The following is a 260,023-nucleotide window of genomic DNA, read 5'->3' on the forward strand; positions in this document are numbered from 1 at the left end:
CAGCGGGAGGCCGCATGTAGCCATCTAGACACAGCAGGAGGCCCCACGGCGCCTCCCAGATATAGCGGGAGGCCGCACGGCGCCCCCCCAGAGACAGCGGGAGGCCGCACGGCGCCCCCCCCAGAGACAGTGGGAGGCTGCACGGCGCTCCCCCCCAGAGACAGCGGGAGGCCGCATGGCACCCCCCAGAGACAGTGGGAGGCTTCACGGCGCCCCCCCAGAGACAGTGGGAGGCTGCACGGCGCCCCCCCCAGAGACAGCGGGAGGCCGCACGGCGTCCCCCCAGAGACAGAGGGAGGCCGCACGGCACCCCCCCTAGAGACAGCGGGAGGCCGAACGGCGCCCCCCCAGAGACAGTGGAAGGCCACACGGCGCCCCCCCAGAGACAGCGGGAGGCAGCACACAGTCGCGCACACACACAAACACATACAGACATATACATACACGCATAAACACATTTGAAACACAAAAATACATATAAACAGACATCACACAATGATATCTGTCTGCACACACACACACTCACACACACTCACGCACACTCACACACTCACTCACCATCCCCCGGCTCCCGTCGTCCAGCTCCTCTCTGGTGGTAAGTAGCAGTGCAGGGCGCGCACTGCGTGATGTCACGCTAGCAGACACGTCCGCGCACAGGGCCGTGTCTCCCAGCTATGACGCTGCCGGGCCAGCACAGGGAAGTTAACAGGTGCATTGTTGGCCCGGCCGAAGAAGAAGCAGCGGCCGTGCGACGCTGCTGGGGGAGCTGTCCGGGGGCCCCCCGCCTCTGTCTGCCGGTATGTGCCGCGGCACCGCACATATTATAATGAGGGAAATCTGTCCATGGATGCCCCGGAGCCTGGGGCCCCGGGCGGTAGCCCAGATTGCCCTCATTATAATCCGCCTATGCATGGAGGTAAACACGGAACAATGTCTCTTTAAATTTTCATTTGGTTTATTGTGCGGCATAAACCAATGCAAAGTTCATGAAAATAAACATAGCCAATCTGGCATAACGGCACAACAAAGTAAGAAAAAATATCCAGCAAAAGTCTTTGCCCCGGCCGGCGTTCGGCCACTCAGGATTAGCAAAACACACAGTTCAGGTAAGCACAACCAAACATGAGCTCCTCACTCTGGAGCTGATCTTCAGGTACTGAACACCTCCTGAGTCCAAAGGCTGTTTTTTTTTATAGCCCCTAAACCACGCCCTGGAGAGGAGATAGGGTGGATAGCTTCCCTCCCAGCACTTAGCTATCCACCTGTAAAGCATGCCCGTGTAACTCTGGCAATTAACCCTCTCTGCACCTAACATGCAGGAGAAACCTCCATGTTTTACATGACTGAAGCAAAAAGTCTCAGAGACACGTATCTCCCCTCCAGTATTCTGCCAGTGACCTCGTCACAAACCAAATATTAAGCTAAGGGTGGCAACAATTTTGTGAGGCCCATTTTGGGAATTTTGTGTGAAATTATGTCCAATTTGCCTTTTTTTTCTGTTTTTTGTGTTGTTCCAATACACACAAAGGAAATAAACGTGTGTAACAAAACGTGTGTAATCATTTTTTGGGAGAAATATTTCATTTTCTGGAACAATTTCAAGGTGCCAACACTTTGGCCATGACTGTGCAAGAATGGGGGACTGTACTGTCAAAATCCTACCCCTGAAGCCATCAATCGTGTTATAACATAGTGTGAATAGCGTTCTGCGTCTTTTTATACAAATTGTGTTGAGTGGAGGGATATACTTGTTCTTCGGTACCATATTACATAGAAATATTTTATAATGTGAATCGCCTTATATTGTGATATAGTAATGTATAAAGTATAGAGTAAGACATAAGTTAAGATTTAGGACATAAGGTAGTGATTATAGGGTAAGACAGACATTGATAAGCATTGTAAATATAATGTGCTTAATGTACAGAAATGTAATGCATCGTGTTTTTGAGAGAGATCTGCCCAGCAACAGACTGCAAGGACAGATATAGTTAAGGTTCGGGACTAGCCCATAATGGGAGGGGTAAGTCCCAGTAAAAAGGGACTGCTTCCTGATAGTTGGTCAGATAGGGAGTTTGTTAACTAAGGTAACATGGTCAATTTTGAGGTTCAGTGGGCTGATAGCAAAAGCAAGAACCTAATGTTCTGGGCAGCATGAGGCCTTATAAAATCCCCTGCGGACATTACTGCAACGCCTATGAAGATCATCTCATCCCATGGCGTACAGAGGAAGATGGACGTGGAACCGCACGTGGGGAAGGTAACGGATCTCGGGTGTACTGTGGAACTAGACTGGGAATCCCTCGGGCTGACAGGATCAGCCCGGGAAGAACGGATGAAAATGGCAAAAATGTACTGTATTAAGGAAACAAGAAATGAGAAGAGTAGTGCCCGATACTGCGTGTTACAATCTGATGAACTTGACCTGTCCAGTAAACTTCTGTGTGTTGAAATAAACTGGGTGACCCCTGATTTATGTGCGGCGCCTCCTGAGGATGGAAGCCTGGAGACAGCGGAGGCCTGCAGCCTACAAGTGGGTGTAACACACCCCACACACACCTGCACATTGGGACTGAGACATGATTTTTCTGTAAAGTGCTAGGGCGTCATGGAGCAGCAGCTCATCCAGGACTATCGCCCCCCGGCACTTTGCAACTCTACATATTTATATCGTCTCTTCGCCCCTCATCTGTCCTTGTGCTGCAGCTCTGAGACAAATCCTCCACCGATTTGCCTTCTGTTCCGGCTTCGATGTTCTCTTCCGTCTTCACTCTGCAATGTCTCCTGACTAGGCCTTTAAGGTGTAAGTAGCATATTCCTAGTTGGATATTGTCAGATATTTGCAAAAACAAAAACTGTTGCAATTCACTGCTTATTAAAACTTGCACCTCTTCTTGAGATATTAACACTTTTCTTTTATTTACAGCTCATTGTTTAGGAAACCGACCACCACTGCAGACTATCTTGTAATCACGTCGCCGAAGCTGGTCAGGATTAGTAGGTAACAGCGCGCTACAGCGATCCTGGCCAGCTGCAAAGCAGCACTTACAAGTGCAATAGAAAAGTGATTGCAAGCACTGCGCATGTTCCGCTGTCTAGCAGGAGTGGTCGGTCTCCATGGCAATGAGCTGTTATCAAAAGAAAAGTGTTAGTGAAAATTATTATAAGCAGTAAATTGCAAAATTGTTTATGTTTACAAGTACCCATATAAGTGACATTATGACGGTATGCATCTAGTCAGCACCAGAGGTGCCAATGAGTGATGATGGAAGAGAAGACTGGAGCTGGTTGGTAGGGAGCTGCAGCACCAGGACGAGTGAGGGGCGAGGTGGATATAAGATTTTTTAAATTTTGAACCCTTATGTTTATTATACTCTGAAGAAACCTTGCAGTATAATACGCAAATTACCTCTTCATAGAGGAAGAGGACAGGAGCTCTAGCGCCACCTATTGAATGTTACAATTCTAAAAGTCAATATCGACCCATTTGCGAGCCTTGCCGCATGACTTAGGATAAAGAGTCAAACCAGACACGTGTTTCAGGATATTTGACTCTCATCAGTGCAAATCAAGGATCTAATTTGGCTGGGTGAGACATGGGGTCTAAGAGGGAATGTTAGATAGTAGTAGAATGTAGAGATAGGAGACTTACAGGCCATATGTGTAAGGAGACATATAGAGAATTGAAATAGGGAAAAATGGCTTTTACCATCATAAGTTTGAAAGTAATAGATTCCCCCAGCCAAATGAATGTGAATCTGGTGAATTGAATTTGGGCAGATTGGCTCATCCCTAACGTATATATACCAGCCATGGGATGTGTCAATCGTGATTACATGATTGCACCATTTTGATACATTGTAACTAATTTGAATGGTTCCTCAGACCAGGAGTAGGCTTCTATTACCCACGTTACTAATGCAATGTTGTTTCTCTGCTCCGATCCTATCGTCCCGGCCTATTACTGTAATTATTAGTCAGACGAACCATTATTGTTATTATTATCAAATTCATCCCCCGTTTCTGTGTCATAAAGACAAACCAAATCTCATTTCAATTAGTGGCAGCAGGAGGCAATGAACTTTAAACAGACATTTAATTTCCAGAAGAAAAAAAATTAGGAAGATCCTCCTAGAAATGTTATGGCATTTTGAAACAGATTAATAGCCGAGTCGGAACACAACCTCCCCGCAGCTAAATGACAGCCGGGCTCCGATCAGCCGACAGGTACCGTGAGTAAACCCGCCGACGCTCCAGCTTTAAATTTAATAAAAACCCATTAATGTTTATGGTTGATCGTCTGCGCTGTGTATATTCGCCTTGTTTGGAGCTTAGAGTTTGCGCTGCAGCTAATGAATAACACTTAATTATTCATGAGATGATTCGCATATTTGACGCCGATCGGCCCGGCGCTGTAAATATTTACAAAATCACGCCACATTTATTTATTGGATGGAAACAGTCAATTGTCAGAAGGGAGTTCTGTAAACCAAGTGACCTGCATGATTAAGGCAGTCACAGCTGAATAAGCAGGGTGGGATTATGGGTCAACTTTCCGACCATTGCACGCCTTTATATTCAAGATTTAAAGGGATTATTTCCGCTTTCATAAATGAATATTATTGGATAGTTCTTTTAAAAACAAGCACTTTTGCAATTTATTGCTTAATAAAATTTGCAGCCATTCTTGAGATATTAACACTTACAGTATCTATTGTTTACAACCCGTTGCCTAGGAGATAGACCACCGTTATTGTTTAGCTTGTAAGCGCTGCTCTGAAACTAGCCAGGATTAGGAGTGATCCTCGCCAGGTTTAAAACAGCACTTAAAATTTAAATAGAAAAAGAGCTCTAAGCACTGCGCATGGTCTGTTGTCTAGCAGCTGTGGTCGGTCACCAAGGCAACGAACAGTAAACAAAAGAGAAAAGAATTTATATCTCAGGAACGGCTGAAGTTTTTAATAAGCAGTAAATTGCAAAATTGCGTGGTTTTGCCAGCATTATCCGACAATAATCATTTATAAAGATCGGAATGGTCCCTTTAAATTTTGAATATAAAGGCGTGCAACAGTGGAAAACTGACACATAGGCCAACCCTATTTATTCAGCTGTGACTGTCTTAATCATGCAGGTTACTTGGTTTACAGAACTCCTTTTTTGACAATTAATTTTTCCTTTAAAAATACTTTTAATAATTACTAGTAAAAAGTTATTTTATTGTAAGTCTTAGTTATGCCATTTGGACATAATATAGGGGTTCGGATGAGCCTTAATAAACAATGGCATTTGCTTTGGACCATACATGTAATACTACATTTCACCTTTGGTGGCCGCTGCAGGGAAAAGGAACAGCTGACTGCAATTTTTTCAGCAGCTGATCATCTTAGCAGCTCTCATTTTACAAAGGTTGACTACTGCATAGCTCCCAACCGTCCCGGTTTCCACGGGACTGTCCCGTCACGGCTCAGCTGTTCTCCTGGTTTCTATACTTACCTCTCTCTCTGACGTGCTCATCTCTCGGTAGCTCCTCCTCCTTTGGGGGCGGGGCCGATCATCTCTTCTTAGTGCATGAATTAAATTATATTTTCATCTCCTCTCGCGGGGCTCACCTTGGACTTAAATTCACAATCACAGCATCACAACATGCTTCCTAAGGCTGTTTGCTCTAACCACCGAGCTACAGCCCATAATGATAAAGATAGGAGATTTTGGTTATCTTGACTCTACATTGCAATGAATCCAGAAGCAGAGTATACATCTCCATAGAAGTACATTGTATATACAGCTGCATCTCACTAAATTAGAATATCATCAAAAAGTTAATCTTTCAGTTCTTCAATACAAAAAGTGAAACTCATATTATATAGAGTGATTACAGAGTGATCTATTTCAAGTGTTTATTTCTGTTAATGTTGAGGATTATGGCTTACAGCCAATGAAAACACAAAAGTCATTATCTCAGTAAATTAGAATACTTTATAACAACAGCTTGAAAAATGTTATTAAAATCCGAAATGTTGGCTTACTGAAATGTATGTTCAGTAAATGCCCCCAATACTTGGTCGGGCTCCTTTTGCATCAATTCCTGCATCAATGCGGCAATGTGGCATGGAGGCGATCAGCCTGTGGCGCTGCTGAGGTGTTATGGAGCCCAGGTGGCTTTGATAGCAGCCTTCAGCTCGTCTGCATTGTGGGGTCTGGGGTCTCTCATCTTCCTCTTGACAATACCCCATAGATTCTCTATAATAGATTCTCTTTGGGGTTAAGGTCAGGCGAGTTTGCTGCCAATCAAGCACAGTGATACTGTTGTGTGTAAACCAGGTATTGGTACTTTTGGCAGTGTGGACAGGGGCCAAGTCCTGCTGGAGAATGACATTTCCATCTCCAAAAAGCTTGTCAGCAGAGGGAAGCATGAAGGGCTCTAAAATGTCCTAGTAGACGGCTGCGCTGACTTTTTTCTTGATAAAACACAGTGGACCTCCACCAGCAGATGACATGGCCCCCCAAACCATCACTGATTGTGGAAACTTCACACTAGACCTCAAGCAGCTTGGATTGTGGCCTCTCCACTCTTCCTCCAGACTCTGGGACCTTGTGGAGTGTGTCAATGACTGCCTTCTGGACATCTGTCAAGTCAGCAGTCTTCCCCATGATTGTGGAGCCTACTGAAACAGACTAAAGCCCCCGTCACACTAAGCGAGATCGCTAGCGAGATCGCTGCTGAGTCACAAGTTTTGTGACGCAACAGCGACCTCAATAGTGATCTCGCTACATTTGACACGTAGCAGCGACCAGGCCCCCCGCTGTGAGATCGCTGGTCGTGTCGGAATGGTCTGGACATTTCTTTGATCGTTGAGGTCCCGCTGGGTAGCATGCATCGGTGTGTTCGACACCTTACCAACGACCTTGTTAACGACTCAGACACAGAAAGACATAGGCGTGCATCGTTATACAGATCGTTACGGGTCGCCGCATTGTTGCTGCGTCGTTGGGAAGATCTGCCTGTTTGACATCTCACCAGCGACAACACAGCGACGCAGCAATGATCCCTGCCAGGTCGTATCGTTGTCAGGATCGCTGTAGCGTCGCTTAGTGTGACGGGGCCTTTAGGAACCTTTTTAAACGCTTAGGAAGCCTTTGCAGGTGTTTTTTGTTAATTATTATAATTTACTGAGATAATGACTTTTCTGTTTTCATTGGCTGTAAGCCATAATCATCAACATTAACAGAAATAAACACTTGAAATAGATCACTCTGTGTGTAATGACTCTATATAATATAGGAGTTTCACTTCTTGTATTGAAGAACTGAAATAAATTAACTTTTTGATGATATTCTAATTTTGTGAGAAGCACCTGTATAAGAATGTATTTTTATGGTGGCTGTATACTGAGGTGAAGAAAAATATTTATCTTGTTCCTATAAGGCTATGAGCCCACGCTCATAATAATGGCAGCATTTTGGACACAGCTCACCTGCGCTGGGTAAACTCGCCAGCGGCGCTGATGTAAATTTCGCTTGCGGAGATGCTGTTCTCCACTATGAAGTTTCCACAATAAAATGTCATTAGATGCAGTAACTCCACATGGTTCAGTGAACACATACGGATTTACCTGCGTGATTATAATGCAGAGTTTTGGACGCAGCGAGAATACTCTCGATCCAAAGCGCTGCTGTTCCTGATCGTGGTAATGTAGCCTAAAAGTATTAAAAATAATAAGCAATTAAAATGTTTTCTTTTTTTTTTTTTTTACTGTCTACTAAGGTCTTGAGCTCTCAAACTTTCACGCATTACAGATAGATGGGAGCTTTAGTGTGCTGAGCCACAAGCTCATGTGGGGTAATGAGCAGAATTCCATGTACTTGATGTGTACTGCGGAATCTGACTATAGGCTGAATGTACTGATAGAAATACACTGCTATGTACAATGTATGTATTTTTATTCTACAGGGAGAATCAGGGTATGTGCCCATGATGCATACCATCCTGCTACAGGCCCAATTTTCCAGAATAGCCGCGCGGCTTCCGCTCAAAATTCAAATGAGCAGCGCCATTTTTTTTTCCACATGCTGACTTTCCTCATAGAGGTTAGAACTATGGAAAAAGTCTGCATGCAGACCCCAAGGAGAAATCGCCATGCTGCGGGTCTGAAAGACGCGCCACATTTCAGTGTCCGCGGGTGATCCGCAGGTGCACGGAGACGCTTAGTGGACATGAGATTTCTACAAATCCCATCCACTATGCTGTAACATCTGGCCGCTGCGGATTTGACGCTGTATAACACGCAGCGGCTCTGGATCGTGTGCACATACCCTAAGAGATTTTTTTCATCTTATAAAATTACTAAAATAAAATAATGAAAAACACTTAATTAAAAAAAAGTAATTTTAATGCATTTATTATTTTCATTTTTAAATAAACATCACAAATCAGCACACAACACGGACATATTTGGTGTCGCTTTAATCGTAACGACCGGCACAGCACAGCGATCAGATTATTTACGGGGATCGGTAAATGATGTAAAAAAAAATGACGTAATTTATATTTTTCTCTATTAAACGTATAAAAATGTAATAAAACTGTAACGCTGAGGACGTGTTCACATGTAGCGTAAATGCTGCATTCTTTCTGCTGCTTCTTTTCTGCAAGTGTCCGACGCAGTAACAATCTTCTCTGAATATTGCTGTTTGCGGCCTTTCTTTTATGAGTTTTCCCTCGATTTTGGGGCAGATATGAAGCAGAGTTTTTAACGCTTTTTAACAGCACAGAAAAACTTTGACTCTTATTATGGAGTTTGGTGCGGATCCTGCAGAAAACAAAAAACACAGTATTTCTGCACTGTGTGAACACGGCCTTACAGACACAAAAAAGCCGGATGTCGTATAGTGAAGTTACATACTGATGAGAAAGTTCTGGTGGCTCCGACTGTGAATGAAGGAACCAAAAATAAACCACAACTAGAGATGAGCAGGATGCACAGATGACGTTGCGTTGCTGCCCTGGGTGATGAAAAGCCACCGGGGACTCCGGATGGTTAGAGATTCACGACCTCCTGTCCAGCCGCCAGGTAACATTGACCTGGACGCTGGACCAGAGACCTATGAATCCATCCTCTCATCTCAAGTCCCAACTGTCCCGGATACAGCGAACAGTCCCGGATTTGGGTCTACGCCCTGCATTCTCGGGCGTCTGCTGAATGTCCCTCACTACCAGCGCCCCTCTGACATCTCCTCTTGCCGGGGGAGAAAGATAATGGTAAATGGGCGTGGATTGGGGTGTGGCCAAAATTTTCAGCGGCTCGCTATGTGCAGCATGATGTGTCCCTCTTTCTGTTCTTCAAAAGTTGGGAGGTATGTGACTGTGATGAGGCAACTCCTTGAACAAACTTACAGAGGATAGTCCTGAGCTAGAGGCCTCCCTGCTGTCTATATACAAGAAGGTAAATATAGTTTAATTTCATATTCTGATATAAACAGAAGGTTCCCTATCGGCCACCATCCATATCTTGCATACCACGTTTTGGATACAAGATGAACAACTTCTCCCCTTTTCACCAGACCACGCCCCCTTTGTGCCCCCCATCTCCCTGAGACTCCGCCTCCAGAGCTTATTGTAAATGAAAGGGGGAGTTATCAGTGTGAGACATGTAGATCAGGAGAGCGGACTGTCAGGCATTACATGTCTCACACTGGTAACACACTCTTTTATTTATATAAGCTAAAGAGGCAGATTCGTCGGGGAGATCTATGCCCGGCCCATAGATCTTAACAGCTCATTTACTTATTAACAAAAATGGGAATATCTCTGGAATAAGACATCGGATCGAAGATATCAAGATATCATTTTATTCAACTTTCTATGACCTACATGCCCATATAGACGGCTTAGGAGGGTTGATCCTACTGATAGATCCCTTCTGCCACGCTCACATCAGCTATTGACTCGGTCGTCCCTCTTGTGCATGGCAGAGCGCGACGAGTCAACAGGCAACCCTGGCACAACAACCTCACTAAACAGCTTCGACAAGCGTCCAGGGTTGCGGAGCGGTGTTGGAAGAAAACACATACTCAAGATGACTTCACTCTATTCAAACAAGCAACATTTGCATTCAAGTCAGCACTCACCTCTGCTAAACAGGCCTACTTCACAACCCTCATATCCTCCCTATCCTACAACCCCAAACAGCTATTCAACACTTTTAACTCTCTCCTCCGCCCTCCACTGCCCCCTCCGACCTCCGTCATCTCTGCTGAGGAGTTTGCCACACACTTCAAAAACAAGATTGACCAAACACGGCAAGTCTTTACTGTCCAACCACCACAACCCCTTTGTTTTCCACAGCATTTCCCTACCCCCATAGCCTCCCTTCCCAACATCACGGAAAGAGACCTTACTTGTCTCCTCTCCAAATCACACCTCACCACATGTGCACTCGACCCCATCCCACCTCGTCCCCAACCTCACCCCCACACTCATCCCATCCCTAACCCATCTCTTCAACCTATCACTATCTTCTGGTACTTTCCCCGCTGCCTTCAAACATGCCACAATCACGCCCATCCTCAAAAAGCCATCCCTCGACCCAACCGCCTTGTCCAGCTATTGCCCCATATCGCTGCTCCCATTTGCCTCCAAACTCCTCGAGCCTCCAAACGCTGAACTTTCCTCCCACTTTTCATCTAACTCTCTCTTCGACAACCGACAATCCGGCTTCCGCCCCCACCATTCCACCGAAACTGCCCTTACCAAAATCACCAATGACTTTCTTACAGCCAAAGCTAACAGACAATTCTCTGTACTCCTTCTTCTTGACCTGTCCTCTGCTTTCGATACAGTTGACCACTGCCTCCTACTGCAGATCCTCTCTTCCTTTGGCGTCAAAGACATTGCCCTATCCTGGATCTCTTCATACCTTTCTAACCGCACATTTAGCGTCTCCCACTCCCACACTACCTCCTCACCCCGACCCCTCTCTGTTGGAGTCCCTCAAGGCTCTGTCCTAGGACCCCTTCTCTTCTCAATCTATACCCTTGGCCTGGGACAGCTCATAAAATCCCATGGCTTCCAGTACCATCTGTACGCTGATGACACCCAGGTCTACCTCTCTGGCCCAGATGTCACCTCTCTGCTGTCCAGAATCCCAGCATGTCTAGCAGCCATATCCTCCTTCTTCTCCTCTCGCTTCCTCAAGCTCAATGTGGACAAAACTGAACTCATTATCTTTCCCCCATCTCACATATCTTTCCCACCTGATCTTTCTATCACAATAAATGACATTACTCTTTCCCCTGTACCGACAATCCGCTGCCTCGGAGTAACCCTTGACTCTGCCCTGTCCTTCAAACGCCACATCCAAGCTCTCACCACCTCCTGTCGCCTCCAGCTCAAAAATATTTCCAGAATCCGTCCTTTCCTCAACCCTCAATCTACTAAACTGCTTGTGCATGCCCTCATCATCTCCAGCCTCGACTACTGCAACATCCTCCTCTGTGGCCTGCCTGCTAACACTCTCGCACCCCTCCAATCCATCCTCAACTCTGCTGCACGACTTGTTCATCTCTCGCCTCGCTACTCCTTCGCTTCCCCCCTTTGCAAATCCCTTCATTGGCTCCCATTCCCCCAGCGTATCCAGTTCAAACTACTAACACTGACCTACAAAGCCATCCATAACCTCTCTCCTCCGTACATCTCTTAACTAATCTCCCGATATGTTCCCTTACGTAATCTTCTTTCCTCCCAAGACCTCCTTCTCTCCTCCACACTTATTCATTCCTCACCCAATTGCCTCCAAGATTTCTCCCGAATATCCCCCATCCTATGGAATTCTGTGCCCCAACACGTCCGATTATCCACCACATCCGGATCCTTCAGACGGAACCTGAAAACCCATCTCTTCAAACAAGCTTACAGCCTGCCATGACCCTGCTGCCTCCTCAACCAACAACACAGGAACTTCTGCAATCCCTCAACCTACTGTCAACCCTTTCCTGTAGAATGTAAGCCCACAAGGGCAGGGTCCTCTTCCCTCCTTACCGTTCTATCATTGTTAGTTTGTTTACTGTAAGTGATATCTGTATTTGGTTTGTAACCCCTTCTTATGTACAGCGCCATGGAATCAATGGCGCTATATAAATTATTAATAATAATAATAAAATACGTTTTCTATTTTTTCTTTCCATATCACAATCTTTATTCAAAATTTGAAATCATACTATTTTCATAATGGCCACTGGGGCTTATTTAGACTCTTCGTGTTGTTTTCGGGAAAGAACGCACATAATGGTCACACCCCGAACCCTATCTTTTGTACTGAAGCATCTAATGTGTGTGTGTGTAAAGGTCATTGTAAAGGGAGAGGGAGGAGGTGAGCTGTGACATCACCTATTGTGATTCGTGGATCCTGTATTATCACCTGTGTATAGAGGTGTTATCAGTCATTATAATCCTGACTCTGATGATAATGAACCTGCTGAAAACAGGACAGGAAGTACGATTTTAAAAAAAAAACAGTGGCCAGTGGGAAAATTGCAGGATTAAGAATGTTATTGTGGCATTAAGAAAAAAAAACATTGACAATTTTATTTAAAAAAATAAATTTAATACAAAAACCTGGTTTAGAAAATGGTTAATATTCTGCCGACACAATGTATTTAATATATCCTGCTTTTACCTGCATGCTGATGTCATCTACTCACAGGCTCCTCCCACTATGACATCACTGGTTATATGAACACTGTCTGCGATGCGATGTGCAGCAGCATTCTCCGCTCTCACACCTCGTACTGTAGAACGATATGAATCTTTCATACAACATCTTACAAATGTCATCTCTCTCACCAGTCTGGAGGATTTCCATCTCAGCAGTGAAGACGAAGATTGATGTCAACTACAATACACAATACACATTTGCCGTGTCCTTATTAAAGTCAATCATTGTCAAAGACGACGACCACTGTGCTGGATCCTCCAAACAAGATTATGAGAGGGCGGCCTGGGGAGGGCTCCCGGCAGGAAAGCCGATTACATCATGTTTGAGTTCAGGCCAAGGAGGTCCCCGGAGAGTCTCGGGTCACACACATTCTGATTGAGGGACACAAAGTGATCATTTTTCCATCTGGAAATAAATCTGGAAGCAGAAAATCTGGTGCTTGAGTAACGGCGGAGGAGAAGGTGCCGCAGCCACCAACATACAGAAATGTTTTTGAATTTTTCCAGCACGTTGGTTACTAATCATCATGTGTTATGGGAGTAATCACCATCATTGTTATTAGTGGCATTCGTGGATGTCACGAAGATGATTTCAGCCTGTTCAGTTCTTCAGAATCCTCAGTGAAGTGTGCATGATTGCTGACTGTTTCCATCCATCTTGTTGATGATTGTTCTCTTCCTCTTTTCCTTTCAACAATTTCTGATCATATTATAATATAAAATGTCATCTGAAATTGTAGAAATTCCAGATATTCAAGGAAGTCAACAAATAGACTAGAAAAGACTGCAGAGATGGAAGGATAGTATCCGTTCTGTTCGATGGTGTTCTTGGTTAGGACTGGTGTTAGGCAGAAGAAAGAATCTGCCCATAAGTGGGGGAAGGAAGGAAGGAAGGAAAGAAGGAAGGAAAGAAAGAAGGGAGAAAAATAATAGAAAGGAAAGAAGAAAGAAAGGAAAGAAGGAAGGAAGGGAGAAAAATAATAGAAAGGAAAGAAGGAAGGAAGGGAGAAGAATAATAGAAAGGAAAGAAGAAAGAAAGAAAAGAAGGAAGGAAGGGAGAAAAATAATACAAAGGAAAGAAGAAAGAAAGAAAAGAAGGAAGGAAGGGAGAAAAATAATACAAAGGAAAGAAGAAAGAAAGAAAAGAAGGAAGGAAGGGAGAAAAATAATAGAAAGGAAAGAAGGAAGGGAGAAAAATAATAGAAAGGAAAGAAGAAAGAAAGAAAAGAAGGAAGGAAGGGAGAAAAATAATACAAAGGAAAGAAGAAAGAAAGAAAAGAAGGAAGGAAGGGAGAAAAATAATACAAAGGAAAGAAGGAAGGGAGAAAAATAATAAAAAGGAAAGAAGAAAGAAAGAAAAGAAGGAAGGGAGAAAAATAATACAAAGGAAAGAAGGAAGGGAGAAAAATAATAAAAAGGAAAGAAGGAAGTAAATGTAAAGGAATGAAGGAAGACAGGAAGGAAGTGAGACAATTTTAGGAAGGAAGGAAAAAAGGGAAAAAAATAGGAAAGAAGGAAGGAAATAATGTAAAGGAAGGAAGGAAGAGAAATTTTTAGGAAGGAAGGAAGAAAATAATATAAAGGAATGAAGGAAGGAAGAGAGACAAATTCAGGAAGCAAAATGAGAAAAATAATGGGAAGGAAGGAATGAAGGAAGAGAGAATTTTTTAGGAAGGAAGGGAGAAAAATAATAGGGAAGAAGGAAAGAAGAGAAAGAGAGAAAATAATGGAAATGAAGGAAAGAAAGAAGGAAAGAAGAAAGAAAGAGAAAGAAAGTTTTGCAAACTAAAGTCAGCAGTTTGATTGCTTAATATTGACTAATCATCAATTATGCTTTGTACTAGTTTTTCTTAGCTTTGCCAAATGTCTCTTACCACCTCTGCCACCACCACCACCACCACCACCACCACAAAAACCCTCTTCAGGGACAAAAACATAAGCTAAAGATAGTCTTCCTTTAACACAGAAAATGTTAGGTATTTTTTTTAATATGTTGAAAAGGTTCAAACTAGGAACTTCTTTCCAGGAGATTTTTTTTAATATTGCACCACACAATGGCTTCAGGTCTCTTCACCTTCACTATTAGAATCCATCCCATGATCTTGTTGAACAGCTCTATACATTACATTGCATGTGGACTGTGATCAGAAGCGGGGAAATAACATTGAATTCTTTCGGTTAAAGTTCCTACAAGTTTATGATGGTAAATCCCACCGATCCCAGCAGGTTGTCCCTACAGTCCCAGGTGTGTGCAGTGCAGGGATTGGAAGCTACTACTCTACTGATACAATCTGCACCACGAGAGAGAAGGTGCAGATTAGAGATGAGCAAATCTGCCGATATTTGATTCTTCAGTTTCGATTGAATTTGGCAGGGAAATTACATCTACAATGAATTTATTTGACGCAAATCGAATTGCTAGTAAAAGTCATTTATTATTCTCTAAGATCTCTCCAAACTCCAGAGCATAATAAATGGAGGGGTGAAGATATAAAAGATATTATGCTCGCCCCTCACCTGTCCTAGCACCACAGTTCCCCGCCCGATCCTCCCCGGCTCCCTTTCCCCATCCTGCTGTGGTCTCCTCTTCCTGCGACATCATGACGTCACCTCGGTGTTGTCAGCGCCGAAGGCGTCAAAGAGTAAAGGCAGAAGATATGAGTCGGATAAAAGAAGAGAGCGAGCAGAGGATCGGGCAGGGAGCTGCGGCATCAGGCACCCAATTTTCTAGATTTGAGCGAAAAAAGTTGTGTTCTGGCAAATCCAAAATTTCTTTTTAGAATTTCAAAGCAAATTCAATTTGCATTAAATCGATGTGCTCATCTCTAGTGCAGATGTATATTTTATAGCCCTGTGGAGTCCTGCAAGTTTTTGAAAAATAATTATAAAAAATTATAAAAAAAAAAAGCTGCTGAGCCAGGACAGCTGAGAGTTAAGAGGAGTATATATATATATATATATATATATATATATTAACCCTTTCCTGGGAGGCCATGTTCCCATTATTCAGCTTGCTTCGAGCGAGTTGAATCACCAAAAATTTTGGACCTGGCAAATGCAAATTTTTTGGAGAACTTGAATTTGGTTTGCCTTGAATCAATTCCCTCCCCTCTAGTTGCATGTATGTTTTATGGCCTGCAACTTTGAAAAAAAAATAATCTAAAAATGAATTTTAATAAATTAGGGCTCATTTTTTTCCTTTCCATTCTACTCCTCCGTTTCCCCCAACATTTCATCCATCTGTAAAAATGCCGATTCTTTCATCGGCCAATCGATGACGTCGGCCCCCGTTCTCCGGGTGTTTTCTTTCTCTTTTTACAGTTCAGTAAATATTTTCCTATGTGGCACTTGCCAAACAAAAGAATTTCTGTAGCTGTTAAATCCTCTGACAAATCCCCGTATGGTGCTTCACATAGGAGCCATTGATAAACAAATTAAAATTCAGTCCCTGCGCCGAGCTCATCTGGTCCATCTCATTGTGGCGCTGAGCGCTGTTTGTAAAGGGCTGAGAGTCTGTCATTCTCCCCTAACCTTGTCTTTGTTAAAGGGATACAATGGGCCGTACGCTCGAGGCCTTACGATCCTGATTAGTAAGTGACAAAGTGTAGAAGCAAATCTACTCAGTCCTTCATAATAAATCTATCACACTCTAATAGAAAGTCATCAATCGTGTCTCATCCCCGAGGGTCACGGTGCCGGGATGGGAAGTGTGGTCCTCGGGGATTGAGGCAACTGTTATTATTCAATTAGAGTCTTTTCTTCCTAGTTAAAGACCATGATATCATTATCACTTAATGAATACGTATAATTGGATGGAGATTCCAGGTTTAGCTGATGAATACCACTCACTATTCATTCAGCCTCAACTCATTCCCTGACCATTTATTACAGGGCTTTTGGCTCAAAACCATCAGGGCGACGGGAATTTCAAATTAGCCGAGAATTTTTTTTATTTTTTTTTTGATGTGGCGAGACCGCAGGACAACACGAGCTGTCCGGTATTTAAATCAAAGTGGACAGCGGAATATTGTGAGATGGGATCTATCAGAGGGGCGGCCAGAAGTAGATGAAGAATGTGGGATATTGGCCAATTAGACAATCAAAGGATGGGAGAAGCGAAATATACAGAAGGGGTAAGGGGGAACGTAGAGAGATAGATAGATAGATAGATAGATAGATAGATAGATAGATAGAGTGGCATGTAATAGTTTGGGTCAAAATTACAGTTACTGTGAACAGTTCAGCAAGCTAAAGATGAAATGATCTCTAAAAGGCTTAAAGTTAAAGATGACACATTTCCTTTGTATTTTAGGAAAAAAATAATATATATATTTTCATCTTTTACATTTTAAAAATTACAAAAAGGAAAATGGGCCGATGCAAAAGTTTGGGCACCCTGAATGGTTAGTACCTAGTAGCGCCTCCTTATGAAAGTATCACAGCTTGTAAACGCTTTTTGTAGCTAGACAAGAGCCTTTCGATTCTTGTTTGAGGGATTTTAATCCCTTCTTCCTTGGAGAATTCTTCTAGTTCTGTGAGATTCCTGGCTCATCTTGCCTGCACTGCTATTTTGAGGTTTAGCCACAGATTTTCAATGATGTTCAGATGAAGGAACTGTGAGGGCCATTGTAAAACCTTCAGCTTGCGCCTTTTGAGGTCTATTGTGGATTTTGACATTATAAATTTGTAGAAGCCATTCTCTTTTCACCTTCAGTTTTTTTTACAGATGGTGTTATGTTTGCATCAAGAATTTGTTGAAATTTCATTGAATCCATTGTTCCCGCTTCCCGTGAAATGTTCCCCGTGCCATTCGCTGCAACACAACCCCAAAGCATGATTGATCCACCCCCATGCTTAATGGTTGACGAGATGTTATTTTCCTGAAATTCTGCGCCCTTTTTTCTCCACACATACCTGTGATCATTGTGGCCAATGAGTTCTATTTTAATCTCATCAGGCTTGTTTAGATGTTCTTTTGCAGACTTCTAACGCTGAATTTTATGGTGAGGCTGCAGGAGAGGTTTTCTTCTGATGACTCTTCCATGAAGACCATATTTGTGCAGGTGTCTCTGAACAGTAGAACAATGTACCACAACTCCAGTGTCTGCTAAATCTTTCTAAATGTCTTTTGCAGTCAAGCGGGGGGTTCTGATTTGGCTCTCTAGCATTCCTATCAGCAGCTCTCACTGATATTTTGCTTGGTCTTCCAGACCTTATCTTGATCTTCTCTGTTCCCGGTAACTGCCTTAATTACATTTCGAACTGAGGAAAGGGCAACTTGAACACGCTTTGCTATCTTCTTATAGCCTTCTCCTGCTTTGTGGTCTCAACCATTTTCAGAGTGCTAGACAACTGCTTAGAAGAACCCATGGCTTCTGGTTTTGGCACAAGGTTAGAGGAGGCTTGGTTTTTATAAAGCTGGGAAATTCGCATCACCCGGCCTTTCCTAACAATGATAGTGAACAAGCCATAACCCTAACAGGCTAATTAAGATCTGAAACCTGGGTCAAAGTTATTTGAGCACACAAATCTCCAAGGGTGTCCAAACATTTGCATCGGCCCATTTTCCTTTTTGTAATTTTTAAAATGAAAAAAAAAATGACAATATTTTTATTGCCTAAAATACAAATGTAATGTGTCATCTTTAATTATAGCCTGTTTGGAGATTATTTCATCTTCAAGTTGCTTAATTGTTCACAATAATAATGGTGCCAAAACTTTTACATGCCACTGTAGATAGATAGATAGATAGATTACAACTAAATTGATAGAAAATGTGGCCCTTTTATGTGACAGTTTGGCCACCGAGGGGCGCTCTTCAGTGCCAATCCTTGTGCAATCTATCATTTTAGTTTAAAAATCAATGAGTAGGGATATAACATTGTATTTCCTTTCACGTTTTCACACAAGGAAAAACATCTGTAAGATTAGGAAAGTAACTTTTCCCCGAAAGATGGAAAGGAAAATAAAGCAAAGATATTAATTAAAAAAGCAAGATAAAACTGCTGCTCCGATGACTGTTGGAACTTTCGCTGTCGGTCTCGGCGCTGTATGGTCACACTTGGGTCCGGCCGTACACAGGGACTGTAATAATGAGGACTATGGGAACATTAGTAAGATGTTTCCGAGGATTGATTTATGACTCCTGTTGATGGCCGCAAATGATCGCACACGTTAATAACATCTGTTGGAACCTGTGTCTGTCAAAATGATTACCCAACATATTGGAAAATCATTTAGTCAGTGATTGGTGGAAATATCTGGTATAATTGGAAAATGGTTCAGTTATCATAAGTGTTATAATAATAATAATAATGTTTATTTGTATAGCGCCAACATATTCCGCAGCAGTTTACAATTGAGTGGGGACGTGTACAGATAATAAATACAATACAAAGTAACACATAATTCACCGGTTACAGGAGGAGTGAGGGTCCGGCTGCTCACAAGTCTACAATCTATAAGGAAATAGCGGGACACAATAGGTAGAAAGTGTCATGTACGGTCCGGCTATCATTACAATAAATAAGGGTCTTCATATAAACCTGCATGATCCGGTCATCAGCCAGGATCGGTCTAAGTGCAGTTACCAAGAGCTATTGGGTGCATGGAGGATGTGGAGACAGATGAATAGGAGGGAGCAGATTATGATTAATATTTAGAAGAAGGAAACAGGGGAAAGTTAGTGAATTGAAGTGATAGGTCTGTCTAAAGAGATGTGTTTTTACAGCCCGCTTAAAAGCATGGGGGCTAGATATTAGTCGGATCGTTTGGGGTGGTGCATTCCAGAAAACTGGCACAGCACAAGAGAAGTCTTGGAGACAGAGGTCCGAGGTTCGGATTATGGAGGATGTTAGTCCAAGAAAAAGTAAAGTTGAACGGCACATCCAAAAAATAGATACAATCTTCAAATTTTATTCCATAAGTATCAAACAATTAAAATCCACATGTTGGTGACAGAAAAACACTTGGCACGTTTCTGGCGTTGTATGCGCCCTTAGTCATAGAGAAAGAGGATGTTAGTCTTAGATCAGTTGCAGAACGGAGGGCACGAGTAGGGTGATAGAGATGATGGAAGAGATTTAGGGTGGTGCAGAACTGTGAAGAGCTTTGTGAGTGAGAGTGATAAATTTATAATGTATTCTGTAGCGGATGGGCGACTAGTGTAATGACTGGCACAGGGTGGAGGCATCAGTGCAGCAGCTGGACAGAAATACGACCCTGAATGCCGCATTCAGGACGGATTGGAGAGGAGAAAGTTTGGTTAGAGGGAGACCGATCAGTAAAGAGTTGCAGTAGTCCAGACAAGAATGAATAAGAGCAACAGTAAGTGTTTTTGTTTATGAAAGTTTCCAAAAATTTACCATTCTAAGGTATAAAACTTTAAAGGAGTATTCTCAAGTTTGTAAGTTATCCCCTATCAACAGAATAGGGGAAGGATAACTTCCCCCTCACAGGATGTCTGACCATTGGGACTCCCTCAGAACTGAAGCAGTGGTTGATCATGCACAATTCATTTTTAACCGCCGGAGATTGCTGAGTGCTACGCTACGCTGGTCTTCGGCACTCCCATAAGAATGAACGGAGCAGCAGTGCGCATGATCAACCATCTCTTCAGAGCCCCGGTTCTAGGAATCGGTGGAGGTCCCAGTGGTCGTACTCCCAACAGTCGGGAATCCCCTATTTTATGGATAGGGAATAGGTTCCAAACTTGAAAATACCCCTTTGAGGTGCCTTTAAAACATTCTGCTCATTTGGCCACAGGCTATCCCTCCAGACACCCTCTCAGCTCGGCCGCATGTTCATGTGTTGTCAAAGGGGGAGATACATCTGGCAGCGACGTATCTTCCCTGGAAACAAAAGGATTGGGCAGTCAAATGTAAAAAAGTATCCTTCACTTCCTCAATATCATCTGTTGGGCGAGAGCTGGGACCTTTTCACGCCACTGTTACAAAATCAATACTTCCATGAGTTCTGGATAATCCTAGATTGCATCCGGATGAGGCAAAAGTGAAGAACCGTCCTACAACAAGGGCAAATGACTGCGGGGCCAGCTCCTCAAGTTTTTGGTCCTCATTCTTTGTCTTAACACTCAGACCCTGATTCATTCATAGTTTTCGCCAGAATTTTGGAGTAAAATGTTTTTGAAATGTTGCAAAATGTTTGTGTGACTTGTAGATGCAGAAAAACTTTGATGAGTTTTGGCATTTTTATGCCTAGACAGTGCCACCAACTTCTTGAAAAGTGGGCAGAACTTTGACAGCGGAGGGGCGGCCAAGTGCTGCTGAGAAATTCATCTAAAAGGGGCGTAAATTAAGGCAAATATGTTCTCTGAGACCGCAGCTCAAACATATGGCAGCTGAAAGATGCATCAAATTCATAAAGAAACTCACCCCTCTTAATGAATTTGATGCATCTTAAACTGCATTGGTTCAAGACAGATGGACACAAGGCCGGTCTTGATAAATCAGAGCCATAATGTTTACCCAAATTATCATGATCTACTCCCCGAGTCCAGTTGCCCCAAGCATTTGCCTTGGTTCATCTGGTGCGTGAACCAAGATATTCATTGTAACAATGCTAAAGATTTTAAAGGGGTTGTCCAGTATTAGAAAAGACATGTCTACTTTATTTCAGAAACAGCGCCATATCTGCCCATAGGTTGTGTCTGGTATTGCAGCTCGGGATAAACCAAATGCAGCTGAGGTGTAGTGCCAAACACAACCCGTGGACAGGTGTGGCGCTGTTTCTGAAAGAGAAGAACCAAGTTTTTCAACGCCCTGAACAGTAGTCTGACTAGTACAAGTGGATATATCTGTTCGCTACCAAAACCGTCTGCCATATTGAAAGCTGCCATATTAGGAGCGCCGAAATTTATAAAAAAGAGTCGGTAATTTCCCAGGAGATCCACCTCCATAGACTGTGCAGACTGTAATACCAAACAAAGCCTATGCATGATGGTGGCGCCATTTTTTTGGGGGAAAAGATAGACTAATCAATTAAAAATTAAACTTTTTTCAATTTTCTTCTACTCCAATTGTGTATATGTGAACAAGTGGAATAAATATTTTTAAATTGTACACTTTACACCTTTTTAAAGTAGAACTGCAATACTAGACAAAGCCTATGTACAGGGGTGGTGATGTTGCTTAAAAAAAAACAGACTGTGTTTTGCAAATCTGGATAACACCTCTATAAACTAAACTAATTCTGGCTTTTTACTTCATCTTTATGAAATAGATATTTAAAAAATATATATATAGTACATTTCTAATCTCTTTTGGGGCTGAACTGTAATACCAGACGCAACCTGTGAGCAAAGGTGGTGCTGTTTCTGGGGGGTGGGGGAGAAAGCAGAACTTAATATTCAAAATTGTGGCAAACTCCTTTAGAAAAAATAAACTTTTTCACAATTTTTACCCCATCTATAAATATACCTGTAGACATTTTTTTTTCTAAATAGTAATTTTTGGAAAAACTCTTTTCGGGACTGAACTGCAATACCAGACACGATCTATGTACAGCGGAGGCGCTGTTTAAAAAAAACAATTTTATTTTCAAACTGTAGACAACCTTTTTCATAAAAGTCAAAACTTTTTCCATCTAGGAGGAGAAATATTTTTGGGGGGGTTTTGCAGATAAGTTCCATACGGAGATGGGGGAAGAGTTGGGTTACGAAAAAAAAAAAGTAAATATTTAAAAACGAAGGAAAATGAATGCGCCCCCTCCCTTATGAGAAGATACCGTATGGCCGCGCCGAGACCCTTGTGTGAAACGCGTCGGTTTGTCTGTATTTTAGGCCACGGCTGCTACGTTTTTCTAATTTCATTAAGCCGAGGATACACAATATTCTAACAATTACATCGGCTTAATGAAAAGGCCGGTCAATGGGATTCTATTTATCGTAACCATAATAAAATCAGTCTAATCCCCCGTGAACAATGTGCCCTACAAGAAGAGGCCGTGTCCCTCCCACCGGCATTGTTGGGAGTCAATGTACCTTACCTCCTTTGGATCGGCGCTGAACAGGCCACCTCATTAATCCTAGTTAGGAGATGCTGGTAGGCATGTGTCTCATCTCGATGCAGATGGTGCGGTGGAAGCTTGTCCGCTCAGTTAGGGAATCGGAGAGAATCACCTCCAGCCTCTCATACATCACTTCAAATTAAATTTACATTAAGTGCTACTCCGTCAGAGCCGGGAGAGGCTGACAACTTTGGAAAATGCGGATGATAATCTATTAAATCCTATTATATACACGTCGGCTAATTTTCCTTAAGCTCATGCATACCAGAGTGAGGGTGAGCTTGAAAAATTAAAGAGTCTTTTACTGGAACAAAAGACTTTCTGAACTGTTGACTTTGGTAAGACACACTCTGTCAAGGCAAGGAGCCCTTTCCCCCCTAATATTTAGCATTGGAATAATTTTAGCCGACAATTTTTTTTTTTTTTTTTTTTTTGAACGGATGACAAATTTTTGCATTTTTATATAAAGTGTCTATTGGGATAGCGGAAAGAATGAAAAGCCAAGGTTTAAGAAAGAATTAAATTAAACTTCATTGAATCAATAGAATTGAAAAAAATATATATATATATTTTTTGAAATAAAAGACATAGTGGTAAATTATACATGTAATTATCGGCTTGAAAATGAAAAACGTTTTCCTGAGCTGCCAAAATTTGCCAAAAAGTGAAATTTGGTAAGAAGTTTTGAAAAAAAATCTAAAACTTTTATCATCAGGTGGAAATGATCTATGTTAGGGCAGGTGAAGACGAGTGTATTTTAGGTTCAAGTGCGAACATCAAATCGCACTCGGACCAATGTTAATCTATGGGGCCGTGCACATGTCTGATTTTTTTCCTCCAATAGAGACGTCTAAGGAAAAAATCACGGCATACCCGAGTTTGATCTGATATTCGGATCGCACTCGGCCATGCAAGTCAATAACAAAAATTAGACTGCACTCTGATGACATCTGAATGCAGTGCGATCTCCATGCACTGACACAATGGAGAAGATGGAGAATTTTTTTTCTCCATCTTCTTTTCATCTGAGGAAATCGAATCACACTCTGATCAAACTCTGATCAGAGTGTCATTTGGATAATCAACCCAATGCTGTCGGATGAGAGACTCTATGGCCATCTGCACCTGTACTTACCATTGACCCAAATGTTTGCCATAGATGGATACATTTTTTGCCTGATCTCACTACTGGGCCAATAATAAGACCATGTATTAAGTATTTTTGATGACTGGAAGAAAATGATATCGCTTAAAAAAATGAACAATATTTCTTATTTTTCAATATATTTTTTACTGTGTTGTCTAAGTACAATCCATGGATAGTCAGTCAAAAATAGTCAATTTCATTAGAATTGGCCAACTATCTAGTTGTCTCCTGACTCTCCCATAGCAGGTGATGTCAGGAAAGAGAAGGATAGGGCATGTCGAATTACAACAATCAACAAACTCTCAATTGTTTACTCCCTTTTTCCCGATCAAATTACATTTACACTTGACTGAATGGTAACTGTTCCTCAAATGTTCATTTGGCTGAAAGTCATCTAAGGTGTGTTGGTCCCTTAAAAGGTTTGTCCAGGCTTGGGGTTCAAGTCTACAGTTACTCTATGTGACTGCAGACTTGTAAATCCTCACAGTGCGCAGTGTGCTTGCTGTCAAGATTCTCCAGTGTCGGCACCAGGAGTGGACAGGCAAGTGACTGCAGGTATGCAATTTGCATACATGCAGTCACATTCCAACTAGATGTGCATGGCCTCTCTCAATACATGGTAACGGAACAGAGCCGGACACATCTAGTTGGAATGTGGCCAGAAGTATGCAAATCACATACTTCCGGTCACGCGACTGCCCGCTCTCGGCACCGGACAATTCTGACAGCGCACACAGTTCGTACTGTGAGGAATCACAAGTCTGCAGTCACACAGACTGACCTCAGACTTGATTCCCAAGCCTGGACAACCCTTTTAAGCCAGGAGGTCCACCAGTCTCCAAAGAGTCTCACTGCTTGAGATGTAGGTTGGAATCAGGGTTACTGTGACCCACAAGATGACCAGTGGATCTAAGCATTGGACAACCCCATGCTAATGAAACTTAGTACCAATAGGAAGACTCTCACTTCCTGTTGTTTCATAAAACACCACACGTACATTAGCCGCAATGAAGAGACTCTGACACCGTATGTTGTATTGAAGCATCTAATGAGCGTGTGCAAAGGTCAATGCAAACAGAGGGGGTGCAGAAGGAGCTGTCACATCGCCTATTGTGATTAGTGGATCCTGTATAAAGATGTGACCTGTAATGGTAATTCTGCCTCTGATGCCATTGATGATAAGGAAACTGCTAAAAACTCTTCCTGAAATGGCAGGAAGCATGAGTCTACAAAAAAAACAGTGGCCAGAGGGAAAATATTAAGACAACTATGTTTTTTGCTTTTGTTTTTTTTTAAATAAAGATTGTAATATGAAAAAAACAAACATTGCCAAATATTTTTAACAAAATAAATGTAACACAAAAACAAGATTTAAACAACAGGTCATTTTCTGGTGATGGCTTCCCTTTAGGCCGGTTTCACATGTCCGAATATTTACGGTACAGGAAAAACCGGTACCAGCGATATCCGTGTCCCATGTGTCCATGTTTGTTTTACATGTTGCATCCATGTGCCGCCTGTGTGATGCATCAGGATCACACGGACGGGTGCCTGGGAATCAGTGCTACAAGTAATGCTGTTCCCAAGCGCCGGGTGCTGAACGCTGTCCTCATCATGGTTCCCTGCCGGTGCTGCGATCAGCACCAGCAGGGACTATGATGAGAGTAGTAGTGTCTGCTCCTGCAGTGTCCCCACCTGTAAAAATAATAATAAAATAATAAAATCTATGTACTCACCTCTCCTAGGCCGTGCTCACACCTGCCTTTCAGTTTGGCCCATAAATTTTCAATAGGATTGAGATCAGGGCTATGTGATGGCCACTCCAAAACACTGACTTTGTTATCCTTAAGCCACTTTGTTACCATTTTGGCAGTATGCTTCGGGTCATTGTCAATTTGGAAGACCCATTTCCGCCCAAGCTTTAACTTCCTGGCTGATGTCTTGAGATGTTGCTTCAGTAATGCCACATAATCTTCTTTTCTCATGATTCCATCTATTTTGTGAAGTGCACCAGTCCCTCCTGCAGCAAAACAACCCCACAACGTTATGCGGCCACCCCCGTGTTTCACAGTTGGGATGGTGTTCTTAGGCTTCATCAGACCACAGGACATGTCTCCCAAAATTAAGGTCTTTGTTCCTGAGTGCATTTGCAAACATTAATCTGGCTTTTTTATGTTTCTTTTGGAGTAATGGCTTCTTCCTGGCAGAGTGGCCTTTCAGCCCATGTTGATACAGTACTCATTTCACTGTGGTTATTGACACAATCTTACCAGTTTCTGCCATCATCTTCACAAGGTCTTTTGCTTTTGTCCTTGGGTTGATATGCACATGTTGGACCAAAGCACGTTCATCTCTGGGACACAGAACCCGTCTCCTTCCTGAGCGGTATGATGGCTGGACATTCCCAGCTTGTTTGTACTTGTGTATAATTGTTTGTACAACTGAACGAGGCACCTTCAGGTATCTTGAAATTGTGCCAAAAGAATGAGCCAGACTGGTGCAAGTCCGCAATTCTCTTCCTGATATCTTAGCTGATTTCTTTAGACTTTCCCATGAAGCTACACAAAGAAGCAGTGTGTTTCAGGTGTGCATTAAAATACATCCACAGGTGTGTCTCTAATTAACTCAAATGTTGCCAAAAAATCAGAAGCTTCCAAACACATATCATAATATAGGCAGTCCAGAATTGTTTAAAGGCATAGTAATCTTAGTGTATGTAAACTTTTGACTTTGCAGTAAGTAATAAAAATGCCTTAAAACATTCTCTCTCTCTCATTATTCTGGCATTTGGCAAATATTAAAAATTATGGTAATCCTAATTGACCTAAAACGGGAAAGGTTTATTCTGATTTCATGTCAGATATTGAGAAAAACATGGAGATGTGTCTTTATATATAGTGTATGTAAACTTCTGGTTTCAACTGCATATCCCAACATATTCCCGTCAGATGCTGGATAGAACTGCTCTTTATTGCCTTTTGAAGTTTTCCAGTCTCCAAAACAGATCAGCCGTCCTCTGCCCCCACCAGACGCTGCGAGGCTAACACCCATCATGCTGTTAATTAAAGTTCAAAACAGTCAATAAAGATGGAAAACACAAATTCTGAATTAAGCATAATCCAATGCTTATTTGCTTATCTCCTTTGATGACATTTGCGATTTTTCTTCGCTTTCTGTTAGTGTTTGTAGTTTCTATGAATCCGGCATTCTAGGAAAACAAGTTTACGTGAAGTCATCTGACACAGCGGCCGTCGTTAGCCCATCGCACATCGCCTTAGGTAATCGGCAAGAAAAACGATAGTGTCTATTTACATGTGACCACAGGAAGGGCACGCCACGAAACGAAGCAGCGCAAACACAAGTCACATTTTGTATAAATATAATTACGTTCATGTGGTCGTTGACTAATTAGAAGACGTAAGATGCCTAATTCCATGCTACAAAAGAATATATTTTTCCTTCAGCATGGTCGAGCTCATCAGATATTCCCCGGATAATTCTCTTAAGTAATTAGGTTCTAAAAGGATTTTTAACAGATCAGAGTGATGTCTATGGATGCCAGTATACATTTATTTTTTTATTTACTTACTGCATATAGCATAATTAATTCCATGTCACTTTACAGACATTATGGGTGCTGTCCCCATTGGGACTCACAATCTACATTCCCTATCAGGATGTCTTTGGAGTGTGGGAGGAAACTGGAGGAAACCCACACAAATGTGGGGAGAACACACAAACTCCTTGCAGATGTTGTCCTTGGTGGGATTTGAACCCAGGACCCCAGTGCTGCAAGGCTGCAGTGCTAACCACAGAGCCACCATGCTGCCGCTCCATGGCTCCATCCACCATTGCTGGTCTGTCGGGCTAGTAGATCTCATTCCAATTTTTTTTTTAATTATTATTTTTATATTTTGAAATTCTTTTATTTATTTTTTTTATTATGTTTTATTTTATTTGGTATGTTTGAATTTTACTTTTATTAATGCACTTAAACTCGATGACTCCACTGATGATTAAATATTAATATCTACAGAAGAGGCAAGCCGTGAGAAGCTCTTGCGTGGTGATGTGTTAATTCTCCCAGAGTGGGACTACAAGTGTTTATGTAAATATCCATCTAATTTTTTAAGGCTTGCTTTTAACGTACGTATTATTTGCTTCTGTAAACTATTCCCCAGCCGGAGACGATCCCAAAGTTTTTTCAGTAGGACGCTCATGCCAAAATCAAAAAGAAGAAGCTGACAACAAATGTCTTATCATCCAATAATAAAACGCCTTAAAAGACATTATCCACTCAAATCCAAAGATACTGATGGACCCTGTCCGTCAGTATTAAAATCAGATAATTAAAAAAATTAAAACAATAAAATATACCGTAATTAAAATCAGATAATTAAAAAAGATGTCCTATGTACAGAAGATCTGCTTAACCAATTTATAGTTATAACTATTTCACAGACAGTGGAGTGATGGACTACATATAAGGGCTTTAATGTGTGGGCACTACATCGGTGGGGGGCATGGTTGTCAGCATTATGGGTTATATTATGTGGGTATTATTGCTGTGGGTAGTATGGCTGGGGGCAGTATGGTTGATATTTTGTGGGTACTATTGCTGTGGGTAGTATGGCTGGGGTCAGTATGGTTGATATTTTGTGGGTACTATTGCTGTGGGTAGTATGGCTGGGGGCAGTATGGTTGATATTTTGTGGGTATTATTGCTGTGGGTAGTATGGCTGGGGGCAGTATGGTTGATATTTTGTGGGTACTATTGCTGTGGGTAGTATGGCTGGGGGCAGTATGGTTGATATTTTGTGGGTACTATTGCTGTGGGTAGTATGGCTGGGGGCAGTATGGTTGATATTTTGTGGGTACTATTGCTGTGGGTAGTATGGCTGGGGTCAGTATGGTTGATATTTTGTGGGTACTATTGCTGTGGGTAGTATGGCTGGGGGCAGTATGGTTGATATTTTGTGGGTATTATTGCTGTGGGTAGTATGGCTGGGGGCAGTATGGTTCATATTTTGTGGGTGCTATAACTGTGGGGCATTTGGGTGATAGCAGTATAGGGGATATTATGGGGGCACTATATCTGTGGGCAGTATGGTCCATATTATGTGAGCACTATATTGTAATATGGCTGGTACTATGTGACATCTAGGCACGTAGATGTTATGGCTGGTAATATATGTGAACACTTACTGATACCATCATATATGTATTACAAGTGATACTATTAAAGGGGTTATCCAGACTTGGGACACAAGTTTGCCATCACGCTATGTGACAGCAGACTGTCGAACCGCGACGGCATTCAGTGTGCACTCTTTCCCAATTCCGCAGCATTGCCGGTGCGAAAGGGAAGTCACGTGACCACATGTATGAGATCTGTATACTTGTGGTCACATGCCGACTAGTCTTATCTGGCTTTTCTCAATTTGGCAAATGACTGCAAGTATGCAAATCATACCGGCAATACTGGGGAATCTACAGTCATGATTTGTCAGACTTTAGTCCCAATCCTGAACAACCCCTTTAAAGGTCTTCCCTATTATATGTAAATAATGGTTAATCACTGTATAATGTAATGGTTTTGCAACTTTTTAATGCACTTTGAATTTTGATTTCACACCATTTGTATGCTCGCTGTCAGTGATTGGAAGCATTACATGAATTAGAGTAAAACCCTGTTAGCTGCATGGTTTGCCACAATGTATCAGAGCCGTGTATGCCGCATGGTCATGGGTTTCGGTATATTATAATATATATATATGCACCACATGATATTGTAGTTGAGAGCGATGGATCTGGGGTGCTGCTATGTCTTTCTTTATCTAGACATAGATATTTGTTACAGACCATTACACCTCTAAAGAAAAGGAACAATAGATGGACAGATGTCCCACCAGCTCCATGGTCAGTTCAGACTCTGCTGTGATTTTTTTTTCATGCAGAAACACACTGACATTTGTAGTTCTATTATACGGCTCCTGCAAGACACGGCTCCATCCAATGACGGAAACAAATGGCGCAAGTCAGAACCTATTGGCTATGTGACAAAATTTGTGACATAGACTTCAAACAAAGGCTATGACGAAATAGTGAGTGCAGCTCTGGAGTATAATACAGGATGTAACTCAGGATCAGTAATGTAATGTATGTACACAATGACTGCACCAGCAGAATAGTGAGTGCAGCTCTGGAGTATAATACAGGATGTAACTCAGGATCAGTACAGGATCAGTAATGTATGTACACAGTGACTGCACCAGCAGAATAGTGAGTGCAGCTCTGGGGTATAATACAGGAGGTAACTCAGGATCAGTACAGGATCAGTAATGTAATGTATGTACACAGTGACTGCACCAGCAGAATAGAGAGTGCAGCTCTGGGGTATAATACAGGAGGTAACTCAGGATCAGTACAGGATCAGTAATGTAATGTATGTACACAGTGACTGCACCAGCAGAATAGTGAGTGCAGCTCTGGAGTATAATACAGGATGTAACTCAGGATCAGTAATGTAATGTATGTACGCAGTGACTGCACCAGCAGAATAGTGAGTGCAGCTCTGGAGTATAATACAGGATGTAACTCAGGATCAGTACAGGATAAGTAATGTAATGTATGTACACAGTGACTGCACCAGTAGAATAGTGAGTGCAGCTCTGGAGTACAATACAGGATGTAACTCAGGATCAGTACAGGATCAGTAATGTAATGTATGTACACAGTGACTGCACCAGCAGAATAGTGAGTGCAGCTCTGGAGTATAATACAGGATGTAACTCAGGATCAGTACAGGATAAGTAATGTAATTTATGTACACAGTGACTGCACCAGTAGAATAGAGAGTGCAGCTCTGGGGTATAATACAGGATGTAACTCAGGATCTGTACAGGATCAGTAATGTAATGTATGTACACTGTGACTGCACCAGCAGAATAGTGAGTGCAGCTCTGGAGTATAATACAGGATGTAACTCAGGATCAGTAATGTATGTACACAGTGACTGCACCAGCAGAATAGTGAGTGCAGCTCTGGAGTATAATACAGGATGTAACTCAGGATCAGTAATGTAATGTATGTACACAGTGACTGAACCTTTTTATGTAGAATAATTCTATATTGAACGTAAATTCTTCAATGAGTTAAAAGGTGGTAATAGCCTTGTATGGGAAGGTCCTTGGCTTATAATGAGTTCAAAATTACATGCAAATATACAATACTGTGCAAAAGTTTTAAGTAGGGGCAAAGAAAATGCTGCAAAGTAGGAATACTTCCAGAAATAAAAAGTGTAAACAATTTATTTTTATCAATTAACAAACTGCAAAGTGAATGAACAAAAAAGGAATCTGAGGCTGGGTGCCCACGTAGCGTTTTTCAAGCGTTTATGCTGCGTACAAAAAACCGCAGCATGTCATTTAATTTTGCGGAAGCGCAGCGGAACTCCCGCCATTGACTTGCATTGAGACGCACAGAAACCGCGACTGTACATTTCTACAAGCGAATTCTATGCGTCTCTATGTGCGGATGGTACCCAGTTCTGGAGGAGAGGAGACTCTCATCCAGACCTGGGTACCATTGTACCTGTAAAAAAAGAATAAAATAATAAATAAAGTTTATACTCACCTTTTCGAAGGCTTCTCTGCATGCCGGCATCGCTGAAGGACCTTCGGTGACGTCACAGTCATGTGACCGCAGGCCCCTCTGTCTCGCGATATGCCGGCAGCCAGGAACCAGCCAGGAAGCAGCGCTGCAGCCACGCCGGGGCCTCGGGGGTGAGTATAGCTTTATTTTATTTTATTTTTACGGTTCACACTGTATAAATCCATGCTGTTTGCATGGATTTATACAGTGTGACCTAGTTGTCAAGCACTTTCCAAGTGATGCTATCGCCTGGAAAGCGCTTGTCAATCTGCATGCGGAAACGCATGTGAATCCGCATGTGGATCCGCATGTATTCTGCAGGAAAAACGCATGTACAATCCGCATGTGCAATCTGCATGCGTTTTTTCTGCCAGGGAGATGCAGAAATGCTGCAGAAATTTTCTGCTTCATTTCTGCATCGTGGGCACATAGCCTAAATGTCATCAATATTTAGTTACCGTTCTTTGCCTTCATCAGTTCTTCTTGTCACGTGTACACAGTTTTTAAAAGAGCTCAACAGGAGGTTGCTCCAAACATCTTGGAGAACTGACCCCAGATCTTCTGTGCATGAGGCTTGTGCGGATGCGTCTGTCTCTTCATGTGATCCCCGACAGACTGGATGATGTGAGATCAGGACTCTGTGGGGCCAGATCATCACTTGCAGGACTCTTCATTATTAAGGACATTGGCTGGATGTTTGGGGTCATTGTCAGGCTGCAGAATAAATTTGGAGCTGGTCAGACGCCTCCTGATGATATTACATAATGGATAAGTATTTGCCTGTACTTCTCAGCATTGTGGGCACCATTAATCCTCTATTAACTCCATTTGCTGAAATTCGACCCAAACTTGCAAGGACCCTCCACCGTGCTTAACAGTTCTTGCAGAACCTTATTATTGTGCTTCTCTCGAGCCCTTTGAATATTTTACATTTTGACTCATCAGTCCAGAGCAGCTGCTGATGTTTTTCTGCAATCCAGGTCCTATGTTTTTCGTGCATAGTTGAGTTGCTTGACCTTATTTTTTTTTTCGAAGGTCTTGATGTGGCACCCTGCTCTTTACTGGTACCACAGGACCCAAAAGGGTGCATGGATGGACTTCTCCACAAGAGGCCCTCACTAAAAACAAACACCTCCATCCTTCCACCTCATACCACCAGAGGGAGCCCTGATAGGGATATATATATATGGAGGGTGGAGTCAGTGAGAGAGTTCAGAGAGTGTGCTGCCACTGAGAGCAGTGAAGACGCAGCACGTCAGTTGCTGTATTGAGGGCCCCGAGTGTGGCCGGAGGCAAGGAGGAGAGGAGAGAGGAGTTGAGGGGGCAGAGGAGCATCATAGGCTCACCCCAAGACACAAACCGGACACCGGGTCCGCACCTACAGGGTCCTTTATACCCAGTAGGGATCACCGGCATATCAGGAGGACTACAAGTCCCTGGTCGACCTGAAGCTAAACCCTTGACAGGACTAGGAACCACGAAGGCCCCGGCGTCCAGGGATAGTGGTTGCCAGGAAAAGGTCCTACTACCAAGCGACAGGTGAAGTAACAGCACGACACAGAAGCTAGGCCCAGTTGCAGGCTGGCCAGGAGCTTAGAGAGAGGGAGACACGGACCAGGAGGCCTTATACCCGCTCACTGGGGAGAAGTCCTGAAGTGCACCCTTCCTACCGAGTACCCTGGACCGTACCTGACATCTGCACCAGTAAAGGTACTGAAGTGAATCCCCTGTCTCTGTCAGTTACTCCTGCTGCGCCATCTCTCCTGCACTGCAAGCCCCAGCATTACCATCATTTGCACCTACACTGCCCCGAGCGCCCGCTCCGCCTGTGGGGAGCAGAAACATCCCAGCTGCCATCCTATCACCCCCCGGAGGTCTGCAGCAGTGCCGATAACCATTACCGGAAACCACAGGTGGCGTCACGAGACAAACTGTACACTAAAACCCCTTTTTAAAGAGAGACCCAGAGTACGGGCCCAGGAGCCGACTGCCGTGAGCTCCTAAACAAGGTAAAAGGCCCGGGTACCGAATCCCCTATATTCCCCCTGGGTGACCCAGCTCTCTTTCCTAGCGTCACAAACAGGATTTCGTGCCCGTTATCATCGGGTACTGTGTGCCGTGTTTGAACTGTGTTTTAACTGTGGTGAACATCGCCGCCATTACCGCGTCGCCGCGCGGGAAGAAGAGGGGCGTTACCGTGGGAACCAGAGAGGCGTGACTGCTGGAAGCGCGCGAAGCTCAAGCCCCGCCTCGCGCTCTGACGCAGGACCAAGAAGCGTCAGGTCCTGGAAGGAGACCGTCGTCTGCGGAGCTGCGGCCTACCCTATTAAAGTAAAGGAGGTAGGCTACGGTTCACTAGGGGGCGCAACCATGGCCGACAACCAGCAAAAACGCCGGAGCACCGGTTAACGCTCCTGATGCTCAGCTCGTGCCTGGCGCTGCTCAGGCCGGAGCGGCCGCCCCACCAGCAGGGGTCGTGACTCCAGTGATACCCATGGCCCTGCCGTATATCCCTGGAGCAAAATGGCTTTCCCAGTATGACGGCAAACCAGACACCCTGTCTGGATTCAAAAGGAAAATATGAGGTGTGCTGGATATGTACTCAATGACTGGTAAACAGAGAGCCGCTGTTGTGCTGGGACAATTGACTGGTGCCGCAGAGCAGGAAGTTGAAACCTGGCCAGCCGCAGACCAGGAATCAGTATCCATTATCTTTAAGAGACTGCAAACTGTCTTTGAAAACCGCACTGAGACAGATCTCCGGATGAGGTTCTACCACTGTGCCCAGAAACCTGAGGACAGTATTCGGGACTACGCCTGGCACTTACAGGAAGCCCTGCGGCCCCTGAAACAGGTTAGTCCAGCCAGCATACATGGTGAGGACAAAATTCTGACAGAACTGTTCATCCGGGGGTTGCGGTCCCAGGAGGAGAGCAGAACCATACGGTGGTGGTCCTTAGATCATCCAAATGCCACCTTTGACGCCTTGAAGGACAAGGCTATTAAGGGTCTGCAGCCCCTGGAACCATCAGATACTGCTATCCAGCGTTACCAGGGTGGGACCACCCCAGTGCCCGCAGCACCCACTGCTCCTTCATTAACGGCTGAAATAAAAATGCAAACAGCGCCCCCTAGTGAGCTGGACAGCCTGCGCTCAGAAGTGAGTCAGCTAAGTAAAACCCTGACCACTGTCCTGAGCACCCTGCAGCTACAGACGGAGCCCGAACCGGAAGGAAGGATCCTACTCGCCGACAGTCCTGAGGATGTCCCTTGGATGAGGAGAAGGAGGAGGACAATGCCACCCCGTAGGAGGACAACGCCACTCCGTGGGAGGACCAACGACCAACGTCGCCCTCCAGGAGACTTCATCTGCTACCGTTGCCACAAGGCAAGCCACACCGCACGGGACTGTCCTTTAAACGGGCAAACCCTGGGGCCAAGGGCCGACACCCAGGAGTAAATCAACCAGGCCCATGAAGCTGGTACGACCGGTTTGTAGGAGGAAGGCCTTTCCTGTCCATCGTGCTGGACGGCATAGCAACACCTGCATTACTGGACACCGGCTCACAGGTAACCATCATACCTGATGTCCTCTACAAAAGGTACTGGTCCATAGATGAACTCCACCCGCCAGCCCCGAACCTCTCTGTGTATGCCTCTAACGGCCTTCCTCTTAACCTAGTAGGGGTTAAGGACGTGACAGTGAAGGTGGGGAGAGTGGAACTAAAGGACCAAGGACTAATTGTCATTGAATCTAATCCTGGTGATACCAATCCGTATATGATACTTGGTACAAATATTGTTGGTAACTGTTTGGGAGAAGTGTTGTTTTTACTCCAACAGATTGCTGACACAGCCAAACCAGGGCAGAGGAAGGTGCTCCAGAGAGAGACTCGAGCCCTCCTGTACCAGCAACAAGTCAAGCTAACAGGTGGTGAGATTGGTAATGTACGGGTGACAGACCCGATACCCATTGTGATTCCCCCAATGAGTGAAATGCTGATTTGGTGTAGGGCAGCAATAGGTCTCAAGGGACAGAACTACCAGGCGGTAGTGGAGCCCACTAGCTCAGAGCACAGACCTACACTCTTAACTGCTAGAGGGGTAGTTGATGTACCCAATGGGAAGGTACCCGTACGTCTAATAAATTGTGGGGAGGAGGAAGTTAAATTGCCAAGATACGCCACTGTTGCCAGATTGTATACTGTGAATGACGCGCCCCCTGGGCCGTGGGGTACCCGGAGCCGGACCTGTAGATGCTGAGGGTTGTAGTCACCGTGGCGGTGACCCGGTCCGTGACCCAGGGCGGTCAAACCAGGGTAGCTTATGTATAGTCCGACTCCACCACCTGGGGAATGTGGTTATTGGGAACCGCCGCTGCGGAGCAGTCCGCTGAAGCTGGTGGTATGTGCAGCAAGGTGATGTAACTCCCCACAGGAAAAGTGGAGCTTCAGGGCAGCGCGTATGGATGATGGTGGCAGTAGTGCAAGGTATCAGTAATGACAACACGGAGTCTTTGCAGTGCAGTCCCAGGGTCTTTACTGTTGGCAATTATATGGGCCCCAACGGGAGTACCGGCTAGTGATGAGGGCCTGGTCAGTCTGGGAACAATCCTAGAGTCCTCCTGGCCAGGTGGAGTTGTAGGCCTGCCGTTCTGACGATACTCTTTGGCTATCCCGCTTATAGTCGTGTTGTAGCCCACGTCCCTGAGTGTAACGTGCTGCTCTCACCCATATGGCTGGCGACTTGGACCTTGTGGATTCCTCGCTCCTCTGTGGCGGTACTGGTCCTTTCGTGTGGCTGAGCCTCCGGGCTTCTGTTGGGCCAGGAGACCTGCAATCTCCTGCCCTGCGGTATCTGCTGCTGGGTATGTAATCCCCACAGCCTCGGACTCCGGTGTCTGGTACTCTGTTTATACTGGCCAGGACGAGCTATCTCCAGCTCCAGTCCCTGGCTCTTTACTCCTCCGTGTCCTACTTGACTCCACACACTAGACTCAGACTTAGACTGACTAACCCCGCCTCCAGATCCAGTTATATAGGGCAGGATCCTCCCCTTTCTGGTCTGGGGCAGGAGGTGTTGCATGTAATGTGTTCCTGACCAGGAAACTCCTGTTTTGCTCCCAGACATGGTATTACTACCACTGTGGCAACCAAACCCTCTGGGGTGCCACATTCCCCCCTAGTAAATTTCAGTACTCCGGGACTGAGCATATTTTGCAAAAATGTAACAGATAACAATACATGAACATATTTACAGGCATTACTGTCTTTTTAGGTCATGGTATTATCCGTAACCAGGTGTCCATTCCACTGAAGAAGATGTAGTTTGAGGGACCCGTCCCAAACCCTCCACGGAGGCCCTGGGGTGGCTACAGGGCATTGATGATCCGGATGTTGGACCACGTCTTCAGCCACCTCCACGGGTTTTTGTTCTGTGGTCTGGCACAAAGGGGCACTTTATAGGTGCAACTATTTACAAAGTAAAGTTTTTGGTTATTCACTGTCCATAACCTAAAAGTCTTTGGACCCTGTCGGGTAACTGGAAAAACATAATTAATACATACATATAAAACATTTCAACATTTGCAATACTACAGCTATAGGTTACATCTAAATCCTCCAGCGGGCAGGGATTTGACCTCTGGTGCTTCTGGTAGATCTACGTAACACACTATCTGTCTGTGTTCTACCTTGGTCCCCTGTATTTACCCCTGGTGTGGTGGGCTCAATGTTCACCTCACTACAGGTGTTTGGAGGTGTCTCTGGTAGGTTGGGCAGCTTCCTACGGATCCTTTGGCTTAACGTGGGTACGACAGGCTCGCTACTAGCAGAGGGTAGATTCTCCTGGTCTGCTGATGAGGAATCTTCTGTCTCTGGGGCCAATGGTTCTTCCAACTCTACTGGGACTTCTGCAGCCTCCTGAGGGGCTGGTTGGAGAAATGTAAGGACTGGCACAACAATGGCATTATTCACTTGCGTCCATGACCGGGGAAATTCTCTGAGTACTGTGCTGACCATTTCTTCCACTTCCTCTGCGGGTTGAGGGATATCTTGGCCTTCTTCAGCATGCTGTAGCTGCTCGGGACATTTCTTCAGGTGGTCTCTGGAAACTGTTGCTGTCGTTTCTCCTCCATCCTTACTTATGAGGTACACCTTGGTGTTATCATGACTTGATGGTAGAATGGTGTACGGCTCTTTTTCCCACTGGTCATCCAATTTATGGAGCCGCCTTTTTCTCTTTAGGACTTGCTCTCCCGGTGACAAGGGGGCAGCAGGTGCATGTTGATTGTAAGTCTTCTTTTGCCTTTCTCTTGCTTGGGACAGACTTCTTTCAACACTTTCTTGTACCTTACGGTATTGCTGTTGCCGCTCAGTGTCCCAATCTGCTTCCGGTGAGGCATCCTCTGGTGTCAGTGTGTCATCCCAGGCCTGGATGCCACAAATATTAAAGGCTGTGTCTGAGAGCAGGAGGGAGGTTCCCTGGTCAGGGACAATTAGCATACAGCACCTCCTGTCCCAGGCCAGTTGGGGGAGCAGGCTGCCCCTATAAAAACTGGAACTGAGGGCAGGGTTAGGGAGAACTGGACGACCTAGCCCAGGACTGAGACTAGTCCCAGAGAAGGAGGGACAGTTGAGCTGTAGCCAAGGAGTCCGTGAGGCAGTGGAGAAGCTGCGAGCCAGGGACAGAGGCGACGAGAGCCGGTCCTGGCTGAGAGAATCACTACCGGACATTGGGGTCCGAGGCTGTCAGGGTTGCAAGCCCGGCAGCAGAGAACCAACCCGCAAGGGATTTCAGGTCCCTTGACCTAAGAAGCCTGGAGGCTCCGCCACACAGAGGGACCAGTACAGCACGGAGAAGCAACAGGTACCTAAGGCCCGAGTCGCAAGCCATACAGGCGAAGTACACGGCCAGCTCAGGGACGTGGGCTATTACACCACGAAAAGGGGGATAGTCAGCAAGGGCAGACAGAGAACGGTAGGCCTTCACACTCACCCTGACCAGTGGGGCTCGCCCGAATGCTCTCAGACACCCAGGCCCATTCCTACCCAGTACTCCTGTTGGGTCATTAGTAATACCAACAATAAAGACCCTGGACTGTTTGAAGTGGATTCAGAACTCTTATTATTGCGGCCTGCACTATCACCCCCAGCATTCATATATGCTGCCCTGAGGCTACACTCTTCCCGTTGGGAGTTATCCTACCCCTGTGCTGCACACCAACATAAGCCTCAGCGGTCTGCCTAGCAGCGGCGGTCATCCCTGACCGCAATCCACAGGTGGCGTAGTCGGACATTCATAACTCTACAAATAGACTGCCACAGCATTTGGTCTGACCACCCTGAGCCACGGGATCGGGTTGCCACTACTACCCCCATCATCGCACTGAAGCCCGGTCCCGGGTGCCCCACGGCCCAGGGAGCGAGTCAGCTTTGGCGTAGTCGGCAGGATTGTGACCAACCCGCCACAAACGGGTATTGCGTGCCTGAAAAAGACTGTACACATACCTCAAAAGGAAGTTTGCCGCCATTCGGAGCCGTTTCCCGCCATCTTCAGTCGTTTCCCGCCATCTTCAGCCGTTTTCCCGCCATCGGACGCCATCTTCGGAGCAGCACCAGCGGAGCCGCGGCCTACGGAAAAGGATCAATGGAAGGTAGGCCACGATTAACTAGGGGGGAGGAAGATTACGGACGCGGAGGGACCTTCTACCACCAGCGTGGCTGCAGCAGCGGTGATGCCGTTCTCCATGCCCTACATCCCCGGAGCAGCCTGGCTGCCCCAATACTCAGGGGAATCCCATACATTAACTGACTTTAAGGAAAGACTGCACAGTTTATTTAAAGTTTATCCCCTGACAGAAGAACAGAAAGTGAGCATTCTGATGGGGCAGCTCACCGGTGCAATCCAGCGGGAAGTGAAATCATGGTCAGATGAGGAGAAAAGGACTGTAAAGGACATTCTGACCCGGCTGCGGAGTACCTTTGATACCCGTACCTCAGCCGAAATCAAAATGCGGTTCTATGGCTGTAAGCAGCGAGCCCAAGATAGTATCAGAGACTATGCCTTGAACCTGCAAGAAGCTCTGGGAGCAATCAAGCAAGCTGACCCTGGCGGCGTGCAGCACACCGATAAACTGTTGACTGACCAGTTCATAGAGGGTCTGCTGTCCAGTGCCCACAGAACCCAGCTGCGCCTCATGGCCCTACAGAACCCCGATTTGACTTTTGCGCAGTACAAGGATAGGGCCATCCGGGTGCTCCGAGAACCCGCACCAGGTGGCGCTGTAGCTTCCAGGCGCCCTGCCATCACTTACCACCAGGGGGCGGTGCCCTACCCTGCAGACCTTGTGGGGGCTGATGCGCAGGCCCTAAATCCATCCCAGCCTGCCAACCTGCACCATCAGGTCCAAGAACTAACCAAGAGTGTGGCTGCATTGACCAGGACCGTACAGTCGTTGCAGATGGAACCGTCAAGACCAATCAAGCTGGCTTCCAGTCCGGAGGATGTCCCGTGGCGTCGACAGAGGAGGATCCCGTCGTTCAGAGGGAGGCCCGCCAACCGTTACACTGAGGATGGACAGCCGATTTGCCGTCGTTACAGCCAGCTAGGACACATAGCCAGGTACTGTACTTTAAATGGGTCCGACCTGGGGCAGAGGGCCAACCCCCAGGCATAAGGTCATCAGGCCCGTCTAATTGGCGCGATAAGTACGTGTGGGGACCCCCGGTCTTACCCATAGTGCTGGACGGTATCCCCATGAGTGCACTACTGGACACTGGGTCTCAAGTGACTACCATCCTCTACGTACTTTTAAAGCAGTACTGGAGTGACACTGATATAACACGTTATCCAGACGATGACTTAAGCATCATCGCCAGCAATGGCCAACCCATGCCGCAGGTGGGGTTCAGAGAGATGACTATCAAGATAGGTAAGGTTGAACTGCCGGCACAGGGAGTGATCATTGTGGACATTGACCGTCGTGAAAGTCACCCTAAAATAACCTTGGGTACTAATGTGATTGAAAACAGTCTTTCAGAAGTAATTGTAATTTTGCAGCAGGTGGCGATGAATGCGATCTCCAGCCAACAAAGGGTCCTCCAGAAAGAGATAAGAGCCCTGATGAGACGGCAACAGGTAGAACTGTCAGGTGGTGAGATCGGTAGCGTGAGGATGAGCGACCCGTTCCCCATTGCCATGCCTCCCAAAAGTGAAATGATGATCTGGTGTCGGACTGCAATCGGGTTAAGAGGGAGAGACTACCAAGCCAAGGTAGAACCCGTGTACTCAGACAGCAGGCCCACCATTTTGACAGCCAGGGGGGTGGTTGATGTCCGCCATGGAAGGGTGCCCGTCCGGATCTTAAACATCGGGGAAAGGGAAATACACTTGCCCCGGTACGCTACACTAGCCAAATTGTTTGCCGTCGAACACAATGCTATCAGGGTCGTGGAACCCTTGCCTCCATCTTCCCCGGTGGAGGGTAATGGCTCCCAGAAACACAAGGAGGACTGGTGCCAGAAACTCCATGTGGGTGCTGACTCCACTCCCCTGCACCAAAAACAAGGAGTCTACCGGGTGGTTCAGGAGTACGAGAGAATTTTTAGTAAGCACCCGCTAGACTTCGGCCGAGTAAAGGGAATGGAACACCACATCCCCATGGGGAGCCACCCACCAATAAAAGAGAGACACAGACCTGTACCCCCTGCACATTATCAGAACGCAAAGGGCATGCTGAGAGAAATGAAAGAAGCTGGGGTCAATAGAGATAGCTGTAGCCCCTGGGCAGCCCCCTTGGTTCTGGTAAAAAAGAAAGACGGTACCATGAGAAAGTGCATGGACTATAGACAAATCAATCGTATCACCCATAAAGAAGCGTACCCGTTACCTAGGATAGAGGAGTCTTTAGCAGCTCTAAAATCAGCTAATTTCTTCTCTACTTTGGACCTTACTAGCGGGTACTGGCAGGTTCCTGTGGCAGAGGCTGACAAGGAGAAGACCACCTTCACCACCCCGATGGAATTGAGCGAATTCAACTGTATGCCCTTCGGGCTCTGCAACGCGCCAGGGACCTTCTAGAGGCTGATGGAATGCTGTCTAGGGCACCGAAACTTCGAGACGGTCCTACTTTACCTGGACAACGTGATTGTCTATTCGAAGACTTACGAGGACCATCTAAAGCACCTGGCCGAGGTGTTTGAAGCCCTGGCAGGCTATGGCCTGAAGGTGAAACCCTCAAAGTGTCACCTGTTGAAACCGAAGGTCCAGTACCTAGGACATGTGGTGAGTGCAGAGGGAGTAGCCCCCGACCCCGACAAGGTTACAGCCATCAAGAGCTGGCCAAGCCCCTCTAACATCAAAGAAGTGAGGTAATTCCTCGGGTTGGTGGGCTACTACCGAAGGTTCATCCCCGGGTTCACAAAGTTGGCAGCTCCAATGCAGGACCTCCTGATAGGTCAATCCAAGACCAGAAGCCAAAAGCCACCCTTCAAGTGGGACAAGCCGGAAGAGGAGTCCTTCCGCCAGTTGAAGATGGCCCTAACGGGGGATGAGATCCTGGCCTACCCCGATTATGGCCAGCCTTTTATCCTCCACACAGACGCCAGCAATGTGGGTCTGGGAGCCGTAGTGTCACAGAACCAACAGGGCAGAGAAAGGGTGATTACGTACTCCAGCCAGAAGCTGAGGCCCACTGAAAGAAACCTGGAGAATTACAGCTCCTTCAAGCTAGAATTCTTGGCAGTGGTGTGGGCCATCACAGAACAGTTTAAGCATTACCTGGCCTCCGCAAAGTTCACTGTGTACACAAACAACAACCCGCTGACACACCTGGACAATGCAAGACTAGGTGCCCTAGAACAGCGGTGGATGGCCCGGCTATCCAATTATGACCTCACCATCAAATACCGGGCAGGAAGGAACCAACGCCAACGCAGACGCCCTATCAAGAATGCCCCACCTACCCGAAGGAGAAGAAGACTCGGAAGAGCTGGAGGAAGTAGAGCTCCCTGCATTCCACCGGTATGGGGCCACTCAGTATTCTCACCGGGTAAGATACAAAGACCTAACCACCGTCATGTTCAATCCCTTACCCCACCACGGCTGGGCTGAAACGCAAGATAGTGACCCTGCAGTTCGCCTGGTGAAAGACCTGTTAACCCAGGCAGACGCTAGCCCTGGCCCGGACGCTCCAGAGGAAGCCAAGCAGTTATGGAAGGAGAAGAGCAGGCTATTCCTCTATGAGGGTAAGCTGTGCAGAAGGCTTGTCAACCACCGGACGCACGAGCTGACCTGGCAGGTAGTGGTCCCAAGGCGAGATGCAGCAATGGTCCTGGAGGCCTACCATGACAGAGCGGGACACTTCGGGTGGAAGAAGCTGGAGTTTCTACTGAGAGAGCGGTTCTACTGGGTCAGTATGAGAGGGGCCATAGAGAAGTGGAGCAGGGACTGCGGCCCATGCCACCTCAGAAGGAAGGACCGTACCAGCCAGAAGACACCCTTGAGGCCCACCGTCACCAGACAGCCTCTTGAGTTGGTAGCTCTGGACCATATGAAGTTAGCTCCAAGCCAGTCCGGCTACATCTATGCCCTCACGATTGTGGACCATTACTCCCGGTTCCTGGTGGTGGTTCCTGTTAAAGACCTGACAGCCCAAACGACGGCCAGAGCCTTCCAGCAACACTTCTGCCGTCCACACGGGTATCCGGAACAGGTCTTGACAGATCAAGGTCCAGCGTTTGAGGCTGAAGTATTCCAGGAGTTCTGCAACCTCTACGGCTGTAGGAAGATCCAGACAACGCCTTACCACCCGCAAACCAACGGGCTGTGTGAGAAAATGAATAATATCGTCATTGATCTCCTCAAGACGTTGCCCCTGGAAGAACGCAGCCTGTGGCCGGAGAAGCTGCCAGACCTGATTGACTTGTACAACCATATCCCGGTGAATGCTACAAATTTCACCCCGGCTTACCTGATGCGAGCAAGACCAGGTAAGCTGCCTATAGACCTGGAGATGGGAGTCCTGACACCCGAGGACACCTCCCCAGACGCGGACTGGGATACGGAACGGCGGCTACAGTACAAGAAGGTACAGGAGAGTGTGGAGAGGAGTCTGGCTCAAGCGAGAGAAAAGCAGGAGAGGCTCTTCAACCAACACGCCCCTGCTGGTCCCCTGGAACCTGGTGAGCAGGTCCTGAAGCGGAAGAGAAGGCTTCACAAGCTGGACGACCAGTGGGAGAGAGACCCGTACACAGTACTGCAGTCCGACCACAACAACCCGAAGGTATGTGTGATTACCAAGGATGGAGGAGAAACCACTAGCACCGTCTCCAGAGACCACCTAAAACGGTGCCCCGAGCAACTGCAGAGTCCAAGAGAAGATCAAGATGACCTTGTACCCGCAAAGGACAAGGAAGAAATGATCAGCACCGTTCTCGGAGAGTTCCCCCGGTCCTGGACTCGGATAAACGACGCGATAGTGGTACCCGTCCTACACTTCCTTCAGCCTACCCAGCAAGAGCCTATAGGAGAGCAGGAAGAACAAGAAGAACAAGCAGCCCCGGAGGCAGAAGAACCCATGCCAGCAACCCAGGAGAGTCCACCCTCTGATGGCAGTGAGCCTGCCATGCCTGCGGTAAGCCAAAGAACCCGCAGACAGCTGCCTGCCCAGCCTGTAAACCCAGCTAGTAGCTGTACCCTAAATGCTAGTGGGGAAAGCCAGGTTAGACAACCACCAGACAGTGGGTTACGGAGGTCAACCCAGAGCACTAGGGGTCAAATGCCAGCTCGCTGGAAGATCTAAATGCACAGTGTATATATTTAATGTTTTATGTTTGTACCCTGGTTATTAATACTGTTTTCCCAGTTTTTCTAGATATATGGACTAACAGGTTATGAACTTTGAGTAACCGGGACTTCCTTGTAAATATGTTGGGAGCCTAACCAAAGGAATGAATAAAGACTCCCAAAGACTCGGGGCAAGGACAGACCCCCACCTGGTTAAGGCTCCCGTTGTGTTGGTGAAATGGACACCCGGTCACAGACCACACTGTGACCTAAAGAACTCAATATGTGATGTTGTTCGTTATTTCCTTCCCTGTTGTGTTTATGGTCATGCATTTATACCCTGTATTTGTGTTTCCTGTTTAGTCCCGGAGAACTAAATTTTACTAGGGGGGAATGTTTCACCCCAGGCCTGGATGCCACAAATATTAAAGGCTGTGTCTGAGAGCAGGAGGGAGGTTCCCTGGTCAGGGACAATTAGCATACAGCACCTCCTGTCCCAGGCCAGTAGGGGGAGCAGGCTGCCCCTATAAAAGCTGGAACTGAGGGCAGGGTTAGGGAGAACTGGACGACCTAGCTCAGGACTGAGACTAGTCCCAGAAAAGGAGGGACAGTTGAGCTGTAGCCAAGGAGTCCGTGAGGCAGTGGAGAAGCTGCGAGCCAGGGACAGAGGCGACGAGAGCCAGTCCTGGCTGAGAGAATCACTACCGGACATTGGGGTCCGAGGCTGTCAGGGTTGCAAGCCCGGCAGCAGAGAACCAACCCGCAAGGGATTTCAGGTCCCTTGGCCTAAGAAGCCTGGAGGCTCCGCCACACAGAGGGACCAGTACAGCACGGAGAAGCAACAGGTACCTAAGGCCCGAGTCGCAAGCCATACAGACGAAGTACACGGCCAGCTCAGGGACGTGGGTTATTACACCACGAAAAGGGGGATAGTCAGCAAGGGCAGAGAGAGAACGGTAGGCCTTCACACTCACCCTGACCAGTGGGGCTCGCCCGAATGCTCTCAGACACCCAGGCCCATTCCTACCCAGTACTCCTGTTAAGTCATTAGTAATACCAACAATAAAGACCCTGGACTGTTTGAAGCGGATTCAGAACTCTTATTATTGCGGCCTGCACTATCACCCCCAGCATTCACATACGCTGCCCTGAGGCTACGCTCTTCCCGTGGGGAGTTATCCTACCCCTGTGCTGCACACCAACATAAGCCTCAGCGGTCTGCCTAGCAGCGGCGGTCATCCCTGACCGCAATCCACGGGTGGCGTAGTCGGACATTCATAACTCTACAAATAGACTGCCACAGCATTTGGTCTGACCACCCTGAGCCACGGGATCGGGTTGCCACTAATACCCCCATCATCGCACTGAAGCCCGGTTCCGGGTGCCCCACGGCCCAGGGGGCGAGTCATCAGAACTCCCATTTCCAGATCGATGGGCAGCTTACCAGGTCTCGCTCTCATCAGGTAAGCTGGTATGCAGTTGGTGGAATTCACTGGGATGTGGTTGTAGAGATCCACCAGGTCTGGCAACTTTTCTGGCCACAGGCTGCGTTCCTCCAGGGGCAACGTCTTCAGTAGGTCTATCACCACCTGATTCATCTTTTCACACATCCCGTTGGTCTGGGGGTGATAAGGCGTTGTCCTGATCTTCTTGCAGCCGTACAGGTTGCAGAACTCCTGGAATACTTCTGCTTCGAAGGCCGGACCTTGGTCAGTTAGAACATGTTCTGGGTAACCATGCGGGTGGCAGAAGTGCTGTTGGAAAGCTCTGGCTGCTGTCTGAGCCGTTTGGTCCTTGACTGGCACTACTACCAGGAACCGGGAGTAGTGGTCTACGATGGTGAGAGCGTAGACATAGCCTGACCTGCTCGGGGATAGCTTCACATGGTCCAAGGCTACCAGTTCGAGTGGCTGCTTGGTGATGATGGGCTGCAGGGGAGCCCTCTGGCTGTCACGGTCTTTTCTTCTCAGGTTGCATGGTCCGCATTCTTGACACCACCTCTCGACTGCTTTCCTCATGCCAACCCAATAGAGCCGTTCACGTAGCAGGACTTCCAGCTTCTTCCATCCAAAATGTCCTGCTCCATCGTGGTATTCTTCCAGGACAATAGACGCATCTCGCCTCGAGACTACCACCTGCCAGACCAGCTCATGTGTCCTGGAGTTGACAGTTCTTCGACACAGCTTCCCTTCATAGATGAACAGCTTGCTCTTTTCTTTCCACAGCTGTTTGGTCTCTTCTGGAGCATCTGAATCAGGGTATGAGTCAGCTTGTGTCAGCAACTCTTTGACTAGGTGAACAGTCGGATCACTGTCTTGTGTTTCTGCCCATCCATGGTGGGGCAATGGATTGAACGTGACTTCTCTGTTGGCAGAGCACCTGTTCTTCACACAATGGGAGCACTGCTTTATCCCATGGCGGTGGAACGCGGGGATTTCTATCTCTTCCAGCTCCTCTGGGTCTTCTCCCCCATCTGGCAAGTTAGGCATCCTGGACAGCGCATCTGCGTTTGCATTCTTGTGCCCAGCCCGGTACTTGATGGTGAATTCGTAATTAGACAGTCGGGCCATCCATCTTTGTTCCAGGGCACCAAGTTTTGCAGTGTCCAGGTGTGTCAGCTTGTTATTATCCGTGTACACAGTGAATTTGGAGGAAGCGAGATAATGCTTGAAGCGCTCAGTCACAGCCCAGACGATGGCAAGGAACTCCAACTTGAAGGAGCTGTAGTTTTCTGGGTTTCTTTCTGTGGGCCGGAGCTTCCTGCTGGCGTAGGGTATCACCCTTTCTCTGCCTTGCTGGATCTGGGACAGCACCGCTCCTAGTCCCACGTTGCTCATGTCCGTGTGAAGGATGAAGGGTTGGCCATAATCAGGGTAGGCCAGGACCTCGTCTCCTGTTAGGGTCATCTTCAACCTGGTGAAGGACTCATCTTCCAGCTTGTCCCATTTGAATGGTGGTTTCTGGTTCTTGGCCTTCCTGGACTGGCCTATCAGGAGGTCCTGCATGGGTGCCGCCATCTTGGTGAAGCCTGGTATAAACCTTCGGTAGTAGCCTACCAACCCGAGGAACTGCCGCACTTCTTTGATGGTGGAAAGTCTTGGCCAGTCCTTGATTACGGTGACCTTATCGGGGTCTGGTGTTACACCGTCAGCGCTCACCACATGTCCTAAGTACTGTACTTTGGGCTTGAGCAGGTGGCACTTAGACGGCTTCACCTTCAGGCCAAAGCCAGCCAGGGCTTCAAACACTTCCGCCAGGTGCTTCAGATGATCCTCATATGTCTTGGAGTACACTATGACGTCATCCAGGTACAGCAGGACTGTCTCGAAATTCTTATGCCCTAGACAGCACTCTATCAACCGCTGGAAGGTTCCTGGGGCGTTGCAGAGCCCGAATGGCATGCCGTCGAACTTGCTGAGGCCCAGCGGGGTGGTGAATGCGGTCTTTTCCTTATCCGCCTCTGCTACAGGAACCTGCCAATACCCACTAGTAAGATCCAAAGTAGAGAAATAATTAGCAGATTTTAACGCAGCTAGTGACTCCTCTATCTTGGGTAGTGGGTATGCATCTTTATGCGTTATGCGGTTAATTTGCCTGTAGTCTACACACATTCTCATTGTGCCATCCTTTTTCTTTACAAGAACTAATGGAGCTGCCCAGGGGCTACAACTGTCCCTTATTACCCCAGCCGCCTTTGACGCGGCCCCTGGGCCACCCGTGTGTGGGGATGCCCGGAACCGGACCCGTTGCGAATGCTGGGGGTTGTAGTCCTCGTGTGGCCGGGACCCGGTCCCATGGCTCAGGGTGGTCAACCCAAATGGCAGTCTATATACTGAATGTCCGACTACGCCACCCGTGGATTGCGGTCAGAGTGAACTGCCACTGCAGGGCAGGCCGCTGAGGCTGGTGTTGTGGGTGCAGCAGAGGATAGTATAACTCCCCACAGGAGGAGTATAGCCTCAGGGCAGCAAGTGTGGATGTTGGGGGTGATGGTGCGCGGGAGCAGCAGTAGCAACACAGAGTCCTGTAATGCAGTCCAGGGTATTTACTCACAGTTCTTTATCTACGTTACTACAGCTGGTCATAACGTCCCTACGTCGCACTGTGCTCACCAGGTGAGGGGCTCGGCCTACTCCCAGATAACTTTGGAGCGTTTCACAGGACCCCCTTTGTGTGTCCTTTCTCTGGCCTGTCGTACCCTGCCAGTGACCTCGCTTCTGTCCGGCTGCCTCAGGCCTTCTCTGGTAAACCTTGGCGCCAGTTTCCCTGACCCTATATGGTGCCTTCCTAGCGGGTGTAGCGAGGGGCTGCGCCACGTGAAATGTCACAGCCTCCGGTTTCTAGCTGAGGGTAGTTCCCCACCTCCACTAGTTTCGGGGACCGGTCTCCCCCTTTGGCCTGACTCTTCTACGCAGGTAGATTCGGGCGTGCGGTGGCGACTCGCCGGTCCACACCCCTGGGATCCCTTCGTTCCTTGTTCCTGGAGCCTCCTCCGCTCCTCTTCCTTCCTTCTCCTTCCTTCTGCTTCCTCCAGGCCCTGGCCTCTCTCTTAGGCCTGCCTGCGGAGCAGAGCCCATGCAGAGCCTCTGCTCCCACCTCCTGCTCCCTCTTCTTCTCTCACCGAACTGACCCTACATCTAAGATGGTGCCCACCTTTTATACCTCCCTCTAGGTGCACCCAGGAACTGATCTCTCCCTGCTCCTGCACTACAGGGTTCCCCCTTCCTCGGTGTTCCCCCCCCCACTCCAGCCAGGGACAGGGACTGTCGTGCTCTACTTGGAATATATCGGCCGCCCTGCCCCCCGGAAATGTGGTGTAATGCATGCAGGTGTCAGGGTCCTGATCCACACTCCATCCTTACCTGAGAGTGAGATATCGCACATCTGGATGAGATGCAATACCTCTGTAGCAACCGAGCCCTCGGGGTGCTACACCTTCATCTCTCACAACATCCCTTTGGCATTTTGGTAGTGTGCTGGCGGTACAGGCTAGTACCTTTCTTTAATGGGTGGATGGTCTCCCGTGGGGATATGGTGTTGAGCCCCCTTTACCTGCCCGAAGTCGAGTGGGTGTTTACTGAAGACCCTTTCATACTCTTGGACCACCCGGTATACTCCTTGTTTTTGGTGTTGAGGGGTGGAGTCAGTGCCCACATGCAGCTTCTGACACCAGTCCTCCATGTGTCCCTTGGAGCCATTATCCTCCGCCTGTTTGGATGGAGGCAAGGGTTCCACTGTCCTTATAGAATTGTGACTGACGGTGAATAGTTTGGCTAGGGTGGCATACCGGGGCAAATGGACTTCTTTTTCCCCAATGTTCAGAATGCGGACTGGCACTCTCCCATGGCGGACATCAACCACCCCCCTGGCTGTCAAAATGGTGGGCCTACTGTCAGAGTAGACGGGCTCTACCAGGGCCTGGTAATCTCTACCCCGGAGACCGATTGCTGCCCGGCACCATATCAGCATTTCACTTCTTGGGGGCATAGCAATAGGGAATGGGTCACTCATCCTAACACTGACAATCTCACCACAAGACAGTTCTACCTGTTGTCTTTTCATCAGGGCTCTGATCTCTCTTTGTAGAACCCGCTGCTGGCTGGAACTGGCGGTCTCCGCAACCTGCTGTAACAAGACAATTATTTCTGAAAGACAATTTTCAATGACATTAGTGCCTAGGGTTATCATGGGATGACTTTCTCGGTGATCAATGTCGACAATAATCAGTCCTTGTGCTGGCAGTTCGACTTTGCCAACCTTTATGGTCACTTCTTTGTACCCCACCTGAGGTACGGGTTGACCATTACTAGCGTAAATACTCAAATGTTCGTCTGGACAGCGGGTAATGTCCGAATCAGTCCAGTACCGTTTGAAAAGAATGTAGGGGATGGTGGTCACCTGGGACCCAGTGTCCAGCAACGCGCTCATTGGAAAGCCGTCCAGCACGATAGGTAGGACTGGTCGTCCTCCCACATATTTGTCTTGCCAGCTTGGTGGGCCTGGTGGTCTTACGCCTGGGGGTTGGCCCTCTGCCCCAGGTTTTGCTCGTTTAAATGACAGTACCTTGCATAATGTCCTGGCTGGTTGCAGCGACGGCAGATGGGTTGTCCGTCCTGTTCGTAGCGGTCGCTGTTCCTCCCTCTGGATGGTGGAATCCTCTTCTGTCGGCGCCACGGGACGTCCTCTGGACTGGAAGCCAGCTGGATCTTTCCTTTGGGATACACCTGCAAGGACTGCACAGTTTTGGTTAGCGCAGCTACACTTTTAGTTAACTCTTGGACCTTATGGTGCAGGTCTGTAAACGGGGCATTGTCCAGAGTCTGTGCATCAGCTCCTACAGGCTCCGGGGAAAAGGGTGCCACCTCCTGGTGGTAGGTGATAGCTGGGCGCCGGTGAGCTGTAGCGCCACCTGGTGCTGGTTCCTGAAGCACCCGGATGGCCCTGTCCTTAAACTGAGCAAAGTCCAAGTCAGGGTTTTGCAGAGCCATTATGCGCAGCTGGGTTCGGTGGGCGCTGGACAATAAACCCTCAATAAATTGCTCCGTTAACAGTCTGTTTTCATCACGCACACTGTCAGGGTCTACCTGTTTGATGGCCCTCAGCGCCTCCTGCAAGTTTAAAGCATAGTCCCGTACACTGTCCTGTGCCCGTTGTTTGCACCCATAAAACTTCACCTTTATCTCTGCCGTAGTATGGGTGTTAAAAGTGTCCTTTAGGCGGGCCAGTATCTCTTTTACAGTCCCTTTTTCTCTGGCTGACCAGGATTTTACTTCTCTCTGGGCTGCACCAATCAACTGGCCTACGAGGATGCTCACTTCCTGCTCCTCGGACAGGGGGTATACTTTAAATAAACTGCTTAGTCTCTCCTTGAAGTCACTCAGGGTGTGCGACTCTCCTGAGTACTGGGGCAACCACGCCGCCCCCGGTATATATGGCATGGAGAATGGCATTACCGCGGCAGCGGCCGCGCCGGTGGTTGGAGTTCCCTCCATATCGGGCGTCTTCCTCCCCCCTAGTGAACCGTGGCCTACCTTCCTTCACTTTGCTTCCCGTAGGCCGCAGTTCCGCAGGCGATGGTCTCTGTCGAGGACCTGGCGTCGCACGCGTCTGACGTCAGCATTCACTGTGGCTCCTTCCAGGACCTGGCGCTGCGTCCGTGCGTGGGGCGGGGCTTTGGACTTCGCGCGTTTCCAACGATCACGCCCCTCTTCTTCCCGCGCGGTGACTCAAAAATGGCAGACAATGGCGGGAAAACGGCGACAAATGGCGGGAAATCTTCACCACGGTATGCGACACAGTCTGTGAAGGCGCGCAGTACCCGGTGGTAGCGGGCACGCAATCCTGCCGACTACGCCAAAGTTGACGCGCCCCCTGTGCCGTGGGGTACCCGGAGCAGGGCCAGCAGCTGCTGGGGGTTGTAGTCACCGTGGCGGCGACCCGGTCCGTGACCCAGGGCGGTCAAACCAGGGTAGTTTATGTATAGTCCAACTACGCCACCTGTGGAATGCGGTTATTGGGAACCGCCGCTGCGGAGCAGTCCGCTGAAGCTGGTGGTATGTGCAGCAAGGTGATGTAACTCCCCACAGGAAGAGTGGAGCTTCAGGGCAGCGTGTATGGATGATGGTGGTAGTAATGCAAGGTATCAGTAATGACAACACGGAGTCTTTGCAGTGCAGTCCCAGGGTCTTTACTGTTGGAAATTATATGGGCCCCAACGGGAGTACCGGCTAGTGATGAGGGTCTGGTCAGTCTGGGAACAATCCTAGAGTCCTCCTGGCCAGGTGGAGTTGTAGGCCTGCCGTTCTGACGATACTCTTTGGCTATCCTGCTTATAGTCGTGTTATAGCCCACGTCACTGAGTGTAACGTGCTGCGCTCACCCGTATGGCTGGCAACTTGGACCTTGTGGATTCCTCGCTCCTCTGTGGCGGTACTGGTCCTTTCGTGTGGCTGAGCCTCCGGGCTTCTGTTGGGCCAGGAGACCTGCAATCTCCTGCCCTGCGGTATCTGCTGCTGGGTATGTAATCCCCACAGCCTCGGACTCCGGTGTCCGGTACTCTGTGTATACTGGCCAGGACGAGCTATCTCCAGCTCCAGTCCCTGGCTCCTTACTCCTTCGTGTCCTACTTGACTCCTGACACTAGACTCAGACTTAGACTTAGACTGACTAACCCTGCCTCCAGATCCAGTTATATAGGGCAGGATCCTCCCCTTTCTGGTCTGGGGCAGGAGGTGTTGCATGTAATGTGTTCCTGACCAGGAAACTCCTGTTTTGCTCCCAGACATGGTATTACTACCATTGTGGCAACCAGACCCTCTGGGGTGCCACATGAATAATGATGCCATACACACAGTGGAATCCTTGACCCCACCAGATACAGTGGAGGACAATGACTCTGAAGCTCAGCTGGAGGATTGGTGTCAACAGCTCCATGTTGGGACTGACGCCACCCCTGTCCATCAGAAACACGGTGTTTACAGAGTGGTTCAGGAATATGAACAAGTTTAGTAAGCACCCACTTGATTTTGGAAGGGTTAAAGGGGTACAACACCACATACCCACCGGTAACCATCCACCCATTAAGGAGCGTTACAGACCCATACCACCAGCACATTACCAAAAAGCCAAGGAAATGTTGCATGACATGAAAAAGGCAGGGGTAGTAAGGAATAGCTGTAGCCCCTGGGCAGCTCCCCTGGTCCTGGTCAGAAATAAGGACGGTAGCATGAGGATGTGTGTAGATTATAGACAAATTAATCGAATAACACATAAAGATGCATACCCTTTGCCCCGTATAGAGGAATCCCTGGCTGCACTAAAATCTGCCAATTACTTCTCTACATTGGATCTCACTAGCGGGTACTGGCAAGTCTCTGTTGCTGAGGAAGACCGGGAGAAGACAGCCTTCACCACCCCGATGGGACTGTGCGAATTCAACAGCATGCCGTTTGGACTCTGCAACGCACCCGGAATGTTCCAGAGGTTGATGGAGTGTTGCTTGGGACACCGGAACTTTGAGACAGTGCTACTATATCTGGATGACGCTATCGTGTACTTGAGGACGTATGAAGACCATCTGAAGCACCTGGCGGAGGTATTTGAAGCATTGTCCTGGTATGGGATGAAACTAAAACCTTCCAAGTGCCACCTGCTGAAACAGAAGGTTCAGTACTTTGGACACGTAGTCAGCTCAGAGGGAGTAGCACCAGACCCGGAGAAGGTCACTGCCATCCAGAAGTGGCCTGAACCAAGAAACATCAAATAAGTGCGGCAATTCCTGGGACTGGTCGGGTACTACAGGAGGTTCATAAAGTACTACACCAAAAAGGCAGCACCTTTACAAGATCTCCTGGTAGGACAGTCCAAGAGAGGTAAAAGTCCCCCATTCCAGTGGGGTAAGCAGCAGACGGAGTCCTTTGCGTCAATGAAGGAAGTCCTAACCGGTGAAAAAATCCTGGCTTACCCTGATTACAGCCAGCCTTTCCTGTTGAGTAAATAGAAAATTAGCGTGCACACTGTCAAATAGAGTTGAGGTGCAGATGCAATGGACTGGATATGTCCTCAAATCACGTAAAAATTAATTCATCGCACACTCATAGGAAGTTTTGCTTTTTAGTGCCAATTTATTTATACAAATGAAATGTAGGAAAAATAACAGTGGTGAAGGCGACAATAGGTAGACGTTTCGGCCACACTGGCCTTATTCATTAAGTCGCTATTGTATCAAGTTTGTTTTAGTAGGAAGGCACCATAGAATGTAGAGAGAAGTTCCAGTCAGAAGCTTAACAAAAGACAGGGGTTCATCAGCCTGTGGAGAGCTGCAGTTCCTGTATCAGGGGTGTCTCTAGATGGGGAGTCCCATAAATGGTAGAAATGGAGGGTACAGGCAGCGTTCCAAGGTTAGGGAACACTGCCTGTACCCTCCATTTCTACCATTTATGGGACTCCCCATCTAGAGACACCCCTGATACAGGAACTGCAGCTCTCCACAGGCTGATGAACCCTTGTCTTTTGTTAAGCTTCTGACTGGAACTTCTCTCTACATTCTATGGTGCCTTCCTACTAAAACAAACTTGATACAATAGCGACTTAATGAATAAGGCCAGTGTGGCCGAAACGTCTACCTATTGTCGCCTTCACCACTGTTATTTTTCCTACATTTCATTTGTATAAATAAATTGGCACTAAAAAGCAAAACTTCCTATGAGTGTGCGATGAATTAATTTTTACGAGCCTTTCCTGTTGTACACCGACGCCAGCAACGAGGGACTGGGAGCTGTGTTGTCCCAGAAGCAAAATGGAAGAGAAAAGGTAATTGCGTATGCCAGTAGGAAGCTTCTCCCTACTGAGAGGAACCCGGAGAATTACAGTTCCTTCAAGCTGGAGTTCCTGGCCTTGGTCTGGGCTATCACTGAAAGATTCAAGCATTACCTAGCCTCAACTAAATTCACAGCCTTTACCGACAATAATCCCTTGACACACCTGGAGACAGCCAGGTTGGGAGCCATGGAACAGCGTTGGGTGGCCAGACTGTTGAATTATCAGTTCACAATCAAGTACCGGGCAGGTCACAAGAATACCAATGCTGATGCCTTGTCAAGGATGCCCCACCAGTCAGACACCGAGGATGAAGTGGATGATCTCGAAGAAATTGAACTACCTGCTTTCCACAGAAATGGAATGGTCCACGAGCAACACGCCTCCAGAAGATGTCATGGTAGGACACCAAACCCTCTACCTCATCACAGCTGGAAGGAGACCCAGGACAGTGACCCGGTTGTCAGCCTCATCAAAAGACTGATAATCCAAGAAGGTTCTCACCTGGAGAAGGATGCTCCTCCACAAGCCAAACACCTGTGGAATGAGAGAAGCCGGCTGTTCATCTACAGAGAGAAGCTGTGCAGAAGGTATGTCAACCCCAAGACCCATGAAATGGTGTGGCAGATTGTTGTACCCAGGATAGATATCCAGATGGTGTTAGAAGCCTACCACGATCAATCAGGTCACTTTGGCTGGAAGAAGCTGGAAACCCTGCTGAAGGACCGGTTCTATTGGGTTGGAATGCGGAGCTCCATAGAAAGGTGGTGCCGGAATTGTGGGCCCTGTAGCCTTAGAAGAAAAGACTACGGCAGCCAGAAAGCACCCTTGCAGTCCATCAAAACAACCCAACCCCTGGAGATTGTCACTCTGGATCATGTCAAACTGTCACCCAGCACATCAGGCTACTCCTATGCCCTGACCATGGTGGATCACTATTCCCGGTTCCTGGTGGTAGCCCCTGTCAAGGACCTGACAGCACAAACTGCAGCAAGAACGTTCCAAGCCTACTTCTGCAGACCCCATGGATATCCGGAAAAGGTGCTCACAGATCAAGGCCCTGCTTTCGAAGCTGAGCTATTCAAGGAATTCTGCCACCTGTATGGATGCAAGAAGAGCCGGACTACGCCATATCATCCTCAGACCAACGGTATGTGCGAGAAAATGAACAACATCGTTATAGACCTGTTGAAAACCCTACCTTTAGAAGAAAGGAACCAGTGGCCAGAAAAGCTACCTGACCTGGTGGACCTGTATAACCACATACCCGTGAGTTCTACTAATTGTACCCCAGTGTACCTTATAAGAGCAAGATCTGGAAAATTGCCCATGGACCTGGAGCTCGGAGTGGTAGAACCTGCTGCAGATACGTCCACTGAAGACTGGGACACAAGTCGGCAAGAGCAGTACAGGAAGGTACAGGCCTGTGTCGAAGACAGTCTAAACAAGGTAAGGGAAAGACAGGAAGAGCAGTATAACAAACATGCACCAGCAGAACCATTGGCACCTGGAGAGATAGTGCTAAAGCGGAAAAGAAGAGGTCACAAACTCGATGACCAGTGGGAAAGAGAGCCCTACACTGTGCTAAACTCCAGATTTGACAACAGTAAAACCTGCCTGATTAGTAAAGATGGAGGTAAGACAACCGCAACAGTCTCAAGAGACCACTTGAAAGTGTGCCCAGGTCTACTGAAGACAATGGAGGAAGAAGTACCTCCTATAGCACCGGAAGAACCCAAGGAAGATGTGCTTCACACAGTTCTAGGAGATTTCCCTGCGGACTGGCCTCAACTTGATGGAGCAGTTATCATACCAGTGATACACTTCTATCAGCAACCAGAAGAACCTCCACCACCAGTAGAACCTGTAAGCGCCCTAGAGGAACCTGCGCAGGAACAGGAAGAGTCCCCAGTCAGAGGAGGATCACTCGCTGAAGCAGAGCCTGAAGGCCCAGTAATCAGTGCACTTGCCAGTCCCATAGAGAGATTGAGGCAGTTTTATAATCTACCAGCACCTACACCTGATAGGTTAGCAGAGAGTGCATGCACAGACACCAGTATCACCCCAGTTCTACGAAGGTCCACACGCAGCACACAAGGACAAATCCCTGCCAGGTTTAGGGAATAAATACAAAGTGCCTAAAGTATAAATAGTTACCCAGTTGGATATTGCCTATTGTTTATTGTGTAAACTGCTATTTATTATGTGAACTGAAAATAATATGTGTTCATTTAGTTACCCGTCAGGGTACAGAGACTTGTAGGCTGAGGACTGTGTGCAGCCAAAAACTGTCCTTGTAAATAGTTGCACTCATCAAAAGTGCCCCTTATTTGACCACTGAACAACAACCCGTTTGGCGTGGCCGAAGACGTGGTCCAACACCTGGATCACTTATACCCTGTAGCCACGCCCAGGGCCTACGTTGAGGGTTTTCAGGCGGGTCCCTCATGTTACTCATTTTGCACTTTCATCGGTGAAATGGACACCGGGTTACGGGACTTACTGTAACTTTATTATTGTTATTGTTATAATTATTGTTATTGTTGTAACCTGTTACAAAATGCTCCAGTCCAGGAGTACTGAATTGTACTAGGGGGGAATGTGGCACCCTACTGTTCACAGGTACCACAGGACCCAAAAGGGTGCATGGATGGACTTCTCCACAAGAGGCCCTCACTACAAACAAACACCTCCACCCTTCCACCTCATACCACCAGAGGGAGCCCTGATAGGGATATATATATATGGAGGGTGGAGTCAGGCAGTCAGTGAGAGAGTTCAGAGAGTGTGCTGCCACTGAGAGCAGTGAAGACGCAGCACGTCTGCTGCTGTATTGAGGGCTCTGAGTGTGGCCGGAGGCAAGGAGGAGAGGAGAGAGGAGTTGAGGGGGCAGAGGAGCATCATAGGCTCGCCCCAAGACACAAACCGGACACCGGGTCCGCGTCTACAGGGTCCTTTATACCCAGTAGGGATCACCGGCATATCAGGAGGACTACAAGTCCCTGGTCGACCTGAAGCTAAACCCTTGACAGGACTAGGAACCACGAAGGCCACGGGGTCCAGGGATAGTGGTTGCCAGGAAAAGGTCCTACTACCAAGCGACAGGTGAAGGAACAGAACGACACAGAAGCTAGGCCCAGTTGCAGGCTGGCCAGGAGATTAGAAAGAGGGAGACACGGACCAGGAGGCCTTATACCCACTCACTGGGGAGAAGTCCTGAAGTGCACCCTTCCTACCGAGTACCCTGGACCGTACCTGACATCCGCACCAGTAAAGGTACTGAAGTGAATCCCCTGTCTCTGTCAGTTACTCCTGCTGCGCCATCTCTCCTGCACTGCAAGCCCCAGCATCACCACCATTTGCACCTACACTGCCCCGGGGGCCCGCTCCGCCTGTGGGGAGCAGAAATATCCCAGCTGCCACCCCATCACCCCCCGGAGGTCTGCAGCAGCGCCGGTAACCATTACCAGAAACCACAGGTGGCGTCACGAGACAAACTGTACACTAAAACCCCTTTTTAAAGAGAGACCCAGAGTACGGGCCCGGGAGCCGACTGCCGTGAACTCCTGAGCAAGGTGAAAGGCCCGGGTACCGAGTCCCCTATATTCCCCCTGGGTGACAAATTTACTTTTCGCAGCAATTCTTCCTTGGAGACCTCTCTTGTCCAGACTTCTCTGAACAGTGGATGGGAGTAGCTGGTACCACTGGTTGCTGCCAGTTCAGAGCCGAAGTGTTGGATAGCGGCACAATAATGAGGGTCTGCAGGAGCAGTGAAGCACAGTTGAGGGTCCTGCAAGTTTGTGGCTGCATTTCATCAAATGGAGTTGGGGATTTGGTCAGGATTAATGAGGTTCTCAATGATGAGAAATACAGGCAGATACTTATTCATCATGTAATACCATCAGGTGAGGTGCCTGATTGCCTTCAATTTTTTCCTGCAGCAGGACAACGACCCCCAACATCCAGACAATGTCAGTAAGAATGAGGAGTCCTGGAGGTGATGATCCGGCCCCACAGAGCCCTGATCTCACATCATCCCGTCTGTCGGGGATCACATGAAGAGACAGAAGGATCTGCACAAGCCTCATACACAGAAGATCTGGAGTCAGTTCTCCAAGATGTTTGGAACAACCTCCTGCCGAGATCCTTCAAAAGCTATGAGCAAGTCACCTAGAAGAAATGAAAAGCGGTCACCAATTATTGATGTGATTTAGATTTCTCTTTTATTCATTCACTTTGCACTTTGTTCATTGATAAAAATAAACTATAATCACTTCTATGTTTGAAAGCATTCTTACTTTGCAGCATTATTTCTCCACCTCCTACAATTTTTTCATAGCACTGTTTTTCTTAAATTTGATTCTGAAAAGAGTAAGTGCCCTTTCACACTGCGCTTCATCTCATGTTCGTTGGTCCTGTCGGGGCTTACATCCAAACTCCCCGCAAAATGGGATTTGAGTGTATGCGTCAACAGGGCCATTGACTATAATGGTGACGATGGAGTCAATGTGTGCTCTGTCGTGCATCATTTTCAGGCACATATGCCTTCTGGACTCAGACCTTTCCTTCACTCCCTACATCCGATCATTCGCTCGCTCATGTCACATACACCTCAAAAGCATCTCTAGAATTTGACTTTTTCTTACCTTTGACTCAGCATAAACTCTTACTGTGGCTCCTATTCATTCTTGTCTGGACTATTGCAACATTCTACTAATCGGTCTCCCTCTAACTAAACTCTCCCCTCTCCAATCTGTCCTGAATGCAGCAGCCAGGATCATATTCCTTTCCAGCCACTACAGTGATTCCTCTACACTGAGCCAGTCATTGCACTGGTTGCCCATCTGCTACAGAGTCCAATATAAACATCACTTTCACCCAGCGCTCCACGGTTCAGCACCATCCTACATCTCCTCCCTCATCTCTGCCTATCAACCTACCCATGCCCCCCATTCCACTAATGACCTAAGGCTATCATCCTCAATAATCTGAACCTCCCACTCCCGTCTCCAAGACTTCTCGCGTGCAGCTCCAGTTTTCTTGAATGCACTACCCAGGACAATTTGATTCATTCCCAATACTCAAAGTTTTAAGCTTTGCCTAATAACGCACTTCTTTAGACTTGCCAATTACCCCACCTCACTTAGTAACTATTCCAGTTTTGCCCTTCCAAAATTTTCTCCCAAATCTGGTCCCTTGTACCAGGGCTGGCGTCAGCACCCAGCGCACCCGGGCAAGTGCCGTTGGGCATCCCGTCGCACTATGGGACCCCTGAGCAGAGGAGAGCGGTGTCAGCGCCCGCTCCCCCCCCACTTGCTCAGGGCCCCGGCAGCCGGCACAATACTTACCTCTCCCCGTGCCTCCGCAGCAGCTCCGGTGTCTTCCGCATCCTCTGACTGTGACGTCTCAGGTCAGAGGGCGCGGTGACGTCTTTCCACAGCGCTCTCTCCTGAGCCATCACATCCAGTGAGCGGGAAGATGCCAGCGCGCCTGAGGAGTCCAGAGCAGCGGCAGCAGGTGAGAAGTGAGGTGAGTATTTGATTTTTTTTTTAATGTATGGAGGCATGGGGCATTATATGGGGGGAGGATGACATCCTGCATGGGGCATTAAATGGGGGGGGAGTGACATCCTGCATGGGGCATTATAAGGGGAGGGTGTGACATCCTGCATGGGGCATTATAAGGAGGGGGGGGAGAGGTGACATCCTCCATGGGGCATTATAAGGGGGGGGGAGTGACATCCTGCACTGGGCATTATAAGGGAGGGGGGAATGACATCCTGCATGGGGCATTAAAAGGGGGGGGAAGTGACATCCTGCATGGGGCATTATAAGGGAAGGGGGTGACATTCTGCATGGGGCATTAAAAGGGGGGGGAGTGACATCCTGCATGGGGCATTAAAAGGGAGGGAAGTGACATCCTGCATGGGGCATTATATGGGAGGGAGAGGTGACATCCTGCATAGGGCATTAAAAGGGGGGGGTGACATCCTGCATGGGGCATTATAAGGGGGGGGGTGACATCCTGCATGGGGCATTATAAGGGGAGAACAGCCTGCATAGAGCATTATATGGGGGCCAGTATTCTGTATGGAGTGTTATATGGGGGCCAGTATCCTTTATGGAACGTTATAATGGGGTCAGTATTCTGTATGGAGTGTTATATGGGGGCCAGTATCCTGTATGGAGCATTTTATGGGGGCCAGTATCCTGTATGGAGCATTTTATGGGGGCCAGTATTCTGTATGGAGCGTTATATGGGGACCAGTATTCTGTATGGAGCGTTATAAGGGGGTTAGTATTCTGTATGGAGCGTTATATGGGGACCAGTATCCTGTATGGAGAATTTTATGGGGGCCAGTATTCTGTATGGAGCGATTCGCTGGTTTCTGAGCTATTGTGGAATTTACAATAGATATCGGTCATGTAATGTAAGAAGTGAAATCTTTGGCATTGTACTATATACCGTATATATTTCTCTGCGGTATCTGTGCATCATGAATCGTGGTATGTGTTAAAGGGGCCCACTGAGACTCTTTCGCCCAGGGGCCACGAAAACCTGGAGACGGCCCTGCCTTGTAGCATCTGTATACACAGCCTCCCTGCACTTACTAGCACTTTGTATCTGTACTTATACAGATACTGGCTGCAGCGTTATTTGAATACCCTTTTATTATATTGATGGTTGGACCGTACAATACCAGCACTTTTTACCATTTACCTTTCGTGTCTCCCCAATCTCCTCATACAGTACAGACCAAAAGTTTGGACACACCTTCTCATTTAAAGATTTTTCTGTATTTTCATGACTATGAAAATTGTACATTCACACTGAAGGCATCAAAACTATGAATTAACACATGTGGAATTATATACTTAACAAGAAAGTGTGAAACAACTGAAAATATGTCTTATATTCTCGGTTCTTCAAAGTAGCCACCTTTTGCTTTGATGACTGCTTTGCACAATTCTCTTGATGAGCTTCAAGACGTAGTCACCGGAAATGGTTTTCACTTCACAGGTGTGCCCTGTCAGGTTTAATAAGTGGGATTTCTTGCCTTATAAATGGGGTTGGGACCATCAGTTGTGTTGTGCAGAAGTCAGGTGGATACACAGCTGATAGTCCTACTGAATAGACTGTTTGAATTTGTATTATGGCAAGAAAAAAGCAGCTAAGTAAAGAAAAACGAGTGGCCATCATTACTTTAAGAAATTAAGGTCAGTCAGTCCGAAAAATTGGGCAAACTTTGAAACTGTCCCCAAGTGCAGTTGCAAAAACCATCAAGCGCTACAAAGAAACTGGCTCACATGAGGACCGCCCCAGGAATAGAAGACCAAGAGTCACCTCTGCTTCTGAGGATAAGTTTATCCGAGTCTCCAGCCTCAGAAATCGCAGGTTAACAGCAGCTTAGATTAGAGACCAGGTCAATGCCACACAGAGTTCTAGCAGCAGACACATCTCTTCAACAACTGCTAAGAGGAGACTTTGTGCAGCAGGCCTTCATGGTAAAATAGCTGCTAGGAAACCACTGCTAAGGACAGGCAACAAGCAGAAGAGACTTGTTTGGGCTAAAGAACACAAGGAATGGACATTAGACCAGTGGAAATCTGTGCTTTGGTCTGATGAGTCCAAATTTGAGATCTTTGGTTTCAACCACCGTGTCTTTGTGCGACGCAGAAAAGGTGAACGGATGGACTCTACATGCCTGGTTCCCACCATGAAGCATGGAGGAGGAGGTGTGATGGTGTGGGGGTGCTTTGCTGGTGACACTGTTGGGGATTTATTCAAAATTGAAGGCTTACTGAACCAGCATGGCTACCACAGCATCTTGCAGCGGCATGCTATTCCATCCGGTTTGCGTTTAGTTGGACCATCATTTATTTTTCAACAGGGCAATGACCTCAAACACACCTCCAGGCTGTGTAAGGGCTATTTGACCAAGAAGGAGAGTGATGGGGTGCTACGCCAGATGACCTGGCCTCCACAGTCACCAAACCTGAACCCAATCGAGATGGTTTGGGGTGAGCTGGACCGCAGAGTGAAGGCAAAAGGGCCAACAAGTGCTAAGCATCTCTGGGAACTCCTTCAAGATTGTTGGAAGACCATTTCCGGTGACTACCTCTTGAAGCTCATCAAAAGAATGCCAATGACGCGCCCCCAGGGCCGTGGGGTGCTCGGCAGCCGGGCCTCTGTGTATGCCGGTAGGGGAGTATCACGGTGGCTGGCCCGGTCCGTGACCCAGGGCGGTCAGTGTAAAAGGGGGTACTTTTATATGGGGTTTTTGGGATTGTTCGTGACGCCACCTGTGGAATGCAGCTAAGGGGTGCCGCCGCTGTGAAGCAGTCCTCTGGAGCTGGTGTTACGGTAGCAGGCTCTCCACAGGTAGAGCTAGCTCCAGGGCAGTGTAGGACGGTGTGGGTTGCGCTGGGCATTGTAGTGCCAGGAGGGAGAGATGGCGCAGATGAAAGAAGGGACGGAGGCAGTGGGGTGCAGTCATCCGAGTTTTTACTTACAGCTCTTATGACAGTTCCACTGGTGCACTGTACAGTTGTCGGCCTCCCACGTCGCACTGCGTTCACCAGGAAGGGGTTCAGCACTTCCTCAGGCAGGTTAGGCGTACCTGACAGAACCCCACTTTCTCGTGTTCCTAGCTAGACCATCTTCACGCTGGGTCTTTCTCCCTCCTGCCCTGCGCTTCCCCACTCTGAATCCTGCTCGGGTGCTCTGAAGTCCCTCCTGTCCGTCAGAGTTCACAGACCTGCTTGACCCTCAAGGGGATTAGAATGAGGCTTCGGCAACTGACTATATAAGCCCGAAGCCTCCGGTTTTCCCAGCCGAAACCTGGAGTAACACGGCTGGACCAGGGGCCGGTCCCCTTCTTGCGGCCTACGATCCCTCTGTCTTCTGACAGATTCGGGGCGTACGGGTGCCGTCCTGCACTCGCCGTACCCCCTAGGATCCCTTCAACAGAACGGAGCCTACTCCCTGCTCCCCTCCTGGGCCTCTGACACTAGGCCCTAGTTGTGGAACAGAGCTCCTACTGAGACTCTGCTCCAGGACTGTTCTTCTGAACTGTCCTCTCACTACTGTTCCTAACTCTCACTGATCTACTGAACCGCCACCCTAAGATGGCTTCCCTTTTTATATCTCCTTCTATGGTGCTCCCCTAAACTACTTCCTCCACCCACACTAACTACTGGTTCCCCCTACCTTTGGGTTCCCCCCACTCCAGGCAGGGACAGGGCTCAGCAGGAAAACACATTGCATCTTGCCCTTCCAGCCGGCCTGGAGCAGTGTAGTGTTGGATGCAGGTGTTGGGGTTTCGGGCAGCACTCCCTCCTTACCTGAGAAAGGAGATGCCACACCTCTGGGTGAGGTGCAGTACCTCTGTGGCGACTGAACCCTCAGGGGCGCCACACCAAGAGTGTGCAAAGCAGTCATCAAAGCAAAAGGTGGCTACTTTGAAGAACCTAGAATATAAGACATATTTTCAGTTGTTTCACACTTTTTTGTTAAGTATATAATTCCACATGTGTTAATTCATAGTTTTGATGCCTTCAGTGTGAATGTACAATTTTCATACTCATGAAAATACAGAAAAATCTTTAAATGAGAAGGTGTGTCCAAACTTTTGGCCTGTACTGTACATTGTGAGCTTGTGAGCAGCAGCGCCCTCACTCCTCTTGGTATCTGTTGAATTATGTGTTACTCTGTAATGTCTTTATTGTCTGTAATGTAAAGTGCTGCGGAATATATTGGCACTATAGAAATAAAAATTATTATTATTATTACTGGAGGAAGACACTCAGACATAGTAGCGTGGGGTTTGTACATAAGCCCCGACCGGACCAACGAAAGTGGGACAAAGCACAGTGTGAAAGCACCCTAATAACCAGTGCCACCAAAGTTACATTTCCAGTACTGATTATCACCCAGCTTTCCTAGGGTTCTCATCTATAAATCTGCTCATTTATACAAACATATACACTGTATGTGGTTATCCAGGCATCACTGCATATTTTGCCAGCTTTAATTTTTTTATGTGAATATACAGTAACTTAGCCAGATGTCAACATTGTCTATTTCAACATAAACACTGAGAGCAGTGATTGTCTGCAGTGGTCACTGGCGCCGTCCAGCCTTATCAACAAAGACAAGGAGAAGCAGCATAGAGACTGGACTGGAGCGGCAGCGTTAAGCTGATGGGGTGAAAAAAAAATTAAAGACAGGGAATGCCTTTAAGCAGACATACAAGGCAGGATTGAGAGAGAACAGAGTAAACGCTCCTGTGAAACACCCAACTTTCCTAGATACAAACGAATAGTATTTTAAACTACTTGACAGAAGGGGACAATTCAAGGCTTATATTATCCCAATCATACACGCAGGTATCATGTGATATTTTTGCTGTAGATAACACATCGGAGGCGACATTCTTAATAAGCCTCATGTGCTGCAGGAGCTGACGCTTGTGTCACAGCCGGCCATGTTCGCGTAAATCTCACATCAAGGACAAGTTGGGCAGTAAATCACTTTCTTTGTGCAGAGTCATTATTATTATCAACTAGCGAGATGAGTGGCGTGAAATACACCGCTTAATAGGAAATCCAGATTTACCTGTGGAACTATAAATGGATTAGAAAAATAAGAGGAAAATATCACATGTCATTGATGGAGGTCACTCGGGCCAAGGCCCTGGAAGGTAGTGATATCTATATGGAGCTGCCATCATGTGGGTCATTCATTGATCAGACGTTCAGGACCATCGATAAGATGGCCAGTGGCTTTATCACAGGGGTTGAAAAGAGCAGATGTTTCCAAGTCAACCCAAAGAGAAGAAGTCAGAATATGAATGGTGGATAGAGTTGGTGCAAATTGATTAGCACAGTGTTCCCCAACTCCAGTCCTCAAGACCAACCAACAGGTCATGTTTTCAGGATTTCCTTAGTATTGGTGATAATTCCATCACTTGTGCAATGTGAATGGAAATCCTGAAAACATTATCTGTTGGTGGGTCTTGAGGACAGGAGATGAGAAACACTGGATTAGTAGGACCCGGTCTATCGGCCATGTCAGTAATCCATAGTCGCTGGACGGTAGCCCTGAGATTTGCCTTAACCTGATGGTATCTACACAGGAGCGTAACTACCACGGTCGCAGAGGTCGCCACCGCGACCGGACCCGGCAGATGAGGGGCTCGTCGACTCCAGCAAACACTTCAGCTGGATGTCTGTCCTCGGGCACACATTCAGCTGAAGTGTATTGCAGCGCAGAGACCCGTCAGGTCCTTGTGCAGAAATACACGCTGCCAACTAATCAGAGGCCAGCAGCTGGCATCGGCGTGCATGTGACGTTAGGCGCTCACGTCGCTTGCGCGCTCAAGTCAGTTGCCGGCTTCAAAAGAGGACGCCACGCAGTGGGGGAGCGGAGGGAAGATGAGTATGATGGTTTCATTTTTTCTATACATTAAACAACAGCGGCAGAATGGGGGACATGTACCAGGATGGGGGATATACAGTGGGGAAAATAAGTATTTGATACACTGCCAATTTTGCAAGTTTTCCCACCTACAAAGAATGGAGAGGTCTGTAATCTTTATCGTAGGTCACTTCACCTGTGAGAGACAGAATCCAAAAAAATCCAGAAAATCACATTGTATGATTTTTACATAATTAATTTTCATTTTATTGCATAAAATAAGTATTTGATACAATAGAAAAACAGAACTTAACATTTGGTACAGAAACCTTAGTTTGCAATTACAGAGGTCAGACGTTTCCTGTAGTTCTTGACCAGGTTTGCACACACTGCAGCAGGGATTTTGGCCCCCTCCTCCATACTGATCTTCTCTAGATCGTTCAGGTTTCGGGGCTGTCGCAGGGCAACATTGAGTTTCAGCTCCCTCCAAAATATTTTACTTGGTTCAGGTCTGGACATTGATTAGGCCACTCTAGGACCTTGAAATGCTTCTTAGGCCACTGACCCACTAACAGTATTTGGTCAGTATTCGGTCAGTATTTTTTCTCAGGAGTGGGAGCCAAAACCAGGAGTGGGTGATAAATGTAGAATTGGTGACTTGTTTCTATTATACCTTTTCTCTGATTGTTCCTCACCTGGTTTTGGCTCCCACTCCTGAGAAAAAATACTGACTGAATACTGACCAAAGTGGGGCCGTGGCCTTATGGAGCCACTCCATAGTTGCCCTGGCTGTGTGTTTCAGGTCATTGTCATGCTGGAAGACCCAGCCATGACCCATCTTCAATGCTCTTACTGAGGGAAGGACAACATTTCGCAATACATAACTCCATCCTTCCTCCCTTCAATACGGTGCACTTGTCCTGTCCCCTTTGCAGAAAGAAGCCCCAAAGTATGATGTTTCCCCCACCATGCTTCACAGTTGAGATGGTGAGACCTTGCATGGAGCCCCAGTCCGAGGAAGATTGACAGTCATCTTGTGTGTCTTCCATTTTCTAATAATTGTGCCAACAGTTGTTGCCTTCTCACCAAGCTGCTTGCCTATTGTCCTATAGCCCATCCCAGCCTTGTGCAGGTCTACAATTTTGTCCCTGGTGTCCTTAGACAGCTCTTTGGTCTTGGCCATGGTGGAGTGGTTGGAGTGCAATTGATTGAGTGTGTGGACAGGTGTCTTTTATACAGATAACGAGTTCAAACAGGTACAATTAATACCAGTAATAAGTGCAGAGTAGGAGGGCTTCTTAAAGAAAAACTAACAGGTCTGTGAGAGCCAGAATTCTTGCTGGTTGGTCGGTGATCAAATACTTATTTCATGCAATAAAATGCAATTTAATTATTTAAAAATCATACAATGTGATTTTCTGTTTTTTATTATTAGATTCTGTCTCTCACAGGTGAAGTGACCTACGATAAACATTACAGACCTCTCCATTCTTTGTAGGTGAGAAAACTTACAAAATCGGCAGTGTATCAAATACTTATTTTCCCTACTGTATATATCAGGATGGGGCCCAGGATAAGGGACAGACATACCAGGATGGGGGATATATATACTAGGATGGGGCCAGGAAGGGGAACATATATAGCAGGTTGAGGGACATATATACCAGAATAGACGGCATGTATATATTTACCAGGAAAAGGGACTTACAGTTGAAACCAGAAGTTTCCATCCTCTATATATAAAGACACATCTGCAGGTTTTTCTCAATATCTGTCATGAAATCAGAATAAACCTTTCCCATTTTAGGTTAATTAGGATTACCATCATTTTTAATATTTGCCAAATGCCAGATTAATGAGGGAGACAGAATGTTTTAAGGCATTTTTATTACTTACTGCAAAGTCAAAAGTTTACATACACTAAGATTACTATGCCTCTAAAACAATTCTGGACTGCCCATATGATGATGTTTTGTGTTTGGAAGCTTCTGATAGGTTTTTTTTGGCAACATCTGAGTTAATTAGAGACACCTGTGGATGTATTTTAATGCACACCTGAAACACACTGCTTCTTTGTGTAGCATCATGGGAAAGTCTAAAGAAATCAGCCAAGATATCAGGAAGATAATTGTGAACTTGCATAATTCATCAACTGTATATATCAGGATGGGGGCTAAATCTTGCACTGGGGCCCATGAGACTTTAGTTACGCCACTGTATCAGCAGGTTTTCTTTTGATTAGCCGGACTCGCGTGACATCAATGTTGCAACTTGACGCACATGTGATGTCTGGTCAGTCCGGTAAAAGTAAAGCCGCAGATGCCGACAGGTAGGAGGTGGTTGCCAGGACCTCCATCCAGATGGCCGATAGACCGCGTCCTACAAATTCTTTTGCACCAACTACACCGCGTGCAGAATTATTAGGCAAATGAGTATTTTGATCACATGATACTTTTTATACATGTTGTCCTACTCCAAGCTGCATAGTCTTCAGAGCCAACTACCAATTAAGTAAATCTGGTGATGTGCATCTCTGTAATGAGGAGGGGTGTTGACTAATTACATCATCACCCTATATAAGGTGTGCTTAATTATTAGGCAACTTCCTTTACTTTGGCAAAATGGGTCAGAAGAGAGATTTGACGGGCTCTGAAAAGTCCAAAATTGTGAGATGTCTTGCAGAGGGAAGCAGCAGTCTTGAAATTTCCAAACTTTTGAAGTGTGATCACCGAACAATCAAGCGTTTCATGGCAAATAGCCAACAGGGTCGCAAGAAGCGTGTTGGCCAAAAAAGGCGCAAAATAACTGTCCATGAATTGAGGAAAATCAAGCGTGAAGCTGCCAAGATGCCATTCACCACCAGTTTTACCATATTTCAGAGCTGCAACGTTACTGGAGTATCAAAAAGCACAAGGTGTGCGATACTCAGGGACATGGCCAAGGTAAGGAAGGCTGAAAAGCCACCACCTTTGAACAAGAAACATAAAATAAAACGTCAAGAATGGGTCAAGAAATATCTTAAGACTGATTTTTCAAAGGTTTTATGGACTGATGAAATGAGAGTGACTCTTGATGGGCCAGAGGCTGGATCAGAAAAGGGCAGAGAGCTCCACTCCGACTCAGATGCCAGCAAGGTGGAGGTGGGGTACTAGTATGGGCTGGTATCATCAAAGATGGACTTGTGGGACCTTTTTGGGTTGAGGATGGAGTGAAGCTCAACTCCCAGACCTACTGCCAGTTTCTGGAAGACAACTTCTTCAAGCAGTGGTAAGTAAGAAGTCGGTATCGTTCAAGAAAAACATGATTTTCATGCAGGACAATGCTCCATCACATGCATCCAACTACTCCACAGCGTGGCTGGTCAGTAAAGGTCTAAAAGAAGAAAAAATAATGACATGGCCGTCTTGTTCACCTGATCTGAACCCCATAGAGAACCTGTGGTCCATCATAAAATGTGAGATCTACAGGGAGGGAAAACAGTACACCTCTCGGAGCAGTGTCTGGGAGGCTGTGGTGGCTGCTGCACATTATCTTGATCGAAAGCAGATCAAGCAACTGACAGAATCTATGGATGGAAGGCTGTTGAGTGTCATCATAAAGAAAGGTTGCTATATTGATCACTAATTTTTTTGGTTTTTGTTTTTGCATGTTAGAAATGTTTATTTCTAAATTTTGTGCACTGATATTGGTTTACCTGGTGAAAATAAACAAGTGAGATGGGATTATATTTGTTTTTTATTAAGTTGCCTACTAATTCTGCACAGTAATAGTTACCTGCATAAACAGATATCCTCCTAAGATAGCCAAATCTAAAAAAAAAAAACACTCCAACTTCCAAAAATATTAAGCTTGGATTTTTATGAGTCTTTTCGGTTGATTGAGAACATAGTTGTTGATCAATAATAAAAATAATCCTCTAAAATACAACTTGCCTAATAATTCGGCACACAGTGTATAGTGGCAGCATTACCAAAAGTTTCTTATTTATGCTTATTAGGCCTCATTCAGACGTTTGTGTTTTTCTTGTACGTGAAAAATATAGCACCCAGTTTTTATCAGTGCGCTGAATCAGATTTTCATTCATTTTTGGGCCATGTCTCAAAGCGGGCAGCACATAGATGGTACATAGATGGATTACAAGTGCTGTCCGTTTCCTTTTTTTATGGACCCATAGATTCGCATTGGCAAATTTGATTGTGACTTGGATCAAAAATTTACATCTCTATTTTTTTTTCGCAGATAATCGGGTGTTATAATGAATTCGTGTTCTATTTGTGAAAAATACGAGTAGTACACGTTCATGAAAAATGGACGTCAGGATGAGGCTGTCGTTCTGGTGGAGTTGAGTTGTCCTTGCATTTACGAGCGGCCATTGATAGACGACCATGTAATAATCTGGGGGGAAATGTCTTGTTGGCTAAGGTGACCCCTGGCTACATCAATTGCTCTGTCAGATGATCGCGCCATCAGCCTAATTTTGGAAGAGATTATGAGAAAACCCCTCTAAATAGGTATCACCGTCAATAATTATATATGTATGTTGTATGTCCGGGATGCTTTCCCAGCATATACTGTAATTCTGAGACTCCTATATGTAAATTAATGGCCACCCCTCTTCTCTCACTTTTTTGTATAAAAAATCTCACAAAAATATTGTCTTGTCATTGGTGCTTGCTAAAAATATGGTGGAGGAATTAATGTGAAGTAATATAAGAAAGCACTACAGGACTTTACAAAACCAGTGCAGTCGAAAGTGTTGGGTAAATGACTAGTATATACATTTTATCCTCAGATTTTTCTAATTTGATTTAATAATTATCTACTGTATTAATAATATTAATAAATGTCAGCAATGGATTGTTGCCCGTAGCAACCAATCAGATCACAGCTTTCATTCTCCCACAGCAGGTTGAGAAATATAAGCTGTGATCTGATTGGTTGCCATGGGAAACTGATGATCTGTGTAAGAGGGAAGACCGGGGTGTAAGTACTTTCAGAACAAGGGATCCAGAACGGCTGGAGCCGTACCTCTGGTTGCAGGGGGAAGACAGACTTCCAGCACAGAAGTCAGGTGACTGGGAATCTGGGGGCGTGTCCAGAGTGAGAGCTGGGAGGTCAGGTGACTGGAATACTGGTGGCGTGGCTTAAGAGAGGGAGAGACAAGGACTTTTGCACGGGAAAGCGAGAGCAGAGTCCCACTCAGGAGAGCAGTGTGAGAGGGTCCAGGCTCCTGGCTCCAGTACTGGGAGCAAGAGCCGAGTGCAGTGGACCGGAGGAGTCAAGCCGACTAGAGGGAGAAGAGACACAGGGTCTGTGGAGCCGTGTTATGGACTAGGGGCTCAGCGGGTAAAACCGGAGACCGCTCGCTGCCGCCAGAAGACGGAGCATTGTTTGGGCGGGGAAGCCTGAAGAAATCAACACCGGCATCAACTGGCAACTGCCTTGTGGAGGAAAAGAGTCAGCTAAGTGTAAAAACTGTTGATTACAACCGGTTCGACTCTGCTTCATCTAATTAAACTGTGAACTGTCAGTTAAAGACTTTTACCTGCTACTTCCCTGCGTGGAGATAGACCCTGTTGTCATAAACTTCCCCTGTTTATTAACCCTGTATTGGCTACTCTGTGTTTCTGTGTCGCTGCATCTAAAGTACCCATGTTACATTTGGCGTAGTCGGCAGGATGCAGTCGTTAGACACAGACACTGCAGAGCAGTCCATCCTGGGAGCCCCTAAATCTAGCTTGCCGCTGGGGGCCATGCTCAGCAATCTCCCAAAGTTCACCGGGGGCAATATGATGTTGTGGGACTGGATTGAGAGAGTAAGGAGTATGTTACGTATGCATCCGATGACCCCAGCTATGCAAGCCAAAATAGCCTTACTGGCCCTGGACAGCGAGGCCCGACAATCCGTGATGTACCGCCATCCCCATGACCGGGATACTGTAGAAAAAGTGGTGCGGATACTGGAGGAGATGCATGGGGATCCCACCAATGTAGAAGAGCTGAGGATACAGCTGTTTCACCAAGTGCAGCAGGAGGGGGAGACTGTGACGCAGTATGTTAATGCCTTACAGAGGGTGCATGCCTATATCACTAGAAAAGACGACATGGGGAATTTGGGAATGGGCCCCCCTGATGTGATCTTAAGGGACCAGTTTGTGGCAGGCCTCAGGGATGTGCAGCTGAAGCAGGCCTTGCGGGAGCGCCTGCGCGCCAACCCATGTATTACTATTCTAGAAGTGGGGGCGGAGGCACGTGTGAGAGAGCAGGAGATGGGGGTGACGGCCCTGGCAGGGATGGTCCGGAGTAGCGAGGTACCCACCCCACCTGCAGCTGAACCGGAATGGGCTCGAGAGATGCAAAAGGATATACAGGAGATGCGGGATGAATGGTCCAGTCTCAAGAAGACCCCTGCCCCGACACCAGAGATACCCAGATCGATTGCTCCAGTTATGGAAAGAATTGAATTCAGGACCCCCCCCTGCAGGAGAGTTCCGTAGAGAAGTGAGGCAGCCCTACACGGACAGAGACACGACCTGCTGGAAGTGTGGAGGCGCAGGACATTACGCCAGGGGCTGTGCTAGCCGAGGGCGACCCCTGTTGCGGCAGCTGTTAAACTAGCGGGCTCCGTGTTTGGGGGACACAGCCCGGAGCCTGAGGAAGGGGAAAGAAAAAGAGGAAGTCCCAAGGACCTGGTTTCCATCAGCCCGACTGTCTGGGCCGAAATAAGCGGTCAGGCTGTTCACTGCCTGATTGACACGGGATCCCAGGTGACTACGATGACAAAAGCCTACTTCCAACAGTGATTTCCAGAGATAGCGTGGCCTGAATGGGGACCAGTAATTAGACTCACGGCAGCTAATCAATTACCCATCCCGGTCGCAGGGGTGGTGTGGATGAAGATCCGAGTGTGTGGAAAAGATGTGGGAAAAATAATGAGTCGTCCTGGTCGCAGGGGGAACCGGAAGTGGACCCCAGGTGACCCTCGGAATGAATGTGTGAATGTGCTGAAAGAGATCGGGCAAATCCTGATTAGTGAGCCGAAGGAGATTCCTCTAGACCAGTGGGACCCGCGAACCCCCCAAAGGAGGGTCTATCAAACACTAATCCGAGCTGCCCAGGCTCAGGAGACGTCGAGTGAAGGGAAGATCCTGGGGAAAATAATAGTGCCAGCAGCTACGGCGCTCACCTTACCGCCCAGACAAACTGTACTCACGTTATCCACACGGGCCTGCACACCTCTTGAGGGGGTCGAAGTTCAGATAGAACCAACATCGATGGACAAAGTACCCCCCGGACTCTTGGTGGCTTGGACACTGGCCACTGTTCAAGGTGGCAATGTTATAGTGCGGTGTGTTAATCTAGGCGAAGATGATCTCACACTCCCTCCCAGGGCAGAAATAGCCCAGATTCTGGGAATGCCAGAGAAGTTGGTGCGACCTGATGCGGTACAGCTGTCCGCTGTACAAGGAGACCCCTGGACTCTGGCGGTCACCGGGCTAGTGCGAACGGGGGACGAAGAATCCTAGAACGAATGCAGGCTGAATTAACGGGACTTACACCTCGACAGGTGCAGCAGGTTGAGGAGGTACTGGAGCGGTACCAGGAAGTCTTTCCTCGCCATGAGGATGATTTTGGTTGCACTGAAGCCATTACCCACAAGATTCCCATGGGGAGTGCTGCCCCAGTGCGGGAGAGATACCGGCAGAAACCTCCCCAGATGTATAAAGAGGTTAAGGAGATGCTAGCCCATATGTTACAGAATGGTGTGATACGGGAGAGTCAGAGTCCATGGGCAGCCCCGATTGTCCTGGTTCGGAAGAAAGATGGGACCCTGCGGTTCTGTGTGGACTATAGACGACTGAATGCCTGTACAGTACGGGACTCTTACTCACTACCCCGAATCGAAGAGTCCCTGTCGGCCTTGGGGAAGGCAAGATACTTCTCCTCCTTGGATCTGGCCAGTGGGTACTGGCAGGTGCCCGTGGCCAAACATGACCGTGCGAAGACAGCGTTCATATTACCCATGGGACTGTTTGAATTCAATCGGATGCCCTTCGGCCTGACTAACGCCCCCGGGAAGTTCGAGTGTCTGATGGAGTGGTGCCTGGGCGATTTGAACTTCGAGGCGACACTGATTTACCTTGACTACATAATTGTCTATGCCGCCACCTTCGAGGAGCACCTCCAGCGACTGGAGCAAGTGCTGAGTCGCCTACAGAGTCATGGCCTAAAGGTGAAGCCCCAGAAGTGCCACCTGTTTCGCAAACAGATCGAATATCTTGGTCATACTGTGTCCGGTGAAGGAGTCAGGCCCACCCAGGAAAAGGTGGCCACCGTACAGGAGTGGCCTACTCCGAAGACAGTGAAGGACGTTCGGGCCTTCCTGGGACTTGCCGGGTACTACCGAAGATTCGTGAAGAACTTCACCCGCATAGCCAACCCATTGCTGGAGCTACTTAAGGGAGTGCCGGCGGGCTCCAAGAATCAGGCGATTAGGTGGGGAAGCAGCCAGGAAGAGGCCTTCCGTGCCCTAAAAGTGGCCCTGACCAAGGCCCCAATACTTGCCTATGCGGATTTCTCCCAACCATTCATACTCCACACTGATGGGAGCCTACATGGTCTGGGAGCCGTGTTATCCCAAGTACAGGAAGGGAAAGAGCGCGTGATTGCGTACGCCAGCCGCTCCCTTCACGACTCCGAGAGGAACCCAGATAATTATAGCTCTTTCAAATTAGAGTTGCTGGCTCTGGTTTGGGCAATGACCGAGAAGTTTGCAGAGTATTTGTCCAGGTCCGAAGTACTGGTGAGAACAGATAACAACCCACTGGCCCACCTGGAGAATGCAAAATTGGAGGCCCTGGAGCAGCGGTGGGTGGCCCGCATGGCCAGGTCCCGGAATAAGATCGCCTACCAGCCTAAGGCAGAGAATACTCACACCGATGCCCTCTCCAGAGTGACTTATGAACGGCCAGATCATGACCGCGATGAAGATTTGGAGGTGGAAGAGACCCCTAGCTTCCGAAGTTTCGTGTGACCGCTGGCCGCAGCACAGGGACAGATCGGAGAGACGTCGGAAGAACAAGTGCTAGGGCGGCCAAGAGATGACTGGATCCAACTTCAACAGACTGACAGAGAAGTTGCTCAATTACGTCAATGGGTGACTTTGCCGCAAGTCCCCAGTCGAGAAGAGAGGAGTATCCTGTCCCCAGGAGCACTGAAAATGCTGGGACAATGGGAGAGACTGTGTTTGCGAGACGGGCTGCTGTACCGACGGGTGCAGCTACTGCGAGAGTTCGGAACCACCTGGCAAGTGGTGATCCCAGAGAAGTTGATCAGAGTAGTGGCTAAGAAGGCTCATGAACGAGGGGCTCACTTCGGACCAGAGAAGACGTTTCAGTGGTTGCAGAGGCTAGTGTATCATCCCCGACTGCAAGCAACAATAGAAGACACTTGTCGAAGATGTCGGAGCTGTGAGCTGGTTAAGCCCCCAGAGCAACGGGTTCCCATACAAACCATTGTGACTTCTGCCCCCTTGGAGGTGCTGATGATCGACTATTTGACAGTTGGACCGGCGCATCTCAGGTATGAACATTGCCTGGTAATGACAGACGACTTCACAAAGTTTGCGGTAGTGACCCCGACAAGAGACCAGACCGCCGAGTCAGGTGCGCAGGCCATCTGCCGAGACTTTATTCGGGTGTACGGCTGCCCAAAGAGGATCCATTCCGATCAAGGCGCCTGCTTCCAAGGCCGGGTGATGGAAGAGCTGCACCGGTTGTACAAGATTGAGAAATCACGGACTACTCCTTACCATCCTCAAGGAAATGGGGCCTGTGAACGCTTTAATCAGACACTGATACAAATGCTCCGCACGTTGGAGGAAGATCGGAAGGTATGATGGCCTGAGTTTGTCGCCGAGCTGGTGTGGGTCTACAACAACCGAGTGAATAGTACGACGGGGTTCACTCCTTATACCTTGCTGTTCGGGCAAAAGGGGCGAGAGATTACCGAGTTAGAGCTGGACCCGAGGAGGACTACCCACTGACGGGGATGTCTTCCTGGGTCCGGGAACATCGGCATCGACTGCAGACCCTCCAACAGTTGGTACAACAAAAGTTTCAGGAGCTCAAACATCATGAGACATTGCCTCTTTGAGGGACAGCTTTGAGGCCCGGGGAGCGGGTGTTGGTTCAGGACAGGCGGCCCCGGGGCAAATTGAGTAGGCGGTGGGAACGGACCCCGCACCGAGTGAAGCGCAGGATTGGCGCTGAAGGACCTGTGCATGAAGTTCAACCCGAGGGGGCTGAAGGATCCCCTACTAGAGTGGTTCATCGTAGCATGCTGCTACCCTGTCTGTCTAAAGATAACGAGGATGGAGAAGAATCACCTCCTTCTAGAGAGGGTCCTGTCACAGTTGCCCCAAGCCACGATGTGGACGAAGAAGAATTGTTGATTCTACCTCCGAGCCCCAGCACTCGATTACCTGCAGTCCCCAGTGCAGGCGGCGAGGGAACAAGCTTGGTTGAAGCCACCGGGCAGGCGGAGATTGGGAATCCGAGTGACCCTGCACCCCCCATCAGTCAAACTGAGTTACGCCGGTCAGAACAAACAATAGCAGGAGTGCCTCCTCACCGTTACGAACAAGATCAATTCATATGGTACCATATCGTCCAGGAAGTCCAAGAATGTGAACGTTTGGTGAAGGAACTCTCGCCTGTGGAATGGCGAGTTAAAGGAGAGCGGGGGTGTAAGAGGGAAGACCGGGGTGTAAGTACTTTCAGAACAAGGGATCCGGAACTGCTGGAGCCATACCTCTGGTTGCAGGGGGAAGACAGACTTCCAGCACAGGTGACTGGGAATCTGGGGGCATGTCCAGAGTGAGAGCTGGGAGGTCAGGTGACCGGAATACTGGTGGCGTGGCTTGAGAGAGGGAGAGACAAGGACTTTTGCGCGGGAAAGCGAGGGCAGAGTCCCGCTCAGGAGAGCAGTGTGAGAGGGTCCAGGCTCCTGGCTCCAGTACTGGGAGCAAGAGCCAAGTGCAGTGGACCGGAGGAGTCAAGCCGACTAGAGGGAGAAGAGACGCAGGATCTGTGGAGCCAAGCACTTGAGGTGCCGTGTTATGGACTAGGGGTTCAGCGGGTAAAACCAGAGACCGCTCGCTGCCGCCAGAAGACGGAGCATTGTTTGGGCGGGGAAGCCTGAAGAAATCAACACCGGCATCAGCTGGCAGCTGCCTTGTGGAGGAAAAGAGTCAGCTAAGTGTAAAAACTGTCGATTACAACCGGTTCGACTCTGCTTCATCTAGTTAAACTGTGAACTGTCAGTTAAAGACTTTTACCTGCTACTTCCCATGTTTTCCCCCATATTTTCCCCTGTTACTCCCTGCGTGGAGATTGACCCTGTTGTCATAAACTTCCCCTGTTTATTAACCCTGTATTGGCTGCTCTGTGTTTCTGTGTCGCTGCATCTAAAGTACCCGTGTTACATCTGCACAGCTACACTGGGCTTATAGTTTAGGCCGTTTTTTTATGATAATCCTAGTAGAACACATCATATTACAGCGCCGGTCCCAGTGGATCCCAGGGCTGGATCTTATACACAGAGGGCAATGGGGCTGGATGTTATACACTGAGGGCAATGTGATCGAAAGAGAAACCGAAATGTAATGATTAGGACATGTCCAAAACTTTTGTTCACATAGTGTACGTGCTTAAAAAAATGGTCCAAAAAGACAGCAGAAATAATCTTGCAGAAACCAAGGCCTCCTAAAACAAAAAAAACAAAAAAAAAGAATTAAAACAATATTTTGGGCCAAAAATGGCCTGGTCTTGAGGGGGTTAATATAATTCTGAACTAATTATGAAACCCTCGGCACGACATAAGTGCCTCGCTTGCTTACTGCGTTCCCCGCTCATATGCCTCTGTTTCCAAATATTTTCTTCGTTTTACAATCCATCAGCCTATTTTATGTGTAATAATTATTACAAAGTTCATTTCATGCGGCCCGTTCCTGGGATAATCTGTGCGATAAGCGCAGTCGTATATCTGTAACGAGGATGGAGAAATTAAGACGGTAAAGTCGAACATTTGAAGATTGTGATTAAGTTAATTATAATTCTCTCTGGCGTTCGTGGCGATGGGTAATGTGTCTGCAGCGCAAAGCGGTGATCATTGGAGGTGTTATATATCTCTGCTGATTTTATTACATACAGCAATCAGAATGATGGAAAAATGTGCAAGTAATGTCATGTAAATGATGTAAAATAATATTACTGATGTATTATGCCCCTCAGATGCTGCAGAACATCATATTATTCCCCTAAATTTCTGCAGAACATCATATTACACCTCAGCTGCTGCACAACAGAATAATACAGACCTCAGCTGCTGCAGAACATCGCATTAAACACCTCAGCTTCTGCACAACAGAATAATACATACCTCAGCTGCTGCAAAACATCATATTATTCCCCTCAGTTGCTGTAGAACATCATATTACACATCTCAGCTGCTGCAGAACATCATATTAAACATCTCAGCTGCTGCATAACAGAATAATATATATCTCAGCAGATGCGGAACATCATATTATACACCTCAGCTGGTGCACAACAGAATAATACAGACCTCACCTGCTGCAGAACATCACATTACATACTTCAGCTGCTGCAGAACAGAATAATACACCTCGCTGCTGCAGAACATCATATTATTCCCCTTAGTTGCTGCAGAATATCATATTACACACCTCAGCTGCTGCAGAACATCACAGTACACACCTCAGCTGCTGCAGAACATCATATTATTCCCATCAGTTACTGCAGAACATCATATTATACACCCCAGCTGCTGCACAACAGAATAATACAGACTTCAGATGCTGCAGAACGTCATATTATACACCTCAGCTGCTGCGGAACATCATAATACATATCTCAGCTGCTGCGGAACTTCATATTATACACCTCAGCTGCTGCGGAACATCATAAAGCATACAGTATCTCATGTGCTGCAGAACAGAATAATTCACACCCTAGATGCTGCAGGACATCATATTAAACACCTCAGCTGCTGCAGAACAGACAAAGACACATATCAGCTTCTGCAGAACATCATAATACATACCTCAGCTGCTGCAGAACATCATAATATGCACGTCAGCTGCTGCACAATATCATATTATACACCTCAGCTGCTGACAAACATCATAATACATATGTCAGCTGCTGCAGAACTTCATATTATGCACCACAGCTGCTGCAGAACTAGATATTATGCACCTCAGCTGCTGCGCAACCTCATCATACGCCCCAGCTGCTGATAATAGACAATCAGAGCCGGTGTACAATGTTGCACTCAGTATTGTAAATGGATGGCTCGATCCAGTGCAGTGATGTATTGTGCTATCCGCTAAAGGGGAAAAAATGGCTTTCCACGGTTCTCCTTACTTATTTCCATGTAACCCAAGGAATAATATGACTATGTGCATTTTTCTCTGCAGTGGCTCACAGGTTCCATGGGGTCATTCATCAACCAGCCAGGAGTAAGCTGGGATAAGAGGGATGACGTTTCGTCCGCCTTCTCATAGCAAACATTAATCAGACGCAAGGTTGTTACGTACACGCCATCCTTTACCAAACTAACTCATATCCCGGTCACCCACAAACACTTTGTAACGTGGCCCACTGTCTGTAAGTGTGAAGGAGGACAGGTCAAGATGGGCTGAACACATCCACTAGTAATACTAATTTCTACTTGGTCTCCAAGGAATAAGGGCATATTAAGTGGACCTTGAACAGTAACCAAATTGAACCCATGCTTAAAATGAATGGGGTCCATCTGGCTCCGTTTGTTTCAGTCATGAGACAGAGACCTTTTGTGCTGGAGTTCAATTTTTTTATTGCTATATTGGAACAAAAAAAAAAACCTCTAAATGGCAGTGTGATTCTAAATAGTAACACCAAAAACGTGCCAGATAAAAGTACCATACAGTAAAAACATAAGTGTCATTAGCTGCCTAAATAATAGTCAAATAAAAGTATAATACATAAAATCTCTAATTAATAGTAGAACCATAATGTAAACATAGCAGTGTCATTAAGTGCCTAAATAATAGCACTGAAAAGTGCAAACTAAAAGTTCCATACAGTGTAAACGTAAGAGTGTCATTAAGTGCCTAAATAATAGAACTAAATAGTGCTAAATAGAAGTACCATAGTGTGCAAACATAACAGTGTCATAAAGTGCTTAATAATAGCACTAAAAAGTGCCAAATAAAAGTACTACATGGTGGAAAAATAACAATGCTATAAAGTACCTAAATAATTCCACAAAACAGTGGCAAAAAGTACCATATAGTGCAAACATAACAGTGCCCTAAAGTATTTAAATAATAGCACCAAGTGCCAAATAAAAGTATCATATAGTGCAAACATAACAGTGCCCTAAAGCAGAGGTCCCCAACCGCCGGTCCGCGGACCAGGACCGGGCCGTTGGGGTTTTTCAGCCGGTCCGCGGGGAGAGGGGGCCCCTCCAGCCTCCAGCAGGGCCGCCATCAGGGCATGACTGCCCTGACTCCAGTATGGGGCCCGGCCGGTAGGAGCCCCCCTCTTGTGCGTCTCTCTCCTCATGGGGCCCCCGGCCGCATGCTAAGCGCCGGGTCCGGGACATCTTAGCGCTGCGCTGCTGCGGCAGCACCTTCATGATTCCCCTGACTTCCGGTCATGTGACGGCGCCGTCACATGGCCGGAAGTCAGGAGAACCTGGTGTCAGCGATTTGGACGAGCGCCAGGATTCTGCAGGGATCGCATGGGGGTAAGTATAACAAGTTTTATTTTTTTTTTAAATACAATTAACTAGGAGTGGGGGGAATGGGAGATGCACATGGGGGAGGGGAGAGATGAGAGATCCACATGGGGGGAGGGGAGAGATGAGAGATGCACATGGGGGAGGGGAGAGATGAGAGATCCACATGGTGGGGAGGGGAGAGATGAGAGATGCACATGGGGGAGGGGAGAGATGAGAGATCCACATGGGAGGAGGGGAGAGATGAGAGATGCACATGGGGGGAGGGGAGAGATGAGAGATGCACATGGGGGGAGGGGAGAGATGAGAGATGCACATGGGGGGAGGGGAGAGATGAGAGATGCACGGGGGGGTGAGAGATGCACGGGGGGGTGAGAGATGCACGGGGGGGATGAGAGATGCACGGGGGGTGGATGAGAGATGCACGGGGGGGTGAGAGATGCACGGGGGGGATGAGAGATGCACGGGGGGGGGATGAGAGATGCACGGGGGGGTGAGAGATGCACGGGGGGGTGAGAGATGCACGGGGGGGTGAGAGATGCACGGGGGGGATGAGAGATGCACGGGGGGGGGATGAGAGATGCACGGGGGGGTGAGAGATGCACGGGGGGATGAGAGATGCACGGGGGGGTGAGAGATGCACGGGGGGTGGATGAGAGATGCACGGGGGGGATGAGAGATGCACGGGGGGTGGATGAGAGATGCACGGAGGGGGATGAGAGATGCACGGAGGGGGATGAGAGATGCACGGAGGGGGATGAGAGATGCACGGAGGGGGATGAGAGATGCACGGGGGTGAGCTGCACATGGGGGGGTGAGAGATGCACATGGGGGGGTTATGTTTACATAACTTTGTTGCCTTATGAAGGGCGGGGGGGGCCCCCAAAAATTTCTTGCACAGGGGCCCACTACAGTCTGTGTCCGCCCCTGGGATGAAGTAAATGCAGCTGAACAGCAGCTGTCAGGACAGCTGCCCTGTCCTGCTGCAGGGCGTGATGGGGCCTCAGTGATGCGGCTCCTGGCACAGCACATTATGTGGGGCTCCTGGCATAGCTCCTGGCGGGGACCTGGTCTACACTATATGATAAGTATGCACTAAACTCCAAATCCCTCCATTACCCCGCCCCCATATGACCAAAGCCCCGCCCACCCCACCCCCTCCTTGCTGGGCCATGGAAAAATGATCTTGCTTCAAGCCGGTCCCTGGTGCAAAAAAGGTTGGGGACCACTGCCCTAAAGTATCTAAATAATAGCACCAAGTGCCAAATAAAAGTATCTTTTGTGAATTTTTTTTTATTATCATGGGCCAGAAGAGGGAATGGAGGCAGCACCGAACTTTGCCCCTTTACCATTGTAATGGTATTGTAGAAGTCCAAGGAACTCCTGGGGAAAGTTAGCTGCAATGTGGGAGGACCTTTGGTTGAAGAAACTATATATATTTTGCTATAAGGACCTTCCAACACGGGCTCCTGAGAAGAAATGCCTGCTTTGGGAAGAGTTCCTTTTTCCCATTCAAAAATCCAAGGCAATCCGAGGCACCATAAAACTTCTCATTGGGATAAAATATAACTTTTATTGTCTTTAAAAGCATATGGCAGTAGTTACAAACCAGGTAGATGAATCAAGCAACGTTTCGGCCATAATAGGCCTTTCTGAAGCCAAAATTACAAATTACAAAAAGTCAGCCGTAATATTTTCTGGTGCCTCGGATTTCCTTGGATTTTTGACGCTGATTTGGACATTGTGGGGGGTCAGTCCGAGCCTGCACAGAGTGGCCTTTGGTGTATGAGAAACATCCACTGGACTCAGATCCTTTTCCAAATCAATTCAAAAGGAGCACACCCATAAATGGGAAACTGACCCTTTTGCTCATGTTATAATTTAGTGATCAAGATATAAAATCTCATACAATAGCAGTTCCTCTACCTTAGAGGCAAAATACACGACTGGTGTGAGGCTGGGGGGCAGCAATAAGCTTTGAACTCTCCCCCAATGCACTGGTTTTGTAGAGGTGCCAAGAGATGTTGGGGAGAATAAGGAGAAGACCGAGAGGTGTAACTATAGTGGGTGCAGGGGTTGAAGTCGCTCCTTGCCCTGGAGCCTACAAAGGCCCAAAGGTCTTGTTGGCCCATATAAGAAGACCAATACTATTAATGTCCTATGATAGTTGGTGGTCTTGTTGAAAATTTACATTGGGGTCCACAAGCCTCAAATTACAAGGGTGAGACCCTTTAAAGTTGGCTGTATTTCTTTTGCTGTAATTGTGGCGCCCCTGAGGGTTCAGTCGCCACAGGGGTACTGCACCTCAGATAGAGGTGTAGTATCTCCTCTTCCAGGTAAGGATGGAGCATCACTCAGGACTCCACTTCACACTCAACACTACACCACTCCTGTCCTGTAGGGGGCCTAAATGCACCAGGGTGCTGCCCCGGCCCGGGATAGAGGAGATGGGGGGAACCAAAGATAGGGGGAACCAAGTAGTGGGTGAGGGTGGAGGAAACACTTACAGGAAGCACCTATAGTTTCATATATAATATATGGCCATCTTTAGTTCAAGGTCTTTTGATTGTGGTCTTCTGTCAGGGTCCAGCAAGAGTCTGTAGCTGGCTGAAGATTCACGGTCCTCGTTCTCTGGCCTTGAGACGAGGAGCGGGATAGAGTTAACAAGCGTCTCTGCCCGGTCAGGGTCCTGTTCTAAGAAGGCCTTGGAGGGGAGCAGAGGAGATAGGCTCCACAGGCAAAAGGATCCCAGGGGGATACGGACGGAGCGGAGTCGCCACCTGTATTCTTCACTCTGGCCTAGCCAGAGGGATTCGGGCTGCAAGAGGGGTAACCGGCCCCCGATATCTGACTTTGTCACTTCACGTCTCAGTCAGAAAAGCCCGGAGGCTTAGTGGATCCCAGGAGGGATACGGACGGAGCGGATTCGCCACCTGTATCTCTCAACCTGCGTTTATCCAGTGGGACCCGGCCTTACACCACGTTCATACCACACACGGTCAGGAGAAGACTCAGTGGGAGAACTTACTAAGGAGAGGAACACACCAGTGGGGTCTTGACAGGTGCTCCTGATCTACCTGGGAAGTGCCAAACCCCCTTCCTGGTGGCCGCAGCTCTCTGGCCTTGAGACGAGGAGCGAGTCAGAGTTAACCAGTGTCTCTGCCCGGTCAGGGTCCTGTTCTAAGAAGGCCTTGGAGGGGAGCAGAGGAGATAGGCTCCACAGGCAAAAGGATTCCAGGGGGATACGGACGGAGCGGAGTCGCCACCTGTATTCTTCACTACTCTGGCTTAGCCAGAGGGATTCCTGCTGCAAGAGGGGTGACCGGCCCCCGATATCTGACTTTGTTACTTCACATCACTGTTGGAAAAGTCCGGAGGCTTAGTGGATCCTAGGAAGGAACACAAGCGGGAGGAGAAAAGAAGGAGAGGAACACACCAGCGGGGTTTTGACAGGTGCTCCTGATCTACCTGGGAAGTGCCGAACCCCCTTCCTGGTGGCCGCAGTACGCCGTGTGTAGCAGAGAGAAGCTTTGCGGCTGAAAGTGCATCTAAAGTGAGTAAAGACCCGGATGACTTCATTCACCGCCTCCGCTTGTTTATTCCTGCGTGGCACTGCACCCTCCATTCCTCCACACAGTTCATCAAACACTGCCCTGAGGCCTACTCCGCCTGTGGGGAGTAGTACCAACCAAGCTGCCAGAATACCAGCCTCAGAGGACTGCCGCAGCGCTGGTGGCCTTCACCAGAAACCACAGGTGGCGTAGTCGAACAACCACTCATCCAGAAGCCCATTTTTCATGTGACAGCCCTGGGCACGGAACGGGTCTAGGCCACGACTGCATCCCCGCAACATCCGCAAGGCCTGGCTCCGAGTACTACCCCCCCATTTGCTCAGGGAGGGCGTCACATAATGACCTCCCACCATAGTGAACGCCCCTGAGGGGAATTATCTGCTTTGGGGGCAGAGTTAAATTTCCTATTTATTTTTTTTATATTACGGGTACAGTGTTCCACATAAGACAAGTATAAAGTTTGCGATCTTCTATTATCACCTAGAAGCTTAGAGGAATCTTGCCCAGAATACCAATGGCAGCGAGCAGGTTTCCATCAGGAACGCCACGTTCTACCTTACAATATTATAGATTTCACTCAATTAAAAATGTCCCCACTCAGCAAAAACTGTTTCTGCAATGTAATGAAATAATGAAATAATGATATGCAGGGGAGGACTTGTGATCTTTTTAATCATTCTATACTTCATTTTTAAAAGGGCCATTTGAAAAAGCACGAATCTAATTGACTGCAATAAATCAGTCACAGCATTTTAAGGATCGTAAATATTCTAACTTTTAAAAGACAACGAAATGCTAAATATTCAATGAAATTTTTTTTCTTTCCCGAAAAATATAATCTACGGCCTGAAGAGCCGGTATGGCAAAAAGAAAAAAAAAAAAAAAAGTAAATTTGTTGTCTCGGAGTGGAATTAAATATTCTGAATGTCAGCGGCAGGAAAGGAATTAAAGCCGGGATCTTTTTTATTGTTTTTTAAGGTCATTAGGCTGTGAATTCTATAATTATGGAAATTGTTCGTCCACTTCTCTAGAATGTTTGCTCCTCTCCATAAGGTTCTAGAATGTTCAATCAGCCTCTCTCGTGGGAAAGTTGGGTCATAACTGCGAGTGTACCAGCAAAATTGAATTAAGCAAAGAAATGTCATCAGTATTTATAGCTGGGAGGCATCTGTAAAAGTGCAGGGCAAAGAAGTTATGTAGAAGTCAGAGGAAGAAAAAAAATGGCTTTCTAGTGACAAAGGAAGATTTGAAAGAGATATAAGTGTATAATGAATAGCGACTATTGAGCGGCGCTCCAAAGAGCCAGCTGCGGAGATGTCAAATATTGATTTTCCTGTGTATGCCTTCAGACTACATATGCAATTGTTTGGTTTTGCTGTCTATATAGTGCAAAAATGTTTGTTGTTGAAGGTTACAATGCAGGATATAAAACAGGAATTTTTTTTTACATACAATTATATAATTTTCACATACATCAATTATTAGATTTAATAGGGGTCCTTTATTCAGGCTTGTACTGGAGGACTCAGCATCATTGAATTCAATGACAATTGTGTAATACTTTGTTTCTCCTGTGGGGGCTCTGCAAGAAAATTAAGTCGATAGATGGAGATACCCTATGATTAGCCCATCATCTTCAGTTATATTTAAAGTCCTATAACTTTATATATATGGTTTTTTTAACATTTTTGGGGGTTTTGAAAGGAAATGACTGCTTCCAAGTAGACCTGAGGAAAAAGATTTTCAGGACAGTGGTGCAGCACCACATTGGTAGTCCATGGCTGCTCCTCTCTTGATTAGTAGGCCTGGAGAGATGTCATTGTTGCGGCACAACACATGAATGAGACTGGCCCCCTACTCGGACAAGGTACCGGTAATGCCATTAGGTAGGAGGTGGTTCACAGGGCTCTAGACCGGCAGTCACGGACTCCCTAAATGGCTGCTAGATCTGGGTCCTTTGAATGTTTTCACTAAACTCTAATTCAAAGACTAGCTCATATTTCTAAATATTCCCCAATGCATCCTCTTTCAAAGCTGGAAATAGACTTTCAAGGGTGAGCATGCCACGGGTACTCAACCAAAAGCATATATACCATAGAGACAGACTATCTGGCTACTATGGAGCCATTGGAGCAAGGGGGCCCAGTGTTGGTTGGCCCTATCCCTTTTGCTACTGGGCCATGAGAACTTGTACAGGACTCCCCTCTCCAGAGGAACTACATTATTAGCAATCTAGCACATGGGAGAGTTATCCAATGGTAAAGAAAGAAGAAATAGCCCATCTCTTCTGGCACCATATTGGAGGGCTCATTGTCAACTTTATTATGAGATTCTCTGTCTTTATCTACGACTTTTCAATTGGCCACCAAGGAATCTATTGCCCAGCAGCTAAAGTAGCCAAGTCCATTGCTGAATATTTGCTAGAGAGAAAATAGATATTAGAATATTGAATAGACTGGAAATTTCCAACTTTTTGATGTTTTTGAAGGATGCGATAGCCCCATAGATAACTACGGTACATAATATCCATGGACACCAATATTGACTACTTTAATGAGTTGTATGTCTACTGGTGCCTTCTTACTAAACCAGTCATTGCGACTACATACCAACAATGGCCACCAGTTCGGACTCTAGATTCTATTTTATTATTTCTGTGGACTGTGGTCATCTGGAAAACTCTCCATGAAATCCAAAATCATTCAAAGTTTGATTGAATTTGGCCAAACATAGAATCTAGATTGTTGCATTATTAAATCAGCAAAACAATTTTTGTATTCAGGACAAACTTTCCTTTAAAATTTCAGCAATCCCCTTTCCGGATGGCGATGTATTTACTGCCAGATGTAGCATTGATCTGCACTAAAATAATGAACACCCTCAACAACAATTATCCTGTAAATACAACACATTAGCAGCTTGCCATCACAATCCCCGCTGTCAACGTTTTTTGACCTTACATTAGCATTACATGGCGGATATCCTTCACTGAAGTTTACTGCACCGGTAGAACGTGCAGAACCTCTGATCTTGTAATGATTGATAAGGATTTCTGGAGATTCACTCAAGATCTGCCAAGGGGAGTCATTCTGGTTGCTCCATTAAGTTCATTTTTATTCTAACAAACACATAGTGCAGATGGCTTTTTCTTGGCAAAAATTGGACCATCTGCAATATTTAGACTCTTGCATGTTTAATTCAACACCTTGGAGAAAACGCAGCCCAATATTGATGACTATCTAGCCTGACGATGGTGGATCTAAGCCAAGGTGTAGAAAGTGGCTGCAACTTACCCTGTCGGATCCTTCCATACGCTGGTAACACAAATATATTTCTTAGAATTAACTCCGGGTTATTATTTGTTCAGTATAATCATCCAGTCGGTAAATATCCACACAATATTAAGATATTTTTTCTGTACAAGAGCATTTTTTTCCTTTTTTTCCGAGCGAGAGACTCTGTCCAAAAGGCGATCTAGCAAATTAAATGGCAGATTGTGGAGTACAATTTGAATAAGAAGCAGAAATATGTAAATCGTGATCTTGGTCTCGTAACTGTTATCAGTCGACATTCTTGATGGGTTGTACGAGATGCCGAGCGGTGTAAACATGGTCACGCACAATGCGAGCAGCACAACAGCAAAATAACGTCACCTTCGACACTACTTGAATCAGTTTCAAAGTAGCTAAAACTAAATGTTTTGATACAAGGGTATACACAATATACGGAGAGTTAGGGGGAACCATGTTGGGTTGACCAACCTCTTGAATAGTGTGAACGAAGCAGGAATGAGCTTACTGTTGAAAAGGGTGGCCGAAAAATACCAAAAGAGGTAGATAGCATGGAGCAACACCAGGAAGGGAGCACCATCTTGATATACAGAACTTTCTTTCTATGTTGTCACTGGGATAACCCATAGCCAACAGCCATTACTTATTCCTCTTTGGTCCATTTTGATACCCACTCGGCACTTTTGCGTCATAAAATGTATCTACCGGGATTAGATATGTCTATATTATCAGACATACTAAAAATAATTTTATTTTTTCTGCATCATGTCATTGGTTACAAAAAGGCAAAAACATGCGTTAAAATTTTTTTTCCCCGTCTATTTTGCTTTGACTTTACTAGACGATTGATAGGGAAAAAATTTAGGTAATATTGACTCCCACTTAAAATGGTAATGTATCAACTCTGCTTCCAAAAAAAATTTGGAAAAAGGAGGAGAAGAAGAAGGAGAAGAAGGAGGAGAAGAAAGGAGGAGAAGGAGGAGGAGAAGGAGGAGAAGAAGGAGGAGAAGAAGGAGAAGAAGGAGAAGAAAGAAGAGGAGAAGAAGGAGGAGAAGAAGGAGAAGAAGAAGGAGGAGGAGAAGGAGGAGAAGAAGGAGAAGAAGGAAGAGGAGAAGAAGGAGGAGAAGAAGAAGGAGAAGAAGGAGGAGAAGAAGGAGAAGAAAAAAGAGGAGAAGAAGGAGGAGGAGAAGGAGGAGAAAAAGGAGGAGGAGAAGAAGGAGGAGAAGAAGGAGAAGAAAGAAGAGGAGAAGAAGGAGGAGGAGAAGGAGGAGAAGAAGGAGGAGAAGAAGGAGGAGGAGAAGAAGGAGGAGAAGAAGGAGGAGGAGAAGAAGGAGGAGAAGAAGGAGGAGAAGAAGGAGGAGAAGAAGGAGAAGAAAGAAGAGGAGAAGAAGGAGAAGAAGAAGGAGAAGAAGAAGGAGGAGGAGGAGAAGAAGAAGGAGGAGAAGAAGGAGGAGAAGAAGAAGGAGGAGAAGAAGAAGGAGGAGAAGAAGAAGGAGGAGGAGAAGAAGGAGGAGGAGAAGAAGGAGGAGGAGGAGGAGAAGAAGAAGAAGGAGAAGAAGAAGGAGGAGAAGAAGAAGGAGAAGAAGAAGAAGGAGGAGAAGAAGAAGGAGAAGAGGAAGAGGAGAAGACCCACAGTCAGCATTTGGTACCTAAAATGAAGTTGTTAAGTTCAGAAGGAGTGTCCCATTTAGGCACAACTTTCCATAAGGGCTATTACGCTTCATTTACATTACAGAGTCCATGCACCCAAGTCAAACCAGTCAGTCTTATATGAATGCAAACAGTGCCTGCCACATGGGAAACTTGGCCCGGACCTTGCATTACATGATCGTCCAATGATTTGATGAGTGGCCACATGGTACTACCTTCAGTAATAGATGCTGATCAATGCGGTTACAGCAGCCGAACACAGTTGTCTAGTTAGGATAACGCTTTGGCCATACACTTTGGAATTTTGCAATAATTTTGGTGTGAAAAACAAATACACCACGTTATCATGATTAATTTATTATTGTGTTATTGAAAAATAAATTATATAAAAAAAAACAATAAAATAATCACTTAATAGAATAATTTTAAAAATTATACTGTACAGAATTCTAATGGTGTCATCTCCCAGAGAGATAGGTAGATAATCCTTCAGTTAATTCCTCGGCTAGGTTAAAGTCTTTAAGAGCTGCCTTAGGCCCACAGTGTTTCCAGCTGGGCTTTAAATGCCTTATAATACCGTCTTGTGATGGGATTATTACTTGCACAGAATAGGTTTCCATTTCAAGCTTCTTTATTAGTATCGCCGTCTTTTTGCCTCTCCACACTTTACCTTTGTGACCAAAGTCTTTAAGATTCCGAAGGAACTTTGAAGTTCATCAGCTGAAAAAAAAGAAACTCATAAAAAGAATCAAGGAACATTATTATATGCTGGAAACAGGGACTACATGACAACCTAGGTAGGGGCACGACTGATATGATTTTGTGTAGTATGATCATGCAAGGGTATGATATTATTGAGGACCAGTTACTGACCATAAATATGTAATTTTTTTTATGTAAATGCCGCTGTTTTCCTGAATCCAGTGATGTTTTTCTTTTGTTCCTAGTATTTTATCCAAGTGGGCGTGATCCTCAACTATTCTCTGGGAGTGTCTTCTTGAAGACCATGCCCACTTGGTAACAAGACTAGATTTATATACTGGGAAAAGGAGGCCATATCTTAGGAATGGAGAGTCACAGGAACAAAAGGAAGATATCGCCGGATTCAGGAAAACAACGGCATTTACTCCTGCTAAAAAAATTACACATTTATGGCTAGTGACAGCTCCTCTTTAATGTGCCATTGAGTTGACTTTAAGGCCAGTTTATCACAGTGATTTAATGTAGACTGAACATTGTGGGGTTATTGCTTCTAATATTGATAACATTTCACATAAAAATGTTAAAATGGGCATCAAAATTGCATTTTGGGGTCACAAAAATGTTTTACAACCCCTAATTGTAAATTTACTAGCCGAATAAGGAACCTGGCAGCGACAGATTACCTGTGATTAACATACAAGGTGCAGCTCAAAGCAAGAAATTGTGGGCTTTTATTCAAAACATGATTTCATGATGTCAGGGCTGTCACCACGAATTTCAGGGCCCCATATTGGAAAATTTTTCAGGCCTCCTTGAGACTCCGCCCAGGCTCCACCCCAGCTCCGCCTCCACCCCTCGAACCTTCCACAGTCCCACCGCCCACTCTTGGAAAAATTCCACTTCTGCACCACGTCCTCACCAATCACACATTACCAGTTCCCATCGAACACCAGATCACACACATAGCCATTAGTTTTTGTTTTGGCCAAAAGATTTAAGATTTAGGCCGCCACCACGACAAGGCAGACTCTTCTGGTCGGGCCCTACTCTACTCTAACCTATTAAACATTTCTTACAATATCCATTACTGTTTTTAGGTATATTTTTATTTATCTTTCTTTAAGGGAATGTGTCACATAAATTTTTTAAATGACCAATAATATTACATACAAAGGACAAATACTGTCACACCATGGCCGGACTACATATTACCACCACATAGTGATCGAATAATACCATTTACAAGGAATACTGACACACCATAACCCGACCACATACTACCACCACATAGTGACCGAATAATACCACAAACAAGGGACAAATACTGCCACCCCATGACCAGACCACATATTACCACCACATAGAGACCGAATAATACCACATACAAGGAATACTGCCACACCATAACCAGACCACATACTACCACCACATAGTGACCGAATAATACCACAAACAAGGGACAAGTACCGCCACAACATGTCCAGACCACATATTACCACCATATAGTGACCGAATAATACCACATACAAGGAGAAAATATCTCAACACTATGACCAGACCACATAGTGACTGAATAATATCACATACAAGGAATAACGCCACACCATAACCAGACCACATATTACCACCACATAGTGACCAAATAATACCACGTACAAGGGACAAGTACTGCCACATCATGACCAGACCACATATTACCACCACATAGTGACCAAATAATACCACAAACAAGGGACAAATACCACCACACCATGTCTAGACCACATATTACCACCACATAGTGACCAAATAATACCACAAACAAGGGACAAATACCACCACACCATGTCCAGACCACATATTACCACCACATAGTGACTGAATAATATCACATACAAGGAATATCGCCACACCATAACCAGACCACATATTGCCACTACATAGTGACCAAATAATACCACGTACAAGGGACAAGTACCGCCACATCATGGCCAGACCACATATTACCACCATATAGTGACCAAATAATACCACATACAAGGAACAAATACCTCCACACTGTGACCAGACCACATAGTGACCGAATACTACAATACTGATCATTAATAAAAAAAACACAATACTAATATTACCATAAGTTCCATTATACACAGGAGCTCTGTACATAGTATACAGTGTATAGTGTCAGTGTACAGGTAATACAGTGATCAACAGTGACATTACAAACAGGAGCTCTGTGTATAATGTCATTGTACAGGTAATACAGGGATCACCAGTCACATTATACACAGAAGCTCTGTGCATAGTGTCAGTGTACAGGTAATACACTGATCACCGGTGATATTATACACAAGAGCTCTGTATATAGTGTCAGTGTACAGGTAATACAGTGATCACCAGTGACATTATACACAGGAGCTCTGTATATAGTTTCAGTGTACAGATAATACAGGGATCACCAGTGACATTATACACAGGAGCTCTGTATATAGTGTCAGTGTACAGGTAATACAGGCATCACCAGTGACATTATACACAGGAGCTCTATATATAGTGTCAGTGTACAGGTAATACAGGCATCACCAGTGACATTATACACAGGAGCTCTGCATATAGTGTCAGTGTACAGGTAATACAGGCGTCACCAGTGACATTATACACAAGAGCTCTGTATATAGTGTACAGATAATACAATGATCACCAGTGACATTATACACAGGAGCTTTGTATATAGTGTATAGTGTACAGGTAATACAGTGATCACCAATGACATAATGTCACACAGGAGCTCTGTACATAGTATAGGGTGTATAGTGTCAGTGTACAGATAACACACTGACTCACAGATGACGTCTCTAGTTGAAGTCCTTCATCTTCGCTTTTCTCCTTCATCTAGCACAGACCGCCATCACTTCTTCCAGCCAGGACTCGTCTCTGCATAAAATGACACACAGTTATCTAAGCACATTCACCAACTTCTACACTCCGCAGCTGAATACAGACGTGCACCCACCATTAATATATAATTATTATGCAACCCACCATTCCAAATATAAAATGTAATCCAATCACTGTGTCCCCACTAATATTAAATAGCCACTTTCCCTACCTAATAAATATATAAATTAATTAGCACCTGTACTCTTTCCCCCAATTCATTACTAGTCACACACCTGCATCCTCAACGCCCCCTCTCCAATTCATTATATTTACATGCCCCCTCCACCCCAATTCATTTTGTCATGTCCTCTCTCTCTCCCACACCCACTTCATCATCATTTACTCCCCCCCACCCCCAATTCATCATCATTTATTGTCACCCACCGTCAATTCATTATCATGTGCTCTCCCCACCCCCACCCTCAATTCATCATTATTTGCTCTCCCTACCTCCCACTCCCAATTCATCATTAGCTCTCCCCACCCCCACTCCCAGTTCATTATTTGCTATCCCCGCCCCCACACCCCCATTCCATCATATGCTCTCCCCACCCCCCATTCCCAGTTCATCAAGTGCTCTCCTCACCCCCACTCCCAGTTCATCATGAGCTCTCCCCACACCCAATTCATCATATGCTCTCCCCACCCCCCATTCCCAGTTCATCATGTGCTCTCCCAGTTCATCATGTGCTCTCCCCACCCCAACCCTCAATTCATCATTATTTGCTCTCCCTACATCCCACTCCCAACTCATCATGTGCTCTCCCCACCTCCCAATCCCAGTTCATCATGTGCTCTCCCCACCCCCCACTCCCAGTTCATCATCTGCTCTCCCCACTCCCAGTTCATCATCTGCTCTCCCCACACCCAATTCATCATATGCTCTCCCCACCCCCACTCCCAGTTCATCATGTGCTGCCCCTCCCTTCCCCCAAGACCATTTATTTAATTCTATTAAAAAAAAGTTTTTCATACTTACCTCGAGCCGGCATCCTTTTGCTCAATGCCGGCAAGTAAGCGATGACATCATCGTGTACATGCCGTCTCCAGCGTGTCACAGAACAGGCAGAGGGACTCCCTTGGAGCTGTGCGGCCGTTTGTCCGTGAGAGCTCCACCGTTGAGCTCCCTGCATTGAGATGTATCAATATGGCCATGTGAGGGCTTATTTTTTTGCGGGACAAGTTGTACTTTTGAAAGACACCATTGGTTTTAATATATTGTGTACTGTAAAATGGGAAAAAAATCCAAGTGTGGTGAAATTGAAAAAAAAGTGCAATTCCACACTTGTTTTTTTGTTTTGTTTTTTACCACATTCACTATAAGGTAAAACTGATCTGCCATTATGATTCTCCAGATCAGTATTTATTATTTAAGTGGTGAAAAAAATCCAAAGTTTGTTAAAAAAAAAAAATTGCAATTTTCCGAGACCCATAGCGTCTCCTTTTTTCAGGATCTGGGACCGAGTGAGGGCTTTTATTTTTGCGCAGTGAGCTGATGTTTTTATTTATACAAATTTTGCATAGATATGATGTTTTGATCACCAGTTATTGCATTTTATTGCAATATTGCAGCGACCAAAAAAAAAGTGGCGTTTTGATTATTTTTCTCATTACGCCATTTACCGATCAGATTAATTCTTTTTATATATTGATAGATCGGGCGATTCTGAACACGGTGATACCAAATATGTGTATAATTGATTTTTTTTTATTGATTTATTTTGAATGGGGCGAAAGGGGGGTGATTTAAACTTTTATATATTTTTAATTTTTTTATATTTTTTAAAACATTTTTTTTTTCCTTTTTAAATGCTTGAATAGTCTCCATGGGAGATTAGAAGCTGCGATCACCAGATCGCCTGTGTGTAGCAGAAATCCTCACTGGCTATGAGCGCCGACCGCTGAGCAATGACTACCGGGTTCTCATGCCAACCCATCGGCGACCCACAGTCATGTGACATGGGCGCCGGTGAGCAGGACTTATGACGTCCTTCCGCTGCGGCCATGTTAAATGTCGCTGTCAGAGATTGACAGCGGCATTTAACATGTTAACAGCCACGAGTGGATCGCGATTCCACCCGCGGCTGTTAGGGGCGCATGACGGCTGATCAGATCAGAGGGATCTGACATGTCCCCAGAAAGGTGCGGGCTCATCGCCAGAGCTGGCACAAAAGGAAGATGCCCGACGTGTGTTGTACATGTACGGCACGTCGGAAAAGGGTTAAGGGCAAGTTTACCTGGAGGAAAGTTTATTTATTTCCTTAGCATCTGGCTCCTTTTTTCTTCTGTTCACTGCTTTCACCAATACCTTTCTTTATATTAGTGTGACTTTATGCTTTTCAGTAGTTTTTACTACTACTATTACGTTATTAATATTATAGTCATGATTTTTATAAAGATAATTATAATGATATAAAAATATTTAAAAATGGAAAATTATCTTTGCCGTTTAAAGAAATGAATGTTAAAAATAAAACCTAAAGACCATGTTCTCAAGTAGTGTAAAAAAAAACTGCAGTGTTTAACAATTCAAGGAAAGTGGCTGTGAATTCATGAAAACTTGTGCCCGTTGTGCCTTTACAGATTATTATTGGTGCCCTTTTTCCTTATAGACTTTGATGGGGAAGCCTGAAAAGTGCATGTGAAATCGCAATAGCATTTTTCAGTGTGGAATCGCAAGGTTTTTTTGCTCTAAAGGAAGAAGAGTCCGTGAAGACTCCAGCACCAATGAGAAAATGTTAAAACATAACTTTTATTGTGCAATTAAAAACATGGTGAGAAAAAAAGCAAAAAGGCAGAAAAGATTAAGGATCCATAACTTACATGTTTCAGGTTAGCGACTCTTATTCATAGCTTTAATTGCACAGTAAAACTTATGCTTTAACATTTTCTCATTGATCCTCATGGACCTTCTCTTCCATTTCGGACCTGGATACCAGCCTGGTGTGTTCCTACACTCCTAGCACCACACCCTGACCACACAAGGTCTACCAGGCTTCCTATATGAAGGTTTCCACTGAATTGTCCTCCTTGGAAGGTGAGCTGATTATCATTTTTTCTTCTTCCCTTTTGCGCTAAACGTCAGATTTTTTTTTTACTCGTACATAAAAAAAATAAACTGATTTTTGTGAGTCTTCTGGATGAGATTTTCATCAGTGTTTAGTTAATGTGTCTGGTGTCTGTTTTCACAATCAGTGATTTTTCTGGTATGCCAAGAAAAAAAAAAAAAAGAAAAATTGCAAATCTTCTCCTACCTATCACAATGTAAAGCACAGGGATGGTATCTGTGTGATGTCCGTGACTTGGATGCAAAGAACAACGCCTCCTTCATTTTTTTTGCATACACACTATCAGCAAAAAAAATACGGACATGTGAACAGCACCGTAGACTATAATGGGTACATGTTGCACCTGCGTAAAACACAGATAGAACATGTACGTGAAAAACGGATGTCTGAATGAGCCCTTGAAGACACATTAAAAATTTGGCAAACTAAAAAACGGTGTACCGCATCCACAGCGACAGTAAATCTGCCACAATGTGTGCATATAAAACAGTAGATTTAATAATGTCCCTATTGGGGACAGACAGGGACAATGTGATACTATAATTTGCCTCTGGATCAATAAAGTGTATCGTATTGTTTGTACAATGCTGAGGAGTATGTTGGCCCTATACGAGTATGTTGGCCCTATACGGCTATGTGCACACAGGGCAAATATGCAGCGAATTTTCAATCAGGAAATTCCATTGCTTATTACAAGAGCAGCAACAAGGATGAGATTTTCCAACATGTCATTCATGTGCTGCTGTAGTGACACATATGGCAAATCCACTGCAAAATCTGCAGCTTTTTTTTTTTTGGTATTTTTTGCTACAGAATTTGTCCCATGTGCACAGAACCTATAAGGCACCAGAACTGCTACGTAATCAACCCATTATATATTTCTTATTATTAACTAGTAAATGCAATTAGTACTAATGTATTCATAAGGATTATTTTGAAATCATATAAACTTATGATAGATATTATTATTGTTGATGTTTTTATTCGTTTTGCCACTGTTACTTTTTCTAGAATTAGGAAGAGACATTAAACATTGTTAATTGTTCCAAGAAAAACTGGAGAATTCATGTGTCAAATCTAATAAAAGTCTACTGGAAGCTGTGCGCTGCTCCCCCTAGTGTCATTTTGGAGAAATGCTCTGCTTTGTAAATGTAAACCGATGTAATAAACACCATATAAAGGCACGTTCACAAGTGGTGGAATTGTTGCACACATTTCTATGACTGTCCCATTCATCTCAGTAAGGATTGGAAAAATCAATGGACATACCCTTTCAGATGTATGGAATGGGTTTTCCAGTAATCAAAATTTCTGCAACGTATCTACAGAATGTAAATATATTCTATAGGTCAGGGCAGCAACAAATGTTATCAGGACCAGGACTTCCTCCAATCTATAGTACTGAAAAGGGGCATCATATGTCAAAAAGAATATTTAAAAGTTTAGTTAACCTTTAAATGATAAAGTTCTGGTTTCCTGCAGCCACCACTAGAGGGAACACACTGTTTATACTTTAAAGGGGTTGTCCACCCCTGAATAAATTGTCGGAATGCCGTACAACTTGTCGAATCCTAAAGGGGTGTAATGTACATGCCATTAGTATTTGTCTCCACTTGCCGGTTCCAGCAGTCATCACACAATTGCAAGATTGCGATTTCCATACTTGCATAACGACCGGTGGAACCGACAAATGGAGCCGAATCTTAAAAAGGGTGTATGTTACACTGTCACACCATTGGGATTTGGCAAGTTGTGCAGCTCAGGGGTGGAAAATCCTTTTACTCAGGAGAGTAAGATTGGTTAACAAACTTACAAGCCATGTGTCATGCCACTGATCAGCAATGGGAGCCATGATGCCAGAAGTCCAACACATGACCACTGGGGCCACTAAGACTGGAAGAACCGTGGGGATATCCCTGCTGGATGGGAGAATAATGTTTAGTTTCATGTTTTATTACATTTGCAGCTGATTTAAGAAAAGTTTTAAAAAGTTGGATAACCCTTTTAAACTGAAAAATAGCCCAGTATGTCATTGTAGAGAGGTCAGGTGTGATAGCAAATCAATGCCTTTCCACACGGACACACAATCACTGTAAGCTCCGGCATTGGTAAGGTCAGTCCGTCACCACTGTGCTCCATGATAGACACAGCATCACAATTCCACAACTGGTTTTTGTAATTTTGTGTTTATGGAGTTCACCAAGCAGAAACATTTTACATTTATTCCATGGGTTCTGATTATAGTAATAATAAATAAGTATATAGGGTCCGATTCATCACTGCATCTCTGCCAGTTTTCTGGAGTGACATCTTTCAACCAGTGACTTTTTGATTTGCGACAAATTCATCAAACGATTTGCACCTTTTTCCAAGTTGTCTTTTGTGGTTTAGTTTTCTGATTTTTATATCAGTGTGGCTTTTTCAGATGTTTTGGGACTCGTGCAGTATTATCAGTCTAAGTGTGAACCGACAAAACACCGGATCACACCCAGACCAATGTTAGTCTATGGGGCACACGTCCAATTTTTTTTCCTCGGACAGAGTCTGTCGAATGAAAAAAATTGCAGCATGCCCAAGTTTGATCGGATATTCGGATCGTACTCAGCCATGCAAGTCAATGAGTCCATGGAAAACATTGGACTGCACTCGGATTTCCATGGACTGACACAATGGAGAAGATGGAGAAATTTTATTCTCCATCCTCTCTTCATCTGAGAGAATCGGATCACACACTGATCAAACTCTGATCAGAGACTGATTAAAGTGTCATCTGCATAATTGGCCCAGTTCTCTTGGATGAGAGAATCTACGGCCATCTGCACCTGCCCGACAGATTCATTAAATGCAACTTTTAAAAAAAAGTTGCAAAATTTGGCAAAGTGTACCCCAGTTTCCCCCCCCCCCCCCCGGAGTGATTTTCTATTAGCCTATTATTTTGTCGTATTTTTTGTGTCATTTTGCAAAACGTGCAACTTTTTAGTGTGAGAACCAGTTAAAGACAGAAGAAGAAGACAATTTGAAATGTAGGACAAAATTCATGTATCACCGGCGACATTTTGTTTAAAAATACATCAGCAAAAACCAAAAGTAAAAAAAAAAAAAAAAGTGACAAAAAAAAACAGAAATGTCGAATCGGGCTCACCGTCTTATTAGAAACACTTTCTTTTTTTAAATCATTGTGTTTTGTCTTGTCACTTTCTTGTTTTTTTGGGAGATGAGCTGTAGTTCTTTTTGTACATATAACTTTTTAGCCACTTTCAATAGTGTTTTTGGAAACACGATAAAAATAAAAGCAATACTGGCATTACTTTATTGTTTTCAACCACTTTTTTATTTATTTATTTACCACTCGGTAGTACAAATAATAGTACTTTTAGGTCAATATACATGTACATTATACATTTTTTTATTTTTTTGGGTGGGCTTTCTTTTTTTTTGAAAAAGCGTTTGTTTGTTTTTTGCTTTAAAAAATACATTATTGATCTTTAGTTGGGCTCTTTTTTGTGTGCAAAATTATTTGTTTGGTTTTATAATACACTGAAGCACTTCTGTATTCAGGCTTGGACTGACTCACAGGAAAACAGGAGAATCCTCCGGTGGGCCACCATGCAGGAGCTGCCACCACCCTCTTATATAAACAGTACTTGGCGCAATATACTTGAATCACTATGTACAGACAAAGGCGGCATCTTATTCATTTAACAATTGCTATATATGACGCGCCCCTGGGCCTGTGTCGCGCTGCGTTGCGCACGCGGGAGCTTACCCGGAGCCGGATCTGTTGAGGGTTGTAGTCTCGTGGCGGTGATCCGGTCCGTGCCCAGGGAGTCAGACTAAGTGGCGCTGTTTTAGCGGTAGATGTTGGACGACTACGCCACCCGTTGAGTGCAGCCAGGGAGCTGCTGCTGCAGGGCAGACCGCTGAGGCCGGTGGTAGGATTGTGCAGCGTGATAGTATAACCCCCAACGGGAGGGGTATGGCCTCAGGGCAGCCGACGTGGATGATGGGGGTAGCAGGAACCACTCGGAGACGGTACTGTGTAGTTCAGGGTCTTTACTGGTGACAAAGATAGACCCTCCCGGAGTACTGGCTAGCGATTGGGGCCTGGTCAGTCCTTGAGCAGATGGGATCTCCCCTGGCCAGGCGGAGTTGTAGGCCTCCCAAACTAACGATACTCTTCTGGCTACCTTGCTAGAGGCGGGTATAAGTAGCCCACGTCCCTGAGTGTACCGTGTGGTGCTCACCCGTATGGCCGGTGACTCGGGGCCTTCGGGTTTCTGGGCCAGAGGACCTGCAATCCCCTGCCGGTCGGTTTCTGCTGCTGGATAGGAGTTAGTCCCCACAGCCTCGGACTCCGGGTCCGGTGATAACTTCTCAGTCAGGGCGAGCTCTGCAGCTGCCAGCCCCTGACTCCTTGTAACACTGCTCCCACAGAGCTCCTGTTGTTTCTTCCTATATTTGCTTCTTTTCTCTGCTTCTTCTCTACTCACTCACCCTGTCTCAGCCCTAGGTTTATATAGGGGAAGTTCTTCCCCTCCCAGGACTGGGCAGGAGGTGTGGCATGCATAGGATCCCTGACCAAGAGACCTCCCACCTGCTCTCAGACATAACATTGCTGTTACTGTGGAAAACCAGACCCCTGGGGTGCCACATTCCCCCCTAGTGAAATTTAGTACTCCGGGACTAAACATATTTTAGAAAAACATAACAAGATATAACAATAACAATAAAGAAACACATAAAGGTGGTCACGGCATGTCCGTAACCGGGTGCAGTCTTTGAAGAAAGCAAGGTGTCCATTTCACCAAAACAGGGAGACGTAACCAGGTAGGGGTCTGTCCTGCCCCGAGTCCTTAACAGTCTTTAGTCCGTCCTGGGTTACGCTCCAACTATGTACAAAGGATTCCCGGTAAATCCACCAAGGACTCCTAAAAATAACTAGAAACACATAATTATACACAAGCAACAATAAACAGGTAACCACAAATAAAACAATTTATACACTTCAAATCCTCCAACGTGCGGGTAACTGGCCCCTAGTGGCCCTAGTGGACCTACGGAGCTGACTGTCTGGCCCTGAACTACAGGGTGTAGGAGCTGTTAAGGGTAAACTGGGCAGCGGTCTACGGGCCCTTTGGCTCACTAGGGATATGGCAGGCTCACTGCAAGCAGAGGGTTGATCCTCCTGGTCTGCTGGTGTGGGGTCTTCTGCCTCCTGGACCGGCTGTTCTTCCAGCTCTACCTGTTGCTCCGTAGGTGCTTGGGATGCTGGTTGGAGGAAGGTGAGTATGGGTACCACAACTGCACCATTGACTTGAGTCCAAGACTGAGGGAAGTCTCCGAGCACAGTACTAACCATATCTTCCCTTTCCTCTACGGGTCGATGGTCTTCTTGTTCCTCTTCAGGGTTCCGTAGCTGTTCAGGACACTTCTTCAGGTGATCCCAGGATACAATGGCTGTGGTCTCCCCTCCGTCTTTACTGATGGTACAGACCTTCGGGTTGTCGTGGCTTGAGGGCAGTACGGTGTACGGGTCCTTCTCCCACTGGTCGTCCACCTTGTGGAGCCGTCTTTTTCTCTTCAAGACCTGCTCTCCGGGTACCAGGGGAACAGCGGGAGCATACTGGTTGTAAGTTTTCTCTTGTCTTTCCCTAGCCTGACAGAGACTTCGCTCCACGCTCTCCTGTACTCTCCGGTACTGCTGCTGCCTCTCTGTGTCCCAGTCTGCTTCTGGTGAAGTGTCCTCGGGTGTCAGGACTCCCATTTCCAGGTCAACAGGTAACTTACCAGGTCTCGCCCTCATTAGGTAAGCCGGGGTACAGTTGGTGGAACCTACCGGGATGTGGTTGTATAGGTCCACCAGATCGGGCAGCTTCTCAGGCCACAGACTGCGTTCTTCCAGGGGCAACGTTTTCAGAAGATCCATTACCACCTGGTTCATTTTCTCACAAAGTCCATTAGTTTGCGGATGATAGGGTGTCGTCCTTATCTTCCGGCAGCCATACAGAGTGCAGAATTCTTGGAAGACCTCCGCTTCAAAGGCAGGTCCCTGGTCTGTCAACACTTGGTCCGGGTACCCGTGTGGATGGCAGAAATGCTGCTGGAAGGCTCTAGCTGCTGTTCGAGCTGTTAAGTCCTTGACGGGGACGACAACCAAGAACCGGGAGTAGTGATCCACGATGGTTAGTGCGTAGACGTAGCCACTTCTGCTTGGGGTCAGTTTTACATGATCCAAGGCTACCAGTTCCAACGGCTGCCGGGTGACGATGGACTGCAGGGGAGTCTTCTGGCTGGCACGGTCCTTCCTTCTTAGGTTGCACGGGCCACAGTCTCTGCACCACCTCTCGATGGTTCCCCTCATGCCTACCCAGTGGAACCGCTCGCGCAGCAGGAACTCCAGCTTCTTCCATCCGAAGTGTCCAGCCCCGTCGTGGTATGCCTCCATCACCATGGCTGCGTCTCTTCGTGGCACCACTACTTGCCAGATTAGTTCATGCGTCCGGGAGTTAACCATTCTGCGGCACAACTTCCCCTTGTAAAGGAACAGTCGACTCTTCTCAGCCCACAGTTGCTTGGCTTCCTCCGGAGCGTCTGGGTCAAGGCGAGCCTCTGGCCGAGTCAGCATCTCCTTCACCAGTCGGACGGCAGGGTCACTGTCTTGCGTTTCCTCCCAGTTGTAGTGAGGCAAGGGGTTAAACGTAGCGGCTTGCTTACTCCTTACCCGGTGGGAATACTGGATAGTCCCATGCCGGTGGAACGCGGGGAGTTCGACTTCTTCCAGTCCCTCTGGATCTTCTCCTACGTCCGGTAGGTTTGGCATCCTGGACAGGGCGTCTGCGTTGATATTGGAGCGTCCTGCCCGGTATTTGATGGTGAACTCGTAGTTGGACAGGCGGGCCATCCATCTCTGCTCTAGGGCACCGAGTCTTGCCGTGTCCAGGTGTGTCAACGGGTTGTTATCCGTGTACACGACGAACCGGGAAGAAGCGAGGTAGTGCTTAAAGCGTTCGGTGACTGCCCACACCACTGCCAGGAACTCTAGCTTAAATGAGCTGTAGTTCTCAGGGTTTCTCTCGGTGGGTCGCAGTTTTCGGCTGGCGTAAGCGATTACTCGTTCTTTCCCCTGCTGGATCTGGGACAGCACGGCTCCTAGTCCGATGCTACTTGCGTCGGTGTAGAGGATAAAGGGCTGGCTGTAATCCGGGTACGCCAGGATTTCATCCCCCGTGAGGGCCATCTTCAGCTGGCGGAAGGACTCCTCTTCCAACTTCTCCCATCTGAAGGGCGGCTTCTGGTTCTTGGCCTTCCGGGACTGGCCTATCAGGAGGTCCTGCATAGGAGCTGCCTTTTTGGTGAAACCGGGGATGAACCTGCGGTAGTAGCCTACCAACCCGAGGAACTGCCGCACTTCCTTTACACTGGAGGGACTTGGCCATTCCTTAATTGCGGTGATCTTATCAGGGTCGGGAGCCACTCCGTCAGCGCTCACCACGTGTCCCAGGTACTGCACCTTTGGTTTCAGGAGGTGACACTTGGAGGGTTTCACCTTTAGGCCGTAGCTTGCCAGAGCTTCGAACACTTCCGCCAGGTGTTTCAGGTGGTCCTCATAAGTCTTAGAATATACGATGACATCGTCCAGGTACAACAGGACCGTCTCGAAGTTTCTATGGCCCAGACAGCACTCCATTAATCGTTGGAAGGTTCCTGGTGCGTTGCAGAGTCCGAACGGCATGCAGGTAAACTCGCTAAGTCCCATCGGGGTGGTGAATGCGGTCTTCTCCCGGTCCGCCTCTGCTACAGGAACCTGCCAGTACCCACTAGTGAGATCCAAGGTAGAGAAGAAGTTAGCAGATCTTAAAGCAGCCAAAGACTCCTCTATCCTTGGTAAGGGGTACGCATCCTTGTGTGTGATACGGTTGATTTTCCGGTAATCTACACACATCCTCATGGTGTTGTCTTTCTTTTTGACTAAGACTAGTGGAGCTGCCCAGGGGCTACAGCTATCCCTGATCACCCCAGCCTCCTTCATGTCTCTAAGCATCCCCTTGGCGTGTTGGTAGTGTGCAGGGGGTACGGGTCGATACCTCTCTTTTATGGGAGGATGGTCTCCCGTGGGGATGTGGTGTTCTACCCCCTTGACTCGCCCGAAGTCTAACGGGTGTTTACTAAACACTCTCTCGTACTCTTGAACCACCCGATAGACTCCCTGTTTCTGATGTGAGGGAGTGGAGTCAGTACCCAAATGTAGTTGCTGACACCAGTCCTCCATTGTTTTCTTAGAGCCGTTACCTTCCTCCGGGTGAGATGGAGGCAAGGGTTCCACAGATTGTATAGCATTTTGGTTAATGGTATATAATTTGGCTAGCGTGGCATACCGGGGCAGGTACACTTCCCTCTTCCCGATATTGATTATGCGAACGGGCACCCTCCCATGGCATACATTAACCACCCCCCGTGCTGTCAAGATGGTGGGCCTACTGTCTGAGTAAACTGGTTCTACCATTGCCTGGTAATCTCTACCTCTCAGACCAATAGCTGCCCGGCACCAAATCATCATTTCACTTTTTGGGGGCATGGCAATAGGGAAAGGGTCACACATTCTCACGCTACCAATCTCACCGCCGGAGAGTTCCACCTGTTGCCGTCGCATCAGTGCCCGGATCTCTTTTTGGAGCACTCGCTGCTCGCCGGAGCTGGCGTTCTTGGCAACCTGCTGTAAAAGGAAAATCACCTCTGCAAGACAATTTTCAATTACATTAGTTCCTAGAGTTATCTTTGGGTGACTCTCGTGTTTGTCAATGTCTACAATGATCAGTCCCTGTGCTGCCAGTTCAACTCTACCAATTTTAATGGTCACCTCTTTAAATCCGATCTGTGGCACGGGCTGACCATTGCTGGCGATGATACTCAAGTCGTCGTCTGGGTAGCGGGTTATATCCGAGTCATTCCAGTACTGCTTGAAGAGCACGTACGGGATGGTGGTGACCTGTGACCCGGTGTCCAGTAGGGCACTCATAGGAATGCCATCCAGTACCACAGGCAAGACTGGACGTCCTCCCACATATTTGTCGCGCCAGTTCGATGGGCCTGATGATCTTTTTCCTAGGGGTTGGCCCTCTACCCTAGGTTGTGCCAGTTTAAAGGACAGTACCTTGCCATATGTCCGGGTTGATTACAGCGGCGGCAGATGGGTCGTCCGTCCTCGTTGTATCGGTCGCTGGGTCTTCCTCTGGCCGGTGGGGTCCTCCTTGGTCGACGCCACGGGATGTCCTCCGGTCCGGATGCCAGCTGGATCTTCCCTGGAGTGGAAACCTGTAAAGACTGCACAGTTCGGGTTAGCGCAGCAACGCTTTTAGCTAGCTCTTGGACCTGATGGTGCAGGTCTGGAGCCGAGTCATTGTTCAAAGCCTGCGCATCAGCTCCCACAGGCCCTGCCGACAAGGGCGCCGCCTCCTGGTGGTAGGTGGTAGTGGGGCGTCTGTGGGTCACAACGCCACCTGGTGCCGGTTCTCGGAGCACCCGGATGGCTCTGTCCTTGAACTGTGCAAATCCCAGATGAGGGTCCTGTAAGACCATTGCCCGCAACTGGGTTCGGTGGGCATTGCAATATAAACCCTCTATAAATTGTTCAGTTAACAGCCTGTCCTCGTCTCCCACGCCATCAGGGTCGGTCTGCTTAATGGCTCTCAGGGCCTCTTGTAGGTTCAGGGCATAGTCCCTTATACTCTCATGTGCCGGCTGTTTGCACCCGTAGAATCTAAGCTTGATCTCGGCTGAGGTGCGGGTATCAAAGGTGTCCCTCAGCCGGGTTAGTATCCCTGCGACAGTCCTCCCCCCAGGTGGCCAGGACTTTACCTCCCTTTTGGCTGCCCCGGTTAATTGGGCCACCAGGATGCTTACTTTTTGCTCTTCTGTGAGGGGGTACACCTGGAAGAGGCTATCCAGTTTTTCTCAAGTCCTGCAGGGTATGTGACTCCCCTGAGTACTGGGGTAGCCAGGCTGCCCCCGGGATATAGGGCATGGTGAAAGGCATGACCGCAACAGCGGTGGCGCTGGCGGGGGTTGGAGCGGTGAAGCTCTCCTCCGTATCCGACATCCTTCTCCCCCCTAGTGGACCGTGGCCTACCTTGCGATGATCCTCTTCCGTAGGCCGCGGCTCCGCAGTGGATCGTCAGGGTTGAGGACCTTCCGTCGCGCTCCTGTGACGTCGGCGTCTGCTGGGCTCCTTCCAGGACCTTACGCAACGTCCGGACGTGAGGCGGGGCTTCAGTTCTCGCGCGTTTTCGGAGTGCACGCCCCTCTTCTTCCCGCGCGGCGTCCTCAAGATGGCGTCCAATGGCGGGAAAACTCCACGGATGGCGGGAAGAAGGCCGAAGATGGCGCCGGATGGCGGGAAAACTCCACCGATGGCGGGAAGAAAGCGGAAGATGGCGCCGGATGGCGGGAATCTTCACCACGGGTAAGTTTTCACAGTCTTTTTCAGGCACGCAGTACCCGGTGGTTGCGGGCACGAAATCCTGCCGACTACGCCAAAAGTTGACGCGCCCCTGGGCCTGTGTCGCGCTGCGTTGCGCACGCGGGAGCTTACCCGGAGCCGGATCTGTTGAGGGTTGTAGTCTCGTGGCGGTGATCCGGTCCGTGCCCAGGGAGTCAGACTAAGTGGCGCTGTTTTAGCGGTAGATGTTGGACGACTACGCCACCCGTTGAGTGCAGCCAGGGAGCTGCTGCTGCAGGGCAGACCGCTGAGGCCGGTGGTAGGATTGTGCAGCGTGATAGTATAACCCCAAACGGGAGGGGTATGGCCTCAGGGCAGCCGACGTGGATGATGGGGGTAGCAGGAACCACTCGGAGACGGTACTGTGTAGTTCAGGGTCTTTACTAGTGACAAAGATAGACCCTCCCGGAGTACTGGCTAGCGATTGGGGCCTGGTCAGTCCTTGAGCAGATGGGATCTCCCCTGGCCAGGCGGAGTTGTAGGCCTCCCAAACTAACGATACTCTTCTGGCTACCTTGCTAGAGGCGGGTATAAGTAGCCCACGTCCCTGAGTGTACCGTGTGGTGCTCACCCGTATGGCCGGTGACTCGGGGCCTTCGGGTTTCTGGGCCAGAGGACCTGCAATCCCCTGCCGGTCGGTTTCTGCTGCTGGATAGAAGTTAGTCCCCACAGCCTCGGACTCCAGGTCCGGTGATAACTTCTCAGTCAGGGCGAGCTCTGCAGCTGCCAGCCCCTGACTCCTTGTAACACTGCTCCCACAGAGCTCCTGTTGTTTCTTCCTATATTTGCTTCTTTTCTCTGCTTCTTCTCTACTCACTCACCCTGCCTCAGCCCTAGGTTTATATAGGGGAAGTTCTTCCCCTCCCAGGACTGGGCAGGAGGTGTGGCATGCATAGGATCCCTGACCAAGAGACCTCCCACCTGCTCTCAGACATAACATTGCTGTTACTGTGGAAAACCAGACCCCTGGGGTGCCACATATACATTTGTGATTGAGGATAATGTCACATTATATGGGGGGGACCTGGAGTTGGTTACTGGTGGGTCATTGGCACCCCAGTCTGACACTGTCTATTACTGTGTATTCTGCCTACCTCTGGCAGAGTCTGATTGCCGTTCAAGGGAGGAAGATCTGAGCATCTCTATAAGACCCATCGAAACCCATTGCTATCGTATACCATTGGGATGACAAATGAAAAAACAGATGGAAATCGCTCCTTGAGCCAATCAGCAGATATTTCTGAAAGGAAGTGAGTGACTTTTACTCACCTGGATCGGTTGTACAGCAGCAGGCACAACCCTAGTAATTGCAAAAATGATCCTCCATGGCAGGACCTATGCCCTCTGAACTTCCATGGGGGATCCATTCAAAGAATATAGGGAAAAAAAATACCAAAAATTGGGCTTCCAAAAGCGCTGCCAAGGACGCAAGGAAGAGATTATAAAGTTTAAAAAACTTTAAAATTTATTGAGCTATGCATTACGGAGCCGGTCCAGCACCTTCATAAGGCTCATACAGACTGAAAAATACACCCCACCATTTATACCATCACTAGTGACCTCACAATCTTGCTGATTGGTTTCTGAAATCTATTGGGTGTGGTGAGTTATTTGTTCTATAAAGGTAAGTTTCAGACGCTTAGAATCTTTTTTTGTGATCAGCGAGGAAATGTTTGGATAAATTGTGTGTATGGTATTATCAGGGGGCGAGCACTGACTGCTAGGGGGTCCCTGGGCTCCGGGGTGTCTATGGCCAGATTGCCCTCATTATATGTGCGGCGCTGCGGCGCATACTGGCAGACAGTGGCTGGGGGGCCCCGGACCGCTCCCCCAGCAGCGGCGCATGGACGCTGCTTATTCTCTGGCCGGGCCAGCACTACAGCAGTTAACTTCCCTGTGCTGGCCCGGCCGAGTCGCTGCTAGGAGACACGGCCCTGTGCGCGGCCGTGTCTCCTAGCAGTGACGTCACGCAGTGCGCGTCCGGCCTGCACTGCTGCATCGGAGAGGAGCAGCAGGAGGACGAGAGCGGAGCCTAGGGGGATGGTGAGTGTGTGTGTGTGTGTGCAGGCAGATATCATTGTGTGATGTCTGTTTATATGTATTTTTGTGTTTCAAATGTGTTTACAGTACAGACCAAAAGTTTGGACACACCTTCTCATTTAAAGATTTTTCTGTATTTTCATGACTTTGAAAATTGTACATTCATACGGAAGGCATCAAAACTATGAATTAACACATGTGGAATTATATACTTAACAAAAAAGTGTGAAACAACTGAAAATATGTCTTATATTCTAGGTTCTTCAAAGTAGCCCCCTTTTGCTTTGTTGACTGCTTTGCACACTCTTGGCATTGTCTTGATGAGCTTCAAGAGGTAGTCACCGGAAATGGTTTTCACTTCACAGGTGTGCCCTGACAGGTTTAATAAGTGGGATTTCTTGCCTTATAAATGGGGTTGGGACCATCAGTTGTGTTGTGCAGAAGTCTGATGGATACACAGCTGATAGTCCTACTAAATAGACTGTTAGCTGCTTTTTTTTTGCCATAATACAAATTCTAAGTAAAGAAAATGAGTGGCCATCATTACTTTAAGAAATGAAGGTCAGTCAGTCCGAAAAATTGGGCAAACTTTGAAAGTGTCCCCAAGTGCAGTTGCAAAAAACATCAAGTGCTACAAAGAAACTGGCTCACATGAGGACCGTCCCAGGAAAGGAAGACCAAGAGTCACCTCTGCTTCTGAGGATAAGTTTATCCGAGTCACGAGCCTCAGAAATCGCAGGTTAACAGCAGCTCAGATTAGAGACCAGGTCAATGCTACACAGAGTTCTAGCAGCAGACACATCTCTTCAACAACTGTTAAGAGGAGACTTTGTGCAGCCGGCCTTCATGGTAAAATAGCTGCTAGGAAACCACTGCTAAGGACAGGCAACAAGCAGAAGAGACTTGTTTGGGCTAAAGAACACAAGGAATGGACATTAGACCAGTGGAAATCTGTGCTTTGGTCTGATGAGTCCAAATTTGTGATCTTTGGTTCCAACCACCGTGTCTTTGTGCGACCCAGAAAAGGTGAACGGATGGGCTCTACATGCCTGGTTCCCACCGTGCAGCATGGAGAAGGAGGTGTGATAGTGTGGGGGTGCTTTTCTGGTGACACTGTTGGGGATTTATTCAAAATTGAAGGCATACTGAACCAGCATGGCTACCACAGCATCTTGCAGCGGCATGCTATTCCATCCGGTTTGCGTTTAGTTGAACCATCATTTATTTTTCAACAGGACAATGACCCCAAACACACCTACAGGCTGTGTAAGGGCTATTTCACCAAGAGGGAGAGGGATGGGGTGCTACGCCAGATGACCTGGCCTCCACAGTCACCAGACCTGAACCCAATCGAGATGGTTTGGGGTGAGCTGGACAACAGAGTGAAGGCAAAAGGATCAACAAGTGCTAAGCATCTCTGGGAACTCCTTCAAGATTGTTGGAAGACCATTTCCAGTGACTACCTCTTGAAGCTCATCAAGAGAATGCCAAGAGTGTGCAAAGCAGTCAGCAAAGCAAAAGGTGGCTTCTTTGAAGAACCTAGAATATAAGACATATTTTCAGTTGTTTCACACTTTTTTGTTAAGTATATAATTCCACATGTGTTAATTCATAGTTTTGATGCCTTCAGTGTGAATGTACAATTTTCATAGTCAAGAAAATACAGAAAAATCTTTAAATGAGAAGGTGTGTCCAAACTTTTGGTCTGTACTGTATGTATGAATGTATATGTCTGTATATGTTTGTGTGTGCGCGACTGCGTGCGGCCTCCCGCTGTCTCTGGGGGGTGCGCCGTGCGGCCTCCCGCTGTGCATAGATGGCTACGTGCGGCCTCCTGCTGTGTATAGATGGCTACATGCGGCCTCCTGCATTGTATAGATGGCACTGTGCAGCCTCCCGCTGTGTATAGATGGCTACGTGCGGCCTCCTGCTGTGTATAGATGGCGTCGTGCTTCCTCCTGCTGTGTATAGATGGCTACGTGCAGCCTCCTGCTGTGTATAGATGGCGCCGTGCGGCCTCCTTGCTGTGTATAGATGGTTACGTGTGCTCAATATTAAGTCATACAATTAATGTAAGGCTATGTGCCCACGATGCAGAAATGCTCTGGATTTTTTTGGAGCGTTTCTGCATCTCCCTGGCAGAAAAAACGCATGTGGATTGTACATGCGGATTGTACATGCGGATTGTACATGCGGATTGTACATGTGTTTTTCCTGCCAGGGACTTGCGGATGTGAAGCGTTCTTCACTTGCATTTCTGCATGCGGGTTGACAAGCGATTTCCAAGCGATTTTAGCATCACTTGGAAAGTGCTTTACAACTTGGTCACACTATATAAATTCATGCAACCGGCATAGATTTATATAGTGTGACCGTAAAAGAATGGTAAAAATTAAAACTAAATATATACTTACCTTCTGATAGCCTGCCGACGTCAGTGACCGCGTGACCCGTCACATGACTAAATGACGTCAACACAGGTTCTTTAGTCTACCGTGAGCTGCCGGCAAGCCAGGACGCATCGGATAAAGACACCGGGGGCCATCAGAAGCTAAGTATAATGTATATTTTTTATTTTCTTCTTTTTTTTTTTTACAGTTTCTATGGTACCCGGGTACCATCCGCACATTGAAACGCATGGATTCTGCATGTACAGATGCAGTGATGCGGATTCCATGTGTTCCAATGCAAGTCAATGGCGGCGAAAAATAATTGGTAGTGCTGCGTTTTTTTCCGCAATGATAATCCGCAGCGGAAATTTCCGCAGCATGTGCACAGCACATGCGGATTATCATTGGGGAACATGGCAGACCTTCTACCATGCGTTTTTTAAGCGTTTCTGCAGCAGAATTGCCGCTGCGGAAACGCTTAAAAAACGCATCGTGGGCACACAGCCTAAAAGAAATTATTATAATTAATATATTAATATTGTTCCAAATTAATTTGACGTGAACAATCACATGATCTATCACAGGGGATCATGTGACATGTGATACATCAGGTATGTGTGTGTGTGTGTGGGGGGGGGGGGGGTCGCGCCTTCTAAACTGCCCAGGGCCCTTGCTACTCTTAATCCACCCCTGTACAGCTATGTGCACACGAAAATTATACAAGGCTTTACAGTAAAAGCAAAGTGAAACCCCCATCATTGCTTTCTCCCAGCACCCCTGTCATTGCTCTCTCCCAGAACCCTCGTCATTGCTCTCTCCCAGCACCCCCATTCTCATCATTGCTCTCCCCATCCACACCATCTCCATTATTGCTCTCCCCAGCCCCATCATTGCTCTCCCCAGCTCCACCATCCCCATCATTGCTCTACCCATCCCCATCGTTGCTCTCTCCATCCTCATCATTGTTCTCCCCATCCCCACCATCCTCATCATTGCTCACCCTAGCCCCATCATTCCTCTCCCCAGCCCCACCATTGATCTCCCCAGCCCCATCATTTCTCTCCCCACCTCCCCTGATTCTCCTTTTCCTCTCCCAGCATCTCAGCATAAAAAAATTTAAAAAACACACAACTTACCTTTCAGCCCGCTCCTCCTCGTCTCCTGTAACTTTCTCCCTGACACAGGCACGCGCTCCATGATGACGTCATCAAGCAGCGCGGGTCTGTGTCAGGGAGGAAGCGCCGGGCTGGAAGCAGAGGTGAGGACGGATCCCTGCAGCTCCGCTGCCATTTTCCTCCTGTCAGCAGCGGAGCTAGAGGGATCGCTCCCTGCCCACCGCATATGATGAGGGAAATCTGGCCATGGGCCCCCCAGAGCCTCGGGCTCCGAGAAGCAGGCCAGATTGCCCTCATCGTTAGCCGAGAGGCAAGGGCCACCTGCACCGACGGGCCTCGGTGCAGTTGCACCGGCTGCACCAGCGGTAGGTCCGCCCCTGGGTGTTATTACACATGAGGATTTGTTTGAATACTATTTAATATTTATAATAATTTTTAAAAGTTTTTTTTAATTCTTTTGCTTTCATTTTGCACATTTAATGATTTATTGTATATACAGTTGAAAGCAGAAGTTTACATACAGTATATTTAAAGACACATATGCATGTTTTTCTCAATATCTGACATGAAATCAGAATAAACCTTTCCCGTTTTAGGTCAATTAGGATTACCATAATTTTTAATATTTGCCAAATGCCAGAATAATGAGAGAGAGAGAGAATGTTTTAAGGCATTTTTATTACTTACTGCAAAGTCAAAAGTTCACATACATTTCATTAGTATTTGGTACCATTGACCTTAAACTGAATGACTGGGTGAAACGTTTGGGATCTCCTTCCACAAGCTTCTCACAATAGTTGGTTGGAATTTGGGTCCATTCCTCCTGACAAAACTGGTGTAACTGATCCAGTTTGTAGGTCGCCTTGCTCGCAGCCTTTTCAGCTTTGCCCTTAAATTTTCAATAGTATTGAGATCAAAGCTTTGTGATGGCCACTCCAAAACATTAACTTTGTTATCCTTAAGCCACTTTGTTACCATTTTGGCAGTATGCTTCGGGTCATTGTCCATTTGGAAGACCCATTTCCGCCCAAGCTTTAACTTCCTGGCTGATGTCTTGAGATGTTGCTTCAGTATTGCCACATAACCTTCTTTTCTCATGATGCCATCTATTTTGTGAAGTGCACCAGTCCCTCCTGCAGTAAAACAATTCCAAAACATGATGCTGCCACCCCCGTGTTTCACAGTTGGGATGGTGTTCTTAGGCTTCCAAGCTTCTCCCTTTTTCCTCCAAATGTAACGATGGTCATTATGCCCAAAAAGTTCAATGTTAGTTTCATCAGACCACAGGACATGTCTCCAAAAATTAAGGTGTTTGTTCCTGTGTGCATTTGCAAACATTAATCTGGCTTTTTTATGTTTCTTTTGGAGTAATGGCTTTTTCCTGGCAGAGTGGCCTGTGACTCGTGCTCTCAAAGATCCTGGCTCGTTAGCGGTAGAAGACCTGCGTGACGTCTCAGTCACGTGATCCTCACGTGACAGGCTGAAGACGGAGCAGCAGTAGGAATTTTGGTCCTCCTGCTGCTCCGTCTCCGCGCTGCTGCAACTTCACCAACCACTTACCCCACCACCGCACGGGCTTCACCACCCGATGAGGCACCCTTAAGGAGGTAAGCCATCTCCCAGCATTCCACCAGCCGCACCCTGTAATCATCCATTGCAGCCAAAAAGGTATGACTTTCTGATGTGGAACTGTGACTGCGCTTACAGATTTGAAGACTGCAATAAAGCTAACGCCACTTGCTGTCTACACCAAAACAAGGGTATTCAACATTATTACCCAGCCACCACTAAAGTTTTAATAACTACCAGCAGATCTCTGCCTGCACCAGCGTTGTGCTTTGTACCAAGTGCATATTGGGGCTCTCACCATAACCATTTCAGACTACGGGATCAGATCTGTACTCCGGTCCATACGCACACAGTAATTCCAACATCCACTTTCTGCCAGTAGGTATATCTAGGTCTCATACCCACAGTATCGATACTGATGCGACACCCTATTTATAATCCATGTGCCTTCTCTATCTAGGTAACGAAAAGGACTATATCACCTCGCCTACTCCTTCTGCACCAACCTCCCACTCAGTCTCAGTAGGTCCAGGGACCTTGCCCTGTCAGTCAGGTATGGTCACTTATAACCATCAGTTTTTCACCACTTATTGCTGATCCTATCCTTGTGTTCCTTCCTCTAGTTTTTCCTTGTCGGATCCACAACGTCCTTCGAGATCGATTAATCCCACGGAACACCTAGACTCATCCAGGTATAAACACGGAATCCCGATCCAACCATTCTGTAAAACACCTTAAATCTAACCCAATTCCCCTTTCTTTCTTTCTTTTAAGGTGTATCACCACCTCAAATTAAATTGACCTCTATATACCTATTCACCACCCGCTTCCAATACGAATTTGATCCTAAACAGGGCTCCGTCCCTGCAATCAGGACCATCATCCACATCTATTTCTTAATGTTTGTCATTTTATTGTAATAAATATACCTTTTACCCTACCACTTCTCACCACTTCTTCTTGTAATCTCGTAGTCCAGCGCAAATTTTCTCATTGTGTACTACTACAATTTTAAAGTTTTGTTAACATTATAATCTCTTCCTCGCATCCTTGGCAGCACTTTTGGAAGCCCAATTTTTGGTCTTTTTTTTCTACATTGGGATACTAAAGGGAGACTCCTCTTTCTATCTAACCGCTTAGATGCTGCAGATGCTATTAACCACGGCATCTAAAGGGGGTTAAACCACCAGAATCAAATATAACTTCATGCGATTGTGGTAAGTGTGCTGCAGACCTCGATAAGGATTACGTGGCATAAACCATTTTAATTGTGATGCAAAATCTTCTTTGTTCAAGGTTAAAACCACATGAAAAAAACAATTGTAAACATTTCTACATGCCATATAAAGAAAAAAAAAAGCATGGAAGGCCGGATTAACATTGTTCTAATACAAAGGATTCTATGGGGATCTGAATTTTTGAATTGCAGCTGTAATACGGTCAGTAAAATAAGGCCAAACTGCGCCCGACCCCAAGTGACATGACAATGGACGGAAAAATGAAAAGTAAATCTCTTTACTGGAAGGAGTAATCCAGGTGTCCGGACCGGGACTGAAGAACTGAGAGAAGAGGCCTGACATCGCTTTCTGCTCAAGGTCGCTCGCCTCCAGCCGAGATTTACGTGATTGTAACTTCGCCGGATACACTGCCAGCTTTGTGACATGATCTGTTTTTTATTTTTTAGGACCGCTATATAAACAATTGTGTTATTCTGCTGTAAATTAAGAGGGCACATCCTTGCAGAAGCTGAAAATGGAGAAGGTATTTTAATAGGTTTATTGCACAATCATTTATATCGCTTCACCCGATCACCAACAGATTTGTTTTTAGATTTTTTTCCTTTTTTGTTTTAGTATTTTTGCTTCTTTCTTACAAAGTTTAAAAATAAAAGAATAATTAAGGAAAATCATCTTTGATCTTTGCAACCATCTATCTATTTATATCTTACGTAGAAACACGGATAAAGCTGGAAAAAATATATAATTATAAACGCCTCCCATACATGACCAATAAAAACAATCATATTCTTCATATTCTTATGTATTTGCATTATGGGGGCACAGAACAATTAGCCAAAAGTGATGATGGATGCAATTCAGAACAGTTCCACAAACAGACCACATTTTGGCTAGTTAGCTAGACACAGAAACCGACAAGGATAGATAGATACAGGTCAAACAAGAAGTTTCCATACAGTATATATAAAGACACATATGCACGTTTTTCTCAATATCTTACATGAAATCAGAATAAACCTTTCCCGTTTTAGGTCATTTAGGATTACCATAATTTTTAATATTTGCCAAATGCCAGAATAATGAGAGAGAGAGAATGTTTTAAGGCATTTTTATTACTTACTTCAAAGTCAAAAGTTTACATGCACTAAGATTACTATGCCTTTAAACAATTCTGGACTGCCCATATGATGATGTCATGTGTTTGGAAGCTTCTGATAGGTTTTTTGACAATATCTGAGTTAATTAGAGCTATACCTATGGATATATTTTAATGCACACCTGAAACACACTGCTTCTTTGTGTAGCATCATGGGAAAGTCTAAAGAAATCAGCCAAGATATCAGGAAGAGAATTGTGGACTTGCACAAGTTTGGCTCATCCTTGGGTACAATTTCAAGATACCTGAAGGTGCCTTGTTCATCTATACAAACAATTATATGCAAGTACTAACAATATGGGAATGTCCAGCCATCATACCGCTCAGGAAGGAGACGGGTTCTGTGTCCCAGAGATGAAAGTGCTTTGGTACGACATGTGCATATCAACCCAACATTTTTTGCCCAACCCGACTTTTACAATTTTTACACCAGTCCTGGCCTACTATGCCAAAGTAGACAGAACTTAGACATGGCGAATCCCGCCAGGCAAAATCATTTAAATTTAAAACACTTTAGTGACATAAATTACACCAGAAATGTATTCCAGTTCCTGGATGGAGTAACATTTTTGATGGAGGTGCACTACAGTTGTAAGATGTGCCTAATTCATTAAGATGTACAGTATGAGCTTCTTAATGAATTAGAAGCATCTTACCCCAGCAGTGCCTTCATTAAGTCTAGCCAGTTTTATTGAATCAGGCCTATATTGTTAATTTATAAAATTCTGGCCACTTGCAGCCACCACTAGAGGGAGCTCACTGCATACTGTTAGTACGTTCCTGAGCTGCTTCTATTGGTGACTGCAGGCAAACAGAATTTTATTGTTTAATTGTATCTGTGCAGGGAATTTAAAGCATTATACCAGACCCATATAAATATATAGCATACAGTGGGTACGGAAAGTATTCAGACCCCTTTAATTTTTTCACTCTTTGTTTCATTGCAGCCATTTGGCCAGTTCTAAAAAGTTCATTTTTTTTCTCATTAAAGTACACTCTGCACCCCATCTTGACTGAAAAAAACAGAATTGTAGAATTTTTTGCAAATTTATTAAAAAAGAAAAACTGAAATATCACATGGTCATAAGTATTCAGACCCTTTGCTCAGTATTGAGTAGAAGCCCCCTTTTGAGCTAGTACAGCCATGAGTCTTCTTGGGAATGATGCAACAAGTTTTTCACACCTGGATTTGGGGATCCTCTGCCATTTTTCCTTGCAGATCTTCTCCAGTTCCGTCAGGTTGGATGGTGAACGTTGGTGGACAGCCATTTTCAGGTCTCTCCAGAGATGCTCAATTGGGTTTAGGTCAGGGCTCTGGCTGGGCCAGTCAGGAATGGTCACACAGTTGTTCTGAAGCCACTCCTTTGTTTTAGCTGTGTGCTTAGGATCATTGTCTTGTTGGAAGGTGAACCTTCGGCCAAGTCTGAGATCAGAGCACTCTGGAAGAGGTTTTCATCCAGGATATCTCTGTACTTGGCCGCATTCATGTTTCCTTCAATTGCAACCAGTTGTCCTGTCACTGCAGCTGAAAAACACCCCCATAGCATGATGCTGCCACCACCATGTTTCACTGTTGGGATTGTATTGGGCAAGTGATGAGCAGCGCCTGGTTTTCTGCACACATACCGCTTAGAATTATCACCAAAAAGTTCTATCTTCATCTCATTAGACCAGAGAATCTTATTTCTCATAGTCTGGGAGTCCTTCATGTGTTTTTGAGTAAACTCTATGTGGACTTTCATATGTCTTGCACTGAGGAGAGGCATCCATTGGGCCATTCTACCATGAAGGCCCCACTAGTGGATTGCTGCAGTGATAGTTGACTTTGTGGAACTTTCTCCCATCTCCCTACTGCATCTCTGGAGCTCAGCCACAGTGATCTTGGGGCTCTTCTTTACCTCTCTCATTAAGGCTCTTCTCCCATGATTGCTCAGTTTGGCGTCCAGGCCAGGTCTAGGAAGACTTCTGGTGGTCCCAAACTTCTTCCATTTAAGTATTATGGAGGCCACTGTGCTCTTAGGAACCTTGAGTAATGCAGAAATTCTTTTGTAACCTTGGCCATATCTGTGCCTTGCCACAACTCTGTCTCTGAGATCCTTGGGTAGTTCCTTTGAGCTCATGATTCTCATTTGGTCTGACATGCACTGTGAGCTGGGAGGTCTTATATAGACAGGTGTGTGTCTTTCCAAATCAAGTCCTATCAGTTTAATTAAACACAGCTGGACTCCAATGAAGGAGTAGAACCATCTCAAGGAGGATCACAAGGAAATGGACAGCATGTGACTTAAATATGAGTGTCTGAGCAAAGAGTCTGAATACTTATGACCATGTGATATTTCAGTTTTTCTTTTTTAATAAATTTGCAAAAATTTCTACATTTCTGTTTTTTTCAGTCAAGATGGGGTGCAGAGTGTAGCATCGGCGTCTCTGCCCCCTGTCAGGCAGAGACGCCGTCCCTCTCACCTCCCCGATCCCCGCGCGGCGTCCTCCTGCGCTCCTCTTCCTGCTGTGGCCGGCGCACGCAGCTTCCCGGGCACTGTGCTTAGGGCGCACCCGCGTGCTCCCTCTCTCTTAAAGGGGCCACGCACGCAGTCCTAAGGAGTCCCAGGCCAATTGCCAGAGGACCTCCCATATATATGGCACCTCCTCCAAAATGGAGGTGCCCGAGCAATAGTTGATGCACAGTATACTTACCTCTGCTTCAGCCCTCAGGTCCAGTTGCCAGCCTGACTACTGTTCCAGTCCGCCAGCCTGACTACTCTCCAGCCCGACAGTCTGTCTATGGGCAAGCCCGCCTGCTTACCAGGAAGCACCTGCCAGTTACCTGCCTGCTACCTGCCGTGCCTGCTAGCCCGCTCACCTGGGAGCACTCGCCTGTTACCTGCCTGTCACCTGCTAGCCTACCTGGAGGCTCTGCCGTCACTAGCCGTGACCACCTGCCTGCTAACCCAGAGACTTCCGCCTGCTTGGCCGTCACTTGCCCGTGACCACCTGATAGCCTACCTGGAGGCTCCTGCTGTCACTTGCCATGACCACCTGTCTGCTAACCTAGAGACTTCAGCCTGCTCTGCCGTCACGTGCCGTGACCACCTGTCAGCTAACCCAGAGACTTCAGCCTGCTTGTTGTGCCCATCCGCTATACCGGTCAGTCCCAGTCATCTGACCCGTGGGAGCCACCTGCTCTCTTACAAGGTCGTCCCCAGAGTAGCACCTGGTCCCTCTGCTCGGTCCCTCCCTGGTCACGGAGTCGTTAGCCGCCGTACGACCAGGGTCGGTCTGAGTTGATACTTAGTTACGCCCCTCTGGGTCCCTCCTTGCACCTCGGCACAGAGGTTCCACCACCCGGATCCGTAACACAGAGTGTACTTTAATGAGAAAAAAAAATGAACTTTTTAGAATTTACCAAATGGCTGCAATGAAACAAAGAGTGAAAAGTGTAAAGGGGTTTGAATACTTTCCTTACCCACTGTATATGTGGTATTATACATTTATTTATCAGATCATTTTTATTAAGCAGACCACTTTACTTACCTTTTCCATTATCAGTCAAAAATAGCATTGTGATTCCAGAAAGAGAACCATATCTTCCACATATAGAAACACACGCTCCTCTATGGGACCACACCTTAACCCAGCAATTTTGTCCGAAACTCTCAAGCTACATGTCAGCGGCTCAATAGCCAGGCCGTATCGGAGGGGTGACAGAGTACCCCACTGCCTGGTACCGCTTCCTAATGTAAACACCTCTGATAAATCCCAATTTACCTGAATTTTGACACTTGGCAATGGAAAGTAATATAATAACATCACAAGAGCGATAAAGTTATGGTCAAACCCGATCTTCCTTGTGACTGTCCAAAAATAATTCCACTCAATGCTATTGAAGGCTTTGGCAGCATCAAGGTAGAGAACTGCCTTACATTCAGTACCCACCAAGCTCATTTGGAAATTAAGTAATAATCGCATTATGATCATAGCAGTAGCCATATTGAGCATTGATCTTCATTTATCGGTTTTTGAATTATCTTTATCAATCTATTAGCAAGCGCCTTAGCCAGTAGATTAAAATCCACTGGAAGAAATGATAGAGGACAACATGAATCCAGACTAGTTGGTATCGCCTCATTCATGGAGTTTGATAAGTGTCCGATTTCCATCGCACCATTAACAACCTAGAAGGAAAAACCTTGTCATATATTTAAAAAAATAATTCACTTTGGAAGACGTCTATTCATTTTATATTGGAGTGTAAACTCCAACTCCTGAAAAAGGTCAAGGGGGACTCCAGCTCTTCTCTTACCTCATTTGACAGGTGAAAAAGAAGGACATCTTAAAGGGAATCTGTCACCCCCTGGGAGTTATCAGACCTCTACTATGGACCATACAGGGTATAGAAAAGTAAATCTATACATCATACCTGTATGGCCCATAGTAGAGGTCTGATTACAGAGAAAAGCACTTTAATCAATTCTATTTTGTACAGGCTTAGTGACCGGGGACGGGAAGAAATCCCTGCCTATGTGCTTATTATTCCCCGCCTATATGCTTAATTATCATATTCCCCCCTCCCCTGCACGTCTCAGGGTCCTGTGACGTGCACTGTGCCCCCTGACTTCCCGGGCATGCGCAGAGCGCCGCTCACATAGAGCTCACATAGAGCGCACTTTGCTTCATCCCGGCCCCGTCTGCCTGTGCTCCGCGCCGCAGGTTTCTATTGCGCAGGCGCCGGGGGGGTCACTGTCACTTCCCAACGCCTGCGCAAAAGAAACCTGCGGCGCAGATCACAAGCAGACGGGGCCGGGATGAAGCAAAGCGCGCTCTATGTGAGCTCTATGTGAGCGGCGCTCTGCGCATGCCCAGGAGGTCAGCGAGCACAGTGCTCATCACAGGACCCTGTAATGTGCAGGGGAGGGGGGATATGATATTAAGCATATAGGCGGGGATTTAGGGGAATAATAAGCACATAGGCAGGGATTTCTTCCCATCCCCCGGACGCCAAGTCTGTACACAATAGAATTGATTAAAGCGCTTTTCTCTGCAATCAGACCTCTACTATGGGCCATACAGGTATGATGCATAGATTTACTTTTCTATACCCTGTATGGTCATAGTAGAGGTCTTATAACTCCAAAGTGGTGACAGATTCCTTTTAAAGATATCCAACAAGCTGCTCTGCCCGAGCCGGAGATCTAAAGGAATATAAATTAGTATTGTACTCCCAGAACATTGTGTGACCCGCTACCCCTCCTGGTGTTTCCAGTAGTGGCTAGCCCTCCCTGGGAAAGGGGTATACTTGGACGACGGGCCTTAGCTGGTAGAGTGGGGATGTAGCCGTGGCCTCGGCCAGTCCGTGCCCAGGGCGCACACACCAAAAATATCGGCTAGATGTAGTGTCGGTGGTGAAACGAGTGGTGATGTTGTTGACTACGCCACCTGTGGCACCTGGTGAAGGCCACCAGCGCCGCTGCAGTCCGCTGAGGCATGGTGTTATGGCGGCCAAAGTTATTACTACTCCCCACAGGCGGAGCGAGGCCTCAGGGCAGAGGGACAGGATGGAGGAGGTAGTAGTAGAGGAAGACGGGTGCCGCATCGTGCGGTGTAGCGCAGAATAAACAGTCCGGAGGCCATAGGGGTGAACTTCCAAGGCTTTACTCACATAGATGGCAGAAGGAAGGCGACTCCCTGCTCCACACGGAGTTCTGCAGTCACCAGAGACGGGGGTCCGACAACCTCCGAGTAAGTCCAGCATTCAGTCGGGACCTCTCACTAGAGTGTTCCTGAACTACAGACTGAATCCTTTCCTGTCCGTGTGTGTGCAAATAGGCCAGGTCTCCCTCTGAACTCCTCTCAGAAAAAGGGCACAGGTGGCAGCGCCATTCCTTCCGATACCCGATGGGATCCTCAGGGCCTACCCGGGCTTCCCTGACCAGGACATGGAGTGACAAGATCAGGTGTCGGGGGCCGGTACCCCTTTTTGCAGCCAGAATCCCTCTGACTAGATCAGCAAAGAGAGGACAGGTGGCGTACACCGCTCCGTCTGCATCCTCCCTGGGATCCATTTGCTATGGAGCCACACTCTAAAGCTCCGGGCCTTCTTGATTGTGGTCCTTGACCGGGCTGAGGCATTCATCATCTGCAGCCTGCCTCTCGACCCCAAGGCTAAGGTACGAGGGCCGAGTCCCCATCCACTGCAGGTCCACACAGGATCCACGCTCAGTGATGAAGATCTCCATGTAAAATCACAGCCAAAGAACCATGAGCCAAGATGGCAAACTATTAAATATGAAAAGTTAAGTGTCACAGAAATGTGAGTTCTCCACCCTCACCCACTAAATGGTTCCCCTAACTCTTGGTTTCCCAGTCTCCCTGCAACCAGGAGGGCAGCACCTAGTGCATACTAGCCCCCTCTGGTGGAGAAATATGGTGTTGGATGCAAAGGTTGGGTCACGATTATCACACTGTTCTTACCTCAAAGGAGGAACACTACACTCCATTAAAGAAGTGCAGCATCCCTGTGGCAGTCAAACCCTCAGGGGCGCCACAACATCATCAGTTGCAATAGCTATATTGTCACTCTCTAAAACTAGAAAATAATGCAATCCATCCTTCCTCTAGTTTGCTGTAGATTTATATTATAAGCAACCAGGCAATGTATATATCACATGTTATGGGAGTATCCTTCCATCCCTTTGCCCATCGTGGCCAAAAGTTTTGAGATTGACACTAATTTTGGTTTTCACAGTTTTGCCTCTTCAGTGTTGTTTAATCTTTTAGTCGGACATTTCTTTTAGTTACTGAAGTACGATTATCAGCAATTACATTTTTAAACATTTTTTGACAAATACATGAAGTTTCTGTAAAGACTCAAATTTTGCAAGGTTGATCCTTATTTCTCCAGACTTCTGCTTATCACCCTGGTATCTGGATATTGGCTTCTGGGCCAAATCCTGATTGATGACCGCCCATTCTTCCCCAAAGTTTATCAAACTTTATTTTTCTTTGATCACCTGCTTTTTGAGGATTGAGCACAGGTTCTCAATGGAATTGAGAGCTGCACCCAAAATGCCAAGCCACTTAGTTATAACTTTTGCCTTCTGACATGGTCTCCATCATGCTGTAAAAAGCATTGTTCATCACCAAATTGCTCCTGGGTTATTGGGAAAAGTTGCTCTTGGAGGAGGTTTAGAATCCATTCTTTATTTATGGCCGTGTGCATAGGGAAAAAAATGAATGAAAAGTAACCCCACACATGACTGGGTCACAGGATGCTGTTGGCATTACTCAAGGACTCATGGTAGTGCTCACATTTTTCTTCTCCAGACAATCATTCTCCAAGATGTCCCAAACAATCTGAAGGGGCTCCATCAAATAAAATAACTTTGCAGGAAGTACAAGGATTGGACTGCAGTGGACTGGGGAAAAGTTATTTCCTCTGATGAAGCCCCCTTCTGACTGTTAGGAACATCTATAAGAATGCATTATATTAATCTATAAGTCCAGCGAAGGAAAGGTGAGCATTGCCATGAGTCCTGTGTCTGCCAACAGTAAAGCTTTCTGAAACAATTCAAAGAGGGTGGAAAGGCAAAAACACAGAATTGTGGTAAACTCCAAGCACTGATGAGAGAAGAATGGGTGGTCATCAGTCAGGATTTGGCTCAGAATCCAATGTCCCCCTGCCAGGACAAAGGGCAGAAGTCTGGAGAAGAAAGAATAAACACTGTAAATATTTAGACTTTGCATAAACTTGATGTATTTGTAAATAAAAGTTTAAAAATGAATAAAATGTTTATGATTGTAGAACAGTAAGCATGAAAACACCTGACAAAAAGATGTAAAAATACTGAAGCAGAAAACTTTATGAAAACCAAAATTTGTGTCCGTCTCAAAACTTTTTCCCATGGTTGTATATATGATCTGCCAATTAGGCAGGCCCTTCCTTATTCTGCTGTAAAGTTTCTGTTCTGGTCAGCACTTTGGGCCAATCAGATGGTTCCTCAGCTCCTTTCTCAGCTTCCCATCTCACAAGCGCAAGTGAGAAACTGCAGCTGCATCCCCCTCCTATCCCCTGTTTTCAGGATTTCAATTATTTTATGACTAAAGCAGATTTTTTTGGACAGTGTAGGTTGGAAAATGAGAACTGAGGGCTGCTGGAAGGTGAGATTTTACAAAATATCAGATATTCACATGTACTACTCAATCAAGCGCAAAACAATTATTTAAACCTGTGCTAATGATATCAAGACATACAGACAGAAAATTCCAAACAAGCAGAAGGCACTATGTATTTCAGCATAGACTCCAATGAAATTTCATCCAATTCGGTCATTGCCAACCTGCTCCTGGGTAGCTGTTTCAGCCCAGGCTGGACAGAAGAGCAGCTTGTTTGTATAGATTTCCAACAACAAATATTTTGGCTAAGGTATTTAGGCTTTCATTGGATCCTGCACCCCTGTCCAGTTATAAAACCACAATCTGGTGCTCCAGCCACTGCCAAAACAGACTGCACTGAAGCATTATATGTGAATGTTCAGGACTATGTGCAGGCTGTTCCATCACATCTACCTACCAGTTAGTGATAGCTCAAAAACAGGATGTTTTCATAAAATATACTTTACTGTCCTCAAAGATATATGTAAAATATATATGGAGAGGGCTTGTATGGAAGGTCTATATACTGCATCCTGGATCAGCCTTGGATATGACATAGGCCTGGGCTGATAGGGGATGAGGAACAAAACTTGGTGTGGGATCCATTAAAGAGATACTTTTGTTTTAATAAAGTGTACTTTAGAGATTTAAAGGAAAAAATGCACGCTATTGATATCACTCTGCCATATTATACAGTGAGGGTCATGATGCAATATATTTAATGCTATCGAAACTGAAATATTTTTAAGAAAATATTTTATGACGCGACTGAACTTGCAAGGTTCAATACTGACCAAGTATTCTAGTTATTTTAATTTGGGCAATGTGGTGATGAATATGATGCAATGTTTGCAACTACCCCACCACAAATCCTTAGGCTGGGGTCATACGAGCGTATAAAAAATGGGTCTGATTTTTATACAGAAAAGTGTGACCATTTTTTCTCACTTGTAATCCGTGTACAATCCGTTTTTTTTATCTCAGCAGTTATTAATCATTGACGAGACCATTTATAGTTTCCAAAGTTACAGAATTGCAATGTATCCGTAAAAATCGGATGCCCCTCTGATGGTCCGTATGGCATCCAATTTTTTTTCTCTCATCCGTCCAATTTCGGAGTGAAATCGCAGCATGCTGAATACAGCTGAGGAAAAAAACGCAGATCTGCACGGCCTCATTGAATAACATTGGCCCGAGTGCAATCCCTTTTTTTAACGGATTGCACTCGTCGCTTCTGTGAGCGAGCCCTTACAGAAAAAAAAGACATAAACAGCCAGAGGTATTAATAAATTATTAAAAGACAGTGAAAGAGGGTTATTAAATGATGCACATTTTTCACACACCATATTTTATGGCACAAGTGGGACATACTTCTTGCAATGGGTCACTGTCCGCCTCTAACACCCTGGAAATGAACTCATTGTATAACGGCTTATATAAAGTACATGTATATATTAATCTGACTGGCCACGTTCACACGTATAGTATTTGGTCAGTATTTTACATCAGTATTTGTAATCCAAAACCAGGAGTGGAACAATCAGAGGAAAAGTATAATAGGAACACATCACCACTTCTGCATTTATCACCCACTCTTGGTTTTGGCTTAAAAATACTGATGTAAAATACTGACCATATACTGAACGTGTGAACGTGGCTTTAAGACCATGTATTAAACTTTGTGTTTTGGTATTTTTTTTTATAGTTTTTATTTCATACATTCTAAAACTCAACATCAAATCACAGGAAAGAAAGAGATACAATTTTACAATCTACAAAATTAATAATTTGCTTGTAAAATTATCACCCTTCTCTTTTGCAATTTATTGAGGATTTCTGTTTAGTAAATTTTTATGTTTTGGGGCTTTTTTTTATTTTATTTTTGGTTTTATTTTATTATTTCTTTTTCCTATAAGTCTGGCTGCCATTGAAAAAAATGAAAAATATTTCTAATACATAATAATGGAAAAATGACATCCTAATAAAATATAAAAAAAAAATACAAACCAAGGTCACGTTCACACATTCAGTATTTAGTCAGTATTTTACATCAGTATTTGTAAGCCAAAATCAGGAGAGGAACAATCCGAGGGAAAGTATAATAGAAACAAGTGCACCACTTCAGCATGTATCACCCACTCCTGGTTTTGGCTTACAAATACTGACCAAATACTGATAGTGTGAATGTGGCCTTAAATTGTAAAGCAAAAACATACTATAAAACTGTAACCTTCTGCAAATGGGTAAAATCAGCATGAGACAAGAGCCCCAGGATGAAGTGCAATAATTAACCCTTTACCTCTGGGGTTGTTTTTTTCTTTTTTTTTTTTATGTCAGGTGTGGAAGGTGAAAGGGAACTCACCTACCCAAATACCTGAACCCAAAGGTGGGGGGGGGGGTCATAGAGGGGTTCAAAACACAGAGGAAGGTGTGAGCTTCAGTAATAGTTCAGGAAAAGGGATGAGCTTGGCCATAACACCCTCCCTGTCCTGTAAATGGGGAGGTTGGGGTGATAAAAATGACTCCCATCATAGTGTTTGACAGAATGATCCAGGATGATAAAGCAGCTTCTCCAGTGGGGGTAGCAATGCTGGATTCTCCCTTCTAAGCTGAAGCCTGGAGGGATGAGGAGCCTCCATGAGCAGCAGCCTCCTCCTCCTCCTCCTCCTCCTCCTCCTCCTCTGCCTCCCTCCTCTCCTCTCTCCCTGTATTCAGCTCGTTGTGATGAAAGCTGACATGCAGATCACTCCATACTAATGTGCAATAATTAACATAATAGCTGTAATTAAATGCACGCTAACAAGGCCATAAATATATCATGTAGTGTTACTGTCTCACTGCCCCTAAATGCTCTCTCATCGTCCATTAAACCTGGGGCCTCCTGCGCGATGGATGTGAGCGCCATTCCAGCAAAAATAAATCCCACAAATCCTGGATGGAAAGAAGAGAAGGGACTGGAGGTGTCTGGAGGTGTCCTCCATGCATTATCTGCTCCATCATCATCATCATCATAATAGAAAAATATAATAAAGAACAGAAAAAGTGCGGTAGTATAAGGATTATAATAGTGCAGTGCATATTAATGTGGAGATATAGAATACTAAATATTATTAAAATAAAATATGATGAGACTATGGAAATTATATTGATAAAAATAATAAACCGAAATTAAAATCAATTGTTTCTATCATAATGGCAAAAATAATCATCATGAGAGAGTATAATGATGCGTAAAATACTATTAATTGTAATATAGAGATCAAAATATTTATGACTGTTCTTTTTTATTTTTCTGTGCTTCTTGCCTGACCATCCAGTGCAACCACCAAGAACAATAGATCCTGCACCTGAACAGCAGACATCTGTATCAAAATTATTTTAGCATTTTTTATTTTTTTTTATTTTAGGATTTGCACCATAAAAAAAAAATAGACAATCTGGTGCTGAGTTTTATAATGTATGCAAAGGGATAAATAGATTCTGTCGTGTTTCGATTGTCAGAAACTTGGTATATAAAGGATATATCTAGAATGGGAGACTCCTGTATACAAAGTGCAGCTAAAGATTGCATCAAAGCTCTGACGCTGATTGGGATCAATCATTAGTGAAAGTAAGAAGATTAGAGAGTTAAAAGCGGACATCACTGATTCCTCTGCTTCCAGAAATCCTTATAAATCCACTGTGTATAGATAGATAGATAGATAGATAGATAGATAGATAGATAGATAGATAGATAGATAGATAATAGATGGATAATAGATAGATAGATAGATAGATAATAGATGGATAATAGATGGATAGATAGATAGATAGATAGATAGATAGATAGATAGATAGATAATAGATGGATAATAGATAGATAGATGATAGATAGATAATAGATAGATAGATAGATAGATAGATAGATGATAGATAGATAGATAGATAGATAGATAGATAGATAGATGATAGATAGATAGATAGATAGATAGATAGATAGATAATTAGAGAGAGAGAGATAATTAGAGAGAGAGATAGATAGATAGATGATAGATAATAGATAGAGAGAGAGAGAAAGAGAGAGAGATAGATAATTAGAGAGAGAGTAAAATGTAATATTAAAAACACTTTTTATATTTAGAAAAATATTGTAGTACTGATCAGAAAATCAAAAAAGAAATATATTAATTTTACAAGCTATCCTAGGTAGACCCCACATGAGTCCTGGAAGGGCTGTACAGAAGGATTAGATAGATAGATAGATAGATAGATAGATAGATAGATAGATAGATAGATAGATAGATAGATAGATAGATAGATAGATAGATAGATAGATAGATAGATAGAGTTTGGGCAGCATATACACACAGCTTGGTTCCAGTGCACCCATGAAAGGTTATGATAGATGCCCACCCTTTGATATTTTGCACTGTCTGAGCTCCTGATCCTATTATTGGGAGAGCCTCTTCCTGTGTCATCTGTGCACTCTTTGTTAAATACTTCAGAGTTTTATAGCCAATTTCAATTAGGATTAGAACAGGATTTACCTAACACCAGATCACAGTCAGATGGACAAGAGCGCAAACCCAAATCTTTACAGAGCAAACACAAGTCCACGAATTCCTCCTCCCAAAGCTGTCTCCATGCAGTGCGAATCTTTATCTCACATTCATCTATTTATTCGTAAAAAAAAAAAAGTATTTCTTAATTGCATTAAGATGTAAAAAATATCTATTTGCATTTGTAATAAAATATATAAAATAGATAAAAAATAAATATAGAAAGCAGATTTAAAAAAAAGGGTTAGATAGAACTATAGGTAGGTAGATGGTAAATAATAGATATCAAAGAAGGAGGGATAGATAGATAGATAGATAGATAGATAATAGATAGATAGATAGATAGATAGATGAGTAAAAGAAAGAAAGATAGATAGATAATAGACAGATAGATAGATAGATAGATAGATAGATAGATAGATAGATAGATAGATAGATAGATAGATAGAATATATAAAAGAGGGAGTAAGGGAGAGATATAGAGATATGGGACAGATGGATAGATAGATATTATGTAGATGGATAGATATGAGGCAGATAGATAATAGATAGAACTTTAGATCTTTACACCTGTACAGTGATATCGTCGATGCGATACGCAGGCGGTTAGATGACACACTCAGCTCTGCTACATGTCAGGTCGGCGCCCCCGGTTATGGCGCAGGCTTTGGGGTCCTGTGTCGGATCCAGATGAGCTGTTTTGACTTATTGAACAAGAGATTACACGGATTCATCTACAAAGCTTGGCTAATAGACGTGAGAGGCGCCTGTTCACACCGAGCAGGGTAATTAATGATATGAATCAATTAATCTGACTTTTATTGTGTTCACAAAAAAAACAGCAACAAACGAATCGGTGAATATCTGTCCTCCCTCCCAGTGCAAAAATTTACACCCCTCCTCCTAAACACAAGTCAGGAGACCCGACACCCCAATCGGGTGTGAATGACCAGAATAATCGCCTACAAAGGAGCTGACAGACAATTAATAAAGAGGCCAATTAGAGATGCGATAATTATTTGGACAGGTTCCGGCTACTGTTCTCTCCACAATTGCTGCTCTAATGCGATATTTGTCGGACATAAAATAACACAAACAGGTGGAAAAATATTCATGAAAATTACAGAATGAACTATATAAATACAGAGGAATTGCGAAATGTAAAGATAAAGAAAGATAAAACGATATTGTATTTCTTATTGGTTATATCGTCATTTATTCCTGGGCATAGATTATTACGCACAATACAGACAATCCGGATAAAATAGATAAAAAAAATCACACAGATCAGCGAATACATATACAACAGCATTATCGTGGTAATGATATAATTCTAATGATTATATGATGATGATAATATCACAGTGACACCGTTGCATTCGCCTCTCACCAAATCTTGGCCTAGGAGCTGACACTTCAGGCAGGAGTAGTGCAGAGCGGCGCCTCCTCCTGACACAACTTCATGATGAGAGTCACAGGATTATTCACATCAAGATGTTACTTGTTAACACAGAAGTGAAGAGAGCAATTGATCCGGGTGTCAATTATGGATGCTTTAATTAATGTAAATGGGAGGAAAAAAGTACAAAACAGAACTATGAGAAAAAGGCAAAGACTGAGAAAAAAAAAAGAAAATTGGGAAAAAAAATACAAAGAAAGAGTTAGTGAAAGAAAGAACAGGACAGATAGATGGCAGAAGAAAGAAAGAAAGAAAGAAAGAAAGAAAGAAGAGAAGAGAAAGAAAAAAAAGTCAGATCGGTGACAGGAGGTAAATAAATGATAGATAATTTATATATGTAAATATATGTATAACTAGATCATAGAAAGATAAAAAATATATATAAGATATATTAGAAATATATATATAATATGGATCGATAGATAGGTAATACATAGATATTAGATAGATCGATATGAGACAGATATATTAGATGATAGATATTAGATGATATATATTAGATAGATAAATAATAGATTGATAGATGGATACTTATTAGATGATAGATAGATAGATAGATAGATAGATAGATAGATAATAGATGATAGATAATAGATAGATGATAATGGACAGATACATTTGCAGCTGATCTGAGTCTTCTCTTGCCTTGAGCCCTAGGATCTGACATTACACAATGGACTCAGGGAACAATTAACCTGTAAATCTCCGTTTCCGATTTTGTTTGCTGTGAATATAAATGGAGCTGTGGAGCTTGTCCTGCGCTGAGCAGTCGCCTCATTTCCTCGGCTTTCACATGCTAACAGCGCCATGATTGCCTCCTCATCACCCTGCGCTCAGGCTTCCATACCTCTATAGCGCCTTTGTTATGATGGCTTCTTTACATCTAATACAGTCATCAATAGATGTTTTCTCTGCTCCCTTCCCAGCAGCTGGGTGCCCCCTGCTCCCTCTGCCCACCCTTTGCCTTCCTAGCACCTGACAGAGGTAGCAGCTTGTTGATATTTGGGTAATTTCTTAATTGCACTTACACTACCATTCATGACACCTAAATACTCTTAACTAGCTACCACCAATGCTACCTGCCCACACACATGATGTTACAGCTTTCCCCCCATATAGACCCCTATTTTAAATCCTTCCCAGGTGAGAGGACATGCAAGAAAGGCTTACAGCCAGGATGCATGCATTGCCAGGGAGAGGCATGGTGAGGGTGGTAGCTCCTGTGCCAGCCTGTGCCAGGGTGATGCCAGCTTTCCTCATTCTTGAAGATGATGGGAGTTTGTGCTACTGATGTCTCTTTGTTGACAATTCATGAAACAACTTGAGTTGTGCATGGTTTAGCTGGGGGGGGGGGGGGTGCAGGCAGGGGGGCGAGGATGACGTCAAGTGGTCATGTGACCCCCTGCTAGTATATCTTTAACTGGAAAGTAATCTATCAGGCAGTCTTTGCAAAGAGGACTTTAAAAGTGGCTGAGTGGGTAAAGCCAGTTATCACCTGGACATCCTGGACACCACCCCTGCCACCCTGTGGACAGTGTCCTGGAGCCAGACCTGCATTGGACACTCAGATATTGTCTTCTCTGGACACTGCTACATTCCCCTCCTTGTACCCTGGACAATCTGCTACCTCCAAGACTGGAGAAAGAGGGTGGGGGCACTGGAGCTAAGAGGAGCTCAGCACAAGGCTGTGTGTGAGTGCACAGGATCTAAGCACTAGCTGACTTGCTTGCTGCAAGTTGGGTGGCCCTGAAGACTCAACTGAGGACTTTCTGGAAAATTTGCTTGTCTTTTGCCTTCATTTCTTCCTCCTTTGCACTCCATCTCTAGCAGATCAGCCTGGCCAAAAGCTGTGATGACCCTATCTGGAGGCAGCAGTACCAGTGACATGTCGGGCCAGACAGTGCTGACCGCTGAAGATGTGGACATTGATGTGGTGGGAGAAGGGGACGAGTCCCTGGACAAGGACAGTGACTGTGAGAGCCACCCTGAACATATGGAGGATGTGGAGGATCTTGGGGGGAAGGAACTAAGAAGCCCCTCAGACAGTGCCAATGAAGCAGAGGGCAAAGGAGATCTCCAGGAGGGGAATGCTCCCATCCAGAACAAACCCAAGAGCAGCCTGGTGAAGCCCCCTTACTCCTACATCGCCCTTATCACCATGGCTATCCTGCAGAGCCCCCAGAAGAAGCTGACCCTCAGTGGGATCTGTGAGTTCATCAGCAATCGCTTTCCTTACTACAGAGAGAAGTTCCCAGCCTGGCAAAACTCAATCCGACACAATCTGTCCCTCAATGACTGCTTCGTCAAGATCCCCAGAGAGCCTGGCAACCCTGGCAAGGGCAACTACTGGACCCTGGACCCCCAGTCCGAAGACATGTTTGACAATGGCAGCTTCCTGAGGAGGAGGAAAAGGTTTAAAAGACATCAACCTGACAACTTGAGGGACCAGACTGCACTCATGATGCAGAGTTTTGGGGCTTACAGCCTGGCCAGTCCCTATGGCAGGCACTATGGGATTCACCCTGCAGCCTACCATCACCCAGCTGCATTGCAATACCCCTATATACCCCCTGTAGGGCCCATGCTGCCCCCAGCTGTCCCCCTATTGCCTTCCACTGAACTCAGCAGGAAAACCTTCAACTCCCAGCTCAGTCCCAGCCTCCAGCTGCAGCTGAACAGCCTGAGCACTGCAGCCTCTATCATTAAATCTGAGCCAAGCAGCAGACCCTCCTTCAGTATAGAGAACATTATTGGGGTGTCAGCGGCCTCCTCTGCACAGACTTTCCTGAGACCCCCAGTGACTGTACAATCAGCCCTGATGAGCCACCAGCCCTTGTCACTCAGCAGAAGCACTGCCACCATCACCCCAATATTAAGCGTCCCCACAAACCTCCTATCAGGACAATTCTTACCTACAGCCACTGCAGTAGCCAAATGGCCAGCGCAATAGTCCCAGGCAACCACAAAGAAAACAAAAGACTTTAAAAAAAAAAGTAACCCATCAGAAAGGACTGCTGTATTGTATCTGTACATCCCTGGAATGCATTGTGTACAGGTAACAACCTATAGATCATTTGTAAATATTTGTATCAGAAAAAAAAAAATACAAGAAATCCTTATATTTGATCGATTTTTCTTTCTGGGTTTTTATTTTTGTAAGAAAACTGTTAGATCTAGAGCACTGAACTTTCATTTTTGTTGAAGGTTCACTTACTTTATGAAAACGAAAAAAAAAATTGTACAAAAGAAAATTTTAATTGATACATTTTCAAGAAAATTGTAAAAAAAAAAAAGAAAAGGCGATTCTCTAAAAATAAGTCTGTTTCTATATGAATGAAGATTCTATGTATCTAAGTGTTAATCCTTCGTGTTGTACACAGTTTTGTAAATAAATATTTTTTAAAAATGTTCTATTGTCTCCTAATGTTTATTATTTTTATTGCTATTATTATTATTAGGAATGAGACGTGTCGGGAAATATATGCGGAGGAGAGAGAATTGCAAAAAGGGATCCAAGGATTAATTGGAGATGGATTATTATTATTATTAGCCGGTTTTTACAAAATACGATTACATCTATGACAAATAGATTATATATTAGATTTTATATATTTTTTACCTGCATGTTTTCTTATATATGTATATTCTGCATATGATCCATTATTTTTACTCATATCATTCTATTTTACTTCTTTTAATATTTATGTTGTTCTCTGCCTCTCTATCAAGTATCTGTATATTTATTATTCTATCTATCTATCTATCTATCTATTATCTATCTATCAAGTATCTATATAGCTATTATTTTATCTATCTTTTTTTCAAGTATCTATATATCTATTATTCTATCTGATATTTATCTTCTGTGTATCTCTTTTATCTATCTATCTATCTTCTATCATTCTATCTATCTATCTATCTATCTTCTATCATTCTATCTATCTATCTATCTATCTTCTATCTTTCTATCTAGTATTTAATATCTATATGTCTATTATTCTATCTACGTGATATCTATATTCTGTGAATCTCTTTTATTTATCTAGCTATTTATCTATTATCTATCTAAAATCTTAATTCTATCAATCTGATAGCTTTCTTCTGTGTATCTCTTTTATCTATCTATGGGAATATATATTTCACATATAACTTTTACAATTATACATATATATGTAAAAGTTGTATAAAATTAACAAATAACTACCACTAATATTCATAATTTGTAGTATTTTTTTTTTTTTACTAAATAGATATCAAATAGATAAATAGATTGGTAGGTTGATATCAATATGGGATTAATTTTCTTTAATATGAAGAGAGAAATATCAGATGTGAAGCTATAGATTGGGATGAATATTAGATAATGTGTAGCTATAATTAATATTATCAAGAATTAATAATAAACATTTAACACATCTCTAATAATATATTTGCTGTTTTGCAATTTCATATTCTTTATCTCCCCTGATATTATGTTGGCTGCATTGACCAATAATTAATAATAATGATAAAAAAAAAAATAATAATAATATTATTTGCACCGGATTTGGATAATTCTGTAGACTTCTCATGTGTGTTTGTGGTGGTCGCAGCCTGCAGAGCTCTGGTGTCCCTTGATGAGGAGGATATTTGGAGCAGGGCTGAGTGTGACTTTTAGGGCTGGGGTAATATTATCCCTGCACTGAGTAAACATTTATGCTCCTGTATAAATATAAGGGAATAAAAGACGATGAGAGAGCAGCGAGTTTATAAATAAGAGGAGTCACCTGAATACAAGGGGGATTAAGTGTCACATACAGCACAGTGCACATTACACCTCTCAGCTCCTCCATGTGCGGCGGCGGCGGCTGCGGCTGCTGCAGTTATAAAACTTGCTTCACAGTTGTGTCTGGTTAATCGGTTCTGAGTAAACAGCAAATGGTCCTTCATTTGTACAAGAGGGAGGTTAGGACTAAATATAGCAGATCCCCCTGGGAAAAAGGGAAAGGACTTGTCTTCTTGAATTCACTTTTAGGCTCAAGAAGTTGCTGATCCGATGTTTCTAAATGGCATTGGATAACAGGGTCTCATTCCAGTCCTGATCCTTTGTTACTTATAAAATTACTTCTTCATATCTCAGTACATAGCAGTAATACCTCAGCCTGACAGGAGCTGGCTCAGGCCATTTACCCTGCGAGGAGAGGGCTGCTCTCTGCAAATCAGGCCTGCAGCAAGGCACAGGAAAGAAGAAGAAGAAGAAGAAGAAGAAGAAGAACTGTATCATTAAGCTTTTTCCAGCCAAAATTATAGAACTACATTTTACTATAATTATTTTATTACTATACTGATATTTTTATCCTATTCATTTATAGTATCACTCAATGCTTTTACCATTTGCATCATCTCATTATTACTATATGCTATTATTATATATCCTAATATTAAATCTTATATTAAAATTCCATTTTAGATCATTATTATGTTCCTATTCCCTCTACTTCTCTAGTCCTGCTTGTATCATGTTATTAAGCTTTGATTATCAATCATTGGTATTATTAGATTATTACTATTTTGCTATTACCACTTCTCTGCTAATACTTATATATTATATTATTAATTCCATTACTATTTGATTATTACAATTTTGCGATTATCACAATGTATCCTTTTATCAGTATTAGATCATTAGCGCCATTTCTATTCTTAAATTATTTTTAGTGTGTGTGTGCTATTCTGCAATAACTGCATTCCACAGTATATATATATATATATATATATATATATATATATATATATATATATGACTTCTTTTTTTTTTGAGGGGTGGGCATCCAAATACTTAATTTTTTACTATATTTCTTGCACATGCATTTTCAATTTTCCTTTACTTTTTTTATATTACAGTTTTGTAATGCATTTATTTTTACTTAAATAATCTAGCATATTAGGATATTAAATATGTTATAAATTATTATGATACTTTTATTTCTTTTGCTCTTGGTCATTAACCAGTTTTGTTGGTATATTTTATAGAAAAAAAGGTGACTAGTTAATAAAAAAAAAAATACAAGCTAATGAGTATAATTAGCAAATGACAGCTACAGCCCATCTCCTGGATAGAGAAATAGCATGCTTGCCAGAGTTTGGACAGCTGTGTTCTCTGCTCTTATGGGGTCAAAAGGGGAGAAAAACTAGCAGCAGACAGGTATCACTGTACCGCTGTCACTACCGTCTGCAGCTCCAGCAGTGTCCTCTAGGTGGCAGAGCAGCAATACTGCAAATGGGGGATTTTAGCATTCAGTGATTCGTTTTCTTTTCTGCAAACAATCTCACCCTGTATTTTACTAAGCAAAGTATTAAACTAAGTAATTTGACAAGATACGATTTAACACCGTTTGCGTATTTTTAATTTTTTTTAAATAAATATATATTAAAATAAATGTTTTATTTATTGTCCTTCTTTTTAATGATTAGTTATTTTTTTTGCACCATAGTGATTAAAGCCATTATCATAGCATATTGATGTGTATATTATACATTATAAATGCTTTTTAGAAGACATCTAATTTGCATATTGCATATTGCAAAATGCTAAATGTAAAATGCATGCATATACATATGCGTGTGTATTTATCATATATGTTAATATTACTATATATTATATAATTATATGTATATATATTTATTATTATTACATTATTATATCTATCTATCTATAATATATATATATATATATATATATATATATATATATATACACACACACACACACATATGTATATACATATATATATATATACATATATATATATTCAGGCCTTTTACATGTATAATTTATGAATATTTAATATTTAATATTAAAAAAGTAATAATAATAATAATGAAATTATTTATAATTGTAATTCATTTTAATAATATTATATTTTTTTTTTATTTCTATAGCGCCAGCATATTCTGCGGCGCTTTACATTTCAGATAATACATAATAAAAAAAAGTAAAATCAAATAATAAAAAAGTAAAAAAATATTTTAAAAAATATATAGTAATAAATAAAAAATAATATAATTAGTAAAAAATATATCTGAGCTAAAAAGCATGCATATAATATGAAATCATCTTTTGAATTGATTGTTTTTCTGTATTTCTTGCACTAATGAAATGTCACTTAGGGGCTGAGCATTGGGATTAGCTGCCTGTAATGGTTTTGGATGGAGGTGTCAGTGCAGAGCTCAGGCTTTGTAATGTCATCTACAAGTGGTGGCTGCTGGATGTGAACTTCAGGCCTCGTCTATGTAACCCAGTCTTATTTTGTGCTTTTCTCTCAGCTTCAATAAACTATTTGACACACATGGGAAAACCTGACACTGTTAGTGACAGATGTCTATTAGTATAAAGCATAGCAGCCTGTCCTGCGGGTGTATTAAACGTAACCGGATACTAAACATTGAGAAAATGACCATGCTCTGCTCCTAACAGTTGCTGGACCCTCATCCAGGGCCAACATTTCACTGGTGATTTACAACAATGGAAAAATATACCCTTCACTGCCCAGAAACCCCCAATACAGCAGACCCCTGAGCAGAGGGGCCACATTCCTGCCCCAGCCATGTGCAAAGTCCAGGATGAGATGGAGCAAAGTGACAGAGGCACCAAATGGTGGCAATAAATATAAGAAATAGCAGAATGATACATTATAGAAAGCAAAGAAAGAAATGGTCATAATAAAAATAAAATTATAGTATGTTTTTATATAATTCTTTATACCCAAGTAGATATTTCTCTTGTGAAAATAAATTGAGATTATTAAAATATATGAAAATAAAATAAATAATAGCCAATAACAATATATATATAATTATTGATAACTTATTATTGTCCTTTATTTTTTATATATATTTTTTTGCATCAAATTATAATATATAGCTCTGTCATCATTTATATACATGGTAACCTATAGATTATAATCAATATATGATAAATATATACTAAAAGCAACAGTCTATCTGTATAGAGTGTGTAAAAATTCAATAACCCATATATATGGTCAAACCTACAGATTATTATCGATACATTATATATATGTATTATATATGTATGTGTATATGTGTGTATATATATATATATACAGAAACATATTATATATACATAAATAACACAACGTATGATTATAATAATCTGTAGGTTTGACTATATTTGGGTTATTAAATATTTACAGACTCAATATAGATAGATTGTTGCTTTTGGTGTATATTTATTATGCATTGATTCTAATCTATAAGTTATTACCATGTATATTACTGATTACAGAGCTATATATTATAATTTGGGACTGTATACACTATTGTTATTATTTCTGTATTTGCATAGAGCTTGCAGTGAATGATCCAATGCCTATAAGCTCTGGTACCATAGATCTAGGCACCAGACTGCAGGGAATCTGCTATTATCCACAGAGGCTGGAGCACAATGCTGTACAATATATAACACCCTGCCTGGAAATGGATCAGTCAGCTGCTTCCAGCATCACCTTATTATGTGCTGGTGTAATGTCACTTCCCAGTGTGTGGCTGCAGATCTAATAGATGAGGAGCTGAGGAATCTCTCCCTGGTCAGCTCTGTGTTCTGGGTGCATTGTAGGTAATACATGTGAGATCCTGCTGAGCAGGTATGACAGACACCCAGCATTAGCCCCTATATCAAACTCTGCAAATAATTCAGATTAAAGGCAAAATTCTAAACAAAATCTTCTGTTCCCAGGAAAGAATCAGATCCAAAAAAACTGATTCTAATAAAATATTTACTATGGGAAAAATGTATCAAAACTGCAAAATGGGAAATTAAAATAATGTTACAAAAAACAACAACAACTATCCATCTATCTATCTATTTATCTATCTATCTATTATCTATCTATTATCTATCTATCTATTATCTATCTATCATCTATCTATCTATCTATCTATCATCTATCTATCATCTATCTATCTATCTATCTATCTATCTATATATCTATCTATCATCTATCTATTATCTATCTATCCTTCTATATATATATATCTATCTCTCATCTATATATTATCTATCTATCTATCAATCATCTATCTATCTATCTATCTTTCTATATATCTATCTATCATCAATCTATCTATCTATCATCTATCTATCTATCAATCATCTATCTATCTATCTATCTATCTATCATCTATCTATCTATCAATTATCTATCTATCTATCTATCATCTATCTATCAATCATCTATCTATCTATCTATCTATCTATCTATCTATCTATCTATCTATCTGTACCTCCCTCTATCTATCTATCTATCTATCTATCTATCTATCTATCTATCTATCCATCGCTACCTCTCTTTATCTACATCTATCTATCTGTTATATTTATTTTTCTATCTCACATCCAGGGGGGTACATATAAATGCGGTAGGCCCATTGGGATGATCCAAACTGGAACACCCCTACGGTCTACTGGCTGTCATTAAATTACCCATCGAGTTTTGGGGGCACAATTGGAGTTACAGAGTCCCGCGGTCTAACTACTTAAATGTCATGGTCGCTCTTCATCATGTCATGGTCATGTGGCCAGCCACCATTGGTGTTACGCTGCAGCTTATTATTTTACTATCTACAAAAAAAAAACAACTGACCAGCATCTCCTAACAGAATAAAGCAAGTGTGAACAGGTACAAGCTGCTATGACTGCATAATATACAAACAAAAGAATACAGCATCATTATCTATCTATCTATCTATCTATCTATCTATCTATCTATCTATCTATCTATATTATCTATCTATATCTATCTATCTATTATCTATATTATCTATCTATCTATCTATCTATCTCATGTATATAATAAACACATTGATAAGGGAAAGATGTCATGTAGCCCCATACCAAGGGTAGTCCTAAGTGCACCAAAAACTTATTGCCTTCTTGCAAATATTAATAGTAAACAAAACTGTAGTAATGAAAACCTCGACTATGTGAGCATCAATCAAAGGATGGATATTTGGATATTGTTATATAGACTTTCTTACACAGAAAGTTATCATTGTGGGATCACTGTGACAGATGAGACACATTTAGCAAAAAAAAATAAAAAAATAAAAAAGGTGTTAGAAAAGTGCCGCACGTGATATTCATCCTGATTAATAAAGCTGTGCACCCTCTTAGATCTTGGTTTTAGACGTTCACATGAAAAATGAGGACAAAAAATGGTTGTACCAAATTAAGGCTCTGTTATCATCACCTCTGGATGTGTTCTGTACCTTCCCCATAGACTTATACAGGGGAGACATATCTGTCCTGAAAGCAAAGTCACTAGGATTCCGCCAAAAACATTGTATACTCTAAGGCATATGTACTTTTACAATGCAAATTGCCTCTTCAAAGAAAAAGAGGACTTGTACTCTATAGCACCACCTATTGGAAGCAGGTGGCGCTATAGAGTACAAGTCTTCTTTTTCTTTGAAGAGGCAATTTGCATATTAAATTTCCCAGAGGAGCATTGCATGGTGAATAAGCCTCCTTACCTTGACGTGCCAGAGCTGGTGTGTCACTCTCCATAAGGAGAAACGTTACTTTTACAATGAAAGTCAATGGTTTAGGAATGAAAGTAGTTACAAGATATATACCATATATACAGTTATTATGGCCAAAAATGTTGGCACCCTTGAAATTGTTCCATAAAATTAAGTATTTCTCCTAGACAATTATTACAATTACACATGTTTGGTTATACACATATTTATTTCCTTTCTGTGTATTGGAACAACCAAAAAAAAAGAGAAAAAAAAAAAGACAAATTGGACATAATTTCACACAAAATGGGCCGGACAAAATTATTGTCACCTTTACAAAATTGAGGGTCAACAACTCTGTTTCAAGCATGTGTTTCTCATTCACACTCACCTGTGGAAAGTAATAGGTGTGGGCAATATAAAAATCCCACCTGAACCAGATAAAAAGGGGAGAAGTTGTTTCAATCTTTGCTTTGTGTGTCTGTGTGTGCGACACTAAGCATGGAGAACAGAAAGAGTAGAAGAGAACTGTCTGAGGACATAAGAAACAAAACTATTGAAAAATATCAACAATCTCAAGGTTACAAGTCCATCTCCAGAGATCTTGATGTTCCTTTGTCCACAATGCGCAACATAATCAAGAAGTTTACAACACATGGCACTGTAACTAATCTCCCTAGACGTGGACAACAGAGAAACATTGATGAAAGGCTGCAATGCAGGATATATAGTCTGGATGGTGGATAAGCAGCCCCAATCAAGGTCCAAAGAAATTCAAGCCGTCCTGCAGGCTCAGGGTGCATCAGTGTCAGCGCAAACTATCCCAGGAGAAGCCTACTGCTGACTGAGAGACATAAAAAAGCTGGACTTCAGTTTGCCAAAATGTACATGAGTAAGCTAACATCCTTTTGGGGAAGCATCTTGTGAACAGATGAGACTAAGATAGAGCTTTTTGGTTTTACTGTTTACCGAAAATGAAATGAGGTTGACAAATTAAAGAACACAGTACCTTCAGTCAAATATGGTGGAGGTTCAAAGATGTTTTGGGGTTGTTTTGCTGCCTCTGGCACTGGATGCCTTGACTGTGTGCTAGGCATCATGGAATCTGAAGATTCCCAAAGGATTTTGGGTGGCAATGTAGTGTCCAGTGTCAGAAAGCTGGGTTTGCATCCTAGGTCATGGGTCTTCCAGCAGGAAAATGACCCCAAACATACTTCAAGAAGCCTCCAGAAATGGAAGGAAACAAAGCGCTGGAGAGTTCTGAAGTGGCAGCAATGAGCCCGGATCTAAATCCCATTGATCACCTGTGGAGAGATCTTAAAATTGCTGTTGGAAGAAGACGCCTTCACATATGAGAGACCTGGAGCAGTTTGTAAGAAGAGTCCAAGGTTCCAGCTGATGGTTATAGGAAGCGATTGATTGCAGTTATTTATTCCAAAGGACGTGCAATCAAATATTAAGTTGAGGGTGCAAACAATTTCGTTAGGCCCATTTTGGGGTTTTTGTGTGAAATTATGTCCAATTTGCCTTTTTGTCTCAGCTTTTTTTGTGTGTTGTTCCAATACACACAAAGGAAATAAGCATGTGTATAACAAAACATGTGGAATTGCAATAGTCTTCAGGGAAAAAAATACTTCATTTTCTAGAACAATTTCAAGGGTGCCAACACTTTGGGCCATGACTGTATATTGTAATGTGAAATGAGTTCCATCATGATGCACAATGCTGGCACACATATACTGCAAGCAGCAGATTTTCCATACAGAAAATTTTCGCAACAGAAGATGCCGGGCGTTGTGGGTCTGAAATCTGCAGCAGAACTAGACATGCTGCAATGGAGAGGGTGAACTGTGCAGCAAATCCTCAGCATTTCTACTACAGCGATTTTTGCCATAGCGGATTTTGTGCTGCAGATAAGTCCTGTGTGGATGTTCCCCGAGAGTCTTACAGCTATTGCACTGGTTCCTGACTTTTGACTCCATAGTCTCATGGACCTTATTTAATAAACTTCTCTGCCGTGCTCAGATTAGGGGTAGACATCAGGGAGGTTGGGCCAGAGTGGAAAAAAAGCAGCAAAAATCTCCTTGTGTGAATCTGACCTATGCCATGTTCACACGTTCAGTATTTTACATCAGTATTTGTAGCTAAAACCAGGTGAGGAACAATCAGAGAAAAGTATAATAGAAACACGTCACCACTTCTGCATTTATCACCCACTCCTGGTTTTGGCTTACAAATACTGATGTAAAATACTGACCAAATACTGAACGTGTGGACGTGGCCTTGAAGGGATTGTCCATGATTAAAAAAATCAAGTTACCTTCTTTCCAAAATCAGCATCATCCCTGTCTATAGGTTGTATGTGATAATACATCTCTGCACCATATACTCCAACAGAGCTGAGCTGCTACACCAGACATACAGGTGCATCTCACTAAATTAGAATATCCTCAAAAAGTTAATTTATTTCAATTCTTCAATACAAAAAGTGAAACTCCTATATTATATAGAGTCATTACACACAGAGGGATCTATTTCAAGTGTTTATTTCTGTTAATGTTGATGATTATGGCTTACAGCCAATGAAAACACAATAGTCATTATCTCAGTAAACTAGAATAATTAACAAAAAACACCTGCAAAGGCTTTCAAAGCGTTTAAAATGGTCCCTTAGTCTGTTTCAGTAGGCTCCACAATCATGGGGAAGACTGCTGACTTGACAGATGTCCAGAAGGCAGTCATTATGTATAAAAGAAAAGCAGTCTAAAGTGATCACTAGAGAAAGCAGACCACCTGATGAAGATAGTTCACTATCGAAACGCGTTGTGGAAAGGGCTCATTAAATGTTTTTAGCCCCAAATCTGCTTTCTCTAGTGATCACTTTAGCGCTCCATAGACCGCTTTTCTTTTTTATATAGTTCCCTAGTCCCTCTCTGAGGGCCAGCGGCAGGAGCAGCTTTGTGGATCCATTATTTAATCATCCCTGCAATTCCTTCCCCATTCGTTAATTGAAGACCTGCGGCAAAGGAGCCGCCTTCCAAACTCACAGGACCTGCGGTGACGCACATCCGGTCCCGAGTCACGTGGTCTGCAGCCGGTCACGTGGTCCGCGACCAGGATCCCGGAAGCGGCGAGCACAGCCAGCGGTCCGCAGCACACAGCACATGGTGAGCCCACCGGCCTGCACCACGCGGTGAGACTCACCCTCCCTCCACCTTCTGGCAGTCACCGGGATTGTGCAGGGGTGCACAACTCGAGTAGGTGAGTGGCCTTCTGGCCGTTTTTAATCCACATTGGTCCATCTGGTCCTTCACATAGCGCGCTTTTCTCCTCTTTTTCCTACAGAAGGCAGTCATTGACACACTCCACAAGGTCCCAGAGTCTGGAGGAAGAGTGGAGAGGCCACAATCCAAGCTGCTGGAGGTCTAGTGTGAAGTTTCCACCATCAGTGATGGTTTGGGGAGCCATGTCATCTGCTGGTGGAGGTCCACTGTGTTTTATCAAGACCAAAGTCAGTGCAGCCGTCTACCAGGACATTTTAGAGCACTTCATGCTTCCCTCTGCCGACAAGCTTTTTGGAGATGGAAATGTCATTCTCCAGCAGGACTTGGCCCCTGTCCACACGGCCAAAAGTACCAATACCTGGTTTACACACAACAGTATCACTGTGCTTGATTGGCAGCAAACTCGCCTGACCTTAACCCCATAGAGAATCTATTATAGAGAATCTATGGGGTATTGTCAAGAGGAAGATGAGGGACACCAGACCCAACAATGCAGACGAGCTGAAGGCTGCTATCAAAGCCACCTGGGCTTCCATAACACCTCAGCAGCCACAGGCTGATCGCCTCCATGCCACATTGCCGCATTGATGCAGGAATTGATGCAAAAGGAGCCCGACCAAGTATTGAGAGCATTTACTGAACATACATTTCAGTAGGACAACATTTCAGATTTTAAAAACATTTTTCAAGCTGTTATAAAGTATTCTAATTTACTGAGATAATGTCTTTTGGGTTTTCATTGGCTGTAAGCCATAATCATCAACATTAACAGAAATAAACACTTGAAATAGATCCCTCTGTGTGTAATGACTCTATATAATATAGGAGTTTCACTTTTTGTATTGAAGAACTGAAATAACTTAACTTTTTGATGATATTCTAATTTATTGAGATGCAGCTGTAATCTGTGGAGCCGTTTTTGGAAAAAGGCAGCCATGTCTTCCTAATCCGGGACTACATATTTAATGGTCCCAACCAGCTTCTGCGCTCTGCTACATTTGATATCTTTGGGAGCCGGGTGACCACCATTTGGCAAGTGAACTCATTTTTCAGCTGTTATTAGGCATTTTTCTTCCTTATTTCTCCCATATATAAAGAGTCATCACAAAGCATTCCTGCCTGGATATCTCCCTGCATGTGTCCATGAGAACTGAGGGATGCGGCACGGCCGGGCTAGGTGCACACGACGTCTTTACACTCCGGCGTACCTGCTGAGTTTTGACTATAGGGGGACACTTTAGGATTTGCCAGGGGTGTTTTTCCTGCACATCTTCTTTGTCGTCTTTTTTATTTCTTGTTCGGTTATCGCAGCGGCCTTACCACCGGCATCTTTTCTTTGTTAATTATACATAAAGAAGCCCCCCGCCAGAAGAACGGTTGGGTCATTTCTTTTAGTCGCTTCATAGTTTTCAGAGGCTGAAGGGGTTAAAAGAATCGGAAAAAAAGACTGAACATGTGCACAGAAAGGGGTTTTGACATTGCTGGGCATTTGTTCATGCTTTTTAACATTCATTGATCACTTTTTCAAGCACCTGAGAAGATGTTGTGTGCGGGGGAAAAATTAGCTTAGGGCTCGTATGGACCGAGTGGGATCCGACAAAACAATCGAATTGCACCCAGACCAATGTTAGTCTATGGGGCCGTGCACATGTCCGATTTTTGGATCGCACTCGGCCATGCAAGTCAGTGAGTCTGTGGAACACATCAGACTACACTCGGATGACATCTGAGTGCAGTCTGATTTCCATACACTGACACAATGGAGAAGAAGGAGAATTTTTTTTTTCTCCATCTTCTCATCCCGGAGAATCGGATCGCACTATGATCAGAGTGTAATTTGCATAATAGATCCAATTCTCTTGGATGAGAGAATACATGGTTGTCTGCACCTGCCCTTAAAGGGAGCTTGTCAGCACAAAATGACAGTTCATCCCAAGCAAAGGCACTCGGTGCACCCTTGGTGTGGCCGAGCAGAACTACTTGGCCACAGCAAGGGTGCACCGAATGCCTGTGCTTGGTCATTTTGTGCTGACACTCTCCCTTTAAGACAATTTTTCACCCTATAATTATCCCCCTTCCCTCCGTAATAATGTAGATGTGCTGATAGATACAGAAAAGCTTTTTGATGATTTTGTCAACTCATATATATATATATATATATATATATATATATATATATGTATATATACAAATATATATATATTTATATATGAGTTGACAAAATGATATATATATGGTAATAATAAGGATTGAAGATTTCCGATGACAGAGCTGAAAAAAATAGGTTCACTTGCCAAACAAAGCTCATCAAGCTCCAAACATGTCAAGCATTAGACAGTAGAAGTTAATTTAGTAGCTAACAGAAGCCAATTGAGACAATTAAAGGGTGGTACAGAATTTATTTATTTTTCTTCCAAAAAACAGCTCCACCAGTGTCCACAGGTTGTGTCTGGTATTGCAGCTCATTTTGTGCTGACCGACTCCCTTTAAAAATGCTTTTGCTTGTCTCATTTATTTGATATTGAATATATAAGCTAATGTAAATAAAAGGCAATAATTGGTGTAATAATATATATATAAAAAAAAGATTAATCCCCTTTTTGTAAGAGTTTTTATTCTTTTTAAGAAACAGCGACACTTGTCTCTACTTGGCCACGTCTGGTATCTCAGCCACATTGATTACCAGAAAAGAATTTCTTGGAAATTAAATAGGGACAGAAATGTAATCATTATGAATCCAATTTTCTCTAGGAAAGACAGGCTTTAATAAAAAATAAAAATAGTTAAAAATCAAATACTTTCTATTAAATATAATTGGAGCATTTAGCACCAAAACTGTAGCAGAAGCTCCAGAATTGAACATAGATCATAAAAAGTTGGGATTTGTAGGTCCGGGAACTTCCTACCCTTTATGGTCATCACAGTTGGCCATTTCTGGCTGATAACAGGGAACAACAAATTGCATCCAAAGGGATGGAAAAAGGAAACATTTTACACTTGCGATCTCTTTAAATTAATCAACACATGCAGCAATGAAGAAGAATACAGCGAATGAATTTGTGAATTATCTGCTGGAGGGTTAAACCAATTATATGGAAAAACGCGGTCTAGACTCTCATATAATATTACTGGGGTCCAGAAGTGAAAATACATAAAACATACACTGCTGCATCCTGAATATTTCATGTCTTTATAATATACAGCGGAGGTGTAATCACAGGAATATTCACTATTTATATGGAATGGCAGCCGCCCGGCTGTATCCCTCTTCATATGATGACAATATACAAGTGAAGAATGGCAGAGGACCTAAACTTTTATAGGGTGTATGCGAGGCGTCCGGTTGATCTATGTGCTTGCTTTTCCTTCACATCTCTATTTCCAGGCACTCATTATAATATAGCGATTTATATTTTATAAGCTATTTCCCCATGACCACTGGCTATGACCCACACGGCCCATTCTGCTTTAGATTTGTCCCCAAAGTTAAATTCAAAGAGTAACAATGTTTGACAACAAGAGTTACCAAATCAGGGGGGGATTCAAGCAAATATGTGCAGAGAAAAAGATCTGAGTGGCAGGTTTTAAGAGAAAGTATACTTATATTGTGCCTGGTATCGTATGCATTGTACCAATCCTGAGTTACCTCCTGTATTAAACTCCAGAGCTGCACTCACTGTTCTGCTGGTGCAGTCACTGTGTACATACATTACATTACTGATCCTGTACTGATCCTGAGTTACCTCCTGTATTATACTCCAGAGCTGTACTCACTATTCTGCTGGTGCAGTCACTGTGTACATACATTACATTACTGATCCTGAGTTATATCCTGTATTATCCTCCAGAGCTGCACTCGCTATTCTGCTGGTGCAGTCACTGTGTACATACATTACATTACTGATCCTGAGTTACATCCTGTATTATACTCCAGAGCTGCACTCACTATTCTGCTGGTGGAGTCACTGTGTACATACATTACATTACTGATCCTGTACTGATCCTGAGTTACATCCTGTATTATACTCCAGAGCTGCACTCACTATTCTGCTGGTGCTGTCACTGTGTACATACATTACATTACTGATCCTGAGTTACATCCTGTTCTATTAAGGAAGTGGCAATCAATGGGGTCAGACTCCACAGCTTTAGTAAGAATCGCCCTTTATGTTCCTCCCTCGACCAGTCACCTGATTCTACATAGCTTTCACCCAGTTGCTGGGAAGATGGCTCCGCATGCACATGAAAAATAAAAAATTGCCTATTATTTAATAATTCATTCCAAAAGACAAACGTCTGTAAATTAATCTCTCCCAGATCCTGTTCATCTCCTGGGGTCACTGCACCTGGTCCTGACACTGCAGCGGCGCCACATCCTTATACCGGACAGACTCGTGACCCAACGCAGCAATGCCGGGCTGAACAAGAGGTAAAAGCCAGGTCTGGTATACGGTCTGGCGAAGTTACTGTTTTACAAGCCACCGGACTCCTGCAGCCTATGATTGCTTGCAGTGGTGAGGTTACTCTGAGCAGCACATCATCATAAAATATGCAATGCCAAGTTGCTCAAATTACCTGACCGCTGCAGCTAATCACAGGTGACATCATCGTTTCATGTCTCTGCACAGACCATGGCGCTGCCTGTGTGGGATCCAGGTGAGTGTCGGTAGGTGAGTGTGACTGAGTTTGTTAATTTTACTGATGCTGTCCTCTGGACAAAGTTTTATTTTGCCCAGGCAACCTCTTTAAGTTATTGTCTGTGGTCTGATATTAATACAGTGGGAAGTAAAAGTTTTGGCACCCCTGGTCAAAGTTTCTGTTATTGTGAACAGTTAAGCAAGTTGAAGATGAAATCATCTCTAAAAGGGCTAAAGTTAAAGATGACACGTTTCCTTTGTATTTTAGGTTACAACAAAAAAAAAGTTGTAATTTTTTACATTTTAAAAATTACAAAAAGGAAAATGGGCCGATGCAAAAGTTTGGGCACCCTTGGAGATTTGTGTGATCAGATAACTTTGACCAAGGTTTCAGATCTTAATTAGCCTGTTAGGGTTATGGCTTGTTCACTATCATCATTAGGAAAGGCCAGGTGATGCAAATTTCCCAGCTTTATAAAAATCAAGCCTCTTCCTAGCACTCTGAAAAAGAAAATGGTGGAGGCCAGCAAGGCAGGAGATAGCAAAGCGTTTTCAAGTTGCCCTTTCCTCAGTTTCAAATGTAAATAAGAAATGACAGTTACCAGGAACAGTGGAGGCCAAGATAAGGTCTGGAAGACCAAGCAAAATTTCAGTGAGAGCTGCTTGTAGGATTGCTTGAGAGGCAAATCAGAACCCGCACTTGACTGCAAAAGACCTTCAGAAAGATTTAGCAGACTCTGGAGTTGTGGTACATTGTTCTACTGTTCAGAGACACCTGCACAAATATGGCCTTCATGGAAGAGTCATCAGAAGAAAACCTCTCCTGCGTCCTCACCGTAAAATTCAGCATCAGAAGTCTGCAAAAGAACATCTAAACAAGCCTGATGCAATTTGGAAACAAGTCCTGCGGACCGATGAGGTTAAAATAGAACTCTTTAGCCACAATTATCAGAAGTATGTGTGGAGAAAAAGTGCACAGAATTTCAGGAAAGGATCATCTCACCAACCATTAAGCATGAGGGAGGATCAATCATGCTTTGGAGTTGTGTTGCAGCCAATGTTACGGGGAACATTTCATGGATAGAGGGAAAAATTGATTCAATGAAAGTTCAACAAATTCTTGATGCAAACATAACACCATCTGTAAAAAAATCTGAAGGTGAAAAGAGGATTCTACAAATGGAAAATGGTCCTAAACACATGTCAAAATCCACAATAGACGACCTCAAAAGGTGCAAACTTAAGGTTTTACAATGGCCCTCACAGTCCCCTGATCTGAACAACATTGAAAATCAGTGGCTGGACCTTAAAATAGCAGAGCATGGAAGACGAGCCAGGAATCTCACAGAACTGGAAGAATTTTTCAAGGAAGAATGGGTGAAAATCCTTCAAACAAGCATTGAAAGACTCTTGTCTGGCTACAAAAAGCGTTTACAATCTGTGATACTTGCAAAAGGGGGCGCTACTAGGTACTAACCATGCAGGGTGCCCAAACTTTTGCATTGGCCCATTTTCCTTTTTGTAATTTTTAAAATGTATAAAATGTAAAAAATTACAATTTTCTTTTTCCTAAAATACAAAGGAAATGTGTCATCTTTATCTTTAGGCCTTTATCATTTCATTTTCAATTTGCTTAATTGTTCACAAGAACATTAATTTTGACCAGGGGTGTCCAAACTTTTACATGCCACTGTATAGGATCTGGAGTTTGCAATTAATTTTGGGGTCCGTCTGAATTTAAATTGGGGTCTGGTCTAGGGTAAGAAATTATTTTGTGTCTGATGTCAATATAGGAGTCTGGTCTAAGGTCTGAAATTAATTTAGGGGTCTGACAATATTTAGGGTGTCTGGCTATTGCCTAATTTTAATGTAGTAGTGTGGTCTAGGGTCTGATATTAATATGGGGGCTCAAGTATATTTAGTAATGCTCTTTTATATAAGATTTACCCTCAAATGGTCACCCCAATTATTGCCTGAACCATCTCCTCATGTGTCACCCTATGAAGAGCTCCTCCAGGTTGACATTTCTGCCTAAGGCTCAGCTTGTGAACACTAAAATGTAAAAAAAAATCAATATTTGCCCAAAAATGTAGCCACCAATTGGGAACCCTAATATAATTTTAATATAATACCAAAATAGAAATTGAGGTCATGATTGTCACATAGTGATACAGATTTTTTTTATTGTCAGAGAACCAACGAAACTGAAAAATAGAGAAGAATTAATATGGTAGGATGCATTAGAAATTGTATAATTTTAGGCTCAAAGAAACCTTATTTTTTTACATTGGAAAACTCCAATAACAACATTTACTGCTTGTTTCCTTCTGTGGTTAAAAAAAAATATGTGTATCTTTTCTGCCACGTTCACACGTTCAATATTTGGTCAGTATTTTACATCAGTATTTGTATGCCCAAATCAGGAGTGGGTGATAAATGCAGAAGTGGTGACGTGTTTCTATTATACTTTTCCTCTGATTGTTCCACTACTGATTGTGGCTTACAAATACTGATGTAAAATACTGACCAAATACTGAATGTGTGAACATGGCTGTAAAACAGCTGCTCACTGGGAGGTTTGAGATTATGCTGGGACTTCCTGCTGAGAGGTGAAGAGGAAGAGCTGCTTCTATGCACAGAGAGGGTCACATAGTGGCAGCAGAGAACTTTTACTGAAACTTTTTATAAAATAAATAAAAACCCAAAAGATCCTAAAACTTGGTAAAAAAGTTGTGCCGACATTAATCTACATTTTATAAACCGATTTTCAGCGCTTTCTATTTTGTATACATCCTGTTGTCCAAGTCAACTATCGCATTTGTGGGCACAGACAGAAGAGGCCCCTGTGCAAGAACAATATATGGGCCTATAGATCATCATAATGCACAATTCCTCCTGCTTTAGAGGTAGAAATGGGCCTCCTTACCTCTTAGGACCCTGTGCGGCTGCCCAGGTTGCACCAATGATATGTCCACCCCTGTATCAGTTGGCACTAGGGATGAGCGGATCCGTGGAAGATCAGGTTCTGGTACCCGGCCTGAACTTTATTGCGAAGTACCAGAATGATACCCGAACTTGAACAAGAATCCGAACAACATTGAAAACAATGGGGACCTGAACTTTTGAGCTGCAAAATTTCTCTTTCTCTCTGCAACGGGACGGGAGAAGTCCATGTTCGGCGTTTACCACCGGACACTAACTGTCCGGTATGAACCTCAAACTTTTCAGTTTGGGTTCGCTCATCTCTAGTTGTGTCTGACCACTTGTTTTTATGCATGAGCTGACACAACTGATGCCCCATTCTTAGAAATGCTGCATGGGATGTTTTTCTGACCATGCAGCTCAACCTATGACGAGATGAATGTCAAGAACGATCCCATAGGAAACAGTGGGACCAGGTAGTTTTTGTTATGATCTGCTACAGGGACTAAGGAAAGACAGGAGAACTGTCCCTACAATAGAACTAAACTAGATCCCTACGATGTAACGGGGAACCTGATCCTGCGATCAGACCCGCTAAAGTCCTCGGCTAGTCTGTACGAAGACCTATAGATGTGAGGGAGGGATCCCTACAAGAACTAGGGACTGGGATAAGTTGGACACCTCCTAGCAGAAATAGTAGCAGTCAAAGACAAACACACAACAAAAAACATAGAGGTCAGAAGACCTAGCAAAACTAACAGAGAACGGCAACAGAGCACCAAGCTAGCTCAAGAGTAGTAAATACAATGAAGTCCAGCAAGACCAGGAGGGCGGAGCCGGATTAAATAGGCAAAAATGGTCATGTGACCAGCAAACTAAAAAAAACCTAACAGGAGAGTTCTAACAGTTTTGACTACCAAGCTGGAGGGAAAAAAGCAAAGAGAAGCCGTAACCACCCCAGACATTCAGACTTGTTTGTTTTATTATTGTAGAAACCATCTATGTTCCATGAGCCAACTCCTCACCCCATTTTTAGAGACGGATTTCCTGCACCAATACTTGACATCAAATACAATGAGCTCCTATTGTAAAATAAGTATTGCTGTGAGATTAAATGATCACCTATCCATGAGATTGATTAGTGGGGGTCTGACTACTGAGACCTCCCATCGATTCCTAAAACAAAGAGCTTTTGTCTCCATTCAAATTCAGCATGGGTCAACCGTTGTCACGGGTGTATCAGAGGTGACAGACAGTCACCCTGCAGTTGGTTGCAGAGGATCTCTACGTTTGGCATTACAGACATCTTCTTAGAGGCTGTCTCTAGGACCTAGCAGCTACCTCCCTCTGGCTTATTAGCTCCCTGGTCTGGGTGTATAAATACCTGGTGTGTCTGAGAGGGAGGTGTCGGCGATATTCATTACTACTTGTGAGGCTTTAGCAAGAGTAGTACTTCGTCCTCTCTGGAGCTTGAGGCCATGTGCACATTTGTCTGGAGTCGTCTAAAGCTAAGCAATTGTGGCGCCCCTGCGGGTTCAGTCGCCACAGAGGTACTGCATCTCATCCAGAGGTGTGGTACCCCACTCTCAGGTAAGGACGGAGTACCACCCGGGACTCACCCACCTGCATCCAACACTACACTATTCCAGACCAGCAGGCGGGGCAAGATGCATGTGACTCGCCCCCTGGGCCGTGGGGCACCCGGAACCGGGCTTCTGTGCAATGCTGGGGGTAGTAGTGGCAACCCGATCCCGTGGCTCAGGGTGGTCAGACCAAATGCTGTGGCAGTCTATTTACAGATTTGGGAATGTCCGACTACGCCACCCGTGGATTGCGGTCAGGGATAACCGCCGCTGCTAGGCAGACCGCTGAGGCTGGTGCTGGTGTGCAGCACAGGGATAGGATAACTCCCCACGGGAAGAGTGTAGCCTCAGGGCAGTGTAGGTGAATGCTGGGGGTGATAGTGCAGGAGCAGCAGAAATCCAATGATGCAGTCCAGGGTTTTTACTCACAGTTGTTATCCAAGTCACTTCTGTCAGCAATGACTGCCCAAGCCGTGCTGCGTCCACCAGGTGAGGGGCTCAGTCAACCCCCAGGCAACTCAGGAGTGTGGCACAGGACCCCCTTCTATCCTTTCTCTGGCCTCTCGTGCCCCACCAGTGACCACGCTTCTGTCCGGCTGCCTCGGCCCTTCTCTGGTAAAACTTGGCGCCAGTTTCCCTGACCCTATGTGGTGCCTTCCTAGCGGGTGTAGCAAGGGGTCGCACCAATAAATGATCACAACCTCCGGTTCTTGGCTGAGGGATGATTTACCTCCACCAACTTGGGAATCCGGTACCCTTCCACGGCCTGACCCTTCACCCGATATAATGCGGGCTTGCAACGGTTGCTGTCCGTTCTGCTCTCTTAGGGTCCCTTCTGCCTTCTTGTTTCTGGAGCCTTTCTACTCCTCTGTCTCTCCTCTTTCCTTCCTTCTCCTTCTCTTCTTCTCCTCTCTGGCCCCGGCCTTTTCTCTAGGCCTGCCTTCTGAGCAGAGCTCCTACAGAGCCTCTGCTCCCTGTCACCTCTCTACTGTACTGAACACTGAACTAAGATGGCTCCCACCTTTTATCTGCTTCTCTGTGTCTGAGCTCAGGTGACCAGCACCCAATGAGCTCCTTCCCATGCTCCAGAAACCTTCCCCTTCTGCTCCTACATCACTGGGTTCTCTCCCCCCTCCCCACTCCAGCCAGGGACATGGTCTGTTGTGCCTGCATTTAAATGGGAGCACCGTCAAGCTGTCCCCCGGAAATGGGGTGGGTGAGTGTGTGTATGCAGCTAACTGAGCCCTGGTCCACACTCCATCCTTACCTGGGAGTGGGAGTAGTTGGACCACATCTTCGGCCACGCCAAACGAGTTTTTGTCCACAGGTAGACGTTGCAGTAATTTTATAAAACCAATAGGGGGCGCTTTAAGAAGTGCAAATATATACAAAGTTGACCGCTCCCAGTCCTCGGCCGGATAGTTCACTAAGTTGGCTGCTCCCAGTCCTCAGCCGGTTTTAACTGACCCGATGTCGGGTAACTCTATGTAACAGTCTCTTTTACCCTGGCGGGTAACTATTTACATTTGTACACTGCTGCTCCTTAGTAGCGGTGTCCTCCTGATGCACTTTCTTCCTCCTCAAAGTGTTCTTCAGACCCGTCCCGGTCCTCTTGATATCCGGGTTCTGGTTCGGGGTGCTGTTCCTCTCTTATCCTCTGGACATGAAGGGCATACCATCCCTTTAGGCCTCGGTGTCGGGTGTAGGACACCAAGTCTCCCGGGAACAGATCCCGTTCCGGGTGGCCTTCTGGCAGGTGGCTCTTCACGTCTCTCCGGGTAACGAACACATCCGTGTCCGTGGTCGGGTCTCGGATGAAACTCCATCCCTGCTCCTGCTGGAACTTGACTACAGTCCCGATGATTCTGGGACCTCGCGCAGCCTGGGGGTCTCGCCGGACGCGCATCTTCTGCTCCGCGCTCCGGGCCTGCAGCTGTTCCTGCGCCCGCGCCTCCTTTTCGAACTGCGCCACCTGTCAGCGACAGTGTTCCATCCTGCGGGCTGCGGCCACCCGCGTCTCCTGGGAGAACCCCATGAGGTCCTCCCCAGTCGGGTCCCACTCGTATTGGGCATCTTCAACCGGGAGCTGGGGGACATCACCGGGCTGTGGAGCAGGCGGGAGCGGAAGAAGCGGGGCTCCGGCCTCTGCGGACAGGCCCCCCCGGAGATTAGGGTGGACCCACCCCGGTGGTCGGGGGACTGGCTCCCCATCCGGGCCTGTCAGCTGAGCATACAGGTCCACGCCCAGCAGTGGTAGTACTGGGGCAGGGGGCGCTAGCGGGCGAGAGGCGCCCGGGGACACCAGGCCTTGCGAGCAGGCCTCAGGCGGGCTGCTTCCGGTCACGCCCGCGGTCAGAGGGCACGGCGTGGGGCATGGCTGGGTAGCGGTGCCCGCGGCTTGGGGCCCAGGTGGAGGCGGCGGGAGTGTGGCAGCTGTGACGGCTCCCGGGGCTTCTGGCTCCGCGACGGGATCCAGGGGTAAGCCCGCAGCATCCGGACTCGGGGTAGGGGCATCCACCTTACTTGCCTCCTCGGCGGCGTCATCCTCGGCCTCCGGTCTCCTCTCTCCGTCCTCGGGGGCAGGCACGCTGCCGGGTGCTGGCAGCGTCTCCTGCGGCCGGGTCGCGACCCGCCGGGCCATCTCCTCCTTCCATCCGGCGATGACGTCCCTCTGCGCTCGGACCATCCTCCGGTCCAGCTCCTCCAGCGCAGTCGCATGAACTCAGGGTCTTCTGCGGGGAGCTGAGCCATCAGCTCCGTTAGGCTGTACGGGGACTCGGCCTGCAGCAGGCCACTTGCCAGGGTGCTGGAGCCGGTTCCTCTCTCCATCTCCGGGTGCGGTCCGGTGAGACTGATCCAGACCACACCCTGCCCCACAGTTTTCTTCTCTTTCCGCCCCCATTGGGGGTGGTCTTGGGGCAATCTGCTGGCAATCACTCTCAGGGGCAGCCCCCCCACGTTGATGGACGTCTCTACAGCCGCACTCATGGCTGTTGGGGGTGGGCTCCTTCTTTGGCGCCATTCTGGGACCTGGCCCACGATGGGAGGTGGCCTCCTGTTGTCTTTTGGCGCGCACATTATGGCGTCCGTTCTGCTGGGGCGGGCGCCATTTTCAATACAGTGAAATAGTCTCTTTTCAGGCACGCAATACCTGTTTGTGGCGGGTTTGTCACGATCCTGCCGACTACGCCAAAGCTGACTTGCCCCCTGGGTCGTGGGGCACCCGGAACCTGGCTCCTGTGCGATGCTGGGGGTAGTAGTGGCAACCCGATCCCGTGGCTCAGGGTGGTCAGACCAAATGCTGTGGCAGTCTATTTATAGATTTGGGAATGTCCGACTACGCCACCCGTGGATTGCGGTCAGGGATAACCGCCGCTGCTAGGCAGACCACTGAGGCTGGTGTTGGTGTGCAGCATAGGGATAGGATAACTCCCCACGGGAAGAGTGTAGCCTCAGGGCAGTGTAGGTGAATGCTGGGGGTGATAGTGCAGGAGCAGCAGAAATCACACAGAGTCCAATGATGCAGTCCAGGGTTTTTACTCACAGTTGTTATCCAAGTCACTTCTGTCAGCAATGACTGCCCAAGCCATGCTGCGTCCACCAGGTGAGGGGCTCAGTCAACCCCCAGGCAACTCAGGAGTGTGGCACAGGACCCCCTTCTATCCTTTCTCTGGCCTCTCGTGCCCCACCAGTGACCACGCTTCTGTCCGGCTGCCTCGGCCCTTCTCTGGTAAAACTTGGCGCCAGTTTCCCTGATCCTATGTGGTGCCTTACTAGCGGGTGTAGCAAGGGGTCGCACCAATAAATGATCACGACCTCCGGTTCTTGGCTGAGGGATGATTTACCTCCACCATCTTGGGAATCCGGTACCCTTCCACGGCCTGACCCTTCACCCGATATAATGCGGGCTTGCAACGGTTGCTGTCCGTTCTGCTCTCTTAGGGTCCCTTCTGCCTTCTTGTTTCTGGAGCCTTTCTACTCCTCTGTCTCTCCTCTTTCCTTCCTTCTCCTTCTCTTCTTCTCCTCTCTGGCCCCGGCCTTTTCTCTAGGCCTGCCTTCTGAGCCTCTGCTCCCTGTCACCTCTCTACTGTACTGAACACTGAACTAAGATGGCTCCCACCTTTTATCTGCTTCTCTATGTCTGAGCTCAGGTGACCAGCACCCAATGAGCTCCTTCCCATGCTCCAGAAACCGTCCCCTTCTGCTCCTACATCACTGGGTTCTCTCCCCCCTTCCCACTCCAGCCAGGCACATGGTCAGTTGTGCCTGCATTTAAATGGGAGCACCGTCGAGCTGTCCCCCGGAAATGGGGTGAGTGTGTCTATGCAGCTAACTGAGCCCTGGTCCACACTCCATCCTTACCTGGGAGTGGAATATCACACCTCTGGTTGAGGTGCAATACCCCTGTGGCAACCGAACCCTCGGGGCGCCACACATGCGTACAGTGCTGAGCCCTGTCCCTGGTTGGAAGGGTAGGAACCAAGAGAAGGGGAACCATGTAGTGGGTGTGGGTGGAGGAAGTAGTTCAGGGGAACACCTTCAGAAGGAGTATAAGAAGGGAACCATGTTGAAGGAGTCAGGTCAGTCTGAGGAGAGAGTGAGAAGAGAGAGAGAGTTGGGAGCAGGAGCTCTGTAGGAGCTCCGCTCAGGAGGAGAGGAGGAAGGAGCGGGCCTAGACTGAGAGGCCCAGGAGGACAGACTGAGAGAGGACGGGAGCAGAGGGAAGGCTCCAGAAACAGGGGGGATCCCAGGGGCATGGCGAGTATGGAAGCCACCCGTGCCCCCGAATCTACACGGACGTGGAGAGATCAAGCCGCAAAGGGGACTGGCCCCTAACTAGTGGAGAAGTACAAGGCTCAGCTAGAAAACCGGAGGCTACTGTACATTCAAGGTGCAGCTGCCCAAAGCCACAATTATATCGCCGAAAAGGTGGCCGCATAGGATTCAGGGGACTGCAGGTCGCCTGACAAGATCCGAGGCTACTGGCTTGGGACACTGATTGTGAGGCGCAGGGCAGGAGGGTGAGAGCCAGCGCAGTGAGACGACCGGGAAAGGAACATAGAACGGGGTCCCGTTTAAGTACTCCTGAGATACTTGAGAGATTGCAGAACCCCTTCCTTGGTGAACGCAGGACGACGTGGGAGGTTACACACTGGCGCTAGTAACCTTTAGTCTTCAACAACTGTGAGTAAAACCTTGAAGACTGCACCCCACTGTGTCCTATAATTATTGCTGCGCCATCACCAGCCCTGCATTACACAGCACCAGCAACATCTACCTCATAACATCACCATATCCTGCCCTGGAGCTTAGCTCTGCCTGTGGAGAGCTGAACCAACTCAGCTGCATCACCATCAGCTCCAGAGGATCTGCACCGCAGCGGCGGCCCCATATATCCGCAGACCACAGGTGGACTCATGAACATTATCTATAAAAACTTCATTCCCCTTTCAATAATCCCCTTTTATTGACTGCCCTGGGTCAAGGACCCGGTCACTGCCACTGTGACATCCCCTAGCAATGACCGTCCTGGCTACCGAGTACCCCACGGCCCAGGGGGTGCGTTATACTGCCCCCCTGTTTTTCTACCCTTGTTGTCTATAAAGTTTAGTGGAGATCGACTAGTGCTCATCTCCTTCCTTCCCTAGCCTTAGCCATACGCCAGGGAAAGTTAGGGTGAGGCACCCGTGCGGCGATTGGTGAAGAGCCAATATAGGGACGGTAGTTGAGACAGGGTGACAATAGACCAGTCTAGGAGGTCTCCACTTCCCCCTTTCCCTAGAGTCTGGGCTCCCTTTCACTCTTCCCTCTGTGTTGCACTAAGTCTTTCACACACCTTGCGTGACAACTGTGCACAGTGTTGCTCCCATTCATTTTCTATGGGGCTCCCAAATCTCCAGCAGGCCCATGGTGAATGGTGAGCATCTGTTCGCATCTGATCTAGAAGTTATCACCTATATTGTGCATAGATGATAATTCCTTTTTACCCCTTTAATGGCCCCCATAGCAGCCCCTATAGTGTATACTCATTTTATGCCTTAGTGCTGAAGTTTTCATTGATGGGCAGGTAGGGAAAGTATGAACCCTCCCCATTCCCCAGAGTCTCAATACCCATCACCTTGAATCACTCCTGCCTTACAAAAATAAAAGCTCTAGGCGTGGGAAGGGTTAGGATGACCTGGATTATGTACTGAGGCCGCACCAGGTATTAACCTCCCATGGAAGGATTTTTATTCAGTGGATGTTCAATGTAGCAGCTACAGATGAACTTAGCGCGTCTCCTGTACTGAGCAGGGAACAGACTCTCGAGCCATAAAATGCACTTAACAGTCTATTTAATAGTGGCGAGGTCCTTGAAAATGCAATATCCATGCTAATCTCGCCTTTTCCAAAATCACAGAGGGAAAATAGGTCAGCGGCGGGCGGAATCCTCTCCTTCTGTCTGAAATTTGACATTTATTCTTATTTAAACAAGTAAGTAAACTTCGCTTAATTTTATTCCGGATTCAGTAAGCAAGATGAGAAGGTTCGGAGGAGGGGTGGGGGGGACGCTTGTCAAGTTTATGAAGATTACGGACCTATATTGTGTGCCGGAGAGGTGGCGGAGCAATCTCCCGCTGCTCCAGAATGGATCATTAAGTGTACCCAGGAATTAACTAAACTGCCACCTTCAGGCTTTACCTGCAGCGAAGGATTTTACAAGGAGTAATAGCCCCTGAGCCACAAAACCCGCGTAAAAGTCGCCCGCCGCTGCCCGAGACCTGGAGGAGAGCACTTAGCGACTGATGAGCCGTGCGCTAATTGTCACTTGTATTTACATGCGGACAGCTAGTCATTTGGATATTTAACTTTCCTGATTGTTTTCCAATATCTCTGCAGATCACAGATGAATGAACACCGAGCAGCTCTGCTCAGCCTTACCCCAACAGGACAGAGCCTGGAAAAAAGTCACTTGCATTTGCATATTAAACTGGAATTATTGATACGGATGATATATTGTGCTTAGTGCACTCATTTACCTGCAGTCACAAGAAGAAAAAAAACAACAACCATTTATCAGCTGGTAATGTCACTGTGCAAAATGACAAACTCATCCCTGCTGACACAGTTGCTAGAAGGGGGAGCTCTTTAGGTCAGGACCCGTTAAGTTTGTCATTGACTTTAATGGAGATGTCATGCACATACATTAAGTCTATTGGGTGCCCCATTGTGGACAAATGCTGGAGCATCTACTTTTTTTTAGATATCTCAGGTCTGAAGGGCTCCAAATAATTTTTTTTTTAAAGTGTACTTTGCAAACTTTGCATCCATTTTCAAATAACTTTTTAGGGTAAGCTTGGATAAGTTGCCTTTTCAGGGCCAGTTTTCATTTATCCGTCCATCTGGAAAAGCTGGAAGGAAATGTAATGCAAGAACTGATCTTATTGTTTGCTATGGAGTCCAGGGGCGGACGTATCATTGGTGCAATCTGTGCAGCCGCAGGGGCCCAAGAGGTCAGGGGGCCACTACCAGCTCCAAACAGGAGGAATTGTGCATTATGAGGAGCTATTGCATGCAAAGTGCCCATATACTGTTCTTGCACGGGGTCCATTTCTGTGTTCTCCAGAGATGGAGTCGTTCACACTGCTTTGGTGCATCAGTTGTTGTGCCGGAACCTTCAAAAAAGAGATCTGAATATATTACTTGTTGTATTTTTTGTATCTGTCTCTCCAGCTTAGCTGATGGCACGGATATATGGAAACGTAGTGGTAAGTTGGCCATACACATGCGATTGATGACGGTCGTGAACTTATTCAGCCATCAGATTTTTAAGTCTATGCCTGGTTGGAGAATGGAGTTTTTGCTGTTTTTTATTATTACTATTATTATTATTATTATTATTTTTATTACTCTTTATTTTAGATGAACTTATATAAACTAAACGACAACCCTAACACAATCTAATTTAATAATGTAAGTGATTTGGAAGAAAACCTGAAGATCTGACTTGACGCGGGGACATGGTGCAATGTAGATCTCAGCAGTGGGAACGCGTCTTGTAAATCTCACAGGTTACAACTGGAAACTTTTCCTGAATAAATAAAAATGTTGTCCTTCGTATATCGGTTTTCGGGCCTATTAATAGTGTTGGCACTTAATACCCTGGTCCACGTCAAGTCCAACAAATTACCGACCAGGTGGCCTCCTTATTTGGTATCCTGGCAAGAGGGCAGTTTGCCTTCCACCTTAGCCCACCAGATCTGTCACCGTATTAGGGAAGCATGAATTCCACGTTTCCTTATGTGACAAATCATAAATCTGAATCAATGGATCTGATGACGCTGACTCGCCCCATCCGGAATAAATTCAACCCTAAAATAACGCTAATAAATGTAAAAATAAGTTGATTATATTTTATATTTATTTAATTTTTTTTTTTTTTTTTTAGTCCTGCATAAAAAAATGCAGTATTTTTACAGACTGTCACAAAATTCATACGCTGCCGATTTCAATAAATTACAATTTCAAGAGCTATTTTATGCATTTTTTTTATTATTATTCTTATTAAATAATTTACAATGTCACGTGCTATTTTATGCATTTCTTTTTTATTATTAAATAATTGTCAATTTCAAGTGCTAGTTTATTTTTATTTTTTTATTATTAAATAATTGATAATTTCAAATCCTATTTTAGACATTTTATTAATTTTACTTTTATTTTTTATTTTTTTAGTTTCGGTATATTCACAGATTTAGAATTGATTCATTCGAAGCAGCATCATAATAAAAAACAGTTTTATAAACTATAGAATAGATCCACTGTAACTTCTATAATGCTGAAAAAGAGATAAGGGTTAATAATATATATATTCATTGACTACTTTTGCTTTGCTAATTTCCTTAAAAAAATAAATAAATAACAACAAAAAAAAATTATTAACATTTTTTTATTCTCTATTTTGTGCGATTATTTTTATTTTTACATTTATTGCTGTAAGATTTTATGTTTCTATATATTTACAATATTTGTATAATTATACAATTTTGAATGCAATAATGAACATAATAGCCTAAAAAAAAATAATGATAATCCAAAAATAGTTTGTGTTTTTACTGCACGGAAATGTGACATACTTTTAAGTAAAAACAATATGTCTTCCATCTGTAATTTAGCCATAATTATACGTGGGAGCGCCGGTTTAATGAAGTCAGCGTTACACAATTTAATAGGCTATTGAAATTACATGAACTGGCATTGATTAACAATTACAGAAAAATCACTTGGAGGTAACATGCTTGTATTTAATTATGGGAAATTACCTGTGAAATGAACACCGTAAAACCAATGGCCGGTCCTTCGAATGACAAATAATCTAAACAAAGACCAATTTATGCAAAAATATAAAATATATCAAATTCTTTAAACAAAAAAAAATATTGACTAATAAAGACATTTTTCTTGGCCGGTCTGTAAATCAGAAGTTTAAGGTGGCATTATTAATCTTAGTGTTCATATTTCGGCTCCATTTGTATGTAGCCATAAGAAGCTTCCATAGAAGTATAAAAACCTTCCGTATGGCTACAATTTCACACAGTCATGCTGATTTATTTTTTTTCTGTTGGGTTACGTATAATTCCCATAGAAAAACATCTTGCATGCTTCATCGGACCCGTTAAGTATAGAGATATACAGATGCATTACTTCTAGAATAGAATATCTCCAGAAATACAGATTCCTTCTGTACCAAGGATTGCAGTGCAAACAAAATGATGCATTAAATATGTGGAGCCCCGAGAACGTGAAACTTTACCACAATGCTCCAGGCATTAATCCTGTGATTTATTCTCACGATTAATGACAGGAATACATCTAAGTGTCTTTGGTATATATATATGTATATACATATATACAGTATATATATGTATATATATATATATATATATATATATATATATATATCAGAAGTGGAGAACATACTGCAAAGTAAAAATTCTTTCAAAAATAGAAGTGATTATAGTTTATTTTTTTTTATTAATTAACAAAATGCAAAGTAAATGAACAAAAGAGAAAGCTAAATCCCATCAATATTTGGTGACCGCCCATCACCTTCATCACTTCTTCTCATCACTTGTACACAGGTTATGAAGGATCTCGGTAACAGATTGTTCCAAACTTCTTGGAGAACTGACCCCAGATCTTCTGTGTATGAGGCTTGTGCGGATCCTTCTGTCTCTTCATGTGATCCCAGACAGACGGGATGACGTGAGATCAGGGCTCAATGGTGGTTATGCTGAAAATCCCTTTCTATTTCATCACGTTTATGCTGCTTCACACCAGCAGGATCTGGCTCCCATCCACCTATGGTTCTAGGACGACTATATTACCTGGAAACGTGGTAAGCTCACTTTTTCTCTTTTCCTCATGATGGATAAGTATCTGCCTGTATTTCTCAGCATTGAGGACACCATTAATCCTGACCAAATCCCAACTCAATCTGCTGAAATGCAGCCTCAAACTTGCAGAATCCTCCACCGTGCGTCACTGTTCCTGCAGACCCTCATTATTGTGCCGCTATCCAGTGAACAAATTGCCTTGTGTTACCACCAAATATTTCACATTGTGACTCATCAGTCCAAAGCACCTGTTGCCATTTTTTACACCCCAGTTCCTATGTTTTCATGCTTAGTTGAGTCTCGTGGCCTTAGTTCCATGTACAAGTTATGGTTTTTGGACACAATTCTTCCATGTAGACCACTTCTGGCCAAACGTCTCCGAATAGTAGAAGGGTTCATCTGAGTCCCACTGGTTGCTGCCACTTCTGAGCTGATGGCACTGCTGGACATCTTTAAAAGTAAAGAAAGCATGAAGTATCTGTCATCTGCTGCACTAAGTTTCCTTGGCCAACCTGAGTCGGAAGTCCTCAACATTCCCATTTATTGGTATTTTTCATGCTGAAAAAATGCAGGCAGATACTTATCCATCATGTAATACCATCAGGCAGGCGTCTGATCAGCCACAAATTTATTCTACAGCTGGACAACGACTCAAAACATCCAGCCCATGTCATATATAACTACTATATCTTCAGTGTAAAGAACATGTTAGGCTATAGATGGACTTACCTCTACCTTCAACCTTAAAAACTGTGAAGCGAGGAGTCCTGAGGTGATGATCTGACCCCAGAGAGCCCTGATCTCACATCATCCAGTCTGCCTGGGATCACATGAAGAGACAGAAGGATCTGCACAAGCCTCATGCACAGAAGATCTGGAGTAGGTTCTCCAAGATGTTTGGAACAATCTCCTGCTGAGTTCTTTCAGAAATCATCAAAAATCATGTGCAAGTACAAGACACCTAGAAGAACTAATGAAGACAAATACTGATTTTATTTAGATTTCTCTTTTGTTCATCCACTTTTCATTGCATTGATAAAAATAAACTATGAGCTATTTTCGAAAGCATTCTTACTTTGCAGCATCTTTTCCACACCTGCTTAAAACTTTTGCACAGCACTGTATAAGTGTATATATATGTAGGTGTGAAAATATATATTTAGATTTTTTTTTTTATAGTCCTCTTAGTAAAACACTACCACGTAGTGCAATTTATTTTCCTGTTAATCCAGAGAATTTGTCTTCATCGGGATAAATGCTATCAAATTGCTGATTGAATTTAATTTGGTTTATGTAATAAATTAACCTTAGAAATAAGAATATAAAAAAAAAAAAATCAAAAAATTATTTAGAAAAAAAAATCTGTATTGCAAAATGAATGCATGTAAAATATGTAGGGACAAATGGCTTCTAAAAGTGCGATAATTCGATAGGGATTTTTTTTTTTTTATCTAAATTTGAAATGTAAAAAATTGTTTGTCCTTCATCACGTAATATTATCACATAATCTCTGGGTAATAATTGGCACGAGTTCTTACGGCATCTTTCTGAAGTGCCATTCTGATTCTACCCGGGCGGTGTAATTCAGTAAGCTATTGCCTGTGCAACTTATCTCTAAGACAGTGGTATGACATTTTAACGGAATCCACTCATGAATAAAGTATCACATGCCAAATATTACATCTTAATGTCAAACGGAGTTCAGGATGACATTAAGTCTCAATAAATACCAAGGCCGAGACGCGTTCTACCGCAAGGGTCCGGGGCAGAACATAACAATTCCTTAATACACCGTGCCGGATCACTAGCTGTGACTACAAAAAGAGGCGATGAGATTGGTGTCAAAAAGTACCAAAGTAATTGGCTTTTTTTAGTCGGGATCCTATATATTTCTTATATAAAGAAATCTGAGAATTTACATCCTACAGAATCTCCTATGTATTGGATATCACCAACATAAAGAGGAACTTTGCTATTAACTTTTTTTTTTTTTAAAGTTGTTTTTACGCTTGTAATTTTTGTCGTACATTTATTAAACGCTTCACGCCAGTTTTTGTCATAAACTAAACCCCAACTGGCACAAAAACGTGAAAAAAGTTGCAAAATGCACAAAATTTATAGTTTATATACTTTAGAAAGTGGACGTGGTATGAAGAAGGGATGTGCCCAAAAACTTTTAGACAGATTTATTAGACTTTATGCTAGAATGTTTTGCAAATTTTTGGGGGCAAATCTGCACCTGCTCATAGGAGATGTATATTTCCCTTTCTACCTTTTAGCATAGTAAAAAAAATGCAACAAATTCTTTAAGTGGTGTGAACCTTCAATAAATTTGGACCACTGATATTTCTTTGTCTTTAGATTGGCATATTAAAATACCAGTTTTAATACATTTCTACCTTTGTAACTTATAAAAACACAAAACTTAGTGTAAATGTCATATTCCTCATTCATTTCCAACCCACCAGATTACTAGAATTGTTCAAAAATGTCTTAAGTCTGTAAAAAATTAAAATAAATTAATACAGTTACCAGAATACAAATAAGAGGGGGAGGAGGGAGATGCTGCTTCAGTTTCTCTCATTTTTCTTGCATGTGATTGACGCGCCCCCTGGGCCTGTGCTGTGGTGCAGCGTTGCGCATGCGGGGAATACCCGGAGCCGGATCTGTTGGGGGTAGTAGTCCTCGTGGCGGTGACCCGGTCCGTGCCCAGGGTGTCAAACTAAATGGCAGTCGTTAGCAGTAGATGTTAGAGTGTTCGACTACGCCACCCGTTGAATGCAGCTATGAAGCCGCTGCTGCAGGGCAGACCGCTGAGGCCGGTGGTACGGATGTGCAGCGTGGATGGTATAACCTCCAACGGGAGGGGTATGGCCTCAGGGCAGCCGACGTGAATGATGGGGTTAGCAGAGTTGCACGCAGGCACCAGGAACCACTCAGAGACGGTGCGGTGTAGTTCAGGGTCTTTACTGGTGGCAAAGGTAGACCCTCCCGGGAGTACTGGCTAGCGATCGGGGCAGATAGGATCTCCCCTGGCCAGGCGGAGTTGTAGGCCTCCCCAACTAATTGTACTCTTCTGGCTACCTTGCTAGAGGCGGGTAAAAGTAGCCCACGTCCCTGAGTGTACCGTGTGGTGCTCACCCGTATGGCCGGTGACTCGGGGCCTTCTGGTAGCTTCCGCTCCACGACGGCGGTGCTGGTCCCTTGCGTGTGACCGTGCCTTCGGGTTTCTGGGCCAGAGGACCTGAAATCCCCTGCCGGTCGGTTTCTGCTGCTGGGTAAGGATTAGTCCCCACAGCCTCGGACTCCGGGTCCGGTGAGAACTCTTCAATCAGGGCGAGCTCTACAGCTTCCAGCCCCTGACTCCTTTTAGCACTGCTCCCACTGAGCTCCTGATCTTTCTTTCCTTGCTTTTGCTACACTCCAGACCAGACTGTGTCTCTGTCTGGGACTCCTCTTCTTCTCTCTAACCCTGCCTCAGCCCTAGTTTTATATAGGGGAAGTTCTTCCCCTCCCAGGACTGGGCAGGAGGTGTGGCATGCATAGGATTCCTGACCAGGAGACCTCCCACCTGCTCTCAGACGTAATATTGCTATTACTGTGGAAACCAGACCCCTGGGGTGCCACATTCCCCCCTAGTAAAATTTAGTACTCCGGGACTAAACATATTTTTGTAAACATAACAAGTTATAAACAGAAACAGTACAATAAAGAAAAACACATTAGGATGGTCACGGCGTGTCCGCAACCGGGTGCAGTTTTTGAAGAAAACAAGGGTGTCCATTTCACCAAGGAACAGGGAGCCGTAACCAGGTAGGGGTCTGTCCTACCCCGAGTCTTTAACAGTCTTAGTCCTTTCCTGGGTTATGCTCCAAACATATATACAAAGGATTCCGGATAATCCATTAAAGACACCTATGAAATAACTAGAGATACATAATTATTTACAAGCAACAATAAACAGGTAAATACAAATAAAACAGTTTGAGCACTTTAAATCCTCCAACGTACAGGCAACTGGCCTCTAGTGGCCCTAGTAGACCTACGGAGCTTACTGACTGGTCCTGAGCTACAGGGTGTAGGAGCTGTCAAAGGTAAACTGGGCAGCTGTCTACGGGCTCTTTGGCTCACTAGGGGTATGGCAGGCTCACTATAAGCAGAGGGTTGATTCTCCTGGTCTGCTTGTGTGGGGTCTTCTGCCTCCTGGACCGGCTGCTCTTCCAGCTCTACCTGTTTCTCCGTAGGCACTTGGGATGCCGGTTGGAGGAAGGTGAGGACGGGTACCACAACAGCGCCATTGACTTGAGTCCAAGACCGAGGGAAGTCTCCGAGCACAGTACTGACCATACCTTCCCTTTCCTCTGCGGGTCGAGGGTCTTCTTGTTCTTCTTCAGGGTTCCGTAGCTGTTCGGGACACTTCTTCAGGTGATCTCGGGATACAATGGCTGTGGTTTCTCCTCCATCCTTACTGATTGTGCAGACTTTCGGGTTCTCATGGCTTGAGGGCAGTACGGTGTACGGGTCCTTCTCCCACTGGTCGTCCAACTTGTGGAGCCGTCTCTTCCTCTTCAAGACCTGCTCTCCAGGTACCAGGGGAACAGCGGGAGCATACTGGTTGTAAGTCTTCTCCTGTCTTTCTCTAGCTTGACAGAGACTTCACTCCACGCTCTCCTGTACTTTCCGGTACTGCTGCTGCCTCTCTGTGTCCCAGTCTGCTTCTGGTGAAGTGTCCTCGGGTGTCAGGACTCCCATATCCAGATCAACAGGCAGCTTACCAGGTCTTGCTCTCATCAGGTAAGCCGGGGTACAGTTGGTAGAACCTACCGGGATGTGGTTGTATAGGTCCACCAGATCAGGCAGTTTCTCAGGCCACAGACTGCGTTCTTCCAGGGGCAATGTTTTCAGAAGGTCTATCACCACCTGGTTCATTTTCTCGCAGAGTCCATTGGTTTGTGGATGATAGGGTGTTGTTCTTATCTTCCGGCAGCCATACAGAGTGCAGAACTCCTGGAAGACCTCCGCTTCAAAGGCAGGTCCCTGGTCCGTCAGCACCTGCTCTGGGTATCCGTGTGGACGGCAGAAGTGCTGCTGGAAGGCTCTAGCTGCTGTTTGAGCCGTTAAGTCCTTGACGGGGACGACAACCAAGAACCGGGAGTAGTGATCCACGATGGTTAACGCATAGACGTAGCCACTTCGGCTGGGGGTCAGTTTTACATGATCCAAGGCTACCAGTTCCAACGGCTGCTTGGTGACGATGGACTGCAGGGGAGTCTTCTGGCTAGCACGGTCCTTCCTTCTTAGGTTGCATGGGCCACAGTCTCTGCACCACCTCTCGATGGTTCCTCTCATGCCTACCCAATGGAACCGTCCGCGCAGCAGGAACTCCAGCTTCTTCCATCCAAAGTGCCCAGCTCCGTTGTGGTATGCCTCCAGTACCATAGCCGCGTCTCTTCTTGGCACCACTACTTGCCAGATCAGTTCATGCGTCCGGGAGTTAACCATTCTGCGGCACAACTTCCCCTTGTAAAGGAACAGTCGACTCTTCTCAACCCACAGTTGCTTGGCCTCCTCCGGAGCGTCTGGGTCAAGGCGGGCATCTGGCTGAGTCAGCATCTCCTTCACCAATCGGACGGCGGGGTCACTGTCTTGCGTTTCCGCCCAGTTGTAATGAGGTAAGGGGTTGAACGTAGCAGATTGCTTACCCCTTACACGGTGGGAATACTGGATAGTCCCATGACGGTGGAACGCGGGGAGTTCAACTTCTTCCAGTTCCTCTGGATCTTCCCCTACGTCCGGTAGGTTTGGCATTCTGGACAAGGCATCCGCGTTGGTATTGGAGCGTCCTGCCCGGTATTTGATCGTGAACTCATAGTTGGACAGGCGGGCCATCCATCTCTGCTCCAGGGCACCGAGTCTTGCCGTATCCAGGTGTGTCAACGGGTTGTTATCCGTGTACACGGTGAACCGGGAAGAGGCGAGGTAGTGCCTAAAGCGTTCGGTGACTGCCCACACCACTGCCAGGAACTCTAGCTTGAATGAGCTGTAATTCTCAGGGTTTCATTCGGTGGGTCGCAGTTTTCGGCTGGCGTAAGCAATTACCCATTCTTTCCCCTGCTGGATCTGGGACAGTACGGCTCCTAGCCAGATGTTACTTGCGTCGGTGTAGAGGATAAAGGGCTGGCTTTAATCAGGGTACGCCAGGATTTCATCCCCCGTGAGGGCCATCTTCAGCTGGCGGAAGGACTCTTCTTCCAGCTTCTCCCATCTGAAGGGTGGCTTCTGGTTCTTGGCCTTCCTGGACTGGCCTATCAGGAGGTCCTGCATAGGAGCTGCCTTTTTGGTGAAACCGGGAATGAATCTTCGGTAGTAGCCTACCAACCCGAGGAACTGCCGCACTTCTTTTACGCTGGAGGGGCTTGGCCATTCCTTAATTGCGGTGATCTTATCAGGGTCGGGAGCCACTCCGTCAGCACTCACCACGTGTCCCAGGTACTGCACCTTTGGTTTCAGGAGGTGACACTTGGAGGGTTTCACCTTTAGGCCGTAGTTTGCCAGGGCTTCGAACACTTCTGCCAGGTGTTTCAGGTGGTCCTCGTAGGTCTTGGAGTAGACGATGACATCGTCCAGGTATAACAGGACCGTCTCGAAGTTTCGGTGTCCCAGACAGCATTCCATCAACCGTTGGAAGGTTCCTGGTGCGTTGCAGAGTCCGAACGGCATGCAGGTAAACTCGCTAAGTCCCATCGGGGTGGTGAATGCGGTCTTCTCCCGGTCCGCCTCTGGTACAGGAACCTGCCAGTACCTGCTAGTGAGATCCAAAGTAGAGAAGAAGTTAGCAGATTTTAAAGCGGCCAAAGACTCCTCTATCCTTGGTAAGGGGTACGCATCTTTGTGTGTGATACGGTTGATTTTCCGGTAATCTACACACATTCTCATGGTGTTGTCTTTCTTTTTAACCAAGACCAGTGGAGCTGCCCAGGGGCTACAGCTATCCCTGATTACCCCAGCCTCCTTCATGTCTCTAAGCATTCCCTTGGCGTGTTGGTAGTGTGCAGGGGGTACGGGTCGGTATCTCTCCTTTATGGGAGGATGGTCTCCCGTAGGGATATGATGTTCTACCCCCTTTACTCGCCCGAAGTCTAACGGGTGTTTACTAAACACTCTCTCGTACTCTTGAACCACCCGATAGACTCCCTGTTTCTGGTGTGAGGGAGTGGAGTCAGTACCCAAATGTAGTTGCTGACACCAGTCCTCTATTGTTTTCTTAGAGCCGTTACCTTCCTCTGGATGAGATGGAGGCAAGGGTTCCACGGACTGTACAGAATTTTGATTGATGGTATACAATTTGGCTAGCGTAGCATACCGGGGCAGGTACACTTCCCTTTTCCCGATATTTATTATGCGAACGGGCACCCTCCCATGGCGTACATCAACAACCCCCCGTGCTGTCAAAATGGTGGGCCTACTGTCTGAGTAGACGGGTTCTACCATTGCTTGGTAGTCTCTACCTCTTAGACCAATAGCTGCCCGGCACCAAATCATCATTTCACTTTTTGGGGGCATGGCAATAGGGAAAGGGTCACACATTCTCACGCTTCCAATCTCACCACCGGAGAGTTCCACCTGTTGCCGCCGCATCAGTGCCCGGATCTCTTTTTGGAGCACTCGCTGCTGGCCGGAGCTGGCGTTCTTGGCAACCTGCTGTAAAATGAAAATCACCTCTGCAAGACAATTTTCAATCACATTAGTTCCTAGAGTTATCTTTGGGTGACTCTCGCGCTTGTCAATATCTACAATGATCAGTCCCTGTGCTGCCAGTTCGACTCTAACGACTTTAATGGTCATCTCTTTGAATCCGATCTGTGGCACGGGTTGACCATTGCTGGCGATGATACTCAAGTCGTCGTCAGGGTAGCGGGTTATATCCGAGTCATTCCAGTACTGCTTAAAGAGCACGTACGGGATGGTGGTGACCTGTGACCCGGTGTCAAGTAGGGCACTCATAGGAATGCCATCCAGTACCACAGGCAAGACTGGACGTCCTCCCACGTATTTGTCACGCCAGTTCGATGGGCCTGATGATCTTATGCCTGGGGGTTGGCCCTCTACCCCAGGTTGTGCCAGTTTAAAGGACAGTACCTTGCCATATGTCCGGGTTGATTGCAGCGGCGGCAGATGGGTTGTCCGTCCTCGTTGTATCGGTCGCTGGGTCTTCCTCTGGCCGGTGGGGTCCTCCTTGGTCGACGCCACGGGATGTCCTCCGGTCCGGATGCCAGCTGGATCTTCCCTGGAGCAGCAACCTGTAAAGACTGCACAGTTCGGGTTAGCGCAACTACGCTTTTAGCTAGCTCTTGGACCTGATGGTGCAGGTCTGGAGCCGGGTCATTGTTCAAAGCCTGCGCATCAGCTCCCACAGGCCCTGCCGACAAGGGCGCCGCCTCCTGGTGGTAAGCGGTAGTAGGGCGCCTGTGGGCCACAACGCCACCCGGTGCCAGTTCTCGGAGCACCCGAATGGCTCTGTCCTTGAACTGTGCAAAGTCCAGATGAGGATCCTGTAAGGCCATTGCCCGCAACTGGGTTCGGTGGGCATTGCAATATAATCCCTCTATAAATTGTTCGGTCAACAGCCTGTCCTCGTTTCCCACGCCGTCAGGGTCGGTCTGCTTAATGGCTCTCAGGGCCTCTTGTAGGTTTAGTGCATAGTCCCTTATATTCTCATGTGCTCGCTGTTTGCACCCGTAGAATCTAAGCTTAATCTCAGCTGAGGTGCGGGTATCAAAGGTGTCCTTCAGCCGGGTTAATATCCCTGCTACAGTCCTCCTCCCAGGTGGCCAGGACTTTACCTCCCTTTGGGCTGCCCCGGTTAGTTGGGCCACCAGGATGCTCACTTTTTGCTCTTCTGTGAGGGGGTACACCTGGAAGAGGCTATCCAGCTTTTCTCTAAAGTCATTCAGGGTATGTGACTCCCCTGAGTACTGGGGTAGCCAGGCTGCCCCCGGGATATAGGGCATCGTGAAAGGCATGACCGCTGCAGCGATGGCGCTGGCGGTGGCGGTGGCAGTGAAGCTCTCCTCCGTATCCGACATCCTCCTCCCCCCTAGTGGACCGTGGCCTACCTTGCGATGATCCTCTTCCGTAGGCCGCGGCTCCGCAGTGGATCGTCAGGGTCGAGGACCTTCCGTCGCGCTCCTGTGACGTCGGCGTCTGCTGGGCTCCTTCCAGGACCTTACGCAACGTCCGGACGTGAGGCGGAGCTCCAGTTCTCGCGCGCTTTCGGAGTCCACGCCCCTCTTCTTCCCGCGCGGCGTCTTCAAGATGGCGTCCAACGGCGGGAAAACTCCACGGATGGCGGGAAGAAGGCAGAAGATGGCGTCCAACGGCGGGAAAACTCCACGGATGGCGGGAAGAAGGTAGAAGATGGCGTCGGATGGCGGGAATCTTCACCACAGGTAAGTTTAAAAGTCTCTTTTTCAGGCACGCAGTACCCGGTGGTTGCGGGCACGTAATCCTGCCGACTACGCCAAAAGTTGACGCGCCCCCTGGGCCTGTGCTGTGGTGCAGCGTTGCGCATGCGGGGAATACCCGGAGCCGGATCTGTTGGGGGTAGTAGTCCTCGTGGCGGTGACCCGGTCCGTGCCCAGGGTGTCAAACTAAATGGCAGTCGTTAGCAGTAGATGTTAGAGTGTTCGACTACGCCACCCGTTGAATGCGGCTATGAAGCCGCCGCTGCAGGGCAGACCGCTGAGGCCGGTGGTACGGATGTGCAGCGTGGATGGTATAACCCCCAACGGGAGGGGTATGGCCTCAGGGCAGCCGACGTGAATGATGGGGTTAGCAGAGTTGCACGCAGGCACCAGGAACCACTCAGAGACGGTGCGGTGTAGTTCAGGGTCTTTACTGGTGGCAAAGGTAGACCCTCCCGGGAGTACTGGCTAGCGATCGGGGCCTGGTCAGTCTGTGAGCAGATAGGATCTCCCCTGGCCAGGCGGAGTTGTAGGCCTCCCCAACTAATTGTACTCTTCTGGCTACCTTGCTAGAGGCGGGTAAAAGTAGCCCACGTCCCTGAGTGTACCGTGTGGTGCTCACCCGTATGGCCGGTGACTCGGGGCCTTCTGGTAGCTTCCGCTCCACGACGGCGGTGCTGGTCCCTTGCGTGTGACCGTGCCTTCGGGTTTCTGGGCCAGAGGACCTGAAATCCCCTGCCGGTCGGTTTCTGCTGCTGGGTAAGGATTAGTCCCCACAGCCTCGGACTCCGGGTCCGGTGAGAACTCTTCAATCAGGGCGAGCTCTACAGCTTCCAGCCCCTGACTCCTTTTAGCACTGCTCCCACTGAGCTCCTGATCTTTCTTTCCTTGTTTTTGCTAAACTCCAGACCAGACTGTGTCTCTGTCTGGGACTCCTCTTCTTCTCTCTAACCCTGCCTCAGCCCTAGTTTTATATAGGGGAAGTTCTTCCCCTCCCAGGACTGGGCAGGAGGTGTGGCATGCATAGGATTCCTGACCAGGAGACCTCCCACCTGCTCTCAGACGTAATATTGCTATTACTGTGGAAACCAGACCCCTGGGGTGCCACATGATACTCCATGCTTCAATTCTTACTTTCCATGTATTATCTATCAAGTACGTTAATAAATGTATCTATTCTTGTATTCATGCATCATATGTGCCAGGGTCAATATAATATGCTTTGCTTCATATTATTTATGTATAGATTATATGCTTGGTGTTTATTTTCTTATTCAAATTTTTATTTATTATTATTTTTTGTTATTTTTATTTATTGCAGTGTTTTTTTTTAATTTATTGCACCAATGGGATTTTTTTCCATAGTGGTATTGCTATAGCCACAACATTTCACCCATTCATGTAATGGGCCATAGGATGTGACTTGTGCATATATGCATTAATATATATATTTGGATTATATTACTAATTATTTGATTTCATATATCAAATATATATCTTTATATTTCATTAATCTTGTATAGTGATTACTTTTTATTATTTATATTTTTCCCCAGAATATATATTATTTATTTATTACATTTCTTTAGCGTTAGGGTCTATGATGGTTCACATAAACTGGTCTTTATGCTTTTGCAGATGCCGCCCCATTGATTGTCATGCTGAGATTCAACCCTGGCGCATATGGTCTAACTAAGAACCTTATATGTTGAATATATCATACGCTTTGGACATGTGTTGGTTCTGACCTGCATTTATTTATACTATTCATCATCTTTGGGGTCTATACATTGTTTCCCTTCTCTTACCCATAATGGTTGCATATTGTAACTAATCGCTACATGCTCTTTATCTATTACTATTATCATCTTTACGTATTTCTAATATTTATTCTCACCTTTGATACATTTGATGATTATTGTCGTGTACTTTTAGTGCCCATACTTACCTTTGATACTTACCTTGACTGTTGAAATATTCTCCTATGGCGTAATCTTATTTCATACAGTTGTGCTCAAAAGTTTACATACCCCGGCAGAATTTTTCCCTTCTTGGCCTTGTTTCAGAGATAACAAAAAACTTTTTCTCCACTCATGGTTATTGGTTGAGTGAAGCCATTTAATGTTAAACGACTGTGTTTCCTCTTTATAAATCTTAATGACAACCAAAAACATCCAAATGACCCTGATGAAAAGTTCACATACCCTGGTGATTTTGACCTGATAACATGCACAGAATTTTACACAAATGGGTTTGAATGGCTCTTAAAGGTAACATCCTCACCTGTGACCTGTTTGCTTGTAATCAGTGTGTGTGCATAAAAGCTGAGTGAGTTTCTGGGATCCAGACAGACTCTTGCATCTTTCATCCAGCCACTGACATTTCTGGATTGTGAGTCATGGGGAAAGCAAAAGAATTGTCAACGGATCTACAGGAAAGGTAGTTGAACTGTATAACACAGGAAAGGGATACAAAAAGATATCTAAGGAATTAACCACTTCGCGCCAGAGCCTGTTTTTGCCTTCGTGACCAGGCCAATTTTTTCAATTCTGACCACTGTCACTTTATGAAGTAATTACTCTGGAACGCTTCAATGGATCCCCCTGATTCTGAGATTATTTTTTTCGAGACATATTGTACTTCATGATAGCGGTAAAATTTCTTCGATATCACTTGCGTTTATTTGTGAAAAAATCAGAAATTTGGCGAAAATTTTGAAAATTTTGCAATTTTCAAACTTTGAATTTTTATGCCCTTAAATCAGAGAGATATGTCACACAAAATAGTTAATAAATAACATTTCCCACATGTCTACTTTACATCAGCACAATTTTGGAACCAAAATTTTTTTTTGTTAGGAAGCTATAAGGGTTAAAAGTTGACCAGCAAAATTTACAAAAACATTTTTTTAGGGACCACATCTTATTTGAAGTGACTTTGAGGAGCCTTTATGACAGAAAATACCCAAAAGTGACACCATTCTAAAAACTGCACCCCTCAAGGTGCTCAAAAACACATTCAAGAAGTTTATTAACCCTTCAGGTGTTTCAAGGGAATTTTTGGAATGTGGAAGAAAGCAATGAACATTTAACTTTTTTAACAAAAATGTTACTTTAGACTCCATTTCTTTTTATTTTTGCAGGGGTAACAGGAAAAAATGGAATACACAATTTGTAGTGCAATTTCTCCTGAACACGCTGATACCCCATATGTGGAGGCAAACCACTGTTTGGGCGCACTGCAGGGTTCGGAAGGGAAGGAGCGCCATTTGACTTTTTGAATGTAAAATTTGTTTGAATAATTAGCAGACGCCATGTTGCGTTTGGAGAGCCCCTGATGTGCCTAAACAGTGGAAACCCCCCACAAGTGACACCATTTTGGAAACTAGACCCCTCAGGGAACTTATCTAGATGTGTGGTGAGCACCTTGAACCCCCAGGTGCTTCACAGAAGTTTATAATATTGAGCTGTAAAAATAAAATTTTCACATTTTTCCCACAAAAACGTTTTTCATCCCTTAATTTTGCATTATCATAACAGTAATAGGATAAATTGCACCATGAAATTTGTTGTGCAATTTCTCCTGAACAAGCCGATACACCATATGTAGGTGAAAACCACTGTTTGGGCGCACTGCAGGGTTCGGAAGGGAAGGAGTACCATTTGACTTTTTGAAGGTAAAATTTGCTTGAATAATTAGCGGACGCCATGTTGCATTTGGTGAGCCCCTGATGTGCCTAAACAGTGGAAACCCCCCACAAATGAACCATTTTGGAAACTAGAACCCTTAGGGAACTTATCTAGATGTGTGGTGAGCACCTTGCACCCCAAGGTGATTCACAGAAGTTTATAATATTGAGCTGTAAAAATAAAATTTTCACATTTTTCCCACAAAAAATGTTTTTCATCCCCTAATTTTGCATTATCATAAGGATAACAGGAGAAATTGCACCATGAAATTTGTTGTGCAATTTCTCCTGAACACGCCGATACCCCATATGCGGGGGAAAACCACTGCTTTGGTGTACGGCAGGGTTCGGAAGAGAAAGGAGCGCTATGTTGGCTGGGATAGGCAGCAGACACCATGTCACATTTGAAGAGTCGCTGACATGCCAAAAGAGCAGAAACCCCCACAAGTGACCCCATTTTGTAAACTACACCTCTCAAGGAATTCATCTAGGGAAGTAGTGAGTATTTTTTAATTTTTAAATTTATACCATTGGGCAGAGAAGAAAACATAATTGTATTTTTACCACAAAAAAATGTTTTACCCTCAGATTTTAAATTTTCACACAGGGCAATGGGTAAAAATGGTGCCGAAATGTGTCACACAATTTCTTCTAAAAGTGTCAATACCCCATATGTGGCTGTATCGTACCACTCAGCCATACGGCGAGATCTGGGGGGGATGGAGCGCTATTTGACAATTGGAGAACAAATTATTGTAGAATAGGCATTTGGATTTGAGAGCACAAAATTTTCTGAATTTCTTTTGGGGGGCAAGGGCCATTTCGCTTTTCCAGAGCCTTTCTGCTTCCAGTAACTTGGAAGTCCCTTATATTTTTAACAGATAACGGACCTGAGTGGGGACTAGCTTTTTTTGAGGACCGAGTTGAAGCTTTTATTGGGAACATTTTACGTAACATTTATCCAGCGCTCTAGGCTGAGCACTTACATCGGGGTTTCCATCTAAATTTCCAAGTGATGTAATTCAGATGAAACCCCTGCGGGATCCATTCGCTGTAATGAGGCAGCAGAGTTACTCTGGACTCAGTCTGACCTCTGTTTAGCGGTGTCCTTTTTTTCAGAAGTGCACAAAACTGTGGCCAACCGCACTTTTATGCACGCCTAAAAAAACTGACACTGTGGGATCACAGGCAGATGGCATCCACAGTGGCCTATATCTGCCTCATTACAGGGAATCTTCCATCATGGGTTCCGTCTGAATCACGTATTTCAGAGATTTACACGGAAACTCTGGCGTAAGTGCTCAGCGCAGAGTTCAGGATAAATGTGAGCAGAGCCTTACTGCAATCTTTGGGAAACATAATAAACAAATCAGTAGCAGGTGAAGAATTGGTTTTATTTATTTTTACGCCGTTCCTCGTGCGGTATACAGTACAGACCAAAAGTTTGGGCACACCTTCTCATTTAAAGATTTTTCTGTATTTTCATGACTTTGAAAATTGTACATTCACACTGAAGGCATCAAAACTATGAATTAACACATGTGGAATTATATACTTAACAAAAAAGTGTGAAACAACTGAAAATATGTCTTATATTCTAGGTCCTTCAAAGTAGCCACCTTTTGCTTTGATGACTGCTTTGCACACTCTTGGCATTCTCTTGATGAGCTTCAAGAGGTAGTCACCGGAAATGGTTTTCACTTCACAGGTGTGCCCTGTCAGGTTTAAGAAGTGGGATTTCTTGCCTTATAAATGGGGTTGGGACCATCAGTTGTGTTGTGCAGAAGTCAGGTGGATACACAGCTGATAGTCCTACTGAATAGACTGTTAGAATTTGTATTATGGCAAGAAAAAAACAGCTAAGTAAAGAAAAACGAGTGGCCATCATTACTTTAAGAAATGAAGGTCAGTCAGTGTGAACAATTGGGAAAACTTTGAAAGTGTCCCCAAGTGCAGTTGCAAAAACCATCAAGCGCTACAAAGAAACTGGCTCACATGAGGACCGCCCCAGGAAAGGAAGACCAAGAGTCACCTCTGCTTCTGAGGATAAGTTTATCCGAGTCACCAGCCTCAGAAATCGCAGGTTAACAGCAGCTCAGATTAGAGACCAGGTCAATGCCACACAGAGTTCTAGCAGCAGACACATCTCTTCAACAACTGTTAAGAGGAGACTTTGTGCAGCAGGCCTTCATGGTACAATAGCTGCTAGGAAACCACTGCTAAGGACAGGCAACAAGCAGAAGAGACTTGTTTGGGCTAAAGAACACAAGGAATGGACATTAGACCAGTGGAAATCTGTGCTTTGGTCTGATGAGTCCAAATTTGAGATCTTTGGTTCCAACCACCGTGTCTTTGTGCGACGCTGAAAAGGTGAACGGATGGACTCTACATGCCTGGTTCCCACCGTGAAGCATGGAGGAGGAGGTGTGATGGTGTGGGGGTGCTTTGCTGGTGACACTGTTGGGGATTTATTCAAAATTGAAGGCATACTGAACCAGCATGGCTACCACAGCATCTTGCAGCGGCATCCTATTCCATCCGGTTTGCGTTTAGTTGGACCATCATTTATTTTTCAACAGGACAATGATCCCAAACACACCTCCAGGCTGTGTAAGGGCTATTTGACCAAGAAGGAGAGTGATGGGGTGCTACGCTAGATGACCTGGCCTCCACAGTCACCAGATCTGAACCCAATCGAGATGGTTTGGGGCGAGCTGGACTGCAGAGTGAAGGCAAAAGGGCCAACAAGTGCTAAGCATCTCTGGGAACTCCTTCAAAATTGTTTTTCATAGTCATAAAAATACAGAAAAATCTTTAAATGAGAAGGTGTGTCCAAACTTTTGGTCTGTACTGTAAGTGATGAGATTACTTTATTCTTCGGGTCGGTGAGATTACAGAGATACCAGATTTATATCGGGTTTTTATGATTGACAGCTGTCACACACTAAGAGACGCTTTTTTTTGGAAAATCTAGTTTTTGCATCACCATATTTTGAGAGCTATAATTTTTCCATATTTCGGTCGACAGAGTCATGTGACGGCTTGTTTTTTTGCGGGATGAGTTGACATTTTTATTGGTACCATTTTTGGGTATGTGACATTTTTTTATCGCTTTCTATTCCATTTTTTGAGAGGTAACATTAACAAAAAACAACAATTCAGGAATTTTTTTTGATTTTTTTTATGCCATTCTGCGTGTGGTAAAAGTGATCAGGCAGCATTATTCTTCGGCTCAGTACGTTTACAGCAATACTACACTTACTGTATTTTTTTTATGTTTTGGCGCTTTTACACAATAAAACAATTTTATAGAAAAAATATTTTTTTTTCATCGCTTTATTCTGAGAGCTATAACTTTTTTATTTTTTGGGTGATGAAGCTGTATGGCGGCTTTTTTTTTGCGGAACAAGATGACGTTTTCATCGGTACCATTTTTATTTCCATTTTGCTTTTTGATCGCATTTTTTTCCACTTTTTGTTTGGCGATATAATGAAAAAGCATAGTTTTTTGCTTCATTTTTTATTTATTTTTATTACGGTGTGCACAGAAAGAGTTAATTAGTGTGACAGTTTTATAAATTGGGTTGTTTCAGACGCAGCGATACTCTTTTTGTTTTTGCATAAATATACGGATTTATTGGTTTAATATTTTATTTATTTATTTTGTGATTTTTTTTAACAGTTTGAAAACATTTTTTAGACTTTTTTTACATTTTTACTTAGTCCCTGTATGGGACATTAATTTTTATTTTTCAAATCACTGTTCTCATGCAATGTAATAGACATGTATTACATTGCATGAGAACTTTGCTGACAGTTTCACACTGTCTGTCTCTTGCTAGACTTCAGCTAAGCCTGAGCTCAGCAGGACACCATATATGGCAGATCTGGAGGCGGTCATGTGACCTCCGGCTGCCATAACAACGGCAGGTCCTAGAAGGCATCAGGGGGCCGTCGGAGAGGTAAGTGGACGACCCCCTCTCCTCTCACTATCTTCTATATGCCGCGATCACTATAGATCGCGACATATAGAAGATAGGAAAGGGTTAACATCATTGGGACCTGATCCAATCAGGTCCTGATGATGTCCCCTGTCAGAGCTGTTGCTCTGAACCGCAACCGCAGCACTTGCAGGACCCTGGGGGTCCTGAGGGCTGCGGGACCACCGACGGTTCATAAACGTCGGCGCTGCACAGAGCCCAGGCAGCACCGACGTTTATGTACAGTGGGCGGTCGGGAAGCGGTTAATAATGCCAGTCAGCAGCGTTCAAACTGTGATTAACAAATGGAAAATCAGGGGCTCTGTAAAAACCAAACCACGGTCAGGTAGACCAACAAAAATTTCGGCCACAACTGCCAGGAAAATTGTTCGGGATGCAAAGAAAAACCCACAAATAACATCAGCTGAAATTCATGACTCTCTGAAAACTAGCGGTGTGGCTGTTTCAATATGCACAATAAGGAGCCACTTGAAGAAAAATGGGCTGCATGGTCGAGTCGCCAGAAGAAAGCCATTACTGCGCAAATGCCCCAAAGTATCTCACCTACAACACACCAAATGTCACGCTGTCTCTGTATACTGGAGGTAGGGGGCCTAAGCTGACCCTAAGCTGGGGCCCTGACTAGTCCCTCAACCTGGAGGTACTGTTAAAGGTACAGAGGTCCAGGCCGCCAGCGTAACCCCTACCTCCTGAGGATCCCTGCACCTAAGTAATCTAGTCCTGAGAAGGACCCCGATCACAACAAAAGGGGACAAGTAATTATATGCCCACACACAGTACTTAGACGAACGAGACAGTACAAGGGAAAAACCAAAACCACCTTGCATACAACAACTACACAACTACAACAGAGGGAACACCAACGGGAAAGGAGATAAATGATAAAGCGAGGAAGGGAAAAAACACTCCAAATACACTTATCTCAGAAACTCCAAACACCACGATCCGCTCTGTTAGTCTGAATGAAATGCTTTCACCGACACTTCCCAAACAGACCAGCAGGCATTTGAAGGAGTCTCACTACAGCAGTATTGATTGCAGCTGGGCGAGGCTGGACCTCGTCTAGCACAGAGAGAGAGAGAATTAACTCCCTCACTGCCGAAAAACACAAAGCACCAACAAGTCAGCTGCGAGAAGTCAGGCTGTGTACTCGTGACGATCTTCGTGGCGACACACCCGTGACACCAAAGAGCACAGAGACAAGCCTCAAAACATCTGGAACAAGTTAATTTGGAGTGATGAGACAAAAAATGTAACTTTTTGGCCACAACCATAAACGTTACATTTGGAGAGAGGGCAACAAGGCCTATGATAAAAGGAACACCATTCCTACAGTAAAGCACGGAGGTGGATCATTGATGTTTTGGAGATGTGTGAGCTACAAAGGCACAGGAAACTTGGTAAAAGTTGAAGGAAAGATGAATGCAGCATGTTATCAGCAAATACTGGAGGTAAATTTGCACTCATCAGACTGGAAGCTGCGCTTGGGACGTACTTGGACGTTCCAACATTACAGCGATCCAAAACACAAGGCCAAGTCATAGAATCATAGAATCATAGAATCATAGAATGGTAGAGTTGGAAGGGACCTCCTGGGTCATCTGGTCCAACCCCCTGCTCAAAGCAGGATTCACTAGATCATCTCAGACAGATGTCTGTCCAGCCTCTGTTTGAAGACGTCCATTGAAGGGGAACTCACCACCTCTCGTGGCAGCCTGTTCCACTCATTAATCACCCTAACTGTCAAAAAGTTTTTTCTAATATCTAATCTGTGTCTCCTCCCATTTAGTTTCATCCCATTGCTTCTAGTCTTTCCTTGTGCAAATGAGAATAAAGATGATCCTTCTACAATGTGACAGCCCTTGACATATTTGTAGACAGCTATTAAGTCTCCTCTCAGTCTTCTTTTTTGCAAGCTAAACATTCCCAAATCCTGCAACCGTTCCTCATAGGACATGGTTTGCAGACCAGTCACCATTCTGGTCGCTCTTCTCTGAACTTGCTCCAGTTTGTCGATGTCTTTTTTAAAATGTGGTGCCCAAAACTGTACACAGTATTCCAGATGAGGTCTGACCAAAGAGGAGTAAAGACCGATAATGACTTCACGTGATCTAGACTGTATGCTTCTGTTAATACATCCCAGAATTGTATTTGCCTTTTTTGCTGCTGCATCACACTGTTGACTCATGTTCAGTCTATGATCTATTAGTATACCTAAGTCTTTTTCACATGTACTGTTGCTTAGCTCTATTCCTCCCATTCTGTATATGCTTTTTTCATTTTTATTGCCCAGATGTAGTACTTTGCATTTTTCCCTGTTAAAAACCATTCTATTGGTTGCTGCCCACTGCTCCAGTTTATTTAGGTATTTTTGAATCCTCTCTCTCTCTTCTCTAGTATTAGCTATCCCTCCTAGCTTTGTGTCATCAGCAAATTTAATCAGTTTACCCTCAATTCCTTCATCTAAATCATTGATAAAGATGTTGAACAATACAGGTCCCAGGACGGAGCCCTGTGGTACCCCACTTGAGACATTCATCCAGCTGGATGTGAAGCCATTTACAACCACCCTTTGAGTCCGATCACTAAGCCAGTTATGAATCCACCTAACAGTTGCCTGGTCCATTGCATACTTGGTCATTTTTTCAATAAGGATGATGTGAGATACTTTGTCAAATGCTTTGCTGAAGTCAAGATATACTATATCTACAGCATTTCCCTGATCCACCCAGTCAGTGATTCTGTCATAGAAGGAAATTAAGTTAGTCTGACATGACTTGTTAGTTACAAACCCATGCTGACTCTGGTTAATCACTTCATTCTTATCCATGTACTTACATACATGTTGTTTAATAATTTGTTCAAAGATCTTTCCTGGTATAGAAGTCAGACTCACCGGCCTATAGTTCCCTGGGTCCACCTTCTTCCCCTTTTTGAAGATAGGAACAACATTTGCTCTTCTCCAGTCTTCTGGGACTTCTCCTGTTCTCCAAGAATTTTCAAAGATTATGGAGAGTGGTTCTAAAATTTCTTCTACAATCTCCTTCAGTACTCTGGGGTGTAATTCATCTGAACCTGGAGACTTGAACTCATTTATGTTAGCTAAATATTCCCTCACAATCTTTCTGTTTACTGATAACTTGGATTCCTCTATTCCTTTAAAAGGACAGTGAAGATCAGTTGATGTTACATTTTCTTTCTGAGAGAAAACAGATGCAAAATAGGAATTAAAAAGTTCGGCCTTCTCAACATCCTCTCTTACCATTTCTCCATTTTCATCCTGTAAAAATCCTATAGCATCTTTGACTTTTCTTTTACTTTTGACATACCCCCAAAATCCTTTTTTATTGCTTTTGACATCTCTTGCAAGCCTTAATTCATTGTCAGCTTTAGCTAACCTGATACGTGCCCTACAGGATCTGCAGACTGCATTATAATCTTCTTTAGATATGCCTCCCTCTTTCCATTTAATAAACATTTCTTTCTTTCTTTTTAGCATGTGTTTAAGTTCTGTGTTCATCCATCCTGGTTTCCTTAAATGCTTCCCATTCTTCCTACTTTTCGGGATTGTTAACGATTGTGCTTTGAGAATCTCATTTTTAAAAATTTCCCATCCTTCCTGGACATTTTTGTCCTTAAGGACATCCAGCCATTGGATCCCTCCTATTCTCTTTCTGAGTCTCTTAAAATCTGCCTTTCTAAAATCTAACCTTGAAGTTTGAGTCTTCACATGACTTCCTCCTCTAGTTATCCAAAATTCTATAATAGCATGATCGCTGCCTCCTAGGGTCCCAGCCACCTTTACCTCCTCAACCATTTCCTCCCTGTTTATAAGGATTAGATCCAAAGTAGCAGATCCCCTTGTTTTCTCCCCTACCTTTTGGAAGATAAAGTTGTCAGCAAGAGAGGATAAGAATTTGCTTGACCTGTTAGTTTTACTTGAGAGAGATTCCTAACAAATGTCTGGATAGTTGAAATCTCCCATGACCACTACGTCATATTTTTTGGAGAACTTGGTCATTTGATACATAAAGAGTTCATCCATATCTTCAGCTTGCCCAGGTGGCCTGTAGTAAATGCCTACAATGGTGTCCTTTCCGTTGTTCTCTCCTTGTATTCTTACCCAAACAGTTTCCACAGAACTCCGAGTCTCTGAAGCTTCAATCTCTGTGCAGATATACGCTTTTCTAACATACAATGCAACACCTCCTCCTCGTTTATCAAGTCTGTTTCTTGCAAATAAGTTGTATCCTTTTAGCCTTTTATTCCAATCATGTGCATCGTCCCACCAAGTTTCAGTGATTCCAATGACATCATATTCCTTTTCCTGCATTAGTAGTTCCAATTCTCCTTGTTTGTTGCCCATGCTTTGTGCATTTGTATAAAAACATTTTAGTTTGAGATTGGTTTCTCTTCCTCCCATATTTTTATTATTTAGATTTTTTTGTCTTTGTTCTTCTTTTCCACTTCCAGTAGCAGAGATCTCAATAGTATTTGTCAGCTGTATGGCTTTTTCTGGCCTTTTGCTTCCCTTCCCACATTGTTCTAGTTTAAAGCTTTTCTGATGAGTGTAGCAAGGCGACTTCCAAATACATGTTTTCCAGTCTTCGTAAGGTGCACCCCATCTCTAGCAAGTAGTCCATCGTATAGGTAATTCATTCCGTGATCCAGAAATCCAAATCCTTGTTGACGGCACCATCGACGTAGCCAGTTGTTCACCTGTAGAATCTTATTCCACCTCATTGTTCCATGGTCATCCACTGGGAGGATGGATGAGAAGACCACCTGCGCTCCCAATTCTTTCACTTTCTTGCCTAAGTCTTCAAAGTCACTGCAGATGGTTTCCAGGTCCTTTCTTGCGGTGTCATTTGTCCCCACATGTATTAGCAGGAATGGGTAGTGATCTGTAGGTCTGAAGAGTCTTGATATCCTGTCAGACACATCTTTAATTTTTGCTCCTGGAAGACAGCACATTTCTCTTGAGGTTATGTCTGGTCTGCAGATAGCCGCCTCTGTTCCTCTTAACAGGGAATCCCCCATGACCACCACTCTCCGTTTGTAGTCGACCTGTCATTGACTACAGCAGAACAAAGTGAAGGTTCTGGAGTGGCCATCTCAGTTTCCTGACCTCAATATCATTGAGTCACTCTGGGGAAATCTCAAGCGCGCAGTTCATGCTAGACAGCCCAGGAATTTACAGGAACTGGAGGCTTTTTGCCAAGAAGAATGGGCAGCTTTACCATCTGAGAAAATAAAGAACCTCATCCACAACTATCACAAAAGACTTCAAACTGTCATTGATGTTAGAGGGGGCAATACACGGTATTAAGAACTGGGGTATGTGAACTTTTGATCAGGGTCATTTGGATGTTTTTGGTTGTCATTAAGATTTAAAAAGAGAAAACACAGTAGTTTGACAATAAATGGCTTCACCCAACCAATAATCATGAGTGGAGAAAAAGTGCTTTTGTTATCATTCATATTCTCTGAAACAAGGCAAAGAAAGGAAAAATTCTGCCAGGGTATGTAAACTTTTGAGCACAACTGTACATATGGACTTTTCTATTTTAATATTGTACATGAGCATTATTAATTATTTGTTCCTGCGCAGTGTCAAAATCCAAATCTATCACACACTCTATACTATCATCCCGCACATTCACATAATTTGACAATATTTTATACATAAGTTGTATACTTGTTTTGGAAATATACACTGGAATCTCTATTTGACATGTGCAGCTTTTTTGCGCATGCGTAGTGACATGCTATGCGCACCTTGATTCCAATATCATGCGCACATCTACTTGAAATGCCCAACTTTTTTTGCGCATGTGCGCAGACATGTTGTACATGCCACGGCTTTGTCACAGCGCATGCACTGATGACTTCTGGCTCACGCTTATAAGCATCTGATCAGTAATTAATTAAGCACTGATTATCTACGATATACAGTACAGGAAAACCACCGAATGATAGGTCCAATCCAATACAATAATTCAAGTAAAAAACCTTTATTAATATTATGGTTGAAGTGGCACTACATGCACAAGGAAAGCCGCACTGTAGTGACCAAACAAAATTGTGTACAATATCATTACAATAAAATGTGTGCTAGACTCCAAATCACGCTAGTAAGTAGCAGAGGCAGGTATATGTAAGACTGACAATCAGCATATTCAAGATAACAACATTTCTGACATAAACCAACAGACGGTCTAAGATAGGGCATCACATGAGTGGCCAAATCATATATGTAGATATTATGGAGGAGAAGGATCATGTATTCCATGTAATAGCCCACTCATGTGCCCCATATCTATTCATATAATGGTCATAAATTAAACAAATGCTGACTCAACATAGAGGAGTATGAAATAAAGTACCTGCACACAAGTCCAGTATGTATGAATGGCATCACGCGGCGTAACCCCGATGCGCGTTTCGGACACACGTCCTTCGTCCACCCCCTGACGAAATTATGTTAACTAAATACCCTTTATTATTATTTTTGCACTGTGCTATTTATACATCTACTTTCACTTATTTGGGTATTTTTCTTGTTCTTGGTTTCTCTCTGTTTAATGGCCTTGTGTGAACATGCATTTACATTTTGCATGCACATCAACTTACGTTTCAGTTCAGACCTTCAGTTTTTTTCTTTGCAGTTAGTATGCTTTAGTGCATATAAAAGGGTGTGGCCGCCCTTTGTCTAGGCTGAGACGCTCATTTTGCCTCGGTTCTATGCTTACACTAGGGATCAGTCTCTCTGCCCTTGTCCATATGTATGTCACTTGACAAATGGTAAGGTTTTTAATATTAGAGTTAGGACTGTCCCATAACGGCTGCCGTGAAGTGGCGGGATGGCTTTCACATTATTTTGATCAAAATTATGTTAACTAAATACCCTTTATTATTTATTATTATTTTTGCACTGTGCGATTTATACATTTACTTTCAGTTATTTGGGTATTTTTCTTGTTCTTGGTTTAACAACTGTTAAGGAGGAGACTTTGTGCAGCCGCCTTCATGGTAAAATAGCTGCTAGGAAACCACTGCTAAGGACAGGCAACAAGCAGAAGAGACTTGTTTGGGCTAAAGAACACAAGGAATGGACATTAGACCAGTGGAAATCTGTGCTTTGGTCTGATGAGTCCAAATTTGAGATCTTTGGTTCCAACCACCGTGTCTTTGTGCGACGCAGAAAAGGTGAACGGATGGACTCTACATGCCTGGTTCCCACCGTGAAGCATGGAGGAGGAGGTGTGATGGTGTGGGGGGGCTTTACTGGTGACACTGTTGGGGATTTATTCAAAATTGAAGGCATACTGAACCAGCATGGCTACCACAGCATCTTGCAGCGGCATGCTATTCCATCCGGTTTGCGTTTAGTTGGACCATCATTTATTTTTCAACAGGACAATGACCCCAAACCCACCTCCAGGCTGTGTAAGGGCTATTTGACCAAGAAGGAGAGTGATGGGGTGCTACGCCAGATGACCTGGCCTCCACACTCACCAGACCTGAACCCAATTGAGATGGTTTGGGGTGAGCTGGACCGCAGAGTGAAGGCAAAAGGGCCAACAAGTGCTAAGCATCTCTGGGAACTCCTTCAAGATTGTTGGAAGACCATTTCCGGTGACTACCTCTTGAAGCTCATCAAGAGAATGCCAAGAGTGTGCAAAGCAGTCATCAAAGCAAAAGGTGGCTACTTTGAAGAACCTAGAATATAATTTTTTCAGTTGTTTCACACTTTTTTGTTAAGTATATAATTCCACATGTGTTAATTCATAGTTTTGATGCCTTCAGTGTGAATGTACAATTATCATAGTCAAGAAAATACAGAAAAATCTTTAAATGAGAAGGTGTGTCCAAACTTTTGGTCTGTACTGTATATACAGTACATTGGACTCATGCTTGGGAGGACATTATTATGTATTTTGTGTCATGGGTTTAAGATATTGGATTACAATTTTTTATTTTTTTTAAATAATGGAATGTTCATTATTTGTTTATATTCTACAACAAAACGTCATATTTATGTGTAAGTGTGCACATTGTGATACGTAATTCCTTTCACTTTTCTTAAAGCACCACTCCAGTGTGTTTTTTTATTTTTATTGCAGAGCTGGAGTGGTGCCACTGATCTAAGTTCCCTGCCCCCAGTATTATACTTGCCAGACGCCATCTTCTTCTGTTCTTGGCGCCACTCCGCTCGTCTTCTATAGTTTGTGACCTGCCGAATCGCTATGTGATCCAGGAGGCACAACTCAATGTAAGTCTATGAGAGCCAGAACGAGGCCAGAACGAGGCTTTCGTAGATTTACATTAAGAGATTGTGACCTTCCGGTCAGTCAGAAGTTAGTCACAAGATGGTGGCGCAGGCTGAAAACAGCAGCTGATCAGTATAATCCTGGGGCAGGGAACTTAAATTAGTTGTACCACTCCAGCGCTGAAATTTGAAAAAAAAATAAAACGCTGGAGTGTTGCTTTAAGGCCACATTCACACAGTCAGTATTTGGTCAGTATTTTACATCAGTATTTGTAAGCCAAAACCAGGAGAGAAACAATCAGAGGAAAAGTATAATAGAAACACGTCACCACTTCTGGATTTATCACCCACTCATGGTTTTGGCTTACAAATACTGATGCAAAATACTGACCTAATACTGATAGTGTGAATATGGCCTAACTATGAGCTGCTGTATATGTTTGATAAAATTTACACTGGTTTCCTAGCACACATTAAAGTAAATTTGTTGCATGACTGCTGGCCATGTTCTCTGTTACTGAGCCCCTCTCATTATTTTACAGTACAGGGTGCTGGCGCAAAAGGCAAAAAAGTCATCACATTTTTGTGCAATTTTCTGCCAAATTTTGCATCATTTTGTCACTAGAAAACTCTTTAAGGCCACATTCACATATCAGTGAAAAAAATGGTACCGGTGTCATTAGTTTTAAATATGGACGCCCCACGGATGCTGTATGCGTTTTTCACAGACCCATAGGCTTATATTGTCATTTTTGATAAGAGATAGCAGAGAAAAATGGACCTGTCTCTGTGAGTTTTGCACGGCCACACAGTCTATAAAAAAACACGGACTTGTGAATAGCCCCATAGGTTATAATAAGTATCTGTGAAAAAACGGATAGAACACATACGGGTAAAACGGACGTCTGAATGAGGCCTAAAATTAACTTATCTAGACATGTTGAAAAGTTAAAAACTTTCCACTGTTTTGCTTTTACCTGCACATTCAACTTTGATGTGGTTTGTGGTCATTAATCAGCTGAGAAGGGCTCATAAAAGACAGATAAAAGAGTTAAAAACTCCCTGTCAAATCATGGGCTCACTGATGTATTCTCAATCGTTGTATTAAAAAGCACCAAACTCCTAGTGTCTGGCATTGACGTCACATCAGCAGCCAGTGAGCTCAGCGCTTTTGCCAGTATAGACGTAATGCTCCACTCAAAGCCGCAGATTTCACTACTTTGATGCCAGGCCAGAGCTGTAGCCAATGCCAGACACAGGAAGCAGAGACGAAGACTCGATGGTGGACCCGGGGATGGTGAGAACAGCACAATCTTTTATATATATATATATATATATATATATATATACAAAAACTGCGCTCAGGGTCAAAATCTTTCTTAGAGAGCACAACCCCTTTAACTCAATCTACAGGGGGCAATAAACTGTGCTTAAGGCAAACCATGCAAAAATGTTACTGAAAACCGATTGCAAAAATTCTCTTTAGCCCCGATTACATGCAAAAAAAGTTGTCCCCAAAGGTGAGAAGTAAATGTGCCCTAAAAAAGTGCAACTTATCCCAGATTTTTAGCACAAGAACAATAATAATAAATGTTCCTCGCTGTGAAGAGTTTCTCTCTGGGACCCTGCGGATGTAGTGGGGACGGGCAGCACGCTTTTATATTGCATATCCACCTGTGCTGTATAGATATGGAGAGAAGCATCACATCATGAAGTCCCATGTATATCCAACATCCTGCATCTTCCTAAAAACAGGTTTCAGGTCCCTGTAAATAGGAAGCCTATTATATTCCTAGCGGTTACTAGTGTTGAGCGAGTACTAAAATGCTCGGGTGCTCGAAGCTCGGGCCGAGCTCGCTGTGATACTCGGGTGCTCGACCCGAGCAACGAGCCCAATGTTAGTCTATGGGAGACTCGAGCATTTTTGCGGCTGCACCCCCGGCAGTCTTTTAAAAGCCTAACAAGTGCCCAAAACGATACTGACAGTGCTCAAATGACATGGGGACAGCATGGGGATCGCCCCAGGAAGCATTTCTGACCTCCAGGTCACTGCTGTCAACAACGTGGTCAGAGGTATTAAGCCACTTTTACAGGCTCACAATAAAACGTTCAAAAACGAAACTGAAACTTTTTTCCTGTGAAATATGTTAAGGAATTTCTTTTCCAGGGTAAAGACTTGTGTATAAGGTAAAATAAATAACCAAAAACAAAAATACTCCTCCACACCTTGGGCTATGTTCACAAGTAGCATTTTTTATGCGTTTTTGCACTTTTGTATTGCTTTCAACTGTGACAAATGCATTAACCGGGAAATGTCATTTTAACATTTTACAACCTTATCTGGCCATGTGCTGTGTGACACATGTATACAGTGCTGAAAAGACAAGGGAACAGCATGGGGAAGACCCCTGGAAGCATCTCTGACTCCCAGATCACTGTCTAAAAGTCTGCCCATCATAAGTGATCCTTACCGCATCAGAAGATGCAGACTTGCAACTATCCCCATGCAAGTTCTAGTCCCAGGGCAGTGTTCAATTGTACCTCCCCCATTCCTTGCAATACAAGCTCAAGTATGCAGCCTGCCACCCACCCACCCCCAGGCTGCAATACCATACTGCTTGCTTGCTTGAACTTGAAATTGGGCCTTTTAGGCATGTGGAGGCAGACACCGGCCACCACGTTGTAACGGGTCCGGGAGGCGGACTGTAACGGGTCCGGGAGGCGGAACCTCTGAGCTACTATACAAGGGGGCGGCCCTTGTAAGGGAGCGGGTGGCAGTCTCTGGGTGAACGGACAGGGAGTTACGGCAAGTGATCAGGGCAGTCTCTGGGTAAGGGGGAGGTACGACCTGTGATGGCAGAGCCTCCGGGTAGGCTAGCAGGCAGGTGGTAGATGTGTGCTCCCAGGTGAGCAAGCGAGAGTCTCTGGAATAGCAGGTGGTCACGGCACGTGACGGCGGACCCTCCGGGCTGGCAGGCAGGTAGGTAACGGAGAAGCGCTCCCAGGTGAGCGGGCAAGAGTCTCTGGAATAGCTGATGGTCACCGCACGTGACAACGGGACCTCCGGGCTGGCAAGCAGGCAGGTAACGGAGATGCGCTCCCAGGTGAGCGGGCAAGAGTCTCTGAGATAGCTGGTGGTCACAGCACGTGACAACGGAGCCTCCGGGCTGGCAAGCAGGCAGATAACGGAGAAGCGCTCCCAGGTGAGCGGGCAAGCTGGTCCATAGACAGACTGACCGGAGTAGTAAGGCAGACCGTCGGACCTCAGGCAAGCAGGCAGGTAGCTGATATGCGCTCCCAGGTGAGCGGGCAGGCTGGTCCTTAGACAGACTGACAGGAGTAGTAAGGCAGACCGTCGGACCTCAGACTGGCAGACAGGTAACAAGTATTCAGGCAGGAATCAGGCAGGTAACTGGCAGGTACTGGCAGGTAACTAGCAGGAAACTGGCAGGTAACTGGCAACGGGACCTGAGGGCTGAAGCACAGGTGAGACACAGGTGCAAACAACATTGCTCGGGCACCTCCATTTTGGAGGAGGTGCCTTATATATGATGAAGTCCTCCGGCCATTGGCCGGGGACTCTTTAGGGCGGCGCGCGCGGCCCCTTTAAGAGGAGGGGAGCGCGCGCGCGCCCTAAGCACAGGGGCCGGGAAGGAGCGCGCGCTGAGAGCAGAGCAGGAGGAGGACGCCGGGACGGAGCGCGCGCTGACAGCAGAGCGGGGGGAGGAAGCCGGGCACGGAGCAGAGCGGTGAGAGGAGCAGCGTCCCTGCCTAGCAGAGGGCAGGGACGCCGGCACTACAGTACCCCCCCCTTTAGGCCCCCCCTTTTTTAGGCCAGACAGAAATTTAGCTAGGATGAGAGGGGCATGGATGTTCTCCCGGGGCTCCCACGTTCTCTCCTCAGGACCAAACCCCTTCCAATCTACCAGGAAAAAGGTCTTTCCTCTTACCCTTTTGGTGGCAAGAATGTTCTCTACCTCAAACTCGTCCTCAGCAGAAACCGGAGCAGGAGGCGTACCTGTAGACTTGGAAAAAGAGTTAAGTACCACAGGTTTGAGGAGAGACACATGGAAGGAGTTAGGGATCCGTAAGTTGGCCGGGAGTTTCAATTTATAGGCCACCGGGTTGATCTGACTGATGACCTCCAGTGGGCCGATGAACCGAGGCCCTAACTTATAGGAAGGGATCTTGAGCCGGACATATTTGGACGAGAGCCAGACTTTATCCCCAGGGCGGAATTGAGGAGGGTCCAGACGTTTTTTGTCAGCGTGTCTTTTCATACGCTCGGATGACAGAAGGAGTGCGGACCGGGTACTCTCCCATATGGAGGAAAATTTGTTAACAAGAGATTCCGCAGCCGGATTGTCCGCCGAGGTGGAGACGGGAAACGGGATCCGAGGATGCTGACCGTAGACTACAAAAAACGGGGATTTGGAGGAAGACTCGCTCTCGTGATTGTTGTACGAGAATTCGGCCCATGGCAGGAGATCCACCCAGTCAGAATGGTGGGCATTAACGAAGTGCCGAAGGTAACTGGTCAGGTTCTGATTGATCCGCTCCACTTGACCATTAGACTGTGGGTGGTAAGCGGAGGAGAAGTCCAGGGTGACGTCCAGCAATTTACAAGTGGCTCTCCAGAAACGGGAAGTGAACTGTACCCCACGATCCGACACGATGTGACGGGGCAGGCCATGAAGACGGAAGATGTGGCGGATAAAGTCTTTAGCCAGCTCGGGTGCAGACGGAAGACCTGGCAGTGGAATGAAGTGAGCCATCTTGGAGAAGCGGTCAGCGACCACCCGAATGACCGTACAACCGGCAGAGACGGGCAGATCAGTAATGAAGTCCATCGCTATATGCTGCCAGGGGGCAGCAGGTACTGGCAGAGGTAGGAGGCGGCCGGCCGGCAGGTGTCTCGGAACTTTGTTGCGGGCGCAGGACACACAGGCAGAAACAAAGTCTATTACATCCTTGTGCAGGTTAGGCCACCAGTAGTGCCGGGTAATAAGCTGGAGGGTCTTTTTCTGACCGGCGTGGCCAGCTAGTTTAGACGAATGACCCCAGTGTAGAATCTTCTCCCGATCAGGTACTGGTACGAACGTCTTACCAGGAGGAAGACGATTTAGGCTCACGGGAGCCACCTGCATTACTCTGGCGGGATCGATGATATGTTTCGGATCCTCCTCGAGATCAGACACCAGAAAGGATCGAGACAAGGCATCCGCCTTGACGTTTTTGTCAGCCGGGCGAAAATGAAGGACAAAATCAAAACGAGCAAAAAACAAGGACCACCGGGCTTGGCGCGGGTTAAGTCTCTGGGCATGCTGGAGGTAAGCCAAGTTCTTGTGGTCAGTGTAAATTATTACCGGGTGAAGAGCCCCCTCGAGCAGGTAACGCCACTCCTCCAATGCCAGTTTGATGGCCAATAACTCTCGGTCTCCTATGGAATAGTTGCGCTCAGAGGAGGAGAAGAGTTTAGAGAAGAAGCCACAAGTTACCATCCTCCCGGAAGATGATTTTTGAGTAAGTACCGCTCCGGCTCCAGAGGAGGAGGCGTCAACTTCCAGGAAGAACTGCTTGTTGCCATCTGGGCGATGCAGCACCGGGGCGGAAGAGAAGGCCTGTTTAAGGGAAAGAAAGGCCTCCTCTGCTTCGGGTGGCCACTCTTTGGGATTAGTACCTTTACGGGTGAGCGCAGAAATTGGGGCCGTCCGGGAAGAGAAGTGTGGTATGAAGAGGCGGTAGTAGTTGGCGAAGCCCAGGAAACGCTGAATGGCCTTCAACCCCTCCGGTCGGGGCCATTTCTCGATGGCAGACAGTTTCTCAGGATCCATTTGAAGGCCGGTCTGAGAGATAATGTAGCCCAGAAACGGAAGCGAGGTCTGCTCAAAGAGGCACTTCTCAAATTTAGCGTAGAGATGGTTCTGCCTTAGCCTGAGCAGGACCTGACGAACGTCCCTCCGGTGAGTCTGGAGATCCGGAGAGAAGACCAAGATGTCGTCCAGGTACACCACTACGCAGGAGTAGAGAAGGTCCCGGAAGATGTCATTGACCAACTCTTGAAAGACGGCAGGAGCGTTACAGAGACCAAAGGGCATTACCAGGTATTCATAGTGGCCGTCCCGGGTGTTGAATGCCGTCTTCCATTCATCCCCCTGACGAATACGAACCAGGTTGTACGCCCCACGAAGGTCCAGTTTGGTGAAGATCCTAGCCCCCCTCAGACGATCAAATAATTCTGGAATGAGCGGAAGGGGGTACTTATTCTTCACCGTGATCAGGTTTAGGCCTCTATAGTCTATACAGGGACGGAGAGAGCCGTCCTTCTTTTTGACGAAAAAGAAGCCTGCTCCCGCCGGGGAGGTAGATTTCCGGATGAATCCTCTGGCCAGATTCTCCTCAATATATTCGGACATTGACCGGGTCTCAGCAGCGGATAAAGGATAGATACGCCCACGGGGAGGAGTAGTACCGGGTAGCAGATCGATGGGACAGTCGTATGGTCTATGTGGTGGTAATGTCTCTGCCTCCTTTTTATTAAAGACATCTGCATAAGACCAATAAGGAATCGGAAGTCCAGGTAGATTAGCTGGGGTAGGAGAGGGACGAACGGGATGGACGGGAACCAGGCAGGTTTTATGACAGTCTTGTCCCCAGCGAAGGACCTCTCCGGTTTGCCAGTCTAGCACGGGTGCATGTCTCTGGAGCCAGGGCAGACCTAGCAAGAGGGCGTGAGAGAGTCCAGGCAGAACATGAAAGGAGATACTTTCAGAATGCAGCATTCCCACCTGCAGGGTAATGGATTCGGTGATGAGTTGAATGGGGCGAGGTAAGAGGCCCCCATCCACGGCAGCGACAGACAAGGGTACAGCCAGAGGTTTGGTGGGGATGCGGTATTTCTCAACCAGGGACTGTGAAATAAGGTTCCCGGCTGCTCCAGAGTCAAGTTGGGCTAGTTCGAAATAACGGTTCTCCCCGTAGATGATCGAAACTGACAACAGCAGGGATGGAGAGGATTTATTCTTGTCTAGGTGGACCTCTCTGAGCGAACCTAGACACAGGCGTTTCCCGACCTCTCCGGGCAGGCACGGATCCGGTGCTCCTTACTGCCACAGTAGAAGCAGCTCCCCTCGGCACGGCGTGAGTCCTGACGGGTTTTGACCATCTTGGTCTGGTCGACCTGCATAGGCTCAGGAGAGTGTACCTGGGGAGAGATGGAGGGAATGACGGGTTTCTGGAAAGTAGGAGCTAAACGTGGAATCCTTCTCTCACGGGTGACCTCTTTGGCACGCTCCTGAAACCGTAGGTCAATTCGGGTGGCAAGAGTTATTAAGTCATCGAGAGTGGTAGGAATGTCCCGACCGGCAAGTTCATCTTTAATACGGCCGGACAGACCCTCCCAGAAGACGGAAACCAGAGCGTCGTTATCCCAGGCCAGCTCCGAGGCAAGGGTACGGAACCGTATGGCATATTGGCCCACGGTGAGACTCCCCTGACGGAGGCGTAGCAACGATGATGCAGATGAGGTCTTCCGTCCGGGTTCGTCGAAGACTTTCCGGAAAGCCGTGAGAAAAGCAGGCAAGTTGGACACCAGGGGGTCTCCTCTCTCCCATAGAGGATTCAGCCAGGCCAGGGCCTCCCCGGTGAGATGGGACATGATGAAGGCAATTTTGGCCCGGTCGGAGTTAAACTGGTAGGACAAAAGTTCAAAATGCAGGGTGCACTGATTCAAGAAGCCCCGAGCCTGGACGGGGTCGCCTCCGAAGCGAGGAGGTGCAGAAAGCCGGGGTCCGGGGTAGGATACCATAGTATTAGTGAGCAGCGGAGCCGCCGGATTGCAAGATATGGCACTGGCGGAGGTTGTTGGTGGATCAGACAGAGTGTTCAGGCGAGTATTAACATTCCGCAGGTGACCCAGGATGGCCTCCTGTTGGGACCTCTGACGGGACAGTTCAAGAGCGAGGTCCGAGAGCGAGGGAGCTTGGGTGCCACCGGGTTCCATGGCCCGAGCAAACTGTAACGGGTCCGGGAGGCGGACTGTAACGGGTCCGGGAGGCGGAACCTCTGAGCTACTATACAAGGGGGCGGCCCTTGTAAGGGAGCGGGTGGCAGTCTCTGGGTGAACGGACAGGGAGTTACGGCAAGTGATCAGGGCAGTCTCTGGGTAAGGGGGAGGTACGACCTGTGATGGCAGAGCCTCCGGGTAGGCTAGCAGGCAGGTGGTAGATGTGTGCTCCCAGGTGAGCAAGCGAGAGTCTCTGGAATAGCAGGTGGTCACGGCACGTGACGGCGGACCCTCCGGGCTGGCAGGCAGGTAGGTAACGGAGAAGCGCTCCCAGGTGAGCGGGCAAGAGTCTCTGGAATAGCTGATGGTCACCGCACGTGACAACGGGACCTCCGGGCTGGCAAGCAGGCAGGTAACGGAGATGCGCTCCCAGGTGAGCGGGCAAGAGTCTCTGAGATAGCTGGTGGTCACAGCACGTGACAACGGAGCCTCCGGGCTGGCAAGCAGGCAGATAACGGAGAAGCGCTCCCAGGTGAGCGGGCAAGCTGGTCCATAGACAGACTGACCGGAGTAGTAAGGCAGACCGTCGGACCTCAGGCAAGCAGGCAGGTAGCTGATATGCGCTCCCAGGTGAGCGGGCAGGCTGGTCCTTAGACAGACTGACAGGAGTAGTAAGGCAGACCGTCGGACCTCAGACTGGCAGACAGGTAACAAGTATTCAGGCAGGAATCAGGCAGGTAACTGGCAGGTACTGGCAGGTAACTAGCAGGAAACTGGCAGGTAACTGGCAACGGGACCTGAGGGCTGAAGCACAGGTGAGACACAGGTGCAAACAACATTGCTCGGGCACCTCCATTTTGGAGGAGGTGCCTTATATATGATGAAGTCCTCCGGCCATTGGCCGGGGACTCTTTAGGGCGGCGCGCGCGGCCCCTTTAAGAGGAGGGGAGCGCGCGCGCGCCCTAAGCACAGGGGCCGGGAAGGAGCGCGCGCTGAGAGCAGAGCAGGAGGAGGACGCCGGGACGGAGCGCGCGCTGACAGCAGAGCGGGGGGAGGAAGCCGGGCACGGAGCAGAGCGGTGAGAGGAGCAGCGTCCCTGCCTAGCAGAGGGCAGGGACGCCGGCACTACACACGTCATGGCTGTGTTGGCGGCCTGGAATCCATACTCAGTCCCCAGCCGCCCGGCGGCCGGGTGTCCATACTCGGTCCCCAGCCGCCCCGCGGCCGGGTGTCCACACACGGTCCCCAGCCTCCTGGGGGCAGCTGGGTGTCCATAAACGGTCCCCAGCCACCCCTATTTCTCCTTGGAACATCCCCCCACACACTTTTCTTAGCCCGGCCTGCTTTAGGCAGCATTGGACGAGCCCACCAGAGAACCAGACTCCTCCGGTGGGCCCTGACTTCTCCATCGGTGGAGTTGAGAGTGCCAAGGTGAGGAGCATGATGATGATGACAGAAGTTAGCATCTGCTATGTTTTCTTTTAATGCAAGTGTAAGTGTGCAGCCTGCCACCCACCAACCCCCAGACTGCAATTCCAAACTGCTAGCTTGCACTTGAAATGGAGCCTTTTAGTTTGGAGGAGGCCGAAGCTGGCCACTACCTCATGGCTGCTTCAGCAGCGAGGTATCCATACTCAGTCCCCAGCCGCCCATATTTGTCCTGGTGTGCCTTATACATAAGATTAAGCGCGTATACCAAAACATTACCTGTGCCCTCCCCAGTGCATTTAGTGGGAAGGAGAGCCTATTCCGCTGTAGTGTGTGCATGCCAAACCCCTGTTCATGGTACATGCGAAGATGCCTCCCACCTTGCACCTGTTGTTGCAGACTTGCAACTATCCCCATTCAAGTCCTTGTCCCAGGGCAGTGTTCAATTGTATCTCTCCCATTCCTTGCAATGCAAGCGCAAGTATGCAGCCTACCACCCACCCACCCCCAGGCTGCAATACCATACTGCTTGCACTTTAAATTGGGCCTTTTAGGCATGTGGAGGCGGAATCTGGCCACCACGCCATGGTTGTGTCGGCGGCCTGGTATCCATACTCAGTCCCCAGCCGCCTGGTGGCCGGGTGTCCCCGCTTGCTCCCCAGCCTCCAGGGGGTGGCCGGGTGTCCATACTCGGTCCCCAGCCACCCCTATTTGTCCCGGTAACCTTTCCCACACTTTTCTTAGCCTGGCCTGCTTTAGGGCAGCATTGGCCGAGCCCAAAAATTATGAGGAACTGCAATGCCCCTTACAAGAGCCATGTGTGGCACCCCAGGGGTCTGGTCACCACAGTAATAGAGATATTACGTCAGAGAGCAAGTGGGAGGTTTCCTGGTCAGGATCCCTTAAACATGCAACATCCTCCTGCCCCAATCCTGGGAGGGGAGAATTCTGCCCTTATAAACTGGATCTGGGGCGGGGTTGAGTGAGTCAGAGAACAGTCAGAGTCAGAGTGAGAGCAAGGGAAAGTAACAGCAAGGAGCTCTGTAGGAGCTAGGAGCTAAAGACCAGGGGCTGGAAGCTGAGCAGAGCTCGCCCTGGCAGAAGACAATAGGAACCGGACACAGGAGTCCGAAGCTGTGAGGACTTATATATCCAGCAGCAGAAACCAGCCGGCAGGGGATTTCAGGTCCTCTGGCCATAGAAGCCCGGAGGCTCAGACACAAGCAAGGGACCAGCACCGCCGTCGTGGAGCGGAGGCTAACAGAAGGCCCCAAGTCACCAGCCATACGGGTGAGCACTACACGGTACACTCAGGGACGTGAGCTACTTCTACCCGCTTACAGCAAGGTAGCCAGGAAGAGTGCAGACAGACGGGGAGGCCTACAACTCCACCTGGCCAGGGAAACTCCTGCTTGCTCACAGACTGACCAGGCCTCTTATGCTAGCCAGTACTCCCGGGAGGGTCTACCTTATAATCATCAGTAAAGACCCTGAACTGCACTGCAAAGACTCTGAGTCATTCCTGCTGCGCTCGTGCACCATCACCCCCATCATCCACACTCACTGCCCTGAGGCTATACTCCTCCCGAGGGGAGTTATCCCATTCTATGCTGCGCACACAACACCAGCCTCAGCGGTCTGCCTCACAGCGGTGGTACTCCCTGACCGCAATCCACGGGTGGCGCAGTCGGACAATTAACCTCAAAACCTAAGAAAGACTGCCACTGGTTTGACCAGCCTGAGCCACGGGACCGGGTCACCGCCACGGAGACTACAGACCCCAGAGACCCGGCACCGGGTATCCCACACACGTGTACACATGGCCCAGGGGGCGCGTCACATGCAGTACAGCATATTACAAACATAAGTCCCATTATTGGGGAGTGGGTGTCCCATAGTATTTGCTTATGCCTTGCAAGCAAAAGCTGCCAAAAATTAGGACGGAGCAACTTGCAATGCCCCTTACAAGAGCCATGCAGTACAGCATATTACAAACATAAGTCCCATTATTGGGGAGTGGGTGTCCCATGGTATTTGCTTATGCTTTCCAAGCAAAAGCTGCCAAAAATTAGGACGGAGCAACTTGCAATGCCCCTTACAAGAGCCATGCAGTACAGCATATTACAAACATAAGTCCCATTATTGGGGAGTGGGTGTCCCATAGTATTTGCTTATGCTTTCCCAGCAAAAGCTGCCAAAAATTAGGACGGAGCAACTTGCAATGCCCCTTACAAGAGCCATGCAGTACAGCATATTACAAACATAAGTCCCATTATTGGGGAGTTGGTGTCCCATGGTATTTGCTTATGCTTTTGTGTCACCCTGGCCTGGATGCCACAAGTGTAAATAAAGCTGTGTCTGAGAGCAAGGGGGAGGTTCTCTAGTCAGGGGAACATTAGCATGCAATGCCTCCTGTCTCAGGCCAGTAGGGGGAGCTGGCTGCCCCTATAAAAGCTGGTACTGGGGGCAGGGTTAGGGAGAACCAGATGACCTGTCTCAGGACTGAGACGTGTCTCAGCAGAGCAGGGACAGACAGTTGCACTGCACCTAAGAGGAAGTGTGGCAGGAGGAGAGCCACAAGCCAGAGACAAGAGGCGAAGAGAGCCTGTCTTGGCAGATAACGGACTTAATCTACCAGACTTTGGTGTCTGAGGCTGGAAGGATTCCACATCCCCCAGCAGAGAACCAGTCCGCAAGGGACTGTATATTCCTTGGCCTAAGAAGCCTGGAGGTCCTGCCACAACAGAAGGGACCAGTAAAGCCGTACAAGGCTGGGAGCAGAAAGGAACCCACGTCGCAGGCCATACAGGCGAGAATACACGGAAAGCTTGGAAACGTGGGCTGTTACCCTATAACGAGGAGATAGCCAGAAGGAGCGCAGAAAGCACGGTAGGCCTACACCCTCACCCTGACCAGGGCCAATTTCCCCGTTGCTCTCAGACATCCAGGTCCCCTCCTAGCTGGGACTGTTTATGGGTAAGTTTACCTGTTTCAGTAAAGACCCTGGACTGCAACCTATTGTCTGTGTGCTCCTTCGTGCCTCCAGCACTACCGGTACTGGGACTCTCACCACTATCACTCCCACCATCCACTACACTGCCCTGGGGCCGCACTCTTCCCGTGGGGAGTCACACCATCCCAGCTGCACACCTCATCAGCCCCAGCGGTCTGCCTTGCAGCGGTGGTACCTAATGACCGCAAATCCACGGGTGGCGTAGTCGGACATAATCAATAGCACATAACGGACTACCACTGGCCTGACCACCCTGAGCCACGGAACCGGGTTGCCACTACTACTCCCATCGTTCCCCTATTGCCCGGATCAGAGTGCCCCATGGCCCAGGGGGCGAGTCAGCTTTGGCGTAGTCGGCAGGATTGTAACCAACCCACCACAAACGGGTATTGCGTGCTTGAAAGAGACTTTGCACTTACCTGAAAAGAGGTTTCCCGCCATCTGGAGCCGTTTCCCGCCATTTCCAGCCGATTCCCGCCATCAGACGCCATCTTGGACCGTTTCCCGCCGTCTTCTGCCGTCTTCCCGCCATCCGCAGCTGCTTCCCGCCATCGGACCCCATCTTCAGGACGCCGAGCAGGAAGAAGAGGGGCGTGGACGCCGAAAGCGCGCGAGACCCGAAGCTCCGCCCCACGCACCGACGCTGCGCAAGGTCCTGGAAGGGAGAGAGAGCGACGCTGACGTCATCAGGACGCGACGCAAGGTCCTCGTCCAGAGCAGCAGCAGCGGAGCCGCGGCCTACAGAAGAGGATCGTCGGAAGGTAGGCCACGCTTAACTAGGGGGGAGGAAGATGTCGGACACAGAGGCGTCCACTACCACCAACGCAACTGCAGCAGCGGTGATGCCCTTTTCCCTGCCCTACATCCCTGGAGCGGCCTGGCTGCCCAAGTACTCAGGGGAGCCCCATGCCCTAACTGACTTTAAGGAAAGGCTGTACAGTTTGTTCCAAGTCTACCCCCTGACAGAGGAACAGAAGGTCAGCATACTAACAGGGCAGTTAACTGGCGCAGCCCAAAGGGAGGTAAAATCATGGCCCACTGAGGAGAAAGGACTGTAAAGGGTATTCTGGCCCGGCTGCGGGGTACCTTTGACACACGTACCTCCGCTGAGATTAAAATGAGGTTCTATGGATGTAAGCAGCGGGCACAGGACAGCATCAGAGACTATGCCCTAAATCTGCAGGAAGCCTTGAGGGCTATTCAACAAACTGACCCTGGCAGTGTGCAGGAAACGGATAAGCTGCTAACAGAACAATTCATAGAAGGTCTGCTGTCTAGCGCCCACAGGGCCCAACTGCGCCTCATGTTCTTTCAGAACCCTGATCTGACCTTTGCCCAATTCAAGGACAGGGCCATAAGGGTGCTCCGTGAATCCGCAACAAGTGGCGCTATAAACCCCAGGCGCCCTGCTCTCACCTACCACCAGGAGGCGGCGCCCTCCTCTATGGACTCTGTGGGGGCTGATGCACAGGCCCTGAAGCAAGCCCCGTCGAAAGACCTGCACCACCAAGTCCAGGAGCTGACCAGGAGCGTCGCGGCGTTGACCAGGACCGTCCAGGCGTTGCAAGTGGACCCGTCAAGACCCATCGAGCTGGCTTCAAGTCCGGAAGATGTCCCGTGGCGTCGACAGAGGAGGATCCCGTCATTCCGAGGGAGGCCCACAGACCGCTACGCAGAGGATGGACAGCCCATTTGTCGTCGATGCAACCAGCCCGGACTCATTTCCAGGTACTGTAATTTAAACGGGTCCAACCTGGGGCAGAGGGCCAACCCCCAGGGATAAGATCACCAGGCCCTTATAATTGGCGTGATAAGTACGTTGGGGGGCGCCCGGTTTTACCCGTGGTGCTGGACGGTATTCCCATGAGCGCCTTGCTGGATACTAGGTCGCAAGTAACCACTATCCCTTATGTACTTTTTAAGCAGTATTGGACTGATGCTGATATCACACGGTATCCAGACAGTAACTTGAGCATCATCGCCAGTAATGGCTTACCCGTGCCGCAGATGGGGTTCAAGGAGATGACCATTAAGATTGGTAAAGTTGAACTGCCGGCACAGGGAGTAATTATTGTGGACATTGACCGACGTGAAAGTCACCCTAAAATAACTGTGGGTACTAACGTGATTGAAAATTGTCTTTCAGAGGTAATTGTAATCTTACAACAGGTGGCGGTGAATGCTAGTTCCAGCCAACAGAGAGTCCTCAACAAGGAGATAAAAGCCCTGATGAGACGGCAGCAGGTAGAACTGTCTGGTGGTGAGATCGGTAGCGTAAGACTGAGTGACCCATTCCCCATTTCCATGCCTCCCAAAAGTGAAATGATGATCTGGTGTCGGACTGCAATCGGGTTGAGAGGTAGAGACTACCAAGCTATGGTAGAACCCGTGTACTCAGACAGCAGGCCCACCATTTTGACCGCCCGGGGGGTGGTTGATGTCCGTCATGGGAGGGTGCCCGTCCGCATCCTCAACATTGGGGAGAGGGAAGTACACTTACCCAGGTACGCTACACTCGCCAAACTGTTTGTTGTCGAACACAAAGCTATCAGGGCCGTGGAACCCTTGCCTCCATCTCCACAGGCAGAGGGTAATGGCTCCCAGAAACAAAAGGAGGACTGGTGCCAGAAACTCCACGTGGGTGCTGACTCCACTCCCCTGCACCAAAAACAAGGAGTCTACCGGGTGGTACAGGAGTATGAGAGAGTCTTTAGTAAGCACCCGCTAGACTTCGGCAGAGTCAAAGGGATAGAACACCACATCCCCACAGGGAGCCACCCACCAATAAAAGAGAGGCACAGACCTGTACCCCATGCACATTATCAGAACGCAAAGGGCATGCAAAGAGAGATGAAAGAAGCTGGGGTCATTAGAGACAGCTGTAGCCCCTGGGCAGCCCCCTTGGTTCTGGTGAAAAAGAAAGACGGCACCATGAGAATGTGCGTCGACTATAGACAAATCAACCGTATCACCCACAAAGACGCATATCCGCTGCCTAGAATAGAGGAGTCTTTAGCCGCACTAAAATCAGCTAACTTCTTTTCTACTTTGGACCTTACTAGCGGGTACCAGCAGGTTCCTGTGGCAGAGGCTGACAAGGAGAAGACCGCCTTCACCACCCCGATGGGACTGAGTGAGTTCAACTGTATGCCCTTCGGGCTCTGCAACGCACCAGGGACCTTCCAGCGGCTGATGGAATGCTGTCTAGGGCACCGAAACTTCGAGACGGTCCTCCTTTACCTGGACGACGTGATCGTCTATTCGAAGACCTACGATGACCATCTAAAGCACCTGGCCGAGGTGTTCGAAGCCCTGGTAGGCTATGGCCTGAAGGTAAAACCATCGAAGTGTCACCTGCTGAAACCAAAGGTCCAGTACCTAGGGCAAGTGGTAAGTGCAGAAGGAGTAGCCCCCGACCCTGACAAGGTCACGGCAATCAAGAGCTGGCCAAGCCCCTCGAACATCAAAGAGGTGAGACAGTTTCTCGGGTTGGTAGGCTACTACCGAAGGTTCATCCACGGGTTCACTAAGATGGCAGCTCCTATGCAGGACCTCCTGATCGGACAGTCTAAGTCCAGAAGTCAAAAGCCACCCTTCAAGTGGGATAAACCGGAAGAGGAGTCCTTCCGCCAGCTAAAGATGGCCCTCACGGGGGATGAGATCCTGGCCTACCCTGATTATGGCCAGCCTTTCATTCTCCACACAGACGCCAGTAATGTGGGACTGGGAGCCGTACTGTCCCCAAACCAACAGGGCAGAGAACGGGTGATCGCATACGCCAGCCGGAAGCTGAGGCCCACCGAGAGGAACCCGGAGAATTACAGCTCCTTCAAGCTAGAATTCTTGGCGGTGGTGTGGGCCGTGACGGAACGCTTCAAGCATTACCTGGCCTCCGCAAAGTTCACCGTGTACACGGACAACAACCCGTTGACACACCTGGACAATGCAAGACTGGGTGCCCTAGAACAGCGGTGGATGGCCCGTCTCTCCAACTATGACTTCGTGATCAAATGTACCGGGCCGTCAAAACCAATGCCAACGCAGACGCCCTGTCGAGGATGCCTCACTTACCTGAAGGTGAGGAAGACCCAGATGAGCTGGAGGAGGTAGAACTCCCCGCGTTTCACCGGTATGGAGCCGCTCAATACTCCCACCGCGTGAAAGAGGAGGATCTAACAACCGTGATGATCAATCCCCTACCTCACCACAGCTGGGCCGAGACCCAAGATAGTGACCCTGCCATCCGTCTGGTGAAAGAACTGCCGACCCAGGAAGATGCCCGCATGGATCCGGATGCTCCAGAGGAAGCCAAGCAGCTGTGGAAGGAGAAGAGCAAGCTGTTCCTCTACGAAGGCAAGTTGTGCAGAAGGATTGTCAACCACCGGACGCACGAGCTGACCTGGCAAGTCGTGGTTCCAAGGCGGGATGCAGCTATGGTCCTGGGAGCTTACCATGACAGAGCGGGACACTTCGGTTGGAAGAAACTGGAGTTCCTGCTACGAGGAAGGTTCTTTTGGGTCGGCATGAGAGGAGCTGTAGAAAAGTGGTGCAGAGACTGTGGCCCTTGTCACCTGAGGAGGAAGGACCGCACCAGCCAGAAGACACCCTTGAGGCCCATCGTCACCACGCAGCCTCTTGAGCTGGTAGCTCTGGACCATGTCAAATTGGCTCCAAGCCGGTCTGGATACATCTATGCCCTGACAATCGTGGACCACTATTCCCGTTTTCTAGTGGTGGTCCCGGTAAAGGACTTGACAGCCCAAACAGCGGCCAGAGCCTTCCAGCAATATTTCTGCCGTCCACACGGGTATCCGGAACAGGTCCTGACAGACCAGGGTCCAGCGTTCGAGGCTGAAATCTTCCAGGAGTTCTGCAACCTCTATGGCTGTAAGAAGATTCGTACAACGCCTTACCACCCCCAAACCAACGGGATGTGTGAGAAGATGAACAATATAGTCATTGATCTCCTGAAGACGTTGCCCCTGGAGGAACGCAGTCTGTGGCCAGAAAAACTGCCAGACCTGATAGACCTATACAACAATATCCCGGTGAATGCTACAAACTGCACCCCGGCTTACCTGATGCGAGCTAGACCAGGAAAGCTGCCCGTAGACCTGGAGATGGGAGTCCTAATACCTGAGGACACCTCCCCGGATGCGGACTGGGATACGGAAAGGCAACTGCAGTACAAGAAGGTACAGGAGAGTGTGGAGAAGAGCCTGGCCCAGGTGAGAGAGAGGCAAGAAAAACTCTTCAATCAACACGCCCCTGCTGGTCCCCTAGAACCTGGTGAGCAGGTCCTGAAGTGGAAGAGAAGGCTACATAAGTTGGACAACCAGTGGGAAAGGGAACCCTACACCGTACTGCAGTCTGACCACGACAACCCAAAGGTGTGCATAATCACCAAGGACGGGGGAGAAACCACTAGTGTCGTCTCCAGAGACCACCTCAAAAGATGCCCCGAGCAACTCCGTAGTGCAGAAGAGGATCAGAGTGACCTTGAACCCGCAGAGGACAAGGAAGAAATGATCAGCACCGTTCTCGGAGAGTTCCCTCAGTCCTGGACTCGCATAAATGATGCCATAGTGGTACCTGTCCTGCATTTCCTGCAACCGGCACAGCAACAACCAACACCAGAGCCGGAAGGTGAAGAGGAGCGAGCAGTTCCAGAGGCAGAAGAGTCTGTACCAAAAGCCCAGGAGAGTCAACCCTCTGCTGACAGTGAGCCTGCCATGCCTGCGGTAAGCCAAAGGACCCGCAGACAGCTGCCTGCCCTACCTGTACACCCAGCTGGTAGCTGTACCCCTAACGCTAGTGGGGAAAGCCAGGTTGGTCCACCACCAGACAGTGGGCTACGTAGGTCAACCAGGAGCACAAAGGGGCAGATACCCGCTCGCTGGAAAATATAGAGCGCGCTAAAATTGTAAATGACCCTGTTGCCAAATGTTGAATCGTTTGCAAAGTTACATGCATGTTTGGTAATACGCTGTTTCAGTTTCTTGCAGTTACCATAAGAACTCAAAGGTTATGGACTTTTTATAACCGGGACCTTTGTATGGACTGCGTTCGGAGCCTAACCAAGGAATGAACTAAGACTGTAAAGGACTTGGGGTAGGACAGACCCCCACCTGGTTAAGGCTCCCCGTTGTATTGGTGATATGGACACCCGGTCACAGGCCACACTGTGACCTTAAGAACTCAATCTGTGCGTCGCTTGTATATTAATGTTTTCATATTGTCTTTGTTTATTGTTTAGTCCCGGAGTACTAAATTTCACTAGGGGGGAATGTGTCACCCTGGCCTGGATGCCACAAGTGTAAATAAAGCTGTGTCTGAGAGCAAGGGGGAGGTTCTCTAGTCAGGGGAACATTAGCATGCAATGCCTCCTGTCTCAGGCCAGTAGGGGGAGCTGGCTGCCCCTATAAAAGCTGGTAGTGGGGGCAGGGTTAGGGAGAACCAGATGACCTGTCTCAGGACTGAGACGTGTCTCAGCAGAGCAGGGACAGACAGTTGCACTGCACCTAAGAGGAAGTGTGGCAGGAGGAGAGCCACAAGCCAGAGACAAGAGGCGAAGAGAGCCTGTCTTGGCAGATAACGGACTTAATCTACCAGACTTTGGTGTCTGAGGCTGGAAGGATTCCACATCCCCCAGCAGAGAACCAGTCCGCAAGGGACTGTATATTCCTTGGCCTAAGAAGCCTGGAGGCCCTGCCACAACAGAAGGGACCAGTAAAGCCGTACAAAGCTGGGAGCAGAAAGGAACCCACGTCGCAGGACATACAGGCGAGAATACACGGAAAGCTTGGAAACGTGGGCTGTTACCCTATAACGAGGAGATAGCCAGAAGGAGCGCAGAAAGCTCGGTAGGCCTACACCCTCACCCTGACCAGGGCCAATTTCCCCGTTGCTCTCAGACATCCAGGTCCCCTCCTAGCTGGGACTGTTTATGGGTCAGTTTACCTGTTTCAGTAAAGACCCTGGAATGCAACCTATTGTCTGTGTGCTCCTTCGCGCCTCCAGCACTACCGGTACTGGGACTCTCACCACCATCACTCCCACCATCCACTACACTGCCCTGGGGCCGCACTCTTCCCGTGGGGAGTCACACCATCCCAGCTGCACACCTCATCAGCCCCAGCGGTCTGCCTTGCAGCGGCGGTACCTAATGACCGCAAATCCACGGGTGGCGTAGTCGGACATAATCAATAGCACATAACGGACTACCACTGCCCTGACCACCCTGAGCCACGGAACCGGGTTGCCACTACTACTCCCATCGTTCCCCTATTGCCCGGATCCGAGTGCCCCACGGCCCAGGGGGCGAGTCACTTTCCCAGCAAAAGCTGCCAAAAATTAGGACGGAGCAACTTGCAATGCCCCTTACAAGAGCCATGCAGTACAGCATATTACAAACATAAGTCCCATTATTGGGGAGTGGGTGTCCCATGGTATTTGCTTATGCTTTCCCAGCAAAAGCTGCCAAAAATTAGGACGGAGCAACTTGCAATGCCCCTTACAAGAGCCATGCAGTACAGCGTATTACAAACATAAGTCCCATTATTGGGGAGTGGGTGTCCCATAGTATTTGCTTATGCCTTGCAAGCAAAAGCTGCCAAAAATAAGGACAGAGGAACTTGCAATGCTGGCACCCTGGTGATATAGTGGTGGTGGAGGCTGAGGATAAGGAGAAGAAGATTAAACAGCCGAAACGAGGAAGCGTATACCCATGTGTGGGTGTGAAGCGGTGCATGTGAATACACCTCCCGAAATAACACAGTGGATTTGACTTTATGTTACTCTGCTGTCATTTGGTGGTGATGAGAAGTCTGGCCCAATCCAGCCCTTGTTCATTTTGATAAGGGTCAGCTTGTCAGCTTTGTCAGTTGACAGGCGAGTGCGCTTATCAGTTATAATTCCCCCAGCGGCACTAAAAACACGCTCCGATAACACACTAGCGGCAGGGCAGGCCAGGACCTCCAAGGCGTACAGAGCGAGTTCATTCCAAGTGTCCAGCTTGGATACCCAATAATTAAAAGGCACAGAGGAATCACGGAGGACGCTGGTACGATCGGCAAGGTACTCCCTCACCATCTTTTGAAACTTTCCACTCCTTGTGAGAGTACCCCGCGCCTCAGGGCCTGTAAGCTGGGCGGGTGTCAGAAAACTGTCCCAGAACGTTGACAGTGTTCCCCTGCCTCTGCTGGATTGGAGTTGCATCTCTCTCGCCTGTATGCCTTGGTTGGGCAACGAACTGTGACCTCTGCCGCTTGCGTGTTCAGATGGGAATTTTTTTAAGAGTTCTGCAGCAAGGGCCTTCTGGTATTGCCCCATTTTTGTAGACCTCTCCACCTCAGGAATAAGAGAGTGAAAGTTCTCCTTGTAGCGGGGGTCTACAAGTGTCACCAACCAGTAATGACTGTCACCCAACATTTTGACAACGCGAGGGTCACGGTTAAGGCAGCGTAACATAAAGTCAGCTATGCGTGCCAGACTGGTAACGGGCAAGATTTCCGTGTCCTCACCAAGATGATGACTGACAATGCTCTCCTCCTCCTCCTCCTCCTCCTCTTCCTCCTCCCCCCTGTCCTCAGGCCACCCACGCTGAACCGACGGTATGACACTTGTACAGGTACTACCGTCTACAACGCATGATAGCAGCTCCTGTTCTTCCTCCTCCTCCTCCTCTCCCTCATTGTCCCCCAATGCACGTTGGGATGAGATGAGGCTGGGCTGTGTGTAATCGCCCGCTACGGCTTCTTGATCCATCTCATCATACTCTGGCTGCAATGCCTCCTCTTTAATTCTCTGCAGAGAGCGTTGCAAAAGACAGACAAGTGGGATGCTGACACTAATGATGGCGTCATCGCCACTCACCATCTTGGTGGCCTCCTCAAAGTTTGTCAGGATGGTACATATGTCAGACATCCAGGTCCACTCCTGAGGTCTTATGTGTGGAGTCTGACCTGAATATCGACGGCCTTGTTGCAGCTGGTACTCCACAACTGCTCTCTTCTGCTCACAAATCCTTTGCAACATGTGGAGGGTAGAGTTCCAACATGTGGGGACATCACACACCAGTCGGTGTGCCGGAAGCTGCAAACGCTGCTGCAACACAGCCAGGGCGGCGGAAGCTGTAGCCGACTTGCGAAAATGAGCTGACAGGCGGCGTACTTTCACGAGCAGATCTGGCAACTCGGGGTACGATTTAAGAAACCGCTGAACCACGAGGTTAAGCACATGAGCCAGGCATGGTACGTGTGTGATCTCACCTCGCCTCAGAGCCGCCACCAGGTTACGGCCATTGTCACACACGACCATGCCGGGATGTAGGTTCAGCGGTCTCAGCCACAGATCTGCCTGCTCTTTCACAGCTGTCCACAACTCACAAGCAGTGTGAGGTTAATCACCTAAGCTTATAAGTTTCAGTACAGCCTGTTGCCGCTTGGCGGAGGCAGTACTGCAATGCTTCCAGCTTGTAACTGATGTGGTGATATCTGAGATGGAGGCTGAACATGAGGAGGAGGAGGAGGAGGAGGATGCACAGGAGCTGCACACTGTGGGGGCAACTCTGACTGACATAGGGCCCGCAATCCTCGGTGTGGGGGGGATGTGTTCCGTCCCAAGGTCCGACTGGGTCCCGGCTTCCACTATGTTTACCCAGTGTGCTGTCAGAGAGATGTACCGTCCCTGGCCACAAGCACTTGTCCACGTGTCCGTTGTCAGGTGGACTCTCCCAGTAACTGCGTTGTTGAGGGCACGGCAGATGCTTTGGGACACGTGCTTGTGTAGTGCGGGGATGGCACACCGGCCAAAATAGTGTTGGCTGGGGACCGAGTACCACCGCCATAAGATTGCGGAAGGATTCCGTCTCCACCAGCCTAAAAGGCAGCATTTCCAATGCAAGCAGTCGTGAAATGTGCGAATTTAGGACTGTGGCCTGTGGGGCGTTAGCTGCGAATTTCCGCTTTCGTTCAAAGGTCTGGGATATGGGCAATTGAACGCTGCGGTGGGACGTGGACGTGGACGTTGATGCTATTTCTTGAGAAACTGCCATAACAAGTGAAGACTGAGAGGAGGGGGCATCTTTACATGCAGTATGGACAGGGGATTGCCTTGCACACACAACAGGGGGTTCTATTGCACGCACAACAGTGGAAGAAGCAGTGGTGACACCCGCTGACACTGGTCGTGGACCCTGGGTTTCGCCCCACAAAGTCGAGTGCTTTGCTGCCATGTGCCTGATCATGCTGGTGGTGATCAGGCTGGTAGCTTTGCCATATGATGCTGGCATGGCAGGTGGAACATATGGCCTTTTTGGGGTTATCAGCAGAGTCTTTAAAAAAATTCCAGACTCTGGAAGACCTACCGCTTGTACTGGCAACGTCCCTCGTGTTGGTGTTACGGGGAACGGTTGCCTGCCTTCTGTCTGCGGCCACCACACTGCTTCTTCCTGCCTGTTGGGGTACTCTGCCTCCCTCCCCCTGTGTGCTGCTGGCCTCACTCTGCATGTCCTCCTTCCACGTTGGGTCAGTTACTAGATCATCCACCACCTCCTCCTCTTCCACTTGCGCACCACGATCCTCCTCCTCACTTCCTGGCAATTGTGTCTCGTCATCGTCCACCTCTTGTGACAGATTGCCAACGTCGACTTCCTGTGGCCGTGGCTGTTCAAATATTTGGGCATCGCAACATGGGATCTCCTCTTCCACCACTTCAAGCGTATCAGGCGAGGGGCCCAAATATGGAAATGGACCAGTGAACAGCTCTTCAGAGTGTCCAAGTGTGGGATCACTTGCTGTCTGACGACACTCGGCATGGTGGGAGGAAGGAGCATCAGGGTGAGGAGGAGTATGCGGTCGAGACTCACGGCTACTAAGAGTTGACCGTGTGGAAGACAGACCGGAGGTGGTGGTGCCCAGGTAACTGGAAGTATTATCTGCTATCCAATTAATAACCTGTTCACACTGATCAGTTCTCAATACTGGTGTTGTTCTGTGCTTCCCTAGTAATTCGGTCAAGAAGTGGGAGCGAGAAGATGTGGCTGTTGGTTGTGGCACATTTTCACCTTGGCCACGGCCCCGTCCTCTGCACGAACCATCACCAGAACGTCCACTTCCACGTCCCTTGCCACGCGCCTTGCCCATTGTAAATGAAGTAAAATAGCTTACACTTGCACTATCAATGGAAAAAGGGTAATGAAGAGTAGATTAGAACCGTGTAAGAGGAAAACCACAGTTATTGTTTACTGGGGTATACCACACTTTTTTAAAAAGATATATTTGCGGCTGAACAGTGAGCGACACACTCAAACTGCTTTTTTTTTTAGATACCAAAGGCCCAAAACTGGATAGTACAGCGATTTGACCCGTGGAACTGCGAAACCACACTGGGATGTCGGGCCTACACAAGACTATTTTCAACAGATATATTTTTGTGTCACAACAGTCAGGAGACACTACTGTTTTTCTTTACGGAAAAAACTACCAAAAGCTGAATAATAGAGATTTTTTACCGTGGGATGGCAAAACCACAGTTATTGCTTACTGGGGTATACCACACTTTTTTAAATAGAGATATTTGCGGCTGAACAGTGAGCGACACACTCAAACTGCTTTTTTTTTAGATACCAAAGGCCCAAAACTGGATAGTACAGCGATTTGACCCGTGGAACTGCGAAACCACACTGGGATGTCGGGCCTACACAAGACTATTTTGAACAGATATATTTTTTGTGTCACAACAGTCAGGAGACACTACTGTTTTTCTTTACGGAAAGAACTACCAAAAGCTGAATAATAGAGATTTTTTACCGTGGGATGGCAAAACCACAGTTATTGTTTACTGGGGTATACCACACTTTTTTAAATAGAGATATTTGCGGCTGAACAGTGAGCGACACACTCAAACTGCTTTTTTTTTAGATACCAAAGGCCCAAAACTTTATAGTACAGCGATTTGACCCGTGGAACTGCGAAACCACACTGGGATGTCGGGCCTACACAAGACTATTTTCAACAGATATATTTTTGTGTCACAACAGTCAGGAGACACTACTGTTTTTCTTTACTGAAAAAACTACCAAAAGCTGAATAATAGAGATTTTTTACCGTGGGATGGCAAAGCCACAGTTATTGTTTACTGGGGTATACCACACTTTTTTAAATAGAGATATTTGCGGCTGAACAGTGAGCGACACACTCAAACTGTTTTTTTTTAGATACAAATGGCCCAAAATGGATAATACAGAGATTTGAACCGTGGAAGTGCAAAACAACACTTCTGTTTCTCTAGCCTACACCAGACTATTTTCAACAGTTATATTTGTGTCTGAAAAATCAGAGACACGCTTTTTTTTTGGGTGGGGGGGGGGGGACACCAAAAGGTTAATAAGACGGGTATTTGTACAGTGTGAAGGAGGAAAAAAAAGGAGGATTTAGATGAAAAAAAAAGGATTTTTCCTGGCCCCCGACACCTGGTGCTAAGTCCAGCAATTTCAGCAACACGAGCACACAGGACTGTAATGCAGCGTTTGCTGGTATAACCACTGTGTCTCCTATACAGCCTGCCTGCCTGGTATCTGGGATGGATATTAGTCCTGAAAAGGACTGTTTGCTTGTTCTGGCAGCCTTTACAGATCCTACCCTAACTATTTCGCAGATTATATCTCTCCCTAAATCAGCAGCGCTGTCCCTACACTGTCTAATCCGGAGCGACTGTGTCCAAGATGGCGGCGCCCCGTTTTAAATACTCGAGGTGACGCTGTACGGCCAGCCAATCACTGTAATGCCCACAACCAACATGGCTGCAGCATTACAGTGACTGGCTGGCAATCCCTGCATGTTCATTGGCTCTGTAAAGAGCGCCAAACATGCAGGGCGGAGACCCGGGCTCCCGCCCGAGTAACCCGGAAATGCTCGGTGCTCGCCGAACATCCCGAGTAGCATGATGCTCGGGCGAGTACCGAGCAGTGTCGAGCATGTTCGCTCAACACTAGCGGTTACATGTTGGTTGTGGGCATTACAGTGATTGGCTGGCCCCACAGCGTCACCTCGAGTATTTAAAACGGGGCGCCGCCATCTTGGACACAGTCGCTCCGGATTAGACAGTGTAGGGACAGCGCTGCTGATTTAGGGAGAGATATAAACTGCGAAATAGTTAGTGTAGGGTCTGTAAAGGCTGCCAGAACAAACAAACAGTCCTTTTCAGGACTAATATCCATCCCAGATACCAGGCAGGCAGGCTGTATAGGAGACACAGTGGTTATACCAGCAAACGCTGCATTACAGTCCTGTGTGCTCCTGTTGCTGAAATTGCTGGACTTAGCACCAGGTGTCGGGGGCCAGGAAAAATCCTTTTTTTTTCATCTAAATCCTCCTTTTTTTCCCCTCCTTCACACTGTACAAATACCAGTCTTATTAACATTTTGGTGTGTCGTCCCCCCCCCAAAAAAAGCGTGTCTCTGATTTTTCAGACACAAATATAACTGTTGAAAATAGTCTGGTGTAGGCTAGAGAAACAGAAGTGTTGTTTTGCACTTCCACGGTTCAAATCTCTGTATTATCCATTTTGGGCCATTTGTATCTAAAAAAAAAAAAAAGCAGTTTGAGTGTGTCGCTCACTGTTAAGCCGCAAATATCTCTATTTAAAAAAGTGTTGTATACCCCAGTAAACAATAACTGTGGTTTTGCCATCCCACGGTAAAAAATCTCTATTATTCAGCTTTTGGTAGTTTTTTCCGTAAAGAAAAACAGTAGTGTCTCCTGACTGTTGTGACACAAAAATATATCTGTTGAACATAGTCTTGTGTAGGCCCGACATCCCAGTGTGGTTTCGCAGTTCCACGGGTCAAATCGCTGTACTATCCAGTTTTGGGCCTTTGGTATCTAAAAAAAAGCAGTTTGAGTGTGTCGCTCACTGTTCAGCCGCAAATATCTCTATTTAAAAAAGTGTGGTATACCCCAGTAAACAATAACTGTGGTTTTGCCATCCCACGGTAAAAAATCTCTATTATTCAGCTTTTGGTAGTTTTTTCCGTAAAGAAAAACAGTAGTGTCTCCTGACTGTTGTGACACAAAAATATATCTGTTGAAAATAGTCTTGTGTAGGCCCGACATCCCAGTGTGGTTTCGCAGTTCCACGGGTCAAATCGCTGTACTATCCAGTTTTGGGCCTTTGGTATCTAAAAAAAAAGCAGTTTGAGTGTGTCGCTCACTGTTCAGCCGCAAATATCTCTATTTAAAAAAGTGTGGTATACCCCAGTAAACAATAACTGTGGTTTTGCCATCCCACGGTAAAATATCTCTATTATTCAGCTTTTGGTAGTTTTTTCCGTAAAGAAAAACAGTAGTGTCTCCTGACTGTTGTGACACAAAAATATATCTGTTGAAAATAGTCTTGTGTAGGCCCGACATCCCAGTGTGGTTTCGCAGTTCCACGGGTCAAATCGCTGTACTATCCAGTTTTGGGCCTTTGGTATCTAAAAAAAAAGCAGTTTGAGTGTGTCGCTCACTGTTCAGCCGCAAATATCTCTATTTAAAAAAGTGTGGTATACCCCAGTAAACAATAACTGTGGTTTTGCCATCCCACGGTAAAAAATCTCTATTATTCAGCTTTTGGTATTTTTTTCCGTAAAGAAAAACAGTAGTGTCTCCTGACTGTTGTGACACAAAAATATATCTGTTGAAAATAGTCTTGTGTAGGCCCGACATCCCAGTGTGGTTTCGCAGTTCCACGGGTCAAATCGCTGTACTATCCAGTTTTGGGCCTTTGGTATCTAAAAAAAAAGCAGTTTGAGTGTGTCGCTCACTGTTCAGCCGCAAATATCTCTATTTAAAAAAGTGTGGTATACCCCAGTAAACAATAACTGTGGTTTTCCTCTTCCACGGTTCTAATCTACTCTTCATTACCCTTTTTCCATTGATAGTGCAAGTGTAAGCTATTTTACTTCATTTACAATGGGCAAGGCGCGTGGCAAGGGACGTGGAAGTGGACGTTCTGGTGATGGTTCGTGCAGAGGACGGGGCCGTGGCCAAGGTGAAAATGTGCCACAACCAACAGCCACATCTTCTCGCTCCCACTTCTTGACCGAATTACTAGGGAAGCACAGAACAACACCAGTATTGAGAACTGATCAGTGTGAACAGGTTATTAATTGGATAGCAGATAATACTTCCAGTTACCTGGGCACCACCACCTCCGGTCTGTCTTCCACACGGTCAACTCTTAGTAGCCGTGAGTCTCGACCGTATACTCCTCCTCACCCTGATGCTCCTTCCTCCCACCATGCCGAGTGTCGTCAGACAGCAAGTGATCCCACACTTGGACACTCTGAAGAGCTGTTCACTGGTCCATTTCCATATTTGGGCCCCTCGCCTGATACGCTTGAAGTGGTGGAAGAGGAGATCCCATGTTGCGATGCCCAAATATTTGAACAGCCACGGACACAGGAAGTCGACGTTGGCAATCTGTCACAAGAGGTGGACGATGACGAGACACAATTGCCAGGAAGTGAGGAGGAGGATCGTGGTGTGCAACTGGAAGAGGAGGAGGTGGTGGATGATCTAGTAACTGACCCAACGTGGAAGGAGGACATGCAGAGTGAGGCCAGCAGCACACAGGGGGAGGGAGGCAGAGTACCCCAACAGGCAGGAAGAAGCAGTGTGGTGGCTGCAGACAGAAGGCAGGCAACCGTTCCCCGTAACACCAACACGAGGGACGTTGCCAGTACAAGCGGTAGGTCTTCCAGAGTCTGGAATTTTTTTAAAGACTCTGCTGATAACCCCAAAAAGGCCATATGTTCCACCTGCCATGCCAGCATCAGCTGGGGTGACAAAACTACCAGCCTGACCACCACCAGCATGATCAGGCACATGGCAGCAAAGCACCCGACTTTGTGGGGCGAAACCCAGGGTCCACGACCAGTGTCAGCGGGTGTCACCACTGCTTCTTCCACTGTTGTGCGTGCAATAGAACCCCCTGTTGTGTGTGCAAGGCAATCCCCTGTCCATACTGCATGTAAAGATGCCCCCTCCTCTCAGTCTTCACTTGTTATGGCAGTTTCTCAAGAAACAGCATCAACGTCCACGTCCACGTCCCACCGCAGCGTTCAATTGTCCATATCCAAGACCTTTGAACGAAAGCGGAAATTCGCAGCTAACGCCCCACAGGCCACAGTCCTAAATTCGCACATTTCACGACTGCTTGCATTGGAAATGCTGCCTTTTAGGCTGGTGGAGACGGAATCCTTCCGCAATCTTATGGCGGTGGCCGTCCCTCGGTACTCGGTCCCCAGCCGACACTATTTTGCCCGGTGTGCCATCCCCGCACTACACAAGCACGTGTCCCAAAGCATCTGCCGTGCCCTCAACAACGCAGTTACTGGGAGAGTCCACCTGACAACGGACACGTGGACAAGTGCTTGTGGCCAGGGACGGTACATCTCTCTGACGGCACACTGGGTAAACATAGTGGAAGCCGGGACCCAGTCGGACCTTGGGACGGAACACATCCTCCCCACACCGAGGATTGCGGGCCCTATGTCAGTCAGAGTTGCCCCCACAGTGTACAGCTCCTGCGCATCCTCCTCCTCCTCCTCCTCCTCCTCATGTTCAGCCTCCATCTCAGATATCACCACATCAGTTACAAGCTGGAAGCATTGCAGTACTGCCTCCGCCAAGCGGCAACAGGCTGTGCTGAAACTCATAAGCTTAGGTGATAAACCTCACACTGCTTGTGAGTTGTGGACAGCTGTGAAAGAGCAGGCAGATCTGTGGCTGAGACCGCTGAACCTACATCCCGGCATGGTCGTGTGTGACAATGGCCGTAACCTGGTGGCGGCTCTGAGGCAAGGTAAGATCACACACGTACCATGCCTGGCTCATGTGCTTAACCTCGTGGTTCAGCGGTTTCTTAAATCGTACCCCGAGTTGCCAGATCTGCTCGTGAAAGTACACCGCCTGTCAGCTCATTTTCGCAAGTCGGCTACAGCTTCCGCCGCCTTTGCTGTGTTGCAGCAGCGTTTGCAGCTTCCGGCACATCGACTGGTGTGTGATGTCCCCACACGTTGGAACTCTACCCTCCACATGTTGCAAAGGATTTGTGAGCAGAAGAGAGCAGTTGTGGAGTACCAGCTGCAACAAGGCCGTCGATATTCAGGTCAGACTCCACACATAAGACCTCAGGAGTGGACCTGGATGTCTGACATATGTACCATCCTGACAAACTTTGAGGAGGCCACCAAGATGGTGAGTGGCGATGACGCCATCATTAGTGTCAGCATCCCACTTGTCTGTCTTTTGCAACGCTCTCTGCAGAGAATTAAAGAGGAGGCATTGCAGCCAGAGTATGATGAGATGGATCAAGAAGCCGTAGCGGGCGATTACACACAGCCCAGCCTCATCTCATCCCAACGTGCATTGGGGGACAATGAGGGAGAGGAGGAGGAGGAGGAGGAGGAGGAAGAACAGGAGCAGCTATCATGCGTTGTAGACGGTAGTACCTGTACAAGTGTCATACCGTCAGTTCAGCGTGGGTGGCCTGAGGACAGGGGGGAGGAGGAAGAGGAGGAGGAGAGCATGGTCAGTCGTCATCTTGGTGAGGACACGGAAATCTTGCCCGTTACCAGTCTGGCACGCATGGCTGACTTTATGTTACAATGCCTTAACCGTGACCCTCGCGTTGTCAAAATGTTGGGTGACAGTCATTACTGGTTGGTGACACTTGTAGACCCCCGCTACAAGGAGAACTTTCACTCTCTTATTCCTGAGGTGGAGAGGTCTACAAAAATGGGGCAATACCAGAAGGCCCTTGCTGCAGAACTCTTAAAAAAATTCCCATCTGAACACGCTAGCGGCAGAGGTCACAGTTCGTTGCCCAACCAAGGTGTACTGGCGAGAGAGATGCAACTCCAATCCAGCAGAGGCAGGGGAACACTGTCAACGTTCTGGGACAGTTTTCTGACACCCGCCCAGCTTACAGGCCCTGAGGCGCGGGGTACTCTCACAAGGAGTGGAAAGTTTCAAAAGATGGTGAGGGAGTACCTTGCCGATCGTACCAGCGTCCTCCGTGATTCCTCTGTGCCTTTTAATTATTGGGTATCCAAGCTGGGCACTTGGAATGAACTCGCTCTGTATGCCTTGGAGGTCCTGGCCTGCCCTGCCGCTAGCGTGTTATCGGAGCGTGTTTTTAGTGCCGCTGGGGGAATTATAACTGATAAGCGCACTCGCCTGTCAACTGACAATGCTGACAAGCTGACCCTTATCAAAATGAACAAGGGCTGGATTGGGCCAGACTTCTCATCACCACCAAATGACAGCAGAGTAACATAAAGTCAAATTCACTGTGTTATTTCGGGAGGTGTATTCACATGCACCGCTTCACACCCACACATGGGTATACGCTTCCTCGTTTCGGCTGTTTAATCTTCTTCTCCTTATCCTCACCCTCCACCACCACTATACCACCAGGGTGCCAGCATTGCAAGTTCCTCTGTCCTTATTTTTGGCAGCTTTTGCTTGTAAGGCATAAGCAAATACTATGGGACACCCACTCCCCAATAATGGGACTTATGTTTGTAATATGCTGTACTGCATGGCTCTTGTAAGGGACATTGCAAGTTGCTCCGTCCTAATTTTTGGCAGCTTTTGCTGGGAAAGCATAAGCAAATACCATGGGACACCCACTCCCCAATAATGGGACTTATGTTTGCAATATGCTGTACTGCATGGCTCTTGTAAGGGGCATTGCAAGTTGCTCCGTCCTAATTTTGGCAGCTTTTGCTGGGAAAGCATAAGCAAATACTATGGGACACCCACTCCCCAATAATGGGACTTATGTCTGTAATATGCTGTACTGCATGGCTCTTGTAAGGGGCATTGCAAGTTGCTCCGTCCTAATTTTTGGCAGCTTTTGCTTGGAAAGCATAAGCAAATACCATGGGACACCCACTCCCCAATAATGGGACTTATGTTTGTAATATGCTGTACTGCATGGCTCATGTAAGGGGCATTGCAAGTTGCTCCGTCCTAATTTTTGGCAGCTTTTGCTGGGAAAGCATAAGTAAATACCATGGGACACCCACTCCCCAATAATGGGACTTATGTTTGTAATATGCTGTACTGCATGGCTCTTGTAAGGGGCATTGCAAGTTGCTCCGTCCTAATTTTTGGCAGCTTTTGCTGGGAAAGCATAAGCAAATACTATGGGACACCCACTCCCCAATAATGGGACTTATGTTTGTAATATGCTGTACTGCATGGCTCTTGTAAGGGGCATTGCAAGTTGCTCCGTCCTAATTTTTGGCAGCTTTTGCTGGGAAAGCATAAGCAAATACTATGGGACACCCACTCCCCAATAATGGGACTTATGTTTGTAATATGCTGTACTGCATGGCTCTTGTAAGGGGCATTGCAAGTTGCTCCGTCCTAATTTTTGGCAGCTTTTGCTGGGAAAGCATAAGCAAATACCATGGGACACCCATTCCCCAATAATGGGACATATGTTTGTAATATGCTGTACTGCATGGCTCTTGTAAGGGGCATTGCAAGTTGCTCCTTCCTAATTTTTGGCAGCTTTTGCTGTGAAAGCATAAGCAAATACCATGGGACACCCACTCCCCAATAATGGGACTTATGTTTGTAATATGCTGTACTGCATGGCTCTTGTAAGGGGCATTGCAAGTTGCTCCGTCCTAATTTTTGTCAGCTTTTGCTGGGAAAGCATAAGCAAATACTATGGGACACCCACTCCCCAATAATGGGACTTATGTTTGTAATATGCTGTACTGCATGGCTCTTGTAAGGGGCATTGCAAGTTGCTCTGTCCTAATTTTTGGCACCTTTTGCTTGGAAAAGCATAAGCAAATACCATGGGACACCCACTCCCCAATAATGGGACTTATGTTTGTAATATGCTGTACTCCATGGCTCTTATAAGGGGCATTGCAAGTTGCTCCGTCCTAATTTTTGGCAGCTTTTGCTTGCAAGGCATAAGCAAATACTATGGGACACCCACTCCCCAATAATGGGACTTATGTTTGTAATATGCTGTACTGCATGTGACGCGCCCCCTGGGCCGTGTGTACACGTGTGTGGGATACCCGGTGCCGGGTCTCTGGGGTCTGTAGTCTCCGTGGCGGTGACCCGGTCCCGTGGCTCAGGCTGGTCAAACCAGTGGCAGTCTTTCTTAGGTTTTGAGGTTAATTGTCCGACTGCGCCACCCGTGGATTGCGGTCAGGGAGTACCACCGCTGCGAGGCAGATCGCTGAGGCTGGTGTTGTGTGCGCAGCATAGAATGGGATAACTCCCCTCGGGAGGAGTATAGCCTCAGGGCAGTGAGTGTGGATGATGGGGGTGATGGTGCACGAGCGCAGCAGGAATGACTCAGAGTCTTTGCAGTGCAGTTCAGGGTCTTTACTGATGATTATAAGGTAGACCCTCCCGGGAGTACTGGCTAGCATAAGAGGCCTGGTCAGTCTGTGAGCAAGCAGGAGTTCCCCTGGCCAGGTGGAGTTGTAGGCCTCCCCGTCTGTTTGCACTCTTCCTGGCTACCTTGCTCTAAGCGGGTAGAAGTAGCCCACGTCCCTGAGTGTACCGTGTAGTGCTCACCCGTATGGCTGGTGACTTGGGGCCTTCTGTTAGCCTCCGCTCCACGATGGCGGTGCTGGTCCCTTGCTTGTGACTGAGCCTCCGGGCTTCTATGGCCAGAGGACCTGAAATCCCCTGCCGGCTGGTTTCTGCTGCTGGATATATAAGTCCTCACAGCTTCGGACTCCTGTGTCCGGTTCCTATTGTCTTCTGCCAGGGCGAGCTCTGCTCAGCTTCCAGCCCCTGGTCTTTAGCTCCTAGCTCCTACAGAGCTCCTTGCTGTTATTTTCCCTTGCTCTCACTCTGACTCTGACTGTTCTCTGACTCACTCAACCCCGCCCCAGATCCAGTTTATAAGGGCAGAATTCTCCCCTCTCAGGATTGGGGCAGGAGGATGTTGCATGTTTAAGGGATCCTGACCAGGAAACCTCCCACTTGCTCTCCGACGTAATATCTCTATTACTGTGGTGACCAGACCCCTGGGGTGCCACACATGGCTCTTGTAAGGGGCATTGCAGTTCCTCATAATTTTTGGAAAGCCTTCCATTCACTGCTTAGGCCAACAGTGCACGGGAGACCCAGTTGCTATAAATGGAAAAAAAGGTTTAGTTAACGCCCTCTGACCTCCATGTCATTTCCAAGGGGCATTGGAGTGGCTCGAAATTTTTGGTAGGCATTGCACTCACTGTATTCCCTATAACTGTGTTGCCAAACCGCTCCTTTTGTTACAGAAACATGTCCTACAAGACATATCTGGTTGACTGGCCTGATATTGATGTGAATGGTCCCTGTTCCTCCTGCTCTTTCTCCTTTGCCACTACCTCATCCATCATTTATCACCTGAAGCTTTGTTTTAACGGGAGTCATAGAACTTGGATAGTAGCAGGAAAACATCCAGCAATCCTCGGAGGAGGTAGGATATGCGCCAAAACGCTGACCACCTCAGGCCTAGCCGCTACTACATACATGCGCTTGCATTACAACAAAACAAAGCAGATGCTAACTTCTATCATCCTCATCATGCTCCTCACCTTGGCACTCTCAACTCCCCTGATGGAGAAGCCAGGGCCCACCGGAGGAGTCTGATAGTCCGGTGGGCTCGGCCAATGCTGCCCTAAAGCATCCCATGCCCTAAAGCAGGCCAGGCTAAGAAAAGTGTGGGAAAGGTTACCGGGACAAATAGGGGTGGCTGGGGACCGAGTATGGACACCCGGCCACCCCCTGGAGGCTGGGGAGCAAGCGGGGACTCCCGGCCACCAGGCGGCTGGGGACTGAGTATGGATACCAGGCCGCCGACACAACCATGGCGTGGTGGCCAGATTCCGCCTCCACATGCCTAAAAAGGCCCAATTTAAAGTGCAAGCAGTATGGTATTGCAGCCTGGGGGTGGGTGGGTGGTAGGCTGCATACTTGCGCTTGCATTGCAAGGAATGGGAGAGATACAATTGAACACTGCCCTGGGACAAGGACTTGAATGGGGATAGTTGCAAGTCTGCAACAACAGGTGCAAGGTGGGAGGCATCTTCGCATGTACCATGAACAGGGGTGGCAGGCTGCATACTTGAGCTTGTATTGCAAGGAATGGGGGAGGTACAATTGAACACTGCCCTGGGACTAGAACTTGCATGGGGATAGTTGCAAGTCTGCATCTTCTGATGCGGTAAGGATCACTTATGATGGTCACACTTTTAGACAGTGATCTGGGAGTCAGAGATGCTTCCAGGGGTCTTCCCTATGCTGTTCCCATGTCTTTTCAGCACTTTATGCATGTGTCACACAGCACATGGCCAGATAAGGTTGTAAAATGTTAAAATGACATTTCACGGTGAATGCATTTGTCATAGTTGAAAGCAATACAAAAGTGCAAAAACGCATAAAAAATGCTACTTGTGAACATAGCCGAAGGTGTGGAGGAGTATTTTTGTTTTTGGTCATTTATTTTAACTTATACACAAATCTTTTCCCTGGAAAGGATGTTCCTTAACATATTTCACAGGAAAAAAGTTTCACTTTCGTTTTTGAACGTTTTATTGTGAGCCTGTAAAAGTGGCTTAATACCTCTGACCACGTTGTTGACAGCAGTGACCTGGGGGTCAGAAATGCTTCCTGGGGCGATCCCCATGCTGTCCCCATGTCATTTGAGCACTGTCACTATCGTTTTGGGCACTTTTTAGGCTTTCTACAGACTGCCGGGGGTGCCACCGCAAAAATGCTCGAGTCTCCCATAGACTAGCATTGGGCTCGTTGCTTGGGTCGAGCACCCGAGTATCACGGCGAGCTCGGCTCGAGCTTCGAGCACCCGAGCATTTTAGTGCTCGCTCAACACTAGTTACTAATGCTGTCACTGAATGGTCTCCTATCCTTTTAAACCCCTTTATGGGCAGCGTGCCATAAAGCTCATCACATGATCCCTATCAGCCAAGGGGGACGTGAAATTTTGTATACAATCTGGTCCGGGACGGTTATTAGGTGCAGTATAAAGTTTACAGTATATATACTCAATTAAAGCTTTTGCATCATATCATGAAAATTCTGCAACTTTAGACTTTGTGTTTCAACTCACCATCATTTTTAGGATCTCTACTTACTGCGAATAATCCTGGATATTATTTCCATTCAGCATCTGCTCTAACATAAGTGCAAGACTTGTTACAAGACACCTCTGTGATACATTGTAACCAGCCCTGCACTTAGACACAATAATGATGGATGTAAACAAACGTTCTATTTAATAACAGATATTAAAACGTACAGAATTAAAAGTTGCAGAAGTTTCCATTATACAACTATCTATAAAACCCCTTTTTCCAGGTGTTCTGATGTAGTGATATAATATGAAGCTGCTTGGAAACATAAACAACAGGTAGCACTGCGTACAGACCTATGACGAGCAACTGATAATCAATACAAATCTTGTAATCTGTACAATTATTATCTCACGAGATTAAGGCTGTGTGCACATGTTGCATTTTTGCTGCATTTTTTTTTCTGCACAGATTTGTCACAAAACCTGAAGGATTTCCTGATGCCAGCAAAGTGAATGAGAATCCTGAAGCCTCATGCACACGTTGCTTGTTTGTGACTTACAGATTATTATCTGCAGCATATCAATTCTTTCAGCATTTTTGCTGCAGATTTCACCCAGACTAATAATTGGGCAAAAATCTGCACCAAAAACGCAAGTAAAAAAAACTCAGCAAAAATGAGGCGAAAACTTGTCTTTTTGCCGCTGCATTTTACCTGCCAAGAGATGCAGAAATTTCTGCACCAAATACTTAACCTGTGCACATACCCTATCATTTGCCATCAATCATCTTGGCCAATGCCATCAATTGCATATTAAAAGGATAAAAAAAAACACGCTGGCAAATAAAAAAAAAGTGCAAAACTTTTGTACAAGTTGCATGGACATGATAGATGCAGCCCTAAGAAGCTGTAATGGTTGAATCTGACACGACCCCGCATCCCATGCTATAACCCTGCATTCCCTGCTATCCTAGGTGGCATCGCTCGTCTGCCCTGTTATGGGTTATTAGCTAGTAATGGCCCCTCATTAGTTAATGCAGTTAATGAATGCACATAGCCGCTCCTTACTGTGAAATAAGCCAGGACAGCAGCGTCGGTGCCCATCATCATCCTCTCCCTCTAACTACTTTTCCCGTAGCCTGATCCCACTAGTCCAGAGGGCAGAGTGAGCCTCATTCACAGGGGGCAGTGGGCAGAGTTTGGCGTTGTTTATTAGAGTTATGTATGTGTGGGCCATCTCTAGTGGCCTTTGATGTCAGATCAGGATCGTGCTCTTTGAAACTGTACACTCCTTTTTTTTTTTAACATCTTCCCAGAGAACAGTATGCGGCTTACGAGGCCAGAAACCCTAGAACGTGCAGTAGAGGCCCTTGTGTGCGTTCCTTGGCACCGGCACTCAGTGCTGGGGGAGCCTCACCCAACGCCATTCCCGACAGCATTGACTTGTCTGTTAACCCTCCGAGGGGCTCAGCTTAAAGTTTATTTGTAAACTGGAAAAAAAGTGTGCCCACCCTGTAATTTACATACTAATGTAGATTATACTTGGCAGTGAATATTCAATTTCCCAGCAGCGCCACTACTGGAGAAATGAAGTTGTTCACACTGTCCATTTACATCAATGGATTGTTGGTGTGATGCAGGACTGGACGAGTCCTCCAGAAAAAGAGACGCTCTTTACAACCACCCTACCATGTAACCAAGAGATGAGGACTCTGAACAGTGGACCCCTCTATTAACTCACAATTCACTAACAGTATGAATGAAAACAGGCTTTCCAAACTGGACAAATCTGGAGATCTGAGGTTGTTCTCGCACCAACCTTAACTATAGATGCTGTGAAGATATATACATTCCACCGCTCCTGATATTGACCTCTCCTGGATCCAGCACCAGGATTTGCATTCTCTTCTTGCTGTCACTGGGTCCCTCTGCTCTTTCCAGACCTTACAGACCGGCTCAGGTAGTTGGCATCCACGCCGATTCCGTTAACTACTTGGAGTAATTTAGTATGTGAAAATGGATAGAATTTTATAAGCACTAATGTATGCAGTTCGTGTAATATAATGTAACCAATGTACAAGGTTAGTATTGTATAGTGTATAGGGAAAGTATAGAATTAGATTTAGGACATAAGATTTAGTACAGGGCTTAGAGGTTAGATTGAGGAAACAAAATATGCAGTGGAGGCCATATTAGTTGTAGGAAGTAGTGTCCAGGAACAGATACAGTTGATTTGCTTGGGACCAGCCCAGCATGGGAGGGGCAAAGGTAATGCAAAAAGGGGAGCACTTTCTGATTAGATGAGATAAAGATAGTGGTAGTGAGAGTTCAAGGCTAGAGGGCTGGAGGCATGAGAAGGCAGTATTGTTCTGGCAGTGTGAGAACGTCGGCAACTTTCTTCGGACATTCTTGTAACGTCCTGGGCCTACGGTCCAAACTAGGCACTAGAAACAGTGCCTTTTTCCCTTCCAATAAGTGGAAGTCAGATGGGGAAATGAGTGAGGGAGCGGGGCAGATCTCGAGAACACTGCAGAGCCAAATGGAAGATCGCTGAAGAAGTGAGTAAGTGAAGGGATAGTTCAGGCTGAACAAACTGAGAACATGAAAACGTACTGTGCTTTGTCATTAATTGAACTCAGACTGTTAAGTAAAGTTGAACTGGTTGATAAGAAGTGGGTTTCCCCTGATTTATAGTATGTGCGGCTGTTTCTGGATCTGGAAGCCTGGAGACAGCGAGGCCTCTGGCCAAATCGTGAGTGTTCTGCACCACATACACAGCACATATGAAACGTGGCACTGTTTATCTGTGGGGTGCCAAGGTGTGGGAAAACAGCCCCTTGTCCATGACTGCCGCCAGGGGCTTCTTACTGGAGCACTACCATCAAAGTTTTTGTTTCCTCTTAATATATTGCAGTCATCATATTATACAGCACTGTGTACTTACAATTGCTCATTTTGCCTTTCCACTCAGTTATTTCTCCCCTTTTCTCTGCTCTATGTAGAAAGAGGAAGTCTCTATTCCCTGCATTTATCATCCCCCTCTTTGAAGGAGTTGTTCACTACTAGGACAAGTCCTTCTTGATTGAAATGTTTGGTGCCGATAAAATAAAAAAGTCTATACTCACCTCCTGTTCCAGCGGTGTCGGCACTTGTGGTCTCGGGGCTCCCATGCGGTTATGACATGTGAGCCTGGCGCCCAATCAGCTCTGGCGTCACTGTCCCCGCCTTCAGAAAAATTGAACAGCAAGACGAAGTGAGAGAGCAGACTGCCTCTTGATGTTCAATTTGTCCGAAGGAGGGGACAGTGACGCCAGAGCTGATTGGGTGCGTAGCTCACGTGTTACTGTAGTATTGATGTGGGAAGTAACTTCCCTCTGGCACTAAAAGGGTTAAAGAAATATGTTCCCAACAGATCTCTCTGGGCTGCAGTTAGGTCCAGTTAAGGGATTAGCTGTGATAATCCAGCCTAGTAGAGGGAGGGGAAATTTAGTGCTATTGTTGAGCACAGGAAGTGAATAGCTCAGTAGTGTACAGGGCTTCAGAAAAATGATAGGGTCCATATACTGGCTGCTAGGGTAGATGTGGGTGTAGGACCCCAGACAGTGGATCATCAGACGAGTGAATTCCTCCACAAGAGTCCCCTTAGCTGGCCTGGGAACCTCAAGAGAGTCGTCGAGTACCCGGGGGCACATTGTGTCTGCATGCTGCAGAAGAAATTAGGACTCAAGTCTAGGACGCGGGGAGAACTATGATCCGGATATACTGTCACTGATGAGTAGTGTTGAGCATTCCGATACTGTAATATCGGGTATCGACCGATATTCGCTGTATCCGATACTTTTACAATATCGAATACCGGAATCGGAAGTTCACATAATGCCTGCGCTCTGCAGTCTCTCTGAAGGATGACAAGCTGGATGGCAGTGCTCAGCTGCGATCCAGCCTGTCATCAGAATGCCATCCCAGCTGCTCAAGCGCTGACATTACATTATCTCCCTTACATTGCAATTAAATGGAATAGCAGGAATTAATATTTTTTAAAGACATTAATGCCACAGCCATGGTGGTTGTGGCATTACAGTGGTTGCCCAAATCGATGGGAACAGTGCTCACAGTGAAACATGAAAAGCCGGCAATTCATCAGCGGCATATACCGAAACCCAACAATTTAGAACAGAAAGAATAGAGCTTCACACATAGATTAGATAGATAGAAACATGTCAGTCACATATATAAGAAGTACAGTGACAGTGTTGCTTACTGTACTGGTCATTTAGTGTAAAGGATTTATTTAAAAAAATAATAGTGTTTTCATGCACCGTCTCTTTAAAAAAGCCGGCCGGCAATTCATCAGCGGCATACACCGATACCCGACAATTTAGAACAGAAAGATAGAGCATCACACATAGATTAGATAGATAGAAACATGTCAGTCACATATATAAGAAGTAAAGTGATAGTGTTGGTTACTGTACTTGTCATTTAGTGTTAAAATAAAGGATTTATTAAAAAAAAAATTGGCGTGGGGTTCCTCGTAATTTTAGTCTCTAGCGGAGGTTAAGCAGACGGCTGGGGCAGATGTTTGAAGCCTTGGAAGGGGGTAATACCCACGGAGCTTCCCAGGCTACTAATATCAGCCCCCAGCTGAATACCTAGCCTTTACTAGCTATTAAAATGGGGGACCCCCCAAAAAAAATTACGTGGGGTCCCCCCTATTTTAATAGCTAGCAAAGGCTAGGCAGACAGCTGGGGGCTGATATTAATAGCCCAGGAAGGGTGCCATGAATATTGGCCCCCTCCCAGGCTAGAAACACCAGCCGTCAGCCGCCCCAGAAATGGCGTATCCATAGGATGCGCCAATTCTGGCACTTAGCCTCGCTCTTCCCACTGCCCTGTAGCGGTGGCAGTGGGGTAATAGGGCTGGGGTTGATGTCAGCTTATAATGCCAGCTGACATCAAGCCCAGGTTAGTAATGGAGAGGCGTCTATAAGACACCCCCATTACTAACCCCATAGTCAAAGTTACAAAAAACACAAACACCCAGAATAAAGTCCTTTAATTGAAAAAAAGACACAATTCTTTATTGTTCTAAATTAAACCATACTTACCATCACGCCCATTCCAGCTGAAGCCAATGATCTCCTGCAATAAAAGAAAAATAATAAAGCAACATCATCCTTACCTTTCCATGGTTCCCACGACAGCTTCAGCTCTGCTACATGGAGATGACAGGCTGGATCGCAGCCGAAAGCTGCCATCCAGCTTGCCATGCTGCAGACACTGAGAAGCGCAGGCATGCTTGCGCTCCTCAGTGTCTGGCTGTGACGGCATCCAGATGAGCCGACAATGAACTCAGCTCACCTCATGCATGTCACTGACAGCGTGGGAAAATTCTCCTGCGCATGCGGTGAGCGTGAGAGAATTCTCCTGCTGAAGCGCTGAGCGCAGGAGAATTTTGCCACGCTGTCAGTGACGTGCATGAGGTGAGCTGAGTTCATTGGACATGACCTCGGCTCATCTGGATGCCGTCACAGCCTGACACTGAAGAGCGCAAGCATGCCTGCACTTCTCAGTGTCTGCGGGATGACAGGCTGGATGGCACCACATACACCGCAACACATCAGGGGGAGGACACATCTTGTCTGTAAGGTGTCAGAGTGAGTATGGGCTACAGCTTGCCCATGACTACCTCATTTGGGCACCTTACATTACAACAACCAAACGAGACACAGGGGCTTGCTGGCAAATTTTGGCCTGGGGGCAAGCATAGAGCAGTGGCCCATGAGCAGCGGCACAGCCTCACTGCGCAGGCGCGGGACCAGCGGCCGGACAAGTAGAAATGCGCATGCGCCCCACAATATCAGCGCTTGCAGGGAGCAATATTCAAACACGTGGGCAGCGCCAGCAGTGACTAAATGCGGCACCCGCCCCTGATTGAATAGCAGGATCACACTCCTATGACTGAATACGAGCAGGTAGGACAAAGTGTATATAATGTTATAAAATTATTATACTACCACCAATTTTAATGAAAAAAAGCTTGTTAGTGATGCACATTGCATCACCAACAACGCTATGGGGGCAGTGTAGATAGTAAATAGGACGTGACAGGTTCCCTTTAAAGCCAGGGATGTCAAATTCAAATACACAGAGGGCCAAAGTTCAAAGCTTGGACAAAGTCGCCGACCAACCTTGATATTTATTAAAAAAGTGTCTACAATTGAGGAAGTTTTTCTTTATCAAATATAACGATTAATTTAAAAATTATAATGGAATATTATAATATGTTATGTAAAAGCAGTAAAAAGCATATGGCCCAATGGCGTAATTTAAATATGTAATTTAACAGAAAATAAAAATCCTTGAGTGAAACCGATAATAATGTATGATGCAAACAAAAGTGCCCGCAAACACAGTATGATACCCCCACAGTGAATTCCTCAACACTCACAGTTAGTGATGAGCGAGCACTAAACTGCTCGGGTGCTCATTGCTCGGGTCGAGCACATTGGAATACTCGGGTGCTCGACCCGAGCAACGAGCCCAATGTAAGTCTATGGGAAACTCGAGCATTTTTCAGGCAGCTGCCACCGGCGGTCTGCAGAGGGCCTAAAAATTGCCCAAATCGATGGGAACAGTGCTCAAATGACATGGGGACAGCATGGGGAAGACCCCTGGAAGCATTTCTGACTCCCAGATCACTGCTGTCAACAACGTTGTCAGAGTATTACGCCACTTTTACGGACTCACAATAAAACATACCAAAACGAAACCAAAATGTATTTTCCTGTGAAATATGTTAAGGAACATCCTTTCCAGGGTAATGACTTGTATATGAGGCAAAATAAATAACCAAAACCAAAAATACTCCCCACACCTTGAGCTATGTTCACACGTAGTGTTTTTGATGCGTTTTTTCACTTTTGCATTGCTTTCAACCGTGACAAATGCATTCACCCGGAAATGTCATTTTAACATTTTACAACCTTATCTGGCCATGTGGTGGGTGACACATGCATACAGTGCTGAAAAGACATGGGGACAGCATGGGGAAGACCCCTGGAAGCATCTCTGACACCCAGGTCACTGCCTAAAAGTTTGCCCATCATAAGTGATCCTTGGCGCATGCGAAGATGCCTCCCGCCATGCACCTGTCGTTGCAGACTTGCAACAATCACCATCCACGCCCTTGTCCCAGTGCAGCGTTCAGTTCTCCCTACTCCATTCCTTGGAATGCAAGCGCAAGTATGCAGCCTGGCACCCACCCACCCACAGGCTGCAATACTATACTGCCATTTTTTTGACAGCTGCTTGCACTTGAAATGTGGCCTTTTAGGCTCGTGGAGGTGGAAGCTTTTCATAACCTCATGCCGGCGGCGACCGGGTGTCCATACTCGGTCCTCAGCCGCCACTGTTTCTCCCGTTGTCGTCTCTGCCTTCCACAAACACGGATTCCACAACATTACCCGTGCCCTCCCCAGTGCACTTACTGGGAAGGACCGCCTAACCACAAACACGTGGACAGGTGAATGTGGCCAGGGACGGTACAGAGCCAGTCCACAGCTTTTTTTGCTGAGAGTTGTATTTAGCTCGGTGAAAGGACAGGCATAGAGCGAAACCGTATCTACCCTGGGTGTCATTTCTCCCAGGAAGTCCTGTAATGCAGCTTGTTGCAGAAGCAATGGCAGCCTGTCCAACATCAACTCGCACTTGTCGGTGGTGCTTTGACACACAAACATCTTTCTTTGCGCATTTAATTTCATGAATACAGAGTTGGACAATGGCCTGATCTGCAATGCGGTTTAAGAAATAACATGCATAAGCATGGCCGATCCACATTAAAAAAGCAGCCATAGAGTGTCCGGGAACCTTCCCCCACACTTTTCTTAGCCAGGGCTGCTTCTCGGCAGGGTTGGACGGGCCCACCAGAGAACCGGAGACTCCTCCGGCGGGCCCTGGCTTCTCTTTCAGGAGAGTTCATAGTGCCGAGGTGAGGCCATGATGATGATAGAGGCCACCATCTGCTTAGTTTTCTGTTACTTGGAATGCAAGCGCAAGTATGCAGCCAGCCACCCACCCACCCACAGGCCGCAACACTAAACTGCCAGATTTCTGGGCAGCTGTTTGCACTTGAAATATGGCCTTTTAGGCTCGTGGAGGCGGAAGCTTTTCACAACCTCATGCCGGCGGTGGCCAGGTGTCCATACTCGGTCCCAAGCTGTTTCTCCTGGTGTCGTCTCCGCCTTCCATAAGCACGGGTCCCACAACATTACCCGTGCCCCCCCCCAGTTCACTTACTGGGAAGGACCGCCTAACCACAAACACGTGGACAGGTGAATGTGGCCAGGGACGGTACGGAGCCAGTCCACATCTTTTTTTGCTGAGTTGAATTTCACCACAGCCATATTCTTTAGCTTGGTGAAAGGACTTGGGAAACCATATCTACCCAGCTGTCATTTCTTCCAGGAAGTCCACTAAAGCTGCTTTCACTTGAAATGTGGCCTTTTAGGCTCGTGGAGGCAGAAGCTTTTCACAACCTCATGCCGGTGGCGGCCGGGTAGCCATACTCGGTCCCCAGCCGCCATTATTTTTCCCGGTATCGTCTCCGCCTTCCACAAGCATGGGTCCCACAACATTACCCATGCCCTCCCCTGTGCGCTTACTGGGAAGGACCGCCTACCCAGAAACACGCGGACAGGTGCATGGGCGTACCCACCATGGGGCAGGGGGGGCAGCTGCCCCCCCCTAGAAGCAGGCACGCAAGCTGCACACCAGGGCCGGCGTCAGCACCCGGCGCACCCGGGCAAATGCCGTGGCCCTGAGCAGGCGGGGGGGCCCCTCACCGTCAGCGCCCGCTCCCCCCCGCTTGTTCAGGGTCCCGGCACCCGGCACAATACTTACCCCTCCCCGTGCCTCCGCAGCAGCTCCTGCATCCTCCGCAGCTGCTGCACTGTGACGTCTCAGGTCAGAGGGCGCGGTGACGTCTTTACACCGCGCTCTCTCCTGAGCAGTCACAGTGCAGAGCAGGATGAGGCCCGCGACGCTGGAGTCCGGAGCAGCGGCAGCAGGTGAGACGTGAGGTGAGTATTTGATTTTTTTTTATTATATGGAGGCCTGTGGCAATATAAGGGAGGGGGGTGAGGTGGGGGTGTGTGACATCCAGCATGGGGCATTATAAGGGGGGGGTGCGTGACATCCTGCATGGGGCATTATAAGGGAGGGGGGGTGTGTGACATCCTGCATGGGGCATTATAAGGTGGGGTGACATCCTACATGGGGCATTATATGGGGGGGAACGGCCTGCATGGGGCATTATGTGGGGGGAACAGCTTGTGTGGAGCATTATGTGGGGGGGAACGGCCTGCATAGGGCATTTTGTGGGGGGGAACAGCCTGCATGAGGCATTATGTGTGGGGAACAGCCTGCATGGAGCGTTATATGGGGGCCAGTATCCTGCATGGAGCGTTATATGGGGGCCAGTATCCTGCATGGAGCGTTATATGGGGGCCAGTATCCTGTATGGAGCGTTATATGGGATCCAGTCTTCTGTATGGAGCGTTATATGGGGGCCAGTATTCTGTATGGAGCGTTATATGGGGGCCAGTATCCTGCATGGAGCGTTATATGGGGGCCAGTATTCTGTATGGAGCGTTATATGGGGACCAGTATCCTGTATGGAGCATTATATGGGAGCCAGTTTTCTATATGGAACGTTATATGGGGGCCAGTATTCTTATGGCGCGTTATATGGGGGCCAGTATCCTGTATGGAGCGTTATATGGGGACCAGTATCCTGTATGGGGCATTTTATGGCGGCCAGTATACTGTGTGGAGCGATTCGCCGGTTTCTGAGCTATTGTGGAATTTACAATAGATATCACTCATGTAATGTAAGAAGTGAAATCTTTGCATTGTACTATATATACATTTCTCTTCGGTATCTGTGACCATGGCTTGCACCCCCCCTAGTTTTGATCCTGGGTACGCCCATGGACAGGTGAATGTGGCCAGGGACGGTACGGAGCCAGTCCACAGCATTTTTTGCTGAGAGTTGTATTTAGCTCGTGAAAGGACTGGCATAGAGGGAAGTCGTATCTACTCTGGGTGTCATTTCTCCGTCACCAGGTTCCGCCTATTGTCACACACGACCATGCCTGGCTGTATGTTCAGCAGTGAGAGCCACAGATCAGGCTGCTGTGTTACAGCTTTCAACAACTCTGCAGCGCTGGGCGGTTTGTCAATTAAGCATTAAGCACATGTTATCTTCAGCACAGCCTGTTGCCGCTTGGCCAAGGCAGTGCTGCAGTGCTGTCAGCTTGAGACTGATGTGGTCATTTCGGAGATGGAGGAGAAGGTGCAGGAGCTGAACAATGTGATTACATTGAGGTTAAATTGGTGACGCTGTTTTTTATACTAAAGACAGATCCTATTGTTTGTTTTTTTTACGTTTTTTTTTAAGACAAATGCATTCACCGGGAAATGTCATTTTAACATTTAACAACTTTATCTGGCAATGTAGTGTGTGACACATCATCAGACACATCCTGTTTTACTTATGTTGGAGGGACTCTGAAAGTCATAAAGCCTATTTTTATAGGGCCATCAGATGGCCCTTACTATTCTTAAAAGGCCAGCAGTCGGCCCTTGCTATTGTTAGAGAGCCATCAGCCGGCTATGCTTTGCTGTTCCCATTATTAACAAGTGGGTCTCCTATACTGTTATTGCGTATCCAGTGACTGCAAGGGTTGCCAAAAATTTGGACGCAACCCAATACCCCTTTGAAGAGACATAGAGGAGGGTCTCAGTAAAAAAAATGTTCCCATTATAAAGGAGTGGGTCTCCTATAGTGGTAATGCCCATGCTGTGACTGCAAGGGCTGCCAAAATTTGGGAAAAACCCCACTAAGAATTTAAAGACACATAGAGCAGGGCAACAGTAGCGACAAATTCCCATTAGAAAGGAGAGAGTCTCCTATACAATTATAGGGTATGTGACTCGCCCCCTGGGCCGTGGGGCACTCGGATCCGGGCAATAGGGAGGTGATGGGGGTAGTAGTGGCGACCCGGTTCCGTGGCTCAGGGTGGTCAGGCCAATGGTAGTCTGCTACGTTCTGCTGATAATGTCCAACTACGCCACCGTGGATTTGCGATCATTAGGTACTGCCGCTGCAAGGCAGACCGCTGGGGCTGATGAGGTGTGCAGCTGGGATGGTGTGACTCCCCACGGGAAGAGTGCGGCCCCAGGGCAGTGTAGTGGATGGTGGGAGTGATGGTGGTGAGAGTCCCAGTACCGGTAGTGCTGGAGGCGCGAAGGAGCACACAGACAATAGGTTGCAGTCCAGGGTCTTTACTGAAACAGGTAAACTGACCCATAAACAGTCCCAGCTAGGAGGGGACCTGGATGTCTGAGAGCAACGGGGAAATTGGCCCTGGTCAGGGTGAGGGTGTAGGCCTACCGTGCTTTCTGCGCTCCTTCTGGCTATCTCCTCCTTATAGAGTAACAGCCCACGTTTCCGAGCTTTCCGTGTATTCTCGCCTGTATGGCCTGCGACGTGGGTTCCTTTCTGCTCCCAGCCTTGTACGGCTTTACTGGTCCCTTCGGTTGTGGCAGAGCCTCCAGGCTTCTTAGGCCAAGGAATATACAGTCCCTTGCGAACTGGTTATCTGCTGGGGGATGTGGAATCCTCCCAGCCTCAGACACCAAAGTCTGGTAAAGTAAGTCTTTTATCTGCCAAGACAGGCTTGCTTCACCTCTTGTCTCTGGCTTGTGGCTCTCCTCCTGCCACACTTCCTCTTAGGTGTAATACAACTGTCTGTCCCTGCTCTGCTCTGGGACAAGTCTCAGTGCTGAGACAGGCCATCAAGTTCTCTCTAACCCTGCCCCCAGCACCAGCTTTTATAGGGGCAGCCTGCTCCCCCTACTGGCCTGAGACAGGAGGTACTGCATGCTAATGTTCCCCTGACTAGAGAACCTCCCCCTTGCTCTCAGACACAGCTTTAATATATTTTGTGGCATCCAGGCCAGGGTGACACATTCCCCCCTAGTGAAATTTAGTACTCCGGGACTAAACAGTAAACAAAGACAATATGCATAACCATAAAACATTAATAGACAGACGACGCACAAATTGAGTTCTTAAGGTCACAGTGTGGTCTGTGACCGGGTGTCCATATCACCAATACAACGAGGAGCCTTAACCAGGTGGGGGTCTGTCCTACCCCAAGTCCTTTACAGTCTTAGTTCATTCCTGGGTTAGGCTCCGAACGCAGTCCATACAAGGTCCCGGTTATAAAAAGTCCATAACCTTTGAGTCCTTACGGTAGCTGCAAGAAACTGAAACACAGAATTACCAAACATGCATGTAACTTTGCAAACAATTCAACATTTGGTAACAGGGTTATTTACAATTTTTGCGCGCTCTATATTCTCCAGCGAGCGGGTATCTGCCCCTTTGTGCTCCTGGTTGATCTACGTAGCCCACTGTCTGGTGGTGGACCAACCTGGCTTTCCTTACTAGCATTAGGGGTACAGCTACCAGCTGGGTGTACAGGTAGGGCAGGCAGCTGTCTGCGGGTTCTTTGGCTTACCGCAGGCATGGCAGGCTCACTGTCAGCAGAGGGTTGACTCTCCTGGGCTGCTGGTACAGGCTCTTCTGCCTCTGGAACCGCTTGCTCCTCTTCACCTTCCGGCTCTGGTGTTGGTTGTTGCTGTGCCGGTTGCAGGAAATGCAGGACAGGTACCACTATGGCATCATTTATGCGAGTCCAGGACTGAGGGAACTCTCCGAGAACGGTGCTGATCATTTCTTCCTTGTCCTCTGCGGGTTCAAGGTCACTCTGATCCTCTTCTGCACTACGGAGTTGCTCGGGGCATCTTTTGAGGTGGTCTCTGGAGACGACACTAGTGGTTTCTCCTCCGTCCTTGGTGATTACGCACACCTTTGGGTTGTCGTGGTCAGACTGCAGTACGGTGTAGGGTTCCCTTTCCCACTGGTCGTCCAACTTATGTAGCCTTCTTTTTCGCTTTAGGACTTGCTCACCAGGTTCTAGGGGACCAGCAGGGGCGTGTTGATTGAAGAGTTTTTATTGCCTCTCTCTCACCTGGGCCAGGCTCTTCTCCACACTCTCCTGTACCTTCTTGTACTGCAGTTGCCTTTCCGTATCCCAGTCCGCATCCGGGGAGGTGTCCTCAGGTATTAGGACTCCCATCTCCAGGTCTACGGGCAGCTTACCTGGTCTAGCTCGCATCAGGTAAGCCGGGGTGCAGTTTGTAGCATTCACCGGGATATTGTTGTATAGGTCTATCAGGTCCGGCAGTTTTTCTGGCCACAGGCTGCGTTCCTCCAGGGGCAACGTCTTCAGGAGATCAATAACTACATTGTTCATCTTCTCACACATCCCGTTGGTTTGTGGGTGGTAAGGCGTTGTCCGAATCTTCTTACAGCCATAGAGGTTGCAGAACTCCTGGAAGATTTCAGCCTCGAACGCTGGACCCTGGTCTGTCAGGACCTGTTTCGGATACCCGGGTGGACGGCAGAAGTATTGCTGGAAGGCTCTGGCCGCTGTTTGGGCTGTCATGTCCTTTACCGGGACCACCACTAGAAAACGGGAATAGTGGTCCACGATTGTCAGGGCATAGATGTATCCTGACCGGCTGGGAGCCAATTTGACGTGGTCCAGAGCTACCAGCTCAAGAGGCTGAGTGGTGATGATGGGCCTCAAGGGTGCCTTCTGGCTGGCACGGTCCTTCCTCCTTAGGTGACAAGAGCCACAGTCTCTGCACCATTTTTCTACAGCTCCTCTCATGCCGACCCAAAAGAACCTTCCTCTTAGCAGGAACTCCAGTTTCTTCCAACCGAAGTGTCCCGCTCTGTCATGGTAAGCCCCCAGGACCATAGCTGCATCCCGCGTTGGGACCACGACTTGCCAGGTCAGCTCGTGCGTCCGGTGGTTGACAATCCTTCTGCACAACCTGCCTTCGTAGAGGAACAGCTTGCTCTTCTCCTTCCATAGCTGTCTAGCTTCCTCTGGAGCATCCGGATTCATGCGGGCGTCTTCCTGGGTCAGCAGTTCTTTCACCAGACGGATGGCAGGGTCACTATCTTGGGTCTCGGCCCAGCTGTGGTGAGGTAGGGGATTGATCATCACGGTTGTTAGATCCTCCTCTTTCACGCGGTGGGAGTATTGAGCGTCTCCATACCGGTGAAATGCGGGGAGTTCTACCTCCTCCAGCTCTTCTGAGTCTTCCTCACCTTCTGGTAAGTGAGGCATCCTTGATAGGGCGTCAGCGTTGGCATTGGTTTTGCCGGCCCGGTACTTGATCACGAAGTCATAGTTGGAGAGAGGGGCCATCCACCGCTGTTCTAGGGCACCCAGTCTTGCATTGTCCAGGTGTGTCAATGGGTTGTTGTCCGTGTACACGGTGAACTTTGCGGAGGCCAGGTAATGCTTGAAGCGTTCCGTCACGGCCCACACCACCGCCAAGAATTCTAGCTTGAAGGAGCTGTAATTCTCAGGGTTCCTCTCGGTGGGTCTCAGCTTCCGACTGGCGTATGCGATCACCAGTTCTCTGCCCTGTTGGTTTTGAGACAGTACGGCTCCCAGTCCCACATTACTGGCGTCTGTGTGGAGAATGAAAGGCTGGCCGTAATCAGGGTAGGCCAGGATCTCATCCCCCGTGAGGGCCATCTTTAGCTGGCGGAAGGACTCCTCTTCCGGTTTATCCCACTTGAAGGGTGGCTTTTGACTTCGGGACTTAGACTGTCCGATCAGGAGGTCCTGCATAGGAGCTCCCATCTTAGTGAACCCGGGGATGAACCTTCGGTAGTAGCCTACCAACCCGAGAAACTGTCTCACCTCTTTGATGTTCGAGGGGCTTGGCCAGCGCTTGATTGCCGTGACCTTGTCAGGGTCGGGGGCCACTCCTTCCGCGCTTACCACGTGCCCTATGTACTGGACAGGTGACACTTTGATGGTTTCACCTTCAGGCCATAGCCTGCCAGGGCTTCGAACACCTCGGCCAGGTGCTTTAGATGGTCCTCGTAGGTCTTTGAATAGACGATCACGTCGTCCAGGTAAAGGAGGACCGTCTCGAAGTTTCGGTGCCCTAGACAGCATTCCATCAGCCTCTGGAAGGTCCCCGGTGCGTTGCAGAGCCCGAAGGGCATACAGTTGAACTCACTCAGTCCCATCGGGGTGGTGAAGGCGGTCTTCTCCTTGTCAGCCTCTGCCACAGGAACCTGCCAGTACCCGCTAGTAAGGTCCAAAATAGAAAAGAAGTTAGCTGATTTTAGTGCGGCTAAAGACTCTTCTATTCTAGGCAGCAGATATGTGTCTTTGTGGGTGATACGGTTGATTTGTCTATAGTCCACGCACATTCTCATGGTGCCGTCTTTCTTTTTCACCAGAACCAAGGGGGCTGCCCAGGGGCTACAGCTATCTCGAATGACCCCAGCTTCTTTCATTTCCCGCAGCATACCCTTGGCGTTCTGATAATGTGCAGAGGGTACAGGCCTGTGTCTCTCTTTTATTGGTGGGTGGCTCCCTGTGGGGATATGGTGTTCTATCCCTTTTACTCTGCCGAAGTCTAGCGGGTGCTTACTAAAGACTCTCTCGTAATCCTGTACCACCCGGTAGACTCCTTGTTTTTGGTGCAAGGGAGTGGAGTCAGCACCCACATGGAGTATCTGGCACCAGTCCTCCTTTTGTTTCTGGGAGCCATTACCCTCTGCCTGTGGAGATGGAGGCAAGGGTTCCACGGCCCTGATAGCTTTGTGTTCGACAACAAACAGTTTGGCGAGTGTAGCGTACCTGGGTAAGTGTACCTCCCTCTCCCCAATGTTGAGGATGCGGACGGGCACCCTCCCATGACGGACATCAACCACCCCCCGGGCTGTCAAAATGGTGGGCCTGCTGTCTGAGTACACGGGTTCTACCATGGCTTGGTAGTCTCTACCTCTCAACCCGATTGCAGGCCGACACCAGATCATCATTTCACTTTTGGGAGGCATGGAAATGGGGAATGGGTCACTCAGTCTTACGCTACCAATCTCACCACCAGACAGTTCTACCTGCTGCCGTCTCATCAGGGCTTTTATCTCCTTGTTGAGGACTCTCTGTTGGCTGGAACTAGCATTCACCGCCACCTGTTGTAGAATTACAATTACCTCTGAAAGACAATTTTCAATTACGTTAGTACCAACAGTTATTTTAGGGTGACTTTCACGACGGTCAATGTCCACAATAATTACTCCCTGTGCCGGCAGTTCAACTTTACCAATTTTAATGGTCATCTCCTTGAACCCCATCTGCGGCACGGATAAGCCATTGCTGGCGATGATGCTCAAGTTACTGTCTGGATACCGTGTGATATCAGCATCAGTCCAATACTGCTTAAAAAGTACATAAGGGATAGTGGTTACTTGTGACCCAGTATCCAGCAAGGCGCTCATGGGGATACCGTCCAGCACCACGGGTAAAACCGGACGCCCCCAACGTACTTATTACGCCAATTATAAGGGCCTGGTGATCTTATGCCTGGGGGATGCCCCAGGTTGGACCCGTTTAAATTACAGTACCTGGAAATGTGTCCGGGCTGGTTGCATCGACGGCAAATGGGCTGTCCATCCTCTGCGTAGCGGTCTGTGGGCCTCCCTCGGAACGACGGGATCCTCCTCTGTCGACGCCACGGGACATCCTCCGGACTTGAAGTCAGCTCGATGGGTCTTGACGGGTCCACTTGCAACGCCTGGACTGTCCTGGTCAACGTCGCGACGCTCCTGGTCAGCTCCTGACTTCGTGGTGCAGGTCTTTCGACGGGGCTTGGTTCAGGGCCTGTGCATCAGCCCCCACGGGGTCCATAGAGGAGGGCGCCGCCTCCTGGTGGTAGGTGAAAGCAGGGCGCCGGGGGTTTATAGCGCCACTGGTTGCAGATTCACGGAGCACCCTTATGGCCCTGTCCTTAAATTGGGCAAAGGTCAGGTCGGGGTTCTGAAAGAACATGAGGCGCAGTTGGGCCCTGTGGGCGCTAGACAGCAGACCTTCTATGAATTGTTCTGTTAGCAGCTTATCCGCTTCCTGCACACTGCCAGGGTCAGTTTGTTGAATAGCCCTCAAGGCTTCCTGCAGATTTAAGGCATAGTCTCTGATGCTGTCCTGTGCCCGCTGCTTACATCCATAGAACCTCATTTTAATCTCAGCGGAGGTACGTGTGTGAAAGGTACCCCGCAGCCGGGCCAGAATACCCTTCACAGTCCTTTTCTCCTCAGTGGGCCATGATTTTACCTCCCTTTGGGCTGCGCCAGTTAACTGCCCTGTTAGTATGCTGACCTTCTGTTCCTCTGTCAGGGGGTATACTTGGAACAAACTGTACAGCCTTTCCTTAAAGTCAGTTAGGGCATGGGGCTCCCCTGAGTACTTGGGCAGCCAGGCTGCTCCAGGGATGTAGGGCAGGGAAAAGGGCATCAACGCTGCTGCAGCTGCGTTGGTGGTAGTGGGCGCCTCTGTGTCCGACATCTTCCTTCCCCCTAGTTAAGCGTGGCCTACCTTCCGACGATCCTCTTCTGTAGGCCGCGGCTCCGCTGCTATGGACGAGGACCTGGAGTCGCGTCCTGATGACGTCAGCGTCGCTCTCTCTCCCTTCCAGGACCTTGCACAGCGTCGGTGCGTGGGGCGGAGTTTCGGATCTCGTGCGGTTTTGACGTCCACGCCCCTCTTCTTCCCGCGCGGCGTCCTGAAGATGGCGTCCGATGGCGGGAAACAGCTGCGGATGGCGGGAAGACGGCAGAAGACGGCGGGAAACGGTCCAAGATGGCGTCTGATGGCGGGAATCGGCTCCGGATGGCGGGAAACGACTCCGAACGGCGGGAAACTTCGCCACAGGTAAGTTACAAAAGTCTTTTTCAGGCACGCAGTACCCGGTGGTTGCGGGCACGAAATCCTGCCGACTACGCCAAAGCTGACTCGCCCCCTGGGCCGTGGGGCACTCGGATCCGGGCAATAGGGAGGTGATGGGGGTAGTAGTGGCGACCCGGTTCCGTGGCTCAGGGTGGTCAGGCCAATGGTAGTCTGCTACGTTCTGCTGATAATGTCCGACTACGCCACCCGTGGATTTGCGGTCATTAGGTACCGCCGCTGCAAGGCAGACCGCTGGGGCTGATGAGGTGTGCAGCTGGGATGGTGTGACTCCCCACGGGAAGAGTGCGGCCCCAGGGCAGTGTAGTGGATGGTGGGAGTGATGGTGGTGAGAGTCCCAGTACCGGTAGTGCTGGAGGCGCGAAGGAGCACACAGACAATAGGTTGCAGTCCAGGGTCTTTACTGAAACAGGTAAACTGACCCATAAACAGTCCCAGCTAGGAGGGGACCTGGATGTCTGAGAGCAACGGGGAAATTGGCCCTGGTCAGGGTGAGGGTGTAGGCCTACCGTGCTTTCTGCGCTCCTTCTGGCTATCTCCTCCTTATAGAGTAACAGCCCACATTTCCGAGCTTTCCGTGTATTCTCGCCTGTATGGCCTGCGACGTGGGTTCCTTTCTGCTCCCAGCCTTGTACGGCTTTACTGGTCCCTTCGGTTGTGGCAGAGCCTCCAGGCTTCTTAGGCCAAGGAATATACAGTCCCTTGCGAACTGGTTATCTGCTGGGGGATGTGGAATCCTCCCAGCCTCAGACACCAAAGTCTGGTAAAGTAAGTCTTTTATCTACCAAGACAGGCTCTCTTCGCCTCTTGTCTCTGGCTTGTAGCTCTCCTCCTGCCACACTTCCTCTTAGGTGCAATACAACTGTCTGTCCCTGCTCTGCTCTGTGACAAGTCTCAGTGCTGAGACAGGCCATCAAGTTCTCTCTAACCCTGCCACCAGCACCAGCTTTTATAGGGGCAGCCTGCTCCCCCTACTGGCCTGAGACAGGAGGTACTGCATGCTAATTTTCCCCTGACTAGAGAACCTCCCCCTTGCTCTCAGACACAGCTTTAATATATTTTGTGGCATCCAGGCCAGGGTGACACATATGCAGTGAGTCCAAAGGCTGACCAATTTTAGGAAAACCCCCACTAAGAATTTAAAGACACATAGAGCAGGGCCACAGTAACGACAAATTCTCATTAGAGAGGAGAGGGTCTGCTATAAAGTTATAGGGTAGGCAGTGAGTCCAACGGCTGACCAATTTTAGGAAAACCCCCACTAAGAATTTAAAGACACATAGAGCAGGGCCACAGTAACGACAAATTCCCATTAGAAAGGCGAGAGTCTCCCATAGTGTTGGCCTATGCAGTGAATGCTGCCAAAAATTTGGAGGCACTTCAATGCCCCTTGGAAGAGACTTGGAGGAGGGCCTCATAAAAAAATGTTCCCATTAGAAAGGAGCGGGCCTCCTATACTTGTAATGCCCATGCACTAAGTGTATGGGCTGACAAACATTTATCCTTGGGGGGTATACATGAACATACTGTATAAAAAATTTTTTTTACGGGCATCATAAACACTCTTTAAAAAAATTATGTGGGTGTTGCATCACGGACCACGGTCACCTTAGTGATATGGTGGTGGAGGATGAGGAGATGGAGGAGGACAAGAGCAAATAGCCAAAATCAGGAAGCGTATACCCATGTCTGGGTGTGAAAAGGTGCATGGGAATACACCTCCCAAGAAAAGACACTGGATTTGAGTTTATGTTACGCTGCTATCATTCGGTGGTGTTGAGAAGTCTGGCCCAATCCAGCCCTTGTTCATTTTTATAAGAGTCAGCCTGTCAGCAATTTCAGGCGGATGCGCTTATCAGTTATAATTCCACCAGCGGCACTAAAAACCCGCTCTGATAAAACACTGGCGGCAGGACAGGCCAGGACCTCCAAGGCATAGAGAGCCAGTTCATTCCACGTGTCCAGCTTGGATACCCAATAATTATAAGGCACAGAGGAAGCACGGAGGACGTTGGTACGGTCGGCAAGGTACTCCCTCAGCATCTTCCAAAACTTGACACTCTTTGTGAGAGTACCCCGCGCCTCAGGGCCTGTGTGATGGGAGGGTCTGAGAAAACTCTCCCAGAACTTTGACAGTGTTCCCCTGCTGGATTGGAGTTGTGTCTCTCTTGCCTGTACTCATTGGTTGTCCAACGAAGTGTGCCCTCTGCCGCCAGCGTTTTCAGATGGGAATTTTTTTAATAGTTCCGCAACAAGGGCCTTCTGGTACAGCCCCATTTTTGTAGACCTGTCCGCCTGAGGAATAAGAGATATAAAGTTCTCCTTGTAGCGTGGGTCTAGAAGTGTCACCAACCAGTAATGACTGTCACCCAAAATTTTGAGAACACGAGGGTCATGGGAAAGGCAGCGTAACATAAACTCAGCCATGCGTGCCAGACTACTAACAGGCAAGACTTCCGTGTCCTTACCAAGAGGATTGTAACGGGTCTGGGAGGCGGAACCTCTGAGCAACTATACAAGGGGGCGGTCCTTGTAAGGAAGCGGGTGGCTCCCAGGGAAGACGGGCAGGTAGTCACGGCAAGTGACAGGGACAGTCTCTGGGTAGAACGGCAGGTAGTCACGGCAAGTGACAGGGACAGTCTCTGGGTAGAAGGGCAGGTAGTCACGGCAAGTGACAGGGACAGTCTCTGGGTAGAAGGACGGGTACTCACGGCAAGTAACAGGGACAGTCTCTGGGTAGAAGGACAGCAGGCAGGTGGCTGGTGAGCGCTCCCAGGTGAGCGGGCGAGAGTCTTTGGACAGGCAGGTGGTCACGGCAAGTGACGGCAGAGCCCCCAGGTAGGCTAGCAGGCAGGTAGCAGGTGAGCGCTCCCAGGTGAGCGGACAAGAGTCTCTGGACGGGCAGGTGGTCACGGCAAGTGATGGCAGAGCCTCCAGGTAGGCTAGCAGACAGGTAGCAGGTGAGCGCTCCCAGGTGAGCAGGCAAGAGTCTCTGGACAGGCAGGTGGTCACGGCAAGTGACGGCAGAGCCTCCAGGTAGGCTAGCAGACAGGTAGCAGGTGAGCGCTCCCAGGTGAGCAGGCAAGAGTCTCTGGACAGGCAGGTGGTCACGGCTAGTGACGGCGGAGCCTCCAGGTAGGCTAGCAGGCAGGTAGCAGATGAGCGCTCCCAGGTGAGCGGGCAGGCTGGTCCATAGACAGACTGACAGGTGTCGGAAGGCAGACCGTCGGACCGCAGGCTTGCAAGCAGGTAAACGGATATCAGGCAGGTATCAAGCAGGAATCTGACAGGTGACTGGCAGGAATCTGGCAGGTGACTGGCAGGTAACTGATAACGGGACCTGAGGGCTGAAGCAGAGTGAAGGCTTTGCAACAACATTGCTCGGGCACCTCCATTTTGGAGGAGGTGCTTTATATATGGTGAAGTCCTCCGGCCATTGGCCGGGGACTCCTTAGGACGGCGCGCGCGGCCCCTTTAAGAGAGGGGGAGCGCGGGGGAGCGCGCGCGCGCGTGCCCTAAGCACCGTGGCGGGGAAGCAGCGCGCGCTGCCAGCAGGGCGGGAGGAAGACGCCGGGCACGGAGCGGAGAGGTGAGAGGAACAGCGTCCCTGCCTAGCAGGAGGCAGGGACGCCGACGCTATAAGGATGACTGACCATGCTCTCCTCCTCCTCTCTGTCCTCTGGCCATCCATGCTGAACAGACGATATGACAGCTGTGCAGGTAGTACCGTCTATAGTGCATGAAACTAGCTCCTGTCCTTCCTTCTCCTCCTCTTCCTCATTGTCACCCAATCCACGTTGGGATGAGATGAGGCTTGGCTGTGTGTAATCACCCTGTATGGTTCCTTGCTCCATCTCATCGTGCTCTGCCTGCAATGCATCCTCTTTGATTGTGAGCAGAGAGCGTTTCAGAAGACAGAGAAGCGGGATGGTGACGCTAATTATGGCGTCATCGCCGCTCACCATCTTGGTGGAGTCCTCAAAGTTTTGGAGGATGGTACATATGTCTGACATCCATGTCCACTCCTGAGGTCTTATGTGTGGAGTCTGAACTGAATACCGACGGCCTTGTTGATGCTGGTACTCAACAACTGCCCTCTTCTGCTCACAAATCCTTCCCAACATCTGCAGTGTAGAGTTCCAACGCGTGGGGACATCACACACCAGTCTGTGAGCCGGAAGCTGCAAACGCTGCTGAAACACTGCAAGGGCGGCGGAAACTGTAGCTGACTTTCTAAAATGGGCACACAGGCAGCGTACTTTAACAAGCAGATCCGGCAGCTCCGGGTAGGATTTGAGAAAACGCTGAACCACGAGGTTAAGCACATGGGACAGTCATGGTACGTGTGTGAGCTCGCCTCGCCTCAGAGCCGCCACCAGGTTCCGACCATTGTCACACACAATCATGCCTGGCTGTAGGTTCAGCGGTGTGAGCCACAGATCTGCCTGTTCTTTCAGAGCTGTCCACAACTCTTAAGCATTGTGCGGTTTGTCACCTAAGCATATTAGCTTCAGCACAGCCTGTTGCCGCTTGGCCGAGGCAGTGCTGCAGTGCTTCCAGCTTGTAACTGATGTGGTCATTTCGGAGATGGAGGCTGAAGAGGAGGAGGAGGCTGAGGAGAATGAGGTGCAGGAGCTGTACACCGTGGGGCAACCCTGATTGACCTAGGGCCCGCAATCCTTGGCGTCTGGAGGACGTGTTCCGTTCCAAGGTCCAACTGGGTCCCGGCTTCCACTATGTTAACCCAGTGTGCCGTCAGCGAGATGTACCGTCACTGCCCACAAGCACTTGTCCACGTGACCGTGGTTAGGTGGACTTTCCTGGTAACTGCGTTGTTGAGGGCACGGCTAATGTTTTGGGACACATGCTTGTGTAATGCGGGGATGGCACACCGGGAGAAATAGTGGCAGCTGGGGACCGAGTATCGAGGGATGGCCGCCACCATCAGGTTGCGGAATGCTTCCGTGTCCACGAACCTAAAAGGCAACATTTAGAGCGCAAGCAGTCGTGAAATGTGAGAATTTAGCAGTGTGGCCTGTGGGGTGTTGGCTGCATATTTGCGCTTGCGTTCCAAGGACTGGGGTATGGACAACTGAACGCTGCGCTGGGACAAGGACATGGACGTGCTTCCTGATGCTGCTACTTGAGAGTGCACAACGACAGGTGCAGGGCAGGAGGCATCTTCGCATGCACCATGGACAGGGGATTGGCTTGCATGCCCAACAGCGGAAGAAGCAATGGTGACACCTGCAGACACTGTTCATGGACCCTGGGGTTCGGCCCACAAAGGTGGGTGCTTTGCTGCCATGTGCCTGATCATGCTGGTGGTGGTCAGACTGGTCGTTTCGCCACCCCTGCTGACGCAGGCCTGGCAGGTGGTGCAAATGGCTTTTTTGGGGTTATCGACAGAGTGTTTAAAAAACAACCAGACTCGGGAAGACCTAACAGTTGTACTGGCAACTTCCATCGAGTTGGTGTTTGGGGGAACGGTTGCCTGCCTTCTGTCTGCGGCCACCACACTGCTTCTTCCTGTCTGTTGGGGGTGCTCTGCCTCCCTCCCCCTGTGTGCTGCTGCCCTCGCTCTGCATGTCCTCCTGCCAGGTTCGGTCAGTTACTATATCACCACCACCTCGACTTTCACTTCCGCACCCTGGTCCTCCTCCTGACTTTCTGGCAATTGTGTCTCATCATCGTCCACCATCCCACCATCGCCTTCCTGTGACCGTGGCTGCTCAAATATTTGGGCATCGCTACACGCGATCTCCTCTTGCCCCGCTTCAAGTGGACCGGGCGAGAGGCCTGAATCTATAAATGGAAAAGTGAACAGCTCTTCAGAGTGTCCAAGTGTGGGATCAGTTGTCTCTGGGCACTTGGCATGGTGGGAGGTAGGAGGATCAGGGTGAGGAATATGCGGTCCAGACTCCCGGCTACTGAGACTTGACCGTGTGGAAGACAGGATGATGGTGGTGGCTAAGTGACTGGAAGCATTATCCGCTATCAAACCAACAACCTTTTGACACTGCTCTGGGTTCAATAGTGGTGTGCTGTGGTCCCCTAGAAATTGGGACAGGAAGGTCAGGCAAGAAGATGTGGGTGTTTGTTGTGGCACAATTTCGGATTGCCCACGGCCTTGTCCTCACCTCTGCATGCACCATTACCATCACGTCCAGTTCCCCGTCCCTTGCCAGGTGCCTTGCCCATTTTAAATGGAGGACAGTATCTTCCACGCTCACTACAAATGACTGAGTTTGGAGCGAACTTATATGTGATCCATGTGACGGAGAAAACAGAATTTTAAATACCTGGCCTGTAGGTAAGTAGTTTGAACAGCAAACTGGTGTGAATTTCTTCACTGACACACGAAGGCTATGTGCCCACGATGCAGAAATGCTCAGGATTTATCCTGAGTGCTTCTGCATCTCCCTGGCAGAAAAAAACGGATGCGGATTGTACATGCGGATTGTACATGCGTTTTCCTGCCAGGGACATGCGGATGTGAAGCGTTCTTCACTTGCATTTCCGCATGCGGGTTGACAAGCGCTTTCCAAACGATTTTAGCATCACTTGGAAAGTGGTTGTCAACTTGGTCACACTATATAAATCCATGCAAACGGCATGGATTTATATAGTGTGACCCGAGAGAATGTCAAAAAATAAAAAAATAAATATATACTTACCCTCTGATGGCCCGCGCTGTCTTGCTTCACCGTCCCGGCTGCCGGCAGCGGTAGACTGAAGGACCTGCCGACGTCAGCATCGCGTGACCCGTCACATGACTATGACGTCAGCGCAGGTCCTTCAGGCCATCGCGAACTGTCGGCATGAGAGGAGGAGCGCAGCGCGGGCCACCAGAAGGTAAGTATATATTTATTTTTATTTTATTCTTTTTTTTTTACAGTTTTCTATGGTACCCAGATGCGGAGGAGAGTCTCCTCTTCACTAGACCTGGGTACCATCCGCACATTAGAACGCATGGAATGAGCATCTACATATACAGTGATGCGTAATCCATGCGTTCTAATGCAAGTCAATGGCGGCGAAAACGCAGCACTTCCCCAAAATAATTGGTAGTGCTGCATTTTTTTCCGCAATGATAATCCACAGCGGAAATGTCTGCAGCATGTACACAGCACATGCGGATTATCATTGGAGAACATGGCAGGCCTTCTACCATGCGGTTTTTAAGCGTTTCTGCAACGTTTTTGCCGCTGCGGAAATGCTTAAAAAATGCATCGTGGGCACACAGCCTAAAGGAAATTCTTAATGGAGGCCAGAAATGGCAGTATTTTCTGACAACGCATATGTGATCCATTTGACAGAGAAAACACAGTTTTTAATAGCTGGGTTTCTAGCGCTGTAATATGGAAAGGACATGGCTGTATTCTGCAGTGCCAACAAGCAAATGGTGCAGAAAAACGGTGTTCTCTGGATTGCTTTTTAAGCAAATAATGAGGATTAAGATCCAAAGAAAAGTATTCCTGGCCCCTGAGACCTGGGCCTTTGTATAGAAATATCTAACAGCAGCAGAAGGCAGAATTGGAATGGAGCCTCTTGTGCTATATGCACTGCAGTCTGCTATATACACCGCCTGCCTGCCTATATACCCTGCCTGCCTGATATCTCTGCAGATGGATTAGTCCTCAGAAGGACTGTTTGTTAAGATGGATATGTGTAATGTACGGTTTTTCTCCCTACACTACCTAATACACAAGTAAATCTCTCCCTGACACAGCAGCAGCTCTCCCTGCACTGTCTGATTCCGGAGTGACTGTGACGGACATGGCGGCGCCAGGTCTGATATAGACCCGATGACGCTATGCGGCCAGACAATCACTGTAATGCGCTAAAGAGCGCCAAACATGCATGGAGGAGACCCAAACATCCGCCCGAGCAACCGCGGAAATACTCGGCGAGCGCCGAGCATCTTGAGCAGTGAATTGCTCGGGCGAGCACCGAGCAGTAGCGAGCATGCTCCCTCATCACTACTCACAGTATGATAGCCCTACTGAACCCCTCTCCCTCAATCCTTCCAACAAAGAATGGTGACCCCATCACACTATGATTCTCCAACTGTAATCCCCACACAGCCCTTCATACAGTATAATGGCCACAAAGAGTCCTCCATACAGTATAATGGCCCCACATAGTCCTCCATACAGTATAATGGCCCCACATAGTCCTCCATACAGTATAATGGCCCCACATAGCCCTCCATACAGTATAATGGCCCCACATAGACCTTCATACAGTATAATGGGCCCCACATAGTCCTTCATGCTGTATAATTGTGCCCCACATAGTCCTCCATACAGTATAATGGGCCCCACATAGACCTCCATACAGAATAATGGGCCCCACATAGTCCTCCATACAGTATAATGGGCCCCACATAGACCTCCATACAGAATAATGGGCCCCACATAGTCCTCCATACAGTATAATGGGCCCCACATAGACCTCCATACAGAATAATGGGCCCCACATAGTCCTCCATACAGTATAATGGCCCCACATAGTCCTCCATACAGAATAATGGGCCCCACATAGTCCTCCATACAGTATAATGGGCCCTACATAGTCCTCCATACGGAATAATGGCCCCACATAGTCCTCCATACAGAATAATGGGCCCCACATAGTCCTCCATACATAATAATGGGCCCCACATAGTCCTCCATACAGTATAATGGGCCCCAAATAGTCCTCCATACAAAATAATGGGCCCCACATAGTGTTCCTTACAGTATAATGGCCTCACATAGTCCTCCATACAGTATAATGGCCGCACATAGTCCTCCATACAAAATAATGGGCCCCACATAGTGTTCCTTACAGTATAATGGCCTCACATAGTCCTCCATACAGTATAATGGCCGCACATAGTCCTCCATACAGAGTAATGGGCCCCACATAGTACTCCATACAGAATAATGGGCCCCACATAGTCCTCCATACAGAGTAATGGGCCCCACATAGTCCTCCATACAGTATAATGGGCCGCACATAGTCCTCCATACAGTATAATGGGCCCCATATAGTCCTCCATACAGTATAATGGGCCCCACATAGTCCTCCATACAGAATAATGGGCCCCACATAGTCCTCCATACAGAATAATGGGCCCCACATAGTCCTCCATACAATATAATGGCCCTACATAGTATAATGGGCCCGCATAGTCCTCCATACAGTATAATGGGCCCCACATAGTCCTCCATACAGAATAATAGGCCCCACATAGTCCTCCATACAGAATAATGGGCCCCACATAGTCCTCCATACGGAAAAATGGGCCCCACATAGTCCTCCATACAGTATAATGGCCCCACATAGTCCTCCATACAGAATAATGGCCCTACATAGTATAATGGCCCCACATAGTCCTCCATACAGTATAATGGCCCTACATAGTATAATGGCCCCACATAGTCCTCCATACAGTATAATGGGCCCCACATAGTTCTCCATACAGAATAATGGCCCCACATAGTCCTCCATACAGTATAATGGCCCCGCATCGTGCTCCGTACTGTGTATATGGCCCCGCATGGTGCTCCACACAGTACACAAGGCCCCGCATAGTCCTCCATACTGTATACATGGCCCCGCATAGTGCTCCGTACTGTATGCATGGCCCCGCATAGTGCTCCATACTGTATACATGACCCCGCACAGTGCTCCGTACTGTATTCATGACCCCGCATAGTGCTTCATGCTGTATACATGGCTCCGCAAAGTGCTCCGTACTGTATACATGGCCCGCATAGTGCTCCGTACTGTATATATGGCGCTGCATAGTGCTCCATACTGTATATATGGCCCCGCATAGTGCTCCCTACTCTATACATGGCTCCGCATAGTGCTCTGTACTGTATACATGGCCCCGCATAGTGCTCCATACTGTATACATGACCCCGCATAGTGCTCCGTACTGTATACATGACCCCGCATAGTGCTCCTCACAGTATACATGTCCCCGCATAGTGCTCCGTACTGTATACATGGCCCCATATGGTGCTCTGTACTGTATACATGGCCCTGCATATTGCTCCGTACTGTATACATGGCCCCGCATGTTGCTCCAAACTGTATACATGGCCCCACATAGTGCTCAGAATTGTGTACACTGCCCTGCATAGTGCTCCTCACAGTATACATGGCCCCACATGGTGCTCCTCAAAGTATACATGGCCACACATAGTGTACTGTACACACGGCCCTGCATAGTGCTCCTCACTGTATACATGACCCGGATAGTGTTCTGTACTGTATACATGGCCCCGCATAGTGCTCTGTACTGTATACATGGCCCTGCATAGTGCTCCACACAGTATACATGACCCCGCATAGTGCTCCACACAGTATACATGACCCCGCATAGTGCTCCATACTGTATACATGGCCCTGCATAGTGCTCCGTACTGTGCACATGGCCCCGTATAGTGCTCTGTACTGTATACAAGGCCCCGCATAGTCCTCCGTACTGTATACATGGCCCCGCATAGTGCTCCATACTGTCTACACGGCCCCACATAGTGCTTCGTACTGTGTACATGGCCCCGCATAGTGCTCTGTACTGTATACACGGCCCCGCATAGCCCTCCGTACTGTATACATGGCCCCGCATAGTGCTCCGTACTGTATACAAGGCCCCGCATAGTGCTCTGTACTGTATACTTGGCCCCGCATAGTGCTCCGTACTGTATACATGACCCCGCATAGTGCTCTGTACTGTATACTTGGCCCCGCATAGTGCTCCATACTGTATACATGGCCCCGCATGATGCTCCGTACTGTAGACATGGCCCTGCATAGTGCTCTGTACTGTATACTTGGCCCCGCATAGTGCTCCGTACTGTATACATGACCCCGCATAGTGCTCTGTACTGTATACTTGGCCCCGCATAGTGCTCCGTACTGTATACATGACCCCGCATAGTGCTCTGTACTGTATACTTGGCCCCGCATAGTGCTCCATACTGTATACATGGCCCCGCATGATGCTCCGTACTGTAGACATGGCCCTGCATAGTGCTCTGTACTGTATACATGGCCCTGCATAGTGCTCTGTACTGTATACATGGCCCCGCATAGTGCTCTGTACTGTATACACGGCCCCGCATAGCCCTCCGTACTGTATACATGGCCCCGCATAGTGCTCCGTACTGTATACATGACCCCGCATAGTGCTCTGTACTGTATACTTGGCCCCGCATAGTGCTCCGTACTGTATACATGACCCCGCATAGTGCTCTGTACTGTATACTTGGCCCCGCATAGTGCTCCATACTGTATACATGGCCCCGCATGATGCTCCGTACTGTAGACATGGCCCTGCATAGTGCTCTGTACTGTATACATGACCCCGCATAGTGCTCTGTACTGTATACATGGCCCCGCATAGTGCTCTGTACTGTATACACGGCCCCGCATAGCCCTCCGTACTGTATACATGGCCCCGCATAGTGCTCCGTACTGTATACATGACCCCGCATAGTGCTCTGTACTGTATACTTGGCCCCGCATAGTGCTCCGTACTGTATACATGACCCCGCATAGTGCTCTGTACTGTATACTTGGCCCCGCATAGTGCTCCATACTGTATACATGGCCCCGCATGATGCTCCGTACTGTAGACATGGCCCTGCATAGTGCTCTGTACTGTATACATGACCCGCATAGTGCTCCGTACTGTATACATGGCCCCGCATAGTGCTCCGTATTGTATATATGGCCGGCATAGTGCTCTATACTGTATACATGACCCCGCATAGTGCTCCGTACTGTATACATGGACCCGCATAGTGCTCCATATTGTATATATGGCCCGGCATAGTGCTCCATACTGTATACATGACCCCGCATAGTGCTCCGTACTGTATACATGGCCCCACATAGTGCTCCGTATTGTATATATGGCCCGGCATAGTGCTCCATACTGTATACATGACCCCGCATAGTGCTCCGTACTGTATACATGGCCCTGCATGGTGCTCCACACAGAATACATGGCCCCGCATAGTGCTCCATACTGTATACATGGCCCCACATAGTGCTCCATACTGTATACATGACCCCGCATGGTGCTCCGTACTGTATACATGGCCCCACATAGTGCTCCGTACTGTGTACATGGCCCCGCATAGTGCTCCTTACTGTATAAATGACCCCACATAGTGCTCCGTACTGTATACATGACCCCGCATAGTGCTCCGTACTGTATACATGACCCCGCATAGAGCTGTGTACTGTATACATGGCCCCGCATAGTGCTCTGTACTGTATACACGGCCCCGCATAGTGCTCCGTACTGTAAAAATGGCCCCGCATAGTGCTCCACACAGTATACATGGCCCTGCATAGTGCTCCGTACTGTATACATGGCCCCGCATAGTGCTCCGTACTGTATACATGGCCCCGCATAGTGCTCCGTACTGTATACATGGCCCCGCATAGTGCTCCGTACTGTATACACGGCCCCGCATAGCCCTCCGTACTGTATACATGGCCCCGCATAGTGCTCCGTACTGTATACATGACCCCGCATAGTGCTCTGTACTGTATACTTGGCCCCGCATAGTGCTCCGTACTGTATACATGACCCCGCATAGTGCTCTGTACTGTATACTTGGCCCCGCATAGTGCTCCATACTGTATACATGGCCCCGCATGATGCTCCGTACTGTAGACATGGCCCTGCATAGTGCTCTGTACTGTATATATGGACCCGCATAGTGTTCTGTACTGTGTACATGGCCCCGCATAGTGCTCCGTATTGTATATATGGCCCGGCATAGTGTTCTATACTGTATACATGACCCCGCATAGTGCTCCGTACTGTATACATGGCCCCGCATAGTGCTCCGTATTGTATATATGGCCGGCATAGTGCTCTATAATGTATACATGACCCCGCATAGTGCTCCATACTGTATACATGGACCCGCATAGTGCTCCATATTGTATATATGGCCCGGCATAGTGCTCCATACTGTATACATGACCCCGCATAGTGCTCCGTACTGTATACATGGCCCCACATAGTGCTCCGTATTGTATATATGGCCCGGCATAGTGCTCCATACTGTATACATGACCCCGCATAGTGCTCCGTACTGTATACATGGCCCTGCATGGTGCTCCACACAGAATACATGGCCCCGCATAGTGCTCCATACTGTATACATGGCCCCACATAGTGCTCCATACTGTATACATGACCCCGCATGGTGCTCCGTACTGTATACATGGCCCCGCATAGTGCTCCATACTGTGTACATGGCCCCGCATAGTGCTCCTTACTGTATAAATGACCCCACATAGTGCTCCGTACTGTATACATGATCCCGCATAGTGCTCCGTACTGTATACATGACCCCGCATAGAGCTCCGTACTGTATACATGGCTCCGCATAGTGCTCCGTACTGTATACATGGCCCCGCATAGTGCTCCACACAGTATACATGACCCCGCATAGTGCTCCATACTGTATACATGGCCCCGCATAGTGCTCTGTACTGTATACACGGCCCCGCATAGTGCTCCGTACTGTAAAAATGGCCCCGCATAGTGCTCCACACAGTATACATGGCCCTGCATAGTGCTCCGTACTATATACATGGCCTCACATGGTGCTCCACACAGTATACATGGCACTGCATAGTGCTCCGTACTGTATACATGGCCTTGCACAGTGCTCCGTACTGTATACATGACCCCACATAGTGCTCCGTACTGTATACACGGCCCCGCATAGTGCTTCGTACTGTATACATGACCCCGCATAGTGCTCCATACTGTATACATGGCCCCGCATAGTGCTCCGTACTGTATACATGGACCCGCATAGTGCTCCGTATTGTATATATGGCCCGGCATAGTGCTCCATACTGTATACATGACCCCGCATAGTGCTCCATAATGTATAGATGGCCCCACATAGTGTTCCGTATTGTATATATGGCCTGGCATAGTGCTCCATAATGTATACATGGCCCCACATAGTGCTCCGTATTGTATATATGGCCTGGCATAGTGCTCCATACTGTATACATGACCCCGCATAGTGTTCCATACTGTATACATGACCCCGCATAGTGCTCCATAATGTATACATGGCCCCACATAGTGCTCTGTATTGTATATATGGCCTGGCATAGTGCTCCATACTGTATACATGACCCCGCATAGTGCTCCGTACTGTATACATGGCCCTGCATGGTGCTCCACACAGTATACATGGCCCGACATGGTGCTCCATACTGTATACATGACCCTGCATGATGCTCCGTACTGTATACACGGCCCCGCATAGTGCTCCGTACTGTATACATGGCCCCGCATAGTCCTCCGTACTGTATACATGGCCCCGCATAGTGCTCCGTATTGTATATATGGCCCGGCATAGTGCTCCATACTGTATACATGACCCCGCATAGTGCTCCGTACTGTATATATGGCCCCACATAGTGCTCCGTATTGTATATATGGCCTGGCATAGTGCTCCATACTGTATACATGACCCCGCATAGTGCTCCGTACTGTATACATGGCCCTGCATGGTGCTCCACACAGTATACATGGCCCCGCATGATGCTCCGTACAGTATACACGGCCCCGCATAGTGCTCCGTACTGTATACATGGCCCCGCATAGTGCTCCGTATTGTACATATGGCCCGGCATAGTGCTCCATACTGTATACATGACCCCGCACAGTGCTCCGTACTGTATACATGGCCCCGCATAGTGCTCCGTATTGTATATATGGCCCGGCATAGTGCTCCATACTGTATACATGACCCCGTATAGTGCTCCGTACAGTATACATGGCCCCGCATAGTGCTCCGCATTGTATATATGGCCCGGCATAGTGCTCCATACTGTATAAATGACCCCGTATAGTGCTCCGTACTGTATACATGGCCCCGCATAGTGCTTCACACAGTATACATGGCCCCACATGGTGCTCCACACAGTATACATGGCCCCACATGGTGCTCCATTCTGTATTCATGTCCCTGCATGGTGTTTCGTACTGTATACATGGCCCCGCATAGTTCTCCATATTGTATACATGACTCCGCATGGTGCTCCACTGTATACACGGCCCCGCACAATGCACCGTACTGTATGCACGGCCCCGCATAGTGCTCCATTGTGTATACATGGCCCCACATAGTGCTCCGTACTGTATACCTGGCCCCACATAGTTCTCCGTACTGTATACATGGCCCCACATGGTGCTCCGTACTGTATACATGGCCCCGCATAGTGCTCCGTACTGTATACATGGCCCCACATGATGCTCAACACAGTATACATGGCCCCACATAGTGCTCCGTACTGTATACATGCCCCGCATAGTGTTCTGTACTGTATACATGGCCCCACATGATGATCTACACAGTATACATGGCCCTGCATAGTGCTCCGTACTGTATACATGCCCCGCATAGTGTTCTGTACTGTATACATGGCCCCACATGGTGCTCCTCACAGTATAATGGCCCCAGATTTAAAAAATAAATACTCACCTCTGTCATTCCAACGCTGATCCCTACTTACCTGTGGGCCCACGGGCCATCCCCCTTTCCCTAGCGCCACGGCCACTCTCCTCTGCGCGCACTCTCCCATCAGGCCGCGCGCCCTCCTATCAGGCCGCGTGCCCTGATGTAAGGGCGCGTGCATAGGAGAGTGGCCACGGCAGTATTAAGGTGATGGATGACGGCCGGGCGGCCCAAAACCTCTTCTGGAGGACTGGCCTGGGGGGCATTTGCCCCTCTGCCACCCGGTCCAGCCTGCTCCTGATGAGAGCCCTGGGAATGTTAAGTTCTGACACCACTGGAATGGCGCCAGCACGGGAGGTGAGTATAAGCTTTTTTATTTTATCGGGACTAAACATTTCGATCAAGAAGGAGTTGTCTTAGTAGTGGACAACCTCTTTAACTCGTGACCCAGCTGCTCCCTCCTCCCTGCCAGGGACTTTTGCAGTGATCTATGAGTCATACAGAGAAAATTATAAAATACAGACCCAGCTCTGCTATATTGCTGTCAACTCTATCTTACTACTGCCAGCTTTGCATTAGACTCTGTGGCAAACTCAGCTGTTATATCACTGAGTCAACTTTGTCTTATTGCTGCTAGCTCTGCATATTAGGCTCAAACTCAGTCCTGCTATATTACTGAGTCAACTCTGTCATACCTCTGCCAGCTTTGCATTGGACTCAGACAAACTCAGCTCTGCTATATCGCTGAGTCTACTCTGTTATAGCGCTGCCAACTGTGCATTTGACTCTGTGACAAACTCAGCTCTGCTATATTGCTATATCAACTCTCCCACATCATTGTGTAACTCAGCTATGCTCCTCTGGTTCCTCATCACTGAGTCTCCTCTGATTTCTTGTGGTTTACAACTCTATTACTCCTGTTGTAGTTGCTTACATTTTTCCATCTGGATCTCCCTGCTCTACCAGCACCATCTGTCCGTGCTCCAGAATAGCTGCTCATCCGGACCGAAAGCTTTCATGATCAATCTCACCAGGTCCAGAAATGTCCAATCCTTCGATTCCACATTAGGGAGGCGCTTAATAAGTGATGGGTGTTGCTGTGTTTTTGGTGGGAGGAAGAAAGGTTTGTGTATTGCAAATGTATTTTATTTCTATTTTTTTTCTATTGCTGAATATATTATTACAATAACCAAAGAAGAATATTGGTGAAGATCCTGCCAGGGATGGAAGCCATCAAGTCATGCAACCCACCAGTGGTTCAAAGCACAATATAACCTTTTCTTCAGTCTCCGTCTTGGCACTACCACCTTCATGGGCATATATACTTGAGATTCTGATAAAGTGGCCACTATAGGGCCCATTGTAGGAAGGGGACAAAGCCTGTTTGATCCCATTTCTTTTGCTATTGGGGTCCGAGAATCTATACAGGACTCCTATTTTTTAAAGGGACTGTATTGTTAGCAAAGGGAGGAATATTGTCAAAAAACACTCTGTCCTTCTGTTCTGGAAGTCAGAGACTTGTACCATAATGAGGGGCCCATTTCCATCCTCCCTATGGGGCCCCCACTCTCCGATTTATGCCATTGCTCATCCTCCACCTCTAGTTTCTATTGTCCAATCCCCTTAGATTGCAGGCAACAGTTATCCATGCATTCATCATTTGCATTGCAATGCCATAAAGAAAAAAATAATTGAAATGCTGGAAATGCTGTTTTTTTTATTTTATTTCTCATCAATTCCTCTTAAAAAAACAAAACAATGCAAAGCGATGAAAACGCTGTATGTACCCCAAAGTGGTGCCAATAAAAACTACAGCTCGGACACTAAAAAAATAAGCCTCCACACATGGAAAAAATAATAATGTTTCCAAAATGGCGACACAATATGTTATTAACAAAGTTCACAATTTTTTTTTTGAAGCCTCTAAAACAATAAATAAAACGATAAAAGCTTGGTATCGCCGTGATCGCACTGACGAGGAGAATAATGTCCCATGGTTATTTTTACGGTACAATGAACGCCGTAAAAACAAAACCCAAAAAACAATGGCGGAATTACATTTTTTTCACCATTTCACCTCTCTTGGA

General features: G+C 46.7%; 1 protein-coding gene and 1 long non-coding RNA gene across 2 annotated transcripts; one reads left to right on the forward strand and one right to left on the reverse strand.

Annotated features, from left to right (window-relative positions):
- Positions 1–89,833: 89,833 nt before the first annotated feature.
- LOC141156461 (uncharacterized) lies at positions 89,834–225,682 on the reverse strand. Its single transcript, XR_012247628.1, has 3 exons — positions 225,584–225,682; positions 92,902–92,991; positions 89,834–90,096 (listed from the first exon to the last, which is right to left on the reverse strand). It is a non-coding gene; the product is annotated as an uncharacterized lncRNA (long non-coding RNA).
- On the forward strand, positions 131,656–133,565 carry FOXD3 (forkhead box D3). Its single transcript, XM_073642652.1, has one exon. It carries the CDS (start codon positions 132,066–132,068, stop codon positions 133,161–133,163), a length of 1,098 nt encoding a protein of 365 aa, XP_073498753.1. The 5' UTR covers positions 131,656–132,065; the 3' UTR covers positions 133,164–133,565.
- Positions 225,683–260,023: the final 34,341 nt, after the last annotated feature.

The sequence above is a fragment of the Phyllobates terribilis genome, unplaced genomic scaffold (assembly GCF_046119375.1).
Source record: "Phyllobates terribilis strain yellow unplaced genomic scaffold, ASM4611937v1 Scaffold_8__6_contigs__length_399053987, whole genome shotgun sequence".
NCBI classification, from domain to species: domain Eukaryota; kingdom Metazoa; phylum Chordata; class Amphibia; order Anura; family Dendrobatidae; genus Phyllobates; species Phyllobates terribilis.

Excerpts from the sequence above, each read along its gene's own strand:
- FOXD3 (XM_073642652.1), top strand. The coding sequence starts at position 132,066 with ATGACCCTATCTGGAGGCAGCAGTACCAGTGACATGTCGGGCCAGACA.